This window comes from Odocoileus virginianus, chromosome 6, assembly GCF_023699985.2.
Source record: "Odocoileus virginianus isolate 20LAN1187 ecotype Illinois chromosome 6, Ovbor_1.2, whole genome shotgun sequence".
In the NCBI taxonomy this organism is placed as follows: Eukaryota; Metazoa; Chordata; class Mammalia; order Artiodactyla; family Cervidae; genus Odocoileus; species Odocoileus virginianus.
The window spans coordinates 20554182-20762409 of record NC_069679.1 but is presented as its reverse complement, the minus strand read 5'-3'; the positions used below and the strand labels follow the sequence as shown (position 1 = coordinate 20762409).

General features: G+C 36.3%; 3 long non-coding RNA genes across 5 annotated transcripts; 1 reads left to right on the top strand and 2 right to left on the bottom strand.

Annotated features, from left to right (window-relative positions):
- Positions 1-1077: 1077 nt before the first annotated feature.
- LOC139035600 (uncharacterized) lies at positions 1078-38505 on the bottom strand. Its single transcript, XR_011488220.1, has 2 exons — positions 38372-38505; positions 1078-3306 (listed from the first exon to the last, which is right to left on the bottom strand). It is a non-coding gene; the product is annotated as an uncharacterized lncRNA (long non-coding RNA).
- Positions 38506-52144: 13639 nt separating this feature from the next.
- LOC110128359 (uncharacterized) lies at positions 52145-151356 on the top strand. Of its 3 annotated transcripts, XR_011488217.1 has the most exons (6): positions 52145-52198; positions 79101-79214; positions 99557-99856; positions 134387-134580; positions 138009-138251; positions 151136-151356. It is a non-coding gene; the product is annotated as an uncharacterized lncRNA (long non-coding RNA). The 3 variants fall into 3 exon arrangements; XR_002311141.2 differs by lacking the exon at positions 79101-79214; XR_011488218.1 differs by lacking the exons at positions 134387-134580; positions 138009-138251; positions 151136-151356 and adding an exon at positions 102604-103133.
- On the bottom strand, positions 127036-149275 carry LOC110128358 (uncharacterized). Its single transcript, XR_002311140.2, has 4 exons — positions 149118-149275; positions 137198-137476; positions 134509-134687; positions 127036-127644 (listed from the first exon to the last, which is right to left on the bottom strand). It is a non-coding gene; the product is annotated as an uncharacterized lncRNA (long non-coding RNA).
- Positions 151357-208228: the final 56872 nt, after the last annotated feature.

Below are 208228 nucleotides of genomic sequence, written 5' to 3'. Positions count from 1 at the left end.
TCTGTATCTGTTCCCAAAATTTCTTTACTTTCTATATACTTTATAACACATTTGCAATCTAGCTTTGTCAATTACTTTGATGAATTGCTGTTAGTCTCTTTCTGAGATTTTATCTTGTCTTACAAGTTTACTTTTTACTTCTATATAGATAATTCTTAAGGCACTCTCTTTATCGTCTTTATATTAATATATGTTTTTCCTCCTTAACTCTACATCCCTATTTCTGACTGGCTGCTGGACGTGACTGCCAATAAGGATCAAGCTCATTATGTACCAACTTTCAACTCATTTTCCCCTCCAAGTGCACTGTTTCTTTTGTTATTTAGCACTACTGTTTCCCACCTAGTAACTCAGGCACACAAAGAAATGAACCATCTATTAGAGCTATCTCTCCTTTACCATAAACATTCAATTGAGACCCCTTGGACTGTAGCCTACCAGGCTCCTCCTTCCATGGGGTTCTCCAGGCAAGACTAGAGTGCGTTACCATTTCCTTCTCCAGGAGACCTTCCCGACCCAGGGATCAAACCCTGGTCTCCCTCATTGAAGGCAGACGCTTTAACCTCTGAGCCACCAGGATGTTTACAGACTTACTATTTCCACTAGGATGAAAATTTCTGAAGGACTCCTCTTTATTCATCTCATAGCTCCTACAACAGCAGTTAGTTCTACAGTAAGAATTTTTAACTGTTTGTTACTTTCATACTTCTTTTTTTTTTTCTTCATGTAGGGTTTTATAAACATGCTTCCATTTCATGCTTCATGTTATTTAATGAAAGTCACTTTCTTGTTTATTTTTCTTTTATCTTGTTAGATAAAATACTCCAAGCAAACTGGAACATAGCATACAACCTTTAGAGAGGTTTTTAGTGTGAAATTTAAGTTATTGCTAAGATTTTCACTTTATATATAATGACCCTTTAACTTTTTATTGAATAATCTATTTAAATGTTACCTTTGAATTAAATATTAAATTATTTATGTGAAAGTAAAAATTATATCAATAAACATGGGATCCCAAACAAAATAAGTGAATAATGGAAAGCTCCAGGTTAAAAATGAAGAAATATATTAAAATTTCTTTTAGGGCTCTGACTTTATTGCTTATAGCAAACTTGATGCTAAAATACACCATACATCACTACCATGACAGGCTTGAGAAAATGAAAAATACAAAGCTTTACATAAATCAACCAAAAGATCATATTAAAATGCATAACCTTTAACAGAAGAATCAAGACTTTTAACTATTCAGAAGATCTTTCTTCCTTACGTAGTTGTTTTAGATTTCTCAAACAGTTATATGAGAAATATTTCAAATTAATTGTTGGCAAAGCCATTGCATTTATAAAGAGGGCAAGGTTCACAGAAATTTAGCCCCAGTTTTACTAAAGTACCTTACTATTATTTAGCACTTAATTTTGTTTTTTGTTGAAATAATTCATGGGATAATTATATATTTTATATAATTATAATAGCTCTCCTTACAGAGGGACAAAAGAAGGAGAAAGATAAAAAGATGACTTTTATTCATCAACATTTGGTTCAGCACAGCTTTCCAGTCCAACCCCACCCTTTTCCCATCTTTGCCCTCAAGGTAAGGAGCAAAAAACTGATCTGGTGAGAGAGAGCAAGGCAGTTAGCAGGTTTTGAAACCTTTTTCTACAAACCTTACTGATACAGCTTGTGATTCAGATAAATTTTGGCTTTAGGTACTGCTGTGCTAATGCTACCATAAATGATCGTTGGAGGAGATTAATAAATCAAGCATTATATTCACCCAAATTTAGAGAGCTACTTAATGCATTTCTGCCCCTAGTGCATATATTTCAATACTACCAACAATTTATCACCGTATCAGGAAGTCATGAATCAAACTGGACAGTAGAAGAGTTTTTGAACCCACATCTTGATAGATTTAATCAGTTTGGGGGAGGATCATAAAAATAACCAATCAAATGATTTCCTTCCCTTCTTTCCAATTCTAAGTGACTTTTTTCCCTTAGTATTTACTTAGTTGTTATGCTCTTCTATGTAGCTTTCTGTTCTTGGTGTTGTTTTGAAAAATAAAGTTTTTAATTAGTATTTTCATAAAGTTTCACTTTGATAGGTTCTCATTAAAAAGGTGCATAATACTTATTCATTTAACATTTATTTAGTGCTTAAATTTAAACAGCTGGCACTGTTCATTCAGTGAGGAAACAATAGTGAATTGGACAACCAAAACATTTCTTTCATGGAGCCCTTATCCTATGGAATGAGACAGATTAATTAAATATGTTAAAAAGAGGGGATGGCGAAAGGTTGCCTCACTACCCATAGAGATGAAGATTGGAGTTTATGGAATAAACAGGATCTGAGAATCTGAGGCTGCTCTTGTAACATTTTTAAACCCAGATTTAGGGTAACAAGACTAATTCTTTTGGTCATATAGCAGATGGTAGTGATAAACTATGAGTAGTTGGATTTGGGTAGGCAACGGCTAAGAATCTTGCCAGAAGGCTATAGATACAGCCAAAGAGTGTTTCAGTGAATTGGAAGTCAAAAGAAAATATTCAGAATGAAGCATGAAGAGAAACAAAGATAAAAAATACACATTAGAGGTTGGGCAGGTTTCCCTGGTGGCTCAGATGGTAAAAATCTGCAGGCAGTGAGAGAGACCTGGGTTGGGAAAATCCCAGGGTTGGGAAGAACTCCTGGAGGAGGCCGTGGCAACCCACTCCAGTATTCTTGCCTGGAGAATCCCATGGAGAGAGGAGCCTGGAGGGCTACAGTCCACGGGGTCTCAAAGAGTCAGACGTGACTGAGTGACTAAGCACACACAGAAGCTGAGAAATAAAACCAGTGAAAAGATCTAAAATGTATATAATTAAGGTGTCAGGAGACTTATAATGAGAAAAAATAGAATAATTGAGAAGGTGATAGTTGAGAACTTTACAAAATTAATTAGACACACTAAGGTACAGATTCAACAAATCTCATGAACCACAAATGAAATAAAAAGAGATCCATATTTAGATTTTTGTTCTTATTCAGTCACTAAGTCATGTCTGACTGCAGCATGTCAGCCTTCCCTGTCCTTCACTATGTCCCAGAGATTGCTCAAATGCATTGAGTTGGTGATGCTGTCTAACCATCTCATCCTCTGCTGCCCTCTTTTCCTTTTGTCTTTCCCAGCATTAGGGTCTTTTCCAATGAGTCCACTCTTCATATTAGGTGGCCAAAGTATTGGAGCTTCAGCTTCAGCATCAGTCCTTCCAATAAATATTCAGAGTTGATTTCCTTAGCTTTGTGATAATAAAACTGCTGAAAAAAAGTCAAAGAAAAAAATTAGAAATAGTCAAAATACAATTTTTTAAAAGGCCATATTCAAAGTAACAGCTCTTAGAATGAAACCTAACTTTTAAACAAACAAACAAAAAATGGAGCTCTATCCTTTGCATTGCTAAATGAAACTAACTCTCATTCTAGAATCTGTAGCCAGCAAAAATATCCTTCAAAAATTAAAGTGGAGTTACTTTCAGGATGTTAGTTATGCATTTGTCAAAACTCGTTGATAGTGCACTTATAGTTTGTCAATTTCACTGTGGTTTTTCTCTTCAAGAAATATTTAACAAATATTTAATTCTAGTTAATAACATTTATGTTAAAACTTTAACATACTTTATCATGCTTTGGTGTGTCTGCTAGTAATAATTTTTCTTAATTTTGTAAAATTTCTTCACTTCATTTTTATTTTACTCCAATATTTTATTAAGGAAAATTTTAAACATACAGAAAAGCCAAAAAGGAGAAATAAAAGACCTTCACAGTTAAAGAAAAACAGAGAATTCTAGACTTGCCTTACTTACAGGTATTCCTGAAAGGAATTCTTCGAGTTGAAAAAAAAAAGATATTAGACAGCAACACTAAAGCACTTGAAAATGTAAAACTCCCTGATATAGATAAATATATAGACATATACGGAGCTTTGTAATACTGTGATGATGGTATGTAAATTAACTATAATTCTGTCATAGAATGTTATAAATAATGTCATGAAAGTAACTATCAAGCTATGTTAGAGGATACAGAATATACAAAGATATAATTTGTGACATCAATAATATAAAGTAGGACAGAGAAGCATAAAGGTGTAGAATTATATATGTGATTAATGTTAAGTTTTTATTAGTTTAAAATAGATTATTATAGGTGTTTGATGCAATACAGTAACCACAAAGAAAATACCTATAGAGGATACGCAGAAAAAAATGAGGAAGGAATCAAAATGTGTCACCACAAAAAAATAAAACACAGAGGACAACTGCAAAAGAGGAAGGAGTAACAAAATAACTAGAAGACTAGAAGATATAAACAACAAGATGATAACACTCAATTCTTCTCTACCAGTAAGTGCTTTAAATTTAAATAGATTAAACTCCCAATCAAAAGACATGGGAGGGATGCACACTGGGAGATCAAGATGGTGGAGTCAGAGAACCTATAGCTCAACTCTTCTTATAAACACACCAAAATTACATCTACATGGGGAACAACTCAGAAAATCAAAAGACATAGTGTGGTTGAATGTATTAAAACATTAACAACAAAAGTATGCCCTTTACAAGAGACACACTTTATATATAAGGTTATTCATAGGCTGAATGTAGACATTTCAATAAAGCCATTTCATGAAAATGATAACCAAAAGAAAGCAGGAGTGTCCATACTTACATGAGATAAATATATTTTGAGTCAAAAACTGTCACAAGAAGCAAAGAAGGACATCATATAATGATAAAAGAGTCAGTTCACCACGAAGGTATGAAAGTATGAATCTATATCCACTAACAGCAGAGCAGCCAGATATATGAAACAAATGTTGACAGAAGTGAATCGAGAAGTAGACTGTAACACGATAAGGGTAGGGGTTTCAGTATCTCACTCTCAATGTAGAAATCAAGCAGATCAAAGATCAACAAGGAAACAGAGGACTTGACCAATACTGTAGAATAATTGGATCTAATAGACATTAAAGTAACATTCCACCCAACAACAACAAAATACACATTCTTCTCAAATGTACTAAGAACATTCTCCAAGGTAGATCACTTGTTGGGCCACAAAACACCTCTTAACAAATTTAAGATGGAAGTCATACAGATTATCTTTTCAAACCAGAATGGAATGAAACTTGAGATCAAAAACAAAGAAAACTGAAAAATTCACAAATATGTTGAAATTAAATAGTACGCTGTTAAATAGTCAATGGGCCAAAATAAATCACAAGAGAAATTAGAAAATATCTTGAGACAAAAGAGAATGAAAGCAGAATGTACCAAATTTATAGACTGCAACAAAAGCAGTTCCAAAGGGAAGTTCATAGTGGTAAACACACAATAAAAACAAAGAGTGATGTCAGCATCATGGTGGAGTGAGACACCCTCTTTTGTCACTCCCCTTTAATCTGCAACCAGGAAAGTAGCCAACTCGGCAAAGATGGCTCTACCAAACAGACCAGAACATGAGAATTTCACACATCTGTACATTTAAAAGGTGGGTGGATGCAAGCACATAGGGAAGGCAAAATCAAGGAAAAGCAAGAACGGTGCCTATGATCCTAATCCCTGCTGCAACAGCTGAACCTACAGCCCTAGGGAACCCAATAGCTACAGGAAGGCAGTACACACAACTGTGGCCTCCTGGCAAAAGCAGTACTCCAGTATTTTTTCAGTTCAGTTCAGTTCAGTCGCTCAATCGTGTCTGACTCTTTGCGACCCCATGGACTGCAGCATACCAGGCCTCCCTGTCCATCAACAACTCCCAGAGTTTACCCAAACTCATGTCCATTGAGTCAGTGATATCATCCAACCATCTTATCCTCTGTGGTCCCCTTCTCCTCCTGCCTTCAGTCTTTCCCAACATCAGGGTTTTTTCCAGTGAGTCAGTTCTTCACATCAGGTGGCCAAAGTATTGGAGTTTCAGCTTTAGCGTCAGTCCTTCCAATGAACACTCAGGACCCATCTCCTTTAGGATTCACTGGTTGGATCTCCTGCAGTCCAAGGGACTCTCAAGAGTCTTCTCCAACACCACAGTTCAAAAGCATGAGTTCTTTGGTGCTCAGTTTTCTTTATGGTCCAACTCTCACATCCATACATAACTACTGGAAAAACCATAGCCTTGACCAGACAGACCTTTGTTGGCAAAGCAATGTCTCTGCTTTTTAATATGCTGTCCAGGTTGGTCATAACTTTCCTTCCAAGGAGTAAGTGTCTTTTAATTTCATGGCTGCAGTCACCATCTGCAGTGATTTTGGAGCCCCCCAAAATAAAGTCTCTCACTGAACAAAGCTAGTGAAGGTGATGGAATTCCAGCTGAGCTATTTCAAATCCTATGGTGATGTTGTGAAAGTGCTGCACTCAATATGCCAGCAAATTTGGAAAACTCAGGCAGTGGTCACAGGACTGAAAAGGTCAGTTTTCATTCCAATCCCTAAGAAAGGCAATGCCAAAGAAGCTCAAACTACCGCACAATTGCACTCATCTCACATCCTAGCAAAGTAATGCTCAAAATTCTCCAAGCCAGGCTTCAGCAATACGTGAATCGTGAACCTCCAGATGTTCAAGCTTGTTTTAGAAAAGCAGAGGAACCAGAGATCAAGTTGCCAACATCCGCTGGATCATCGAAAAAGCAAGAGAGTTTGCTCACTGTTTAGGAGGCTCTTTAAGAGGCTCTTTAGTTCTTCTTCCCTTTCTGCCATAAGGGTGGTGTCATCTGCGTATCTGAGGTTATTGATATTTCACCTGGCAATCTTGATTCCAGCTTGTGCTTCATCCAGCCCAGCATTTCTCATGATGTACTCTGCATATAAGTTAAATATGCAGGGTGACAATATACAGCTTTGATGTATGCCTTAACCTATTTGGAATCAGTCTGTTCTTCCATGTTCAGTTCTAACTGTTGCTTCCTGGCCTGCATACAGATTTTTCAAGAGGCAGGTCAGGTGGTCTGGTATTCCCATCTCTTGAAGAATTTTCCAGTTTATTGTGATCCACACAGTCAAAGGCTTTAGCATAGTCAATTAAGCAGAAATAGATGTTTTTCTGGAACTCTCTTGCTTTTTCAATGATCCAGTGAATGTTGGCAATTTGATCTCTGATTCCTCTGCCTTTTTTAAAACTAGCTTGAACATCTGGAAGTTTATGGTTCATGTATTGCTGAAGCCTGGCTTGGAGAATTTTGAGCATTACTTTGCTAGGATGTGAGATGAGTGCAATTGTGCGGTAGTTTGAACATTCTTTGCCTTTCTTAGGGATTGGAATGAAAACTGACCATTTCCAGTCCTGTGGCCACTGCTGAGTTTTCCAAATTTGCTGGCATATTGAGTGCAGCACTTTCACAGAATCATCTTTTAAGATTTGAAATAGCTCAACTGGAATTCCATCACCTCCCCTAGCTTTGTTCGTAGTGATGCTTCCTAAGGCCCACTTGACTTCACATTCCAGGATGTCTGGTTCTAGGTGAGTGATCACACCATTGTGATTATCTGGATCATGAAGACCTTTATTGTACACTTCTTTTGTGTATTCTTGCCACCTCTTGTCAATATCTTCTGCTTCTGTTCGGTCCATACAATTTCTGTCCTTTATTGAGCCCATCTTTGCATGAAATGTTCCCTTGGTATCTCTCATTTTCTTGAAAAGATCTCTGGTCTTTCCCATTATATTGTTTTCCCCTATTTCTTTGCATTGATCACTGAGGAAGGCATTCTTATCTCTCTTTGCTATTCTTTGGAACTCTGCATTCAAATGGGTATATTTTTCCTTTTCTCCTTTGCTTTTCACTTCTCTTCTTTTCACAACAATTTGTAAGGCCTCCTTATTGCCAAATTCAGACTTAAATTGAAGAAAGTAGGGAAAACCTTTAGACCATTCAGGTATGACCTAAATCAAATCCTTCACAATTATACAGTGGAAGTGAGAAATAGGTTTAAGAGACTAGATCTAATAGAGTGCCTGATGAACTATGGTTGGAGGTTCGTGACATTGTACAGGAGACAGGGATCAAGACCATCCCCTAGAAAAAGAAATGCAAAAGAGCAAAATGGCGGTCTGAAGAGGCCAGTACTTGTGGTCACACGTAACTGGGCAAGAGTGGTCCAGGGCCTGTGACCCTATCCTCGAGCTGTAGATGCTCCCACGACTTTGGCCCTTCTGACCCACTGCCACCACACCTTCAACAGTAGCATCCACAAATTCAACAACTCCAGGCATAGCCGAAGCACCCAAAACCCCAGTTCCTCCTCATCTGCTATAGCAGCGGAACCTGTGACTCAGGCGATCCCCAGCACAGGAGCAGCACCTGTCATCCCGGTGCCTCAGATGCTGACAGCAGCACCAGCAGCAGCAAGGCACCAACCAGTAGTGACAAAGGGCCTGGGTGACACCTCTGAGTGATGGAGGCAATGGAGGGTGGAAAGTGCCATCTTACAATATTATATATAGACATATATGTATATGTAATATAAAACCAGAGGCTGTTCAAGTAAGAGTAACCAACAACTTGTGCTGTAGCGCCACCTACTGAAAAGTAAAAGGGAGACCTTTAATGTCTAATGAATTCTTTATTGTAAAAAGAAAAAAAAAAGTTTTACCTAAAGAAGAAAGTTATTCACTGCTTCAAATGAGGAACAAATCATCAAGCATCATAAAGACTCACAGTAACACTGTTTCACGAAAATAAAGTTATACTTCTCCAGAAACCAAATGTAAATTCATGGAATATTACTTAAAGACAGAAATCTAGAAAAGATGCAAGTAGAAGAAGAAAGACAATTAAGATGTAAGAAAAATGAAGAAATTCTACATGACCTATCTGACTCTTTTAGGAAGAGAACATAAACAAATAAGTATTCCAGAAGAAGAAAAGGAGAAGGGAGAAGAGAGTGTTTGTTTTTGTTTTTTAATAACTCAGAAATTCCTGAACCTGGAAAAGGAACTGGATATACACTCCCATGAACCCAAGAGAACACCTAATTACCTCAACACAAAAAGATCTTCTCCAAGATACATTAAATTAAAATTGTCAAAGTCAATAAGAAAGAATTTTAAAGGCAGCCTGGTTAAAAAAGAAAAGGGTGGTAACTTCCAAAGGAACCCCCATAAGTTAACAGATATGTCATCAGAAACTATACACTGGGAGGGAATGGAATGCCTCTCTAAAAATACTGAAAAATAAAAACTGGTCAACTAGGAACGCTCTATCCTGCAGTTATAATTCAGATATGAAGGAGAAATAAAGTCTTTCCCAGACAAATAAAAGCCAAGAGAGTTCATCAACACTAGATCTGCCTTACAGGAAATGTTGAAAGAAGCTCTTGTATCAGAAACATAATGAGAAATATACACAAAACTTTGAGTAAAGAATCAGAAAATTGCAACTCTAATTAAGAATAGATTTATAAACACTTAGTATAACATAAAGGTTAAAGGAGAAACAAGCAGTAAAAATAATTATAACTACTTCAATTTAGTAACAAATTCACAACATAAAAAGGAATAACTTGAGGCAATAAGAACATAAAAGAGACAGAAGAAAAAGAACTTTTATAGTCAAAGATAAGATGCTATCAGGAAAATGGCTATCTTATTTATGATTATAATGTTTTATATGAACCACATGATAACCATAAAATATAAATCTAAAGCAGAGTTCTTCACATCAGATGGCCAAAGTAAAGAGTAGTGGTTATCAAAGGGGAAGATATTGAGAGAGAAGTTGAAATGGGTCAAAGAGTTCAACTGTATGGTGAGGGGTGAAAATTGAATTTTTGGTGGTATTTGCAGAAGTAAAAATATGATGTACATGTGAAACTTACACAATGTTATAAACTAGTGTTGACTCAAAAAAATTATTTTAGATGAGTGGGAAAAAAAAAACAGAAGAAGGATCTCAAATCAACAGCCTAACTTTACACCTCAAAGAACTAGAAAAAAGAATACCCTAAACCCAAAGTTAATGGAAGGAAATAATCAATGTTAAAGCAGAAAAAAAAAACCAGAACAGAAACATGATATAAAAGAACAGCAAAACTAAGCGTTGGTTACTTGAAAAAGATCAACAAAATTGACAACTCTTTAGCTAGACTAAGAAAAATAGAAGTCTCAAATAATAAAAATAAAAAGTAATAGAGATTATGTTGCAACTAGTATCCTAGAAATAAAGAATAACAAAGACTGTTATAAAAAAAAATATATGCCCCAAGTTGGATAACCTACAAGTTATGGATAAATTTCTGGAAATCATACAACCTGTCAGGACTGAATATGAAGCAATTTAAAGTCTAATTTAAAGTCTAAGCATACCTATAACTAATAAAGAGATTGAATCAGCCATCAAAAACTTCCCAACAAAGAAAAGCATAGGACCAGATGGCATCACTGAAGAATTATACCAAACATTTTAAAAAATTAACAATTTTTCTCAAACTCTTACCACAAAAGTGAAAGTGAGGGAACATTTCCAAGCTCATTTTATGAAGCCAGCAATACCCTGGCAAAGATACTGCAAGAAAAAAAAAAAAATCAGGCAAAGATACTTCAAGAAAAGGAAACTATCATCCAATACCCCTGATGAATGTTGAAGCAAAAATCCTCAACAAGCTACAACCAAACTGAACTCAATAATACATTTAAAAAAATTCTACACCATGACCAAGTGAGATTCATGAAATGCAAAGTTGGCTCAGCATGTGAAAGTCCATCAATATAACATACCACAATAAGAGAATGAAAGAAAAAAACCACATGATTGTCTTAATTGATGCAGAAAAAGCATTTGACAAAATTCAACAGCTTTTTCATGACGAAGGCACTCAACAAACTCGGAAGAAAAGGAAATTGCTTGAGCATGATGAAGCCCATAGCGGAGAGCCCACAGCTGTCTTTACACTCAGTGATAAAAACTGAAAGTTTTCCCCCCTAAGATTAGAAAAAAGGCAAGGGTGCCTTCTCACTGCTTCTATTCAACATGGTACTAGAAGTCCTAATCAAAGCAGTTAATCAAGAAGAAGATGTAAAGGCATCCAGATCAGGAAGGGAGGAGTAAAATTTTCTCAGTTGTTAGGTAACATGGTCTTATATGCAGAAAACCCTAAGGATTCTACAAAAATATTGTTAGAGTTAATGCACAAGTTCCATAAAATGTCAGTATACAAATCAACACATAAAACACTGCTGGAGCAATTTTGTACACCAACAATAAAAAATCTGAAATGGAAATTAAGAAATCAGTCCCATTTACAGTAGCCTCAAAAAAAAAAAAATACTTAGGAGCAAGTTTGATAAGTGGACTAATACACTGAGAACTACAAAACATTGCTGAAAAAAAATAAAAGATACAAATAAATGAAAAGACAGCCGTAGGTTGGAAGACTTAATATTGTTAAATTATCCATACTGTTCAGAGCAATCCATAGATTCAATGCAATTCCTATCAAAATCCCAATGGCATTGATTTTTCAGAAATAAAAAATATCATTCATATGGAACCTTAAAGAACTCCAATAGCCAAAGCAGTCTTGAGAATGCCGAACAATGCTAGAGGCATTACACTTCCTGGTTTCAAAACATATTGCAAAGTTACAGTACTTGAAACATTATGGTGCTGGCATACAAACAGACATGTAAGTCAATGGAACAGAATAGAGCAACCAGAAATGGACCTTAATATACGTGGTCAAATAACCTTAAAGAAGAATGCCAAGGGAAAGCATGCTATTTTCATGGTGCTAGGAAAACTGGATCTCTGCATGCCAAAGAATAAATTTAGACCCTTACCTTTTACCATGTACAAAAATTAACTCAAAATGTATTAAACGCCTAAATGTAAGGCCTGAAACTGTAAAAGTCATAGAAGTAACTATAGGGGGAAAACTTTATGACATTGCATCTGGCAGTGATTTCTTAGATGTAATACCAAAAGCATAGGCAGTAAAAGCAAGAATATGAAACAAATAGGACATCAAACTTAAAAACTTCTGCACAGCGATGGAATCAGTCAATAAAATACACACAAAATAGGGGAAAATATTTGTCAATCATCCTAGTATGCAGAATATATAAAAACACCTGCAACTTAACAACAAGAATAATCCAGTTAAAATATGGGCAAAGGAATTGAATAGACATCTCTCCAACATCTACAAATGGCAGACAGATGAAAAAAATTCTCATCATCACTATTATCAAGGGTGTGGAAATAAATAAACTATAGCATGATACCAATCCACAAAAACATTAGGATAGCCTCTATCAAAAAAAAGAAAAAAAACAGAAGAAGTACCAAGTGTTGGTATGCAAAGAAATTATAATCTTTGTGTACTCTGTTGGGAATGTAAAATGGCGCAGCAGTTATGTAAAAAGTGTGGAGTTTCCTCAAAATATTAAAAATAGAACTACCATATGACCCAGCAATCCTCCCTTTGGATATATATCCAAAATAACTGAAACCAGGATCTTAAAGAGAAGTTCACACTCCTGCATTCATTGCAGCATGATTTGCAGTAACTGAGATGTGGAAACAACCTAAATATTCATTGACAGATGAACAGATAACAAAAATTCATGTATACATATGATAGGATTTTACATATGAAAGAATTTTATTCAGCCTTACAAAAAAAGGAAATTCTTTCATATGCAGTAACATGGATGAGGCTTGAGGACATTATACTACATGAAATAAGCTAGTCACACACACAAAAATAAGCTAGTCACAAGAACATAAATGCTGTATGATTCCACTTATATGAGTTATCTAAAGTACACAAACTTACAGAAACAACACATAGGATATTGGTTGTCAGGGACTGGGGGTAGAGAAGATGTCCAATGGGTACAGAGTTTCAATTCTTTTTTTTTTAAATGTTAACTTTGCTTTTTATTTTTTATTTATTTTTTATTTATTTATTTTTTATTAGTTGGAGGCTAATTACTTTACATCATTACAGTAGTTTTTGTTATACATTGAAATGAATTAGCCATGGATTTACATGTATTCCCCATCCCAGTCCCCCCTCCCACCTCCCTCTCCACCCGATCCCTCTGGGTCATCCCAGTGCACTAGGCCCGAGCACTTGTGACTTCAGACTCTACTACAAAGCCACAGTCATCAAGACAGTATGGTACTGGCACAAAGACAGAAATATAGATCAATGGAACAGAATAGAAAGCCCAGAGATAAATCCACGAACCTATGGTCACCTTATCTTCGACAAAGGAGGCAAGGATATACAATGGAAAAAAGATAACCTCTTTAACAAGTGGTGCTGGGAAAACTGGTCAACCACCTGTAAAAGAATGAAACTAGAACACTTTCTAACACCATACACAAAAATAAACTCAAAATGGATTAAAGATCTAAATGTAAGACCAGAAACTATCAAACTCCTAGAGGAGAACATAGGCAAAACACTCTCCGACATAAATCACAGCAGGATCCTCTATGACCCACATCCCAGAATTTCAGAAATAAAAGCAAAAATAAACAAATGGGACCTAATGAAACTTAAAAGCTTTTGCACAACAAAGGAAACTATAAGCAAGGTGAAAAGACAAGAGTTTCAATTTTACCGGGTGAAAATGTTCTAGAGATTTGTTGTACAACAATGTGCATATATTTAACACTACTGTACTACATTTTTAAAAATGGTTAAGGTTGTAAAATTTATGTTACTTGTCTTTAATAAAAGATAGATTTGTGTGTGTGTGTGTGTGCATGCTCAGTGGTGTCCAACTCTTTGCAACCCCATGGACTGTAACCCACCAGGCTCCTCTGTACATGGAATTTTACAGGCAAGAATAATGGAGTAGGTTGCCATTTCCCACTCGAAAATATAGCTAGGAAATCATCATATATGTGGAAATTAAAGAAATCTCTAAATAATTGATGGCACAAAGAATAAACCCCAGGTGAAATTAGCAATGTTTTGAACAAACTGCTAGTGAAAATTTTGACATATCAAAATTGTGAAATAACATTAAAGCAGTATTTCCAGTGAAATTTATAGCCTCAAATATATATATATATATCAAATATAAGGAGAATCACCAAAAATCAGTGAGTTAAGCAGTAATCATAAGTTAAAGAATAGAAATTTAACCCAAGGAAACAATATTTTTAAAAGAAATTAATTACATAAAATAGGAACATAAATTTTTATATTTAATACATGTTCAATCTATGTTTGCTTTAAACTCATGACTCTAACTTTAGAAAATAACAAAATCTGATAGTGAAATTAAAAAATAACAATTTGATAATGAAATTAAGAAATAGGAAAAGTATAAGTCAATCTCAGGAACATAGGTTCAAAAATCCTTCAGAAAATATTATCAAACATGTAACATATAAAATGAATAATACACCATGACTAAGTTGGGTTATTCCATGAATGTAAGGCTGATTTAACAATTGAAAATCAATTAATGAATTCATCACATTAACAGAATAACAAAGACAAAAACATGATCATCTTCAATAGATACAGAAAATGTTATATCTATGTGTGAAGTGATGAGATTTTTTTCTTTAAGGACAGGATAAGTTTGCCTAGAATCACCACTTCTATTCAGCCAGTGGGGCAGGCAAGAGAAATAAGTAAATGTAATTAGGTAAATGAAGATATAAAACTATCAATATTTACAGATTATGACTGTGTAAGTAGAAAATGTAGAACAGATCTATAGACACATACCTAGAATGTAAAGTTTCTGGGTATAAGATTAATTTAGAAAAATGATTTCATTTATGTACAACAAGAAATAGCTAAAGTGAACCAGGCTGCCTTCTACTTTTGTATTGAGTAACCCTGAGCAAATTTTTTAACCTCTCTTCTCTCAGTTTCTTCTTTTTAGGAATGATAATACTGTATCTTAGTGATTCTGACACACATTTTTCCATTTTTTTTAACATCTTTGAAATTATGATGTGTCTTAACAATGATGTTGTCTTAGATTTCATGAAATATGGTATCATATGTAGTATGGTATCATAATGTAGTTTGGAAGGTGAATTAATAAATACAGTAAATTTAAGATATTTGCAACAGTGCCTGACACTTAAAAAATGTTCAGTAATGTTAAATATTGATATAATTATGGTTTTCTTCCATTATATTTTCTAATGAGTTATTGTTTGCATAAAGAAGTCTTCTTTTTTAAATAGATTCTCTTTATAGAACTAGCTTAAAAGAATTTTATTATTTGATTTCCCTGGATTTCATAAGAATATATACATATAAATTCAATTTGAATATTTTTATCTTATTTTATTCTTTTCAAGTTTCATTTTATCCAGTACTCTAAGAACAGTTATAACAATAATAATAGCATCATAACAATAATTATGATAATAATGAAACCAAGCACTAAGTAGAACTTACAATATACAGATACTCTTCTAAGCATTTTAAATGTGGACCTACTTGCCTTTTCCTTTATAGCAGAGTAGTTAAATTATAGCACATTAACTCATTGGGATACATCCATTGACAGGCTGTATTTCACAGAGTATACAACATTGATAATTGCATATTACATATCTAAATGATAAAAGTGAAATTGTACCTATGATTGTAGATATGTAAAATTTATGCATCTAAATAATACACCATGGACTGTAGTCTGCTTGGGTCGTCCATCCATGGAATTCTCTAGGGAAGAATACTGGGGTGGATAATCTTTCCCTTCTCCAGGGGATGTTCCCAACCCAGGAATCGAACCCAGGTCTCCTGCATTGCAGGCAGATTCTTTACCGTCTGAGCCACCAGGGACGCCCAATAATCTTTTAAAATATCTTAATTATTTATAATCTAAAGGATAAAGTTATAGGGAAATGTCTCAATCTGTTGCAGATACAGAATGTTTGTGAGAAAACAGAAGAACTTTTTTTTCAAGATGATGCTTTTATTGTTATTTTTGACCCCTTCAATGTATTAAAAGTGGGATGAGGAATCAAAGTAAGTCCTTGGAAGCAGTAAAATAATTGTGGACAGAAAGAAGAAATAATGATTAATGCAGTATCCCCCAAAAGTAGGTCAGTCTCAAATATTAGAAATTAGCTAATATTTAATAATTGTGATATTAAACAATCAAAGTATTTAATAATATCAATTAGAAAATGGCTAGTATAATCATAGAAAATGCTTAAATTACTATTTGAGTAATAGTGTTTTCACAGTGAACATTAGCAGTGCATTGGGTGCCACATTATATCAAAAAATCCATCCTTATTGAGTAAATGCTATCTAGTAGGACTTGGCAGCTACATATTTGACAGTCTCTGTTGATCATCTCATATGTTTGTGCATATGAATTTATGGGTGGTTGATCCAAGTCAACCATATAAAAAATATTTTCTCAAAAATGACTTGTTTTTCTAATAATTTACTAAAGACAAAAGATTAAAGTCACTTCAAAAATAAGATTCTTCACTCCTTTAAAACTAATTTCCCTGGATTAGGTCCAAGAGTAGTTCAAGTCCAGTTTGAAATAAAGTAGGAACTGATATCCGCTTATATTTTTGCATCTTCTTTAACTATGGCATACATAAATAATTTTCCATCTTTTTGTTACCAAATACAATTCAGAACAGAATTATATATTCCAATAGTGTACTTCTTATTTTATTTATAATTTAGAACATGGTCCATATACAGGAAAATATTGTACAATGTATTATATACTATTTAATTGTTTCTTTTTTTTCATTCAATTTATATCAGTTTATTTGCCTAAATAAGTGACTATCTAATGAGAGAAAATAAAATCCTTGGGGATTTTAGCATCTTTTTAACTTCCCTTTAAACCTCTCCTGAGTTATGTTTCCTAAAAGAATGAGGAGTAGTAATGGAGTCCCTTGAGAACCTTCAAACATACAGCTTTCACTTCACTGGAGACTTTCTTTCCTTATTCAGGTTAAGTATTTATGTGTATTTTGAATTTCTGGTTTAGAATTTTGACCTAACCCTAATTATAAGCTAAGGTTCAGTTCCACTGCATATAATGGGGCTTTCAGCCTGGTACAAATATTTTTCTAAAGAGAGCATTTCCTAATGGATTTAAGATTGGCGATTTACATGTCCTCTTTGAGCTTAGTGTATGTGCTTCTTCCAATCCTTCTTACTTCCAGTCGGTTTCTCTTTATCATCAGTAGTAATCATAAGCCTCTAAAAAAGAAAGCTGTTTAGTAAGAAAACACTTGATGTTTCAAACTTATCTTAACTGATTACTTTAGATTTAATTAAAAGTTGTTTAACCTACCTTAAACACAGCTAATTATTATTAAGCAGGAAAATTAATGATTGCCTTATCCAGAAAAAAATTAGGTTAATCAGTTTAGTCCTGTTACTGTTAATTGAATGACCTCCTGTATGCAAAACTTTCTGCCTCCCCTCTTTTTCTTTCTTAGTCAAATCATATTTTCCACATGAGAAACAAATGTTGCTAGAGATTTTTTTTTTAAATATCACATTTCCTAATTTTAGAAATAGATTACATAGTTATTGCTTTGGCATATTTTTACAGCTCTCCTACTGGACTAGATTATAAGCTTGATGAGAGTGGAGATCATTTCTCACCTATTGACTACTCATATAACAGCACATATAACATCATGGAGCCTAGCATTTATTAGGCACTCAATAAATATTACGTTGAAGTAAATTAGCCAACTTCTTTAATTTGTCAAAGGAAGAATGATTGATTTAAAGTAATCCAGGGAGCGAAAAAGGTCCTGGTCTAGGCTGCTGGCATGTTCATTCTTCAGAGTCGACTGGAATCAGTTCAAAGACAAATCAAGAAAGAGGGTCATCTTGAGGCTAGTAGCAGGCTTCAGGCAACTCTCACCTCATAATATGTTTGCAAAGATGAACTGAGATTAAGACAGGCATCAAGGTACAGGTGGTGTAACTTCAAGACCATGGGACTCTTCTCCCTAGTTTAATGACCAGAACATTGATTCGTATTTGCCTTGGCTGACTCTTAAAGAAATCCAAAATAATAGTGGCTAAACTGCATTGATCAATCCCTGAGCCTTTGGAGTGGGAGCACTGACTCCAAGACCCTAGACTACCAGAGAACTAACCCTGGGGAGCATCAAATAGTGAGAACTCACACAAAGGGAACCACTTGAATACAAGACTCAGCATTACCCAATCACCAGCAGCACCCTGTGCAGGACGCCTCATCTAAACAACAAACAAAACAAAAATACAGAACCAATCATCAGCAGACAGGATTAAGACCTTGCCCATCGGGGGAAAAACAAACAAACCAACAAACAAAAATTCAGCACAAATCTCACCCTATACGAAGCTTACACAAACCACTAGACCAACCTTAGGAGGGCAGAAACCAAAGGAAGAAAGAATTCAGCCTTGAAGCCTGGGAAAAGGAGACCTCAAACACAGTAAATTTAAAAAAAAAATAATGAAAAGGCAAAGAAATACTACACAAATGAAGGGACAAACTAGAAACGCAGAAGTTCAAATAAATGAAGAGGAAATAGGCATATTACCTGGAAAAGAATTCAGAATAAGGATAGTAAAGATAATCAAAAACTTTGAAAGCAAAATGGAGAAAATGCAAGAATCAATCAACAAAGACCTAGAAGAATGAAAGAATAAACATACAGAGACAAACACAATGACTGAAATTAAAAATACTCGAGAAGGAATAAATAGCAGAATATCTGAAGCAGAAGAATGAATCAGTGAGCTGGAAGATAAAATGGTGGAAATAACTTCTGAAGAGGAGAATAAAGTAAAAAGAATGAAAAGGACTGAGGATAGTCTCAGAGACCTCTGGGACAATATCAAATGCACCAACATTCAAATTATAGGGATCCCAGAAGAAATGGCAATAGGAACATATATATCGATAATTACTTTAAATGTAAATGGATTAAATGCTCCAACCAAAAGACACAGACTGGCTGAATGGATACAAAAACAAGACCAATATATATGCTGTCTACAAGAAACCCACTTCAGACCTAAAGACACATATGGACTGTAAGTGAGAGGATGGAAAAATACATTCCATGCAAATGGGAAGCAAAAGAAAGCTGGAGTAGCAATCCCCATATCAGACAAAATAGACCTTAAAATAAAGAAGATATCAAGAGATAAGGAAGGACACTACATAACGATCAAGGGATCAATCCAAGAGGAAGACCTAACAATTGTAAATATCTATGCACCCAATGCAGGAGCACCCCAGTACATAAGACAAACACTAACAGACATAAAAGGAGAAATTGATAACACAATAATAGTAGGAGACTTTAACACCCCACTCACACCAATGGACAGATCATCAAAACAGAAAATTAATAAAGAAATGCAAGTCTTAAATGATGCATTAGATGAGATGGATCTCATTGATATCTTCAGGACATTCCATCCAAATGCAGAAGAATACACCTCTTCTCAAGTGCACATGGAACATTCTCCAGGATAGACTACATCTTGGGTCACAAATCAAACCTCTGTAAATTTAAGAAAATTGAAATCGTATCAAGCATCTTCTCTGACCACAATGCTATGGACTAGATATCAATTACAAGAAAAAAAAACTATAAGAAACACAAACACATGGAGATTAAACAACACATTTCTAAATAACCAACAGGTTACTGAAGAAATCAAAAGGGAAATAAAAAATTTCTAGAAACAAATGACAATGAAAACACGACAACTCAAAACCTATGGGATGCAGCAAAAGCAGTTCTAAGAGGGAAGTTTATAGCAATACAATCCTACCTTAAAGTAGTCCAGGGCCTTACCTATTCACTGCTACTATAAATAAAGTAGTTGTTGGAACATGAGGTGGTACATAATAGAAAATGAGACAGCACTGTAACTTATGGAAAGAGATCATGTACTTTTGTTTGGGGCCATAGAAGTAACATTATCCCATTTCAGTTTGTGTGCATGTACAAATAAAAATTACAGTGATTATTCACAGAAAAAAAGTGAACATTGGATATAACCTATTAAGATATTAAATTTTAAGGTCAAAATCCTTCTGTATTGTTTAGTGGAGATTCTAAATTAAATGATAGTGGAGATTTAGTTTTGCTTGATAATTCATATGAAGACAACATTCAATTAATTACCAAATATATTTTAAAAATTAAGACAAATATACAGATTGGATATCGATTTTGCTTTAACCATTTATTGTACTATTTGTTGTGCTTCCCTGGTAGCTCAGCTGGTAAAGAATCCACCTGTCATGCAGGAGACCCTGGTTCAATTCCTAGGTTGGGAAGATCTGCTGGAGAAGGGATAGGCAGTAAGATATCTTACATTTTGTTGTATTTCATCAAATTTTGTTGGGAACACTGACCAAAAAAATCAGTGATATTAAGGAATTAATTTTTTAGGTGTGATAATTGTATGTGATTCTGTTCATAAAAACACTAGCAGTTTACCAGCTGAAATATGCACAGATGAAATGTTATGATATCTGAGGTTTTCTTCAGTAGTATCACAGTGAGGATAAGAAGTGGGTGAAAGTATAAACGAAGTTTTATAGGATAACCATCAACATTTTTTCCTCACATTTGTATTGTGAAAACCCATATAATGAGAACATTATGTTTTGATATGAAAACTCAGTTTTGAAAACTGCTTGGAAGTCACTTTTTAAAACTGGGGAGTATGCTTTTTTATATTATGATATACAAATTTACCCTCAAGATATATTTTATGTATGTCCCCCTATTTTAAACCAAACTAGAAATTCAGTGCACACCATGTCACCAATATCTACTGTTTGCCATTTTCAGATATTGCATTTTCCTATTACTGGGTAAAATTTTTACTTTCCCTTTCAGTTTTTTCTTGAGTAAATATAAACTGCATTTATCTATCCAATTTCATCATTTTTTTAGCTTCCTGATTCATCATTTCTTCTGCTCACTAATCTTTATTCTTAGCATTTGACAGCCTCAGACAAGCTGTTTATGGGTAACTGCTCGTGTGAGGTGAACTGTAATGAGGAAGAAGACCAAAATGAAACTCCACCTCTCATCTGGAAGTCATTACTCAGAGTCTCTTTTTCTCCTTTATTGCTTTGTAATATAATTGTATATGAATTCACATGTAATTACAAACTTTCTGTTATGACTTTTACCTCCTAATTTTTGCAGATTATTAACAATACATAGTAATAATAATCAGTGATGTTACTGAGCAGTTATACGAGATGGACACATTTCTGAGGGTTTCATATGTATTATGATTTAATTCTGAAGTACCAATTATGAATATATAACTAAGTATTATTGTCACCATTTTGCACAGCTGGTAAGTTGAAGAGTGAGAATTCAAACACAGGCAGCTGACCCCAAGGCATGAGCAGTTTTAATCACTGTGGTAGATGGCCTTTAAAAAAGTACAATTAGGATAATGTATTTGTTCATGATGCTGAAACAGCTAGCTGAAAAATGTGAAATTAATCCAAACCAGCTTGTTCTTTACTGAGATAAAAAAAGAATAAAACTGATCAAATTACATTTTTTCCATTTAAATAATTTTGTAGTATATAAACAATATGAAAATTAGTTATCATAATATCTATGTGATGCTTTTTCTTTCTTTTGACATAATTGACTTCTTTTGAACTTCAGATTTATGCTTTTGCCTAGTTTAAACATGAATTTCTTCTGAAGGTACACACACACTCACACCCAAAAAAAAAGTTATTTGGAAAGGAAATTGTACTGGTTATATGAACACATAAATTATTTTTATAAATTAAGTTGCCTTCCAATTTTTTAAATTAGGAATAATAATATATTTTAGAATGAAAAATTTCAGACTTATAAAGAGTCTTACTAATCTTCATCTTGTGAGCTGATCCAGAATAATGCAGTGATAATTTTGTAGGTGACCTGGCATCTGAGTCACGGGTTTTTGGTACCCTTGTCACATCCTGTGGAACACTGCCAAATAGCTCTGGGCACACTAACAGAGTTCTACCAAAACTCGGGCTGTGCACTTCTCCATTCTTCTGCCTCAGGGCTTTCTCTGAAGTCAGGGGAGCTTACTCAGCCCTTGTGCCAAGGAAGCTTGGAAGAGTGAGGAAGATATTGCCACTTGCAGCAATATGCAACTAATGAAAGACAGGATATTGTGAATAAATACACTGGCCTGATAAGCTTCCCTGATGACTCAGTGGTAAAGAATCCACTTGCAATGCCGGAGACATGGGTTCAATCCTTTAATCAGGAAGATCCACGGAAGGAGTAAATGGCAACCCACCAGGATTCTTCTCTGAAAAGCCCATGGACAGAGGAGCCCTGGCAGGCTAGAGTCCATGGGCTCACAAAGACTCAGACACAGCTGAGTGACAGAGCGCGCGCACACACACACACACCAGCCTGATTAGCCTTCAAATGAGCAGTTCTGAGCCACATTCTACAGACTAGTAGAATTGATCCTTGGTTGTTCAGATCATTAACCCACTCAATTGCTTTGTTAGTGTCTCCTTTCCTCTCTTGCTCCCCATTCCTTCTCAGTCAACATTTTGGGATTTGCCTCCCAAGTAAGTTACCTACATCCAAGTTCTTATTTTAGACCCTCTTATGGGATAGATTGAAGGTAGGAGGAGGAGGGACCACAGAGGATAAGATGGTTGGATGGCATCACCGACTCAAAGGACATGAGTTTGAACAAACTCTGGGAGATGGTGAAGGACAGTAAAGCCTGGTGTGCTGCAGCCCATGGGGTCACAAAGAGTCAGACACAACTGAGCAACCAAACAACAACAAACATCAATGTGACAGGGGAAAAAAGTAAAATTTGTGGATTTGAATTATCTCTGAAATGTATTCTAAAGCTTTATGCAAATAACCGTGGCTTCTTTCTATAGTCTAAGATGCACATGTGTATGTATGCCTAGTGTGTTGTCTGCTTCCTAAAGTGCTTTTGTTAACACCATAATTTTAAATTAAGTTTTTCAGAAAGCTGTTCCTGCTGTACGTTTTGGCATCTAAGATTAGGTCAGTGGCCGTAAATCTCATTTATGTACTTAATGCAAAGGAGATAGTGCTGTCTTGGGAATCATGTGAGCCAGATTCGTTACTTTGCCCCTCTTGTAAGATATTGACATATAAAACAAAATGCTCCCATTTTGTTTTGCATCTTTCTTCATTTAAAACTTTAAATAAAGAATGTTTATGCAAGGTTCTTTTTCATTCATAAAAATGGAAATCACTCTGAGTGACTGCCTGAGTAGGCTTGTATTCTTGTTCACGAATTCGCATGATAGATCACCCCATAAAATCTTTACATTTGGCTTGTGCAGCTGAGTTCATGACTGAATAAGAATGATAAAGAAGCTTTAGCATTTTGTGGAAAGAAAAGAAATCATGCCTTCTAGTTGGCCCTTAGCTAGCTTTTAACTGCCTGGAAAATAGCTAGAAATGTATGATCAAACTTGCCATTAATGGCACAGTGTTTTGTGTAAATCTTTAGGTCATAATCTGTAAATTAATGCAAAGGGATTCTTTAAAATTTATTTGGTTTTCATTATACTCACATGGAAATCTGCCAATCCAAATATCTATATATCTTTATTTTTTTCACCTTTCTATCCATCAGAAATTAAAATAGAAATGATGGATTGTGTCACTGGCTGGTCCAGCAGCCTCTTTCTTTCAATGCATTAGTGTGTGTTAACGGTTTGAGCTATATTATTTTCAATTTCTGGCAAAATAGTCAGTTTTTGATCCTGGGTAGAAAATGCCAGTACTCACATTTCCTATGGGGTTTTGGCCTTTTTGTGAAAAGGTAGGAGAAAGCTAAATGAATTATGATGCTGTCATCTGAAGAAACCACAGAGTAATTCTTTGCCAAATTTTAGCAGGAACAGAGCTGATCATCTGCTAGTATAAGCCTTTCCTTGAACCCTACCAGCAGTTCACTCAAGCTGCTGCCTGTTCTCTTTCATGCTATGAGTTTGTAGCCTCCAGAAGTCCTTTTAACCTTTCCTTGCAAAGTTAATTGATTTAATAACCCCCAAAGAAGATAAATTTTGCCAGAGGAATTTAGGAATCTAAATTTAGGAATTTAAAATTAGCAAATGAACTTAAGTAATATTTTTAGACTGCGTTTCTTCTTAATATAAATAGTTTATGGAGAATGCGTATGTCTTGTATTATTTTTTTTCAAAGCTGACACTCTTCCCATCCTTCACAAATCTATTTTCCTAGATTTTAAACAATAACAAATATTACCAGATAACATTTGTGTGTTATAGTCTTTGAAATCATATATTCTCAGTGTGAACATAGCTAATGGATATTGTAATCATCTGATACTATAGTTTGCCATGCATGCTTAAGTGCTCCTCAATAACCTTTAATTTATACATTCTAGTATCTTTTACTGACCCTGAAAGGAAATATCCTTGCTTGGATTGATGGCATTTTTGTCCTACCCATTTGAAACAATTAATAGGAAAGAAATCTCAATATTAAAGATTGTGATCTATGAGGATTCTTTAATTTAATTTTTAGCAATTATTTTATAACACAGTTTCCAATTATTTTTTCATTTAAGTAGAGTTGATTTACAATGTTTTGTTAATTACTGATCTACAGCAAAGTGATTCAGTCATACGTGTATATATATGTTCTTTTATAAATTTTTTGGGAGTATAGTTAATTAACAATTTGTGCTAGTTTTTGCTGTGCAACAAAGTAAATCAGTTATACATCAACGTATATCAATTGGTTTTTTTTAGCTGCTTTTCTCATGTAGGTCATTACAGAATATTGAGTAGAGTTCCTTTTGCTACACAGTGGGTACCTTTTAATTTATTACATATATGTAGTGTATTAGTTTATTTTATATACAGTAGTATTTTATATATAGTAGTATGTCAGCCCCAATCTTCCAATTTATCCCTCATCACTCCTTATTCCCTGGTAACCACAAGTTTGTTTTCTAAACCTATAACTTTATTTCATTTGTACCCTTTATTTCGATTCTACATTATCATGTGATGTTTGTCTTTGTCTGGCTTCTAAGTTTGATTAGAGCCCATTTGTTTATTTTTGTTTTTATTTCTATTGCCTTGGGAAACTGACCTAAGGAAATATTGGAACAATTTATGTAGAGAATGTTTTGTCTGTGCTCTCTTCTATCTCACTTATAGCACACTATAAGTGTCATATCTTATGTTTAAGTCTTGAAGCAATTTTGAGTTTATTTTTGTGTATGGTGAGAGGGTGTTTTCTAACTTCATTGATTTACAAAGAAGCTATCCAGCTTCCCCAAAACCACTTGCTGAAGACTGTCTTTTTCCAATTGTATATTCCTGCCTCTTTTGTCAAAGATTAACTGACCATGAGTATGTCACTTTATTTCTGGGCTCTGTATTCTGTTCCATTGATCCATATGTCTTATTCTTGTGCCAGTGTCATGCTGTTTTGATTACTGTAGCTTTGTAATATTGTATGAAATCAGAAGAGGGTTATGCCTCCTGCTTTGTTCTTTTTGTTCAGGATTACTTTGGCAATTTTAGTTCTTTTCTGGTTCCATATGAATTTTAGGGTTATTTGTTCTAGTTCTATAAAAAAATGTCATGGGATAATTTGATAATGATCTCACTATATCTGTAGATGACTTTGGATAATATAGCCATCAAATGATCTTATTAGTTGATTTGTATTTCTTGATAAATAATTTTAAGTCTTTGTTTCCTCATCACCTTTTTCATTTATCACCTTTTCTTCTTTTGGTCTGCCCCATCCTAGGATTTTTTCTTTCCATAATGTATATTCAGCAAACATTTTTTAGTGCCCAGCCATGTACAGTGCTACATGTTGGGTTTACTACAGAGAATCAAATCAATTTATTTTCTGTACTCACAGATTTTAGAATGTAATGGAAATAATACCCATAATTATACAAAAAAGATAAGGGAGAAAGAGATGCATACACCTCACCTGGATTGTTTATCTGGGCATCTAGGGAGTTACCAGGCTTCCCAAGCGGTGTTAGTGGTAAAGAACCCACCTGCCAATGCAGGAGACATAAAAAAACACAGGTTCAATCCCTGAGTTGGGAAGATCCCCTGGAGGAGGGCATGACAAATCACTCCACTCTTCTTGCCTGGAGAATCCCATGGACAGCGGAGCCTGGTGGGCTCCAGTCCATAGTATCTCAAACTTAGCACACATGCACAAAGAGTTACCAGGTGAAGAAAGGAGAAAGTAGGTGGGAAATGTTGCCTGTCAGAGGCAATAAATAACATTTTGAGACCTAGAGGCAAGAGATCATGATGCCAGAGAAGACCTGAAAATAGTGGCAGGAAAGGGAGGCAGGAAAAAATGCCTGTCTTGTCTATTTTTGTATTGGGTTATTTGTCTTTTTTGTTGATTTATAAGAGATCTTTAAATATCCTATATATGACACCTTTGTCAAAAAGGGCTTCCCTGGTGGCTCAATGATAAAGAATCAGCCTGCCAAGGCAGGAGGTGCAGGAGACTCGGATTTAATCCTTGGTTAGGAAGATCCCCAAGAGAAGGAAATGGCAACCCACTCCAGGATTCTTGTCTAGGACATCCCATGGACAGAGGAGTCTGCCAGGCTACATACAGTCCATGGTGAAGCAAAGAATCAGGCACAATTTAACAACTGATTGCAAAACCTTCTCCTAGTCTGTAGCTTACGTGTTCACTCTCTTAATGCTGTCTTTCTTTCATACAAAGAATTTGTTAATTAGTGTAATGCAATTTACCATGTTTTCCTTTACAATTAATGCTTTTTAGTGTCCTATTGAAGAGAACATTTCCAAGCCAATAGCATGAGGAAATGTTCATTTTCTTCTAGAAGCTTTCTTGCTTACATTTCACATTTATATCTATAACCCCTCTAAGAAGTGATTTTTGTGTATGGATTAAGGTAAGGTTCAGATTCATAAAATTCATAATATCCTTTTCCATAAAAATATATGATTGAACTATTATTATTGTTTGAAAGAACAATTCTTTCTGCAGTGCTCTGTAGCATTACCTTTCTCCTAAACTAAGTATTTATATAACTGTGTCCCTGCTTCCAATTCTTTGTTTTATTTTGTTGATTGATTGGTCTATCTTTTTCTAGTACCACACAGTCTGAACTATAGTAGCTTTTAAGTACTATATCAATGTCTTGATACCCATTAGAAATAATTCTCCAGGTTTCGTCTTTGAAATGATCTCTATTAGCTCTTCTTAGTCCTTTGCATTTTCTTGAAAATTTTAGAATGAGTGTGTCAGCTTCATTCAAAAATAATACTAGAATTTAGATCAGGAATATATTAAACTTATAAGCTAGTTAGGAGAGAATTGAGCCATCTGAAGTACTGAGACTTTTAACTTAATGAACAAGGTGTGTATCTCATATTGAGAGTATTTCGTCACATGTAATTTATCTTAAAACTTTAACATTATGTAAAATATGTGCATGAAATGTATCAACCAAAGATAGAGGCAGTGGTAAACTGGGAAGAATAGGCTTTGTTGGCTGACTAGTTATTTAATTACAGATAGTAGAATAATTCCATTAGTCCCTTGCTGCCAAAGCAGCCAATTCTGCCATCAAATTCTAGACCAAAGCCACACATATGTGAATCTAATTCTGATGGAGAGCTCCTCAGAGGGGAATTTGATGCCAGAGATGTAAGCTAGAGTTTTCCTCTAAAGAGGAGTGATTACATCCAAAAGATAAGTGACCTACATGTACTGGCTTGGGGATATGGTTAGAGCTCATATGATCAGAACCTATACTCAGAACCATGAAAGAAGAGACTGTCACTTGGACTGAGGACATATTTGCAGTGAAAAACAATGAAGATTCTAAACACTTATCCATAAATAAACTGACAACCAAGATTCACCAAAAATTTAAAGCAAACCAACTCAAGCATGACATTCAACAAATATCGTTTAAAGGAATGACAAAAAGAACAAACAAACCCCAAAGTCAGCAGAAGAAAGGAAATAGTAAAGATCAGAATATAAATAAATAAAATAGAGGGCAAAACAAAAATAGTAGAAAATTTCAATGAAATCAAGAGCTAGTGTTTTGAAAAGATATAAAACATTGATAAGCCTTTAACAAGCCATCAAGAAAAAAAAAGAAAAGTCTCAAAATGAGAAATGAAAAGGGAGAAGTTACAACTGGTATCACAGAAGTACAATCATAATGATAGGAGAATACTGCAAAAAGTTATACACCAACAAGGTGGACAACCTAGAAAAAACGGATAAATCCCTATAAACATACAGTACATACAAGCATTCAATACTGAATCAGGAAGAAATAGCTAATATGAACAGACCAATTACTAATATTAAAATTGAATAAGTATCTTAAAAATTCCCACAAACAAGTCTAGGACTGAATAACTTCACAAGTGAACTCTACCAAACATTTAAAAAAGAGTTAATACCTATCCTTCTCAAATTATTCCAAAAAATTAAAGAGGAAGGAACACTCCTAAATTCATGCTAGAAGGCCAGCTTTACCTTGATACCAAAACGAAAGATATTAGAGAAGAAAATGAGAGGCCAATATTCCTGATGAACATAGAGGCAAAAATCCCCCACTAAATATTAGCAAACCTAATTCAGCAATACATAAAAAAGATTATATACCATGATCAAGTGGAATTTATTCCAGGGATCCAAGGATGTTTCAGCCTACACAGATCAATCCATGTGATACACCACATTAAGAAAACACAGGATAAAAATTGCATGATGTTTACGATAGATACACAAAAAATCATTTGACAAAATTCAACATCCATTCTTGACAAAAACACTTCAACAAAATTAGCATAAAGGGAACATATTTCATGATAATAAAGGCCATTTATGACAAACCCACAGCTAACATACTCAGTGTTGAAAATCTGATGCTTTTCCTTTAAAATCAAGAACAAGAATGCCTACTCTTGCCATTTATATTAAAAAATTAAAAATAGAAAACCATATGATCCACCAATATTCACTCCTAGGTATATATCTGAAGAAAACAAAAACACAAATTTGAAAGGACATATGAGCCCCATGTTCATAGCAGTATTATTTACAATAGGCAGACAAGGGAGCAATTTGTGTTCAACAGCAGATGAATGAATAAAGAAGATGTGAGATATATATACATATGTGCATGTATGTGTATATATATCTATACATATATATATATATATATGTATATACACATACACACATATATATAAGGGGCTTCCCATTTGGTGCTAAAGGAAAAGAACCTGCCTGCCAATGCAGGAGATGTAAGAGATGTGGGTTCAATCCCTGGGTCCAGAAGATGCCCTGGAGGAGGGCATGGCAACCTGCTCCAGTATTCTGGAGAATCCCATGGACAGAGGAGCCTGGTAGGCTACAGTCTATGTGGTTACAAAGAGTTGGACACAATGGAAGTGACTGAACTTAACTGAACTGAAGTGACTTAACAGCAGTGTCTATATAAATGGAATATTATTTGGCCATAAAAAATAATGAAATTTTGCCATTTATAACAATGTGGACGAACCTGGAAGGCAATATGTTTAGTGAAATGTTAGAGGAAAAGAAAACTATATATTTTCACTGATACGTGGAATCTAAAGAATAAAATAATGAATATAACAAAACAGAAACAGACTCACAGATATAGAGAACAAACTAGTCATTACCAGTGAGAAGAAAGATTGGGTTGGGAAAAGATAGGGGAAGGGGATTAAGACATAGAAACTACTAAGTGTAAAATAAATAAGATACAAGGATGTAATGTACAACACTGGGAATATAGCCAATATTTTATAACAGCTTTCTATGGTATATAATATATAAAAAAGATTGAATCACTTTGTTGTAAACCTGAAACTTTTATAATATTGTAACTCAATTATACTTAAATTGAAAAATTAAAAATACTAGTTTGGAATGAATAGTAAAAAGAACAGGTTTTTCAGGTGACTCAGTGTTAAAAAAAATCCTGCCTGCTGATGCAGGAGACGCAGGAGACATGGATTTGATCCCTGGTCCGGGAAGATCCCCTGGAAAAGGGAATGGCTACCCACTCCAGTATTCTTACCTGGAGAATCCCATGGATGGAGGAGCCTGGTGGGCTACAGTCCATAGGATCGCAAAGAGTTAGACAGGACTGAGCATGCACCCATGCAAACATCAGCACGCATACACACAAACATCACCTTAGGGAACTGGAAGCTTAACTTGAGACATTTTTACATGATCCAGTGCAAAATCACAAAGGGATGAAAAATATCGGAGTTTGTTATATTTGGTACACTTTATTTCTCTTTTTAAGGTTTACAGGTTCCTCAGCTTCATGTGATTGTATATATATCTTTATCTTTGGGAGATAGGACACAGGAATGTTTGAAGTCATAAAGGGAATTGTTGGAAAGCTTTGAGAATAACAGAAGGCACAGTGAGAAGACGAAATGGTTTTGTATTTAACTAACTGATGCACATATCTTTATTATAGTCTTCATCCTATTTTTGTTGGATTTAAGAAAAAGTGAGGGATCTATATATTCTTCCCATTCCCCTTACTCCTATAAATTCCTATGTATTGATCTTTGAAAGATGACATGACTTTATACAATACACTCATATCTCTACTGATTAACATCTTCCAACATTCTGTATTAAGGCATCCCAGGTGGTGCTAGTGGTAAATATTATGCCTGCCAACACAGGAGATGTAAAGAGACATGGGTTCAATCCCTGTCTAGGGAAAATCCCATGGAGTAGGGAATGGCAACCCACTCCAGTATTCTTACCTTGGAAATCCCATGGACAGAGGAGCCTGGTGGGCTATAATTCATGGCTTGCAAAAGAGTCAGACATGACTTAGCAACTAAACAACAACAATAACAATCCCCATTTTACAGATGATAAGACTAGGGTACCTAGAAGTTATCCAAGCCAAGTTATGCAAGTAGTCAGTTGGTAGGATACACATCAGCAAGTGACCTTTACACTTCTGCTTTTAGCCTCTATTCTGTATGGCCTCTCGCTAGGTGAGTTATACACCTATATTTTAATTCTGTTGTTGAAAGATTAAGTAAATGTATAGGTACTTTTCTCAAGCTACTTAGCTTTAAATTTTTTAGTGAGAAATTTAAGAGTAAACATTTGTCATAGGTTATAAAATAAATTACTTTTAGTGGAATTCTAATAACAGTGGTTTCTCAGTGCTGAAGCAAAACAAATATTGGATAGATTCTGGAGCTGCATTTTATTTTTAATTAGTGATTGTGAAAATAATTTCTCACTGTTGTTAAACCAATTCAGTAGTAGAATCACTTTAAAACATTAATTCTTACCTATAAATAAATTCACCTTAGACAAACAATACATAAAAATAAAATGATACTGCTTAAGGTGAACAATAGGCTTTAATTAAAGTGTCTAAATGTTGTAGTAACTAAAGAGGTAAGCTGGCAACTGCACTGTTTTGGAAAGCTACTGACTTTGGGAACAAAATGATGCTGACAAAGTCACCTCTGCTGTTCAGATTTGGAAGTTTGATCGCAACCTATGCTCATTCTATAAACAAAAATATCCCAAGGAAGAAATAAAACAAAATATTTTCCTCTCTTTCCCCAAGTGACACATTTTCTTGGCTTTTTTTCCCACAAATATGTTCATTTTAGCACAATCAAAAAATCTTTCAATCCAGACATAAAACCAAAATTCTCTGTAACAAAGCTGATTTTAAGGAATTCATAAGAAAATGACATGTCTAAAGTATGTTGCATATAAGTAACATCACCCTTGAATAGAATGTCTTTTAAATGTTATCTTCAGAAATTGACATAATGATTTTTTTAATCCAATTTAATTACTTTTTGTCTGCAGTATACAAGATTTGAGGAGGGAAAGTTTAAAATTCTTCTCAAACTCATCTAGAATCAGTGTTATCATTATTTTTCCTTTATTCCTTCACTATGTTCAAATAACAATACCTGAGTGAAAATTTTTAGTTTTTTATTTTTTTTTTTGAAAATTTTTAAAATTCAATGAAAATTAAGATGTTTCCAAACATATTGATAAATTCATTCCAAAAACTATTTGGATTCCTACAAGCAAGTATATTTAACCTGAGATTAACATGGTGTTCAGAGATATATATTGTAATGAACTATAATAATATAGTTCAAGACACAAGAATAAGTTAATAATCTGATAATTTCCTATCAGTCAAGGATGTGTTCCAGATATATAACAAAAAGTTTGGAAAATACAGGAGAAAAAAAATGAGATGTGGAAGAAAAATCTGGGAGGTCCTACTTTCAAGTAAACAAAACATAAATAGATGGTTAAAAAGTTTTTTTTCCTTTGTGTCATTTTATTTTTTTTAATTTATTTATTTTTTAAATTGAAGGATGATTGCTTTACTGAATTTGTTGTTTCTGCCAAACATCAACATGAATTGGTCATAGGTCACTAAGAGTCAGACACGACTAAAGGGACTTAGCACGCATGCACAAAAATAGAGGTATTCAAAAAAAAAACTCCCACCCCAAATGACTCTTGGGTGCTATCAGGGTTACATTCTTCCACTCTAAGGAAAAAGAGAAATGCAGTAATACAGAAATGGCAGTGAGAGAAAATACTAAATAATAAGGAAATGTCAGTGAGAGAAAATAGCAGTGAGGTGAAATATAACCAAAGTTTATATATAACCAGAAGATGGTGGCAGGGCAAAGTAGGAAGCAAGAAATAAATGTGTCTGTTTAGCATCTCCTTAGGATTAATGAAATGATATTGAGAGGATCTCTGTTAGGATATCCATACAACTGCTTTTTTCCTTAATTATTATTGAAGTGTTAACACACCCAAAAAGAGGAAAATTCAAATATACAAATTAATTAATTTTCACAAAATGATCACCACTGTGTAACTGCTACCCAGATCAAAAAATCAAACAATATAAAGAGTGCAGAAGTCTTCCCCACAGCATTGTGCCCTTCTCAGTAACTATTTCTTCTCCCTTTCGTGACAGGAAACACCATTCTCACAAATAATACCACCGATAATTAGTTTTACTTGTTTTTTGAACTCAATAAAGTATTTATTACCTATTCTTATGTATTCTGTTTGTGCCTGGCTTCTTTCACTTTATTTCACTCAACATTATGGCTATACAATTCACCTATCAGTCAGTTCAGTCACTCAGTCATGCCATGGACTGCAGCACACCAGGCCTCCCTGTCCATCACCAACTCCCAGAGCTTGCTCAAACTCATGTCCATCGAGTCAGTGATACCATCCAACCATCTCATCCTCTGTCATCCCCTTCTCCTCCTGCCTTCAATCTTTCCAAGCATCAGGGTCTTTTCCAATGAGTCAGCTCTTCACATCAGGTGGCCAAATTATTGGAGCTTCAACTTTAGCATGAGTCCTTCCAATGTATAGTCCTTTAGAATTTCCTTTAGGTTTGACTGGTTTCCTTGCAGCCCAAGGGACTCTCAAGAGTCTTCTCCAACACCACACTTCAAAAGCATCAATTCTTCAGCACTCAGCTTTCTTTATGGTTCAACTCTCACATCCATACATGACTACTGGAAAAACCATAGCTTTGACTAGACAGACCTTTGTTGGCAAATTAATGTCTCTGCTTTATAATATGCTGTCTAGATTGGTTATAACTTTCCTTCCAAAGAGTAAACATCTTTTAATTTCATGGCTGCAGTCACCATCTGCAGTGATTTTGGAGCCCAAGAATATGAAGTTTGTCACTGTTTGCATTGTTTCCCCATTGAGTTGCCATGGAGTGATGGGACTGGATGCCATCATCTTAGTTTTCTGAATGTTGAGTTTTAAGCCAGCTTTTTCACTCTCCTCTTTCACTTTCATGAAGAGGCTCTTTAGTTCCTCTTGATGAAAGTGAAAGAGGAGAGTTCTAATTCATCCATATTGTTGTAGAAATTGTCAGGGATTTACTTTCCTTTTTTTTTTTTTTTAAGGTATTCTATTGTATGTATGTACTGTAATATATTCTATGATAGATATTTGGGTATGTTATGGTTTTACAAATAATGCTATGAATATTCTGCTACACATCTTTGGTTCATATATCTATGCACTTTATTGAGTAGAATTGCTGGATTTTCTAAAGTGGTTAAAATAATTTACACTTCCACTAGCAGTGTATTAGAGTTCCCATTTGTTCCATAGCCTCACCAACACTTTGTATTGTCACTCTTTTAAGTATTTACCCTCCTAGTGAGTATATAATGGTATCTCATTGTATTTCTCATCTATAGGTCTCTGATCATGTTTTCTAGCCATGTGATTATCTTCTTTCATAAAGTGTACATTTAAGTCTCTTGTATATTCTCCTATAGGATAATCTGTCACTGTTTTTAATTAATCAATAAGAATTCTTTTCTCTATTTTAGAAATGATTTGTGTCAGATGTGTGTTACAGTATCATCTTCTGTACTATGGCTTCCCATTTTACTTTCTTAATGATGTCTTTTGATGACAACTCACTCCTTTTCTTATCTTTTAAGGTTAATGCTATCTGTGTCTCATTTAAGAAAAATCTTTCCTGTCTCAAGATCATGAAGACCATGTTGTCTTCTAAAAGCTATATTTTATCTTTCTTATAACAAACATGGACTATGATCACTCACCTAGAGCCAAAAATCCTGGAATGTGAAGTCAAATGGGCCTTAGGAAGCATCACTATGAACAAAGCTAGTGGAGGTGATGGAATTCCAATTGAACTCTTTTGAAACCTAAAAGATGATGCTGTGAAAGTGCCATACTCAATAAGCCAGCAAATTTGGAAAACTCAGGCAGTGGCCACAGGACTGGAAAAGGTCACTTTTCATTCCAATCCCTAAGCAAGGCAATGCCAAAGAATGTGCAAACTACAGCACAGTTGCACTCATCTCACATGCTAGTAAAGTAATCCTCAAAAATCTCCAAGCCAGGCTTCAGCAGTACATGAACCGTGAACTTCCAGACGTTCAAGCTGGTTTTAGAAAAGGCAGAGGAACTAGAGATCCAATTGTCAACAGCTGTTGGATCATTGAAAAAGCAAGAGAGTTCCAGAAAAACATCTAATTCTGCTTTATTGGCTATGCCAAAGACTTTGACTGTGTGGATCACAATAAACTGTGGAAAATTCTGAAGGAGAAGGGAATACCAGACCACCTGATCTGCCTCATGAGAAATCTGTGTGTGGGTCAGGAAGCAACAGTTAGAACTGGAAATGGAACAACAGACTGGTTCCAAATCAGGAGAAGGTGTACATCAAGGCTGTATATTGTCACCCTGCTTATTTAACTTATATGCAGAGTATATTGTGAGAAATGCTGGGCTGGATGGAGCACAAGCTGGAATCAAGATTTCCAGAAGAAATAACAGTAACCTCAGATATGCAAATGACACCACCCTTATGGCAGAAACCGAAGAGGAACTAAAGAGCCTCTTGATGAAAGTGAAAGAGGAGAGTGAAAAAGTTGGCTTAAAACTCAACATTCAGAAAACTAAGATCATGGCATCTGGTCCCATCACTTCATGACAAATAGATGGGGAAACACTGGAAACAGTGGCAGACTTTATTTTAGGGTGTTCAAAAATCACTGCAGATGGTGACTGCCTCCATGAAATTAAAAGATGCTTACTCTTTAGAACGAAAGTTATAACCAACCTAGACAGCATATTAAAAAGCAGAGATGTTACTTTGTCAACAAAGGTCCATCTAGTCAAGGCTATGGTTTTTCCAGTTCATGTATGGATATGAGAGTTGAACTATACAGAAAGCTGAGTGCTGAAGAATTGATGCTTTTGAACTGTGGTATTGGAGAAGACTCTTGAGTCCCTTGGACTGCAAGGAGATCCAACCAATCCATCCTAAAGGAGATCAGTCCTGGGTGTTCATTGGAGACTGATGCTGAAGCTGAAACTCTGACACTTTGGCCACCTGTTGTGAAGAGCTGACTCATTTGAAAAGACCCTGATGCTGGGAAAGATTGAAGGCAGGAGGAGAAGGGGATGACAGAGGATGAGATGGTTGAATGGCATCACTGACTCGATGGACATGAGTTTGGGTAAACTCCAGGAGCTGATGATGGATGCGGAAGCCTGGTGTGCTGCAGTCCATGGGGTCGCAAAGAGTTGGACATGACTGAGCAACTGAACTGAACTGATGAATACTTTGTTGAATTACTATTCAAAAATTTTGAACCAATGTATATGACACAGGTTATTATTAGTCTTTTATTTTTATCAATATGGCAAATATGGTATAGCTTTTTATTGCTATTGAAATTTATGAGATACTCAAGACATACAAAAATAGCCAAAAATATCATATTAAAAAAAACATTCAAATATCCATAACCCAGGTTTCTTTTAGTATAGGCTAGTTGAAATAATCTTCTAAATGCAAGAGACTGAGTACTTTCAGAATCTTAGTCAATTGTCTCTTGCTCAATTATCACATTAGTGTGATAACAAATTCTAATAAATTTACTGGTAAGGTAAATTTTCAAAAGTGGCTGTCTCAAATCCTTTTGAGAGTGAGAAGTTTACGTGTGCATAAATAAATAAAATTTTCTTATGCATTAATTTCTAAGATGAAAATTATGTTTCTTTGTGGAAATCCCTCAGTTTAAAAGTCTTTGGTTTAGAATGCCATGAGCCTAGATAGTCTAATGGAATAATGGAATGGATAATCTCCAAAGAATTAGAAAGCAATGGAGTATCTTGATGGTTCCAAAATAACTTCCCCTGGCACACTTACCCACTGTAGACTTACTCAGAGAAAAAGAGATTAGCAACAATAACAGAAGACCTTCAACTTCTGGGAAATATGTGTAATAGTGGATCTGTCAGCCCATCTGTTATCTACCAGTTCTGTAGATTGGGAATAGCTGAGCATAAGTAGGACACCTAGTTTTCCCCCACATGGCATTGCCAAGACATCATAGGAGAAGCAGCTCCTTTACAAGGGTTATTAGTAGGCATGCAAACCAGCCAGGTGCTGCCAGAAAATGGAGCAGGAAACCCTTATAACCTGCACATCCTCCTCAAGGAATTGCTTTGGATTAGGAACCCCAAATCCCAACATAGACACATTTTGCATAACATGAGTTCCAAGTCAAAATCTCTCTGCAGCTATCAGACACTATCTAAACCAAAGATGTGAGTATGAAAAGTTTCAAATTCTCTGTTACTTCTAGACTAAGAGAAGTTGTAGAAGTATTCCAACATGGAAACTCTAAAGCTTTTGCCATTTTTTTTTAAATTTATTTGATTTTTTTTATTACTGGTATCCTCTGTCTCCTAGGTATAAATGCTATTGAGTGCCATATTTATCCAAGGATCACGAAACAGAAAAGAATGGGAAAAGCTCATCTGAGCCGAATCTCTACTCTTCTGTAGAATTTTACTTGACCTCAGAAAAATAGCAGTCTATATTTCTTTGAAGGCAAAAAGAGAATGGAGCAGCAGAGGATGAGATGGTTAAACAGCATCACTGACTCTATGAACATGAATTTGAGCAAACTCAGGGAGACAGTTGAGGACAGAGGAGCCTGTTGGGCTACAGTCCATGGGGTTGCAAAGAGTTGGACACAACTTAATGACTCAGCAACAATAACAAATTTTTATTTGAAATGTATAAAACATGAAAATAGTCAAATGTTTCATAATTCCTGAAGCAAGAAATTCCTTAAAAGAAAAAGGGATTTTTTTTTGGGGGGGAGCAGATTTTGATACTCAATCTTTAATATTTGCTTAGGGATTTTCCTTTACCTTTTTTTAAATCTTTGGTTCACTTTTAAGTATTAACTTGCATGTCAAGATGTAACACTTCAGAATAATTTAAGTTCATTTTCTTAGTAGTTTAAGGAAGAACATAGCCAATGAATGTTGAATAAGTGATTTAGTGGTCCACAGGCAGTGAAAAATGGATGTAGCATCTCAAGAATGGCTGCTGGCATGCAATGCAAATTGTTAATTGTGTTTGACTTAATTTTTCAGAATATAGGAATGAAATAATATTAATTTCAAAAGTGGCTTGGTATCTTCATATGAAGCTCTTTGAAGGTTATTTTGTTTTCTATTTTCTTCTATTCGAAAGATATAATATATAATAAAACCTACTTCTTTTATCTGCTTTATTGATGATCAGCTGCTCAGTTATCTCCTAAGCATTCTTTACCTGAATTTTTCTCTTTTACCTGGAATACTCTTAAAGAGAGGTAATTTCCCCCAAGTTCTTTATTAATTAAGTCCCATAATTCAGTGATCATCCCAGGATTCTGCTTACCTCAAGAATTTTACTGCCCCTTTTCCATTTTATTAGTAATCTTCAGCCTCATCAGATATGATTCTGGCTTCTTACTTCTTTGTCTTGTTAAATCTTCTTAGTTTCTTGGTTCAGTGAAGATTCATCTCCTTTCTAGAGCTTTGGACAAAGTAAGGAATAACAATATATGAAAACAATAAAAAATCCTTGAGAATATAGTATTAATTTTTTAGTATTTACAACTTATCTTTTACAGTGGATCTAACTGGGAAGTGTACAAACCTCAAATCTAGTGTAGAGGACATTATAAGCAATTTCAGAGATCAGAAATTAGATCAATTTGTTTTAGCTAAAATTTGGATAATTGTTTATTTCCTTATTCTGTCTATTGTTTACAAAGAAATAAGGTATTAAAGTCATTGATATCACCAATCATAATACTCATTGGAAGTATTAATTCTGAAATTAAAATGGATAGTTTTTTCACATAACATTTTAAAGTATATTCATTGATTTAATCTTGTTTACATGTAATTTGTACAGGAAAAAAACCTTGATAAGTTGAAGATGCTTTATTTCATAAAACCTAAAGTTTAAAGTCACGTTTCATTTTTTTTATAAAAGGCCAAGTTATAATAGCTTTAAAGATCATTAGTGTAGAAGTCAATAAATTAAGGCCCACAGACCAAAGCCAGCTTGCTGCCATATTGATACTACCTACAATGAATATTTGCCACCATATTGATGCCAGAGAATACTAACTTTGAAACTTTATTAAGTGAAATATTATCCCAAAAGAAAAAAAAGAGAACTTTATTCTTACCATTAGTAGGTATGTATTTTTAATGTTCTCAATTATTATTATTGTGTTTTGAATTTTGTTAATAAAGCAACTTATTATATTTTCTATAATTTGTTATGTTCCATATGATAGCCTTAATTTTGCCTCTTGGTCTGCAAAGCCTAAAATATTTACTATTTACCTTTACAGAAAAAGTTTGCTAACCTCTGCATTATACCATCATCAAATGCTACAATCACACTAAACCATTATCAAGAATATAAATATTATAAATGGAATATATTTTGTATAAAATCTACTCAAGATATCACTAATAATTTTCTTAGAAGAGTTATAGTTTTCTTAAATTTATGGATATATCTTTCCTTCTTCAGATACTATTAAATCTAAGAGATCAGAATTGAGAGATATTATTTTGGTCCATCTCTATCTGAAAAACATGTAAGATCTCTCAGTTATTAGCTCAGCATATGTGACCACCTTCAAGCACCGTCTACCTGCAGGTTATGTAACTATTACTTTTACATGAAGGGACAGTTTCCTGAATGCTGATACCAGGCACTTCTATGGTTATCTCCTTTAATCCTCACTCAAGGTTCATGCCCTGCTATCCCTGACTCTGAAAGCTGTTTTTTATCATGCTGTCTCCCATTGGTATAGTTGTTGTGTTGTTTTCAAATTTCTGTGGTTTTCATGTTTTCTAGCATGGATTATTATCGCAAGTTTCTCTTTTCCCCCTCTCTTAACCATTTCTTACCATTTCTTAACAACAATTGTCAGTAATTCACAAATGGAGGTACACACTCATGGTAAGGCTTAAGAAATAAAGGGATTCTGAAATATAAAAACAGAAAAAGTAACATTGGAAAGTGGCATCAGCAGTGAGGTAAAGAATGAATCTTTGTGGAACCAGGATAATCTTACTTCCTCAGCTCAACTCTATACCTCCAGTTTATGGTCATTTCCAAATGATCTAATTTGTCTCTGTTTTTCTTACTCATAAAGTAAATGGTTTCAGACACAGTCTTAAACAACCAAACATCAGATGTTTTGTTGTTGTTTTGCCGACACAAGACTACTAAGGAAAATTTACTAATATTTAATTATCTTTTCCAGTTTTTGTTAAATATTTAACTTTCAAATTAAAAGATGAAAAAAATAAAAACAGCTTTGATTGTACAATGATAAATGCTTTCAAGAAATTACAGTAGTTTGACAGAGAAGTTAACTTTTATAGGAAGTTTTCTAGAAAAGGATATTTAATTTTGATGCAGAATACAACATATACTAGGGATATATATTTTAAAAAAGAAAAAATTAAAAGACATTTTCCATGACAAGCTTAGAGGTAAAAGTATTTTTTCTATAAAACAACCCAAGTCACATCAGAAGTAAATAAATAGAAGAGAATTTACTGATAAGAAAATGCTTGAATACTTAATAGGTATGGAATAAAGGAATAGAGTATTGTGACAGTGACCTGGGAAATTTGTACTTTCTGCAGGATCTCTGCCTTGATCTTGGCACATTCCAGGTAGCCACAGTGAGCAGCATCAAGCCATGAGCAGGCTGACTCATCTGCCCCCAGAACCACTAAAGGACAGAGACTCAATATATGACCAAGCCTTTTTCCCATTAAGCAGATGAGATGAACGATGTTCCTCTGATTTGCTACACTTAAGGGCTTAAGCCCTTGACATCTATCAGACATTCCATCAGGGAGGCAACACTAAGATTACAATCTCCCATTCAGAAATCACTGGCTTTGAAACCCAGTGTTATTTCTGCTTTGCTTCTCAACTAACTGGTTAGACCCACCTTTCAATTCATATTGTTTCCAATCCTGTTTTCTTGGGTTTTGTCCTGTTTTGTTTTGTTTTTTTGATCTATTCCTTCAAAGTTCTGATTAATTTCAAGGAATTAAAAAAAAATTTGACACTCCTACAGATTGCCCTCCATATTGTAGAAATCTCCCACACTATTGACTCCCTTCAGACAAAGAAGGAATTATCCAAGAGGTAGAAAGAGGACCACATTCAAGTGGGATCATGGAATCCTAGGGAAGATAGCTTCAGTGAGAGTCAGGGTTCAGTAGTATTCATTACGCAGATGAAGACTAAGAAAACATAGATTTAACTTATGAAGTGCTCAGCATTGTTCTTAATTCTTTTCTTCCTATTTCTGATCAACTGTCATGATTTTTCCCTCTCTTTGGCATTAGTATCAGCCTTGAGAGAATCACCAAAGCCCTACTACCTTCAGACTTAATTTTAATAGAAGCAGGACAAGGACCACAGTAGAGTAAGATATTGGAACCCCAAGGAGCACTTCCTCAAGAGTGAGTGTTTGGCAATGTTTATTTCTCTTTGGGCTTAAAAGTTAATGAGAGGGCTATGAAGGATAGGAGGGAGGTGAAACAGAAGAGATCACTTTTAGAACAGTTCAGTTCACTTAGTCATGTACAACTATTTGCAACCCCGTGGACTGCAGCTCACCAGGCTTTCCTGTCCATAATCAACTCCTGGAGCTTGCTCAAACTCCTGTCCATTGAGTTGGTGATGCATCCAACCATCTCATCCTTTATCATCCCATTTTCCTTCTGCCTTCAATCTTTCCCAGCATCAAAGTCTTTTCCAATGAGTCAGTACTTTGCATTAGGTGGCCAAAAGTATTGGGGCTTCAGCTTCAGCATCAGTCCTGCTAATGAAGCTGAAGGACTTAGAATAGGGAAATTTAAATTTAAGAGAAAAGAAGAGCCACAGGAGAAAGATTGGAGATACAAAAAAGGGAAGGAATAAGGAAGGGATGGGTTACACTTCTTATGCTGAAGCAAGATTGTAAAAACAGAGTCTGGACGAATTTACAAAAATATCAATAGAGAGTCAGAATTAAGATGAATAGCTCCCATTTGAGTAAACTAGGAGGTCCTATCAGATTACATTTGTTTAATTACTCAGAAAATTCAAGTGAATTGACATAGAAATTTTTTTATATACTGGTTCAAGAAGAATGATTGACATTTTGACAGCCTTTTTTCTTTCCACTCTACCAAAATTTCATTGAATTGACATAAGAAATGTAAAATAAGTCCATAGCAACTTTAGAAAGCAGGCAAGGGTGCCATCAGAAATACAAAATTCTGGAAGACATAAGGCAAATAGGATAATAGATATGAAGCATATCCCAGTACAGAGGAGCCTGCAGCTCCATAGAGATGGAAAATATCCTCCAGAACAAAAGGAGCCTATAAATAAGCCCAAAATTAAAGGCTTCAGGGAACTGAAAATAGGTTCTGTCCAGTTGGCCATGATAGTAGAACAATTTCACCAGTGTCCTGCCTTCACTGCACTAATTCTATTGTGAACAGGAGAAAGCCACAAATTTGGAAATCCAAATATGATGTGGGAGAGTCCCAAAAGAGATTTTGATGAGATAGTGTCTCCCCTGATTAATAGGCCCCAAACAAGAAAGTGCACCACATGTAAAATATATGCAGTGTACACAAAACAGCCTGACAGTGTGGCCAGCACCATGTAATCACTGTCAATCTCAGAACCAGGTGAATGTTGTCATTTGATACATTCCAGGAGACAATTCTTAGTAATCAAGATCCTTGCTCGTAAATATAAATAGATAACCAAAAACCAAACATTCAATAATAGCCAACCCAAGCAAAAAGAGGCATCAGATTCAACAATAAAACAATGCAGGCTTTGTGGGAACAAAGTTAATTGTGAAACAAATAAAACTTCACAATTATTTTATTTAATATATTTAGTGACATTCAGGTAGACAATAGCTTTTTAAAAAAAAAGCTGCTGTGAAAATGAAATGATTAGTAATTTTTTAAAAAACCACTCAGGCTAAATAGTAGACATGATAGCTAAAGATCAGCTTAGTGAACTAGAAGAGTGAATGAACTAATTCTTATATAATCCCAGGCAAAATGGCAAAGAGGTGAAAAGTATAAGAATATATTGTACATAATGTCCTTCCTGATCCCTTTTTGGATTTGCAGAATTCTCAACTTTGTCCCAATTCTTTCTTAATCTTTTTTCCCCAATTTTGTTTTCTACCTTCCAGACATTTCTTCCTATTCTTCTATGCTAGTAGCACCCCTCTAACTTTAAAACATTGCTAAAGATGTATTTTTAGATTTATATTCCTACCGTCACTTAAGCAGAATTTGGAGAGAGGCAAGAAATTAATGTCTAGGTTCCATCAGTGACCTTGAACTACAACAATGAGAGAAGATCCTTTCCACAGTTATTTTCTTGGTTTTGGTTTTTTGTTTTATGTTGTTTCTCTCAATGTGGTTCCCTTTTCAGAGTATCTGTAGAAACTATGTTGCCAGAAGTACTTATCTCAATAGATTGTTTTACCCACAAGAGTGACATAAAGATCAGTGATGGTCTCTTTCATCCTGAATAGATTCTGCATGTTCAGAATTTCTTATTGGGCACCTGAAAACATTGGACCGCAAGGTCAGTCTATTAAGGTTAGTAGACATGTATTCTTGTTTTTGTGGCAATCGTCTAACTACATGAAAGAAGTTGACAAGTTGGCTCTTTTTTAATAACAAAAGTTTTCAGTTCAGCTCTAATCTTTATCATGTGAGTTATCCCAGGTATATAAAGTGGAAACTTGATATATAGGCAAAAATAATTAAGAAAAATAATTCTATATATTATTTCATCTATGAAAAGTTAAAACACTGTCTAGATTTTTTGGTAATTAACTGAAAGTAAATATAAATTTATTCCTATTTGCTATAGTCTTAGTTTAGAATATGGAACAAAGATATTTGTAATTCTTTGATTATTGATTTCTAGCTTAATTAACTGATGGTCAAAGAATGTGCTCTAGATAATTTCAGCCTCTTGCAATTTGTTGAGGTTGCTTTACAGCCCAGCACATGGTCAATTTTGGTGAATGATGCATATACATATATGTTCTTTTATTGTTTTTTACAGGATATGTATATACCAATTAAGGGAGGTTTGTTGAAAGTATTCTTTAGAACATACACCTCAATGTTCATAGCAGCACCATTTATAATCGCCAAGACACAGAAGCAACACAAGTACTCATCAACAGATGACTGGCTTTAGAAGATGTCTTAAGAAGTTTATATATACACATATATACACATACGTACACATAAAATGGAATATTACTCAACCATAATAAAGAATGAAATATTTCCATTTGCAGCAATAAGGTTGGAGCTAGTATAATACTATGCTTAATGAAATAAGTCAGAAAAACAAATGCCATATGATACCACATATGTGCAGAATCTAAAAAATAACACAAATGAATTCATATATAAAACAGAAACAGAATCCAGACATAGAAAACAAATTTATGGTTGCCAAAAGGGTGACGGAGAGGGGAGAGATGAATGAGGAATATGGGATTAACAGATACAAACTACTATATGTGTGTGTGACTTATTGAAGTTTTTCTTTGATTTGGTGTCATCAATTTGGACATTCTTAGTCTTTATTTCTTCAAGTTTTTTTCCTGTTCTCCTTTTCCTCTGGGATGCCAGTTATGTATACTTTTTACTTGTATTAAAGTGACAAACTTTTTAGCATTTCATCTCGTTTATTCACCAAATTTTAGCCCTAATACTTTCTGGTATTTCTTTCAGATCACTTACCCTCTCTTCATCTTTCAATGTTCTATTTAGCACACCTATTTAGTTTTTAATTTCAGCTGTTATATTTTTAGCCCTAGAATTTTTATTTATTCTTTTTAAAATCTATAAATTCTCCATGTTATTTTTTTTGAGCCTAATTATGCCCCTTTTATCCAAGCTGATAATTCCAATAAATAGGTCATCTATTGATCTGATCTTTTCTCCTATTTTGTGTCATGTCTGTTTTCTTAGTATTTTATTAGTATCAAATATTATGTTTGCCAAAGTATAGTGACTCTGAATAATGTTATCTTTCTCTGTGGCTCTAGCTTGCCAGTAAAATGTTGGCAGATTACTGTATTCTAATTCTAGCATTCAATTGCAGATTTGGTGATGGTCATTCTACACTTTGTCTCTGCTTTTCTAGTATGTGGACACCTGGGTTGCTAATTGATATACTGGAGTTTTTCATCAGGATCTCCCTCTCTTGGAAACTCCTGAACTATAGTTTTTGTCCCCTTAGGACTGTGAGACTGTAGAAAACCTTAGTCAGCCAGTCCTTCTTTGGCTTTCTGCCGAGCTTCTTATTATCTTATTTTGTATAATTTAATAATTCAGCAAATGATTTCTTATTCTTCAGTTCAATTATTTTTTAGAAATGCATGCTTTATTATTTGTATTAAGTGTTATAAAATAACTTCATGCATCATAAAGCATATGCTTTTAAAATGTACTATCTTAGTACTATCTTACATTTTATCTTGGCTTTAAAAAAAAGCTTCTTCATATAGTCTGCTTTTCCTGGAACCCAAGTAAAGTTATTTTGTTTTTCTTCTTTTTCATTTTCTTAACCAGGTCCTCAGAGTTTGTATCATTAAAGTAGTTATTCATGTTTGAAATAGTCATAAGATTTTAAAACTTAGATTGGAAGGAACCTAAGGCATCATCTTCTGTTGGCTAATCTCCCACACAGTACAGAAATGTTTCCTGCAGCATCCTTGGCAGATGCTTATCCAGTCTCAACTTGGATATCTTCAGAAAAGGAGCTCATCATTTCCTAAAACAAACCATTCTGTTGGACAACTCTATTTTAAAAATCCTTATGTTTAGCTAAAATATGTTTCTTTGTAACTTATACTCATTTACTCATTGTTTTAAATTTTCCTTCTGGAATAAGTCAAAACAAGAGAACATTCCAGATAGCTGTATTTAAAGTATATCTAAATGCCATTCCTGTCTTTTTTATTTTTATTTATTTATTTTATTTTATTTTTGCTTTCTTGTCCCAAAGCACTAAGCATAATTTGCTTAACATAGATGAAATTATAAGGAAGGTTACCTATTTGGTAATAATTTTAGAGCTATCTTTACATTATATAAACCCCTCTGACATTTTGAAGACAAAAGTCCTTTTGTAATTATCTAGAATTTTATTTTTGTTTACCAAAAAAAAAAAAAGAGTAAGAAGACTGCCATCTATTTGCAAAGGTGAAACTACATGACCACATGTGAGAATGTAGAGAAAACCAATTCAATTATAGAGGTCTGATTAAAATCTGGGGGTGTGCCTTTTTGTTTCCTTTTCATATGTAGACTGTCATTAAAACTTATTGCTTGTGAATTAATGATGACAATCTTGTAGCAGCTAGTATTTGTTGAGTACTTGCTATATGTATTTCATGTACCTGGTCTCTACATTTAGACTGAGTTCTCTGTCAATAAGAACTTTCTAATCCCTTATAATATAATTTATGGTCCAAACAAGATGTTTTGAGCATCAAAGAAGGAGCTATTAATACCTGAGATACTATTAATACTCTGAGAAAATTGGTATAACCTGAACTGTCCAGGCAGAGGGGGACTTAGAGTCACTCTTCCTGAAGCTGAATTCCAGTTATTCCATTGGCTGATACCATTTGTCTAGAAATTTGCATATACATGCCATATTGTTTCAAAAACCTCTAAAACGCATTTTAAAAATATTATTTCCTGTCCCCCTTTTGATTTAAGTTGCCACTTAAACCCCACCCTCTCCATTGAATAATGTAGTTTCGTAAGCAAAATTTACTGCTTTTTTTCATAATTTGTCAAAAATGAAAACAATCCGTTGTTCTTATTCTACTCTTCTTCATCTAAAATGGAGGAAATAGTAGGGTTTAGAAGTCTAGACCACCATCCTACAACAGAACCCTATCAGCCTTAAGGTGTTTTCAAAATGGGAAAAGAGGTAGAGTTTGAAGAAATCAGAGCTGTTGTGTTAGTAATCCCAAATTTCCAGGCCTAATTAAAAATCAGAAAATGGAGAGCACCTAGTGCGTCCAGATTATTTTGTAAAAGTGCTATTTTTGCAAAACTAATCCCATGATCAATAAAGAATACCCATCCTCATTCTAAGCAGTGTTCTCAGTCTCAGCTGCACCATCACACCAGGCTGGTTCACTCTTAGCTGGTCTGGGGTGCGACCTAGGTGTGAGACTTTGATGTATGTATCTCAGGTTGAAAGCCATTATTCTAACCCTACATAGAGGGTGGGGGGAAGGGTTTATTTTTCTAGGTATAAGTTTTGTGATTGCAAATGCTAGCATAGTGAAGGCAAAAAGAGAAGGGGATGGCAGAGCGTGAAATGGTTAGGTAGCATCATCGACTCAAAGGGCATGAGTTTGAACAGACCCTGGGAGCTAGTGAAGGACAGGGGAGCCTTGTGTGCTGCAGTCCATAGCATGGCAAAGAGTCAGACCTGCTTAGCGACTGAACGACAGAGCAGGAGAATCACATGGACTCCAAACTTCCACATCTCAAGATCAATGCCTCACTCTGAAACATCCGGTTGATTCTAAAGGAAACTTTCAAAATCTTGCTGGTCAGATCGAGAGGGGAGGAGATTCTTATTTTCCCCTCAAAATTGTGTCCTTTTAACCTCAACCTGACAGAAATCACTTTAGACCTTCTTCTGTTCATAAAATGAAGACCTTTGTGAGTTATTTCCTTTTTGCAATATTGTATACTACAGAAATTGGATCAAAGCAGTGATTAGGAAAACTTCGGAGAAAACAATGTCTATTTCCTTTTGTTAGTAAAGGAGAAAAATAGCATAGAAATACTTGTTTGCCACTGTTCTTGCCTTTGTACTCTAAAATGGGTTTAAGATAGTTATCATTTATCCTGTCACTAAGGAGGCAAGGTACACGCAAATAATTTTCATAGGAGCAATATCAGATGATTGTCATACAAAAGCACCTCCTTTTTTCTGCTGTCTTTTCTAATTTATACATTGCCACGATCCATCAGCCTACCTGTACTAGCTCTAGGATGTGTTAAAGAAAATATTTTTTTCACTTTAGTATCAAATACTCTTTCCTTAATGACTCAGTATCATTATATCCTTTGTTTTATTTTTTAAATCTGTATACGATTTTCTTTCCTGAATAAATTATGTGCTCAAAAGGTAGCTGCCAAATCATGATTTTGACCCATTGATTAGATACTTCTGATTCTACTTACTCAAATAAAATGAATCTCATGTGAGCCAGCAGCTTAGTTCTCATACCAAACTGCCAGAAGGTCACATTGCAATGAAACTTCAGTTCTGAGAGTTAATAGTTTGCTCACGCTCCTCCCTCTGTCAAATATGTTCAGCTGAGCTTGTGCGTATGACTTCAGTTCATAAAAAGTTTACAAGTGCAGCTGGAATGCTTAGCATTTGATTGTTACATAAATAAGTATTTGAGAACATATGTAAACTTGACAGTGTTAGTACCAGATGTTCCAGTAACACAATAATGTACTTTGAATGTCCCTTCTCACTTTCAACTTGTTTATTTTGGCAGTCTCTATCTGCTAAGTTTCAGATAGGCACATATTAACTCTATCCATAGTGTTGACCCTCTAATTGTTACAATCAAGTTAAATGTATTACATTTAGTGTGTAGAAGTACAAATAGCATAGATGTTAATACACAAAGTCATTTTTTACACGTCTCCATAAAATACAAATATTTCAACTCTTAAATGTTTATGGTTTATAGAGAAGAAAGAAATCTCTGGGCATATGAATGTACTCTCAGATCTATAGGAATTGCCCTTCCAATTTTGAGTTTTCCAAGTTTTTTTTTCCTCTCTCTCTTTTTGACCACCAGCCACTTCAATTAAGAGATTTCTGTCTCCTACACAAATTCCCCTGCCTTCCTCCAGTCTTCTCCACCCCTCTTTCCATAGTTGACTGTATCTTGACATGTAAAAGCTATTGGCATTCTGAGCACAATTTTTGCTTCTTTATGGTTTTGTTTTGCAATTATTTCAAATTCACTTAAGAATAGTGACCATAAGAATAGTACATAAAACACTCATACATCTTCTTACCAGATTCACCGGTTGTTGGTATTTTGCCCCATTTCCTTTATCAGATGAATGTGCACTCTCCTTCTCTCTTTGCATATGTGTATGTAGGTATGTGTATATATATATATATACATATACATACATATATGTACACATACATATATATAACATGTATATATTATGATATATATGTGTGTGTTTATATGCACACATGCATTTTTTCTAAACCTTTTAAATATGAGTTGCATGGTCTTTTACTCATACACTTCAATGTGTATTTTTTCTACAAATAAGAATACTGTCTTACATACAAATAGATTTAAAATAGACTTTTTTCCCCCCTAATCTTCCATCTGTATTCCAGTTGTGTTAGTTGACCCAGTGATATTCATTACAAGATATCCAGGTCTTACTTTTGGAGTCAGGTTGCATATGTTGTATGCGATACCAGTAGGGGGCTATGTTGAGATAGTTATAGGGCCCTGGAAACCTTAGTGGCCCAGCAGTTTGCTGAAAAAAGTAACTTATTTAGAGGAAAAATCCAAATATGGTCAGGAATGAAAGCAAAAAGTTGAAGCCAGAAATTCAGTTCTAAGCCTCAGAATGAGAGGTCATACAAGGCCCCAAAAGGACAATCAATCATGAGATTGGGAAACGTGATACAATATGTGTTAAGGCAAGAGATTTAGAATTAATGCCCTGAGATAGATGGAGGTCTGTCTTCCTGTGAAAACATCTCTATAGTAAAAAACAAGTTGGATAGCCTAAAGAGCCGGAGCCTGCCTTGTTTGTGACTCAGTTAGTGGCATGGCTTACTTAGGTGAGATGAGAGTCCCTCGGTGACACTCTGGAGCAGAAACTGAAATGTCCTCAGAGATAAAGAAGTTCAAGACCTCCTGTACTCGTTGCCTCTGATCATGAGGGAAAGGGTAGAGAGCCATCCAAATAAGAGTGAAAATAGTAAGAAGTAGCAGGGGAAAGGAGTAAAAGACGGGTAGGGAAATGAGTTCTGATTTTCAGAGTGGACCTATGAAACATGCTTCAGGTTTGTCCAATGGATGCACAGTTCCAGAGTTTGCTGCTTAAATTGTTTCCTTTGGTAGAAAATGTGTTTTATTTATATGTAATATTATTTTTTAAAAGAAACACTGTGATATAAATTTAAAGCTTGCTTCCAAAGATACAGGAAAACAAGAAAAATGTGCATGGATTTAAGTAAGAGGAGACCTAATTAGCATTCTTATAGAATGAGCTGTAGATTTACGGAGACTTACAAAAGGGAAAAATACCAGAGCACCAGACTAACACATCAATCATTTGAAATTGTCTGACAGTCCTGAAGAGGATATCCTGGCTGCAGAAAGCACAGAGCTGTCTTAAGGCTAGGGGCCCAGGTCAGAACTTAATAAGAACAAAAGATGAGCAATTTTGAGAGGAACCAGCTGGCTTAAGGTGATCCAAAGTGCACAGATGTTAAAGACTTACTGTTCCAACAATACTTTTACCTACACAAGAAAAACAGAATAACCATTAAAAAAAAATAACAAAACTTGATTTACCACGTTGACCCTTGGGATCTAACAATATATGTATTTCTGTTCCACTGTACTAATTTTCTTTTCTTTTTAATTTTTATTTTCAGTACATTAAATTTACTCATAAGAACATTCTAAAAATGTAGATTTTCCTTTTTAATTGCATATAATAAAACATAAAAAACCGCAAAACAGAATACTTGACATTTACAATTCACAATCAAATTAGGAGAATATTAAATATTTACAAAACTATATATCTTTTTAAAAATATTTATAAAGTTACATGCAACTTTGTAGAATTGATATAAAAGAATGGCTCAAAAATGGGAGACTTTTCCTTCATTCCTAAAAAGAAAACATATCCAATAGAAGATTCTTGAGTACTATATCTACTTTAATGTTATTTTATTTTGTGTCTTCCGGTTGATGACTGTGAGAAAGGACAGAATTTATTACAAAACTTGAAAAAATGTAGCTGCTCTTTCTTAGAAATATATGTATATATATAGATAAAATCCTGTTGATATGATATCTTTAAGTAGGTTTTTTAAATGGTCTAAGCACAGTAACTAAGAATCTGTAATTTTCTCTATGCTTGCATCAAAATTCCTCAAACTCTTAGCACAGGTGGTTTTGTGGCAAGTAGAGAGATGTTAGATTGCACATCAATTATGAACTTTTTGATGTGGTTATTGAATGTAAAAGGGAGTAATCTAAAACATAAAATCTAAGTGGTTGGAGTCATGAGAATAATCAGGAACTAAAAACAAAGTGGTTTGGAAAATGTCCATTTTGCTAGTGCAGAGTATGTTGCAGTTAAAGTCATAAAAGTTATTTTTACATTCTTTAAGACTGTGGTCATTATCTTCTATCAATGACACTGAATATTTTGTGAGTGTAAGAAATGTTACCGACAATTACATGGAAGCATTATATACCCTGGAGAAGAGTCACTATGTACCACCTTTTAAAAATATTTAAAATGAATCATTCACCGTATATGGTAGAATCAACTGTCTTGAAGATACCCAACTTTATTTAGCAAGGAGTATGAAACACTTGGGGGCTTCCCAGGTGGCTCTGTGGTGAAGAATCTGCCTGCCAAGCAGGAGACTTGAGTGCAATCCCTGAGTCAGGAAGATCCCCTGGAGAAGGAAATGGCACTCCATTCCAGTATTCTTGCTTGGGAAACCCCATGGACAGAGCAGCCTAACAGGGTATACAGTCCATGGGGCTGCAGTTATGACTTAGCAACTAAACAGCAGCAGCCACAGCATAAAGCACACAATAATAAAAAGCCTTTATGCCTGTCTCTGTGGCATTACTGAGTGCACGGGTTGGCCACAGGAAAATTCCTCTTTGCATGCACCATGCTCTACATGGAGACTTCCTCATTTGCTCTTACATGAAGATGTGAAAATAATAATATTAAAAGTGTTCCTCTGTGACTAGTTGTCTCTATTTTCAATTCTAGGACAGAGTAACTGCATAAATAAGCAGAATTTCAAATTTGATTATCAAAATCTGTAAGTATATCACGTTCTTTTTGTTATTTGTATTCAGAGAACATGAAAGTGTGGTTATCTAATTTCACTGCAGCTTGCTTCCTTTTTTAAAAAGAAAACATCAAAATAGTTTCATGGAGATGAGCTTTGAAGCATGGCTTAAACATACTCTTTTTTTTTTTTTTCTTTCTTAGGTTAGTGTCACTTCAAAAATAAAAATAAGCACTCTTATTGGAACTTTAAGAATAATGCTGGGTATAAACAGGCTTAGAATATACTTAACTGTAGTAATCCTTCCCGACACACATAGAGATGAATTGATAACTGGATTTGGCATTTCAAATATTTTTTACCCAAGGCAAGGGCTTTAAGGTGTTTTCTTGGTATTAGAGAGTTTAGAGATGAAAAAGGTGCCATTTATTATTTTCTCTTTCTGTCAGCTTAGGACTTCTGTTTGCAATCATGTTTATAATACTAGGCCTAACTGTTCTTAAATGTCTTACCTGTTGAAGAATGTTCCATTCAATGTGTATCCAAGGTTTTGACTGAATAGTAGTCTGATAAAATCAGCTAAGGTAATTTATTGGAAGGGAACTTCTACTTGGGATCATAAGTGAGTTCTAATCAGGAATCTGCAACATAATTTGTGTTGATCTTGAGCAAATCACTTCCTCTCAGTTCCCTATTTTCTCATATGAAATGCAAGAGGTAGATTGCAAGTTTCCTCAGTGTGAAATTAATTCCATTAATTAGGCATCAAATACACAAGTCATTTAATCATGTTAACCACATCAGCTGGTTAGTTCAGCCAAAATATTTAAGCAATTTATAATAAGACTATAAACAACCAAAAAACTTCACTGTTATAGCTTGAGAACTATCTGCTTTCTTAATATTGGTACTACCTTGCCAAGTAATAGCAATTTAAAAGATATTTCTCTCAAAAATGGTAAACCATTTTCCTTCAGTATTATCTAAAAGAATATAATCACAGCTTACCTATTGTTGGAGCCATAGACTATAAATGTAAAAGTTATCAACTTTCACAATCATACTTTCTCATGGGATTCAAAGAAGAAAATATCTGTCCTTTTTAAAAAAAAAGGGGGGGTGGTTACATATATTCCTATTCCTCCAAAAAACAGAATATCCAAATGGAAAGGGTCGTTAAACCCTTTTATTTACTTGATAGCCCACTGATCTGAATAATTTTCTCTTCACCAAAACTGATAGGATATTTTACTATGTCAACAGATTATTTCTGATTGCAGACATAACCTCACAGTATTCTTATAATGAAAAAAAGCACAGAATTTCAAGTCAGGAGATTTGGATGCAAGAATCTATTCCATCACCTATCATATACATATGATTAGGGTAATTCAGCATCTTTCAACTTCAGTTTCCTTATTTTTAACAACAAAGCAGTAATACTTGTCTCTGGAGCTGTTGTCTGGATGCAATGAAATAATGAATGTAAATCATAAAGGCTAGTATGCATTGTTAACATTAACTCTTTAAAAATATTCAAAATAATTAATGTTTCATCAATCATGTTATTTCCATTTGCCTACATACAGATAACATCAGACATTTATGGTAGTATTATTAAAATTCAAATATTAAAAGGGAAGTAAAGAAAGGAAACGGAACAGACATTTCTTGAGCACTCTGCCACAGCGTCAGGAAGTCAGATGATAGCTTTATTTCTAACTCCTACATAAGGTATTTTCCAACTTCTGTGTTAGAAACAGGGCCTTGCATGCTGTCAACTCCACAAGAGAAGCGAACTAAGAATCTTTCTGGTTGCTATAAATTGTGGAATAAAGAATAGCTGCTCAAATGTGGAGAAATTCCAGGTTTTTTCCCCTCCACTCTTTCACTCCATTTCTCCAAATTTTATTTTCTTAATATATAAACCATTCATAAGTATATAGCCTACAAGTCTAATGGATGTGCTGCACGGCAAGCTGTGAACTGATTTCCTTATCAGAAGGTTGCTATTCAAGTTGGAATCCAGGTGGATTTTTAGCTGAAATGGCACACACACACAAAAAAAAAAAAAAATGAAAAGAGCAAAACCTTCTTCATTATAAATGTGAGATAATTACTTTTCAAAAATTGCAGCCCTAATCCAAGAAGGGGCCACAAGGTTTAATTGTGGGTGTGCTATTTACAGATTAATTAGGACATTTAACTTCATTTTTTATACCACAGAATTAATCCCATAAAAATTAGTGATCTCGAAGGAGTCAGTTGTCAACTCTGACAGGATCTCTTTGCCATAATCTATTAAAATGCTGCTTTTATCTTGTCTTGCCTGTGTCATATTTTATGGATTTTTTCATAAACACTGCCTATACTTCATAAATGTCTCAATTTTCTAGTCTATTAACATTACTTCAAAAGCAATTGATAAAAGAGTAGGGCATGCATGAAATAATACACCAATAATGTGAAGTGCTGGAGGCAAGAACAGTGGGTAGGATCTGCACAGCTTGTGAGCTGAAACAATGAAAGGATATTTTATCTACTACAATAAAGAAACAAATGATCATTTTTGATAGTAGAAAAAAGATTGTTAGTAATTGGGCGGGTGAAAAATGGGTTACACAGAAAATACAGCATATTTTGAAACTGAAATTGAAATGAGAAAACAAACATCTCCAAGTATATGTTTACATTATGGGAAACACTTTTTCTTTGGTTACTAAAGATTTGGCACTCAGCTAGATTTAGCTTAGACATGATATTCTTATTCTATTTATAAGCAATATTTCCTTTGTATGCATATATTTAACCTATTAACATATATTGTATCTATTGACTAAAATGTTGAAATTGCTTTTTTTATTTTTATGACTATTACTTTGGTTTTTGAAATCATCTTAATTTTTCCTTTGAATGTATAGATGATTTATCTATAGCATCATCTTTATACTTTTAAAGCACTAATATATGACCTTATGGCAGAAAGCAAAGAAGAACTAAAGAGCCTCCTGATGGAAGTGAAAGAGGAGAGTGAAAAAGTTAGCTTAAAACTTAACATTCAGAAAACTAAGATGATGGCATCTGGTCCCATCACTTCATGACAAATAGATGGGGAAACACTGGAAACAGTGGCAGACTTTATTTTCTTGGGCTTCAAAATCACTGCAGATGATGACTGCAGCCAGGAAGTTAAAAGACGCTTGCTCCTTGGAAGAAAAGCTATGACAAACTTAGACAGCATATTAAAAAGACAGCATATTACTTTGCCAACAAAGGTCTATCTAGTCAAAGCTATGACTTTTCCAGTAGTTATGTATGGATGTGAGAGTTGGACTATAAAGAAAGCTGAGCGCTGAAGAATTAATGCTTTTGAACTGTGATGCTGGAGAAGACTCTTGAGAGTCCCTTGGACTGCAAGGAGATCCAACCAGTCAATCCTAAAGGAAATCAGTCCTAAATATTCATTGGAAGGACTGATGCTGAAGCTGAAACTGCAATACTTTGGCCACCTAATGCGAAGAACTGACTCATTGGAAGAGACCCTGATGCTGGGAAAGATTGAAGACAGGAGCAGAAGGGGATAACAGAGGATGAGATGGTTGGATGGCATCACCAACTCAATGGACATGAGTGAGAGCAAGCTCTGGGGATTGGTGATGGACAGAGAAGCCTGGCATGCTGCAGTCCATGGGGTCACAAAGAGTCAGACATGATTGAGCGACTGTACTGTACTATACTGTACTGTAATATATGACCTAGATTGACATAATGAAATAAGTATCTTATCTGAATTTTTGCCAGAAATTTAATTCACAGCTATGTAATCAGACTTTTAAAAATCTGGTCAGTTTTTAAATCAATCAAATAAATATATTTAAATAAATGAAATTGAAGAGAAAGAAGAGAAGGACCATTAAGTAGATGCAGAATTCCTGATTTTCCTTTCATTTTATTCTTTGTATTTTACCACCTGATTTATTTCAATGAAACCATATACTGCTCTGGACTTTCATGCTTAAGTATCATGGTTTATCAAAAGTAGTGACCCTAGGTCCTAATATGCCTGGACAGTCCCATTGTTTACCTGTAGTTATCAATAATTATTCTCACTCTCAAAAAATGTATTGAATTGAATGACATAGTATATTGTGACCTATTGAACCATGTGGTCAAACAAATATTGGAAGGGATTTTTTAGTAATACATTTAATTTTAAATTTTTTTAAACCTAAAGGTACTATCTGAAAGAATTAGTGTGACTTAATGTTAAACCCATAAAAGTCCTTGGTTCTTGACTCATACTCTATTTTTGACTTGGAAACAAGACCATTTGTTGTTGCTCAGTAAGAAATAGGCTTGACTAATTCCATTGTGATTGTTCAATTCTAACACTTGGAAAGTAGATGATTTTTCTCAGGCTCAGAGACAATGATAGAATAGGTTGTTGCATTGTACTAATGGTAGTCTATAAGGCAGGCAATGTATTCAGGCAATGTATAGGGTCCAGTGTATTGATAGTATAAGTTCCTGTGACCTTAGAGGGCACAGGAAATCATGATCAAGGAGATTTTGTAGTCCTCTAATGTTGCAAAGAATATCTGAGAACCCTCATCCTCAGTACTAACATTAAGAAACTGTCACCAGAATTATGTGAGTCATATCCAAACTTATCATGTAGGATAAAAGACAATAAGCAACATGACAGTTTTTTAACCTGATCTAATTTATACCTACCTCCTATACTTACTTCTTTTTCAATCTTTCCCATCATAGGAAACTTCATAAATATTCATCCAGTTGCTCAAGCCCAAAACCTAGGGGTTTTCCATGTTTCCTCTTTTGTCCACTGTTTGTACCAACAAAGTCTACCCCTTCTAATCCTACACTCTTTCCAGTCAGAGTCTATTTTTCTTCCTCACCCTCAGAAGCCTAGCCCAAGCTACCTTCATCCTTCTTTATGGTTTTACAAAACCTGTGTTACCTAATTTTCCCCACTTTTCCTCCTACTTTCCCCCCCCACAATTCATTTTGCACACAGTACTCAAGGTGACCTTTCTTTAAAAGAAAATTTCAACATATTTATTTATCTAAAAAAATTTTTTTTGAAGTATAGTTGCTTTACAATGATAGAGTGACTTTTTAAGAAGATAAACTTGCAAAAATAAACAAATGAGATTTCATCAGACTAAAAAGCTACTACACAGCATAGCAAACAGTCATCATAATGCAAAGGCAAACTTTGGAATAGCAGAAAATATTTGCAAATCATATATCTAATAGTGGCTACATTTCTAAAATATATAATGAATTCCTATAGCTCAATAGCGAAGAAACTAATAACCTGAATTTTAAAATGGTCTAAAGACTTAAATACATATTTCTTCAAAGAAGATATACAAATGAACCAAAGTAATGTCACTAATCATCCGGGAAATGCAAATCAAAATCACAATGAGATATCATGTCATGCCTATTAAGATGGCCATTAAAAAAAAAAGATGAAAAATATTGACAAGAATGTGGAAAAGTTGGAACCCTTGTACACTGTTGGTAGGAATGCAAAATGGTACTACTGCTATGGGAAACAGTATGAAGTTTCCTCAAAAAAATAAAAATAGAACTACCATATCACTCAGCAGTCCCACTTCTGGGTGTTTATCCATTAGAATGGAAATGAGTATCTTGAAGAGATATCAGCACTCCCATGTTCCACAATAATCAATATGTGGAATCAACCTAAATATATCATTCCATCAATTGATGAATAGAAAAGAAGCTTGTGATATATACATACAATAGCATTTTATCCCACCTTTACAAAAGAAGAAAATCCTGCCATATGTGACACAACATGGATGAACCTTGAAGATATTATGCTAAGTGAAATGTCGCTCATAAAAAGTCAAATATTGTATGATTCTAGTTATAGGTGGTATCTAAAATAGTCAAACTCATAGAAGCAGAGAGGAGAATGTTGGTTGACAGAGGCTGGGGGGAAGAATAAATGGGTTGTTGCTAATCAACAGATGCAAACTTCTGGTTTTACAAGGTAAATAACTTCTATAGGTCTCTTGTCCAACATTGTGCCTATAGAAAACATTGTACACTTAGACATATATTAAGAAGGTAGATCTCATGCTATATGGTCTTACCATAATACTGTAAAAATTTTTAATGTAAATCTGATTGTATAATTCAGTAGTTTCCATTAATGTTGAGGATAAAATCCAAGCTCTTCACTGTGGTTTGTGAGCACTACATAATAGAACCTATCTTCCTCATCTCCTATCATTCTCTCCTTTTTCCCCATTCTCTAGCCACATTATCTTTTATTTATGTCCATCCAGCAAACTTTGATATTGCATCTGCCTGTCTGGTTCCTTGGTAATCAGATGATCTTTTATGATGCCTTTCCTGATTATCTTATTGAGTACGATTTCAACTCACCCCTCACTACTTATGTATGAAATGACTTATACATTTACCTCCTTTAGTCTAGATCATTCCTTAGAACTTCAGACTTTAACTGAAGTCTAGTTGGTTTGCAATGTTGCGTTAACTTCTGCTGTATGGCCAAGTGACTCAGATATATGTACAGATATATTTGTATATTTTTTCATATTCTTTTCTATTGTCTATTATTACAGGATATTGAATGTAGTTTCCTGTGCTATACAGTAGAACCTTGTTGTTTATCCATCCTAGATATAATAGTTTGCCTCTGCATGCCTGCTAAGTTGCTTCAGTCATGTCCAACTCTGCAACCCTATGGACTGTAGCTCACACAGGCTCCTTTGTCCATGGGTTTCTCCAGACAAGAATACTGGAGAGGGTTGCCATGCCCTCCTCCAGGGGATCTTCCCAACCTAAAGATCGAACCCCCATCTCCTGCATTGCAGCCAAATTCTTTACCACTGAGCCACCAGGGAAGCCCTAGTTTGCCTCTGCTAATCCGAAGCTCCCAATCCTTCTCTCCTTCATTCCCCTCCACCTTGGCAATCACAAGTCTATTCTCTGTATCTGTGAGTCTGTTTTTACTCCGTAGATATATTAATTTGTGTCCTATTTTACATTCCACATGTAAATGATACCATATGGTATTTGTCTTTCTCTTGCTAACTTACTTCACTTAGTGTTATAATTTCCAGGATCATCCATGTTGCTGCAAATGGCATTATTTTATCCTTTTAAATGACTGAGTAATATTCCATGATATATATGTACCACATCTTCTTTATCCATTCATCTGCTGATCTGTTTAGGCCATTTCCATTCTTGGCTATTGCAAGTAGTGCTGCTGTGAACATAGGGGTTCATGTATCTTTTCAAATTATAGTTTTGTATGGGTACATGGCTAGGAGTGGGATTGCTGGATCATATGGAGAGTTCCAGACTTTTATACCTGTCATGTTGTCATCTCTTCCCAAATATGTCAAGAGAAATTAAACTTAGCAAGCCCAAACAACCACTTATTATTTTTCCCTTAAACCTTGGCCTCTCCCACTGTCCCTAAGTCAGTGACACAGAAACACTTGGTGACATCCTTCAAATCTCCCTTTTGCTCACCCTTATTTTCCATATCCGAATGTAAGGGATATCATTTGATCTTCATAAATATCTCTGCAATCCTTTCACTTCTTGTCATCTCTTCCCCAGGTCATAGTACAAGCTCCCATCATCACTCACCCAAACTATGCTAGTAGCTACCTCATTGAACATGGTATCAACTAAAGCTGTCCAGCTAGAATGATATTTTCTTAAAAGTGCATATTTGATAGTGCCAACTCCTTTACCCCTTCTCCATCACTATTTTTTCCAACTCAACCACACTGTCAGCTCCCACTCATTCATTCAACTAAAAATGCTAGGAACTGAATATGCAGTCCTGGCCTTATATAGATTTATATTTTAGTAGAGAAGCAGACATTAAATACACAAATAGAATAATTTCAGTTTCTACTAAGTACTATGAAGAAAATAAATTAGGACACAGAGATAGATAATAATTAGGAGAGGTATCACTTTTGGGTTAGAGCATCAGTAATGTCTTTTCCCCAAGGAAGGAGGAGATTAGTAGGCTCTAAAATTAGAAGGTGGAAGTTAACAAATTGAATGTTTAAAATAAAGATTTTGGAAGTAATTTGGTTATTGGTGATGACAAAGTTGGTCAGTGTTTCTCGTGTTTTTTGAACTGGAGACAGTAAATAATATGATTTTCAAAACAACTTAGAATGCCCATACATATATTATATGTATCTAAAAGAAATGTTCATGAAACAATGTTTACCTTACTTAATAAGCTGATGTTTTTAAATGTAATCTGTGTTAAACTTATAAGAAAAAAACACTGATTATAACTCAAACCAAAGATTATTGTTTTGGTTGCTAATGGACCCAAACTTGCAGTTTGAAAACACAGCTCTAATGACCCTAAAATCATGGCCTCTGGTATGGCATGATCTTTATGGCAGTATGGTATATAGTGCCATAGATTTTTTTATGGCACATAATGGCAAACAGATAGGGAGAAAATGGAAACAGTGGCATATTTTATTTTCTTGGGCTCCAAAATCACTACAGATGGTGACTGCAGCCATGAAATTAAAGACACTTTCTCCTTAGAAGGAAAGCTATGACAAACCTAGACTGTGTATTAAAAAGCAGAGATATCACTTTGATGACAAAGATTCATATAGTCAAAGCTATGGTTTTTCCAATAGTCATGAACAGATGTGAGAGTTGAACCATAAAGAAAGCTGAGCACTGAAGAATTGATGGTTTCAAATTGTGGTGCTAGAGAAGACTTTTGAGAGTCTCTTGGACTGCATGGAGATCAAACCAGTCAATCCTAAAGGAAATCAACCCTGAATATTCATGGGAAGGACTGATGCTGGAGCTGAAGCTCCAGTACTTTGGCCACCTGATGCAAAAACCTGACTCATTGGAAAAGCCCCAGATATTGGAAAAGATTGAGGTCAAAAGGAGAAGGGGGCAGGAGAGGATGAAATGTTTAGATAGCATCACCAACTCAGTGGACGTGAATTTGAGCTAAACTCACTAAGTTATAGGAGATAGTGAAGGACAGGGGAGCCTGGTGTGCTGCAGTCCATGGGGTTGCAAAGAGTCAGACATGGCTTAGCAACTGAACAGCAACAACAAAAATGACTCTGAGAATAGGTCATTAAGATAGAGTGAGGACAAATGTTGTTGAAAACATAGGATTCAGACTTCTGAGAGTTCACAGGGTCAGAAGGATTATCTGTCTCAGCATGGAAACTACCAAGGATGTCAGGGGTCATGGCACAGTGGAAGACAGTGAAATAGATGCTAACTTAGCCCATGAAGGAGTTTGGTGCCAAGGTGCTTGATGATATAAAATAAGGAAAGTGGTTATACAGACTGGTGGTTGGTTGTGCTTCTAAGAGGCCATAGGTTTTAAGGAACTGAAGAAGACACACCAACCTAAGTCCTGGAATGTGGGGTGGAAAAAGAAAAAAGCTTCATTTTGAAAGTCTCAGGGGGAAGACATGGACTTAAAATATAGCCTGGTTTCACTGTAAGTGTAGATCGTGATTGCAGCCATGAAATTAAGACACTTACTCCTTGGAAGGAAAGTTATGACCAACCTAGACAGCATATTAAAAAGCAGAGACATTACTTTGCCAACAAAGGTCCATCTAGTCAAGGCTATGATTTTTCCAGTGGTCAGGTATGGATGTAAGAGTTGGACTATAAAGAAAGTTGAGCACCGAAGAATTGATGCTTTTGAACTGTGGTGTTGGAGAAGACTCCTGAGAGTCCCTTGGACTGCAAGGAGATCCAACCAGTCCATCCTAAAGGAGATCAGTCCTGGGTGTTCATTGGAAGGACTGATGTTGAAGCTGAAACTCCAATCCTTTGGCCACCTGATGCAAAGAGCTGACTCATTTGAAAAGACCCTGATTCTGGGAAAGATTGAGGCAGGAAGAGAAGGGGATGACAGAGGATGATATGGTTGGGTGGCATTACTGACTCGATGGACATGGGTATGGGTGGATTCCGGGAGTTGGTGATGGACAGGGAGGCCTGGCATGCTGCGGTTCACCAGGTCACAAAGAATCGGACATGACTGAGCGACTGAACTGAACTGAACTGAATAAGGTGAAGAGAAATTTTAAAGAAGGAATTATGGATATGGGGGTTTTACTGCTGTGAGATTTGGGGGGCCTTTTATAGAGCCCAGGAAAAGACTTCTGGAGGTCAGAGATGGGTAGGAGAGGAGGTCAAATGAAAATGACCTTTTAGGCTTGGAGTGAAATGAACATGGATCTGAGTAATCTTGATGATAAATATAAGAGGTGGGTGGTCAGTCTGTATGACCTCCCTGACCAGACTTTATGGCACCTTGTACTTCCCCTTTAATCTGTTTATCTATGTTTTGCAATTGCAGCTTTATAGCTATCTGTGGGATGGTTGAATCAAACTGGACTCCTTTACTAGATTAAGCACTACACAAAAGGGACTACTCCTGCTTTTATTCACCATTGTCTCTCAAGCACAGTGTATGACATGTAGTAGGTGTTCAGCAATGATAAATTGAATGATTTAATGAAACCAGAACCAGAAGTTGTTAATGACCAAACAAGTATTGTGGGTGGGAGCGAAGCAGTATAAAGGGAGCTAGAGAAAACCAGCAGGAGATAATGTTGAATTTCCAAGGAGGACAACTTGCTGCAGTTAGTGAGACCTCTGTTAAAAATCTACAGCTCAGTTCTCATGGACATGACCTACCTGATCTTGAGAGGCAAATACTGTGAACCTAGTTCTGACAGCACAGAACTATTTAAAGGCTGTATTAATTACTAATTACCACCAGAGGGGTTATTAGATGGAAATCTGGGGGAGAGGACAGAAATCTGGAGACAACTTCAAAGATAACTCCTTCAAGGACCCAATCCTAAGGAAATAAGAATTTTTACAGTTCTGTAAGTGTCTGAGAAAGCAGGGTGAGCCTAGGAGAGAAGAGGTGCTTTTGGCATGGGTTAGAGTCGGGTAAGGGCTTCCCTGGTGGCTCAGAGGTTAAAGTGCCTGTCTGCAATGCGGGAGACCTGGGTTTGATCCCTGGGTCAGGAAGATTCCCTGGAGAAGGAAATAGCAACCCACTCCAGTATTCTTGCCTGGAGAATCCCATGGACTGAGGAGCCTGGCTGGCTACAGTCCACAGGGTCGCAAAGAGTCAGACACGACTGAAGCGACTGAGCACACACACAGCACAGAGTGGGGCAAAGAGAATGAAAGGAGAGAACTGAGTATAGCACTGAAGCATTGTGAAGCAGGGAGGCAGTGGGCTGGAGTGAAGTAGATTCAGAAACTGAGGCACTTTGGGAAGATGGCCATGCCAAAAACAGCTATTTGGGAAAGAGGAAGTTAGTCAGAGTTGGAGCAAATGACTTACCTACGATTTGGGGCTCTCTCCTACCTGAGTAGGACTTGGAGTCCAGAGGTTGAAATGCCAAAGGTTTGTGGGAACTGTAGTCTCCCCTTAGGCTTCCAAATGTCATCCAAGACAAATATAAGGCAATAATACATAGCTAGGTCATCTTTGACAAAAGTCATAGCAAAGTTAAAGAATCACCTCTAGGGAAGATTTCATTCTGTTTCCATTTTAATTTTGTACTGGTCAGGAACACCATTACATTCCTTTCACACCCACCGCCCCCGCCCGTGCATTTACAATGCATACTCTTCATTTTTCTTGTTAAGACCTACATGTGAGAAGTGATTTTTTTTTTCCTTACTGGATCATCATTCAATAGCAGAGTAGGACATCTCTGAGCCATCACTGAGTTTCATCTTTCTGTCACAAAGGAATTCAGTGACTCACCTCTTGTAACTGAATTAACTCCTTCAGGCCAAGAGGCCACTGGGCAGCTTTTTAGAGGAAGCAATTTACTAAATGTTGACTTTGTGGCCAGAAAGGCTTAACACACATAAAAGAGAGACCAAGAATTCCATTTCTCCTCTTCAGAGTGTTGGAAATGATTAGGATTAATTATGTGTTTTTGTGTGGAAGTGATGATATGAATTTCAATGGCATATAGAAAAATGGTTAAGCCTGTTTTTTAAGGGAAACAGTTCCAGTTTAGGTCCATTATAGCTACACAATATCATTATGAGATATGAGAAGGAGAGAACTAAATTATTCATGTTATAATTTTATTTGTATTCTATTCTTTATTTTTCCTGTAAAATATCCCTATTTGTTATTAAAACTAGCATGTTTTATAAAGAGATTTATGTTAATTACACAGAAAGATGCCTTAGTCAAATTAGCAAATTCTGTGGTGAATTTCAGGATCTTTTAATGTGTGGTCTCTATGGTGTAGAATATTTCTTGCTAATGGTTCATGCCATCTATATATCTAGTGATCTTTGAACCCCATGTTCATTATTATGGTTATAGCTGCACCCAAATAGCAACATATTATTAAAATATGAAGCTCTGATTGAAGAAACTAGATATAATTATGCTTGTAAGGAAAACAAACCTTCTAGGAGTTTTTAGAAAACAAAATAATACCTTTAAAATATTATACTCAAAGTAAACACATTATGACAGATGACAAATGCCAGGTTTTCAAACAAAGAAGGAGAAACTGAACACAGTATCAAAGGCCATCTCAAAAAATTTTCTCACTTCAAAAAAACTGTATTTTTTAAATAGGAGGCTTCCCAGAATTTTCTTTTGATAGATTTGAAATGTTTTATTATACAAATGAATAAATATAAAGTCATTGTTATTTCAGCAAAATCTGAATAGTGTCACTCCTAGCTTTGTTCTATTAACTTTTAGCCCTTCAGATCTACTTCTGTGTCATGAAGGTTAGGAGCCTGAAAAAAATAATGAAAACTAGTTCCTATCACCAGCTGAATCAGTTCTATTATCGCATTAGTGCTAACAGTTCAGGTAGAAAAACAGGTATCCAATACTCTCGTATCAGTCTGCAAAAGATCTTGTCTCACAACAGAGACCCAGACATGGAGGGCTGGCTGAACTTAAGCTAAATGTCCTATAGACTGACCAGGAGTTGATCATTCATCTATTGAATTTCTCTAGAAGGGTATATATTCATTATTGGTTAGGACCAGGTAGACAGTTTATATTTGTAGTATATTTTTTAATGTAATAATGTCTTAATAACACTGCCAGATGTTTAGAAAGTGTGTTTACTTTGCAAGCAACTATAAGGAAATGTATTTTTAGCATAGTAACCTGTTAACCTAAATATATTTTTATCAAAATAATTATTTATTTATGAAAATGTGTTTGGGGATTGCATGAACATTTGAACACTTGTACTTTTAACACTAGTACTCCTTTTAGGGCTTAGTTCTAAAAGATTTCTGAGAAAGGGGAAAAGTGCTTATGTGAGGAGGCATGTGAGCTGCTAATGAATCAAGTTTTAGGGGAAAGGAGTGGCAATCCCTGAAGCCAGAAAAAAAGGGTGAGGAAAGAGAATTGAGCAAAATTATAAGAAAGACAAAAGTGGGATATGAAATCAGAAATAGAGTGAAAACTACCTCAGAAGCAAAGAAAAAATAAGACCCAGAGAAAAAACTGTGTATATCACAAGAAGTCACCAGCCTGACAACATGTTTCCCATTAATCTCTGCCCAGGCACCTTTCTTCATATCTGTCTGGTGAGCTATCTGCCTTAAGCCCTAAGGTATCACAGCATCTTTTGTAGCTGAAATGCTTGAAGTAAATCCTGGAAAATTGGGAGGGGCTGCAGGTATTTAAGAGTTTATAAGAAAACTTATGTCACTTATCCTCCATTAAGTCATAAGAATATCATATAAAAACAAGCAAAAAATATGAAAGAAGAGCCAAAAATTAACATTTACAGGATTTATATGTAAAACAATTTATGAGTGTGATATTGTGGAGTTTTATCATAACATAAAAATCTCTGGGCTGAATTATGTTAGAATATTGTGTTTCCCTTGCTGTTGTTTACCTGGATTGCTAAACCAGTGTTTAGCATATTTCCTATTCATTGTTGATTGTCACGTCATCAGCATATAGGTTTTCATTTTAAATTACTATCAAACTGTAAAGACAAAAGAAAATGTCAGTGAGGTGATTTTCTATAATGCTCCTGATTTAACTTCTTTGAGGAATAAGTTAATTTTCTGCTAATGGTTTTGGGGCCCAGGTAAGCAACTTCCTCTATTGCCTGTAAGTAACTTACATAATGAACATTATTTCTTTTAGACGAATTTGACTTACGTTGGGAACTTTTAATGTTAACTATGTGAGAATGTAGTGTTTATTTCTTTAGCCTTCTCAAATCCATTGTAATTACTTGGTTGGGATTATACATACTACTAAAAAAAAATTCCATGTATCACATAAAACAAAAGTATAAAACACCTCAGCCTTCCAGTAACAAACACTGTGGCATGCACAAAGGGCAGATGCATTAGGTGGCAGAGGGAGGGACGGAAGTGGATAATTATTTGTAGCAATGCTTTTACTGTTGTTCGAATGAGACAGACTAACAGTGGCAGCAGTCATTTTGCTGAATCAAAGTCCATGTTAGTCGCATTATACACTGCCACAAAAGGTTGTTAAGGCTGGTATTAGCATGTACCACTGAGGACATTGGAAGGACTCGATCTGTCACACTAAATCGCCTTCTTGCCCTCAACCATTGAAGTCTCCAGCTCCTCTGACATGTTCTTTCATTAATGGCCTGGCCTTGACAACTGATCCTAATTGCCTCTGAACCGCACTTCATGTATTATTGGTGTCTGCCTGCCCTGGTTCATGTCAACAAGCCACCGCATGCACAGGGTGCGCCCCGTGCCTGTGCTGAAGCCACGCTCACCTTGTCTATTCCTTGGAGGGCTCTGGGTCTCACTGGGAGTAAAGTAGAAAGCTAAAGGTCTTCCTGTCTCTTCTTAGTCATACTTTAATGTCATTTTGTGTGATGTGCTATGAAACTTCTGTAAGTACCCATGAAAACATTAAGCCAATAATGCAACATACTATTAAAGCACAGATGTCAATACTGACTTAAATGTGCCCTTATTTCAGTAACTAGTAAAATGTGTGTTTACTGTAAATTCCCTTTTCTACTTTAAATAGGGTATGGTTTACCTTCTTTTTTCCTTGATTATGCATAGCAATATCAATTTGATATATTATAATGGACCAAAAAAGATCTATAATATTATGTAGTTTCAAGGTAGAATTGCACATTAGACCAGAATTCCCCAAAAGTAAATTATTGAAGGTTTGGATAGGTTATTTTACTCCTAACACTTATCAACAAATTTATATTTACTGCATCTTCTAGAAGTAGTTACAAATAATCAATTTTAGTGCATTACATGTATTTAAAAGTCTTTATTTTGTTCTGACATTTTCAGAAGACACTCATAAATGACAAAACAGATTAGATACATTTTAATTTACTATTCTACAAGGTGACTTATTTGCTTGCAATGAAATGTTTTAAAATATGAAATATAACATTGAAAATACTCAAGATATTTACCTATTGTGGGGGGGTGGGGAGGTGTGTCTCTGAGACTTAAAATTTACCTCATTCCTATGAAAATTTTTTTACAATCACATCTCCAAACAATAATGCGAGATTCTTTCAATCTTTTCATCCTTTTTTATTTATAGAAGGCAGTTTTCTGGTGAGCCTTTTAAGCATGCAAGTTCTACTAGTGATCATAAAAAATAAATCATAGAAGCTCTTCCGTGCTAGGTATCATTTAGCCTAATCTAGACAGTGGCATTTGGGCCACTAACAGCATAATCATGGTTATTGCTACAAATTGCTCCATGTTTGAGTTTTAATGTTATAAGTAAATTATGCCACCGGATAAAATATATGTTTCTTTGGGAATTAAACATGTTTATTTCAGCAGTGTGGCCATGGACTAGCACGTAGACTTTAGACTTCTTTCATGTAGTAATACTGCCACCTTCTGAAGCACAGAGGGATTGTCCTCAAGGTTAACTGTGACTTGAGCCTTCTCAGGTGGCTCTCTGCAGTGATCCAGCAGCATAAAACTTCCGATCAAAAGAATTTCAATCTGAAAACTGATTTTTATCATATAAATGATGTTTGATCTTAACTCTTCATTTTAAATAGCTAAAAATGAATACGATTATTCAATAGTAAAAATGCTATTTTCTATTTTCATTTTACCACCAAATGCCTTTAACTTTCTTGACTTGAAAACTATCTTGACTGGTGATTTTATCGTTTTCCTGTAAGACAGCTCAATTGATGTGAAGTTAATCATGTGAAGTATGCAAGTTATACCGCAAGAGCAGTTGCTTGGCAGAAGTGGGGCAGTGGTGGCCACAGCTGGGGTTGTGAGAAGATGGCAAATGTTGTTTTCCTATCATTCAGTCAGACAGTAATGCCCTTCAGCAGAACAGCAAGCCCTCTTGATTCTTCAGAATTAGTGAGATTAGCATGAAGCACTTAATGCAGGATGATGGAATTTGTCATAATTTGCATTGTCCTGGAAAAATGCGGGTTGATAGAGCGACGCAACTTGGAGCATGTCATGTCCCACGGGCAGGTCACAGAGGAAGCTTGGCAGAAATAATTTTGTGATATGTGCATCAGTTGCAAATGTTTCATAGATGATTTGTCAGAATAAAATAGAATAAATAGGAAGAGGTTAGGAAGGCAGAGAAAGTAGGGTCATTGCTGAAGCATCTTGAAGAATTGGATATATCATCCTCCAGTATGGTGTTTTCAGCGAATAAACGAAAGGGCACAGAATGAATGACTTCACTCTTTTTTTGGCTTTAAATTTCCAAAGTCTTATTGGTAAGTCTTTTGTTTTTCCCTGGTCTAAGAGTCAGATCTTGAAAAATACATATGTGTTTCTGCAAAGTTCATTGATGGAAGCTCATTGCAGAAATTATCAAATACAGCCACATTAGAAAAGGTTTTCTGAGAGATTGTTTCTGACCTTGATAATGTTCCCAAACTGCAGATAGGAAAGCATAATCGGCACGTAGTTGACAAAACGAACATGACAGTGTTACTTACTTGCAGCAGCATTTCTGGAAATGGGCGTGTAGAATTCAGACAGGCAAGGAGAGCATGCTTATTTAGCATAACAGTGCAAGAAGGAAAGGTCCAATGTCAGGAATTGTCCATGGTTTATTTATGGACCACCTGACAGTGATGCCACTGTCTTTGATATTTAGGAAATTCTTCTACCCAAGAACATTATAGCTAGTATTTGCAGGTTATATTATTTATCATTTCAATATCTGCTTCTACTTCACAGAGACATTTTGCAATGTCTCCTTTATTTGTCTTTCTTTATACATTTCAAACAAAAGATTAATGCTGGCAGTTCAGTAACACTGATCTTTTATGACAGTTGAACATTTGTGGGTTGAGGGTCTAATAAAAAAATTTAAGAGTTTATGGAAAATGAAAAAAAATCACTTGCAAGGATCAGGCTTGCAATAAAAATGTTTCTTCTTACTACAGTGTTAGATAGGAAGAATACTCATTTTCTCAGATGGTTGTAATTGTAGAATTAGATTTTATGAAAACTAAAATTACCTTAGGGCACAGCTCAACATGAATAAATCTTTCAACACCCAGTATCTGGAAATATGATACACATGAAACTAATAATGCCCTACAATTACAAGTAGATCAAGAAGAACTGTGTGAAGTTTTTAAAAAGTATTATTTATTGAGTTCTATAACATGAAAGGAGCTCTGAATAATTGTTAGTTCAGACCATTTTAAATCATTTGTTGTTTGTAAAATAATAGCCCTCTATATAAACCTCATATGTTTTAAAACTTGCCCTCCTGTCTGTATTCTTCAAAACTGATTGCATTCAAACAAACTGTTTTGCTAATCAGAGATAATAACTGCTTTATGGTGCCAATTGTCCAAAGGTAGGTTTTTTATGAACATTATTTCTCTAACATATCATCTCTTGGCTCATAAAAAGATTTTTTAAATGAACTCTGTTTGCTGGGTTGTAACATCTCAGCCCAATTTCAGCATTGTGCCCGTAAGTAGATATCCTGTACAATATTTGATGCATTCAGAGTTGGGATTGTAGACTCCATTTTTGTTGTCTATGCCACATTTTAACTATTTTTTTCCATTGTCTTCTATTTAATGGAGACGACTGTGCAAAAAAAAAAAAGGCACCTGTTGCTTCTGTGAAATTTCTTTCCTTGCAGGAAATGTGCTTTCAGTAGCCAATAGTTTACCTAGATTAGAATGTTTTTAGCATTTTCCCCTAAATGTCAAAGCCATAGTACTCTTACATAACCTTCAGGGAAGAAACCAACAAACAAAAAAGCAAAGAAGTTGTTTATGATAGATGATGAAAATTTTTTTTCAAATATATATGTTTCACCACCTTCTAATTTTTTTAATAAAATAAGAGTCTAAATGATATTTTTCATGTAAAGTTTTATAAATTGGTGAACCAGGGTAAAGCAGTAGAGAGATCAACTTTTGCAGTATTTTTTAAGCTTTATTATTCTGTTACTCTACCTAGTGACGGCTAACCTAGCAGTGGCAGTTTACTTGCTCTTATGAACTGTTGATTCAGTTATCTGTTCACTCAGTCAGGGTATGTTCCTACTGTTTATGTTCCTCCTCTGTGTCCTATGAAGGATACCATCCTAGAGTTTATTTCCCAGAGAGAGAGAGTGAGCAGAGAAGGCCCAATCAATGAATTTAACCAAGAAATGTTTATTAGACAAAGCACCTCATCCAGAGTGAATGGTGTTGCCATAGTCAAAGCTATGGTTTTTCCAGTAGTCATGTTTGGGTGTGAGAATTGGATGATAAAGAAGGCTGAGCACTGAAGAATTGATGCTTTCAAACTATGGTATTGGAGAAGACTCTTGAGAGTCCCTTGGACTGTAAGCAGATCAAACCAGTCAATCCTAAAGGAAATCAACCCTGAATATTCATTGAAAAGACTGATACTGAAGCTGAAGCTTCAATACTTTGGCCACCTGATGCGAAGAGCCAACTCATTGGAAAAGACCCTAATGCTGGTAAAGGTTGAAGGCAGGAGGAGAAGGCAACGACAGAGGATAAGATTGTTGGATGACATCTCCAACTCAATGGACATGAGTTTTAGCAAGCTCCAGGAGAAGGTGAAAGATAGGGGACCCTGGTATGCTGCAGTCCATGGGGTCACAAAGAGTCAGACATGATTGAGCAACTGAACAACAACAAATTCTGAGAAGGAGCGGAATGAGTGGAAAACAGAGGTAACTAAAGGAATAAGCTTATTAACATGTTCATCACACCTGGACTCGATCCAGTCTTGGTACTTGCCTGGAAAATTCATTGTACTATCAAAGTACATTGGTAATATACTTGTTAACAGAGGATAGCTAGTCTATGGCTTTATGTTCACCTAGTCTGATGCAACTGAAATCACTGGTTTATTGGAGGATAAAAATGATTTTTTTTTTTTTTTTGGCCAAGACAGTTGACTTAAGAAAGAAATCTACACTGATTTTCCATTCTACTTTCATGGACCTGTCTTCTCTAATACACTTAATGCCTCAAAGATTATTTATGGTGTTTGGATGCTTTTTACATTTTACCCTCATTTCAACAGTTGTCCTTATTAACTCCACCATTTAGAGTTCTTTAGTACACTCTAAGATGGGCAAGGGGCTGCCCCAGTGGCTCAGTGGTAAAGACTCCGCCTGCAATGCAGGAGACATGGATTTGATCCCTGGATCAAGAAGATCCCTTGCAGGAGCAACAACCCACTCCAATGGCAACCCACTCCAGTATTCTTGCCTGGAGAGTCCCATGGACAGAGGAGTCCAGTGGGCAATAGTCCATAGGGTCTCAAAGAGTCAGACGCAACCTAAGTGACTTAGCATACATGCACACATAGTGGGCAGATATATTGAGGAAGAAAATCAAAGGTAAAATTATGACTGAGTCAGCCAAGAATGTCATTGAGCCAATAAAGCCTTAGGAAGAATATGCCATAGAGTTGTCTATTGTAGATATTTTAAGGTAGATAAGTAACTTCCTTGAATAAAGTAGAATGTTAGCTAAACCACTATTTCACAGAATTTAAGGCTAATTATTCACTTCTGAATATAAAGAAAATGGATTAAGTAATTAATTAATATTTATTGGATTCTTTTATTATAAAAAATTACATTTTAAAGAAAAAATATTGGTTACTATAAATTCTTTTTTTTTAATAAATTCTTTGACAAGTTGTCAGTAATGGGGAAAAACTAAAAAGAAATCAAGGCAAGGAATAAAATATGCATATTTTAAATACAGTTTTCATTTTCACCACTGGGGTAGATATGTCTAATACACCTCAATGTACATAACTTTCGGAGGTTCACCCACTAAGACTATAGGAGAAAGAGCATGTTTCTTCCTTTACTTATTCTTATTGTACAACTTCATCATCTATCCTACCCCCAAAAAAGTAGGAGTCTATTGCCTGTTACAAAATAATTCATATATGTATAATTTATATTATAAAATGTTTCTGAAGTTATAAAATAAAGCAATATGTTCACTCATTTTTTTCTTCATTAATTTTTAAACCACCATTTTCTTTGCCCAGATAAATTTTTGCAGTCTATTAGTCCATGTAGACAAGGCCCCTTGGAGAATTTCAGATAAAAATTTAGCAGAATGATAGTCATTTTACCTTAGGGGGAAAAAAAATCACTTCATTTCCTTCACATACAAGGTAATTTTTATCCCTTACAGATTATTAAGAGGACTTCTTGCATATACTGTGTGGGAAATGTATTATTTGTAAATACGTAGTAAGAGCACACTGTATACTTTCTAGGGTAGGATGTTATCCAGCTCTCAAAGTTTCTGAAAGTGCAGTTGATGAGTGACAATAGATGACAAAAGAAAAAAAGCCACTAGACTTACTATGGAAGGTGATCAGATCATACTTAGAGTGGAAAGCTTCCCTGTTGACAGAACAGAATTGTGTCCAGAAAAGAAATAGTGTTCCTATGTCCTGTCAGCCCCTTGGAACTGGATTAAAACTAATGGATTCTAAAATTTATGCTTGATGAAAGAATAAAACATCTGAAATTACTACAACACAGAGAGAGCTGAAAGAATCACTAATGTAGCTCTTGGAGAACTAGTTCTCCCTGCCATCAATTTATATTGCTATGGCATATATCTTATATACGGAATGTCAAAACTAGCTTTCCAAGACATTCAGAAGTTGTCTGAATCGTGTGCTCATGCACATGCATGAGTACAGTACTATATGCCCGATGAATATAGGTAGACCTTTCTTGTAAAAATGCTGGCTACTGGTTTTAATTTAGGTTGAAAGTGTTTTGGTTTGCTGATGGGTTTCTGTAGGATCATTTCCCTGGAGTTGGAGGGAGTGGATGGACAATACGAGTCCTGAGTCATTTAGTAGAACCAATAGAAATGGGGACAGCTGGGACAGTGAAAGGAAGATATATGAAGCTTGCTTCTGGGCAGGAAAGGGAGCCAGTATGATAACATCAAGGGCCAGGAAAAGAAAATATGCCCCTTAAAGGCCATATGAATACTGGGAGACAACATCAAAAAAAAAAAAATAAAAATAGTAATGAGAACAACAGTGAAGAAGCCAGGGTCCACTAGATAGCTGGCCCATTCTTACCGGCAAGTTAGTTCAGACCTAATAAAGAAACTGGTCAGGGACCAGGGACAAAGCCATGGAGACTTAGTATATTACTCATGTAAAGCTAAATGTTTATCATTATTTTTACCATTTTCAAGTATGGAAACTGAGTTTCAGAGAGGTTGTGTAACTTGTCCAGAAGCACACAGCTAGTAACTGGTGGAATAAGGGTATGAACCTCAATTTTAGCTGACTTCAGATCTATGTTGTTATCATACATTATTTTTCAAGTTTGGGAAAGAAGGAAGGAAATCATTTTAAAAAGTAAAGACTAAGCTTCTTTAAAAATCTATGTGCAGAAATTACATCAGGCCTTACGAGTAACCAAAGCAAGTAAAGATCTGGAATATTATTTTTTTATGAAAGGAGACAAAAGAATTGGGGATTGTGTTAGAGAAGCAAGGACTAGTAAGATGAATTGAACAGTACTATATTCTTGAATATTGTTATGTTGTCTAAATCATGAAGCATTTTCATGAATATAATACCAGTTGTTCTTCTATTAATTGAAGACAATATACAAGGAAATTAACTTTAGTGCAAACAAACAATTAAAAACCAGTTTGTTGCTTGTGAGAGTATCTTGACAAAAGAATACTAAAAGGCTGAGATAGGCTCCCTGAAATGTCTGCTATACATGTCTCTACTGTGCATTCCTCCTTAAGTTGTAGGGACTCTGTGAGATTCTTGCTTAGAGTGTTTGCCTGACACAAACAGCATAATCAATAAGAGTTTTAGGAATGAGCAGATGACCAAATGATTGAGAACTTTTCCTACCCAGCCTGGAAATTCATGAATGCCTTAGTAAGAGGAATGACAGGCCAGTTTTTGGAAAGAAGAATGGAAATTGAGAGGTCATGACTTTGCTTAAAGTCAGAGAAAGGAAAATGACTTCGCGGCCTGCCAGCTGCCTTCTCAGGTCAAAAGACATGTCTCCTCTAGGACATTTTAAGTAACACTAAAAAATGTGTTGTTAGAACATGTTTTCTGAATTTAAAAAAATTATTTGGGGTCAAAATATGTTCATGCACATTTAAATAACAGTTTTTAAGCAGTGTCTTTCTTGGATCTTATGAGCTATTTGGGGGACTATACCTCCATAATTTTGTTTTAGAATGGGTTGTCTTTAAAGTTTTAAAAGCAAGTGGTGATGATATTCACTCTTGAGATGTCCTATAAATAAGAGTTTGCCTGAGGGAACAAGGTTTTAGATGCCTTTTTGATTTTTACAAGATAGTTCACTCAGAATTGTAAAGGAAATGGCATGTATAAGCAATTGTTTGTTTATTTTAATATTACATTTGAAGAAGTATTCTTCAGTAGAAGGCATAGAATTATCTGTCCAACAAAGACCTAGAAAAGCTGACAAATTTGCTATAATATCTGAAAAAACTTGAACTTTTAAAAACTGATTCTTTGCAATGAGAATTATAGATAAAGTTGAGAGAACTCATAACATTTGCATCTTCACTGAACATAACACAAAAGAGAAAAATAATTTTCACCTTACCTAGTTAACAATGCTTTAGGTTTTATTAGCACATCTAAATATTTGAATTAGAGATTTATGCCTTTATTTAAGATGTTTAAGATATAGTGGAAAATAAGTCTCCATAGCTATGAAAAGTATAGAATAATTCAGTTTCACATTTGGATCATTACCACTGAACCTGATGGGTACTGCAGTGCTGTGCCCAACACATACAACTCCACGCTGTGGTCTCTGCTATCAGAGCATTTTCACTCTCCCTACCTTTTAAAAGTTTAGCCATTTTTATATTCCAGCTTAAATTCCATCTCTTCCATGATACTTCCATCCCAGCCATGAGCTGCACGTGGCTTTTGTCTACCCTTAAACTACAGCATCATTTATTGGTAAGACTCTCTGTGCTGTCACTCAGGTGTGTCCAACTCTTTGTGACCCCACGGACTGTAGCCCGCCAGGCTCCTCTGCCCTTGGAGATTCTTCAGGCAAGAACACTGCAGTGGGTTGCCATGCCCTCCTCCAGGGGATCTTGCCAACCCAAGGATCGAACCCAGGTCTCCCTCATTGCAGGCGGATTCTTTACCATCTGAGTCACCAGGGAAGCCAAGACTCTTTAGTGATCAGTCACAGAAGCCTACTGACACTACTGAAGCAAACAAGAAGAAATGTATTATGATGATGCTGTGCTATCTCCTGGAATCTCAAGCTAGGAATCTGCTAGCCCCCGGAAGATCCCTAAGAATTAGAACTAGAACAAGGAACTAAAATCAGAAAAACAATGATAGCAAAGGTTTATGTCATGTGTATTGTTCTGCTCAGGCCACTTGAACAGAATAATAGACTGGGCAGCTTTAAGCTGAAGGCTGGAAAGTCCAAGATCTTCGTGCCAGGCAATTTGTCTAAATTTTGTCTAAAATTTAGGGTGTGAGCCTCAATTCAGGAAAAGGTCTCTCTTCCTGTCTTGCAGATAGCTGCTTTCTGTGTCCTCACATGCCCTTTCTCAGTGTATATATAAGGAGAGAGAGAGAGATCTTCTTGTAAGGCCACCAATCCTACAGACCAGGACTCCATCTTTACAGCCTCATTTAACCTTAATTACTTGCTAATAGCTTTAACTCTAAATATAATCACACTGGGAACTAAGGCTTCAACTTATGAATTTTGAGAGAACACAAGTCAGTCCATAGCATCTCACTCCTTAGTTACCAGGCATTATTATAAGTACTTTACATATAATAGGTTATTCAATGCTCTCAAGGATTCCATGAATTAGATACTGTTGTAGATGAGGAATGGAGAAGGAAACGGCAACCCACTCCAGTATTCTTGGCTAGAGAATCCTGAGGACAGAGGAGCCTGGTGGGCTGCTGCTCATAGGGTCACATAGAGTCAGACACAACTGAAGCGATTTTGCATGCATGCAGGCATTGGAGAAGGAAATGGCAGCCCACTCCAGTATCCCTGCCTGGAGAATCCCTGGGACGGAGGAGCTTGGTGGGCTGCCATCTATGGGGTCACACACAGTCGGACATGACTGCAGAGACTTAGCAGCAGCAGCAGCAGCAGCATAGATGAGGAAATGGAAGCCAGAAAATTATGACTTGCCCAAAGTCTCATAATTTATAAATGACGAAGCCAAGTTTAAACACAGCTGTCTAGCTATGGGGTGCATGCCCTTGAACACTGAGCTAAACTCCTCCTCTGGAAACCAACTGGACTCCCTCTGTCATCTCTGCTTCTGTGTGAGTGTTTGTTCATCTTGCAGCGTAACTTCCTCTGCTTTTTCAGTTACAGAGAGGAATATAGGCAGCCCTCAGTCCCAGAGTTTCCATTTTACAATTCTTTCAGGCCCCATCCCAAATGAGAGTTGTGCTACCAATGTGGATCAGCTTTGTCCTGTGTAGTACCTAACAATATTGACTAAACACAAGGAAAAAGAATCACTCTGCATTGCTCTAGCTGCTTACACTCAACCTGGGTTGCACTGGAGTCAAAATGGATGGCTCTTGCACTGCTTGGGTGCACTCACCTTGTTTTGCTGCTGTTTACCCCTGAAATGGCACCTTGATTCAGATGCTTTCCTTTGAGGCAAGTTTAATTGTTGAGGGTATTTTCATCGGGTGTTTATCTTCCTGCCTAAGGAAATATTTGCAAAAGATATGTTTTCTTTTTGCTTTTTTTTCAAATTGCTAAAAAAAAAAAAGTTATCCAATTGGAAAAGGAAAAACCAAGAAAGATAGGTAACACTTATTTGCTTGTTTAGCTCCGTGGACAGCTATTTGAATCCCTCTGCTCCTAAGAGAACTCTCTGTGGTTTGGGCAGCTTTGTGGGGATAAGGATTACCTTCATGATGTGAAAGAAATTTGGCTGAACTAACCCTTTTCAGAACGGCCTTTTGTTTGGCTGTTAGTGGTTTCCCAGGTGTGTTCATATCCTACCTTAACTTCAATCCTTCTCTCTATCTGATTAGACAAAATCTAACAGGATTTGTAGATAGACAGTCTTGGTGTCAGCTCCCACTTCTGCCATTTTACAAGCAATGTGATCTTTGACAAGTTACTGAACTTTTCTGAGTCTATTTACTGATCTGTAACATGGAAATGATGCTCATATCATAAAACTGCTTTGCAAATTAAATAAAAATGTATCTTAGTATCTTGTCTGTTTTAGAAGCTCAACAACAATGGCTTGGTTTTCCAGTTCTTTATTAAGAAAATATGACCATAAATAAAAATATGTGGTGAACTGGATTCTTCTAGGCAGTTACCATTCCCTTACATATATGAGTGTTTGAAAGAAAATTTAGTACTCCATGATATCAAAGTGTATTGGAGAAATAACTTAAACTTTTCTTCAATGGCCTTAAAGAAATAAAATAGACAAAATATCCACTGTTGTGAACCAAATGCTTTAATTCTGAAAACTAAAAATAAGTATTGAAAAATAGCCATACTGTAGTATAAACATACTGCCACTTGAGGCACAATTTTTGAAGACTGGAAAAATTTTTCTAACATTCAGCCCTGCATACTTCCTTGCAAGATTTGGAAACCAAAGCCCAGATGTTTCTGTTCACCTTTGAAATTATCTTTCCTTTACTTTATTATACAAATAGCTAATAGAACTAGCAGTACCGAATGCACTCTGTCTGCAATATTGTTTCACTGAAAATGCCTTTCCACTTCAACATAGCACAGACTGAAGATCATAGCAAGGTTATGGCAAGATGTTATTTCCATTGTTTCTTTTTATTTCATGTTTACTCTTTATCTTGTTGGTGCCAATGAATATCATTCTTTTGATTGCTAACAGCTCTATGGATTATTATGTTTTGTATTTCCATTAACATTTTTAAGAATTTAAAAACATACCCTTGATAATGTGAGAAAATACAGAAAATGAAGTCCTGAAACTCATTGAAATAAGTTTATTCTTACTGAATAATAAGTCTAAGCATCTTATTGTATTGAAAGATTTAAGAGATTGCATAAACTCTCCCTACTTCTAGATTTAGATAGATCCTGTAATCAGATATGTAATTCTAGAACAATAAGAAGCTAAAATTTGGGAGAGTTCATAGGACAGCAGTGAAGAAAAGAGTATGGATCTTGTGGAACTGAAAGCATTTAATTCAGAAAGGAATAACTTTAAGAACAGTTTATATTCTTCAAACATAGGAAAGGATTTCATTTAGGTGGTCCTTGCAATGTGCTTTCTTTCTACTTTTACAGGATATAGGAGATGAGTCTGAATAGCAGCAAGGACTTGGGGGATTGACATGGAGAAATCATCTTAAATGATCCATCAATATAATTATTTGCTATGGGATTTACATAATCAAAAAGGTAATTGATAACATCCACCTTGACATTGTTTTCCATGTAGCTTCCTTAATATTCTTTATTTTAATTTTGTATCATTCTCCTTTATCTAACTAATGGCCTTCCTTGGCTCTTCTTTTACCTTACTAACCTCACTTTTTCTATCTTTTCCTCCTCATGTGACCTACCTGTGGTTACTGCTGCAAAGTCCGATTCCTGGCCATTTGTTCTTTTCCAGACCTCCTGTTCACTTTTTTTTCGCTGCTACTGATTAGCCTATCTATCCTTATGGTTCATGAAGCTTGACTTCATGTAGGACTTTGTGCCTTCTAGTCTTATGTTTCAGAAAAATATGGTATTATAAGATATCCTGTGGTCACTTCATCTTCATTAAATTTTTTTTATACATCTCCCTTTTATAAAAAGGAAAAAAAGAGAGAGAGAAACAAGAAGACTCTCCTTCCCCAGTGTTCTCTTTAAAGCTATAAAATCACTAATCTGCCAGGCTTCCAAAACAGGAGTCCTCAAGTCATTTCATATTTCATCATCACATCTGCATCATATTTGTCAGCAAGTTCTGCCATTTTTTCCTTTAATCATGCCTCTTAGATGTATGTTTCAGCATCCTTCCCTCCATTGCCATTCTATGACCTTATGTCTACATTGCTGCAGTTGTCTTCTATCTAGTCCACCTAGTTCCATCTCCTTTCTTCCTAATTATTTGTGGAAATATGACTAAAATATTATTTTATTGTTGATATTCTAGTGTTCAAAATCCCTTCCATTTCCTTTAATATACTATATCAAGTTCAAATTATTTTGCCTGGCTTCTGTTAGATCATATTGGTAGCATTAGGAAACCGTTAGCACTTTGGCCTAAGAAATTCAAGAGTTCTCACCTCCTGTCCTGTGTTGCCCTTGTGGTGTTCTCAAGGGAGATAAACAAAGAGCAAAGCAAATGAGAATATGAAGTACATGTCATACTGGCAAGGTATCCAAAAGCTTTAGATTACTCTAGAAAACTGATGAGCCATTGGAGGTTTAGGCTTAAACACAGCTTCCCACCCTTCAAAGGCCAGATATTGCTGTAAATAAATCACAGAATAAAGTCTGAGATAATAAGAACTCCTAGGGGAAGCTAAGTGCTGGTAAGATCGGGGAAGACAGAGCCAGACAGATGGATAGGTGGGAATAAGTACCTGTTTTGAGCACGGCTTACCCTTCAGCCTGATGGATGAGAAAAGAGCAGAGCAGCAGAGAGAGAGTGCTAGTTGACCCAAGAGGAGGGCCTTAATTCTGTTATTACAGAAGAAATTTCAAGGGTAGGAGAAAAGCAGCAAAGAGCATCCATCTTTGAGTGACCTTTTGATTCACCTAAGTAAAATGGGCCCAGACCAGTTCAGGGCATCTCACCCAATTGGATCAGCATCTCCTCCCTGCCCACTCAACACAGCTTACAAACCTCTTTGAATTAAGCCCCTGGCAGCCTACTTTTCATTGCTCTCAGTTCTTTTTTCATGGAGCTTTATCCTGTCCATGCATGTTTCCACTTACTGAATTGTTAAATTTTAATTGTTTATTTATCCAGATCCTCACATTTTCAAGACCAGTTTGTGACTGGCCTCTTAATTAAAGTCTTCTATTCCCTCTCCTCACTGTGATTGCAAATCCTCTGAATATCTATAATTTTTGTGATTTCTACCCAGTGCAGCATTTAACTTTTCTCTAACCATTTTATCTGTAAACTCCTTGAGTGCATGAACTTGCCTGGGGAGGAGACATTCCCCCACTACCTTTCTTGAGTTTTTCTTGGCTGGCTAAATAATAGACACAGACAGATTCATAGGAGAAAAAAAATTAATTCATACATACAGAGGTCTCATAGAAATAAGGCTTAGAGAAATGAACAAAGCAGACAGATTATAGACAAAGAAGCAATACATTTGTGAAGAACTAGTAAGACAAAGATTTGGGTTTAGGGTAGTGAATTTCTAAAGTAACAAGGTTTGTTTATACTGACTGCCCTTATAAACAGATACTTAAATCATGTATATATGGTACTGTTAAATACAATTATAATGAAAGTTTGTCATCTGGTCTACCTCTTTTAGATATTGAACACCAATAAAGAATAATATTCAAAATATATTGAAAAGGCACTGACCAGAGTGGATTTTGACCAATATATTGCAGAATCAGATTTATATTAATCAATTGAAAGTACAAAATCCAGCTAGCTAGTTCAGAACTAAAATAAAGTTAAATGCCTGCTTTGCCACAGATTAGCAAATGGTCTGTAGCAATACCTGGCATATCTTAACTGATTTTTTATTAGATCTACCTATAAACCAATGTATGCCAATCAAGCTAATGTAATACTTAATCTGACCATGCTTTCTTTTCTCCCTCCTGCTACCATAGTCCTCATATATATATATATATATATATAACTATATATATATGTATATGTATATATACATATATATAGCTATATATATGTATATGTATATATACACACACAGAATGTGTATATATATATATATTTACGTATATACTATAGTATGATTACCTATTCCATACACTGTCCATAAGAATCATATTTGGGATGCCATGGTCCACAGTATATAATAGCATCTCCATTGGCTACTCTCATAAGTATGTGATTGGTGCAATAGCAAACACCACTGAATAGCAGTCTATGCTTTAATGATAGTGAAATCCTTTTGAAGAACGTTTTTCCCCTAAACTGCGTATACTTAATACACGAAGTTTAATGAGTTTGGAGATAACACACACCCATGAAATTTCATTTTAACAACTCCCTGTTTCCCCTTTCTCCAAAAAGCTTGGCAACCACTAAATGGCAAAATCTCTCTCTTTTTTTCGCTTTACAGTAGGTCCTTGCTGGCTCCCGTTTGAGATGCAGCAGTGTGCACATCTCCATCCTAAACTCCCCATCTATCCCTTCCCCTCATTGATCGCCCTGGCAACCATAAGTTCGTTCTCAAAGTCTGTGAGTCTGTTTCTGTTTTTAAGTGAGTTCATTTGTTTCATTCCTTTTTAGATTCCAGATAAAAGGGATGTCACACTATATTTCTCCTTCTCGGTCTGACTTACTTCACTCAGTATGGCAGTCTCTATGTCCATCCATGTTGCTGCAAATAGCATTATTTCATTCTTTTTAAGGGCTGAATAAAGTTTTGGATTACATTTTATGTAGAAATTACTTTGGGCCTAGATGTTTTTATATTACACATACTTTTACAAAAATATATTCCTTACATGTGCCCTAAAGTACTTGTATTCAGAGTCAGCCAGTTGAAACTATAAACAAAATTGTTTGACTATTGAGGTAGCCATCAGTACTCAACATTAACAAAGCCATTTAGGTGTTCTGTTATATTATTTCAAAATAGTGATAATGCCACAACTGTTATTAGACAGCAGCATAAAAGAGAGAGTATGCTATGTGTGTGTGTTTGTTTTTTACTTTGTCAATTTACTTTTTTTGGGTTTGGTTTTTGCATTGGTTCTATATTTTACCTGTCAAGTGGTAAAAGTTAGTATTTCGAAACTGAACTCTAACATAGTATGGGTATAAGTGTATATGTTTTTAAAGACAATAGATTAGTCCCAATCCAAAAGTAAAAGCTATGCAATATTTTAAAAGACAGAGAGATGTCTTTCTGGGTGCTAACACCTTCGGAAGCTATTATCACAGTGTAGCAGAGAAGGACTATCTTGCAGATGGAGAGAGTAATGTTAAGATTCCCACCAGACCTTGTCCTTCTATGCCTTTTCCCCTTGTGCAAAGGAAACTGTCAGATCTTATTCCTTTCTTTGAAGAAATGCCTAAAGAATGTCACTTCAGTCTGGCTACACTTAGGCATCATGTGGAAGATTGTGGATGCCTTCAAGAAAAAGACACATTCTGAAAAATGTAATTTAATTTAAGAATTACCAAAAGGAAGTTTTTTGGCTTTTTATGACTAGATTGAAAGTTTACTCTTTTTTCATAATAATGATTTCTTACATTTGTATTGTGCTTTTTAATTTTTTTAAAGCACTTAGAATTATCTTATTTGACTCACATTATATTCTACATTTAAAGTTACCATGTTTATCATCAAAAATAGTACTGTTATTTTGCATTTTCTGATCACTAGAGCCTGTAGCTTATGTTGGATCATTTTTCTAGTAACCACGATGGATTATTTTTCACTATGTGGACTACAGACAACATGGCCCAGTCTAGAAGGGAATAATTATATATCTCAATAATAATTATGGACATTGATGTATACTTTCATTCAGTCATTTATGAAGATTCAGGAAGATCCTCCAAATCCTTCGTTTCTTGTTATGCTCATAATCACATGATAGAGGCCAAGTGTCTCATCAAGGAAGTCTCCCTTGACCCTCAACTGAATTAGACACTCTGCCTTTCTGCTCTCAGAACACTTTGCACACAGTATTGACACTGTATTGTGGTTCCATTATGGTCCTGACTGTTATTTTTATTTCTATGTTCTCAGTACCTAGCTCAGTAAATGTTTTTTAAGTGAATGCATGCACAAATAAATATGTGTGTTGTGCTTTGTTTTGTTAAACTGATACCTCATTTAAAGGCCAATCCACATGACTATTGCTCAATAGGAAACTAAACAATATTGCTTACCCTCACTCAGTCTGAGGGTAAGTTCAGCAACTTGATGGGGAAATGCAGAAGCTACTTCAAGAATTTCTTTGTTATCTTTAATTAAAATTAAAAATAGTAAACCTTTTTATTTTTCAAAAAACACTTGTATACCTGTATGTCCTGAGAATGAAAGAGAGTCCATTATGGTTTAAGCATGGCCACAGGGTAACATAAAAAAAAAATATTAAAGTATTGGGCTAAGTCAGAGTAGAAACTTCAATGCTATTTTGAGCAGAGCTTTGAAAATATTAAAAGGGAAGAGTGGCACTGCTTGTAGTATAAAAAAGAAACTTTACATGGAATAAATGTCAAATGAAATCTAATTTCTAATGAGCAGATAGTACTGAAGAAAACAAAGCTTTATTCTTCATTTTTATAAAGCATTGGTAAACACACTATATATGTTCTTGAAAGACTTTTCTCCTTGCTCTAGAGGAAAAAAAGAAAACTATAAGAAATACTTATTTATATCCTTCCTTTTATGTTGAATTGTAAAATTGATCTCAGATGGCCTCAGCCTATAGCAGTCTGAAGTGAGGTTTTGGTTCCTGGCCAGAGATTGAGGTTGGGCCATGGTAGTGAGAGTGCTGAATCCTAGCCATTAGACCAGTGTTCAATGACAAGGTCTTGGCCCTCTGACTTTGCAAAAAAAAATTCCCACAAATACAGAAAATAGTGAAACAGGTAAACTTTTAGACTATTAGTAACCTATTAGAAAATGGTATGTGTGGGGGGACACACAGGCAGACTCAGAGAGAGAGTCACACCCTCGTAGCAATTTGAACCACTTGTATGTGGCATTTCTTGTGGGTTTCCTTTGGCCAGTCATTTTGATTCACTTGGCTCTGGGTCCATATTTGATTTATCTCAGGATTCTCTCGTGTGTGCACACATCTCTCAGCCAAAATAGATTCCAACAAAGAGGTCTATGGGTAGACTTGACATCACTCCCCTTTTGACCTCTAAGGAGCTTTCTAGTCAGAAAGATCTCCTTGACTTTGAGAATGAGAAATATGTGGTCTCTTATCTTTTATCAATGTGGGCCCAGCCTCTCTCTTGATAGTCTTGCTATTGATATTTTGGAGTTTCTTTCCACAGAGAATGAAGTCAAATTACTCACTCTTGGAGGGTCCATCTACCTCCAGCCTCAAAATGAGGCTTGATTCATATGAGTGAAGTTAGAATGGACTAGAAAAAGTATCATTAAAAAATTATGAACTGTAGTGTTTCATTTAAAATATTTTCTTGGTATTATCCTCAAGAATTTAGAGAAAGAGTGAAAGAATCTTTCTAGAATTAATTATACCTGTAATATTCCCAGGTAACGTACTCTCAGTGGGGGTTTGTGAAAACTAATGAAATTTTTATAAAAAGTCTGAGATCTCTGGATGAAGTGTGACATATATATAGACTATTATTATTAGTTGGTGTGATAAACTACTGAATAAAATATCTTCCTTAGTTACAAGAGTAATGAATTCAAATCCATTGAGCTATCTCCATTAGAAAGTTTTCGTGTCTTTTTTCCTTATCATGTTAAATAGAGATCTTACATTTAGCACTTAATTATCCACTCTAAGCTGAAATTCCCCAAGACTCTGATATTTTAAAGGGTTTTCCCTTATCTGAGAGTAAAATTTTCTAATTATTTGTAAGGGGAAATGTTTGCATGGTTCTCCCATTTTGGTTTTCTACTTTAAGATATGTAAGCATGAGAGTAATCTAGTGGGAGACTCCTGGAAATTATCTTGGTAAAGATCCCTCTACAGAGGTTGGCAAGAAAATAAAGATATTTATTAGGAAGTAAAGAAAGTCTTGCATAATGGGCTATTCATCAAGATTCCTTAAAAATCACTTAGAAAAATTTTTAAAGAATTAGGAAAATTTATGGGAATATTGGTTAATTTTTTCCTGAAATTACTAGAAAAAGTTAATGTTTATTATATTCTGAGTTACTATTAAAATTAGAAATTTTAAGGGTGTCAACTGAAAAAAATCCACAACCTGAGATCTGTGAGTTCAGTTTTATGTCATGACTTATTGAGTACCATAGCCTAGGAGACAGCCTCTCAAATAACTCTGAGGAACTGGTACAAAGAGATAGGAGGTAGGTTCAGTATATACATGGTTTGGCAAAGGGGGTATGTACATCAAGCCCACATATCAGTAGAATTTGCTGGTAGTCCCAAGGAGCAGATGTCTCTGTTAATGATTTTAATGCTTTTTTAGGTGTGAGAAGATGCAAGAAACTGGGTTCATAAAATTCCCTCCTGAAATTATCTATCTAAAGGCCCGGTGAGCCAGTTTTTCCTAGAGCACAGAGTGCCTCACTCTTGATCACCGTTCTGACTTCCTTTCAGGGTGTGCTGGAGTTAGTATCTGTAGTGGCTAGTTACCTAATTCTTGTGGAACTGATGGCAAGTGACATTCTTTAATTGGCAGGGGCCCTAGTAATAAGTCTTAGGATTTAATGAAATGAAAAAAAATTCACAAATGTATATAAATGTATTGACTATTATAAGATCTTGAGTTATAAGTAGTTTTTCTAACATTTTTATTAGTTGTGTTACATAAAACGTCCAGGACAGTGAACACAGAAAAGTGCTTAGGGCCATACACAGAAGTTTTCAAGAGGTCCCTTTCATATATGACTCCACTCCGTATCACCTTTTATATATACATGGTATTCACTTGTCTTTCACGAAATAAATTCAGCAGAAACTTTTTCAATCCACGTTGTGGGTCACTTTAACTGAAAATGTTTGTCTTTTCTGTAATTCATAGGAGGAATTTTCCTTTTCCTCTGACTTTCTAGATTTACACTCCTACTTTATCCTGTGATACCAATTTATCTAAGCCCTTCCAATATATATGTAAAGTTTATGTCTAATAATTTGGAGTATATCTATGTGTGTGCTCTCAGTCATGTTTGACTCTTTGTGACCCCATGGACTTAGCCCACCAGGCTCATCTGTACATGGAAACTTTCCAGATGAGAATACTGGAATGGGGTTGCCATTTCCTACTCCAAGAGATCTTCCCGACCCAGGGATTTAACCTGCATCTCTGTGTCGCCTACAATGGCAGGCAGATTCTTTACCAGTCACCACCTGGGGATCTCAATAATTTGGAGTAATTGAATCTATATCTGTAACTATATTAATGATCAAGGCAGAGTAATTAAATCTATATCTGTGACTATATTAATAATCAAGGTGGAACTACTAAATACAGAGAATTTATACAGCAGTCTTGGCAAAAGATAATTAACATGAGAAACATCATAAAGAGAATTAAGTTCAACCTAAACTGAAAGACAAGGTATAAAAAAGACTTGAGAGGAGGAGGGAGAAAATGCTTAAAGTCAACGAAGACTTCCAGGTAATACCAGATTTCAGATTAGCTGAATTTTTCTAGTTCTTCATGACAGCAGAGAGTGGTGTGGTTATGGGCACATGCTTGGAGGCATGCTTTATCAGTGAGCTGCATCAGGGAGGATAAATTTCTCTATAAAAGTCTAGTGAAACCACATAAGGAATGTATTTGGGACATTCTGTTAAAGAAAAAAAGAAAGCTAAGTCATCTGAGTAGGAGATGGGGCAAGGATGTGTGCAGAAATGACTTCTTAGAGGAAATGATTTTATAGAATTTGAGCTTTGATTTCTGAATTTCTTTTCACAAATCAGCAGTTAAGCTGTAAATAACTATAAGGATGGGTAATTGTTAAAATGTTATATAGAAAATATACAAAGTGAAAACAAAACTTTAGAGTTCTTCCAGAAAAAAATAATGAATATCACTAAGTAACAATTTTGCCACAGTCCTCTACACATCATATGATGTCCTTGGGCCCAGTTCATTAAGGAAAAAAAAAAAATTGCCTGAAGTCAGAGGCTAAACGTTAAGAAGCAGAAGATAATAAAGGAAGTTTCCTCTTGAGGTAAGGAAAGAGAAAAATGGAATTAGGTAAAATAAATGAAAGTTTGTATCACCAGATCAAAAGGGGAGTTGAAGAACTATTGTACAAAACTACTTCATTTATCCTAAATTCAGAGAAAAAAATATTCTATATAAGTGAAGTTACTCAGATTTCTTATGAGATTAAAATATTTTAAATAAAAATCTTTTAAAATTATATTTTACTTCACCCTGTATGATAAAAAGAATATACTGAAGATTTTATTTGTTCTTAAAGATTTGTGGTCACTTGAATATTAATTATTTTACTCTAAAGCAGTAATTCTCCCAAAGGCAATTGAGAGTAGAACTGTTTATCCCTGCTTAGATTTTTTAATTTTTGTACTTGTTTTATGTAGTCTTCGTATCTCCTCCCTGGCTACCAGTTGACCTGCTGTCATTTCTTGGTATGATCCATGAGTTTGAGTCTAGTGACTTCCTCAGTGCTTTTTCCAATTTGTTGCTTCTAACTTGTTGCTAACCTAAGAAACAGGCAAGAAGCTTGGTGTAACTGTAACTAAAGTAGAGTGAGTTTTGAGGAAGCCATCTGAGAAACTGTACTAAGACTGTGTAAACTTAGCATGTGGCCATTTTAGGACTGAGATGGGCTTCTCAGTGGCTTTATTTTGGAGAGGAAGAAGGAAAGGTCTTTTATTCAAGGTTCTGGACTGCATTCTGCTTCATAAACCTCATAACATTATTTGTTTCTGTATTTCAACTAACTTGCTCAAAATTATCAGTGTATTCACTATTGCAAACATAAAAGCCAGTAGTATGGCATATTCTAGAAGTAGATTCTGTGAAGCTGTGCTTCATAATTGAAATTTTATTATCTATGTTATATTGCTTGTGAATAAATACTATCATTAATTATAGGAATGTATCTTTTCTTTATATGATAAGTTATGTGTCAAAGAGAGCATCTCCTTGTGGGAAGTATAGTATACATAAAGCAAGTTGTCATTCTTGTTTAGTCACTAAGTTGTGTTTGATTCTTTTGCATCTCGATGGACTATAGCCAACCAGGCTTCTCTGTCCAAGGGATTATTCAGGCAAGAATACTGGAGTGGGTTGCCATTCCCTTCTCCAGGGGTTCTTCCCTTCTCCAGGGATCGAACCCAGGTCTCCTGCACTGCAGGCAGATTCTTTACCATCTGAGCCACAGGGAAGCCCATGTGGAGTACTAGGGCAGTAAATATGTAAGGGAAGGTGAAAGGACTTGGAGGTAAAGAAAAGTATCTATATCATCAACTAATGAAAACAGTTTATGAAGCCATGGAAAAGGTAAATGTCCAAGTACTGGCAAAAGAAAGAAAAAAGAGTGAGAATATTTCATAGGAAACTGAATTTCTATCTTGATAAAGGTTTCTTGCTATGTTAGCATCTCTAAGCTTCCTGAGACAGGTCAGGATGGAAGAAGGGACATTGCTAAAAAAATAAGTAAGAAAGGATATTAAGCTCTAAGGCTAGCTCTATTCTAAAGAAACTTCTGGCCTTTAACACTTAAAATTTAACCCAGACTTTAGTTTTCTCACTAAAAAGTGAAATGAAAAATTATATATTTTATAATTACATGCTGCATTATACACTTATATGATGAAAAATCATGAAATGAAAAGTTTGGACCAGATAATTTCTAATATCCTTTTCAACTCTAAACTTTTGTGATTTTCTGAGGAGAAGATTTTATAGAGCATCGGCTTAAAATTTGTACAGGAAATTAATATGACTATCAGAATGTCTTTTTTTCATGTCTCATACTATTAATAGTCTTCCACCATTCTGGAAGTTGCCATGTACACAGTTCCCTTCTAAGAGGAGTTCTAGGCTAGTTGTGCACTCCACCACTCCCACCCCCACTTCTCACACTGTTAGTGGCTTTTTTGCCCATGGTTCAAGGACAGTCATTCCGTCAGTCACTCAGTAATCTTATCAAATGACTTGCCCCATCACTTCAGTCGTCTGACTCTTTGCGACTCCATGGACTATAGCCTGCCAGACTCCTCTCTCCATGGGATTTCCCAGACAAGAATACTAAAGAGGGTGACCATGCCCTCCTCCAGGGGATTTTCCCAACCAAGGGATTGAACCCACGTCTCCTGCATCTCCTGCATTGCACGCGGATTCATTACCGCTGGGCCACTGGGGAAGCCCCATCCCCTGGCTTGGCACACACCGAAAAGCAACAATTGTAAAATTTTACCCCCGAAAGATATGGCTTGAGCTAAGATCAGGCTGCTAAAGTTGAATGTATAAAAAGATGTCATCAAATAGGGGGAAGCATAATGTTGCATAGGACAGCTAACATTGTAATTCATGAGAAACCAGAACCTAACAGGTAGAGAAGCTCTATGGAATGTGGATTAAATGGCCATTTGAAGAAGTTCCCTTTATTGCTTGCACTTATGTTCTAAGGATAGCACATTTAAATTATTTAAGAGTACCACCAGTCAACCCATAGAAATATTATAATTATAGGAGAAGTGAGAAAATATGCACTCAAAAAATCTGAGACCAAGAAAATAACTATATTTTTGTTTGAATGAATAACAAATTCCTCAACAACTGCTACAGAGGTTCTTATAACAGTGTTCAATCCAAATTAAGACTTTAGTTCCAGTATTCATGAAGCATTTTTCTGAAGTTCTTTTCCTATAAGGCCCCTTGTATCCCTATATATTCATAAATCCCCATTTCTTATACCTGAGTTGAATAAAACCCAAAGAACTTACTTAGGGAGTTGGTATACTTTTCAAGTCATTCCCACATCTACACAGTCTCACAGCAACCTCTTGAGGTATATTAGATCCTCATGCTTATGGATACTCAGAGAATGTTTAAGTGATCTTCCAGGGCTTTTTGGCTCTAGCCTATTATTTTCTAGGCCCAGAGGTAAGCAACTCTCTAATCTGGTATATCTCTGGTTAGATCCTTTATTCGCTCTAAGAAAAATCCCACCCTATAATTTTTTTTTCCCAAAGATGTTACATGTTTCTAAGAAATAGCTTACATAAACATGGAAAGCTAATACTCTTGGCTATTTATGGCACATCTACTATTTTTTTTCTCTTCCTTTCCTGGTTTGCTATACAGATGTTGTCTTTAAAGGGTGATACCTGCTCATGTAGTTACCAACACTAAATGGGGCACAAAACTTTATACTGATGGTGCCCATCTTTTCCCAAGTCACCAGCACTCTCCAGAATCACTACCAAACAACTAGCATTCTATCAATGCTGAAGTAGCCTGGCACCACTGCCTCTAATGTCTATCAGCAAACTCTATTTAACTTTTCCTTATGCTGTTTTTACATATTTCTTGCCCTAAAATTTAGAAGTGATATGGTTGAAATCACCACTACCACCATTCTCCCCCCACTACATAAACTTGTGCACATGCTCACACACACAGACAAGCTTGCCCATCGACTTTGGACCAAATTTGTAAACTTTCCTGTTTCCCCTTAGGTCAGACATATGTTCTTCCACTCCCATCTATAGCCTCTTGACTCTCTCTTTTGCAAATGGATCCCTAGTGGATCCCCATTATGAATCCTGTAGATATGTCCAGACATGGCCTAAGCCTACAGTGAATACAGATCTTGGTGTCTATCCACTACTAATTAGTAATGGAGACTTTCTGTTATATTCACACAGCCCCTTTTGTAGATTATTACTGATGATTTAAATAATTTGCCTTTTATTTCTAAATAAAAAAAATATATTTTAAGTACATTGAGTATGCTGAGAACTTTCAAAATTAAAAATATATTACTTACGCAAATGGCAGTTTACTTCTGTGATCTTCCTTGCAAAACTCCATAACTGTGGTCTAACCATGAGAAAAATATCAGGTAAGCACAAATTGAAGAACAATTTATAAAGTCCCAAACAAGTAGTGCTCAAAACTGTCAAGGTCATCAAAAACAAGGCAAGTCTGAGAAATTGTCACAAAGGAGCTTAAGGAGATATTATGACTAAAAGTGGTATCCTGGATGGACTCTTGTAGCATAGAAAGAACATTAGATGAAAACTAAGAACTCTCCCCCAAATAGGAACTTTACTTAGTAATGTATCAATGTTGGTCCACTCATGGTGACAAATGTATCATGATAATGAAAGATGTTAACAATAAGGGAACTGGATAGGAACTGGATAAGAACTCTGTACTATCTTTGCAACTTTTCTGGAACTCTAAAATTAAAAGTTTATCATATGTTTATACATATACATAATGTATATATATATCCATATACACATATATTTATTTACATTAAGCATTTATATGGAAAAGTAAATAATATGTATGTATAGGAATATCATTTACTTTAATGGATTGTAATTATTGTTTAACTGTAAAAAATTCACTCTAGTTGATAGGATTAATAATAATCTAAGGATAGCATTCAAATTATTTAGCAGTACCCTCACTTAACTAGGGCTTTCCTGGTAATTCAGCCGGTAAAGAATCTGCCTGAAACGCAGGAGATCCCAGTTCAATTCCTGGGTCGGGAAGAGCCACTGGAGAAGGGATAGGCTACCCACTCCAGTATGCTTGGGTTTCCCCGGTGGCTCATTGCAGGTAAAGAAAGCACCTGCAATGCGGGAGATCTGGGTTCGATCCCTGGTTTGAGAAGATCCCCTGGAGTAGAAAATTGCTACCCACTCCTGTAGAATTGCCTGGAGAATTCCACGGACAGAGAAACTGGGCAGGCTACACAGTCCATGGACAAAGAATCCTGGCAGGCTACAATCCATGGTGTTGCAAAGAGTCTGACATGACTGAGCAACTTTCTTCACTCACTCAACTAACAAAGTCATTTGACTATTTAGTAACAGGCAATGATTTTAGAAGGCACCAAAAATTTTTGAAAAAGATTTTACTGAAGCCAATGAAAAGTAAATTGGTGCATCCAAAATCATGAGGACGCATTCTAATTCTCAAAGATTTTTCAACAAAGTTTGAGTGCATTCTAGTGGCTGGAGAAGTGATGCATAGATAATGATCAGAGAAAAATATGAGACAAAAGTAACAGTTATTTCTTGGAGAAACAGCCTTTTTTTTTTTTTAAAGAAAAGATCAGTGTTAATTCTTGAAGAGGTCAGAGAAGCATTTGAAAGGAATATTTCCATGCTGATAACTATTGAATTTCAGATCATTTCTCATGAAGCCTTCTGTTAGGCATAATCTTTAGCCTTCATTTATCTTCGTTTATACTCTATTGATTCTTAAACTGATGGATGATTGAAGATTTTGAAGTATGGTTTCAGAGCAGCAGGTCTATTTAAGTAGATTTGAGGAAGCCCCGGTGCAGGACTAATATGCAACCTCCTTTTCATTATGTTAATGTTTATTCACTAGATGTTTTGTCATAATGGATGTCATAATGACAGTCAAATGACTGTCACCTAAGAAAATATGATACAGTCTTGTTTCATATTTCTGTTTTGAAAGACCCCAAGTAAGGCAGAAACACTTTTGCATCACCTTTTATACCTCTTATTTTCTAGATCACTGATACTTCTCTAGACTGCAACTGTAAACCACAGTTGCAAATTGGGTTGCAAACAAATTTTGCTTGAGGCACAAACCACAAATTAAAGTAATGATCACTTCACGATGAAACTTTTTTCTGTCTTTTAAAATCAGAATGAAAGTAGGTCAATGAAATTTAGGATATTTTAGAATATGTACAGTATTGTATTGTTTGCCAGTACCTAATTTACAATTACAGAGCTCCATGAATATTGAAATGATTCAGCTTCCCATTATAAATGTATGTGGCAGTTTGGTTGTTGATCAGTTTATGAAGTTAATGCAAATGGAACTGTCTTCCTGTCAGCATTTGAAATCTATAATGCAGTCATGTTGTATATTCAGGGACAGGCCATTGACAGTCAATTAACAAGTTTGATTGGTATGTCAACTCATTCTTTTGAATTGTTAATAGTATGTTAATAGCATTCATTTCTTTGTGCAGTCCCATTTGCAGCTTCACAGTTACAGCTATTTTTTATAATTCTGAGTAACCTAAAATAGTGCCTTAATAATAGATTATTAAACACCTGTCTAGTGTAGCTTAGGGAGGTTTTTCTAGACTGGGAGTTTGCAGTGGATCCCTTTGATATTCAAATCAACAAATGATAGCCTTTTTATTCAAAACGTAAATTCTTTTGATGGTTAGCTTGTTAAGAAATATTCAGCTCTAGTCTGACCTGATCTGGTTTCCCATGGAAAAGATCTGATGCCGTTTGAAGGTTCATAAATGGAATGCCAATGACAATTTGTTGTTGACGTTCTGCCGCCTCAGCCCTCAGATGCTGCTGGTTGATGTGCCGCTTTAGCTTCACCAAATAATCCTTGCAGGTAAATGATCTATGAATTGATCAGATAGTTTCAAAGCAAAGAGAGCTCTTCTGTGGTCTGGATTTTTAGGCTTGGAGGGGTACTTAAAACGCTGCATCAAAGTTGACAGATGAATCTTAAGGCATAGAATGATGGGAGAAAGCAGAAATGTGGGAATATTTTTAAGTGACTAGCATATTACTTAGAGTTTTGAAAACCTTCAAATGTCGATCAAATCTGTTCCCCATAGCAGATTTATTTCTACCTTGGTTTTTGTTATGGTTGTTTTGTCTGTGTGCACAGGTTTACTCTCACTTTTCTGGGGAAGTTGATGAGACATTAAACGTATTATTCCCGAATGGTGCTTTGGAATAAGGTTGCGAGTTCATTTGCACAGCCATGTTTTATTCATATAGTTCCTGTACACCAGAATATAAGAATCTGCCATTTCTCTAGCCTAAAAAAAAATTGTCTTTACCAAGGAAGCAGTAAAAATTTTATTCCTTTTACCTCCTGTTCTTCTCTTCTCTTGATGATGCTTTCCATGACCTACTATTTATATTTAATTTCTTCGGTAGAAGTTTCTTTATAATGTGAAGAAAGAACTCTCACCAATGTAGTTTAGATATTTAGTTAATATTTTTCTGTTTATGTTTCAGTAAATTTGGAGGAGCACTTTGCATGTATTTGAATTTTAGAATTAGATGGTAGATTGAGAGATTGCTATTCAAAATATTTAATATATAGATGAAGAAACTGAGGCATATAGTAGGACCTCACAGCTAGTTTGTGCATACCCATGTCTCTTTATTCCTACCCCTATACACATCCCACTTGCTGCCTTTAGAAATACACAGAAGCTCACTAGAGGATTGATGCAGTAGTAAGGTACATTTCTCAACTGGACATGGAAAGTTGCTGAAGTTTTCTAACTACAACATGAAAACCTTTATACTATAATTTAAGATCTATACTTGATATCAGTACAAAAATCATGAAGAATATGTATTTCTTAGTATGTGATTAAAGTTTCTGTAAATCCAAATGAAAGAAGTAGGAAAGGAAATTAACTACTGTTTTTGACAGTTTGTTTACATCTGCCCTTAGGCAAAACCACAGAACTTGTGACCTTGCTCAGGACTGGGGGAGAAGAGGAAAAGAAAGAGGCATACAAATATTAATTGATAACAGATTTTATTTTGTCACCTTAAATAGCCCTCCAGCAGTGTTTTTCAAAGTGTGTTTCATGGATCACTAGTTCCGCAAGATGCTTGGTCACCAAAAGATTGTGTGTAAAGAATCTTAATCTGGGCACATAATATGCCCTTAATGTAGCTTCACATTATTACAATGCTTGTTGGCAGAATAAAGACTGTAAAGTCTGCAAGAAAGAAACTTGTTTATTTAACCCAGGATTTCAAAAAAAAAAAAATTTGAACACAGGATCTTTGCTTGTTTGTTTATATGTTTATTTCTTTTAAAACCAATGAGCATTATCACAGAAATTTGGGAGTACTTCAATGTCCTTCGGCAAATAATTTCTCTATGGTTCAATTTCCTCTTCTATAAATGGAGGTAATAATAGCACCTATTGGCATGGGGATTAAGTGAGTTAATATACATAGAACAGTGTCTGTCATGTTGTTATGTATTTTCTATTGGTATTATTTATTAATAGCAATATTCTCAGTGTTACTATTGAGACCGATGCCATAGTTTCACTTACTTTGGTTTGATGGATGTGTATGTGTATTAAACTGTGCATGAGGCTCAGTTGGAGCTAGAATTTTGAGTCAGTAAGATAAGGCAGAAATAAGTGGAAACAGATAAGTAAATCTGATACATTACTGAGCAAAATGGTAAAGGCAGCTACAAAGGCAAACTCCAAAGCAGTGTGGGAATGCTGATGACACAAGTCTATTGCCAACTCAAAAAGACACTAAAGATTATACTTAGTAGCTAGCAAGCCATTGGATGTCTCAGAAACTTCCAGAGGAAGAAACAGGGAAACTCCAAAGAGACAGGACAATTTTGTTTTCTGTGAAACAGACTAGTATATGTTTCATAGGGTCTTGGATGTGGCAAGGGCATGTGGCACGGCTGGCAGGGTGGATTGGAGCCCAAGGTGAAGGTCTTTGCATCCATGCTCAGAAGGCTGAGTTTTATCCTTCAGACAGCAAAACAAGCAGAGAATTTTTCTGTATGAATGTGACATGATCGGCCTTGTTTTTTATAAAGAAAACTTGACAGCTGGGGCTGGGAAGACCTGAGAGAAAGGAAGCAGGAGAACATGGCAGGAGTCTGGACTGAGGCAGTGGCAGTGGGAAGAGAGAGGACACCGACAGACGGGAGAGGCAAGTCTGAGGAAGAGCTGGCAAGAAGCATGACCAGCTGATTAGGGGAAGACCTAAAAATGGAGAAATCAGGGGTAAGGCTGGCGTGTATAGTTTGGGAGGTTGTGTAAATGGTGATTCAGTTTAGTTTTAGAAACGCACTATTTTTCAAAATTCTTTTATTAAAAGAAACTTCCAGGTGTCCACAGCTCATCATCAGTTTTACAACCATGACCTTCTTCTCCAGAGGAAGAATATGAACATATTCTTTGAATATATTAATTAAATATATGTATGGATTGCTTGATACAAGTCATGAAGATCAAAAGTGAATAACTCACCAAGTGGCTTACTGGAAATATATGGAAATACACATTTAAAAATTAAGTATAAAATGCCATATGCAAAATTGAAAATCATAGTGAAAAGTTGTTTCCTATCTGCATGACCACAAATGTTACAAAATGTCTCAGCTAAAGCACTTCTAATATTTTTATTAATTTCTTATTTCAATGATTTTCTCTACTCTCCTCCTCCTTTCTCATTCTGAGTTTCTCAGATGCTGAATGTTGCTTGTTGTCATTGTATTTCCAGATTCTTCCTCAAATAACACATAGTCAATCTTCAATGGGAGATCTAGATACATAATACTTAAAACACTATTACTCTAATTTCATTCTAAAAAGAGATGTAAAACTATATTCAGCAATATCAGTTATAAAATATCATATAAGGATTTTTGCATAATGTGTTTCCTATGCCTTCAAAATCATGAGACTATTATTGGCATGTAGCATAAATTTGAGTTGCCATGTTAAATGAACATTAGTGGAACAATAACCCCAAACTCTTTGATGTTTATTAAATACCAAAGAAACTGACATTTTAAGTCACCTATTTTAGCAATAAGCCTCTCTTCCCTATTGTGGGACTCCTTGTGGAAATGGCCTTCCGTTTGAAGATCCAAGAAGCTCTAGTCTTCTGGAGATGTTAAGCTGTTAGGTTATATCTTCTACAATTTTATCAGAAGGTGGTTGACTGTTCTTCCTATTACCTCATCCTGTGCTTATCAGTATTTTCATCTAATTTTATATCATGCCAGTTTTCCCCATTCCCTGACACATTACACAAACTTAATTGATAGCAGAAATGACATCAGCTCCATACTCAGAATTAATAAGCTATTTTTAAAAAGATCTTTATAATGTGGACCAGTTTAAAAGTCTTTATTGAAATTATTACAGTATTGCTCTGTTTTATGTTCTGTTTTTGACCACAAGGCAAGTGGGTTCTTAGCTCCCTGACTGGGGATCAAACCCATGCCCCCTGCACTGGAAGGCAAAGTCTCAATCACTGAACCACCGGAGAAGTCCCTAAGCTATTTTCAAAGTTGTTCTTAACTCCCAAATTGGAGCAGCATAGTACTTTTTACTCTCCACTCTGTTTAAGCAGTACCAAGGTTATAAATCTGTCCTGCAAGAGGTAAAAAATAACCAATATAAAGACTGTGGAAGGTCTTAAGGGTTTTAATAATTATTCATTACACCATAAAAGTGAGAAGTGAAAGTTGCTCAGTCGTGTCTGACTCTTTGCAACCCTAAGGACTATACAGTCCATGGAATTCTCCAGGACAGAATACTGGAGTGGGTAGCCTATCCCTTCTCCAGGGCATCTTCCTGACCCAGGGATCGAACCCAGGTCTCCCACATTGCAGGCAGATTCTTTACCAGCTGAGCCACCAGGGAAGCCCATAAAGAATTACACCATAAAGAATTTTACATAAAATAATTTATCCATGACTTTGTTACCCCCAGGAATATAGATTTATGCCATGTATCTCCTTAAGTATTTCTAAGATTTCTTTTTTTGGAAAGGAATTTATACCTTGAAAAGGAAACATGACCTTGAAAACCTCTCATTCCTAAACCTGTTTTAACCTTAATACTCAACCTTTTCAATCTAGATATTTTTTCTCTAATCACAGGTGTTTTCTAACTCTCTATAGTATGCCAGGTTTTATCCAGGTAGTAGAGTAATTTCAGCCACTAATAAATATGGTTCATAAGAGGCTGCTTTCTCAAGGCATGAAGTTAGAGACTGTAGTCCCTGCAAATATGTAGGCCATCCTGTTTTTCAGTAAAAGAAGCACAATTCTCATTTGTTCAGCCACTATATTAACCTCTTTGTGACATGGACCATTTCTTCAAATGATTATAAAATATTCCAAAGATCTGGAATTTTGTGGTATAATTCTACCATTTCCTGTAGTCCTCCCTCCTCATCATCTTTATTCATTGTTAATTTTGATACTGTAGATCTGTTTTCATTAGAGGTATTACTAGAAGAAGGAAGAAAAGTTGTAATGCATAAAACTTTGAGAATTAGTTGCCCTTTAAGTATATGATCATTATTGGGAATTATATAAACAGCTCCTCTTGAATGGATAAAATTCTAATTTCACTGGTATATATTATTTGTGTTACAAAATTCTGGTTATTTAAATAAGAGAGTTTGTCATTTGCATAGCATATTCCTTTAGTTAGTTGGATTTCTAATGTATTTTTTAATGTATGTCCATGACATAATGTCATGGACAAACTGATGTTTTATGCCTTTTGTACTGTTTACCATTGATTTTATACTGTCATCCATATTTTCCCCTTAAAATTCAGTAAAATTTTACTGCTAGTTAATCCAGGTTTCAGATTTGGGTCTGTGAATATATGACTGCTAAGCAAAACAGAAGATGCAGTAATCAATCCTGGCCACTTTGACCTTTACCTATTTTTTATTTATTGTTTTAATGCACAGTTTTTTGTGTGGTTTTGTTTGTTTTTTTACTTTAATTATTAATACTTTTAAAACTAGCACAGTGAAACCAGTTCAAAAAACCAGAGACAAATATGTCAAGGGGCCAAAGAGATAAAGATTGAGAAATTGCATGCATGTTATTTTCCTTTTGGCATGAAAATGAATGAAAACTAGAGAAATAACAACAGATCTACATTTGAGTGTTTCCCTTCCTATTCCAGGGGCTTCCTCATTGGCTCAGCAATAAACAATCCACCTTCAATGAAGGACACAAGGGCTCAATCCCTGGGTCGGGAAGATCCCCTGGAGGAGGACATGGCAGTCCACTCCAGCTTTCTTGCCTGGAGAATGAATTCATGGACAGAGGAGTCTGTCCGGCTATAGTCCAAAGGGTTGCAAAAAGTTGGACACGACTGGCGCAACTGACTGAGCACTCATGTGCTTCCTATCCCCACTGAAGCAGATCTACTCTAGTCCTGAACTTCCTATTAAATACTTGGGGCTGAAGAGATTCACTTTCGGTAAGTTAAGAAATCCAGATTTATTTTGTGACTTGATAGAAGTTACTTGGTGGCAAGAAAGTGAGTTCCAGTAATGAAAGCTGGCAGGCCAGGATTTGTGCTCCACTCTGTTGGCGTATGAAATTATAGCACATCATTCAAACAAAATCAATAATCCAACTTTTATGTCCTTTTCTAGGTGCAGTGAAAATTTTATTATTCTGTGATCATTCTCTTCTTCCTGGATTAGGTCATGTGCTGAAGCAGTTAAGAAGCATCTCAAGTAGATAGAATATGCAAGATCAAAACTTGTGTTTTTACCCACATACCAGAATGATCATATAATATTCAAGGAAAGATGCTATAAAACTTACTCTTTTTTCCTTAAATCATCCTTGTAATATCTTGAATGATATTTAGAGGTTCAAGTTACCTAAAGAAAGGAATTTTGCCCCTCAGTGTGGATTGAGGTTTATAAACTGTGATATTCTTTAATTGAAGCAAACAGAACAGCAAGAAATAGTTTGTTTCAACATCAGATTTGCTCTGCATGAACAAGGATAGAAAATCTGATCCTATTCTTATTCCTTTGATTTAGCTTCTTCCATGTCACTCTTTTTCTATGGAACAAGAATATTTTTAAAGAAAAGACAGATTGTTCTTAGGGAAGGTCTACAGGGCCATAAAAGCCAGGTAATAAATTTAGTTTAAAGCATCAGCTCCTAAAGTATGTTTGCATAGTAAAGTATGGACCAGGCCAAAAGCCAGGCTTAAACATTTTCTCCTTGTTATCACCTCGTTAAGCACCCCACGTCTGAACCATGCCTCCTACAGTCACAGGTATGGTGCCGCTAATTAAGAAGAAGGGGCTCATTACCAATTCTCATTAACATCAATTGGAGTTTTAAAGCCAAATCCCTGGACTGAAAATTTACCCCCTTAATGTTCAACACAGGTGAAGGAATAAAATCGTTTAAATGCCTGTATCATGGGGTAGTGCAAATGTGCTCTCCAAGGATGAACAAATTGCTTACCGCAGTCTGGCACTAATCCCATTGCTCACTAAAAGACAGGCAGGGCTTTGAAGAAAAATACTATTCAAAAGGGAGATTCTGACAGGGAAACTGGTGGAGCATGGGAACTGATATCGCAATATACAAATTATTGTCTGAATCTGTGTCATCTCTAGTAAGGATATATGAATGCACAAAATCAACAATGGATTGTACCTGACAACTAAGTGCTCAACAAATATTATCTGAATTAGTGGTTGAAGAATTAATGTTCACCAGTATATTTTAAACTGTTAATGAAACTTATCTCTCAGTCTTTCTTTGCATTTGCTTCTAAATGTCCTGTGTCACATTCCTTAAGCCTTCTTAACTGATTTTAATTTCTTGTAGATAACACTGTAAGTTATTTTATTGTGGGAGGCTCTTGAAGTAAAACGTTTCAAAAATGCTTCACTGCATGAAAAGTTAAAATGTGTTGGTTTAGTTGATTTGAAAGAGTTGTTCTGCAGTTCATTGAAGTGGTAAGCCACATGGAAATGAGTCTTCTCGGAAAATAAAAGCAAACCTCCCTTGCATCAGATCAGGCTTTCTCTGGTTTGTAAACCTAGAAGCTAACCAGTTTTTAAACTGAATTTCTACTTTCCCTCATAATCTCTCTTCCTTACCCCAATGTAAACAATGACCCAGAAATATTCGTAAGACTATTGTTTGCCCCTAAATTATATGTGAGTTGGAGACATGTTTCTGGTTTAATAGACTCTTGAGTTATATGATGGATTATTTTATAAATTGTCGATAGTTTTCCTGAGGGGACATGTTCATATTTAAACCACATTAATGATGTGTGCCATTATTCACCTCTCCCCAAAAGTGTACTGACTTTGCTCTAAATTTCTTATGAGTGTCAGATTTCTTCATGATGTTACTACCTGTCAGTGGCAGTTAGGAAACCATAGAATATTGTAGCTAGACGGAACTTTCAGAGCCATTTAGTTCAGTCCTCACATTTTACGCATAAGCAAGCTGATCTCCAAGAAGCTTAATTTACCTTCCCAAGCTCATAGGCAATGATAGGACCCTAACTAGAATTTTGGTCTCCTGATCCCCACTGTAGCCCTGGTGTATATAGCTGACTCAACCCAAGTGTATAGTAGAAGTCTAGCTTTACTCCCTCATCACACGCTATCTTCTTTCATAATTCCAAAGTTGTTTTAAATTTGTGATTATTCAGAGTAAAAGAAACCCTGAAGGAGCTATTCTTCTGGATGTATCTTGAGATCAGTTCTTTTACTTCAGATAGGCCTGCCTTATAAGCCTTGTAACCTTATAAGCATTAGCTTTTCATCTTTCCAGCTGCTTAAAAATTGAAAGACATTGATAATGGATGCATAAGTGCATCATGGGATGAATAAATTGTGTGAGTTAGAGAAGAGAAAATGAATGTGTTCGTGAAAGAGTGAGCACATCAATCAGTGGCTGCATGGTGTTTGCACCAGTGTGTCCAGGGGACGCCTCGCCAATCAATCATCAGGAAGCTCCCCCCAGCTTCCAGTGAGAGAAAAAGGTTTCACAGTACAGTGCTATAGAGAAAGCTTAGCATCTAAAGAGGTCATTCTAGGGACTCTTCAAGTTCCCAGAGAGGAAGAAAAAGAGGGCAAGGAGTAGAATGCCATAGAAAGCCTATGGTTTGGGTTTTTAAAACTTTTATTTATTCATTTGTAATTTTGGCTGTGCTGGGTTTTCCTTGCTCTGCAGGCTTCCTCAAGTTGCGGCGAGCCGGGGCTCCTCTCTGGATGCGGCGCTCAGGCTTCTCATTCCGACGCCTTTTCTCATGGAGCACGTGCTCTGGAGCGTGTGGGCTTCAGTAATTGGGACACGTGGGCTCAGTAGTTGGGGCTCCCAGCCTGCAGAGCACGGGCTCGTTCGTCACAGCACCAGGCGTGTGGGATCTGCCCGGACCGGGGATTGAGCACGTGTCTCCTGCGCTGGCGGGCAGATTCTCTACCACTGAGCCACAAGGGAAACCCCCGGAACTTTAAAGATGCTGGTTGTTGTATGAATCATTCTCATTTTATACTGACTCAAAAGCATTAATTAAACATCATTTGGTATATCCCACTCTTATGTGAGCATAAAAATATTGACATATGTATATAGCTTCTACCTTCAGTGAGTTTAAAAGCTAGAGAGTGTTTTCTCCTCAAAACTTTCTTCACTGTACTGAATTATAATCCAATACTGCTGTTTCTCTTGAACATTAAACATACAAACATTCATTGGAAATATTTAAGTTTTATGGGTCATTCATTCAATAATTGTTGGTTAGGTGTAAGATACTACTTTAGCTACTGCCTTGAAGTAGCTTACATTGGTAAGGCAAATAAAAGTAGTATGTGAATAATTATGATGCAAAATAGAAGCAATTAAAGGACATGATTGTTTAAGCAACATTGTCTAATTCTCAAATTTCCAAGAAGATGAAGAGAGCCACCCAAAACATAAAAGTTTCTTCAAGATAATCTATTATTGAATTGCAGATCTGGGAATTTGCTTCCCAAGGAGCTCAGTTCTCAGTAGTAGTATACTTGCTCCTAAAGGTGATGTACCATTTGCATAGCTAATTAAAGCAGGAGACATATTGAAATGTCTTAATAAAGTGCTACCCATTAGTGAAGAAAGGCAGCTACTGTCAATAAAGTGATTTTGTGAACAACAAGTAATTCTTGCCACACAATCCTGACAGCATGGCTTCATTTACTGCTTGCAATCATTCCTTCTATGCTGGCTTTTCAAGTTAGAAACTGGTAGATATTCAATATAAGGATTATCATCAAAGTGTAATTGCTGAGGAAAACCCAAGCAGTGTATCAAAATCCAAGCAGGGTTTTCAGTGGGAAAACCCAATGAAGTGTATCCATTCAAAACCAAGGAAACCAATATTAATCATAAATACAATATGAAAACTATAGCATCTGAGACAGTGTGTAGTGTTTAGTATAGAATTTGAAAGCATCAACTTGGGGATTGGACAGACAGGGTTTTATTCTGCCTCTTCCATTTGTTTTCTTTTTATTTTAAGAAAGTTGTTTTGATCTATGCTGGGTCTTTATTGCTCCACAGGCTTTTCTCTAGTTGTGGCAAATGGGGGCTACTCTTGTTTGGTGCACTGGCTTCTAATTGCAACAGCTTCTCTTGTTGCATTGCACCAGCTCTAGAACACAGGCTGAATAGCTGTGGCACACGGGCTTGCCTGCCTTGTGGCGTTGGGATCGTCCCCAACCAGTGATTGAACCCTGGTCTCCTGCATTGACATGCAGATTCTTTACCACTGAGTCATTTGTTAGCTGCATAGCCAAAGATTTCCTTCTGTCATCTGTATTAACATCACAATAAAAGATGGTAGCAAATGCTCTTTTCTTTCATATTCCCCCTTTATGACTCCTAAAACAGAGAACAACTCTTTATTTAAAAACATGAGTACTTACCTTGCTTTGTCTTATATTATAGGTTGCTATAGGCTCATCTATTGCCTGTTTCCTTGTAAACTATTTGGAGGTAAAGCTCTCTTGAATTCTATTAGTACCTAAATATACCATGCACATACATGGCACTGAAAAATGACTACTGATTTGAATTTTATGGATGTTGACAAAGAAGCCAACAGCATCTAAAGTCATGTGAACAATCTGTAAATCCTTATCAACCATTCTAGTTTGACTAGTATCACTACAGATCAAGAGTAACATTCAACCCCTACGTAGTTCTCTAATCTAAACAGTTTTCTATCAATAATAAAAACAGCAATCAGTTCAGTTCAGTGGCTTAGTCGTGTCCAACTCTTTGTGACCCCACGGACTGCAGCATGCCAGACTTCTCTGTCCATCACCAATTCCCGGAGCTTACTCAAACTCATGTCCATTGCATTGGTGATGCCATCCAGCCATCTCATCCTCGTCCCCTTCTCCTTCCCGCCTTCAATCTTTCCCAGCATCAAGGTCTTTTCCAAGGACTCAGTTCTTTGCATCAGGTGGCCAAAGTATTGGAGTTTCTGCTTCAGCATCAGTCCTTCCAATTCAGGACTGATTTCCTCTAGGATGGACTGGTTGGATCTCCTTGCAGTCTAAGGAACCCTCAAGAGTCTTCTACAACACCACAGTTCAAAAGCATCAATTCTTTGGTGCTCAGCTTTCTTTGTAGTCAAACTCTCACTTCCATACATGACTACTGGAAAATCCATAGTTTGATTAGATGGACCTTTGTTGGCCAAGTAATGTCTCTGCTTTTTAATATGCTGTCTAGGTTGGTTACAACTTTTCTTCCAAGGAGTAAGTGTCCTTTAATTTCATGGCTGCAGTCATCATTTGCAGTGATTTTGGGTCCCCAAAAGTAGTCTCACTGTTTCCATTATTTCCCCATCTATTTGCCATGAAGTGATGCAACCAGATGTCATGATCTTAGTTTTCTGAATGTTGAGTTTTAAGCCAACTTTTTCACTCTCCTCTTTCACTTTCACCAAAAGGCTCTTCAGTTCCTCTTCACTTTCTGCCATAAGTGTGGTATCATCTGCATATCTGAAGTTATTGATATTTCTCCCAGCAATCTTGATTCCAGCTTGTGCTTCATCCATCCTGGCATTTCTCATGATGTACTCTGCATATAAGTTAAATAAGCAGAGTGTCAATATATAGACTTGACATACTCCTTTTCCTATATGGAACCAATATGTTGTTCCATGTCCAGTTCTAACTGTTGCTTCCTTACCTGCATACAGATTTCCTAGGAGGCAGGTCAGGTGGTCTGGTATTCTCATCTCTTTAAGAATTTTCCATAGTCTTTTTTTGATCCACACAGTCAAAGGCTTTGGCATTGTCAATAAAGCAGAAGTAGATGTTTTTCTGGAACTCTCTTGCTTTTTTGATGATTCAACAGATGCTGGCAATTTGATCTCTGGTTCCTCTGCCTTTTCCAAAACCATTTTGAACATCTAGAAGTTCATGGTTCACATACTGTTGAAGCCTGGCTTGGAGAATTTTGAGTATTACTTATAATAGCCATCATTTATTGGGAGCCAATTATATATCTGGTGTTTTCCATACATTAGCTCACATAGTCTTCACAATCACCCTCCACAGAGGATATTTTAATCCCCTTTTTAATATCATCAAAATAAGATAGGATGTTACCTAGATGGTCCAAAATCACACAAACTGACAATGGAGAAAAAATGGATTTTAGCTCATGTCTAACCCTAAAGGCAATGCTTTTTCTTACATAGTATTATCTTTGCAACATTATGAATCTTAGATTGAAAACTTTCCTAATTATATTTTATCAAAAGTATGATATTCACTAGTGAAATTCACAGATGAGTATAATTTTTATACCACTTACAAGTAGCATTTTATTCAAATGTCCCTAAGACTTTCTTGAACCACTTTACTATTCACCTGTGAATTCTCAGGTCCAGTGCTCTCAGCAGCTCACCAGATGATATAATTTGGCTTAACCACTTATTATTTTCCCATCCATTTTTTTCCACTCTGACCTTCAAATAGTGTTTATTAACAGAATACATAGTGTGTCCCAGAGAGCAGTATGTAAGAATCCAGATCTTGAAGATACTGAATAACTAAATGACTTACAGATTATATTATTTAATAAAGAAACTATTCCTGTTACTGATTATTATCTAAACCCGTCTAATTAAAATCAGCTTATAAGTAGTGATGGTCTATAGAACATCAAAATTCTGAGTAAATTACCATTTTAATACATATATAATACATATAAATAGTAAATACTTAAAATCAGCAACACAAGCTTTTTTAACATGTGATTACTATAAGGCAAATTCCTTTAAAAGATTGAATGGCCCATAATTATCACTTTTTAACCATGCAAAATTATTCCTATTTGAAACATTTCACCAAAATCTAGCCGAAACTTCTTAGTTTTGACCCCATGTAAGTAACTTTATAAAATGAAATGATTAGTTTTCTATGAATAGTGTAATGCTGGCTTAATGTGTCAGATTTGTGGCATCTAATGTTTATACATATAATGAGACTAAGAATATAACACTTAAACCAAGTCTTCATGGTTCTATATAAATAGTAGATTAGAAAGCACTTAGTTTTTTAAATTCCATCTAATCACACATTAAAATCAGCATATGTGGTGGTGCTATTTCAGTAAACTATTAGTCACATAGTTCTTTTGGTTGCTTCTTTTTTAACTAAGAAATTATTCCATACCATGACCAGTAATTTCTCAGTTGAATATCCAGCAATGGCAGTATATTTTCCTATAACTCACACAGCAAATCCCCCACTGTGGGAAAGAATAATGGTATAAGCACTGACTTTGGTATGTAAGAATTCAAATATTTACAAAATAATTCTTTGTTTTAAAAAGGTAAAATCTGGAATACTAGAATTTTTTACTAATTTGAAGTTTTAAAACATTGCACACTCTGGGAAATACACACACTCAACACCGAATTTTTGTGAAGAGTCTGTAAGATTGTCTTACAGTCAGGCTGTCTCTGGAGCCAATTCATATTAGCAAAAGAACAACTTCTTTTATCATGAACCAGACATGAAACAAGGACTGGTTCAAAACTGAGAAAGAAGTGTGTCAAAGCTGTATATTGTCACCCTGCTTATTTAATTTATATGCAGAGTGAGTGAGTGAAAGTCATTCAGTCGCGTCCATCTCTTTGTGACCCGATGGACTATACCGTCCATGGAATTCTCCAGGCCAGAATACTAGAATGGGTAGCCTTTCCCTTCTCCAGGGGACCTTTCTAACCCAAGGGTTGAACCAATGTCTCCCACATTGCAAGTGGATTCTTTACCAGCTGAGCCACCAGAGACACTCAAGAAACTGGAGTGGGTAGCCCATATGTCATGTGAAATGCCGGGCTGGATGAATCACAAGCTGGAATCAAGAGTGCCAGGAGAAATTATCAATAACCTCAGATATTCAGATGACACCACTCTAATGACAGAAAGTAAAGAGGAACTGCTGTTGAAGCTGAAACTCCAATACTTTGGCCACCTGATGCAAAGAGCTGACTCATTTGAAAAGACCCTGATGCTGAGAAAGACTGAAGGCAGGAGGAGAAGGAGATGACAGAGGATGAGATGGTTGGATGGCATCACCAACTCAATGGACATGAGTTTGGGTAAACTCCAGGAGTTGGTGATGGACACAGAGGCCTGGCATGCTGCAGTTAATGGGGTCGCAAAGAGTTGCACATGACTGAGTGACTGAACTGAACTGAACTGAATGAGAAACTAAAGAGCTTCTTGAGGAGAGTGAAAAAAAATGGCTTAAAAACTCAACATTCAAAAAACTAGGATTAAGGCATCTGATTCCATCACTTCAGGGCAAATAGATGGAGGAAAATTGGAAACAGTGACAGTGTTTCTCTTCTTGGGCTCCAAAATCATGTAGACAGTGACTGCAGTCATGAAATAAAAAGATGCTTGCTCCTTGGAAGGTAAGATATGACAACCTAGACAGCATATTAAAAAACAGAGACATCATATACTTTTGCCAACAAAGGTCTATCTAGTCAAAGCTATGGTTTTTCCAGTAGTCATGCACAGATATAAGAGTTGGACCATAAAGAAGGCTGAGCACCAAAGAATTGATGATTTCTTATTGTGGTGCTGAAGAAGACTCTTGAGAGTCCCTTGGACAGCAAGGAAATCCAACCAGTCAATCCTAAAGGAAATCAACCCTGAATATTCATTGGAAGAACTGATGCTGAAGCTGAAGCTCTAATACTTTGGCCACCTGATGGGAAAAGCCAATTCACTGGAGAAGACCCTGATGATGGGAAAGATTGAGGACAAGAGAATGAAGGGGCAACAGAGGATGAAATTACTGGATGGCATCACTGACACAATGGACATGAGTTTGAGCAAACTCTGGGAGATAGTGAAGGACAGGGAAGCCGGTCATGCTGCAGTCCATGGGGTCACAGAGTTGAATACAACTTAGCTACTGAACAATGACAACTACTTAGCTACTGTACAACAACAAGAAGTAGCTACTTAGCTACTGAACAACAACAAAACAAAAGGTCTTTTTAGACCCTTTCTGCCAATGAATAATCCTTGCACACACACTGAGGTGTCTTAGAATCAGACCCTGAGATGAAAATTTGTATGCAAGGGGTTCATGTAAATGAAGTACAAATAGGAAATGGAAGGAAGGCTAGCAGAGCACAGCCTCAGGAGAACTCTGGAGTACATGTTGTGCCATAGAGTTGTCTCAGCTGAGGCAAGGGAAACGGACTTTCCTATCCCTGGACTACACAGTCTCTGCTACTTGTGGGCTAATTGACTCTAGTAGCAGAAGAGAATGTGGCTGCTACACCAAAGGGTGAGTACGCAGAAACAGGAAAAGGGTTTCTGGGCAAAGCACTGGCAAGGTCTGTACCAGGTTATACCCCAGATACCAGAGATGGAAATAGTGCCCAACTTAGGATCTATGTCTTGATGTTCATTAAGAGTATTTGACTTCAGGATATAGAAATTGAATAGATCTCACTTCAGATGCAGCTTGATCCTGTATCCACATAATATATTTGGGTTCCATCTCTTAGCTCTACTTCCCCTGGGTTTATTACATCCTGGTATGGTCTTTTAGCACCTCTTATCTCTCCTCTCATTGCCATTGCAGTTCCAGACTTTAAATCTCCATACTGAAAGCACAGATAGAAATGAAGAAATCCATAGCTTAATTTTCACATCAAAAATACTGAATTACTTTCATTGATCCAGTTTAGATCACATGCTCAATTCTGTTCCAACTGATAAGGCCATAGAAATGTAATGGATTCATTGACTTAAGCCAATGCTACATGCCTATTCCTAAATTGAGCTTCAGTCTATAAGCTGAGTCAATATTATTCAAATGTCATAGTTTGGACATTCAGAAAAATATTAGAAAGGAAGAAGCACATGCTAGGAAAGAAATTAATAAATAGCCACTGGGCTCTTGTTCTTACTGTTAACTGGATTGGCTGTGTTCTGAACTTACGTAATTTTAAGCTATAGACATGATAGTGTTTTACCCAAGTTGTGAACCCAGTTGGAATTAGCAGACTTGGGTTAAGTGGAAGGAGAGACAGAGAATTCCCAGAAGTTAGGCTGGGGTATGTGCTACACGTGATACACTACCTCTGTTATCACTACCACCACTATCACCTCATCACCCTACCCCTGCAAACAAAAAACAAAAGCTTTCCTACCATATTCACAGAGCTTTGCTATTACATGCAGCTTTTGAAATGGACATCCCAGAATTTCCTAAAGGCCCAATCTGGGACAAGACAGAAGAATGAGACTAATCACTTAGATGTATGATTATTTGTTAACCATTCCTTCATTTATTCACTCAATAAATATTAGGCACCTACTGTACACCTGTACACCAAGTACTATTCTGAATACTAGGTGGTTCTAGTAGTAAAGAACCTGCCTGCCAATGCAGGAGATGTACAAGATGTGGGTTCAATCCCTGAGTTGGGAAGATCCCCTGGAGAAGGGCATGACAACTCACTCCAGTATTCTTGCCTGGAAAATTCCATGGACAGAGGAGCCTGTGGGCTACAGTCCATAGGGTCACAAAGAGTTGGACACAACTAATGCAACTTAGCATGCACATGTACACTAAGTACTATTCTGAATCATAAAAGTATCATGTCAGAATACTGGACTGGGTAACTTCCCCTCTCCAGGGGATCTTCCCAACCCAGGAATCAAACCAGGATCTCCTACATTGCAGGCAGATTCTTTGCCAGCTGAGCTATGAGGGAATCATAAAAGTACAGTGGTAAAAAAACATAGTAGGTACCTACCATCAGCAGGGGGTTACAGACAATTACAAATAGGCAGACAAATAAGATATCTTCAGAGAAAGATATGAAGAAAATAAAAGTGAATGAATCTGAGGTCAGGTAAGGAACTTTTATCTAAAAGGGTGATGTTTTAGCTGAGACTTGATGGATAAGAAGCCAACCATGCAAAGATCTCTAAGAGCATTAAAGGCAGTAGAAGTAGCACAGAGGCAAGAGTTAGGAATAAATTTGGCATATTAGAAAGCAGGAGGGGAAAAAACAGTGGCTGGAACATGGTGAAGGATGTGGGGAGAGGAGGGTGCTGTCAGAGGGGACCTATGGCAGACCCGTGCATAAGTCCTGTGTCTGTTCCTAAGGGCGGTTGGTGTTCAGCTGGAGATGGAGACCAAATTCCAATGGTTTTCTTTCTCTTCATTCCTCAGTTCTGCTCTCAAGTTACTTGAGTATTCCAGAAAACCATAATAAAATCTTAAGGGTTCATTTTAGCTAATATCTTTATCTTTTTTGGTTCTGTACTAGAATATCTTTACCTTTTAATTTTGGGAGCTATAGAAGCTTATAAAATTCAAGAATTTTTAAATGGTTTTTTAACACCAGAGAAGAACTTTTTTGTTCATACCATTTATACTTACCCTACTTCCACACTTAATGAAATACCATGGACATTGTTTCATATCTGTATGTACACCTCTCCTTCATTCCTTTTCATGATTGCATGGTACATCATTGATGAGTGTATGATAATTTATTTCACCAGTTGTCTATTGATGGACACCTAGGCTATTAACAGTTCTTTACTACTGTAAACACTTCTGCAATTGAACTCTCTTGAACAAATCTCCTTACATTCTATAAACTATTTAAACAAGATAAATTCCCTATATTGAAACTGCTGTGTGAAAACATAAGAATCAAGGTAAATGTTGCCAGACTGCCTATAAAAATATTATACCATACTCCTCCCACACTTGGCCAATACTGTTAGTACATTTTGTCTTTTTATATCTGATAGAAGGAAATGTTTATATGTTCTTATTTTATTTATTTTTATTTTTTTTTATTGAAGTATTGTTGATTTACAATATTGTATTAGTTTCAGGTTACAGCGTAGTGGTTCATGTGGGTTGTTTTTTTTTTTTTTTTTTAATTATATTCCATTGTAGAATACAAGATATTGGGTAAAAACAAACAAACAAACAAACAAAAACAAGATATTGGGTATGATTCCCTATCAGCCAGTTCAGTCACTCAGTCGTGTCCAATTCTTTGAGACTTCATGGACTGCAGCACACCAGGCCTCCCTGTCCATCACCAACTCCCAGAGTTTACTCAAACTCATGTCCTTTGAGTCCATTGAGTCATATAGCATGATTCCCTATGCTATACAGTAAATACCTGTTGCCTATCTTTTTTATGTATAATAGTTTATACCTGTTAGGTCCACACTCCTAGTTTGTCTCTCCCCTATCCCTCTTACCTGTGGTAACCGCAAGTTTGTCGTCTGTGTCTTTGAGTTTCTGTTTTATATATAGATTCATTTGTGTTAGATTTAAGCTTTCACATATAAGTGACACTGTACAGTTTTGTCCTTCCCTGACTGATTTATCTCCCTAGGCATGACATCCATTTTGCTGCAATGGCAATATTTCATCCTTTATTATAGCTGAGCAATATTCTGTTGTGTACATATAAACCACATCTTAAGCCAATCATCTGTGGATGGGCACATAGGTTATTTCCATGTCTTGACTATTGGAAATAATGCTGCTATGAACATTGAGGTGCACATATCTTTTCAAGTGAAAGTTTTCAATTTTACTGGATATATACACATTAGTGGGACTGCTGGATCATATGCTAGCTCTGCTTTTAGTTTTTTAATGAAACTCCATATGGTTCTCCACTGTAGCTGTACCAGTTTAAATTCCCACCAAGAGAGTATGAGGGTTCTCTTTTCTCCACACCCTATTCAGCATTTATTATTTATAGACTGATGATGGTCCTTCTGACCAGTGTGAGGTGATACCTCATTGTGGTTTTGATTTGCATTTCTCTAATAACTCGTAATGCTGAATGAACAAACAGTAGCCAACAGGGTTAGGGAGGCCGGGGGAAATGTGTTGCTCAAGCAGGTAGGCCGCACAGGAAAATGTCTAAGGTGTTCAGGAAACAGTGAAGCCTAGGGTGTTTACCCATCTCCAAACTCATTTAATGTGTGAGGAGAAAGAAGGAAGTGTGTCAAAACCAAAATTCCCTCACTCTTCCTCCCATCCCTTTTGACATCTGAGACACAAAACAAATCATACTGAACACTGGTTTATGGTTATTCCATATATGCTAACAAAGAATTTACTGAGTGCCTACCTATTCACAAAAGAAAAATCAGGAGGAATACAAGCACCTAAACTGGAATGAGAGCGGGTTGGATAAAATGACCCACTCAGAAATAGGAGCTAACAAATAAATTTTGCTCCCACCAAAAAGAAAAAAAGGAGACAAAGAATTGCAACATATAAAATTATATAGAGAGGATAGTTTGGGAGAAAATGAGGTGCAAAAATAGTACAAAAATCTTTCAAATGCTTTGCACACTCAAAAAATTGAGAACTTGAACTTGATGAAGTAATAGATCAAATATGAGATAAGATAAGGAATAAGGTAAAAGGAAGTAGATTGGAAAAAAAGAGAAAATGTGAGGAAAACAACAAGACAAGAAAAAACTAATATATGTTAAGAAAGCAAAGCATAGACTCAATGTAGAAAATCCAGACAGGGTTGAGGACAGGACTGTGAACAGTTGCACAAAAATAAGAATTCATAACGTGTCAAACACTTAAAAATAGTGAAATAGATGTTAAGAAAAATGGAAAGCTAACATGTGTTTTTATATGCTAGGGGGACAGAATAAATGAAACCCTAAAAAATATAATGTCCCCATGAGTGAAAAAAAATAACAAAACCCTGAAACTACAGATCAAAAAGATTCAGTTTGCTTTAGAAAATGCTTATAACGAATGGCCAATATCAAGATTATTATTTCCTTAAAGCAAAAGGACAGCTTTATTGTTCACAAGGTTTGCAAACTGTTACCAAAAGTACATTCCAGGGGAGGGGATGGGACCGGGTGGAGTGAGTTAGAGGTTTTGAGGGATTTTTAAAAGCAAAACCTATTGGGAGACTTGCAAAAAGGGATTCAGTGGTCATGCACCTTGACCATAAAGTTTAGGACGTTCAATTGTCATTGGAGCTTCTCTTTGGGAATTTTCCCAGTTAGAACCCTTAGTGTAATTAGACATCCTTATGGAACTTGTGTGTTAGGTGGTTCTTCTAAGAAAACAGAGCATGTGGCTGAATCCCAGGTCTATTTTAAGTTATTAAACTACAAGGGTAAAGAAAGCATTTAGAAAGATCACTTAAAAGGGGGAGGGAGACTTAGGGACTCAGATTTTTTAAAATTACAAACATGAAGACCCTCAAACATTGTCTGTGGAATTTCCAGGTTAAAACTGTGACCATAAGACAAATGGATATATTTGAGAAAAAAATTATATTCTCAAATGTGTAATGACTCAGTGAATGTGTCACCCATGTCTGATTTCTCAAAATTGTACTTAAAACATAACCCAGAATTCTGTTTTCAACAACATGATGGATTAAGTTCTAGAGCTGCCAGATATAGCAAATAAAAATACAGAATGCCAAGTCAAATTTAAATTTTTAGATAAACAAGGAGTATTTTTAGTCTAAGTATGGCCCATGGATTATTTAGGATATACTTATACTAAAGTATATATGAAATCCACACTTCATTCATCCTGACTAGGATGAACACTAGGTAATCCTGACAACACTAGGTAATCTGAAAAATATTCCAAAACATACAACTAAAAATAATGGAGATTTAAAACAACAACACAAATATCCTTTAAATTTTGTGATTGGATTTGTAAGAACAGAAATCTCTAAGAGAGAAAATGGAAAAGAAATTGGTAACTTGAACCTGAAATGACAGGAATTATTTACTAAGCATGGTGACCAAAATTCTTATGTTTGAATGTCTGTTTATGACAGAAAACAGTGTTTTGGAGCTGTGTAAATGAAGAGTAGGATCTGAGGCCTCTCTATAAACCAACACTCTTGGAGGGTTATAATCTGTGAAATAATGGTCTAAGAAAATATGTTTATCTGCAAAAGGAGACAAGAAACTTGTCTGGCATGTCTTGGACTCTTAGTAGAAAACAAAGTACATTGCCCTGGGAATTCAAACACCAAGTTCTCCTTGGAAAAAAATTAGACTTGAAACTGCATGATCAGTGAGGTTCTGAAGACCCCAAGCAGATAAATTAATTCCAAGTAGTCCCAAGTTAGTAAACTGATAGTGTAGAGCAACTGACAGAATTAGACACAAATTCCTCTGAAGAAATGGACACCGAACCCAAGGAATTACACTGATAAAGCAATGCCAAATATTAGTTCACCATCCGAAACAACAGAATGCAACCAAGAAACAAACTACTGCAGGGAAGAGTCATCAGAGTCAGCAGGACAATAAATGAACAAACAAAAAATAAAAATAAATACAACAAAAAACAGAACAACAGAATTAGAACCCTAGGAACTTTCTATATTAGAATTATTGGGTACATAACATGATGCATTTGGAAAAGATACTACTAAAAGTGGGTAAATGAAAGAAAATATTTGAAAATTTAGAAATAAAAAGTATAATCATTAAAATTTAAAGTGCTGGGAATGAATTAAGCAGAAGATTAGGTTAGAAAGAGCTGAGAGACAGAGTAAATTGAATGTAGAGCTGAAGCAGTTGTCCTGAATGCAGCAAAGCAAGACAAAGTCATGGATAATATGAGATAGAAAGGTAAAAAGAGGGGTCTAATATGTCCAATTATGCTCTCGAAGAAGAGAATAGGAGAAACAGGGTAAGCTAATATTCCAATCATGAGTGAGCAGGTTTCAGAATTGAGGAATGATTACTGATGCAAGACAAGTAGGAAATCCTCACTAAACCATGTGGTGTTTTTAAACTCAGGAAAAAAAGATAAGAAGGCTTTAAGAGAATATTCTCAAGATGAGAGTGCACATTTATCAGCCTTTCCAAAGGACAGTTTAACAATATTTATTCATGATTAAAATGTTCATGTTTTTTTACCTTGTGATCCTACCCTTAGGAGTTTACCCTAAGGTTACACTCTGACAACAAGGATGTTGATCTCCACATATTTTATAATAACAATATTTTGGGTGCAATTTAACTATCCAGCAATAGGAAATCTAATAAACAAATTATATCATAATAGTTTCCTTGAGATATTATACAGAGTTAGAATGACTGGTATATATGTATATCCACATTTATTGATAAGGACAGATCTCCATTCTTATCAATAAATAAAATAGATAACAGACAGAACAGCAAACATCATGTGGTCCCACTCATGTAAGGTTACATATACTTTTATATTGGGCTTCTCTGGTGGCTCAGAGGTTAAAGTGTCTGCCTGAAATGTGGGAGACCTGGGTTCGATACCTGGGTCAGGAAGATCCCCTAGAGAAGGAAATGCCAACCCATTCCAGTATTCTTGCCTGGAGAATCCCATGGACGGAGGAACCTGGTGGGCTACTGTCCACAGGGTCAAAAGAATCGAACACAACTGAGCGACTTCACTTTCATTTTATATTTATATTTATATTTAATTCTGTCTTAGCGTATTGGGATTCCCAGGTGGCTCAGTGGTAAAGAATCTACCTGCCAGTGCAGGAGATGCAGGAGACTTGGGTTTGATCCCTGGGTCAGGAAGATCCTCTGAAGGAGGAAATGGCAACCCAACTCCAGAATTCTTGTCAGAAAAATCCCAAAGACCCAGGAACCTGGTGGACTACAATCTGTGGTCACAAAGAATTAGACATCACTGAGCATACACAGAAACAAGCCTAAGTGTACTGCCCAATGTGGTTGTATGTAAATTTAAAAAAAGGTCTAAACGGACATTGGAATGGACTTAAATATTGAAAGTGGTTATCTCTGAGTAATGTGATTTCAGGGAATTTGACTTCTTCATATGTATTTCTTCAGTATTTCATATCTTTATTAAGAAGCATGTTAAACACACATTTATCTACATAGGGAAAACATTTCCTACTTCCCAGTAAGTTTTCATTCCTCAAAACACAAGACCATTTTACTGGTTTCAATAGGGCTGGCCATACAACTATAATTGTGCTACCGTTTTCTGCATGTTTTTTAATGTACATAGGAATCATCTTCATCACCACTCCCAAGAAAGTTCAGTTGCTCAGTCGTGCCCAATTCTTTGCAGCCCCAAGGACTGCAGCATGCCAGGCCTCCCTGTCCATCACCAGCTCCTGGAGCTTACTCAAACTCATGTTCATCGCATCAGTGATGCCATCAAACCATATTATCCTCTGTCATCCCCTTCTCCTCCTGCCTTCAATCTTTCCCAGCATCAGGGTCTTTTCCAATGAGTCAGTTCTTCACATCAGATGGCCAGAGTAATGGAGTTTCAGCTTCAGCATCAGTCCTTCCAATGAACAGTCAGGACTGATTTCCTTTAAGATTGACTGGTTGGATCTTCTTGCTGTCCAAGGAACTATCAAGAGTCTTCTCCAACACCACAGTTCAAAAGCTCTATATGGTCAGCTAAAGCAAGACCAGGAGCTGACTGTGACTCAGATCATGAACTCCTTATTGCCAAATTCAGATTTAAACTGAAGAAAGTAGGGAAAACCACTTGACCATTCATATATGACCTAAATCAAATCCCTTATGATTATACAGTGGAAGTGACAAATAGATTCAAGGGATTAGATCTGATAGAGTGCCTGAAGAACTATGGACGGAGGTTTGTGACATTGTACAGGAGGCAGTGATCAAGAACATCCTCAAGAAAAAGAAATGCAAAAAGGAAAAATGATTGTCTGAGGAGGCCTTATAAATAGATGAGAAAAGAAGAAAATCAAAAGGCAAAGGAGAAAAGGAAAGATATACCCATTTGTATGCAGAGTTCCAAAGAATAGCAAGGAGAGATAAGAAACCTTCCTCAGTGATCAGTGCAAAGAAATAGAGGAAAACAGAAGAATGGGAAAGACTAGAGATCTCTTCAAGAAAACTAGAGATACCAAGGGAACATTTCATGCAAAGATGAGCACAAGAAAGGACAGAAATGGAATGGACCTAACAGAAGCAGAAGATATTGACAAGAGGTGGCAAGAATACACAGATGAACTGTACAAAAAAGATCTTCATGACCCAGATAACTACAATGGTGTGATCACTCACCTAGAGCCAGACATCCTGGAATGCGAAGTCAAGTGGGCCTTAGGAAGCATCACTATGAACAAAGCTAGTGGAGCTATTTCAAATCCCAAAGATGATGCTGTAAAAGTGCTGCACTCAATATGCCAGCAAATTTGAAAAACTCAACCATGTCCATAGGACTGGAAAAGGTCAGTTTTCATTCCAATCCCTAAGAAAGGCAATGCCAAAGAATGCTCAAACTACCACACAGTTGCACTCATCTCACACGCTAGCAAAGTAATGCTTAAATTCTGCAAGCCAGGCTTCAACAGTATGTGAACCATAAACTTCCAGATGTTCAGGCTAGATGTAGAAAAGATAGAGGAACCAGAGATCAAATTGCCAACATCTGCTGGATCAGTGAAAAAGCAAGAGTGTTCCAGAAGAACATCTACTTTTGCTTTATTGACCACTGCCAAAAGTAAGGTAATTAATGAATGACTTCATTTTGGTAACTTTATGTAGGTAAAGACTAAGGAAATGTATTCAGAAGTTTAAGGAGAGAAGTACAGGTAATTATACCAAAAATCCATAGTATTTCAGCTTTAAAAAAATGACTATACTACACTAATAAAACTGAATGGATATACCAGCATTTACAACTATTCCTGATGTTTCTGTCATTTCTTTAATAAATTATTTTTATAAAAACAAAATAAGGCTGAGTAAAATTTCAAATAAAAATATTAAGGAATGTAGTATGCTTTTTTCCTAAGACACTAGATAAAACAGAACAATTCATGGTATTTTTCTTTCTTTTCTCAGGTGTTTAAGAAAAGTTGGATCTTCAGAGTGCTTCTTCATGTTACATTCTTAGTGATTATTCTTAGTGATTATTAAGTTTAAAAAAGTCATTGTGGCAGTGAGAACACTGGAACCTGGATCTTGCTTTCTAAATACCACTCCAAAATAAAAAGATTCAGGACTCCTCAAAGAAATGGTCTGACTCCTAGCTGAAACAGGGAGAATGCAAAATGAGCCTGAAGAGCTTATAGTGACAGAAAGTGAGGAAATGCTCAAAAAACAAGAATATGGAGACAGATCAAGTAGACAGGGAAGCTCCCCTGAACAAGCCTCCAGAGGTCAAAGCTGGTAAAAATTTAGCAACAAAGTCCAAAGAATAAATATACATGAGTCATACTGATACAAATAACTCCCAACCTTCAAGAGCCCGTTGGTCTTAATAACGCTCTTCCAAAGTATGAAAATGGAGGAATAGTACCATTACAGTGAAGAAATCTTGCAAACATTACCTTAATCCAAAATAAAGGAATATCACTACTGACAGGTTGTGTTCATTGCATGTACCCCATTGTACAATTATAATGAGAAGTACACTTCAGCTGTGTGATATTCTTCCCTCAAATTCATAACCTCAGTCTAATCCCAAGTAAACATCAATTAAACCCAGATTTGAGGAATTGTATAATACAAAATATCTGACCAGTACTCCTCAAAGCTGCCAAGGTTATAGAAAACTAGAAAAGACTGAGAAAATGTCAAAGATTAAAGGAGATTACAAAGATAGGATGAACAGAATGCAATGTGGTATCCTGGATGGGATCTTGGAACAAAAGTGTGACGTTAATGGAAAGATTGGTAAAGTCTGAATAAAGCCTAGCATTTACCTACTATTAATGTATCAATGTGAAATCTTTATTTTGAGGAATGTACCTGATAATTTAAGGTGTTAACAATGAGGAAGACCAGGTGAGGTACATAGAGGAAATCTCTGTATTAGCTTTGTAAGTTTTCTCTAATTCTAAAATTATTCTAAAATAAAAAATTACTTTAAAAATAAATTAAATCCACTTCCCACCTATCAGAATAGCCAAATCAAAAAAAAAAAAAAAATGACAACACCGATGCTGTTGTGGATGTCGAATAACAGGAACACTCATTTATTATTGGTGGAAATACAAAATAGTACAGCCACTACTGGAAGATAGTGCAGCACGCCAGGCTTCCCTGTCCTTCACCATTTCCCAGAGCTTGCCCAAACTCATGTCCATTGAGTCAGTGATGCCATCCAACCATCTTATCCTCTGTCCTCCCTTTCTCCCCCTGCCTTCAATCTTTCCTAGCATCGGGATCTTTTTCTAAAGATTCAGCTCTTCACATCAGGTGGCCAAATATTGGAGCTTCAGCTTCAGCATCAGTCCTTCCAATTAATATTCAGGGTTGATTTCTTTTAGGACTGACTGGTTTGATATCCTTGAAGTCTAAGGGACTCTCAATTGTCCTTTCCAACACCACAGTTCAAAAACATCAGTGCTTCGGGGTTCAGCCTTCTTTATGATCCAACTCTGGCATCCATACATGACTACTGGAAAAACATTAGCTTTGTGGTCCACTGGAGAAGGGAATGGCAAACCACTTCAGTATTCTTGCCTTGAGAACCCCATGAACAGTATGAAAAGGCAAAAAGATAAGACCCTGAAAGATGAACTCCCCAGGTGGGTAGGTGCCCAATATGCTATTGGAGATCAGTGGAGAAACAACTCCAGAAAGAATGAAGGGACAGAACCAAAGGAAAAACACCAGCCAGTTGTGGATGTGACTGGTGATAGAAGTAAGCTCCTATGCTGCAAAGAGCAATATTGCATAGGAACCTGGAATGTTAGGTCCACGAATCAAGGCAAAGTGGAAGTGGTCAAACAGGAGATGGCAAGAGTGAACATTCTAGGAATCAGCGAACTAAAATGGACTGGAATGGGTGAATTTCACTCAGACGACCGTTATATCTACTACTGTGGGCAGGAATCCCTTAGAAGAAATGGAGTAGCCATCATAGTCAACAAAAGAGTCCAATTGCAGTACTTGGATACAATCTCAAAAACAATAGAATGATCTCTGTTAGTTTCTGAGGCAAACCATTCAATATCACAGTAATCCAAGTCTATGCTCTGACCAGTAATGCTGAAGAAACTGAAGTTAAATGGTTCTGTGAAGATCTACAAGACCTTTTAGAACCACCAAAAAAATGTTCTTTTCATTATAAGGGACTGGAATGCAAAAGTAGGAATTCAAGAAATACCTGGAGTAACAGGCAAATTTGGCCTTGGAGTACAGAATGAAACAGGGCAAAGGATGATAGAGTTTTGTCAAGAGAATGAGCTGGTCACAGCAAACACCCTCTTCAAACAACACAACAGAAGACTCTACACATGGACATCACCAGATAGTCAACACCGAAATCAGATGATTATATTCTTTGCAGCCAAAGATGGGGATGCTCTATACAGGCAGCAAAAACAAGACTGGGAGCTGACTGTGGCTCAGATCATGAACTCCTTATTGTCAAATTCATACTTAAATTGAAGAAAGTAGGGAAAACCACTAGACCATTCAGGTATGACCTAAATCAAATCCCTTACAATCATACAGAGGGAGTGAGAAATAGACTCAAGGTATTAGGTCTGATAGACAGTGCCTGAAGAACTATGGATGGAGGTTCATGATATTGTACAGGAGGCAGGGATTAAGACTATCCCCAAGAAAAAGAAATGCAAAAGGAAAAATGGTTATCTGAGGAGGCCTTTAAAATAGCTGTGAAAAGAAGAGAATTGAAAGGCAAAGGAGAAAAGGAAAGATATACCCATTTGAATGTAGAGTTCCAAAGAATTGCAAGGAGAGATAAGAAAGCCTTCCTCAGCATCATTGCAAAGAAATAGCAGAAAACAACAGAATGAGAAAGACCAGAGATCTCTTCAAGAAAATTAGACACACCAAGGGAACATTTCATGCAAATATGGGCACAATAAAGGACAGACATAGTGTGGACCTAACAGAAGATATTAAGAAGAGGTGGCAAGAATATACACAAGAACTGTACAAAAGAGATCTTCATGACCCAGATAATCACGATGCTGTGATCACTCACCTAGAGCCAGACATTCTGGAATCTGAAGTCAAGTGGGCCTTAGGAAGCATCACTATGAACAAAGCTAGTGGAGGTGATGGAATTCCAGTTGAGCTATTTCAAATCCTGAAACATCATGCTGTGAAAGTGTTGCGCTCAATATGCCAGCAAATTTGGAAAACTCAGCAGTGGCCACGGCACTAGAAAAGGTCAGTTTTCATTCCAATCCCTAAGAAAGGCAATGCCAAAGAATGCTCAAACTACTGCACAACTGCACTCATCTCACAAGCTGGCAAAGTAATGCTCAAAATTCTCCGAACCAGGCTTCAGCAATACATGAACCGTGAACTTCCAGATGTTCAAGCTGGATTTAGAAATGCCAGAGGAACCTGGGATCAAATTGTCAACATCTGCTGGATCATCGAAAAAGCAAGAGAGTTCCACAAAAACATCTACTTCTGCTTTATTGACTATGCCAAAGCCTTTGACTGTGTGAATCACAATAAACTGTGGAAAATTCTTCAAGAGATGGGAACACCAGACCACCTGAACTGCCTCTTGAGAAACCTATATGCAGATCAGGAAGCAGCAGTTAGAACAGGACATGGTTGCTTCCATGTCAATGTATGACAAAAACCACTACAATATTGTAAAGTAATTAGCCTCCAACTAATAAAAATAAATGGAAAAAAAAAAAGAACAGGACATGGAACAACAGACTGGTTTCAAGTAGGAAATGGAGTACATCAAGGCTGTATATTGTCACTCTGCTTATTTAACTTATATGCCAAGTACATCATGAGAAATGCTGGGCTGGAGGAAGCACAAGCTGGAATCAAGATTGCTACAAGAAATATCAATAACCTCAGATATGCAGATGACACCACTCTTATGGCAGAAAATGAAGAAGAACTAAAGAGCCTCTTGAGAAAAGTGAAAGAGGAGAGTGAAAAAGTCGGCTTAAAGCTAAACATTCAGAAAACTAAGATCATGGCATCCGGCCCCATCACTTCATGGTAAATAGAAGGGGAAACAGTGAAAACAGTGGCTGACTTTACTTTGTGGGGCTCGAAAATCACTGCAGATGGTGTCTGCAGCCATGAAATTAAGGATGCTTACTCCTTGGAAGGTAAGTTATGACCAACCTAGACAGCATATTAAAAAGCAGAGACATTACTTTGCCAACAAAGGTCTGTCTAGTCAAGGCTATGGTTTTTCCAGTGGTCATTATGGATGTGAGAGTTGGACTGTAAAGAAAGCTGAGTGGTGAAGAATTGATGCTTTTGAACTGTGGTGTTGGAGAAGACTCTTAAGAGCCCCTTGGACAGCAAGGAGATCCAACCTGTCCATCCTAAAGGAAATCAGTCCTGGGTGTTCACTGGAATGACTGATGTTGAAGCTGAAACTCCAATATTTTGGTCACCTGATGCGAAGAGGTGACTCATTTGAAAAGACCCTGATTCTGGGAAAGATTGAGGGCAGGAGGAGATGGGGACGACAGAAGATGAGATGGTTGGATGGCATCACCGACTCAAAGGACATGAGTTTGGGTAGACTCCAGTTGTTGGTGATGGACACGGAGGCCTGGTGTGCTGCAGTCCATGGAGTCTCAAGGAGTCTTACATGACTGAGTGACTGAACTGAACTGAACTGATATGGACCTTTGTTGGCAAAGTAATGTCTCAGATTTTTAATATGCTGTATGTGTTTTTCACAGCCTTTCTTCCAAGGAGAACTGTCTTTTAATTTCGTGGTTGCAGTCACCATCTGTAATGATTTTGAAACCCAAGAAAATAAAGTCTGTGACTGTTTCCAATGTTTCCCCATCTATTTGCCATGAAGTGATGGGACTAGAGGCAATGATCTTTGATTTTTGAATGTTGAATTTTCAGCCTGCTTTCTCACTCTCCTCATTCACCTTCATCAAGAGGCTCTTTACTTCCTCTTCACTTTCTTCCATAAGGGTGGTGTCATTTCCATATCTGAGGTTATTGATATTTCTCCCGGCAATCTTGATTTCAGCTTTTGCTTCATCTAGCTTGGAATTTCTCATGATGTATTATGCATATAAGTTAAATAAGAAGGATGTTTATTTTGGATGTTTATAGTCAATTTGTCATGGCTTAAAATTAGAAGCCCACAGAATGTCCTCATTGTTCAGTTGCTAAATCGTGTCCAACTCTTTTCAACTCCATGGACTGTAGCTAGGTTTCCTTGTCCTTCACTGTCTCCCAGAGTTTGCTCAAACTCATGTCCATTGTGTAGGTTATGCCATCCAACCATCTCATCCTCTGTTGCCCCTTTATTCTCTTGCCCTCAATCTTTCCCAGCATCAGGATCTTCTCCAGTGAATCAGCTCTTCCCATCAAGTGGCCAAAGTATTAGAGCTTCAGCTTCAGCATCAGTCCTTCCAATGAATATTTAGGGTTGATTTCCTTTAGGATAGACTGATTGGATCTCCTTGCTGTTCAGGGGACGCTCAAGAGTCTTCTCCAGCACCACAATTCAAAAGCTTCAATTATTTGGGGCACAGCCATCTTTATGGTCCAACTTCATATCTCATGTGAGAAAACTAAAACTTTGACTGCATGAACCTTTGTCGGCAAAGGTATATATGTCTCTGCTTTTCAATATACTGTCTAGGTTTGTCATAGCTTTCCTTCCAAGGAGCAAGCATCTTTTAATTTCATGGCTGCAGTCACCATCCACAGTCATTTTGGAGCCCAAGAAAATAAAATCTGTCAATGTTTCCACTTTGTTCCTCATCTATTTGCCATAAAGTGATGGGACCAAATGCCATGATCTTAGTTTTCTAAAGGTTGAGTTTTAAGCCAGCTTTTTCACTCTCTCCTTTCACCCTCATCAAGAGGCTCCTTATTTCCTCTTTGCTTCCTGCCATTAGAGTGGTCCATAGGTGAATATTTTTCAGCACTGAAAAGAAATGAGGTAACCAGCCATAGAAAAACATTGATCAACTTTAAATGCATATTACTAACTGAACAAAGCAAATCTGAAAAGGCTGCATGCTATATGATTCCAACTATATGACATTCTGAAAAAGGCAAAACCTCAAAGACGATGAAATGATAAGTGGTTCCCAGGAGTTCCTAGGGAGGTGGAGATGAATTCGTGGAGCACAGAAAACTTTTAGGGCAGTGAAACTACTCTGTAAGATACTATAATGGTGGGTACATGTCAGTGTACATTTGCCAATACCCATAGAATGTAAAACACCAAGAGTGAACACTAATGGAAACTATAGACATTAGTTAATAATAATATATCAATATTGATTCATCAATTGTAACAAGTGTAACAATTCATAATTGTGACACACTTATCCAGAATGTTCATGGTGGAACCAAAGAAGAGTTGAGAAGGGGTGTGGGAACTATGCACTTCCTGCACAATTCTGAAAACCTACAACTGCCTCCCAAAAATAGTCTATTTTTAAAAAATACAATCAGTCAAAATCTAAAAGAAAATAAAATTGGTTGTGGATGAAAAGATATATGATACAGCATGTGTAGTAAAATGCTAATAGTGGTGGTGTCTATGGATGTTCCCTATACAACTCTTTCAACTTTGTACTGTTTGGCATTTTTCATAATAAATATGGGGGGAAAGTCATTGTGGGTAATATTATGAGATAACTTAGCACAGTAAGGTCAAAAGAAGCCTGTGGAATTTAACTCCATCAGGGTTTTCTCATATGATTCTGTACAAAATATATTACTTGATGTAACGAACTGAATTCTTAATCTAAATTTTAAAACCCAGTTGGTTCTCCTTTAACCACCAGAGCCTAGTGTTTGATTTATTGTTTGAAAAATACAACTAGATATTAACTGTATGTCATCTCATCAGTAGAGGAAAATGAGCAGGGCTTTGTAGTTTTTGAAACAATACTGATGATGTGGTAATCTACACAACAACTGTACTGGACTTTGTCAGTGTCCTTGTTACAATATAGCACTGTTTTATTTACCACCCAAAACATATATTTTCATTACTCACTACAATATGACAATAACAACAGTTTTGAATGGTGCATATTTCTCATTATGAATCTAAATACACAGAATGTTTGCTCTGTTCTCAGTCACTACACTGTGCAAAACTGGTATGTTAAAAATAGTATGACATATTTGCATATTTATCTGTATTAAAAGCCCCGTGAAACAGTTATTGCAGATACACAGCTGTTGCTTTTTAAGTATTTTTTAAAGGAACCATATCCATTCTTCTATGTAAATTACATACATTCTCAAATATATCATCTGAGCCAAGGGAGTTTCAAAGCTTTTAACAGGAAAACTTATTCTCAGAGGAAAAGAATGTTAAAGGAGAGGAATTGTAAATTTTTAGTCATTGTGTCCAAATGATAAATTTTTAACCTAAAATGATAAACTTGTTCCTTTGCCAAGTCAAATATCATAACTGTAAACAGAAAGTAATTCTGGATGCTTCTACAAATTATGGCCTTATTTCAGCATGGAGACTGTTTAGCTCGTCTACAGAGCACAGAAGAGATGCTGCTTTATATCAATCAAGTTACAGAAGTCTCCATTTTGTGACTTAAAAGTGACATATTCTGTTGTAAAGAATTTTTCTTTTAATTGCATTCTCATATCTTCATAAAAGCCAATAGTAGCATTTTTCTTTTTAGTTAAAAATTAAATTATGTTCCTGGAATGCTAGCTACTATCATCTTGTAGTTCCCAGAAAAGAGATCCAACTGAAAAACAGTTCTAGCAATTTTCATTATTTTCCCTAAAATTGTAATATGAACACTTTCAATTTTAAAAAAACATGTGTATTTTCAACTCTGACCATATTAAGTTGATTAATATATAATTCTGATGCACATGAGGTGTTCTCATTTTAGTATCTGAACTATAGTTTTATTTTTAAAGGTTTTTAAATATAAATAGTTGAATCAAAGATATATTTCATAGTTCAATTTTACCATGTTAGCTAAAGAAGAGGGTATTAAAAGGAAGGATTATCATATATTAAATTAAAAGTTTGTCACTTTGCAGCTCTAATCCATTTGGAAAAAAAAAAGATGACTTCAGTACAGTTTAATCAGTTAGAGGTCTTTATTGCCTTAAGTATTAATTGATTAGGTTCTCACTAAGGTCAAAAGTACACTTGGCTGCCTAGAGACGGCCAATTAGCAAATTGTCAACTGTGCTTATTTACATTGACCAAACATAATAGTAGTTATTTGACTGTCAAGTCAGAAGGTCAACAAATCTTTTGTACACTTTGCCCTCCAAAAGGGCAGCAGTCATTTAGACACCAGAAAGCATTCATAACAAAGATTTAGTTTATTACTTATTGACTTAAATCACTCTTAGAAACAGGTGTTTCATTCTCTTTGGACAACTGATATATCATTTCTTTTGTGAAATACTTGAGGTCCAGTTGAAATCCTGTGGTTGATTGTATCTGAAGATTTTTGTTCAGCAAGCAGCTTGCTCTTGAAACTCTAAATAGCTTTTTTAAGAGCAAACCAATCCAATGACTATAATCCTTCGCAATATAGACTTTTCTCCTGCTAAGTGATTGCAGTGAGTTGGAACAAGTTGGACACAGGTGTTGAAATGCCTCTGGGGCACTATTCTCAAAGTTGAAGGTCAGAAGCACATTTGAGTCTCACCTTAATGAGGACATTGGTATGTTTTTGAATATACTGGTGCTGCCATGGATATTGGATATTTTCTACAGACCAAAAGAGAAATGAAAACTCAAGGTTATTCATGAACCAGTAATCTAAAATTTCTTCCTATAATCCCAGTGATTTTTTTTATCATCATAAGTCATTACACCTAATTTATTTAGTGGTGATATAACTAGTTGCATTTGTTAGCATTTTTTTCTATTTACACTCTTCTACTTAAATTTAACATTATTCTCCATTACATTTTTCAGTTATTTATTGAAATATCACTGATGATCCCATGAGTTAATACTTTAAGGAGTAAGTATTTTTGTTTCACATTATCATTTTTACAACTTATTCCTATAGATCAAACTAGAAACCCATGAGTTAGCCTAGATTCCTTCCTCTCTCCAAATATTCATTCATCAAGGATCACATTCTGTCAGTTCTAGTAACTGAATGTCATCAATAGATATTAATATAAGTACCCTCCACTTCAACCCACTGTCACTGCCTCTTAGCAACTTGTTGGCTCTTGATTCAATTGCTATGATACATTTTTCAGTATCTTATCAGTGATTCAGTGACCTTCTGTTGGCATGACTATCTTCCTGCTAGATTGGGACTCCTTTAGAATAGGGTGATATATTTTTACTATATGCCCCACAAACAGTGTTTGGCACATACAGATTTTCAGTAAAAATTTACTGAGTAAATATAAATGACCACAATTAGCTTTATGCTACATAATGTAAGCCTTGATAGAGTAATAATTTTTATGATTTATGAACTCATTAAATCAAATTTTCACTAGTATTAAATTATTAATATTTTCCAACTATAATAAGAAGCAATAAGTTATAATTCATCCATATGGCTAAACCAACAGCATTGACTTTGAAGACAGAGAGAGCCCAAGCCAAAGGAAAAAGTTACTACCATACTTCTTGAGTAATTAAGCTATCAACTATAGGTAAAAAACAAATCCACATACTATCAAAACATGTGCTTTGTCTGTGGTATCATATGACTAAATAACAGTTACTATTTACACACTGTGGACTTTGATATATTAGCTATTTGCCTCTCAAAACAATGCAATGTAAACATATTTGTCCTTTTTCAAATAAAAAACTAGTTTCATAGGATAACTTATCTAAACACTAGCATATAACCCAGATATTGCTTGCTCCAAAGCCTGAGTTCTATCTACCACAGTAAAATTTGCATCCTTCTTTAGAACTTTGGACAACCTGTTGGGTTGGCCAAAGAATTCATTCAAGTTTTTCTGTAACACCTGGAAAAATCAGAATGAACTTTTTGACCAACCCAATATTTTACATTATTCAAAAACTTTACTAAATGTTGCATAGAGATGTTTCATATCTATTGTTGGGTTGATTTGGAAAGTGTGGGGAAGATAATCAGTAGAGTCAAAGGTGGGAAAAATGACAGTGGAAATTAAAAGTAATATAACTTAGTAGTTAAGACTGCATGGGCTTTGACATTATACAGCCCTACACTTGAGTTCCAGGTCTTCCTTGTACGATCTGTGTGATCTTCTGTGTGTGGCTTGACCTATACATTTCAGTGCCAATCTCTAAAATAAATATAATAATTTTTGTTGCTGCTGTTTAATCAGTCAGTTTTTGCAACCTCATGGACTGTAGCATGCCAGGCTTCCCTGTCCTTCACCATCTCCCAGAGCTTGCTCAAACTCATGTCCATTGAGTCTGTGATGCCATCCAACCACCACATCCTCTGTCATCCCCTTCTCCTGCCTTCAATCTTTCCTAGCATCAGGATCTTTTCTAATGAGTCAGCTCTTCACATCAGGTGGCCAAAGTATTGGAGCTTCAGTTTCAGCATCAGTCCTTCCAATGCATACTCAGGATTGATTTCCTTTAGGATTGACTGATTTGATCTCCTTGCAGTCTAAGGGACTCTCAAGAGTCTTCTCCAGCACCACAGTTCAAAGGCATTCTTTGGCACTCAGCTTTCTTTATGGTCAAACTCTCATATCCATACATGACTACTTTAAAAACCATAGCTTTGACTATATGGACATTTGTCAGGAAAGTCAAGTCTCTGTTTTTTAATATGCTGTCTAGGTTAGTCATAGCTTTTCTTCCAAGGAGCAAGCATCTTTTAATTTCATGGCTGCAGTCACCATCTGTAGTGATTTTGGAACCCAAGAAAATAAATTCTGTCACTGTTTCCGCTGTTTCCCCATCTATTTACCATGAAGTGATGGGACTGGGTGCCATGATTTTCTTTTTTTTTTAATGTTGAGTTTTAAGCCGGCCTTTTCACTCTCTTTCACTTTCATCAAGAGGCTCTTTAGTTCCTCTTTACTTTCTTCCATAAGGATGGTGTCATCTCCATACCTGAGATTATTGCTGGTTACTTCTCCCAGCAATCTTGATTCCAGCTTGTGCTTCATCCAGCCTGGCATTTTGCATGATGTAATCTGCATATAAGTTAAATAAGCAGGGTGTCAATATACAGTCTTGACATACTCCTTTCCCAATTTGGAACCAGTCTGTTGTTCTATTTCTGGTCCTAGCTTTTGCTTCTTGACCTGCATACAGGTTTCTCAGGAGGTAGATCAGGTGGTCTGGTATTCCCATCTCTTGAAAAATTTTCCACAGTTTGTTGTGACCTGTACAATCAAAGGCTTTAGCATAGTTAATGAAGCAGAAGTAGGTGTTTTTCTGAAATTTTCTTGCTTTTTATATGATCCAACAGATGTTGGCAGTTTGATCTCTGGTTCCTCTGCCTTTTCTAAATACAGCTTATACATCTGGAAGTTCTCAGTTCATGTTCTGTTGAAGCCTAGCTTGAATAATTTTGAGCAAATAATTACTTTGCTAGTGTGTGAACTGAATACAATTGTGTGGTAGTTTGAACATTCTTTGGCATTGCCTTTCTTTGGGATTGGAATGAAAACTGACCTTTTCCAGTCCTGTGGCCATGGCTGAGTTTTCCAAATTTGCTGGCATGTTGAGTTCAGCACTTTAACAGCATCATCTCTTAGGATCTGAAATAGCTCACCTGGAATTCCATCACCTCCACTAGCTTTGTTCATAATGATGCTTCCTAAGGCCAACTTGACTCCACACTCGAGGATGTCTGGCTTAGATAAGTGATCACACCCTCATCATTATCTGAGTCTTGAAGATCTTTTTTGTATAGTTCTGTGTATCCTTGCCACCTCTTCTTAATATCTTCTGCTTCTGTTAGGGCCATACCATTTCTGTCCTTTGTTGTGCCCATCTTTGCATGAAATATTCCCTTGGTATCTCTCATTTTCTTGAAGAGATCTCTAGTCTTTCCCATTCTCTTGTTTTCCTCTATTTCTTTGGATTGGTCACTTAGGAAGGCTTTCTTATCTCTCCTTGCTATTCTTTGGACCTCTGTATTCAGATGGGTATATCTTTCCTTTTCTCCTTTGCCTTTCACTTCTGCTTCTCAGCTATTTGTAAGGCCACCTCAAACAGCCATTTTGCCTAATATAATAATAGTAACTGCCAATTAATTTGTGATGATCAAATGATATTATGCAGATAAGTTCTTAGCACAGTTTTTACTAAAAAGAGTTCCTACTGTTTTATTTTTTTAATTATATATAAGACAAGCAAATAAAGCAGATGCTTTATTGCCTTTTCCTTATTTAATGAGGTGTTATTGGTGAGTCTATAGTTAGGCAAAGAATAAACAAAGTGAATTCACCATACTGAAAGTATATTCACCATACTGAATGTGTGTGTGTGTGTTTGTGTGCACGCGTGCATGTGCACATGCCCATGTGCTCAGTAGCTTCAGTTGTGTCTGACTCTTTGTCACCCCATGGACTGCAGCCCACCAGGCTCCTCAGTCCATGGGATTCTCCAGGCAACAATAATGGAGTGGGTTGCCATGCCCTCCTCCAGAGGGTCTTCCTGACCCAAGGATTGAACCAGAGTCTCCTTCATTGCAGGTAGATTCTTTACTACTGAGCCCCCAAGGAAGCACCATTGACTTGTGTATTGTCTCCTAATTAATAAGCATTTATTGAATGCCTGTTATGTGTTCATAACTTAGAATCTGTGTTAGATGTTGAGGGTAATATACCTGATTCTACAGAATTCATTTTCACTCAGATTTAAGTAGAAATGCAACACTCATTTGTACACTTAAGAGAAAATTTAGAAATTTTAAATAAAATTCAGCCATTAGTATCAAGTTAATGTCTTGTTCAAATATCTTTGCAATGATTACAGTTCACATTTAATATTTGGTATGCAATCCTAAAAGAATGAAATTTTTAGATTTTTACAATTTTTAGCATGCCCAGCTCAAACTTTTACTGTATTCTATTAGATGGTTATTCTTATTCTAACTTTTTTTCATCAGCCACTTCTTATTTGATCATAACAACTCTGGTTGCCTGCCTAATTGTTAGCTATTTTCTCTGTTAGCTCACCTAAAATAAAGTATGACAGTAAGGATTCCCTTTTTTTCTTATTTCTTTTGGTTTATTTTAAACAAAGATACTGTATCCATTGATGGAAAAAAGAAGATAGTCCTTATCTTTTTTTCTGTTTTTACAGTGTTTCCCATGAGTTTTAGTATTTGTTCTTGGCTAAACTCCCTTATCATTCATTATGTTGCTTTTGAAATGGATTCTTTCAGCAAATATTTATTGAAAACCAGGTTCTTTGCTGTTGATGTCATGGAACTTGCATGAGAGGAGAGGGGAGACAAAAAGTAAACAGAATAAAGGAGACTGAGAATGGAGACAATGATGTCAGGGGAGAAGGAAGTTACAGTTATTAAACAGATAGGATAGTCATGGATGGGCTCATTGAGAAATGACATGTTCTGCTTGAGCAGAGACCTCAAGGAAGTAAAGAATTTAGCCAGGCATATTATTGGATTATGGCAGTCCAGGCAGAAGAAACAGCCATTTGACATGTGGTAAAGCAGAAGTTCTCAAGGTTTGAGGCTTTTTTGAGAAATAACAAGGTGGCTAATGTGGCTAAAGCAAAGTGAATTTATAAGAGAATGCTAACATGGTCATAGAGGTAAGAGGAGAGGTCCAGGGACTTTACTGAGTCTTATGCAGGGTGTGGAAGCAGGGGTAGGTATTTGTGTTTTACCCTGAGTACAGTGGGGAGCCCAGAAGGTTTTGAGTGGAAGACCTGACCTGATGTGATGTATATGTTAACAGTGTCACTTGGGCACTGGCTTGAGCATAGGTCCTACCAAGGGTAGAGCCAATGGACCAATTAAGAGGTTATTTCAATAATCCAGATGAAAAATGAAAGTGACTTGGTTTAAGAAAGTAATATTGAACTTTTAGTGAGAAGTGGCTGGATTCTGGATACATTTTGAAAGTACAACTGACAGAAAGTGAGGAGTTAAAAAAAGAAAGAAAGAAAGAAAATTAAAAAGAGAACAGCAGGATCCTCTATGACCCACCTCCCAGAATATTGGAAATAAAAGCAAAAATACACAAATAGGACCTAATTAAACTTAAAAGCTTTTGCACAACAAAGGAAACTATAAGCAAGGTGAAAAGACAGTCTTTACAATGGGAGAAAATAATAGCAAACGAAACAACAGACAAAGGATTAATCTCAAAAATATACAAGCAACTACTGCAGCTCAATTCCAGAAAAGTTAATAACCCAATCAAGAAATGGGCCAAAGAACTAAACAGACATTTCTCCAAAGAAGACATACAGATGGCTAACAAACACATGAAAAGATGCTCAACATCACTCATTATCAGAGAATTGCAAATCAAAACCACAATGAGGTACCATTATACGCCAGTCAGGATGGCTGCTATCCAAAAGTCTACAAGCAATAAATGCTAGAGAGGGTGTGGAGAAAAGGGAACCCTCTTACACTGTTGGTGGGAATGCAAATTAGTACAGCCACTATGGAAAACAGTGTGGAGATTTCTTAAAAAACTGGAAATAGAACTGCCATATGAGCCAGCAATCCCACTTCTGGGCATACACACCGAGGAAACTAGATCTGAAAGAGACACGTGCACCCCAATGTTCATCGCAGCACTGTTTATAATAGCCAGGACATGGAAGCAACCTAGATGTCCATCAGCAGACGAATGGATAAGGAAGCTGTGGTACATATACACCATGGAATATTACTCAGCCATTAAAAAGAATACATTTGAATCAGTTCTAATGAGATGGATGAAACTGGAGCTCATTATACAGAGTGAAGTAAGCCAGAAAGATAACATTACAGCATACTGACACATATATGAAATTTAGAAAGATGCTAATGATAACCCTATATGCAAAACAGAAAAAGAGACACAGATGTACAGAACAGACTTTTAGACTCTGTGGGAGAAGGCGAGGGTGGGATGTTTCGAGAGAACAGCATTGAAACATGTATATTATCAAGGGTGAAACAGATCACCAGCCCAGGTGGGATGCATGAGACAAGTGCTCGGGCCTGGTGCACTGGGAAGACCCAGAGGGATCGGGTAGAGAGGGAGGTGGGAGAGGGGATCAGGATGGCGAACACATGTAAATCCATGGCTGATTCATGTCAATGTATGGCAAAAACCACTACAATATTGTAAAGTAATTAGCCTCCAACTAATAAAAATAAATGGAAAAAAAAAGAGGACTCAAGGGAAATGCCAAGGTTTGGGGCCTGAGCAACAATAGAACACACAACTGGTAAAAATTCTACACTCTGTGTTCCTAATGATTCTATGTATCAATTTTATTTATAAAACTATTTTAACTTCTGTTTTATCCTTTGATGTTTCAAAAGTAGGGGCCCAATCAACTAAAAAGTTCTAACACTTTGAATGCTCTTGGTGGACATGGAGCGGCTCTGTGTAAATCAGTATACTAGCAGTCACTGCTGAGGACACCGCTACCTCCAGTACTTACTAGACAGCGTAACATCAACATGAGGCTACTTGGAACGTACAGAACTATTAGATGACATGGCCACTGTCTCCTGTAAGTTTATTTTCTGTCTCATCATCGAGGTAAATGGATTTCCAAGTCTCTGACTGGGTTGGGATCTTAGGTACAGGGTCTGGATGTCGGGTGCTTTCCATTGGTCTCTGTGTGATTTAAAGCATGAGAAGTTCCAGGTGATATGGTTTTAGGGATGTGAGAACCATTATAAATATTACATCCCAAGTCAAGAAGTAGAAATCAGTCAGCAAGAAAAGACCTGCCCCAGAAAATTGTGATGTTTGTCCAGTTATCTCAGAAGACATCCTATCTCTTTTTTTCTAAATATTTAGGGAAAGCCTTGCTGTAGCCTTCAAACACTAACAAGTTTACTGGGGAGGTGGGAAAAGATGAATATGTATAAAGAGAAATAAGAATAGATATCAATAAGCATAAAATGTGTGGTATTGCAAAATTCATATCTACAATGAATTATCTTTATTATGCTCCTTCCTTTTTTTCATTTTATGTTCTTTAGGCAACTACTATTAATAGCATCTCATTTGAAAATTTAAAATTTTTTGGTATCTTTTTTCTCAATTTAGTTGAATGCAAAGAAAACCTTTGAAATGCAAATAAAAGTCATTTCTCAGGTCCCCAAGAAGATTTGGGACAGCAAACCTTGAATAAGTTTTGGAAAGAATCATATAATTCCTATGGAATCCCAGGTTTAATCCTGAGACAAAGAAGGACTAGCTAAGCATGAAATACAAACTGTTGCTAACTTTAGTTTTCTCCAATCAGATTTTCATGAAACATTTTCATATCGTCAACTGAGACAAATGAATTTTTCTAATGCTCTATAATCCTTTGTTAAAATTCAATTAAAGAACAAGTCTACAGTCAAATAGAAATTATTTTATGTTTAATTTTGGATAATCCTCTTCTCATTTTTTTGGCATTAAAACAAATTGCAATTACTGAAGCCCAAAGATTATAAAACAGTATTTAAGCATTCAAGTTCAATATCAAGTTCATTTAAGTTCAAAAGATTAAAGGAGAATACAGAGACTAGGATTAGAGAATAAAGTTTCTGAGAACAGATGGGGCAAGTTTAAAAAGGTTTTAGGGAGAAAATACGATACTCAATTTTAGAAGGAAAGGAGAGGAGATAACTTATTTTGGCAGTAACTTAGGCTTTTACTACAAAGGATATTATTTTAATAGTCTTTGTAATTGACTATAATAATATGTTTTGTCCTTTAACATAAAATAATATTTCCCATATCTTTATACAGACACTACTCTGAGACTGAGCAAACTGTTTGGAAGACAGGAATTGACGAACAAATCATAATTCTTTTAAATAACTTTTCTCAGCTCTTTCATCAGTGTGTATGAGTCAGTCTAGACTTAGCACTGGGTCAGACCCTACCTGCTTCTATTTCTTTTGCTGGACAGAGCACAAACCCACAATCCAAATCAAACACTTAGAAATCTTACTCCTCCATCTACTCAAGATGATCTCTAACAGAATTGTTTTTCTCTCCTTTCGCCTCTGAAGAGAATTTTCATTTTAAACCCTTCTAATTTAACAGAGAGAAAGGTTAAAAAGAAAGTCAATCTCCATCCCCAGACCCCATTTTAAAAAAAAGTCATCCACAGTTTCCCACTGACTTGGAGCCAAAAACCCTGCCAATTTTGCTCTCATATCTGCAAGTGTACCCTGACCCTTCATATGACCAGTGGGGCTTCTTGCATAAGATCTATCTGGGCGCCTTTCTAAAAGTGCTATCCTCGTCCATATTTCAAAACACTCACAGATATTTTATCATTAATTAGTATTCATATTATGTCTCAAACAATCTGTTCACAAATAGGGAAAGTGAACTAGTTGAACAGCTCTTCTGTTTGTCTAGTGTTTAACACGGATGATGTACATAGAGCCCAGGACCTTTTAAGGGAGGAGGCGGTCAAATGTTGAATAGGTAACTCTTGAAACATTTAGAAGTTTACCTATTTCAGAGGCTGGACTTCTCCAGAGAAACTATACTTGGCAAACAGGGTGGGGAGACACAGGCCTCTTTAAAAATAGACCCATGCCTCTTTGATTCACAGCATCCTGGATTTGCTTTTCATCATGTTAACATGCCACTTGGGAGCTGGCTGGACTCCCTTGTTCAGTGACATATATTTCATAGTGTTGTTTTTTTTTTTTTTTTCCAAAAGACCCATTTGTTCTTTCAACCACAACATGCTTTGCATTTTCTTTCAAATTTGAGGGTGTATATATATAGATTGATCATAACAATATTTTTAACATTCCAAACAATTTAGAAAGATAGTGGATGGGTGTCAGTTAATCTATTATGTTCATCTCTTCCTCCTCCCCCTCTTCAGCTGCTAATCTTAGAAGTTGTGTGCCAAATTGTGTAAGATATTCTTCCAATAGCTACATGTGTGACTCTTTTGTGAGCTCCACAGACAGTTATGAGGACAGATTTGGAGTTGCATATGGGACTGTCACATGGTTTGATTGCCTTGTCTTCCAGGCACTGAGATTTCTTTTCACTGAGCTTTAATACTTAGGAATTTTTAGTTATGATAAAAGTTCGGGAAAGTCTCTATTAAATTATTTACACACTTCAAGAATGAGAAAGGAAAATTTTTTACTCACCACCACTCTGTGTTTGGCATCTGTATATACTTAATAGTTCATATGTTTACTTTTTATAGTAGTGAAAAAATTCATAGAATCTTCATGAAAATCAGAGAGTTAAGAGCCTTTATTATCCTCCTTGCTCTTTGGAGCAAGAACTAGTAACGTTGCAACAGAAAAGAAAGCAGATGCTTTGTAAAAAGGTCTCATATAACTTGTGTCCAATTGTAGAGGATGATTTGTAGGAAAATGTGATCTATCAACTGTTAGGAGCCAAAAATCCTATGTCTTTAGTCTCTGAAATGGTAAGGTATGAATTACTTTATGTACACACATTGAAAACCCTTTTTCAGGACACAAATACCACAGCCCTTCATCCCATTGAACCACAGTGCCACCCTTGAGGGACAAACAGCCTTACAACAAAGTCTTTCTCTTTATCTTAATTCAAATACTTTTTAAGAATGAACAGTGTCCTAGTGATATCTGCATCTAGTGAATGATAATATTATAAAAATGTTAATCACATACACATATTAATTTCACCCTGTAAAACAAATATAATGGTTATTCAGAGTTGCACCTTTATTTGCTTCAGTTCTAATTCAGAAATATTAATGATGCCTACCATATATTGATTGTCACTCTGAGCCTAAACTCTCTAAAATAGGTATTTTACATACACACTCCTAATCCTCAGAATAACACACCAAAGTAAATGTTATTATTACCCCGTTCTTCCCAGTTGAGTCAGAACTCAGAAACAGTTTGAATGAGAAAAGAGGTATATTTTCTTGTTTTGCACTTGAATTTCCTTTTCTTGTTTTAGGTTGGGGAAGTCATGTAACTTGCTGGGTAAATTGTACTAGTACCTTGCACAATGAAACTTGTGAGTGGTGGAATACAAACCGAAGCTTCCATGTCCTTGAGCCACACCCTGAAAATTCTGGAAGCTCTGCACAGAGGCGCTGGACTTCACCACATTCTCATGGCTCACTGTTACCTAAGGAGCAGCAAGTTCATTGCGACTGCTCTGGATACCTGGCAGAGGAACTTAACGACACGTAAAGAGGTACCTACAGTATCTATTTTATTTCTAGTCTACGAAAGAGCAATTTATGAAGAGGTTTTCTCCAGATAGTATCAAGTCTTTTTCAGTGCATTTCATAAGGGTTGGAACTAAATCTGGCATAATAAGGTTTGATTGAGCTGTTATGTTCTGCCTCGTAAGTGGCTGTGCGCAATTGAGAAAGAAAATTGCTTAATAGAAAGTTACAGTCATCACTAACTTTATCTTAATTCTCCAAAGCAATAAGCTAAGAGTGCTATAAGAGCAGCTTAAGGCTGTTAGAAAATGCTGAAAAACACTCTATTTAGAAACATTTCTGCCCATATGTCACACTGTACTTTCTTGTGATGGGCATTTATTTTTCTGATATTTTGTTCACTTAGGGTAAGTTTTATCCTCTGTCTCCAAGGATATTTCTAAAGGGATTTATCTATCCATTCTTCTAAAATATTTAGCAGAAATTCTGTTTTTCAGCATGAGATCTGTACCCTGATTTTGGTTTGTAACTTTTAGCTATCCCACAGACATCAAAAGCCATTTCTGAAATATATTGAATTTAGATCATAACATTATTTATATGACTGTGTCATCAGAAATTAATGAGCTGTTTATGAAAAATAGATTAAGCTAATGATTGGAATTTATTCTAGGAAGAAATAAGAAAGTATCTGTTCTTTTTTACTGTTGAAAGTTATACTGGCAATATAATCATTATTTGCAGATATTACCTACCTAGCAAAGGCATGAGACATGTGAACCAGTAAAACTAAGAGTTTTAGTGAGTTTAGAGTTTAGTAAGATTCAGGGTTTAGTAAGATTGCTAGGTATGAAGTAAACTGTTTAAATCATTTCCTTCCCAACTATCAGAAATTACCAATTTAAAAAGATAATAGAAGAAAAAAGATAATAAGTACAGTAGCATCAAAACCTTTAAGAAACTCAGAACCACTGTAAGGAAAACTGTGAATCTTTACGACAAGATGAAGCTTTAAAAAATTGGAAAGGTACACCATATTTCTGAATGGAAATGATCTGAAGATACCTATTTTTTATATTTTTATTTTAAAAATAAATTTATTTCATTAAAACCAATCTCACAGGGAATGTATTTAATACAATGATTCTGAAATAGATAATAGAGACATAAAGAAGGCAAAAAATAGCCTGGAAATTATTACCAAAAGAAGAAACTGGAGGCGAAAAAGGAATATAGAGGAAGAAGAAGAATTGGAAAGACTTATACTGCCAGATATTAAAAGATAATGTAAAGATCCAATTACAGTCATGTAACATTGGTACAGTAACATTATAATCAGTGACTCAAACTTGAAATTTCCCTTAAAACTATGTGCTTTAACATTTGCAAAGGTGTGACTGTGTCTTTAGATCCAAACAGAACACAGAAGCCATGCTGCCTGTTGCTGACTTGGCAAAGTTTTGCTTCGGTGAAGCCTTGTTTTATATGAATGAGCCTACTCCTAACTGCACCTACTAACAGGGTGGAGTTTGCTAGCAGTCCCCCGAAATGCCTCTTACTCTGGTTATGAATCGTGGAGTTTCTCTGAATTCAGTGGGGTATATCGCTTGCAAATCGGAGAGCCTTTCCTCTCCCAATGACTCATGGCATCTGTAGAATTCTTACAAAAGTTGCTTTCTTCAGTTGATAGGGACAATATGTCCTGGATCTGTGCTTTACTTAATTTTTGCTGTGGCTGACATTTTTAAATTTGAGCTCTTTCACAGATTCCCTCCCCCCTCCTCCCCCAGCAGCTTCATTTGGTATTCAATGCAAGCTAAAAATAAGACAGTATAAACTTTTACATTATTTAAGCTAATCTTAAGTTTTAATACAGAGTAAACATATTTATTAATAACGTATTTCTTCTCACTTATCCACAAGTATGGGTTTCAATTCGGAAAGAGTTTCACTGAGGAAAGTTCGTAGACTATTTTAAGTGAGGCTAAGGAGCAAAATAAATGCGGGTCACCTTGATAGATTTTGTGAGATAATTTCTAGGCAAGCTAACCATACCCACCTTACAACTAAATGTAATGCAAATTACCATATCAAACAGAGAAGCTGAGGCTTCCAGTTAGACGTCTTTAGTTTTCTGCTTAGTTAATGTCAATGTAATTACTGCTTATAGTAATTTGCTACAGAATCACTGTATGTCATTATTTTGCTGTTGGAAGAGATTACGTTTTTAGCTAAGAAGAAAATGAGTTTGAGAAAGATATTTTGCCAAGTTGAAATTTATGGCTGGGGCTGTAAGGTATAAGGAATATGTCTAGCTTTGTCTTAAAAATGACTTGCTATCAGAAGTTAAATGATCATTTTATAATTTTCTATAAAGTGAAAGAAAGGTATTTTTAATTTAATTACCCATGCCTGAAAGGATATTTGAGTATATTCTTATTGGAATAATTAGCAATTTGAACATAGCATAATAAGCTATTATACTCTTTCCAGAAATTTTTTGATTCTTTGGTTTTCTTTGAAGGTGTTAGGAGAGTACAGAATGACATGATATTATTCAACATGCTGATAGTTCTTAGGATCGTAATGTTGGTTGTTAAAACTTTACTAAATCGACTTGACAGTTTCAAATTAAGTATCATCTTGTGTTTTTCCTTTCTCCATATCTTTTTAATGACGGTGTCATATAATATAATGGTTTTATGAGTGGTTTTGCTATCTCATTCATCAGAGTAATCAATGGGGAAAGGAGCCATATGGGTTTTAGTCCATTTGTATTGGATAGGACAGATGGCATTATTGATAGATGGAAATATTCCAAGTATTTATTGTATAATGATATCACAAGGACTCTGACTTCTGAATTTTAAAAATTTCATTTCTACAGTAACTGGCAACTTAAGTAATTTATACAGTTGCCTTGCATCCATTTAATCATATCAGTGTGTGAATTGTAGCATTAATTACCTTTCAGTTAATACTGTATTTTATATGATGGGCATTTCTTTTTCTAAGCCTTTGTGTTTACTTATCTGATTTCTGACCAAGCTATCAGTTTGGTCTTGAGGATTTTAAACCTAAAACAATGTTTAGAGCAGACAATATGTAAAGATAGGATGCTAGAAGTGAACTTCTCTTCCAATATCATCTTTGTCCTGTGGGAGACCAGAGAGAAAAGGTACTCTTAAAGAATCTTTACATTTTCTTCTTGCATAAGTTATCACCCTCAATACATTTCTTTTTTTTCCCCATTTATTTTTATTAGTTGGAGGCTAATTGCTTTACAATATTGTAGTGGTTTTTGCCATACATTGACATGAATCAGCCATGGATTTACATGTCTCAATACATTTCTTAAAATTATATTTAATATAACTGTGGGCATAAAGACATAATGATGTAATTCAGGTTCCAATTCTATTTTATTTTCTCAACTTGCAATTGAGTTATTCCAATAAGGGTTATGGCTGGTGACCGTCATTACCATTAAAACACCATCCTCGGGAAAGGTACACACCTTGAGTCTGGCATCTTAGACCACTCGGCCATCCTGACAAAAAACTGCCCAAAAAATAAAAATAAAAATAAAAATAAATAATAATAAATAAAACACCATCCTCCCAAAATGTTTGACACCATTGAAGAATCACATTTGCACTACTGGAAATAAATGAAATTCAGTGAAAAAGAGGTCTTCACTTTTGTATTTTATATTTTTTTTCCTTAAATGCATACTGAATGTATATAGTCATGCCTTACTTTGCAATTGAAAAGTTAAAAGTGATAGTTTGAGTCATTCTAAAACTTCCATGGTCACTGTTTTATTTTTAAAATATTGTCAACCCCTATTATTGAAGGCCTAGTGTGTATTTAAGCACTGCTGGGAGTTTTCTGTTACCTCTAGGTTGCTTACTATTTTACTTAGGAAGTTAATGTAAATTCCTTGAGTAGTGACATTTTTTCCAAACTAAAAATTAGAACACATTGTCCAACAGTGTTTTTTTTTTTTTCAATTTGTGAATTTGTTACTGTGAAAAAATTACAAATGATTAAAAATGAAAGATTTTTTACACTTGTTATAAATTAATCATTACCTCCTTTACTGACTTGACACCACTAAATTCCGAGATCTAGCTCACTGCCTTGCACATGTCAAATTCAAAGTTTGTTGATTATGATACTTATAAACAAAGTAGGATAGTGTATATCCACTAAGGCGATTGGAAATAGAAAGAGTTTAATTATATGCTTTCAAAATGATAATGTGATCCCACTAATGAAATAGCAACTTTATACTCAATTTTGATAAGATCAATCTTTTTAAAAAGTTCTTACAGAAATAGATAATGTAATTATATTAGAAGATTAAGTTGACCAAGCTTTATTTAGTCAAAAATATGTAATATTGTTCAGTGGGCCAAGAGGACAAGAAAACTTAGACCTATCCAGAGACATCCCATTCAAACAGACTCTCTATGCATGATTTAGGGCAAAACTGTTTGCATTCTTACTTCCCTGGCAAGTACAAATGGACCAAATAAATCCTGATGATCCCAGATTTCTCTAACACTCTAGGACAATTTGGGCTTCCCAAGTGGAGCTGGTGGTAAAGAGCGTGCCTGCCAATGAAGGACATGTAAAGGTCGCAGGTTTGATCCCTGGATCAGGAAGATCCCCTGGAGGAAGGCATGGCAACCCACTCCAGTAATCTTACCTGGAGAATCCCATGGACAGAGGAGCCTGGCAGGCTGCAGCCCATAGGGTTGCAAAGAGTCAGACACGACTGAAGTGACTTAGTACGCAGTACCAGACACACGAGGACAATTTCAGAAGCATTGATTAAAATGGCATAGATAGTATTCGGATAGAAATAGCAGGACCAATAATAAAGCAAAAACAAAAAAAGACTAGGACTAATTGAAGTGATTTGGAATTTTAAGTATTCTACATATATTTACTTTTACTTTTTAAAAAAGCCAAAGTCTAAGTAAAATAAAAGGCATAAGTATTTTGTTGTCACTAAAGACTTCTATTTCCTTTGTAAATGGAATAAAAAATATGAGTGCTTTCCAGTAAATTTGGGGAATATCTTTTTTGTATTTTTATGATAATAGGAAGGGAATAATTTTTAATTTGAACTTTGTATCACATTTGCCGCCTTTAACCTGTGCTGATCTTTTCTTACTTTTCTCATTATCAATGTTTATCTCTCTCTCTCTCTCCTATCTTTCTTAATACTCTTTCTGGCATTGAGAGAAAGAATTAGAAGCAGACAGACAATTCAGCTATTACTTTGAATCACCAAACAGAAAAACTTCCTCTCAGGCAACACTGTAATGTAGTTATATTGTTATGTGATTATTGCTATTCTAAGAAGATTTCATTCTCCTAATTTTAAATTTTATATATTCAGATAAATGTTTATCCATTGATGGAAAGAAGAAACAAATCTAGAATTAAGCAGTCTAATTACATTTAAAGTGAATGAATGACTCTTTTCACCACTGTATTTGCTAGAGATTTTTCTCATGAAAATTTTTATTTAAAGTTTTGGGTACAACCCATCTTCCCCCAAACCCCTTCCTTTTACATTCATAAAAGTAAGACATGAAAACAACCTCAGATTTTTATTTGTGTCCCAATAACTTCATATGGCCCCAAGTTATTTAGAGACAAATAAAAGATATTACAATTATGTTTTAAATAAACAAGGCCTAGGTGGAAGCAACTTTTTAAAAATAATGTTTTTTAAGAGTACCAGAATATTTATCCAACTAATCTTTAAAGATGTAATGCTCTTACAGAGGAAATAAAGGTGCTCAATAATAAATTTCTATATTTAGTCCTGAACATTTGAACTTTGATTTAGTAAAACTTATAAGAAAAAATTTCCAAGGCAATTGACTTAATTTCTAAAGACAGGATGGTAGCAATTGAATAAAGAAATAAATATTTTCATACTAAGGTAATATATAAGCTGAAGTTCTTGAACAAAAGCAGCCTGTCAACTCCGGTATATTTAAGTACAGGAAAGATTGATGTTTGCCAATGTCAAATCAGAGAGAAGAAAAATGTTTTCAAGTTTAAGAGACTGCCAACAATGAAAAGGAAAATAAATAAAATTTAGATGTACAATATTGTTATACCTTGTCAAGAAAATGATAATTGAAATCAGACCTCCTTTTACAAAAAACATAATGTAAAATTTCCACCAAAAAACTACTCGAGTCTAACAATTAAAGCAAAAGTAAAATTTTTAAAAGGTACAATGTGATGACTGACATTAACAAAAATTGTGCCCTTAAATTATCAAAAACCTTTGCCCTAGATTTCATCTTCAGATTAATTAATCGGTTATATTTTAAAAGAAAGCTAGGAGTTTGAAAAATATCAACATGAACCATGTGGGACTCCATCATAAATTCAATAGTTAAAACATGCAGGTTTCTGTTTATTTCTTCTGCATTATCAGGTTTATGACATTTATTTGGTAGCTAGATGCTGTTTTGAATGTGCAATGATTTGAGTTATTAAAATACAGTTTGCTTATGATCCATGTTAAGAACATGCAGTGCATTCAAATAACTAGGTAACATTAGGCCTTTCATCTCAAAGCAGTATGTTTCATTTCCCTGGGGTTGGGATTAAATTGAGATTTTGTATTCATTTGAAGTATAATTGTAATGAGAATATTTAACATGGGTCAAATGGAGAATACTGGCACCCTGGAAGTGCTTAGAAATCATTTGCTCTTTTTATACATTGTCCCATAGTGGGATTGAGAAAGATTACCACGCCTTGTTTAACGACGTTATATTGTTCTATTTGTGAATCTAATGAAATCTTTGGCAGAAAAGCGCACAAATTGCTCAAATGAATTTTAGAAAATAAGGCTTCTGAATCAAATAATTATACATTTGAAATACATCAGATACTGTTAACAGTCTTTACCTACAGAAAGTCAGAGATATGTATGTATATTTTTAAACTCTTAATGTTTCCTTTTTATTCCCATAATGGAAAGTGGGGGAAAATTGTATTTTATTTGCCCACAGACATGGGAAAGAATTACCCAGCAGAGCTATGTACCCACACAGATTTTTCCAGACTCCCTTTTCCCCTGAAGCCGTCTTTTTATTGGAGCACCATGAGTGATTTTCCACCTTTCTCATTGAAGTGCTCAGGTGTACTAGCACCACTCTCCCTCTCAGGACACTGACTTTGTTAAAACCAAGAGGAAACAAATCATTTCTTTGTGCTGCTTATTTGCGAGTGCTAAACCGGATCAGCCTGTGAGCAAAACCGGCCTGTCACTGAATAATCAACTACTGAAAACCACGTAAAAATTATATTAGATTGGATAGTATCACAGATCTTAAAGAAAGTTTCTTTATGAAACAGTGCAAATGTCAATAAAATTCATTAAGCTCTACAGTACATTCAGAAACCGTTTTAGTACTAAATCATCCCCAGCAATTGCTTAGGGCTAGATTACACTGACTCCGAAGAAAATGATGTTAGGTCAATGTAACATCCTAAAACAATATAACATTTTCTTAGAGAGTTACAGGCTTTTGCCCTAAGAGGAAATGTATTTATGTTAAGCACAGTCTAGGATGGAAGCTTGTTTGAATGTCCCGATAAATCCAGCCATTACTTTGGGGAACAAAGAAGTATGACTTACTCAGGAATTGTTAAAGAAAAGAAAGTGTTTCATTTGGTAAACTCCCTATAATAACATGGAAGTTCTGCTATATGACCACCATTCTTGGTCTTCTCAATTGCACTGGAAGTAAATATATTAATACAGTTACTATTCATTGTTTATGCTTGATGAATGACTTTCAAATGTGCCTAGAAAACAGTTACTATTTGGCTCAGCAGTAAAGAATTCACCTGCAATGCAGGAGACACGGGTTTGATCCCTGGGTTGGGAAGATCCATTGGAGTAGGAAGTGGAAACCCACTCCAGTATTCTTGCCTGGAGAATCCCATGGACAGAGGAGCCTGGCAGACTACAAAAGAATTGGTCACAACTTAGTGACTAAACAACAACAATATATTGAACATAGTAGTGACAGTCCTCATCAAAACCTGGAACAAGGCAAAGATGCCTAACAATAGCACTATAATTTAAAATTATTCTGGAAGTTCTAGACAATTCAGTAATGTAATGATCTGACACCAGATTTATTAGAAAAAAGAAGAGGAAATTTTTATTCTCGTGAAATTTATAATCACATACAATGTAATTTACATCAAAAATATCTAAAATTGCCCAGGGCTTATTCATCCTATTTCAGAAGAATGTGATAAATTGGGATAATAGGAATGAGCTGACATAATATGACTTTTCTAATACATTTTCAGACTCCTACCTTAAGTAAATGTGTATTTATGTTGAGTACATTATAACATAGAGAAACCTAAGTGAAGCAACTGAAAAACTACTTGAATATAAAGAGGAATTAATTAAGATGGCAAGATACAAAATAAATAGCATACTTAAAAAGTATCTATCCATCAACAATATCTTGATTTTGAGGTGAAGAAGAGGGAAAATAAATTCATGGTAACAATCACAATTATAAAATATCTGGTAATATCCTTAATACAAATTGCACAAGACCCATATCTGGGAAGAATTACAGAGCTTTCCTGAGCAACATACAAAAAGATACATGAATGTAAAGAATTATGCTTCTGAATGGGAATATTGTAAAGATGGCAATTAATGTGCAGGTGTAATATTAGCAACTCAGTCAAAATCCCGGTGGGATTATTTTAAGAACATGAAGAAATTATTCTAAAAAGGTTAGGATTCAGAATAACAAATATGAAATATCATATAATAAATATATTAATATCATACATTAAATATGAAAATATTATCTGTCACTGTATTTTAAATGGCATGATACAACTGCAGCTAGAATCTACACTTATAATCTCCTGCATTGGCAGATGAATTCTTTACCACTGTGCCACCTGGGAAGCCCTATAAAATGGAACAGATAAGCATAAAATTAACTCAGCATTTCTGTGAACCAAATACGACAGAAGCTCCTAATAATGTAGATAGGACATGTTATTCAGTAAAGGATAATGAGAGATTTGGCCAGAATTTGTGGAGGAAAAAAGAGTAATACACTGAAATTCAGACACCACATATATACATTTTGAAGAATTTTAGTTACATAGAAATGTTCATAGATAGAAAGAATATAAAAATATTTATACAATATGAACTTAGTCTGGTAAAATAAATATATACATGGAGAAAAAGGTGAGGGGATGTTGGTAGACTGAAGGTGATATGTTTTCTTCTTTATACATTTTTGTAATTTCCATCTTACATAATCAGAAAGATCAAAGTTTTCACCTTTGATTTTCAAAGCCATCTTCATGTTATCGAAGTAGAATTATCCCTTGGTATCCATGGGGTTTTGGTTTCAGGACCTTTTGCAGTTGACAAAAATCTTAAGATGCTTCAGTCTTTTATATAAAATCTTGTAGAATTTGCATATATCCTATGCACATCCACACATATATAATTGACCCATGAACAACATGGGTTTGAATTACATGGGTCCACTTATATGTCAATTTTTTCCAAAAAATATGCAGTCATTTCTCTGCATCTGCAGGTTCAACCAACTGCAGATCAAAATTTCCATCCACAGTTGATTGAATCTGTGGGTTGAACCCATGGATATGGAGAGCTCACTGTACTCATTGCACGGCATCGTTTTACATGAGGGACTTGAGCATCTGTGGTTTTTGTTACCTGCAGAAAGTCCAAGAATCAAGCCCTGGTGAGGATTAACCATTAACCACCTCTAGATTCCTTATAATACCTAATACCTAATACAATTTAAATCGGAGAAGGCAATGGCACCCCACTCCAGTACTCTTGCCTGGAAAATCCCGTGGATGGAGGAGCCTGGTAGGCTGCAGTCCATGGGGTCGCTAAAAGTTGGACACGACTAAGCAACTTCACTTTCACTTTTCACTTTCACGCATTGGAGAAGGAAATGGCAACCCACTCCAGTGTTCTTTCCTGGAGAGTCCGAGGGACGGGGGAGCCTGGTGGGCTGATGTGTATGGGGTTGCACAGAGTCGGACACGACTGAAGTCACTTAGCAGTAGCAGCAATACAATGTAAATAAAATGCAAATATTATGTAAATAGTTGTGGTCACAGAAAATCCAAATTTTGCTTTTTGGAATTTTCTAGAATTTGGAGGGGGGAGTATTTTTGATTGGCGATTGGATGACTCGATGGATGCTGTACACACAAAACTGGAGGACAAACTGTACATTACAAATATTATATATTTTCAGGAAGATATTGTTTTGCGTTGTTTTAGTCTCTGAACTCAGGCCTTTATTTTTTTTTCCCTTTTACAGTGGATGAGCAGTTAGTGCTCTGTCAGGCAGTCCTATCCAACTCTTCACAACCCCAAGGACTGTAGCCCAACAGGCTTCTCTGTTCACGTGATTTTCTCAGCAAGAATACTGGAATACTGGAGTATTCTCAGCAAGAATACCATTTCCTTCTCCAGTTACATTTAGAATAAGATCAGTAAGCAGGGAACATATAGCAATGCTTACCATTACATTTCCCATGCCTAGCATAATGGCTGATACGTAGAGGCCATGCGAAGTGTTTGACTACAGGAACAGCTAATCAACACAAAACTCACCTATTTACAAAAAATGTTAAGGAATTAACTCTGTCAATAGAATATAATTAATCAACAAATGCCAATCATTTGATTATCTACTATATAAGTTGGAACAATTAAAATTTTTTTTGTTTTTAATCTACTTAGATATGGACAGTACAAAGGCAAAAACTGAGAAGACCAAAGAAACAGCTTACCACCTTACATTTTGACATGTTGGTCCTAGAATTTGGTAGTCTTCCTGCAGATCTAACATATTTCTTTTGGGTAGGCCAAGACTTTTCTTGAGGAAAAAGAGAAACCACTCTACTATACCTCTTCTTTAAAGAGCTCAAATTTTAATTCCTAGAGAATCATTTTACCTTAAAACAACTCCTTGGAATCTACACTATAATGACATCACAATATTAGACCCTTATATTTCTTCCAGTTCTGTTGCCCTCATCTTGAGAGAATTTTTTCTTTCTCTCTACTATTATATACTCACTGTCCCTGTGCCTTCTACCAAGCATTATCTTGTTCTGCTCCAAGAGGCTCTTCTTCCCCCAGAGCCATTACATTCAGTTATTTTGCTTAATTATATTAAGCTATCACATTGTAAGGGCTTTGCTGACAGCTCAGCTGTAAAGAATCTGCCTGTCAATACAGGAAACACGGGTTCTGTCCCTGGGCTGGGAAGACCCCCTGGAGAAGGAAATGGCAACCCACTCTAGTGTTCTTGCCTGGACAAGAGGAGCCCATGGACAGAGGAGGGTCTTGTCTTTACTGCATTTCTCTGAGCCACAGGATAAAATAAATGGCAGTTGAATCAACTGTGCTATCAACTTTCTTTAAAAAAAAATCTTAATATTACCTTCTAACAGTTGAACATTTCACTGATTTATTTCTTCAACCAATGCCACTTATTGACTTCTTACTAATTCCTTAACGTTGTGCCAGGTGTTTATTTGGGACACAGAAATAATTGAGATAATTCTTACCCTTGTGATACATTGCTTTCTTTATGAAGCTCTGAGAGAGATGATTATTCTATAACTGAGATGTTGAATCCTGATTTCTAATTGAGCTTCCTAGGCAAGGACTTTTGAAATGAAAGCATTAAATTTTGTGATATCATTCTATCAAGAGGACAATACATTATTTTTAAATAATTTTTCTGTGCTTAAAGATATTTGGAATGTTTATTTTATAAAAATACACTTATAGTTTTATAACCACTTCTTGGTTATACTTCCAATAGTGTACTACTTGTATTCAACTTTTAAAAATTATAGAGCAGGCAACTTTTTTCCATTACAACTTTTCAGATAAAAACTTCTGATCCTGTTATGCTTGCTATTATTTTCAAAACATAGGAAGGTACACCTTTGGTATCCCTCAAGAAAAACATGTTTTATCTTTGTTCACCTAAGGACATTTCAAAAAAACACCCAGATAGCTTTCCAAGATGAATAGTGCCTCCTGATTTTCACTTGACTCAAAGGGTAGAATAAATGAATAATTCTGTATGCAAGTTTCTTGGTTTGCTTACAACTTTCTGCTAAGACTCCAGAGACCTTTAAGCAAAAGATTCCACCAATTACATTTGTTGTATGTGTGTATGTGTGTATATTTTTTTCAGAAAGCATATGTTAGTGGGGCTATTAAGCAATTAGCTTCATGCATATAGATAGTTCATTTTGCACCAAACCATATGATGTGACTGGAATTTATAGAAAACCATCTTTCTTGCCAGGAATTGAGGCGAGTTAATTCTCTAGTTTGGAGAAGTGTGGTCTTATGACTGCAATCTGTACCCTTAAAAATCAGGAACCTAGAATTCTATATTCAATTGCTTAGAAAGGCACAAAAATATAAAAGTTTATCTTTATTAAACATAGAAATTGGAAAGAGAATACCAAGTACCTGACTCATGTTGCATGCTCTCTAAATGTCTGTTAACTTACAATGAAATGAAACCAGCAAGGGGTGAGATTAGGGTTTTGGGGTTTTTTTTAATTGAATATGTGCCATGAGGTCTCATGTGCCTCTCAGATTTGGCTCTGAGCTTTCTAGCAGTCTAGGCAAAAAGGGAAATGCAATCAGTGAAGGAATCTGTGATGTCAATGAGATAAAAACAAACTGGCTGCTCAGGAGAAACCTAGCTGTTTCTAGAGATTTAATATTTCCAGAATAAATGAATGATGTTGAACTCAGAAAAATTTCTTCCATTTGCATTTTTAGGAAGGCACCATCTTTCCAGCAAATGGCAGAGAACTTCATGTGTCTGTTTTTCAGACCGAAGCCTAAGAGGTGATCAGGAAAACTACTATTATGGAGGTGAAACACAGTCACAGCCTGATAACACGCCTTAATTCAAACAATATTTGGAAATACCTAGAAATACTGAAGCAGAGGTAGATGGATTGCATGTACTTTGGGCATGTATATATTTTCCAAGTTTAAAACAAGATTCATTGTCACCTTTTGAAGCTCTAGTTGTGCTTTATAAAAGAAGTGTGTTACCATCTTGTCTCATTTTTAAAGCATTCATATCCCAGGCCACAACCCTGAATCAGTTTTTTGTTGTTTTTTTCTCTTTTTGGGGTGGTGGAGATTATACTGAAACTCCATGGAATGTCTACTACACAATGTAAAATTCTACACGATTGGCCTTTTGTAACTATTAAGCAAAACCAGTAAATCAAGATGCTCAGATTAACATATTTTCAGCAGAAGTATCCATATGAAAGGAAATGTTGACATTCTTTATGAAAGCTGCTTTCTCCCTGTACTGCCGCCATTGTTATTGTGGATTTCCCTGTTCAGCACTTAGTTCCAATTTTTCAAATGATCCATTTCAACACTAGACAGCAATATTCTTCTAGCCATATGAGTTTTGGGTTGCATTTTATTACATTAAAGATTGCAGAGCTGTACTGTGAATTACAGTGTTAACATCCCCTATATTTTAGAGGACTGTGCTCATAAGAATTATTACAACTGGGTTCAGGAATTTTTTTCTTTTGGCCTTTGAAAAGTCCAATGCAATTTAATCTTTAGTAGTAACTAGATTATGAATGTACTGTACAACTACAAAAAAACTTAAAAGTACAAAAACAATGGATAATTGATTCAAGAATTCCAGAGAAACATTTCGCTTACAGGAGGTATCCTGAACGGATTCTTTACTGCCAGTGCTATCTCTATCCTAGCTTGCTGGTGATGTAGGAAAAAAGGCAAGGACACAAATAACTCAGCAAACCTCTTTTCAACACGTTGTCAAGTCCCTTATAAAGCAAGTGCAAACATGGCAGAAAGCCACCACCAAATTTCAGAGTCGAAGAATGCATAAATTGTTACAAGCTTATGCTATAGATCAACTACCCAGAATTTGGGAGGTTTCTGCTAATACCTTACTCTCAACCATCCTTGTCACTTCTTTCTCTCCTGGCCTAAGTGGGCCTCACTACCCACTTACTCCTCCAGAGCAAATGGGCCAGGTGAAAACTTGTCAGCTAATATTTCAGCTGATGTGATCACTGGAACTTTACTGAATTTCAGAACTTTACCCTTTTTATTAATCTTAGAATTTCTACCAAGGACCCCCCTATCACTTAAGTAAATGATTAATATTGATTCAAAAAATGACGAATTAAAAAAGCTTTAGGGATTTTTGTCTCTTCACTACAAGTGGCAGAGTTTCTGAACCACAATCAATTTTCACTTGTGATAATTTTATGATCTATTTAGCATAGCACAGTACTCTTGTTAATATTTTGAGAATTGTTTATACGGTCTTCCTTTAAATTGTTTTATTTTATTTAATCTTTTTTTAAAAATTTATTTCTTTTAATTGGAGGCTAATTACTTTACAATATTGTAGTGATTTTTGCCATGCATTGACATGAATCAGCCATGGGTATACGTGTGTTCCCCATCCTGAAACCCTCTCCCACCTCCCTCCCCATTAGTGGAAAATTGCTTTACAATCTTCCATACACAAACACAAATCAATCATAATTATATATATATATATATATATATATATATCCCATCCCTCCTATCCTTTCCCCCATTAAAATTTCTTTTTTATTGAAGTATAGTTGACATATACATTACAATATAGTGATTCACAACTTGTGATCATAAACTCTGTTTATAGTTATTATGAAATATTGGCTATATTCCCCATGTTGTACAATACATTCTTATAGCTTATTTTATATCTAACAGTTTGTACTTCTTAATCCCTTACTCCTGTCTAACTCCTTCCTCCTCCTCTCTCCCCACTGGAAACCACCAGTTTGTTCTTTGTATCTATGGGTCTGCTTCTTTTCTTGTATATTCACTAGTTTGTTATATTTTTTAGATTCCACATATAAGCGATATTATAAAGTATTTGTCTTTATCTGTCTGACTTATTTCACTTAGCATAATGCCCTCTAGATCCATCCATTTTGCTGCAAATGGCAAAATTTCATTCTTTTTTATGTCTGAGCTTGCCAATGCAGGAGACACACATTCAATCCCTGGATGGGGAAGATCCCCTGGAGGAAGAAATAACAACCCACTCCAGTGTTCTTGCCTGGAAAATCCTATGGACAGAGGTGTCTAGTAGGTGGGCTACAGTCCATGAAGTCGCAAAGAGTCAGACATGACTGAGCAACTGAGCACAGTGAGCCCAGTATTCTGTTGTATATGTGTGTGTATATATACACACACCACATTGTCCTTATCCATTCATCCTTTGCTGGACACTTAGGTTGTTCCCATTCTTAGAAATTTTAAATTACGCTGCTATGAACATTGGAAGGCATGTATCTTTTCCAGTAAGTGTTTGTGTTTTTTGGATATACACCCAAGTGAAAGTCACTCAGTCATGTCCAATTCTTTGCCATCCCATGGACAGAACCGTCCAGGAATTCTCCAGGCCAAAATACTGGAGTGGGTAGCCATTCCCTTCTTCAGGGGATCTTCCCAACCCAGGGATCAAACACAGGTCTCCCGCATTGCTGGCAGATTCTTTACCAGCTGAGCTAACAGGGAAGCCCATACACCCAAGTTCAGTTCAGTTCAGTCGCTCAGTTATGTCTGACTCTTTCAACCCCATGGACCTTAAATTTCATGTTTGTGATTGGAGACCAGTTTTTCTTTTTCCTGTAGATCTCATTTAAATGTGATTGAGGACAACCCCATTCAATTAAATGAAGACTGCCTCAGTTTATCAATACTTGTATTTTTCTCCTGGTCTCCCAATCAGAGATGATATTTAAAATATTTAACATCTTCCATAGTACCTATTCCAGCTCACCAGCCAGGCAAGACTTTCTCCCTGGCTCCCTCAGAGTCAAATTCCTATGAAGACTGATGTTCCTGCAGCTACAAAGCCAAGATCAAGGGCCAGCCAGCCTAAGGGGATCCTATGAGAGCCACTGGCAGTAACTAGGAGGCAAGGCTTTGAGAGACTGGCTTAGCATCAGTTAGTCAGAGTAGATTTCTGGCACCTAGTTAACTGGGCATTAACTCATTAGCTGTTATATCAAGGGTATCCTGGGTGAGAAGCCAGTATAACCAGGGCACTTTTACCAACCTGTGCATGCTATGTTGCTTCGGTTCAGTTCAGTTCAGTTCAGTCACTCAGTCATGTCCGACTCTTTGCAACCCCATGAATCGCAGCACGCCAGGCCTCCCTGTCCATCACCAACTCCCGGAGTTCACTCAGACTCATGTCCATCAAGTCGGTGATGCCATCCAGCCATCTCATCTTCTGTCGTCCCCTTCTCCTCCTGCCCCCAATCCCTTCCAGCATCAGGGTCTTTTCCAATAAGTCAACTCTTCGCATGAGGTGGCCAAAGTATTGGAATTTCAGCCTCAGCGTCAATCCTTCCAATGTTGCTTCAGTCATGTCCAACTCTTTGCGACCCCATGGACTATAGCCCGCCAGGCTCCTCTGTCTATGGGATTCTCCAGGCAAGAATACTGGAGTGGCGTGCCATTTCCTTCTCCAGGGCATCTTGTTGACCCAGGGATCAAACCTGCATCTCTTACGTCTCCTGTACTGGCAGGCAGGTCCTTCACCACTATCACCACCTGGAAAGCTCTTACCAACCTGGAGAGGACTTTTAAAATACTTTAGTAACCTGTATTATCTGTGAAGACTTTCCTATAAATATCGGCCAAGTATCAGACCTGCTCACAACCCATCATAAGCAACTGAACCTACAGACTTAGTGAGGATAAACAAGCATTTTAGCCAGCTATCTAAATGTTTCCTTGTCTTCCATACTTGAATCAGACCTTCTGCTTTGAATGTGGGTTCAATGCCTATAAGACTTTCAATATCTGTTTACCCAAACTTTTGACTTTTTTCTTCTAAGCCTCAGTTTCCTTTTCTGTAAAATAGTTATATTCAAAGCATTTCAACATACTGTTACTGTGAGGTTTAAATGAGACAATGCAAGGGAAATTCTTAGTATAATACCTGGAATATAGTTAGTGTTACCCACTTTTCACAGGATCTTCAATTAATGCATTTTGTAATCATATATGCAGGTACAAAGAGAAATGGTATATTTGGTTACATGAACACATGCTGTGCATTGTGTTAAAACAAAAGGATGAACAGAGAAATAGGCTATTATTGGGTATGAGAGGTTTTCATTCTTTCAGACATCATAGGGCTATTGTATACTCTGATGACATGAAGAAGCCTAGGATTGCAAGGACTGATGTCAACTCGTGGCTTCTGGGCTTTTATCCTTAATGAGGAAGAGCTCTGCTCTCTCTCTAGAAAGAGGGAGATCCTCTGTCAAGCTTCAGGTCTCCTTGTATTCATATATTATCTTTTCCTTTGACTTTTGCTCAAAACTAGGGAAAAGAGCATATCTTAAAATCACCAATGTCAGGAAACCCCAGGCTCTTTTGTTTCTGGGCAACATGAATAAGAAGACTGTCATAAAAGATATAGAAACCTAGGAGGAAATAAATAAAAATGAGTCCTAGAGGGCAGCATAAAAAAGGGTATAGCAAAACTCTGTTACCAAGTAAATGAGTCTTTTAAACAAGGTTTCCTTGTCATCCTCCTAGATTGGCATCAAGTCTTTATTTGAACCGTGTCATACTAGGTGCTCTGAGCAAAAGTCAATTATATTTTAGAGACCTGATGAAGACTAAACATCAAAATAAGAGTTGGAAGGAAGCACTGTGGCACACCATTTTCTAAGAGTTTCTTTGAATCATATCTGTTTTCCTCCTCTTCCCTCTTGGTGTTTTATCATATTCACAATATGCAGTTTTTGTTTTCTGACTTCCCGTCTCGGAAGTCTTGTTCACAAGTGGGTGTCATTGGCCCAGTCATATTGGTTTATTAGCATTGACTAATTAACTTTTCTTGATGTTTTCTTCATCATCCATGAGGTGGAAAATTTCCTCAAATGCATTTCAAAATCTCCCAGCTAATTCTCTAGTGATTTGTAAACCAAGTTTTATGCGTTATTCTAACTCTAAAATTTCTTAGTCTGAAAATAAATGTGTATTATGACTGTCCTTCTTTGAAGCAGTCTTATTTAAACCACTTTCCTCCTGTTCTTTCCCTGCAGCAATCTTCGTTACTGCCAAAGAATAGCGGCCATGACCATCTAGATTAATAAATGAAAGCCAAAAATAAAAGAAAGAAAAATGTAAAGTCTCAGTCATATCCCTTTCTTTGCGACCCCACGAACTGTAGCCCACCAGGCTCCTCTGCCCATGGAATTCTCCAGGCAAGAATACTGGAGTGGGTCGCCATTTTCTTCTCCAGGGGATCTTCCTGACCCAGGGATCGAACCTCGGTCTCCTGCACTGCAGGCAGTTTCTTTACCATTTGAGCCACCAGGGAAGCCCAGACTTGTATGTGAGACATTATTAAACTGTAATTGCAGAAGTTAAACAGTATCCCAACATTATTGATTCACCTTAGGTTTACATGTCTGTTGATATGATTCTCTTCATTAAATGAAAAATCCCTGTCATTTTTTGTAGAGTTGATATCATTTAGCAAAGTCAGATTTGTGAATATCCCAACTTGTCTGTCTTTGCATTGTTCTTAGAAAGAGAAGAGGTCTGAAAACCCCCCATTTTTGTTTTAACAATGCTAATTTATGTAAATATTTCACTATTTGGAACTTAATCATAAATATTATATTGACTTTCTTAACACATACATTATATTTGTCCTTGTTACTTGGCATAGAGGTGGAAAATAAGTATCTAGTATTATAAATGTGTGAAATACTCCCTTTGATCTATTAGAATTTTTCATAAATTCAATATAGCACATATCATTTTGAGCTACAGTATTAACTTATATCTCTGTTTCATCCTCCCCCTCAAGATTGGTGGTTTCTGGATAACAGTACCTTGCCTGCCTTATTTTCATTCTTTGTCATCATATAGATTCTTGTCATTGTGCCTGGCAAATAGCAGGGGCTTGATAAATGCTGTCATCAAATAAATGAATAATATTAATGTTATAGAGGCATAAAAATTGTGTAGAGTTGCTATAAATGTTTAAATTCAATAGTTTTACAAAACTTTCAATTAGTTATCTGTATCCTAATATATATCACTTCATGGCAAATAGATGGGGAAACAGGGGAAACAGTGGAAACAGTGGCTGACTTTATTTTGGGGGGCTCCAAAATCACTGCAGATGGTAACTTCAGTCACGAAATTAAAAGACGCTTGCTCCTTGGAAGAAAAGTTATGACCAACCTAGACAGCATATTAAAAGGAGAGACATTACTTTGCCCACAAAGGTACATCTAGTCAAAGCTATGATTTTTCCAGTAGGCATGTATGGATGTGAGAGTTGGACTATAAAGAAAACTGAGTGCTGAAGAATTGATGCTTTTGAAGTGTGGTGTTGGAGAAGACTTGAGAGTCCCTTGGACTGCAAGGACATCCAACCAGTCCATCCTAAAGGAAATCAATCCTGAATATTCATTGGAAGGACTGATGCTGAAGCTGAAGCTCCAATACTTTGACCACCTGATGCAAAGAAGTGACTCATTGGAAAAGACCCTGATGTTAGGCAAGACTGAAGGCAGGAGGAGAAGGAGATGACAGAGGATGAGATGGTTGGATGGTATCACTGACTCAATGGACATGAGTTTGAGCAAGCTCTGGGAGTTAGTGATGGACAGGAAGGTCTGACGTGCTGCAGTCCATGGGGTTGCAAAGAGTCAGACACTACTGAGCAGCCAGGGAACCCTGTGAAGACCAATACTCAAGCTTAATCCCAAGCAGGTTATATGACTCAATCCTACATAGCAAGAGGGATGTGGTCACTAAAGACCTTTCCTAAAGCTTAAAGCAAGACTTACAACTGTTCATATGTGTCAGGAAATAATGGCTAAACTTGACAGTAATTGTCAGTAGGGAAAAATAGAGTTAGACTGCTTCAAATGGGACCACCCCCTTAGAGAAAGACAAGTCATGGTCAAAGGACAGGGTAGAATGAAGAAGGAACTGGTTCATATAGTCTACGTTGTATCAGCCAGTAACCCAGGAGATTTACATGTTACTTCCTATAGTTCTCCCAGCACTATGAGTTATGTAGTGTTATTTCCATTTATTAATCAGGAAATATTGATAGATTTCTCCTTCTCCCAGCTACCAAGTAGGAGTCTTGGAGTTTAAACTAGGTCTGTAGTTTAATAAATAAATAAATAATAAAAGAAAAGCCCATTTTCTTTTCACCATAGCAGAATACATGATTGGATTTCACTCCCATTTTATATCTTTTGTTGAGTTAGGCAGGGCACGAATCAATTATACAAATTATTCCCACCAGCTTTATTAGAGGTTATATCCATCTTAGCAGTGGGAAGAGTGAGTATTAAGGAGGGCCTTCAAATAGTGGAGAAGTACAGACTTTGACTTGAAATGGACTGTGACCTGTACCCTTGTTCTGCCTCTTTCCTGAGCAAATTAGTTAACCATGCTAATCTTTAATTATATAATTTACGAAATGAAGATGTTCACAGAATTTCCAAATGATAAGTACAATCCCTAAAGCCAAGAAGGCATTCAAAACTGGTGGCTATTTGAATCACTAGTTAAGTAAAATAGTAATTCATTCTCCTTTCATGGGATGCTACTTAAAGCAAGGCTTGCCATTAGAGAAGCACAGAAAAAGAAAAGAATTGTCTCCAGGGAGGGCTTAGTTGGTTTTATGATGGAGGATATACCTCACAGTATGGATCAGCTTGACGTAAAATGCCTTTGACACACAGTGAAGTATGGCCTATTATATTGAATTTATGTTTTTGCTTGTCATTTGCTTCATTCAGAAGTGATTGATAATCCATCTTGAAACTCATCAAAAAATTTTGAACAAGCTATTTTTGAAAAAAATATTACAAAGTTACCTTCAAGAAATTTGCAAACATAATATACTGTAAATTATAATCAATGCCATATAAATGCAATGGAGAAGTCAAAACAAGGAAAGATGTTTCCAGGTTTAGAAGATAACTCTAGATTTGGGGTTTTCTGGGTCTTAAATCATTGGAACTGACACTAAAAAGCTAAAGGAATATGAGAAAAATAAAAGGACACCAAGACAGCTACCTTTGTGGAGCAAACATAAGAATAGTGACAGAAAAACTAAAATATAGTGAACTGAAGCTGATGACAATGCTAAAAAATTAATCATGACAAATCATTTAAATGCAACTTTTATAGTGAGAAAACAAAGAAGCGATCATCTCACTGCTTGGGAAACATACTACAAAGTTAAAAGTTGAAAGAAAAGGTTATCATCATTCACTTTCTATTCTGTTCCCATCCTCTCCAGCCATGATGATCTTCAAATTGGAAAAGCAAAGCAATAACAACACTAATAACAATAGTACTTTGTTATTGACACCGTGCTTTTAATTCTTTTTCAAATCCCAGAGCAATGTTCTAAAATCAGAGTGGACAGAAATCATGAATTCTAACTGATGAAAAGTGGAATTGTGCCCTTGACACTCCTTTCTTTTAAATTTCTAATTAAATTACTTTGCATGACTACTTTTTAAATCATTAAATGTAACAAATCAATAACAATAATAAAGCAGACCCAAGGAGCAGTAGAACATAAGTAATTATTGACTATCTCCCCCCAAAACAGCAACAGAAACACTTAACACTAATAAAATTTAAATCATTGCATCCGACAGCTATTCCCAAACTTATAAATGGACACCACTAGGCAATTCTGTCCAGTTCATTTTCAGCAGTTAATATCAATGCATTCAGCTATTGGCAGTGCATTTACATCTTAACATGGCTAAATCATTCAGACTGGAATCCCACTAAAAGTTAGACCATGATTAAACAGTGTCTTGTAATGCTTTTAGACAGACCTGGGTTCATATGCAGGCTTTCTAAATTATTAGCTGTGTAATTATAAAATAAGGACACCAGCACCTACTTGTCAGTTGTCATAGTAAATCAATGCAATGATATATTTGATGAAACTGATATTTATTGGGCACCTCCCATGAGTCAGATAGCCGCCTACTATTTAATCTTCTAGGCAACTTAAAGAGGCAAATATTACAGAGTCAGGCTTTTAACCCAAATCTTAGTTCAGATTTCTTGTGCCTTCCACAGCTCATCATGTAAGATGCTTGTCATGTGTAATATAGTGTTGTACATCAGATGTCTAGCATCTTTTTCGGTTTGCATGACTAAAACTTTGTACCCATTGAACAGCAACTTCTCCAGCCTCTGGCAACCACCATTCTACTCTCTGCTTCCTTTGGTTTGACTACTTTAGATACCTCATATAAGGGAAATCATGCAGTTTTTGTCCTTTTGCAAATGGCTTATTTCCTTCTCATGACGTCCCCAAGGTTCATCCATATTGTAGCATATGACAGAATTTTCTTTCCTATAACTTAATAATATTCTATTGTATGTATGTACCATGTTTTCTTTATCCACGAATCCCTTGATGGATACTAAGATTGTTCTTGCTGCTTGTTGTTGTTCAGTTGCTAAGACATGTCCAACTCTTTGCAACCCCATGGACTGAAGCATGCCAAACTTCCCTGTCCTTCACTATCTCCCAAAGCTGGTTCAGATTCATGTCCATTGAGTTGATGATTCTGTCTAATTATCTCATCCTCTCCTGTTCTCCTTTCCTTTTGTCTTCAGTCTTTCTCAGCATCAGGGTCTTTTCTAATGAGTTTGCTCTTCACATCAGGTGGCCAAAGAATTGAAGCTTCAGCTTCAGCATCAGTCCTTCCAGTGAATATTAAGGGTTGACTGGTTTGATCTCCTTGCTGTCCAGGGGACTCTCAAGAGTCTTCTTCAGCACCACAATTTGAAGGCATCAATTCTTTGGCACTCAGCCTTCTTCTTCTTACCTCTTGGGGCTATTGTGAAAATGGTGCAATGACAATGAAAATGCAATTTGTCTTTGAAATTCTGATTTCAGTTCTTTCATATAAATACTTAAAAGTGGGATTTCTGGATCAATGGTATTTCTGTTTTTAACTTTTTGTGGAACCTTCACATAGATCTGCACAGCAGCTTCACCATTTTACATTCCCGCCAACAGTGAAAATGAGTTCCATATCCTCAGCAGCACTTACAGTGTTATTAATAATAGCTGACTTTTGTAAAGCCTATCCAAAATATTCAGCTTAATTTTTGTAGAAACAGTTCTGCTTTGTTTCACACTCATATTCCATAGGAATATGTAACACAAGAAAGTGCAAAAACTGAGTAACAGTTACAATTAGCATATTTAAGTTTGGAATAAAAACAACTGATCATTTGAAAATGCACAGCTCAACTGGTAGGGACAGAGTGGTAGAAATCTAGAGAAGAACTCACAGCCTAAAAAAATGTATCCTTCCATGGGGTATCAATGAAGTGTTTAAAAAAGAGAGGAGAAAGGATTACTCTTATGGAGGTGAGTTAAGAGAGCCTACTCCTTGAAATGAAAGAGTTGAACAAGATGACCTCTGAGGGTCCTTCAAGATCAAAATAAGCCTCTATAGTAGACTAAAAATGATAGAACTGGATTCGAATTTCAAAGCTATCATCAGGGCTATACATTCCATAAGTCCTTGAAGGTTCTAATTGAGTATACAGATTTCATACCTTGCACACTGACCCCTCCTCAGATTTTCCTTGACAATACAAAGGAATTGTATAGGCTTTCTTCTAGTTTAAGAGTTCCCACCTCTGTTTTTAAAGCTGATGCATCTAAAATGCACTGTGAGTAGAGCTTATATCTAGGCCAGGCAAAGAGAAATGTGGCTTCTCACTGGTGAGCAAGGCAGATTTTTCTGCAGTTCATTTTCCCTTTTACAAAATGAGATTAAAGTGATGATGACTATGTCTTCATCTAGTCCTACAGTTTAATCATTTTATGATCTTTTAATACTTTCCGTACTCAGAAATCTTCATGTAAAAATTGTCATGTACTTGGTTGCAGTTACCACCTGAAAGGTTTATTACTATTTACAACTCTGCCTTCCTATGTGGTAATCAGACTGAATGTTTCTACTTAACATCAATAACTCCATGCCCGGTAGCTATTACTATCCCTGCGACTACTACTATTACTAATACATACCAGGTTGCTCTGTCACCTAATGTCATAGTCACCTACAGTGGAATCCAGATTGCTCTAGTTTCTGCTTCAGTAGTAATTTAGAGCATTTCTCTGCCCTCTCTGTTTGGAAAGATCACACATGAGACTGTCATACTCCAATTTGTTGAGTATCATGCAACTGTCTCTTCCTCATACAAGGCCAGTCAGCAGAACTATGTTTTGATGAGCATGCCTTCAGTCCTGGTCATTAGGCTGCTTTTAAGAACTTTGTAGTTATTACTCTTTTCTTGTCATTGATTTTCAAGTGGGATGAAATTATTTCAAAAGTTTTGTTTCAGCAGTTGTTCATGTTTACATACCTGTTGAATATTAGACAATGCTGGGTTGTTGTTTTTCTTTTTTTTTTTTTTTCATGATTTGCTGTGGTTTGCATTTTCTGCCACATTAGAGCTATATTTTCTGTCAAATTTTCTACATATATATCACTTCTTTCAATTCAATTCTATTACTCTTAGTTAAGATCTAATGAAACCCTACAGAGTACATCATGAGAAAGGCTGGGCTGGATTAAGCACAAGCTGGAATCAAGATTGCTGGGAGAAATATCAATAACCTCAGATATGCAGATGACACCACCCTTATGGCAGAAAGTGAAGAACTGAAGAGCATCTTGATGAAAGTAAAAGAGGAGAGTGAAAAAGTTGGCTTAAAGCTCAACATTAAGAAAAGTAAGATCATAGCACCTGGTCCCATCACTTTATGGGAAATAAATGGGGAAACAGTGGAAACAGTGGCTGACTTTATTTTGGGGGGCTTCAAAATAACTGCAGATGGTGATTGCAACCATGAAATTAAAAGACACTTACTCCTTGGAAGGAAAGTTATGACTAACCCAGACATCATGTTTAAAAGCAGAGACATTACTTTGCCAACAAAGGTCCGGCTAGTCAAGGCTATGGTTTTTCCAGTAGTCATGTATGGATGTGAAAGTTGGACTATGAATAAAGCTGAGTGCTGAAGAATTGATGCTTTTGAACTGTGGTGTTGGAGAAGACTCTTGAGAGTCCCTTGGACAGCAAGGAGATCCAACCAGTCCATCCTAAAGGAGATCAGTCCTGAATGTTCATTGGAAGGACTGATGTTGAAGGTGAAACTCCAATACTTTGGCCACCTGATGCGAAGAGCTGACTCATTTGAAAAGACCTTGATGCTGGGAAAGATTGAAGGCAGGAGGAGAAGGGGACGACAGAGGATGAGAGGGTTGGATGGCATTACTGACTCAATGGACATGGGTTTGGGTAAATTCCGGGAGTTGGTGATGGACAGGGAGGCCTGGCATGCTGCAGTCCATGGGGTCACAAAGAGTCGGACACGACTGAGTGACTGAACTAAACTGAACTGAATGAAACCTTAAAGCAGAAATCCCTATAAATTTGCAGTTCCATACTTCCAATAGAGAACTTTATAAACTGCCTGCACAATCTATGCTAGGCATCACTAAAGGAGCTCAGTTATGTTTAGAGCTATTGAAACTGCACACAGAATGCTAATAACATGGAGTGACCTACTGTCTGAGTATCCTATAAGGGCACACAATTCTTGGGTGTTTGTTACCTTGACTTCAAATGCTACCTACAACCTATTGAGTTTGAAGAATAATCCAGGTTTCCAAAAGCATGATCTAACTGATTTAAACTCATGGGACCCAGCTGCATCCGAAGATACACAAAAATGTTTTCATTAAAGAAGATTGTCAGGAAACCCTGTTTCCCTCCATTTCTACTGGAAAATGGGTCAAGCGATACAGAGCAGTCAATCAACCTTAGTGCATAGGTAACTATTTTTAAATCAACTTTTCATACTATAATGATCCTCATGACCTTGCCATTTGAGTGAAATGGAGCAAGTTTAATTAACCTTGCTTGTAGGTTTAGATCTGCTTTCAGGCTTTGATGCCAATCCTATTACTTTGAAGAAGAAGGATTATGAATTTATTTTTGTAGCCTAGAAGACTCAGAATATGAGTTCCACTATCCCAGTTATTGCACTTCTTAGTTTTCTTTTTCTTTCCTTGAAAGATATAGAGTAGCTTTCCTAGAAGACCGTTAATGTCATTCTTCTATTAGCATCTTGTCTATCAGGTGGCTGAATGAATCCATTGCAGAAATTAAACCTACACAAACACAGCAAACAAACAAACATCAGCTTTGAAAATAATTTACAGAATTGTAAGAATATGCAGATAATTTAATGATTGTTACATTTACATCTGTCACAGTTTGATTTGTTGGAAATTACATGAGTTGGATTCTATAGCATGTGTTTATTTTCCTAAACAAATTGTGTCCCAGCCTGTCCCATCTATCCTGGACATCTAGAATCTAGCGGGTGAATTTATGCTGATGGTTCAGCAGCATCAGCAGTGCTTTGGTGCATCTAAGAACTACTTCTGGCCCCAGGAAAGGATCCTAATCTCTAAGAAAAATTTTTAAATAACACCTTACTAATATTCACCTCTGTAGGCACCTCAATTTGGTTGATATTGCTGTTTCCTAAAAGATGATTCTATTTGAACATTGCACATGAAAGAAGAAATCCTAGTTTAATAATTTGAGGCTGTGTTTTATCTAGCAAAAGTCATTTGCTTTTAGTCTATATTGTAATCGGTGTATTGCTTTGGCCCTTAGATGGTTATGTTTTACCAATTGTGTAAGACTGATATATATACTAAATGTTATATACTGGTAATACACTGAATATTAGCATGATATTTGAAAGAAATTTAACTTGAGCAATTACTGATTTCATCCACATTCTGGTGTCTCTGTTTGTCAAGAAGTTAATGTTTTTTTAAAGATAGAATGACTTTATAATCTATCATTATTTTCTTATCAATTATAACTTTATAATCTCCTGATTAGTTGGCACTTGATGCTTAACTTTACATGTTAGCTCTGCGGGGTCCTTTTAGACATTACTATTGGAAAGAAAAATCAAAAATCAAAGTGAATCCTTAGTATTATACTTGAAGCAATAAGGTACAATTGCTGAAACAGCATCCAAGCATTGTGCTATAGAACTAACTCACAGCTTGGTGCCCAGACCCTGCTGAGAAGGAAATGTAGGGGAACTGGCAGCGTTTTCCTACATCTGCTCCCTGCTGCTAATGAGCTTTAACCTGTTTCATTCTTATTATGCTTACTGTTTAGATATTTTGCTTGCAAAATTAATTCTTTAGCTGAGAGAACACATGAAAGAGGATATGATTTGTAAAGTAGGACTGTTTAAAAATTAAAAGGTATCAACAAGGGAGATTAGAGGCTCTAATGAGTGATGTGGTTACTTAATATCAATCCAAGGGCAGAAGCTCAGGTGGTAAGGCTGCGATTGCTTCTCAGTTTCTGTAATGTGGGCTACAGCTTCAGGAAGCCCAGTTTTTGTTTTGCATTGTGCATCTACGCCAATATGCTTTACATTTATCAAAGAGATGTATTTTTTGTTTTGAAAGCTACCTTGATCCTCTAAAACGTGCCAAGGTTTTAGTGATGTGTAGCCTCTGAAAACAATTGTGTTTCAGCAACAGTACTTTATTATAATCAAGAACTAATGAATACCTATGCCCAACTATTATAACCTATCCCTGATCACTCAAGCAAAAGCAACAAGAACTAAGAAAATAAATAGGCAGACCCTGAGATTATTCTCAATAAATAATAATAATAATAATATCATTTTTATAGCCATAGACTCTTGCTATTTAAACAGCTTTCACATATTCCTTTGTTCCTCACTTTAACTTTCTAAGTCAACCCTATAGGTATTGTTCATTTTATGGATGTAGAACTGGAAACTTGAAAGCACATGTTATTTATCTTAACTGGGTGAAAATTCGCAATGGGTCCATATAAATCAGTGCACATCCAATCAATGGGAAACAGGATGATAATCTAGATCTGTGGAATCAACCTCACCATGCTCATTGTCTTTGTCAATAATCATCCACAAAGCTATCCTGCTTCTTGAATAGAAGCCAAATGGATTAGCTTTTCAGCCAAAATTGCACATTATTTTTGGTGATGACATGGTTTGAAACATTCTGCAAAGAAAGCAAGTTACTGTACTAAAGCATTTGTCAAACTTTTTCTTTGAAATGCTACAAAGTAAGGAAAAAATGATGTATTGTCTCTGCCAAAGCCTTTGACTGTGTGGATCACAACAACCTGTGGAAAATTCTTAAAGAGACAGGAATACCAGGCCACCTTACCTGCCTCCTGAGAAATCTGTATGCAGGTCAAGAAGCAACAGTTAGAACTGGACATGGAACAACAGACGGGTTCCAAATTGGGAAAGGAGATCGTCAAGGCTGTATATTGTCACCCTGCTTATTTAACTTACATGCACAGTACATCATGGGAAGTGCCAGGCTGGATGAAGCACAAGCTGGAATCAAGATTGCCGGGAGAAATATCAATAACCTCAGATACGCAGATGACACCACCCCTTATGGCAGAAAGTGAAGAGGAACTGAAGAGCCTCTTGATGTAAGTGAAAGGAGAGTGAAAAAGTTGGCTTAAAGCTCAACATTCAGAAAAGTAAGATCATGGCATCCGGTCCCATCACTTCATGGCAAATAAATGGGGAAACAATTGAAACTGCAACAGACTTTCTTTTCTTGGGCTCCAAAATCACTGCAGATGGTGACTCTAGCCATGAAATTAAAAGATGTTTGCTCCTTGGAAGAAAAACTATGACAAGCCTAGACAGCATATTAAAAAGCAGAGACATTATTTTGCCGACAAATGTCCATCCAGTCAAACCAGAATCACCATCTGCAGTGATTTTGGAGCCCAAGAAAATAAAGTCTGTTACAGTTTCAATTGTTTTTCCAGTATTATGGTTTTTCCAGCATTCATGAATTGATGTGAGAGCTGGACCATAAAGAAGGCTGAGCACCGAAGAATTTATGCTTTTGAACTATGGTGTTAGAGAAGACACTTGAGAGTCCCATGGACTACAAGGAGATCAAACCAGTCAATCCTAAAGGAAATCAGTCCTGAATATTCATTGGAAGGACTGATGCTGAAGTGGAAGGTCCAATATTTTGGCCACATGATGCAAAAAACTGACTTATTGGAAAAGACCCTGATGTTGGGAAAGATTGAAGGCGGGAGGAGAAGGGGACAACAGAGGATGAGATGGTTGGATGGCATCACCGACTCAATGGACATGAATTTGAGCAAGCTCCAGGAGTTGGTGATGGACAGGGAAGCCTGGTGTGCTGCAGTCCATGGGGTTGCAAAAAGTCTGACATGACTGAGTGACTAAGCTGAACCAAACTGAAGAAAAAATTTATGCAGCTGTCTAGTTGTTGACTGCATTCTTTATATTATAGTGCTACTTGTATATGTAACACTATAAAACTAGCTATGAGCTCCTTTACCTATAGCTTTTTATCAACTATACAATCAAAGCAAACATAAAAGGTAAATAAAAATAAACCTAGAAAACCAGTACAATTATGATTAAAGCATCACTTTATTGTGACACATCCTTCAATTAATTTTAAAATTATATAACTCACAAACATATACATCTTGATTGAGAAATACACAGATTAATAAAGAAATTTCAGAAACAAAGATATCCTATGATATATTGATTTCTACTCACTGCTAATGAACTACTGCAAATCAATATTTAAAATATAAGACTGACAATGTATCTCCTGACCAAATAGTTGCTGACTCTTATGTTTGACTTCTTCTCTGGCTGGCATAGCTACACTGCTGTAAACTCTAGAAGGTGGAAAGGGACAGGGGAGCCTGGCATACTGCAGTCTAGGGGTCACAAAGAGTCAGACACAATTTGGTGACTAGTCAACAACAATAGCTATACCGCAATGTGACAGATAAGGACTCACTTCTCCCACTATTTCTCTCTGTGAGTACCATTGTAAAACCTTCTTGGCCTCTACCTGTCATAAGGGCATCATTTATGCATTAAGTCCACCTAAGTTCTCTTCCTATTAGTGTAAGACTCAGTAGTCCATTACTGTACTGCAATATAATTTCCTGATGTCAAATCATAACCTCAATGTTATGTTTATCAAATGTTAGGAATCTGAAGTTTTATTCTATTAAAATATCTTCAATGATGAATTTTTACTACAAAGCAGTTTTGTTCTTTTAACTGACAAAAGATTCAGAGCAATACAGTGAATGACCGCGGCATTCAGTGCCCATGTGTGTGTGCGTTCAGTCACTCAGTGTGTTCAACTCTTTGTGACTCCGTGAACTCTGCCAGGCTCCTCTGTCCATGGAATTTTCTAGGCAAGAATACTGGAGTGGGTTGGGATTTCCTTCTCCAATGTTTGTGTATATTAGAGGCAAATGACCACTTTAACCACTAGTACTTTAAATGTTCACTGTAATCAACAGGTCATAAATATATGTAGAAGTATCCAAATTAAAGGTGATCATCTAGACAAATCTAAATATGCTTATATTATTCTTATACTTGTGCTGAGATGGGAACTGATGCTATCCCCATTTTACAAGTGAGGACACTGAAAAGTTAAATGACTATTCTAAGATCACACAGCCAATAAGTAGCAGAGCCAGAATTCAGGCCTTAGTTTTCTGGCAAGTATCAATGTTTTTAGTCACTGGCAGTAGGAGTTGGAAGGACAGTAACGTCAGCACAACTGCATTCATTTGTTGCTTAAGTGCACAGGCTTATTTTGCTATGTGCCCCTTTTTAATGAAAAAATATACAGAAATAGAATTTTTAAAATTACTGTCAATGTCTACTTAGTTGTGGGCACAACTAATATATTTTTTTTTATTAAAATAAGATGCAACTTTTTCTTTTTTTCAAGAAAATAGAGTAAGCAAATTTATTGTTTGATTAATCAGGCTGTATAGAACTCACTGAACAAAAATATGTGTGTGTGTGTGTATATTCTATTGTAAAACCAAGTATCTTATTTCAAAAGGCAACCCTAATTGAAGAGAGTCACTGGGGCTTCTTATATTAATTGTAAATATAACAATTTCCATTTGAGAATATACTTCAAAGTCTTTCTCAAAGCTACCGCTTTTTAAAGTCATTCATTCATTGACTTGTTTGCTTAGTCATCCATTTGACATTTAAAGAAAACATTTTTCTGATTATAATAGTAATGCATATTCATTACAGAAATTTGAAAAATCCATTAAAGTACAAAGAAGGAAGTGAAAATCCCCTTCTTCCTTCTTTACCCAGAGCTAATGACTATTTTGTACTTGGTGCATGTTCCTTCATAAAGATATTCTGATGTGGGTGGGCCCCTTAGGCAGCCTTGCTGCTTGCCTCTCAGCAGGACTCAGCATCTGATTGTAGCCCCTCAAAGAAAATCTACCTTTACAAAGTACAAGAGAAAAATTAATATTTTGCTGAAATTTTCAGGAGGAGGCATAGGAGAACAGTATAGCCTGCACAGAAAAACTCAATAGAGAATCTCCATTAGACATTTGGGTTCTCTGCCACGTCCCTAGATGCTATTAACTACCAACTGCCATAGTTCTTTGCTCATCTTTAGTCCTGCCACACACAGCCCAGCCTGTCTTGGGCTTCAGCCCCTCCTCTGTGCATCCTGTCACAGATCTCTCCACTCAGTAAGTAAGAACTCATCTTAACACCCTCCAGGTAGCACTAGTGGTAAAGAACCCTCCTGCCAATGCAGATGCAAGAGATGCAGGTTCCATCCCTGGGTTGGGAAGATCCCCTGGAGGAGGGCATGGCAGTCCACTCCAGTATTCTTGCCTGGAGAATCCCATGGATAGAGGAGCCAGGCAGGCTACAGTCCATAGGGTTGCACAGAGTCAGACACAACTGAAGCAACTTAGCATGCCTGCATCTTTATACACCAGCACGGGTTTGCAAGATGCATTTGTTGATTTTTTTTTTCCTTTTTTTTTACTTATAATGGATAACTTTTTTCTTGTCTCAGATATATATGCACACACATATTATCTATGCATTTTAAGAAACTGTACCTGCCATCTTTGATTTTTCTCCCACACAATATATTTTATTCTCCTTTACAATTAAATGTTCTTTATAAGCATGGTTTTTAATAGGTCATCTATCAAAAGACTTCATTATCTGATATCTTATAATGTATTTGACCCCTACTTCACTGTTGGATATTTTGTTAACAATTTTTGCTATTACATATGACACTACAATAAACATCCCATATACCTCTTTTCTCTGTGCTCATCTCTGTTTTATTAAACTCTTTAAACTTGGAATTTGAGTCAAATTGAATGAGCATTGGGAAATTGATTATAAATTGCTCTCCAGCAAAGTGTTGGCATGAAACATTCATTGAAGACATTAAATACCAGGCACTATGCTACCTACTGAAGATTCAAAAATATGTAAAATGTATTCCCTGTTATTAGAGAGCTTGTAGTTGAGTATTTGCTTTAATTAGATGGTGGCCCCTGCTATTGTCTCTGAAAAGTCTATTTGAATTTCCACTCAGTGAAATCATTGAGAAGCTGCTGGCTCTGATCCTAAATTTAAAATAAATAAATATATATATATATATATATATATATACACATATATATATACCACTCTAATTCTTAAAGTCAAATAAACTTTCATATACAATGTTTGCCAACATCTAAAACTATGGGCATATAAAATAGCTTTTGCTTTATCCTCCAAATTATGATTTTTAAAAATATGTTACCTATTATGGCTTCCCTTGTAGCTCAGTCAGTAAAGAATCTGCCTGCAGTGCAGGAGACCCGGGTTCGATCCGTGGGTTGGGAAGATTCCCTGAAGAAGGAAATGGCAACCCACTCCAGTATTCTTGCCTGGAAAATCTCATGGACAGAGGAGCCTGGTGGGCTGCAGTCCATGGGGTCGCAAAGAGTCGGGCATGACAGAGCGACTAACACTTACTTACACATACTTTTTATTTATGGATTAAAAATTATTTTCATTTGAAGAAGAAATCATTGTTTTGTTCATATGTATATATCATATATAAAAGCTAGCATTTTAAAACTTGGTTACAAATGAATGGACATTGATTAAACTCATGGACTTTGACAAGTCAGCCGAAATGTACTTCACATTTGTTTTCTCCTTGTATCTGGACACAGTAAACATTTACAGGCCATTTTCAAGAGTACCAAAATGCAAGGGACATGAGAAGGGGTGGACAGAAATGCATTAACCTCTGGGAAAGGCTGAATAACAATGATTTCCCAGATTAGTAGAAGGGTAATGTAAATGGGCAAATATTGTACAATTACATTCAACTCTATGAATAGAACTTTAAGTCAGTCCTTATCACCAACATGTTTAGGCAGAATCATGTGTTATGTGCTGTCTGTAATTGTCCCTTATAAATGCAGAGGGACAGTATTCACATTTATGGTCTGAATTTTTGGTTAAAAGAGACTTTTTTGTGCAAATAAGGCTGCTAAATAATCTAAATTACAATAGAATCCTTTAAAGACTTCACAATGCTTAAATGATGGTATGATAAGGACATCTGTAAGGCTAGGAAAGAAGATGGAGGATAGCAAAGGTGGGTCTAGCAACAGCCAAGCTTTTAGAAGCCCTTCTCTTCTCCTTCCTTTGTTTCTCATTTTAGGTGACTAAGTGGTCCTGATTTTTCTAAATGTGATAGCACTTTTCTTAGGCCTGAATTGGAGATAGTTATTTTAAGAGGCTCTAAAATATCACTTGACTATGTGGATCACAATAAATTGTGGAAAATTGTGAAAGAGATGGGAATACCCGGACACCTGACCTGCCCCTTGAGAAACCTATATGTAGATCAGGGAGCAACAGTTAGAACTGGACATGGAACAACAGACTGGTTCTAAATAGGAAAAGGAGTACGTCAAGGCTGTATATTGTCACGCCGCTTATTTAACTTATAAGCAGATTACATCATGAGAAACGCTGGGCTGGAGGAAGCACAAGCTGGAATCAAGATTGCTGGGAGAAATATCAATAACCTCAGATATGCAGATGACACCACCCTTATGGCAGAAAGTAAAGAACTAAAGAGCCTCTTGATGAAAGTAAAAGAGGAGAGTGAAAAAGTTGGCTTAAAGCTTAACATTCAGAAAAGTAAGATCATGGCATCCAGTCCCATCACTTCATGGCAAATAGATGGGGAAAGAGTGGCTGACTTTATTTTTGGGGGCTCCAAAATCACTGCAGATGGTGACTGCAGCCAGGAAATTAAACGATGCTTGCTCCTTGGAAGGAAAGTTATGACCAACCTAGACAGCATATTAAAAAGCAGAGACATTACTTTGCCAACAAAGGTCCGGCTAGTCAAGGCTATGGTTTTTTCAGTGGTCATGTATGGATGTGAGAGTTGGACTGTGAAGAAAGCTGAGCGCTGAAGAATTGATGCTTTTGAACTGTGGTGTTGGAGAAGACTCTTGAGAGTCCCTTGGACTGCAAGGAAATCCAACCAGTCCATCTTAAAGGAGATCAGTCCTGGGTGTTCATTGGAAGGACTGATGTTGAAGCTGAAACTCCAATATTTTGGTCACCTTACGCAAAGAGCTGACTCATTTGAAAAGACCCTGATGCTGGCAAAGATTGAAGGCAGGAGGAGAAGGGGATGACAGAGAATGAAGTTGTTGGATGGCATCACCAACTCAATGGACATGAGTTTTAAAGTCCAGGAGTTGGTGATGGACAGGGATGTCTGGCACGTTGCAGTTCATGGGATAGCAAAGAGTCAGACACGACTGAGCGACTGAACTGAACTAAACTGAACTGAAGAGTCAGGATAAAGGCAGATTTAATTTTAACAGCCCACCACTATGACATACACAATACCTTACATTTTGAAAGAACTTACTACACTCAAAAAAAAAAAAAAAAAGAAAGAAAGAACTTACTACACTCAAAGGAAAAGAAATATGTGGGGTTTGTGTGTACAGTGGCTTACACAAAATGATTATCATTTGCTCTCTGGAAATGAAATCCATCTTGGTCTTAAATTCTTATATTTCTTCACAGAGTTGAAATGCCAGTTGAAGGCATTCAGAAATTTAAAGTAACTGATTTAACAACCTTGGACGAAGAGAGCACATCTGAAAGTTTGTCTCAATGTTTGACTTGACCTAGGAGAGTTTCTCTGAGACTTATTTTCTAAACAGTACCCTAGCACCTTGGGCCAGCAAAATGGCCTTTAAGCTTGAGTGAACAAGGTATTTCTTTTCCTCTAGTGCAAAGCTTCACTATTTCATCTTTTCAAACTCTTTTACTGCACTCAGTGAGGAATTATATTGACAAGGGTAGAATTTATCTCCTAGAGGAGAATGCTATGCTTCTGTTAAGTGCTAATATAACATTTATGTGTTGGTACCTTAATAACAGCCCCAGCTTACCTAATGAAAGTTGAAAGCAAACAGTACTCTCTGAGATTTTATTATGACTGAAGTGACTGCAATTTGAGGCAAATTATCCCTATTTTTGTTCCCATATCAAAAACAGCGATGCTAAAGCAATTGCTACATGTTTGGTATGGAATTAGGTTCCACTCTCATTAATCTACAAGGAAGAGCATTTTTCATGTAAACAGCTCACGAGGGTCAGAGAGAAGAGCTGTTTCTGTGAAAAATGCTTGTCAATAACTTTGTGAGTGAATTTTGAAATAAAGTGCCTGTAACCTGTCATTATTCCTTCCTCTCAAAGTCGAGAGTGAGTGGATGAAAATTGAGCATGTGAATTGAAAGCAGGGTGAGTGTTATGGCCTTATCGACTTCAGGTAAAATGACTGTTTTAACTTGTTATTATTTTTCCATTCAGAGGTCAGGCAATGTACAATATTACCAGCATAGACTGCAGTGTAAGCAAATTGGTATACAAAAAGGCTATTACCCACACTCACAAAGCAAAGGAAAGTATAAGTCACTAATATCAAGTGGACTTGTGATCTCTGCAAAAACGAAACAACCAACAGTGCTTTGAAAGAGAATGGCACAAGATTTTAAGTATAAAGCGCTTTGGAGACAGAAAATATAAACCTGTTTAAATAAAGATGCATATGTTTCAAAAGCAGTGACCATTTTTAAAATCACATATTAATCTTAGTTGTTTTGCAAAGGAATGATGGGACCTGAACACTGAGTGTTAGCACCTCAACCATATGTCACCTTAAATTTTTTTCCTGCCTAAAATCATCTTTTTTTAAAAAATCTTTATTACTTATTTATTTTTGGCTGTGCTGGATCTTCATTGCTGCAGGGCTTTTCTCTAATTATGGCAAGCAGGGTCTACTCTCTAGCTGTGGTAGGCAGGATTCTCATTGCAGTGGCTTTTCTTGCTGCAGAAGGACAGGTTCTAGGGCAAGTGGGCTCAGTAGTTGCAGCTCCCAAGCTATGGAGCGCAGGGGCTCAGGAGCTGTGGTCCACAGGTTTAGTTGCTCCACAGCATGTGGGATCTTCCCAGATCAGGGATCGAACCCATGTTTCCTAAATTGGCAGACAGATTCCTATCCGCTGAGCCAGAATCCCCTAAGATCACCTTAAAAGTAATAGGCTGTTGAGTTTTTGAAGTATATCTGATATATTCTTATCAAAAGAAAAATATTGCTGTGGTTTTCCTTTTCACCTAGGAAAAAAAAAATCAATGAGACTTCAGTACACCGAAAAACCTTTCCTTGTTTTCTAAATTTTTATTTCTAATTCTGACAAACAGTTTACGAATAGTGTGGCTCTTTTAGGTTTGCAAGGAAACATCTTTTCTCCAAGTAATCTCAGGCCCATGGAAAGAAAATGAACAGATTGGCCTAGACATTAAAAGAGGTTATAGGATTCAGTGATTGAAACCAAATTTAGGAGGAAAAAGGATTACAATATAATTTTGAAGACATGTTCATATGCCTATTCAGCAGATTTTCCCCAAAATGTCAAAGGTTTGCATTCTTTTACTTCTAAAAAAGTTTTCCCTGCTTCAAAATAATTATGATGACCTAAGATAAATATATTGGCATTTCTTTGCTTTGTGTTTCCTCTGTCTATTTGTTTCTTTAAACAGATATTTACTAGTTGGACATTGTGACAAGCATGGTAATACAATAACCCCAAGCTCCATGGAGGCAAAGGTTTTTATCCGCTTCTGTTCAGTAGCATAGCCTAACCACCTAAACCAGTACCTGATACACAGCAGACACCTGGCTGACATTTGTTGAATCCTGAATAGACATGATTGGGGCTTGTACAGTGTGTTTAAGAAGCTGTGAGTAGCCCAGGGAAGACTTTTCCCAGTGAAACATAGGTCTAACATTCAGGAATACTGACAGGATTAACTAGAGAAAGTTGGAACAGAGCCTTATGTATCAGAGGAGCAGAGAATTCCAAAACTGAAGTTAGCAGCAAGAAGACCACCTGTGTTAATCCTACGTGGCTCAAGCTACGAGTCGGGTAGGGCAGACAGCTGTTTGAAGTACATAGGGGCCAGACCTGAAAGGCCTCAGAAACCATGCTAAGCAGTTTGATGTTAGGTCAAAAGCCACTGAATGATATTAAGCGTAAAGGGGCTTTTAAAACACCGATGTATCTTAGAAAAAGATTACTCTGGCTGAAGTATAACAGATGGATTGAAGAAGATTGGAATTGGTGAGACCAGTTAGGTCTCAGAAATCTAAGCAACATGTAAATGACAGTGGTCTAAATTAAAATCAAAGTAAGGGCACAGAAATAAATAGGCATATTTTAAGTGATTTAAGGAGTCAAAAAGGACAAGACTTGTGACTGCTTCGAATGAAGTAGGGAGAAGCTATAGAAGACAGAAAAGACAAGGACAAGGAAAAAAAAAAAAAAGACAAGGACAAGACTCTGCTCTCCAACTTTGGGCCACAGAATGGATAAATGCCATTTCCCAAGATGAGGAAAATGTATTTGGTAGAAAGGGTGGCGCATTTATTTTTGGATGTGCTGAGATGTTTAAACCATCAAGTTGTAGTATCCTTGGTTTCTGTACTGATTTGCTTTTTCCTATACTCCCAATCTAGATTTGCACAAATCCATTGCAAATGAACAAAACAAACCTAAGGCCCTATCGTAGTAGTTATGACACAATTTGTACTTTTCAATATAAAAATATTATTTTTTCTCAAAAATGTCTTTTTCAAACACAAAGGAATACAAAGAGTAAACTGTTTGTAAGACTTAAATGTAACTATCCTGAATGGTTGGCTAATAAATAAAAAGCATGACACCATAAAAAAGGCACCACAAATGATGTACTGTTCCCTTAGGAGTTAATGTTGAGTGTTATCTGTACAGTTTTGCATTATAGTTTTATCAATAGTTTTGCATTACAGTTGTATGACATGCAGGGACTAACATTATAAGTTGAGCTGAATGTATATAGGTCCACATATGTGTTTGAATATAATACGGTTTTTAATCTTTTCTCTCTCTTGATTCCACCGAAGACATTAAAATAAAGATTCAAAATGCAAACATATATAACAGGGCTCCTAGTTTGTATTATAATCATGGGCAAAAATTATTAACTAAGAGCTAGTAAACAAAAATATTTTATATGTCACCTGTTATTTCAACCTGTTTCCATTTATTACATAACTATTAATTTACTAAATTCTTGCTCAAGTGTGTATATGTGAACCTAATATGGTTTCCAAATTATAGCAGATCCATTCTGATGTCAATCTCCTGATTTTTTTTTTTTAATTTCTAGGAAGAACACGAGTGTCATGGCAATGCCAGGGACACAGGTAGCACCCTGCTGGTAGTGGTATTTCCCCATCTTCCCAGAGATGCTGCTGTTGAGTGGCACGTCATTGTGGTGGCAGATGAGCCATCTAGAGGGAAGCATTTTGTTTGAAGAAAATATCTGGTGGTCTTCAAATTCAATGTAAAGCTATGATTTCCAATTCTGCTTCTAGTTCATCTTTCTTTGTTGCTTTAAGGTAGATGCCACCCCCAATTTCCTCACCTGATTCAAATAGAACTCTAGAAGATCTGATGACTGTGTTTGTACAAGCAAGGAGAAGACTCTGAAGACAACTAACCCACACCACTGTGTTTTAGAATATTCTTCACAAAAAGACAGCATTAATGCAACTAGGTAAAAGAACTGTTAGAAAGATGAAAGTACAGACTCTGGAATCACATCATGTATGCTTGTCAGAAAGAGAATTTGAGAGAGAAAGAGAGATAAGTAACATGAGTAACATAAGTAGCATAGGAGACTACTGGACTCCCAGTCCAGCTAGTGATGGTGAATGTAAGATGGGAAATGTGAATCCACTCTTTCCTCTATTGATCTCAGCTCTCTTATGCCTTTTGGGTGAACCTCTCACTGTCCTATAAATGATTGTAGTGTTTAAAGATACTTTTCCTTCTATATAACCCTCTTTGTTATGTTCCAAACCATACTATACACTTTAAATATTTATACATACGTATTAGTGAATAGGTTTGTGTACACAATACCATAAACACTATACTTTAGGGATGACCTATGGGATTTAGGCGCTTCCCAGGTGGCACTCGAGGTAAAGAACCCCCCTGTCAGTGCAGGAGATGTAAGAGACACAGGTTTGATCCTTGAGTTGGGAAGATCCCTTGGAGGAGGGCATGGCAACCCACTCCAGTATTCTAGCCTGGAGAATCCCACAGACGGAGGAGCCTGATGGGCTAGAGTCCATTGGGTCACACAGAATCAGACACAACTGAAGCAACTTAGCATACATGCATGCATGGGATTTAGACTAACCCAATGTGAATCTGACTCCATGATACATACAAAATGCAAGCCAAAGTCTCATTCCCAAAACCAAATCTGACTCAAAAGGAAGCCCCACTATTTATGTTCCAAAGGTATTTTACTAATATGGCTTTGATTTATCCACCTAAGAGACAGAAACTATCAATGTGCACTTGGCATATTTCATCATGTGGCTGGCTACCTCAAACAAGAGGTCTGAACCAAAAGGCACTTTATTCTCATTGAGTCACGGTCAAGAGTCAGAACTAGTATCCAACCATCTGGTTAATTTCCAATTTGGATTGCAATGGGAAGTTCTCACTCTTCCCAGGCCCATGGAAGTGCTCCCTCTTCCAGACCCATGGAAGTTTTGGTTTTCTTTGGACCAGCCTCATGTAAATAAGACTGACTGAATTTGATTCAGAGTGGTCAATCCAAATTTGATATACTATTCCTTTATTGTATTAGCTTAAATTGTGTGCAAAGCACCTCAGTGGTTTTTCAAATGCAGTTGGACCTCAGGCCTTGCTGTAGGTGAATTTGAATTCATTATTTACAAATTGAATTGTGTTTTGAACATTTTATGGAAGTTAGCTTTTAAAATGCATTATTTCTTATATCAGATATTTCTTAAGATGAATAACTCCCTGCTCATTTATCTTCTGTTTAAGCACAGATTTTAATGTATAGAATCTGTCTAAATCAAGAAAGTTTCTAATAATCTAACTAACATCTTTTCTTCAGTCTGTTGTTGATTTTTTTTTTTTTTTTTTTTTGCAGAAAAACAGAGTAAAAACAATTACATCACAACAATCCTGTGGTATTAGTATTTCTTTATAATATGGGGAAGAGAGTGAGTCACAGGTGGCTCTGATCACCACGCCAAGAGTGGTCATTTGGCTCCTTAGGGGATGGTAAGATATAGAATCCTCATTATCTGCATTCTGAGTCCATTTCCTTTTCACTACTCCAGGGTCTGCTGCAAGAAGGGGAAATAGGTGTGTGGAAATTAAAGAAGTGGCTGCTTCCACATGTTATTAGAAAGCCTACAATAGCTTTGAAATTGGCTCATAAAGGGAAAAACAGAGACTATACTAATAAATTCAGTGCCTAATGAGCATAACTAAATCTTTTTGCAGCCTTGAGGTTTCCATAGTTTAATCCTTTGTGAAATAAAATGCACCATAATGGCCATCACAAGCCACCTTGGGACAACTCTAGTTTTGGAGAAATACTACATATGCCTCCATAAAAATACTTCTGGGCATCTCTCTTTGTACCTGTATGTTAGCATTTAAGGGCAGGGTTTATACATTCACATTTTATGAATATGATATGAAATATTAATCTGTATTAATTTAATAATGTAAAAGATGGTACTCTAAAGTCCCAGTATCCTATTTTCCCCTATGTAACCTGAAGCAATATTAAAAGGAAATTCAACTTGACATACTTTAATATATTTAAAACATAAGACAAAGAAAGCAATGAAAATACAGCAAAGAACAAACTCCTTTCATCAGGAAGAAAAGATCAGACATACAGCCAAGCAGAATATGATGGCTTGTTCTATAAGGACTAGTTTTAGAGGGAAAAAAATCACCTGATTAAATGTATTTCCTTTCTGCAGCATGCCTACTTAATTGTAGACAATCCACAATATCATAATATTTTTTGAATAAATTATACTCATTTTGTTTGAACAAGAAATTTAACATATATTTAAAGAGTACAGTTCTGTGGGGGAGAGGAACTGTGCTGAGCTAGGCGTTATACTAATGGCACAGGGTGCAGAATGAGTCATCACGGTTTTTATTTATTCATTCATCCTTAGATCCTTTTAAAAGTCTCCAAGGCCCTAATGACCATCATCATTATCATCAGTAAAAACTGCTTTCTGGTGAAAAGGCAATAGGCATTAAATTTAGAGGCAGCATTAAATTATCAGTAGAGAGGACTTGAAATAGTACTACATGCTTATTCCAGGACACAGTATACTGAAAGTTCATACAGTACCAGTCAGGCACTCATCTTTAAAAAGTCTGAGATTAAGATGTTCTCTTCTCCTTTATAAGACAGTGTCATTTAGCCTAGGAGAAAATAAAGTACAGGCCAGTTCCTATGCTCCAATGTCAAACACTGTAAGTCCAAAGTATGTCATAAGAAGATTCTAAATTATAAAGAAAACTTTAAGAATTATCAGTATCAAAACTTTAGTTCCTTGTAGGTATTAAATAAACACTGTCCACTGAGTGAAAAAGTCAGTAAGAAGTGTTTTGAACTAAACCTTGTTAAGTCCTTTCTGTCTCAGAGGAATTTTAAGTATTTTATCATCAGTCAGCAAACATAATAGGGGCTTTACTCCTCTGGGTAATCGCCAGCACTAGATTTAAATTCCACTCATCTGCTCATCTGGTGATCAACTTAGTATATCATCTAAAAACAGGGAAAGTTAGTACCTTGTGATCAATCCAGAAGGGCTTCCCAGGGGGCTCAGTGGTAAAGGACACGCCTGCCAATGCAGGAGACAGGGGTTTGATCCCTACGTTGGGAAGATCCCCTGGAGGAGGAAATGGCAGCCCATGCCAGTATTCTTGCCTGGAAAATCCCATGGACAGAGGAGCCTGGCGGGCTACAGTCCATGGGGTTGCAAAGAGTCAGACACGACTGAGCGACTGAGCACGCATGCAAGATCAGTCCAGAGGATTGTTATGCTTGTCAGTCCCAACCACCTTCCCCTACCCATGGTTCTGTCAGTGTCAGCAGTCGATGCAGTTTAGAAAGTTATCATGGAAAGAGCGGACCAGAGAAGATGAATGCATTCCTTTGTGGAAACCTTGTTGGTAGTGCAGAGTGTTTTAAATTTTGAGCAAGTCCATTAGAGATTATTCTCTGCTATAGATGGTCCAGTCTGTTAAACTCCCTAAGTGTTGTAAAAACAAAACAACAGACATAAAGCCCTATTATGAAACAAAAGAAGTACCCTATAATATAAAATGTAATTTTTAGTATACTACTGTTGACAGATTTTTCCATCTGTATGAATATGGTTCTTTTTTAATTTGGTCAAACATTTGTTAATCAAGAGTGACAAGTATCTTTTTGAAAGCAACTGAGAATTTCTTCAATGCCTCAATGTCCTTTTCCATAAAATGGAAATGCTGACTAAGCTTGTCCAAACATAGGGTGCTGACAGTGATCAACTGAGGCAACGTATGTAAAAGCGTTCTTGTTCATTGTTAAGTATTGTACCAGTGCAAACTGTTGCTGTTGTGTTTGCTGCTATCCTTCTGAGATTCCTAGAGGCTTTAAAAAGGATATAATTGGGGTTTGACTCTGTAGCACATTCTTTAATACATTGGCTTCTGTTTGCCCCTATATTTGAAAGCATAGTTTAAAGATACATTTAGTTTTATTGTTGATCTTTATAAATAAAATTTCCTAGTCCAGACATATACGGAAATAGAAGTCCTCAAAGGGAATTCATGTTCATTCACACTCCTAATTCTTTTAACTCCGTAGTCCTTCTAAAAAGTGGGAAATATATCCTTCCTTGATCAGAACCTTTCCTTCTATTGCCTTTTGCAAAATGCTTATTTCCCCTAAACTCCTCTTTTTCCCTGAGGAGAGTGATAAGATGTTCAATGTCCAGCACGCCTGACTTCCCTTACCGGAGCAGACTGGCCAGTGCCTTGTACAAGGGAGCAGGCTTACAGTGGGGGCCCCCTTGGGGAAAGAGTCCGACAATTCTGTTTTTCAGTATTCTTTTTGTTGTGATCCTTAACATGCAAAATTCAAGCATTTCCTCATTTTTTAAAAAGAACTTTGAACCAAGCATCAGGAGGGATTCTTTTGCATTCTCGCTTGTTACCGGAGCATTATTATCATCTTTCTGTGTGTGTTTTGTTGTTTATTTGTGTGACTGGTTTTTTTTGGTGCTGAAATCCAGGAATTAAATGTTATCATCTTCTTTAACTCTATAAAATGCTAATAGGGGCCTAAATGAGATGTTGTATTTCTGTGATTAATGATTTGGGGCTGGAAAAATTATTCTTAATTATTGGTTTCCAAAGTAAAATAATGTTTTATATTGGCATCAGTTTTGATGTGTATGTTCAGAATTCAGTATGGAATTCCTTTTAATGATGCTTTGACAGTAATTGGATTATTTTTGTTACTATAAGACCTAGAGTTATTTGAAATGAGTTATATAATAGCTAGACTTTATAGACTTACAGAATTTTACTGATCTCTGGGAGTTTTTGAACAATTCAGAACTTTCTAAATCTTGTACACACTCCTGGAAGTAAAGTTGCAATTTAGGTTGTTCAAAATTTTAGACTAAGATTAGCTGGCTAGGTAGACTTAGGTCTTCAAATTAATAATCACAATGACTTAACTAAACATGTCTAAGCTAATTAAAAGTTTAAGCTATGTTTCCAGTTAAAATAACTTCTGAGCTCAGCATTTGTTTTATTTTACCATACCAAGAACATGGTAAAATAATCCTCAGGATAGGTTAAATTGATGCTGGCAAATTCAATTTAATACAGAATCTACAAGTATATTTGTGAAGAACTAAAATTTGTAAAATAATTTGAGTTTCAATACCTGTAGTTATGAAACCTGAAGCCATAAGAAACAGAGCGTTTATTGTTAAGGGTTCCCCACTGATTCTACCCTCCTTGACAAATTTTACATGGTTTTTAAAAAAATTCTTCTCTTCAAAATTAATTTTCATTTCCTATAAGTAAATCAAAGGGTGTTTTCTGCCAGAGTGAACTATATAAGGTGAGGTATTGTTTCAGCTGCAGAAAACTCAGAACTCAAAATATTTTAGAGAGGGTACAGAGATTAATAACCCCTGCCTATTTGCAATTTAAGACTTAGAATAAAGCAGGGATATGTAACGAAGGTGTTAGACTGAGGGTTCAGTTTGTGTGGCGACTGTATGTGGGTAATCATAGTAGTCCTAAATGCTAATCTGGAAGACATCTTATAAAGCATTTCTTTATCATACACCCTTTTACTCATCATGAAATAAAATTCATAGTTTAAGACCAGACAAGAAATATTTTAACATAAATTTTTTTCTTTACCCATTTGGTTCTCCTTTTATCTAGTGTGTTTTGCTGTCTGGTCAGGACACTCAGGTTGGCTGTTCTCTTGCTCTCTGTACATTCCCTGCTTGACCAGGCCCTGCTTCACTCACAGGACTATCCAATCCTCTTAATTATAAGCCTTAATTAGTAACTGCCTACCTGCTGTTCCCCGCCTTCCCTGGTTTCCCTGGTGACTAATGAGCCAACCTGAGGTCCACTTGCCCTATAAAAGGTAGCTTCCTTCTCCCGGGAGCAGTGAAGATGCTGCCATGTCCTGCTTGTTGCCTGCTGAATGCCATGGGATATTGTTCCAGGCCCTCGGCCTCTGACGTTTTAAGACCCCTCAACAGTCTTGAGGCTGAACAACTCCAGGGCTTGCAGCCTGTGGGGTGCAGCCCAACAACTGGCAAGCCAGCTATGAGGCCAAGGGAACCGTGAGTGCCAAGTTGTCAGGAAATAAGGATGGGAAACAAAGTTTGGGGAGCTAATCTGTAAGCAATTACAGACACAGGCTTTAGGGGTTTTAACTCAGGCACAGGTTTATGAATTGGACGTGGCCTGTAACCTAGAAGGGTTTGGCTGGGGCCTGTGACAACAGCAAGATAATAAGAGTACCCTTGGACTTCTGGTTCCAATTGGGGAAGCAGGCAGAGCAACAGTACATTGTGATGGAACAACAGCTATACACATCTACAATGAGTCACAACAGATGGAGGACCTTATAGAAGGCCCACCTGAGTCATGAAGCAAGGCAAAAGAGTATGCAACGTCTGGGAGCCCTGTGGATATGAGTAGCAACCATGGAACTGAATTTACTGGCCAGGAAGTTTGGAATGATCCGATAAAAAGGACAAACGCTGGCATTTCCACCTGCCTTACCACCCCGCTGCTGCCAGGCTAACGGAAAGGATAAATGGGCTACTTGACAACAATTGAGGTGGAAATCTGCCCTCTCAGCTGCGCACCAGGAGACTAACTCACATCCTGGGAGCCAGACTGAACATCCCAGTGTCTACACCGTGTTCACCCAGAGGCAACACCATCCAAGTTCAGCTGTTGACCACCAAAAGACTGTTGCCAACTCTCGGACGGACAGTAACTCACTTTTGCCCTGACTACAGGATCTACACGCAGAGGAGCTCACTATAACATAGCCCTGGGACAGGTAAGTGGTTCAGCTTGGCCTCCCCATGAGGTTAGGATTGTAACAGGACCTCACCTGTCCTTTACCCAGCCCTACCTAAGACTACTGAGGCCCCCCTACTGGAGAAAGGCACCATTATATTAATCTTGCGGTCAGTCGTTACACTGCCTCAGCCCTGTATTTGGCCCGGGCTATGGGGAATGAGGGTGGACAGGCAGGATGGTGCTGCAGACCAGGACAAAAACCCCAGGCAGGGCTTGTATTATCTCAGAGTGCTGTTACTGCTTGTATTTTGCTTAATAGTCATGATCTTCCCATTCCGTCCCTCTTAAACATCTTGCCTGTAGACCATAGTCTGAGCAAAGGGAATCTGTTCTTGGACTGGGAGACAACAGTGGCTTCACTGAAGAATGAACCTGATTGCTAGGTTGGCAGTGAGATGCCATTGTCACCTTCCCCTGGACTTGTGTGAAACATTGACTTGCTGCTCTTTAGCTTTGGTGTCTGTAGTGCATTTGTGGTGTTTGGTTTCTGGGCACCTCCACACACGTGACTACGGCAGAAAAGGGGAGGACCAAGACTGTAAGAGTCAGGAAGGGTAAGCGGGGTGGAGTGTGCGGTCAGGCCGTTCAGGCTGGCTGTTCTCTTGCTCTCCGTGCACCCCTGCTCGGCCAGGCCCTGAGTCACTCACATGACTATCCAAACCTAGTAATCATAGGGCTTAACTAGTAACTGCCTGTGTGCTTGCCCTCTGCCCCAGCCACTGGCGTCACTGGTAACACATGAGACTACCTGAGGTCAATTTCCCCTATAAATGGAAGCCTCCTAGATGTCTCTCTAGGATTTTTGCCTCTGACATGGACAGGACATCTTAAACTGTCAATGTCTCCATCACTGTCTCTGGGCTCTTTTTTGGATTTGAGTCTGGGCAACTGCAAGGCTCCCAGACCTGCAGGGGACAGACCAACAGTTGTACATCTGATTATGCATTAACAAGGCCTCACAATAGCAGAAATATCTGCTCAACTGTAAAGATCAATTTTTTTTTTCTGACACTAGCAATATAACTTCACAGAAGGTGGCATTCCTTTCTCAATCTTGCAAAGGGTCGAGATGACCTACCACTCACTTTTGTACATTTAGAACTTTATGTACAATGCTAATATGTCATTTCCTGTAAAGGTACTAATTGTTGTGGAACAGACTGGGTCAGACAGCCTGGAGAAATACTGAGCTGCACCTAATGGAGGCTCTATAGCTTAAACACTTACTTATGATCTTGTTAATATTACTAGCTGTATTACTTGTATTTTGCCCATTTTACAAGATTATTGTTTCTTGCATTACCAAATGTGTGACTGAACCTCAGGTAAAAATGGAGACTAGCAACTTCAAATGACTGCCCAAATATATAGTTCTATAAGATCAGTGATGATAGGAGTGTAACTCTAGATACGGGAAGAAGCAACAAGAGAGAACCATTTCCTGGACCATAATAGACTAGTGAGACAGGTGGTCCAGAGGCTTTGGACTACTGTTAACAGAACCTAGTCCTGTAATAGCCCATTGAGTAGCTTGTCAATGAAACTGTCCCCTGACTTGGGAATGAGCGTTCCTAGTGCGAAGAGACCAGTTGGTCATCATGAAATGCCTTGCAAATCTTGGCCAAAATTAAGTCCAAAAGAGGAGGGAATTCTAACATAATGTTGCTCACCATCCAGTTCCACAAGAATCATCATTGGCCACAGCAGTTGCTGACTTACAGTACCCCCTCAAAGGAATTCAGTGTGAAGATCAGTATGAGGCATCTGTCTTCTGGGGAAATGGCAAAACTGGCCCTTGGGTAGCTAGATATTTTCAGGAGAAAATTTTATGAACCCAGTTTCTTGTATCTTCCCATACACAGAAAAGCACTAATTATTAACTAAAATGCCTGTCCTTCATAAATAGCAGCACGCTTTTACCAAGATGTCTGCTTGGTTGCACGTACTCTTTCACCAGAATCTCATATACATTGCCCTCCCCACTTACCTCTTCAGAAAAGTTCTCAGAGCTTTCTAAACACTGTCTCCTGGATTATAATCCTCAGATTGGCTTCATCAACCCTCACAATTGGGATGGGCCTCGCTTAGGAGAAAATGTTATGTATGTAAACTTAGCAAACTGGTAAGTTTGGAGGGAGAGAACAGGTAAATATATTCCATTATAAAGTAGGCGGGGTCGAGCTCTTTTCTAGAAAATTTATTGTAAGGTTGTTTAAGTAGAAAACACTTATGGTAATATTAGTATAGAATCAATTTTGCAAAAATTCCACTTAATTCAATTTCCCAAAGGTGACAGCCCCTAAGACCAAAGCCTAGGGTGGTGATGGTTAGAGAGTGAACATTTTGTATTAAGAGAATATCTTTCAAAAGTTAACATATATGCTTGGTATTTTTAACTCTTAAGCTGACAATATACTTCATCACCTCTGCCAAAGCCAAAGGATAGCTATAAGGCATGGAGTGAGAATATTGAATATGCCCCTTCTAAAACCTGGCTTTTCTCCCCACCCACACACACAAAAAAAAACCCACTACATTATGACTGAAAACAGTATAGGCGATGAACCTCTTTTAAATACTAGACTGTTAAGATGAATGCATTTAATATTTTAAAACTGGGAAAACATTGCTGACTGCATCGAGGAGGAAATTTCACAGCTGACTCTTAGTTTTTTGTTAAGAAAGCAATGATCTTGGCAAGTTTCATAGTTCAGGCATCCGAACTCTGCTGCTGTTCCAAAAAATAAAAATAAATAATAACTAGTTAAATTAGTGTTTTGGGAAATGGATTAGAGTGTAATGTATGCAAGCAATTAAGCAACACGGACTTGATTCACTGTGATGTCTAAAGTGGCATTTTAAAAAATGAAAGTAGCTAAATTTGGCCCTGATAAAATATATAGCAGCAATGGGTTAGGAATTTTGCAGTTTTGCCCAAAGAGTCCAATCAAACAACCCATATATTAGGTGGCTGTTAACATGCTGGCAGCTGAATTTTTTACATCAGTTTCCAAGGTTGCACAGTAATTACATCTACTGTGAGTCATTTTTGCAGCATATTTTATAAAACTTTTACAGGTTTGCTGGGAAGGGATTATTTAAAGTCACCTTTTATAGATTCTGCCATGAATATTAGACAGTTCTTTGAAAATGTTAGTGTTTACCACTTCCATTGCTTCTGGTTTAAGCCTAGTTGGCATTTGAGAGTTTATGTATGAGTGGAGCTTCCTTTTCTGTGTAGACCTGCTGTTCCCTAGCATTGCTAGTTTATGTTCCCACTGAGCTGCTGCCAGGATAAAATAAATCCAGTTGCCTTTTGCTGCTCAAGGCCAACCTAGCAACCATGGAAAGAATTAGTTGCTCTGAGCACTTGTCCTTGGATGTCATTGGAAGGTAGCAATGTGCAGTTTCATGGTCAATGCAGTCCACAGAGAGTGTGCTCATTTGAACGGCTGACTAATTTAGATTTAATATTTTGGTCCTTGCTCTTTATTCTTATTCTCAATTATATCCAGCCAGTGCCCAGAGATGTGTTGAAGACTCTGATTGGATAAATTCCTTAGCATAACATTTAGATCCACTGATTGGATAAATAACTTAGCATTACATTAGGTCCACTGCTTATTAAGTCATTTGTGTCATTTGTGTGTTAGTTTATTCTATTTGCATTAGCACATTTTCACACCTGAGTGAAAAGTCCTGGTTGTTTCAAGTTAATATTTTAAACATACTCTTTTATTTCATGGATGATATTGCATTCATTTTAGAATATAAAAGACTGGTGAGAAATTTATTACATTTTGGAGATGGTGCATGATCTTATTGGGAGTTGATGTCAGTTTTGGAATTTAGGATGGAGGAAGATAAATGTCAGGAATGCTGGAGCTCCTTGGGAAACTGAAAGGAGGGAAGGAAACACACTGGTCTTCTCTACTGGAGTCATCAGCAACTTCAACACCATCTTCAGCAAAGCTCCAATGAGGTGTAATCACTCTTAGTTCAAAAGATGTGGGGCTGTGAAGATTGCGGGGGAGCAGTAGAACCAGTCTCTCACTCTGCTCTCACTCAAGGATCCAAGAAAACATGTAATTCTGTTTTCAACACCTAGTTTCTCACATTATTTCTGTGAGCATGGTTGTTGAGCTCTGCTGATACTCTAACTTGACACTCTGAATCTTCTTGTCTTTCAAAAAACTAGTCCTGGCTATTGTGCCATTTGGATCTTTTTCTTCTCATTCAAAGAACAGATTTTTGAAAATAGATTTCAAACTTTAATATTTGTAATTAGCAATGTCAGTATCTTTGGAAACACATTTGGAAACTTCATTCAGCACATCTATTGAATGTTTATTCTTTAGTGGGATCTCTTCTGAGCACTGGTGATTCAGGGCTAAACTGATCTCAGAACAACTAAAAGATCTTGCTCTCATGGAGCTTATATTCTGGTGGAAGAAAAAGGTGATAAAGTATTATAAGTGCAATGGAGGTAAGTAGAGCAGATCAAGGGAGAAGGGAAGACAGGGAAGTAGCTATTTTAGATTTGGTGCTCAAGTGAAACCTTTGTGAACTATGCCATTTGAACAGAGACCTGAAAGAAGTGAGGATGTAAGTGCTGCAAAACCCTGAAGAACAGCGTGTCAGAGGGAATAAAGAGCTCCCACAAAGGTCCCAGAGCAAGAACTAGATTTGCAGATTTAGAAGAAGAAATGTAGTAAGACTTAAGAAAACAAAAAATTATAAGGAAGTAAGGATAGGAATACAGACAGTGGTAAGATCACAGAGGACCTTCAAGGTCCACTTAGGTATGATTTTAAAATCTGTTGCATTTTATTCTGAACATCCAAAGATACCACAGTGGTTTTCAGGCAGAAGTAACATTTGCTGATTTAACCTTTCTAAACAATCTCTCTGCCTGCTGTGTGGGGAATATTGAGTTGGTTTAGGGGATGAAAGAGTGAAAGCAGAGGACCCATTAGGAGACTTTGCAATAGCTTATGCTAAAGATGTAAGTAGCTTGAGCTAGGTTAGTAGCAGCTGAGGTGGTAAAAAATGGTCAAGATTCAGGAAATATTTTGAAGGAAGACCTGATGTTTTGTTGGTGAGTTTGGATGAGGAATGGTGTGTGTGTGTGAGATGATGGTGGTGGTGGTCAGATGGAGAGGGGGCATTGGTAAAGAGTCAAGGATGCCTCCTGGCTCTCTGGCCTAAACAAGTGGATTCCTCCTGGTGCTGCTTATCAAAATGGGGTATACTGGAGAGAAGCAGGTTGGGAGGCAAAGGGAATTGTATTGATGAGCACAGACTACCGTAACAAGATACTATGTACTACTGAGCTGAAACAACAGAAAATCACCTCTCATGGTTCTAGAGGCTGTGAAGTCTGAGATCAAGGTGCCTGCCACTCTGATGTCTGGAAATAATTCTCTTCCTCTTGGTAGATGGCTGCTGTCTCATTGTGTTCTTACATAGTAGAGAAAGTCCAGGCTCTCTCCTATCTCTCTCATAAGGGCACTAATCCCATCAGAGATGGGGTCCCAGTCTTATAGCCTCATTTAACCCTATTTTCCTCCAAAAAGCCTATCTGCAAATACCATTATCTTTGGGCTTAGGGGTATGACATATTAATTTGGGGGAGGAAACATGAAAATCTGGTCCTTAACTGGAAGATACAGTTTTGGCCATTTTGTGCTTTTCTTTACTGCAAATATATCAACCATTTAAGTAAACTGACCAGACAGTACATTGGTATGAAACTCAAGGAGACTGAGAGGCTGGAAATATAAATATATAAAGAAGGCATCAGCATTTAGATTTTAAACCACAAACAGGATGAAACATCTAGGGAGTTGAAAGCAAAGAGAAAATGCTAAGAACTGGGGCTCCTTTTGGAGGTAAAAGAGTTGTAGGATTCAGCAAAGAAAACTGAGGACAAATCTCTCTGAGGTAACAGGAATGCTAGCAATGTGTGGTATCTAGAAATCAAAGAAAGAAGAATGAGCTTCAACAGAGACAGCTCAACTGTGTCAAATTCTGTTAGTAAGTCCAGTAAGCTGAGAACTAAGAAGTGACCATTGAACTTAGCTAGGAGAATGCTGGGGATCCTAATAAGAATGGTTTCTGTGAGTCTGTGGAGGAAAAAAAAAAATGTGAATGAAGTGGGTTGAGGAAAAAAAGGAAATGAAGAGATGGATATGCAGAGTGTAGACACAGAAGACTTCTGAAGGTTTTACTCAAGGGAAAGCAAAGAAATAGGACAATAGTTAGAGGTGATATGGGGTTTAGAGAGAAGTTTTTTCTTTTTTAGAAAAAGGAGAACTACTATAGTCTAAATTTATGCTGATTGGAGATAATGGAGTAGAAAAGCAGAAACTTAAGGTACAAGAAAAGGGCAGGATGATTGTAGGAGTGAAGTCCTAGAATGGTCCAGGGGGAATGTGATCCTTATACGAATGGAGGGGTCAGCCTTACATAGGTACATGGTCCCCCAGTGTAAAGGAAGAAAATTTGATAGTGGGAAGATGAAGTAATTCTCTTATTTTCTCAATTTTGAATTGAAATAAGTGGTAAGATCAGTAGCTGAGAGTGAAGAGGAGAGACAAGTGTCAGATATTGGAGGAAAAAGGATAGAGTGTGGGTGTGAAACTGTTAGCTTAGAAAGTAGAAGAATAAATTGACTAGGTGAATGTAGTAGAATTATTGAAGGCCCATTTAAAACAAGTCAATGTAATCTAGGGTGAGAAGAGTGAGAATTTCTCTACTTAAAGTAAGGTCACCTGTAACCACCCTTACTATTTGGTGCAAGCAGGAGTAAGTGGAAATTTGGGTTTTAAGAGAATTAAGATTTCGCTAGGTGGATAAGATAGATGAGAGAATGGATTTTTAAAACTATTTCTAGTTGTCTTTTGCTAAAACTAATTTCCCTAACCAAAACCCACTGTGTATTCTGATATGTAGGCATTCAGCTTTTTTCTTAGTCATGCCATAACTAAAAAACTCAAAAGCTGAAAAACAGCTTTCCCAACATAAGTACTATAATTTTTTCTACCTCTCACTTATTTAATTCAAGTTGAGGACTCTATTTTCTAATTTTTTTTTACCAGTTTTTCTTACATAACAGCATAAGCTGTAGAGAAATAACTATGAGTGTTATTAACATTGGTACTTTTGACTTTCAAAACAACTTGTTATAAGCATGTCCAGGAAAATATGCTATTCATACAAGGAGTTTATTTTAAAATTATTCAGATTATACTAAGTGAATGCATGAAACTCCATAATACCATGAAAACTATATGTGAATTTAGTTTCATTGAGCACCATGATAAAGGTAGCATTCAAAACCGATCATGCAACTTGAAGAGATGGCAGGAGAGATGACTGTATAGCCTAACCAAGATATAAAAGCAGAGATCTTCATTATTTGAAATATAGACTTTAGGTCTCACCTCTTTTTTTTTTTTTTTAATTTCCTTCCCTTCAATTCCCTTTAGAGAGGGGCCAGGATGCATAGTGGTCACAAATAAAGAATTGGACACTGTAGAAATACAAAAGACAGGAAGTTGTCGTGGTTCGAGCTCAGGGGCGGTCGATGTTCCCTTCCCTTTCTGACTGGTCGGAACACGGTGCTAATGGTAAATTACCTGCCTGCCAGTACAGGAGACGTAAGAGACCCAGCTTCAATCCCTGGATCTGGAAGATCTCCTGGAGAAGGGCATAGCAACCTATTCCAGTATTCTTGCCTGGAGAATTCCATGGACAGAAGAGCCTAGCAGGCTCATAGGGTCACGAAAAGTCAGACGTGACTGAAGCGACTTAGCACACAGGGGTCCTAAGACTTAACATAAAGTGTTTTAAATAGGAAAAGCAAAGTGATTATAAATCTAGAATACTTGAAAAAGACTTCTTATTGGATAGATTTTTGGCTCCTGTTAGTAAGTACCTTTGACTTGCATTGCTATAGCTTCATGTCCAGGCCTAAAACTCAGAAAACTGCTTGCTTCAGGCTCTTATCTTAAAAAGGAGAGTGAAGAAAACTTCAGTTCCTTTCATAGTTGTCCAACTACTTTATCAAAAGCAAGAATCACAGTTACAATTCAGGTGGATAACTTATTCAGAATTTAAAAGTGGGCATCCAATAGAAGCAGCCATTCTGTATGTCACTCATTATTAACTTGATTATGCTTGCATAGAAGCATGAGACCAAGAGTGAACCTCAACTCTAGGCATAGTAGAGAGCACTAAAAGGACAGCCAGGAAATAAGAGAAAGGACTATTTAAACAGTCTGAGAACTTCTGTTTTAATAACTCTCGAGTACAGTTGTCTGCTTATTTATTATTGGTGGTTCTTAACTTCCTTTGAGAATATAATAAATGCCATAGTTCACACATATATGCACCGCAAAATTTTACACATGTATATAAAGCTTAGAAAACAACATCAAAATTCCTGACCCCCAAAGTAGGGATACCCATACCATGATCTTAAAGATGCAAGCAGTCAATAAGTTGTTTATGGTGTGACATCTTGAATTTGTTATGGGGATGTAATGATGTCTTGGATACATGTTTTTTTTGTGTGAAGTCACCTTTATTTTCTCCGTTAATTTGAAAGGTATGCTGAAACAGAAAATTTAAAACAACAACTAACTGAAAAGTTTATAGAATGTAGAGAATACAATCAGAAACCTTCCCAGATATTCTTAAGGTCTAACAATCTGTACTCACCCTTCTCAGCTTTGGTGCTGTCTAATGCTATAGAAACTGCTTTTCTGAACTAGATCGGATCTTGATTAACCAGAATTATTGCACAGCTGACAAACTCAAAATTATAGCTGTGTTGTCAAGTACTACAGAAGACAATGCTTTTAAATCTCCAAAATATGGGTAAAAGAAGGCTTTTCTCCCATGGAATGTACCTAGTGAGGTTTTGTAAACTGGATATGATTTCTAACTGGAGGCTAAGAAAGTTCTAATTCTGTGATAGACATCTCCCTCATAAGTGTTTAGGTTAGCATTTATTTTTAACACAGAACACCTACAAACCGTATTTCTCTTATTCATGGCCCAATGGGGCTTTCCTGTGCATCAAACTTCAGATAGTAATAGGATTGTTGGAGTAAAGAGAAAAGAGAATAATCAGATGAAGGCAGATAATCCACATCTCCAAGTCAAAACAAAGGTGTAAATAGCCTTTCTCAAATAGCCTGAATAAATCTGCATTCCCTAGTCTTTATCAGTTCAATTCAGTTGCTCAGTCCTTTGCGACCCATGGACTGCAGCACGCCAGGATTCCCTGTTCTTCACCAACTCCCAGAGCTTACTCAAACTCACGTCCATCGCATCGGTTATGCCACTTTTTAATCTCCCTCAAATAAAAGTGCCCCATTCCTCATGTAGCCCCTCCCCCACAGCCTCCCCACACATAGGTAGAAAGTTTAGTAATGTGGTCTAAACTTTAAATTAAAAAGAAGGTTCAACTCTTTTCTCACACATCATACTACTTCAGATAAGAGGATTTAAATGTTAATGTTGCAGATGTTTTAAAAAGGATATCTAGTTTGTGATTCCCAAATCAATTTGTGTTTTTTAATTGTAAAAAAAAAAAAAAACTTGATATAGGCCATGTATCTCATATTTAACATAAGGGAAAAAACAATGTTTTCTTTAAAACTGGGCTGGGATTCTCTAAGAGGGAATACAAAAATCATTAAATATTCAGGATTCTCTTAACTTCTCAACTGTGAATCTCAACAAAGGTAAAAGAAGGTAAAGCCATTTAAGCATCATCTGTGGAGGGAACCTTGGTCAAACACCAAATTTGCTCCATATCTTTAGCAAAGATAGATGATTCTGTAATATAATAGCTTTCAAGATAAATTTTATGTAAAATATTTCAAACTAGGCCCAGGAAATATAAACATTTAAAAATTGGTACAGGTCTAATTTATTTTCAGTGAAATAAATACATGATTCAAAGTAATAATAGTAGCATCTCATAAAATAGTGCCCTTTCTCATGGACGAACACATGATTCAAACAAGATTGAACTTCATCTCTGGTTACCTTTTTCATAAATGTGACCCAGTCTCCCTCAAGCAGAGTGTCACTTTTACATGCGCATTCAAACATGATAAATGTCATCTTGGCATGTGTTTCCCATAAGGACGGCCAAGCCCTTGGCTAACGCAATGCACGCCTGGAGATGTGTAGTCTCCCTTTGCCCTTTTCCCTGGGGTTTCATGAACCAAGTCCGGGAAATGCGGTAGAAAGGGCAGTGGACCAAGAGTTGAAAGACCCCAGCCCATCTCAGCACTTTCTAACTATGTGAGGGTAGATGAAACCCTTAATCTCTCAGTTTCAATATGCTTCTCTATAAAATGGGGGGCAGTTATGCCCGCTTGGCCCATAGAATTGTTATGAGCATCAAATGAGATAATGTAAGTGAACACACTTCAGAAACCACACTGCACACACACAAGGTAAAGGGAAATCTGGATTCCAACTTTTCTAGTTCTTTGGCTCTTATTTGAGTTATGAGGAGTTTCATAAATCCAGTCCATTTTTATGGTTAGCTCTAATACTTTATAATGATGCAAAAAGGGTTGGGAACATGTGCCATAATGGTGCAGGGGCAGAGTTGCTCCTTTTTCTTTTCCATCTCAATTAACCTCTGCTGAAGGCCACAGACAGGCCAGAGCCAAAAGTCTATTTTCCTTTTTGATCTTTTCACGCACTTCAAATGTAAAAGAAAAAATAGCCAGTTGTAGAATATTCAGTTTTCTAAAATACTCTGAGGAGAAAGGAACGTTTTCCTCATGTGGGTCCTTTATTCACATTTTGCTTAAATGAATAGATTTTTTTTCCCCCAATATCTTCTTTGCCTCTTTATCTCAATCAAATTTGTGTGTGTCTGATTGTAGTCATCAATGGTCTGTGACATTTCTGCGTGATATCTTACAACAGTGGAGGGCCAATTTGTCTCTGGGGCCTCATAGGCTTGACAATGTTAAGGCTAGTGTAAGTAAAAGGAACTTACCACTATAATAATCCTAATTTTATAACAGTTCAGGCAATTTGTCTTACTGGTGCTCCTTTCAGTCATAATCAAAATGTAAAAGCGCAGCACTTTTTAAAAGGTATACGTTGTTTCAGTGGGTTACCATTTGTCATGGAGAGAAAAGTTTTTTATTTTATGAGCAACAAATACTGTTTGAACACCTATAATGTGCTTGACAGTATGGTGAGAATGATGACATAAGAGTAATGGAAACAATATTAACCGTTAGTTGAGACCCTACTAAGTGCCAGATACAGGGCTACAAGCCTCATATGAATGGTCTCATTTAAGACGCACAAGTAAATATTCTTGCCCCCATTTACCAGTAGAAGAAAGACTCAACAAAGGTAAGTAACCTGTGCAAGATCATCATTCAGCAGATACTGATTGACTGTACAAGTCAGACAGCAGCTGTGCTTCCCTGCCTCTGGAGATCTAGGTGAGACTGTCTTGAACTATTCAATTATGCAGCTTTCAAATCCCAATGCCTTCCCAAAGTTTCCTGCCAATTCCCTGGTCTCCCTTCATCTCTTGGATCCCAGGTATACCTGAAATATTAAAATTTTAATATAAAATTTATTTCAATTTACATTTAAATATAAAGTCATTCTTAGCTTCATACAAAACAAACAAACAAAAAGACCATGAGGGCTATAGTTTGCCAACCCCTATATCACCCCATATAAGAAGCTCCATCCTTTCCAGCTTTTCGCAATAAAATCCCCTGCCAAGCATTCATGTCATTTGCTGACTTTTGGAAGGTTTTGAGGACCCTTCTGAAGGGTTCGTGTTATTCATAATCTTCCATTCATTCATACTTATTTCTCTCTCTTTCCCTCCTACCTTCCCTCGTCCTTTTCCTCCAAGACTGTCCAAATTTTTCTTCCTTTCTTTCAGAGAGCTCTTTCACTCTCCACAGTTTCTGGGTTAAACTTACATTCTAAACCCACTGTGATACTCTGCAGGACTAGAGGTGTTCCATTTTATAAACTCTAACCTTCTTAAGAAAGATGCTATAATTAATAAGCAACATGGATTCCTGATATAAATTCCTTTGAGTGCTAACCATGAGAAATAGTTACATACAGATACCAGTTATACATTTGGGTTTTTTTTTTAGTTCAGTAACATTACTAAACAAAAGACAGGGCCTAATTGTATGGATTCTCAAACAATAAATCCTTTTTAAATTTAACAGTTGAGAGGAAAGGGAAAAATGATATATCAAAAACCCATATACCCTCTGCTGTTTCCTCTTTTTAAACATATGTTCTTTAGGCCCACTATGACAGTAATTGGCACTTTTTTCTGTAAAAGAACAAATAGTAAATATCTTTTTACTTTCAGGCCATAAGCTTGGTTGCAACAACTTAGACAACACATTAACAAGTGGACAGGGCTGTATTTTGATAAAACTTTACTTACGAACACTGAGATTTGAATGTCATATAATTTTTGTATGCCATTAAATAGTCTTCTTTTGGTTTTTTGGAACCAATTGAAATATTAAAATTTTAATATAAAATGTATTTAAATTTACATTTAGATATAAAGTCATTTTTAGCTTCATACAAAAAAATGACCATGAAGGCTATAGTTTGCCAACCCCTATATCATGATATCTTTTATAGTTGTGAAAGAAACATACTAAGTATTGTTACACTTTTTTTTTCTGCCTGCCCTAGCTAAATCTCAGAAAAGATAATATACATAATATAAAAGGAGAGATACTTTTCCCACCAAATACAATAAGCCTCTCATTTCTTACCCCTTCCTCTCAAAAATGCAATGCAACATATTTAAATTTAGGGGATCTTTAAAAAATGATACAAATGAACTTATTTACAAAACAGAAACAGGGGAGGTGTTATGGTATTTACCATTTAAGCAAATGCTCACAGGAGTAAAGCTAAGCCTGTTCTCTTTTTAATTACAGACCCTTAGGTTTTTCAGAGTTTTTAATATCAATATCATTTGAAACTAATGTCAATCATGACTCTTCAAGAAGATGATGTATTGTTCAATGATCCTTGTCTGCTACCTATAGAACTCTTCTTGAAACATTTCAAGAACGAATATTCTCAGATCTAAGTATCTTCTACTCAAAATGTAACCCGTGGGGCAGCAGCACCAGGTATACCTGGGAACTTGTTAAAAGATACTCTCAGGCAACGCACCAGATCAGAATCCTCTGAACCAGAATCTTCATTTTATTATAACTCCTAGGTGTTTTGAATGCACATTAAAATTTTTAAACATTGCTATAGACCATAGTTTTGTAAATATTACTTTAAGGTAAAATAATAGCATAGATCAAGAAGCTAAAATAAATCACATGAATTACTACAAAGTTTGGCTGCTCTGAATATAAAATTCATCTCTATGGGTTAAAGTTCAGTACCTCAAACTTGTTACTTTCATTTTTTATTTCTTCCTTTCTCATCATATTCTGATGTTTGCTTTTATTTATTTCTCTTGTTTTGGGGGGAGAGAGAGCAGGAGAGAGAGAGCACAATTGGAAAATACAACTTAAAGATATAATAACTGACTCCATACTCTGAATGTTTTCAAAGATTTAAACAAAAATCATCTAGGAGCTAGAAATATGCCTCTTTTTTTTTGTTTCTGATTCTTAATAGAAAACCATCATTATCATCATCATCATCTTTCAACATATCCACAGTTCTCTCCAGGAGCATCTGAATCTTTATTATCTCTATTATTTTAGTGAATACAATGATTTTCCAGGTAAAAGTCCTAACACATGTTCTTCACCACAAATCTGCGTATGTAGTAGGAGTAACAGCTGAATCTGAATGATGTTTACTGCAAGAAGATTTCTAAGGGCCTTGTATAAAATTTACAACACAAGCTCTGCCTTCCAGACATATATCTGTTCAAAATCCCCATGATCCATGGGCAAATAGTTTTCTTATATTTGTAACTGCTTGTTATGAATAACAGCTGTGAAGTTGTTCTGTACTTCTCCATTGGCAGATACTGTTTGGAAATCAAATGAGATTCTTAAATGGGTTCATATAAATTTTCATTGTGTACCACTAGTTCAAATAGCTAAGGAACTTCTCTATTGCTATTCTCAAACCCCCCTTTTGTTGTTGGCTATTAATTTGCACCATATGATAAGAAATATGTTCCTGATTTTATCCTCCAGGTACAGCTCTAGATCTGTCATTTTCTCTCTCTGACACCTCAGAAAGAGGAATCTGATTTTAAAAGATGGACATGAAGCACAATTGAAAATAACATCCACATTGTCTCTATTTGCCAAACTCTTTCCAGTTTCCAATCTGCTGGTCCCTTTTGTAAAATGGTTCAGCATATAAGATTAGAAAGTCATAAGACTTCCAGTGAACTGGATCCTCATTCTTCTCAGAGAAAGCCATTGAGAATATTCTGCACTAAAGAGCTATATGGGCCATGATGCAGAACAAGCATCTGGACCACATGTGTAGTTAACATGGATGGAGAGATGTAATAAAAATGTTTCTGTACTCACCGTGAAGTAGTGGCACTGAAAGACCCTACCCAGCAATAATTCAGCATAACTCTAGTGCAATGATAGCCTGTGAACAGTTGACCCTAGCTGTGGTCTACTGCAGGATACTAAAGCAAGGTTTGTTCTTGTGTACATTCCCTGATGTTTAAGACTTTCAGTTATTATAAGGTTCATCTGCTCAAATGTGTCAGCTGAAGATCCCTATAAAACTGAAATCTTTGGATCATTTTTGACTATTCCAAAATAGTCAATAACTAGTTATTCAAGTAAAAGGTAACAAGCCTGAATTACACCTCAAGTTCTTAAAAAGCTAACATGTGACCCACATAGATTTTTTTAAATTCAATCAAACTAAAACAAAAACAGTTCACCCTTTTCTCTCATGCTCCATCCCCTGCCTCTAGCAACCACCAATCTGTTCTCTGTATCTATGACCTTGAGAGATATAAATATATCTTTAAGATTCCGTACATAAGGGAGATCCAATACAACATTATCTTTTACTGAATGATTTATTTCACTTAGAATAATGCCCTGGAGGTCCATACAACGTGTCACAAATGGAAAGATTTCATTCTTTTTATGGTTCAGTAATGTTCCACTGACACATACATATGTATATACATATATATACATGTGTATATATATATATATATATATATATATATATATATCAATTTCTTTATTCACTCATCCATCTTTGGAACGCTGTGCTTTAGTTGCTCAATCATGTCTGACTCTTTGTGACCCCATGGACTGTAGACTGCAGGCTCCTCTGTCCGTGGGAATTCTCCAGGCAAGAATATTAGAGTGGGTTGCCATGCCCTCCTCCAGGGGATCTTCCCAGCCCAGGGATCAAACCCAGGTCTCCCACAGTGCAGGCAGATTCTTTACCATCTGAGCCAACAGGGAAGCCCATTGCAAACTTACGTTCTTTCAGTATATTAGCTATTGTAAATTATGCCGCAGTGAACATGGGGATGCATATCTTTTCAAGATAATTCTCTTGTTTTCTTTCAGTAAATACCCAGACATGGAAATTCTGGATCATATAATAGTTTTGTCCTTTAATATTTTGAGGTGTCTTCATTCTATTTTGGACAGAACCTACATCAATTTACATTACCCACCAATAGTGCAGAAGTGTTCATCTTTCTCCATATCATTACCAACATTTGGTTATGACTAGTCTTTTTTATAATAACCATTCTAGTGGGTGTGAGATGATATATCATTGCGGTTTTGATTTGCATTTCCCTGATGATTAATGATGTACATGTATACATATTTTCATGTGCTTCTTGGACATCTGTATGTCTTCCTTGGAAAAGTGTCTATTCAGATCTTCTCCCTACTTTTAATTGGATTGTTTGTTGCTGACTGGAAAAGGTCAGTTTTTATTCCAATCCCCAAGAAAGGCAATGCCAAAGAATGTTCAAACTACTGCATAATTGCATTCATCTCACATGCCAGCAAAGTAATGCTCAAAATTCTCCAAGCCAGGCTTCAGCAGTACGTGAACCGTGAACTTCCAGATGTTCAAGCTGGATTTAGAAAAGGCAGAGGAACCAGAGATCAAATTGCCAACATCCACTGGATCATCAAAAAAGCAAGAGAGTTCAAAAAAAAAATCTATTTCTGCTTTATTGACTACGCCAAAGCCTCTGACTGTGTGGATAACAACAAACTGTGCAAAATTCTACAAGAGATGGGAATGCCAGACCACCTGACCTGCCTCCTGAAAATCTGTATGCAGGTCAAGAAGCAACAGTTAGAACTGGACATGGAACAACAGACTGGTTCCAAATCGGGAAAGGAGTACGTCAAGGCTGTATATTATCACCTTGCTTATTTAACTTACAGAGTACATCATGCAAAATACTGGGCTGGATGAAGTACAAACTGGAATCGAGATTGCTAGGAGACATATCAATAACCTCAGATATGTAGATAATACCACACTTATGGCAGAAAGTGAAGAAAAACTAAAGAGCCTCTTGATGAAAGTGAAGGAGGAGAGTGAAAAAGTTGGCTTAAAACTCAACATTCAGAAAACTAAGATCATGGTGTCTGGTCCCATCACTTCATCGCAAATAGATGGGGAAACAATGGAAACAGTGACAGACTTTATTTTGCGGGGCTCCAAAAATCACTGAAGATGGTGACTGCAGCCATGAAATTAAAAGACACTTGCTCCTTGGAAGGAAAGTTATGACCAACCTAGACAGCATATTAAAAAGCAGAGACATTAATTTGCCCACAAAGGTCCATCTAGTCAAAGCTATTATTTTTCCAGTAGTCATGTATGGATGTGAGACTTGGAATGTAAAGAAAGCTAAGCACCGAAGAATTGATGTTTTTGAACTGTGGTATTGGAGAAGACCCTTGAGAGTTCCTTGGACTGCAAGGAGATCCAACCAGTCCATCCTAAAGGAAATCAGTCTTGAATATTCATTGGAAGGACTGAAGCTGAAGCTCCAATACTTTGGCCACCTGATGCAAAGGACCGACTGATTTGAAAAGACCCTGATGCTGGGCAAGATTGAAGGTGGGAGGAGAAGGGGATAACAGAGGATGAGATGGTTGGATGGCATCACCAACTCGATGGACATGAATTTGAGTAAGCTCTGGAAGTTGGTGATGCACAGGGAAGCCTGACATTCTGCAGTCCATAGGGTCGCAAAGAGTCAGATATGACTGAGCGACTAAACTGAACTGTATGAATTATTTATGTATTTTTTGATGTTAGCCTTTTATCAGCTATATGATAATGATATCATATATATGATATCAGCTATCAGATATATGAAAAACCTCCCATTTAGTAGGTTCCATTTTCATTTTATTGATGGTTTTCTTTGCTGTGTAGAAGATTTTTAGTTTGAAGTCCTCCCGCTCATCAAATCTGATATTGTTGCTTTTGCTTTTGGTATCATATTCAAAAAATCATTGCCAAAACCTGTCATGAAGCTTACCACCTATGTTTTCTCCTAGGAGTGTTGTAGCTTCAGGTTTGTTCTTTTTTTAATTGATGGGTACTTGCTTTACAGAATTGTGTTGTTTTCTGTCAAACCTCAACATGAATCAGCCATAGGTATACATATATCCCCTCCATGTTGAAACTACCTCCCTCCCCACCCCACCCCTCCAGGTAGGTACTGAGCCCCTGTTTGAGTTTCCTGAGCCATACAGCAAATTCCCATTAGCTATCTATTTTACATATGGTAATGTAAGTTTCCATGTTACTCTTTCCATACATCTCACCCTCTCCTCTCCTCTCCCCATGTCCGTAAGTCTATTCTCTATGTCTGTTTCTCCATTGTTGCCTTGTAAATAAATTCTTCAGTACCATTTTTCTAGATTCCATATAAGTGCATTAGAATACAATATTTATTTTCTCTTTCTGACTCACTTCACTCTGTAGAATAGGTTCTAGGTTCATCCACCTCATCAGAACTAACTCAAATATGTTCATTTTTATGGCTGAGTAATATTCCATTGTGTATATGTACCACAACTTCTTTATCCATTCATCTGTTGACGGACATCTAGGTTGCTTCCATGTTCTAGCTATTGTAAATAGTGCTGCAATGAGCAATGGGATACTTGTGTATCTTTCAGTTTTGGTTTCCTCAGGGTATATGCCTAGGAGTGGGATTGCTGGGTTATATGGTAGGTTTTTTTTTCCTAGTTTTTAAAGGAATCTCCATACCATCTGATAGCTAACGGTGAATGATGTCAGATTCATGGTCTCCAAAGAAGAAGATTTAGCTTCGGGACCAGGGACCAGGCTTGATCACCCAAGAGCTTTTGTGTAGCAGAGTTTTATTAAAGTAAGAAAAGGGGTTGAGAAAGCTTCTGACACAGACATCAGAAGGGGGAAGAGGGTGCCCCCCTTGCTAGTGTTAGCAAGGGAGTTGTACACTTTTAAAATTAGTTATTACAATAAATCAAAAGAATGTCTCAAGGTTGTAAAGATCTTACTAGACCCACTCCCACAGTTTACATTTTAAGATAACAGGGTTAGCCAGAAAGTTTTCAGGAAGAAGAAGCTGTCCTCAAGCAGGATACATTGTTGTTCCATAATCCTTAGTACAGAGTTTAAACTGAGTTTTGTTGTGTCATCGTCAGTTCCTGGCTCAAAGAAAAAACGTTTTATGTGACTAAGAGTAAGAAATGTAGAGAAAAAAAAGATGTTTGTCCTTTCCTCTTCCATAATAATTCCAGACCCCTCTCTCCTCAGGGACCCCCAGACTTCTTATCAACCTGCCTAGGAATTGATTCTCTCTGTCCCCCTTCTGACGTCTATGTCAGAAGCTTTCTCTGTCCCTTTTCTTACTTTAATAAAACTCTGCTACACAGAAGCTCTTGAGTGAGCAAGCCTGGTCCCTGGTCCTGAAGCTAAAAATTCTTCTTCGGAGATCACAAATCCAACATTGTTCACCGTCAGCTATCAACGTCTTCCATATTAGCTGTATCAATTTACATTCCCACCAACAATGCGAGAACCTTCCCTTTTCTCCACACCCTCTCCAGCATTTATTGTTTGTAGACTTTTTGATGTTGACCATTCTGACTGGTGTGAGGTGATATCTCATTGTGGTTTTGCTTGCATTTCTCTAATAAAGAGTGATATTGAACATCTTTTCATGTGTTTGTTAGCCATCTGTATGTGTATTCTTTCCAGAAATGTCTGTTTAGACCTTCTTCCCACATTTTGATTGTGTTGTTTGTTTTTCTGGCATTAGTTGTATGAGCTGCTTGTTACTTTGGAAATTAATCCTTTGTCAGTTGTTTCATTTGCTATTATTTTCTCCCATTCTGAGGGCTGGCTTTTCACCTTGCTTATAGTTTCCTTTGCTGTACAAAAGCTTTTAAGTTTAATCAGGTCCCACTTATTTACTTTTGTTTTTATTTCTGTTACTCTAGGAGGTGAGTCATAGAGGATCTTGCTTTGATTTATGTCATCAAGTGCTCTGCCTATGTTTTCCTCTAAGAGTTTTATAGTTTCTGGTCTCACATTTAGGTCTTTAATCCATTTTGAGTTTATCTCTGTGCATGGTGTTAGAAAGTGTTCTAATTTCATTCTTTTACATGCAGCTGTCCAGTTTTCCCAGCATGATTTATTGAAAAGGCTGTCTTTGCCCCATTGTATATTCTTGCCTCCTTTGTCAAAAAAAGGTACCCATAGGTGCATGGGTTTATTTCTGGGCTTTCTATCTTGTTCCATTGGTCTCTATTCCTGTTTTTGTGCCAGCACCATACTGTCTTGATAACTGTAGCTTTGTAGTATAATCTGAAGTCAGGAATGTTGATTCCTCCAGCTCCATTATTCTTTCTTAAGACTGCTTTGGCTATTCGGGGTCTTTTGTGTTTCCATATGAATTGTGAAATTTTTTGTTCTAGTTCTGTGAAAAATGTCACTGGTAATTTGATAGCGATTGCATTGAATCTGTAGATTGCATTTGGTAGTATAGTCATTTTCACAATATTGATTCTTCCTACCCAGGAGCATGTATGTCTCTCCATCTGTTTTTGTCATCTTTGGTTTCTTTCATTAGTGTCTTATAATTTTCTGTGTACAGTTCTTTTGTTTCCTTGGGTAAGTTTATTCCTAGATATTTAATTTTTTTCATTGCAGTGGTGAATGGGATTTATTCCTTAATTTCTCTTTCTGATTTTTCATTGTTAGTATATAGAAATGCAAGTGATTTCTGTGTATTGACTTTGTATCCTGCAACTTTGCTAAATTCACTGAATAGCTCTAGTAATTTTCTGATACTATCTTTAGGGTTTTCTATGTACAGTATCACATCATCTGCAAACACTGAGAACTTTACTTCTTCTTTTCCAATCTGGATTCTTTTTCTTTTTTTTCTCTGACTGCTGTAGCTATTATTCCAGAACTATGTTGAATAATAGTGGCAAAAGTGGCCACCCTTGTCTTGTTCCTGATTTTGGGGGGAATGCTTTCAGTTTTTCACCATTGAGACTGATGCTTGCTGTATGCTTATCATATACGGCCTTTACTATGTTGCGGTAGGTTCCTTCTATGCCCATTTTTCGAAGAATTTTAATCATAAATGGGTGCTGAATTTTGTCAAAGGCTTTTTCTGCATCTATTGAGATGATCATATTATTTTTATCTTTCAATTTGTTAATATGGTGTATCATACCAATTGATTTGCATATATTGAAGAATCCTTGCATCCCTGGAATAAACCCAACTTGATCATAGTGTATGAGCTTTTTGATGTGTTGCTGAATAATTCTGTTTGCTAAAATTTTGTTGAAGATTTTTGCATCTATGTTCATCAGTGGTATTGGCCTGTAGTTTCCTTTTTTTGTGTTGTCTTTGTCTGGTTTTGGTGTCAGGGTGATGGTGGCCTCATGGAATGAGTTTGGAAGTGTTCCTTCCTCTGCAATTTTTTTAAAAAGTTCTTTAGGAGGATAGGCATTAGCTATTCTCTAGATGTTTGCTAGAATTCTCCTGTGGAGCCACCTGGTCCTGGGCTTTTGTTTTGGGGGAGATTTTTTATCACAGTTCCAATTTCAGTGCTTGTCATTGGGTTGTTCATGATTTCTGTTCTTCTTGGTTCAGTCTTGGAAGATTGAACTTTTCTAAGAATCTGTCCGTTTCTTCCAGTTATCCATTTTATTGCCATATAGTTGTTCATAACAGTCTCTAATAATCCTTTGTATTTCTGAATTGTCTGTTGTAGCCTCTTTTTGATTTCTAATTTTGTTGATTTGATTCTTCTCTCTTTTTTTCTTGATGAGTCTGGCTAAAAGTTTGTCAATTTTGTTTATCTTCTCAAAAAACCAGATTTTAGTTTTATTAATCTTTACTATTGTTTCTTTCACTCCTTTTTCAATTATTTCTGCTTGGATCTTTATGATTTCTTTCCTTCTACTAATTTTGGAGTTTCTTTATTCTTTTACCAGTTGTTTTAGGTGTAAAGTTAGGTTGTCTATTCAATGTTTTTCTTGTTTCTTGAGGTAGGATTGTATTGCTGTAAAATTCCCTCTTAAGACAGCTTTTGCTGGATCCCATAGGTTTTGAGTTGTCGTGTTTTCATTGTTATTTGTTTCTGGAAATTTTTTTATTTCCCTTTTGATTTCTTCAGTAACCTGTATATTATTTAGAAATGTGTTGTTTAATGTACATGTGTCTGTGTTTCTTACAGTTTTTTTTTTCTTGTAATTAATATCTAGTCTAATAGTGTTGTAGTCAGAAAAGATGCTTGATATGATTTCAATTTCCTTAAATTTACTGAGGTTTGATTTGTGACCCAAGATGTGGTCTATCCTGGAGAATGTTGCATGTGCACTTGAGGAGAGGTGTATTCCTCTGCATTTGGATGGAATGTCCTGAAGATATCAATGAGATCCATCTCATCTAATGTATCATTTAAGACTTATGTTTCCTTATTAATTTTCTGTTTTGATTATTTGTCCATTGGTGTGAGTGGGTGTTAAAGTCTCCTGCTATTATTGTGTTGATGTCAATTTCTCCTTTTATGTTTGTTAGTGTTTGTCTTATATATTGAGGTGCTACTATATTGGGTGCATAGATATTTACAATTGTTTTGTCTTCCTCTTGGATTGATCCCCTGATCATTACATAGTGTCCTTCCTTATTGCTTGATATCTTCTTTAAGGTCTATTTTGTCTGATATGAGGATTGCTACTCCAGCTTTCTTTTGCTTCCTGTTTGCATGGAATATATTTTCCCATCCTCTCACTTCAATCTATATGAATCTTTAGGTCAAAAGTGGGTTTCTTCAGATCACCAGCCCAGGTTGGATGCATGAGACAAGTGCTTGGGCCTGGTGCACTGGGAAGACCCAGAGGAATCGGGTGGAGAGGGAAGGTGGGAGGGGGGATCGGGATGGGGAATACATGTAACTCCATGGCTGATTCATATCAATGTATGACAAAACCCACTACAATATTGTAAAGTGATTAGCCTCCAACTAATAAAAATAAATGAAAAAAAAAGTGGGTTTCTTGTAGACAGCATATATATGGGTCTTGTTGTTGTATCCATTCAGCCAGTCTGTGTCTTTTGGTTGAGTATTTTAATCCATTTACATTTAAAGTAATTATTGACATATATGTTCTTATTGCCATTTGCTTAATTGTTTGGGGTTGATTTTGTAGATCTTTTTTCTTCCCTTGTATTTCTTGACTATATAAGTCCCTTTAACATTTATTGTAAAGCTGGTTTGGTGGTACTGAATTCTCTTAACTTTTGCTTGTCTGAAAAGCTTTTTATTTTTCCATCAATTTTGAGTGAGATTCTTGCCGGATACTGTAATCTTGATTGTAGATTTTTCCCTTTCAGTACTTTAAATATATCCTGCCATTCCCTTTTGGCCTGCAGAGTTTCTGCTGAAAGATCAGCTGTTAAGCATATGGGGTTTCCCTTGTATGTTACTTGTTGTTTCTCCCTTGCTGCTTTCAATATTCTTTCTTTGTGTTTAGTCTTTTTTAGTTTGATTAGTATGTGTCTTGGCGTGTTTTTCCTTGGGTTTAACCTGTATGGGACTCTTTGTGCCTCTTGGACTTAATTGACTATTTCCATTTCCATAGTGGGGAAATTTTCAACTATAATCTCTTCAAAAATTTTCTCATACCATTTCTTTTGCTCTTCTTCTTCTGGGACCCCTATAATTTGAATGTTGGTGTGTTTGATATTATCCCAGAGGTCTCTGAGACCATTCTCCATTCTTTTCATTCTTTTTACTTTATTCTGCTCTTTAGAATTTATTTCCACAATTTTATCTTCCAGCTCACTGATTTGTTCCTCTGCTTCAGATAGTCTGGTATTAATTCCTTCTAGAGTATTTTTAATTTCAGTAACTGTGTTGTTTGTCTCTGCATGTTCATTCTTTAATTCTTCTAGGTCTTTGTTAATTGATTCTTGCATTTTTCCATTTTGTTTTCAAGGTTTTTGCTCCTCTTTACTATCATTATTCTTAATTCTTTTTCAGGTAGTTTGCCTGTTTCTTTTTATTTATTTGGACTTCTGTGTTTCTAGTTTGTTCCTTCATTTGTGTAGCATTTCTCTGCCTTTTCATTATTTTTTTTAACTGAT